At 40.0% G+C, this 288,358-nt stretch overlaps 3 protein-coding genes across 10 annotated transcripts; 2 read left to right on the top strand and 1 right to left on the bottom strand.

The window, feature by feature from the left end:
- Positions 1-73,633: 73,633 nt before the first annotated feature.
- LOC134347983 (uncharacterized) lies at positions 73,634-172,584 on the bottom strand. 5 transcript variants are annotated; one of them, XM_063050690.1, is made up of 5 exons: positions 171,514-172,584; positions 165,988-166,172; positions 157,976-158,093; positions 82,994-83,246; positions 73,634-73,808 (listed from the first exon to the last, which is right to left on the bottom strand). In XM_063050690.1, the coding sequence occupies exons 2-5, from the start codon at positions 166,061-166,063 to the stop codon at positions 73,665-73,667; spliced, it is 591 nt and encodes a 196-aa protein (XP_062906760.1). In that variant the 5' UTR covers positions 166,064-166,172; positions 171,514-172,584; the 3' UTR covers positions 73,634-73,664. The 5 variants fall into 5 exon arrangements, 3 of the variants coding, with proteins under 3 accessions (XP_062906760.1, XP_062906761.1, XP_062906759.1); XM_063050691.1 differs by having other exon boundaries at positions 82,994-83,204; XM_063050689.1 differs by lacking the exon at positions 165,988-166,172 and having other exon boundaries at positions 82,994-83,204.
- wars2 (tryptophanyl tRNA synthetase 2, mitochondrial) lies at positions 97,752-157,978 on the top strand. Of its 2 annotated transcripts, XM_063050688.1 has the most exons (7): positions 97,760-97,880; positions 128,452-129,291; positions 143,426-143,677; positions 146,078-146,158; positions 149,290-149,375; positions 152,873-152,991; positions 156,324-157,978. In XM_063050688.1, exons 2-7 carry the CDS (start codon positions 129,250-129,252, stop codon positions 156,770-156,772), a joined length of 1,029 nt encoding a protein of 342 aa, XP_062906758.1. In that variant the 5' UTR covers positions 97,760-97,880; positions 128,452-129,249; the 3' UTR covers positions 156,773-157,978. The 2 variants fall into 2 exon arrangements, with proteins under 2 accessions (XP_062906755.1, XP_062906758.1); XM_063050685.1 differs by lacking the exon at positions 128,452-129,291 and having other exon boundaries at positions 97,752-97,880.
- A 3,246-nt stretch (positions 172,585-175,830) lies between the features above and the next one.
- Positions 175,831-269,778, top strand: tbx15 (T-box transcription factor 15). 3 transcript variants are annotated; one of them, XM_063049858.1, is made up of 8 exons: positions 175,831-176,304; positions 210,570-210,795; positions 215,427-215,528; positions 227,710-227,881; positions 237,320-237,487; positions 240,288-240,352; positions 260,490-260,587; positions 265,083-269,778. In XM_063049858.1, exons 1-8 carry the CDS (start codon positions 176,103-176,105, stop codon positions 265,859-265,861), a joined length of 1,812 nt encoding a protein of 603 aa, XP_062905928.1. In that variant the 5' UTR covers positions 175,831-176,102; the 3' UTR covers positions 265,862-269,778. The 3 variants fall into 3 exon arrangements, with proteins under 3 accessions (XP_062905928.1, XP_062905929.1, XP_062905930.1); XM_063049859.1 differs by lacking the exon at positions 265,083-269,778 and adding an exon at positions 263,281-263,581; XM_063049860.1 differs by lacking the exon at positions 265,083-269,778 and adding an exon at positions 261,634-261,723.
- The last annotated feature ends 18,580 nt before the right edge of the window (positions 269,779-288,358 follow it).

Raw genomic sequence — 288,358 nt, 5'->3', positions numbered from 1 at the left:
TTTAGGTGAGGAGAAGGCAATTGAAACAAAGGGTGCAAAATTGTGATTCAATAACTAAATGTATTAATTTAATTATTTTATTGTTTTATTATTTAAATTTTGTTTTATTTACCTTGTGAGTTAAAATGAAGGAGATATTTTATGCTAAATGATTAAAATGCTGAATATACTTGAAAGCTTTAAGCTGGTTCTTGCCCAAATTTTAATATTAATTATAATTGAGCAAAATATGATATGTCAGAAGCTGCAAGTTCAACTCTTAAATGCATTCAAATGGAAACAATTGCCAAAAAGCAATAAATGTGATCTACACGTGTCGATAACGTGGGACAGCATGGTAGGGTAGTGATTAGCATAACACTTTACAGTACCAGCGACCTGGGTTTAATTCCCATTGCTGTCTGTAAGGAGTTTGTATGTTCTCCCCGTGGCTGCATGGGTTTCCTCCTGGTGCTCCAGTTTCTCCCACAGTCCAAAGACCTACTGGTTACTAGGTTAACTGGTTTTTCTTAAATTTTTCCTTGACTAGATGAGGGTTATATCAGGGTTGCTGGGTGATGCTGTTCAAAGAGCTGGAAGGGTCTATTCCTCATTGTATCTCAATAAGTAAATAGATAGATTAAAATATAAATATAAAAAACACTGGAATTTTCTGTTTTTCATGCTGGTATGGAAATGAAAATTGTTGTTGTTGAACCAAAGGAATTTTGTGCAATGAAGCCCTTGGATGAAGTGCATCTCCGCAATATGTTATCATTTCTATTTTAGGCTTTAGTAGCTTTCAGCAAATAGATGATCTCTTCTGTGTCTTAAATACAAACTACAATCCAAATATGGAGGAGAACCATAAAATCTGGCTATGCTTTTGTCAATATAACTGGGATTTAGTCAGATGAGTTATTCCTACTAAGCCATTGTAAAGCCAGGAAGCACTTAGAATATCTGTATGCTATGTGATTCTGACAGCTATTACAAGGTGTCACAATTTTTCCACAACTTTTGCACATTTTTGTTGGAATCGTATCCCTGTTTCTTTCTAGTCTCTTTTTTAATGGTTTTACATTTTAAATTGTGAAATGAATGTATATAATATGTGAAAAAATGTATTTTGTTAACTCTCTGTTAGATTAGAAGAGAAAGGAATTACGCTCAAAGTTTTGACTGTTTGATGCCAACATGGCGAACTGGAAAAGATTTTGGTTAAAATTTACATTTGCCCCTTTTATGACATCCTTTTTTTTAAAAAAATGTTCTGTTTCTCCTCAGTTAATGTGCACTATTCATACACACTTCATTGCCCAAGAGAACAGAAGAAAATTATCCTGTGTTCTTGTCAGTCTTCTTCAGCAATCCGTCATTAAGGGGCAATAACCTACAGCAAAGTGCCCATTGATTGTTTTTCTCTATCCCACTGGGAAAGTATGTAACTGTCACCGCTCAGCTCTCACCCTAATGGGCCATGGCCAGCATCAGGAATCATGTCCAGAGAACCTCCATCCTAGCATCTGGACTACTATTTTTACTTCCATTAAACTTTGACAGAGAAATTAAATAAAAATTTTCAACAGTATTGCATTATTATGTATATTATTTTTACCTTTACTGTTTTTATTTTTGTGGTTTTTAATACTTGTGTTTTACTTTATAAACTTGTGAATATTGTTTGGAGTTGTTAGTAATGAGCTTTATTGTTAGTGGTCTTGTATTTGTTAATCCACTGCCAGTACATGTAATATCGACGCTCCTATAAAACTTTCAGATTAGAACAAGGCAAGTTTCAAAATGGCATCTGCCTTTATTGAATAGATTGCCACTGAATCACAAGTACGCCAATTAGAAGTTTGTTCTCGAACATAGGCTTTTGGATCAAAGTTTATTTTAAATTATCCAATCTCAAAAACATATACTGAGCAAATCTGTTTGATTATTCAATTACACTTCTGACTTATTCTACCCTCTCATCAAACTTTTGCATGCAAACACCAATAAATATTATTGTGAAAGTAGACTAAGAAAGGAAGTTAGTACTTCAAGGTCAGATCCGTGGCACAAAATGTGACCCTATATTACCAGCTCTATTGCATCTGGTATGTATTACAACAATGTGCATTTGGTATTCATAACTGTAAATTGCTATCCACAATGTGACACTTGGCTATGCCTTTTTATGGGGCGGGAGGGGGAGTTGGGAGGGGATTAAAATAAAAAATATATGGCAAGAAAATGTTTTAAAAATATATTAGCTAACTTAAGTGGAATTGACTGTAAGCCAGCAAAGCAATTGTACAGCAGGTTTAATTTAAACTGAAATACAACGGAATTGAAATTTACTTAATTTGAATTTCCTCTGGGGAACAATAGCATTGAGTTGAATTCCTGTTCTGGACATTTGGAAATGTCAGGAGGCGTTTAATGAATATTTGCATGTACATAAAACGTCACTAGGATTAAAATGTTTGTTTACTCGTGAAAAATGTACAGGCATGGAAATTCTCCAGCACAAATAAAAGGGGATATTAAATCTACTCAGTCCAGGGGACCTACATCCATTTGCCATGCAAATGCCCAGCACCACTATTCTATCATGTATGAGTCATAAGATGTCACATGCAAAAGAACTGGTCTTAGACATGCTCAAAGGTCTGCCTGCTAGTTCTGCAGTAACAGAGTTGGCCAAGAGAAGCTCAAGAGATCAGTTGGGGGATGGTGGGATGTGGAGAGTTCGGCGTTGAAGGAAGATAGAGGGTTAGATCTGGCTCCTGGATTCAGAAGAGATTTAGTCAATGACTTAGAGGTCAACAGATTGGTATAAAGGAAAGGGAATTTGGCAATTCAGAGGTCAGGACACCAAGAGATGATTATCAATGGTTGCAAAATTAAGCAATGTGGATATGGAGCAGATCAAGTCATCACAGGGCAGTGTTTCAGGAGCACGTCATCAAGCAATGGGCCATTGATGGTCAATACATGAAAAGTCAGATACAGAGGACTGGGACTTGTAGAGAATGAGGGTTAGGACATTGAAAGACAAGAAATTGAGGGACAGAAACAGCATGGAAAGAGAAGGTATTGAAGGGTAGAGAGAGGGAATTGAGGAATGGAGAATCAAGGATTGGAACATCAAGAATGGGAGATGTGATAAGACCAAAGTGGGAATAGACTTGGACAATTAGATAAGCAATCCAAGTGTTCAAGCAGCAATGATATGAAAATCAGTGGAATCACACACCAGAGAAAATTCTGAAACAAAACCAACCATTTAGAGGACTGATCCCTCAGACACCATAATAAAAATTAGGTTGTGTTAGTTCCCTTCAAGTGATGTAGAAGTAGCCTCAACTTTTTTAAGCCCCATTTCTTTGTGAGTCACCTTTTTCCTTCAAGGGCTTCAGATATTTGCAATGACATATTAAGCAAGTAATATTTAAGCAACCTGAAACATCCCAAGTGTATATAAAGGACCAAGAGTAAAGTTTGGAAACTGTTTGACTACCAATGGCATATCTGGTTAAGCTACCATACATAGTGCCCAACAGTAATATGTTAGATGAAAGAATTTCTAAACCAAGATATCAGAATATCTAGTGAGCCTGCAAAGGTAGAGATAGAAATAAAAATGGGAAGGAAACACTTTAATAAAATTATGTTATTGCCCAAATCTATCCCCACTCGCACCCCCGCCCCCGCACTACCTTCCAATAGTGAGAGGGAATTAGAAGTGTATATTGGGAAAATGAATACAAAATTGGCTTGGTGGTACAAGGCAGAGGATAGTAGTGGTGGCTGTTTTTCTGTGACTAGCAGTGTGTCACAGGGATCAATGCAGGGTCTTCCATTGTTATTCAGATATATTAGTGGTTTGGATAAGAATATATTTGGCATGATGATTCGTAAGTTTGCAGATGACACCTAAGCTGGTGGTACAGTGGACAGTGATGAAGGTAGTCTAAGGTTACAACAGGATCTAGATTAGCTGGGAAAGTGGACAAAGGAATGTAGATTGAATTTAATTCAGACAAGTACAAAGAGATGTGGCTTGCAAAATTAGATTAGACCAGGGCATACAAAATGAATGCAGAACTTTGGGGAGTATTGTTGAACAGGGAGAGCAAGGGATACAGGAACATTATTCCCTTAAAGTGGCCACATGAATAAATGGAGCAGTGAAGAAAACATGTGGTTCATTTGCCTTCATTGGCCAAGACGTTTGAGTATAAGAGATAGGCTGCCATACACAGTTGTACAAAGTGCTGGTTAAGATGTACTTGAAGTATTGGGTGTACTTCTGGTCACCACTCTACAAGAAAGATAAGAATAAGCTAGAGAGGTTGCAGCAAAGAGATACAGTAATGTTGCCTGTATTGGAGGGCTTAGTTATAAAGCGAAATTAGATAGTATCTTATTTCAAGAGTGTAGGAGAAGTGACATGAGAGAGGTATATAAAATCTTGAGATGCTTAGAAAGGATATATAGACAGAGTTTCCTTTTGTAGTAGTGTCTAAACCCAAAAGGCTTAGGTTTATGTGGGAAGGGAAAGAGCTAAAAGGGGTTCTGAACCAGACGGTGTTCACACAGAAGTGGTTGGTATCTGTAACCAGCTTCCAGAGGGGGTGCTGGAAGCAAGATCAGAAACAGGCAAAGAAGTGTATAGAATTAATGTAAGTTTGATTGGTACAGAAGGGCATGGATGTAGTGGGGTGAAGGGTCTGTCCCTATGCCATACAATTCTATGACTCTTAAGTTAAAAAAAGGTAAAACAGCAAGAAAAGTGAAGGCCTAGGCTGTGATATTAATAGCTATAAGAATGCTAAGTGTATTTGAAATCCTAAAGTGTTGAATCTGGCAATCATGCCAAGTCTTACACTTTCAAGTTAACTTAAGCTATGTCATTCTCCAACACATGCTTATGTTTGGTTCCTGCCAAATCATTGTCCTGGTGAATATGAATATTGAAGAGAAGAAAGGAAAGCAGTTCAGGAAATGACTGCATTTTCCTGTTGCATTTACAGTCTACAGTATTTCCTGTGTTATTGACCTAGTCTGTCCAAGTTAGCAAAAAACCTGATCCAAAAACCTGAAACCTAAAACTTCAAACTCCAAAAAGTAAGATGTCTAACCAGCAAGATGCATTCTCTCTCTCTCTCTCTCTGTATGTACTGTGTATGTGTGTACATATTTATAATTCAAGTCCTGCACTAATAATTGTTCTGTATTGGGAAGCTACACAGAATGAGAGATCAAACAACAGGAATTCTGCAGATGCTGGAAATTCAAGCAACATACATCAAAGTTGCTGGTGAACGCAGCAGGCCAAGCAGCATCTATAGGAAGAGGCGCTGTCGACGTTAGGCCGAGACCCTTTGTCAGGACGAAGGGTCTCGGCCTAACGTGGACTGCGCCTCTTCCTACAGAATGAGAGATCAGTTGATTACAAGGGGTGCCACGATCAAATTGTCTTGTGCATGAGACCTGAAGCTATATCAGAATGATCAGACCTGGTCAAAGGTCTGCAGTTATATACAGTTGTTTCACTAGAGAGAAGCTCGGTGGAGTTGCATGGTGTATAAATTTGGAGAGCAGGTTAAGATCTTGAGGATTACATTATTACAATATTAGTGGGGTAGATTTTGTGAGGAATATCAAAGCTGTGTTGGTGTCACGATGTGATGCTGGTGGTTGTGGTGAAACTAAGAACCTTGGAGGGAATCCCACTGAGAGGGGTAAGTTTTAAACTCCCTCCTGCAGGTTCCCAGCATCAGACTGCAGTGTCAAAGCATAATCAAACCAAGGGTCTGCTTTTGTGTAACTGGTCTGCACTGTCTAAAGGATATTTAGTAGCCTATGAGTGCAAATAAAATACTGTGCAAAAGTCTTAGGCACACATATGTAGCTAAGGTGCTTAAGACTTCTGTACAGTACTATAGCAATTTTATGTATTGCTGCAAAAAAAAACAAATTTCATGACATATGTGAGTGATGATAGACCTGATTCTGAGTTGGGTCTCTATTGTGGACTGAGAGTGGGAAGGAAGCTAGGAGAGGTAAATAGTGGTTGGAAAAAGGGGAAGGGAGAGGGGAGGGAACAGGAAGCACCAGAGGGACATTCTGTAATGATCAATAAACCAATTATTTGGAATCAAATGACAAAAGACTTTTACAGAATACTGTATATCAAGATCACAGGGGACAAGAATGTTGCAAATAAATAAGACCATAAGATATAGGAGTAGAAGTAGGCCATTCGGCCCATTGAGTCTGTTCCGCCATTCATTCATGGGCTGATCCAATTCTTCCCATCATCCCCACATCCCTGCCTTCTCCACATCCCCTTTAATGCCCTGGCTAATCAGGAACCTATCTATCTCTGCCTCAAGTGAACCCAATGGCTTGGCCTCCACAGCCACTCGTGGCAACAAATTCCACCCTCTGACTAAAGTAATTTCTCTGCATCTCTGTTCTAAATAAGTTCAAAGTAAGGAATCCCAGAAGATCATAGCATGTGAAAGACAAAAATATCTCATGCATTCTTGAAACTATCAAGATATTATTAAATATTTATGAATCCCAGTGGCAATGCTGGTAACTTGCATTTGATTCCATCCCAGTGAACCACATGGCCAGCCAACAGATTGCTTTCATATTGCTATAGGGATTATTATTGGTTAAAAATCAAGAGGACTTTCCTGTACTACTTTACATAAAATCTTTTATGTTGGTCTCAAAATGCAGGTGTATCCTTAACATTATAGTCACATCAGAAGAACAGCACCCTGACACCATGCTGGTGTCTCTATGGGCTTTGTGCTCAAGGTCCTGACGTGGGGCTGAAATTCATAACTTCTGTCTTTCACACAAAAAGGGAAGACAAAGTCACACAAGTTCCCAGGAATGAAAAGTCAACGTGGATGAAAAGGCTTATTTTTAGAATACTATTGGTGAGAGTGGGAACCACAAACCAAGTGTGAAATACTTCCCAAATCAGGACCCATTCTCATACACCTCACCTTCATCACTACCCTCTCCAGGATCAGGAGAGCACCCACATATCTCTCAATCCCACCCTTCACAGGATCAGAGCAGCCTACATATCCCTCACCATCAGCCCCATGTTCCCTTGGTCTGGAAACCCATATATCCCACACCATCGCCCTGTCTGGAATCAGGGCAAACCACAAACCCTTCATCATCACATCCATCCTCACCTGTACTGAGAACCTGAATAGCCTTCACCAAACTCCCCAAGATCAAGACCAGCTCACACACCCCTTAGCATCAATCTGACATCCCTGACATCAGAGGGCTTATTATTACTCTTTTTCCCTACTAACTTTCACAAATCAGATTCCCTGGCTGAATGGCCTCTAAGTCTTTCAATCATAATGCTTGTGATCAAAAAGGTGACAGAAACAAAACTGAAGATACACAGTAATCCAGTTAAAAATTTGAGTTCATTCAGGAAATACCTGCTTCTGGGCTTCCTGTCCTCAATACAGAATTCTCACATGCCTGCAGGCTAAAAGCTAAACCTTAGTGTGTAGTTTAGTTGCTCTAAGATTGAATTCTACTGAAATTCACTCAATCATTGATAAAACAGTCATTATTTGGGATTTGGCCCAGACTTTGTTATACTGTATATAAGAACAAATATAAGCTAAAAATACTTCTGCTTATTAACTTGTAAATCATTTTTTATCTAATGGAGTAATTAATCATTTTCACCACTTGCACTAAAAGCAAGAAAACATTCCCTTTCAACACACACAAAATGCTGGAGGAACCCAGCAGGCCAGGCGGCATCTATTGTTGGTGTTGCCTGGCCTGCTGAGTCCCTTCAGCATTTTATGTGTGTTGCTTGGATTTCCAGCATCTGCAGATTTTCTCTTGTTTGTGAAAACATTCCTTTTGCTTTTCTTTTTTTTAAGTTACAGGTTATTTCACATTGCACCCTATGCACTTGGCGATAAGTGTAGCGTTCAACAGAGTTTGCCTCACTTTCCAAATGACTTACATCTCAACCAGTGCTTGAAATACAGTGGATTGGTCCACACAGGGATATCTATGACAATGCATGCAACTTCACACAAAATCACCAACACTTCAAATCTAATGCTAATGAATAAAATAATTGCTGTCATTACGATTAGGTGTTCACAGAATCTTAGAGAGTTTCCTTCTACAAGTACTTCTGCCAGATGGTCAGAGTGACTGCTGTGCTGGAACTGAATATTCCATTATAAACACATAGATAAATTACCATTGCTATGCTTGGTCTCTTTGAGATTCTGCCTCATCCTGGTCTGGGATGTGTATTCATACAATCCAGTAATCACTCTGACAGAAGAAATGAGTTCAGTGGCAAATCTTTCATTCACAAAGATTTCTTTTATTAATGCCGTTGCTTAATTTGTGTGGAGTAGCTCTAACAAACAGAACAATTGCCAAAGTCAAAGAGGAAACAATGGAATCACATCAACACTAAAATAGTCATAAAAGAGCGATCATTAGTCCCTTATTGGATGATTGAAGACAATTCTCCCAAAACAATATTTCTAGGTACGGCAGATGGAATATATTCTCAATTGGCAAAGGCAAATATCTGCAAGTGTTTAGATATGCAGTCACGATCACCAAGTACGTGGCATCTGGGGGGGATGAAGATCTTTCAATAATGACCTTATCAATAATTTAACACCTCCATTATGGTAAATAACAGTTTTGACATGGATTTTTAAGTACATCATTTTCTCTCATGATATTTGGAACCCATATATATGAGCTTAATGTTGTAATATGCGTCCGATGCCCAAGCATGGCCAGAACCCTTGCAGTCTCATTGTAGGCATGAACCTTGGACAACTGGAGTGGTCAGACTTCTGGGTGATACAATAGAGGCTTTGTTACTTTGAAAGCAAACTCCTCTACTGCAACAATGAAGCCAAACTCAGGCTGCAGGAGCAACACCTTAATTTCCCTCTCGACGACATGGACATCAATTTCTCTAACTTTCAGTAACATCTCCTTTCTGTTTCTTACCCGCCTCCCACAATTCTTCTTGCTTGTTTTATTTCTTCCTTTCCCCATTCCAGTGGGCCTCTCACACTTTCTCCTCTCCTCTCCCACCTCCATTACCTGCTCAGCATCTCCCTCTAGTTCCTCACCTCCTTCCATCCCTCCCCTAGCCCACTGCCTTCTCATGTCAGATTCCTTCTTTTTCAGCACCTTTACTCTTCTGCCTGTCACCTTCCAGCTTCTCACTTCAATCCCCCCTGACCTGCCCACTCATGTTACTCTTCACTTTAAATTTTACTTTGAACTTTGATTTTACTTTAAACTTTGTACCTTGTCTCACCTTTCACCTGCCAGTTTGTACTCCTCCCGCTCCCCTTCTTATTCTGTCTTCTGCTCCATTTGTCAAGGTCCCGACCATTAATTCCCCATTTTCTCCTAATCCCCTTTGATGGCAGCATACCTGGTTCTCATCACGACCTGCAGCATAAAAACCCCGGCTCTGCATCCACTCGTTGCCAGATCGTTGTTTTAGCCAGTTTGGTAATTAATGTTCTCAGCCGCTTAGGATTGTGTATTCGAAGTTTTACTTCAGTACCGAGGTTTACCTGTGAAACTCTGTCTCTCCGTGTCAAGGTAAGGATTCCGAGTTTTACTTCAGTACCAAGGATTACCTGTGTGACTCTGTCTCTCCATGTCAAGAAAAGTATTGCCTACCGCTTGCCTTTCTACGCTCCGTGTCAAGATAAGTTCTGCCTGCCTCCTGCTTTCCTGTTCACCCTCCTGTTTGCCGTTCAGCTCCAGCCACTCCCACACCCTCATCCGCATCCTGACTCAATCTCCGTTACAGTGTCCTGCATTTAGGTTTGCTCCGTTCTCTACAACACCATTCCCTGGGTGAAAGGTCTCAGCCTAAAATATCAATTGTTCATTTCCGTCCAAGGTCCCTGCCTGACCCATTGATCCATGCAGCATTTTGTGTATGTTGCTGAAGGAGTGTCTGGAGACAAATTGATAGTCAGCATTTCGGAATGCCGGATCTCAACCCAAAATGCGACTGTTCTTTTGCCCCCAGAGATGCCGCCTGGCCCACTGGGTTCCTCCAGCAGTCTGCTTTTAGCTTCAGATGCCAGCTTCTGCACTTTCTTGTGTTTCCTTTACTGGTCAGAGTTTTTAAAGAATCATATATCTTATAGAATCAAGATCAGAATTAGAAATGAATCAAAAATTAATTCCAGCAGGAGGCTAGAACCAACAGTAAGCTTGGAACCTCAGCAATTAAGCTATAACCAAGGAAAGTGAATACCATAGACAGTGCGATGAACTTTCAGAGTTTATAAAGCATGGCATACATAAGCTTCATTTTTTGAAACACCAAACAAAACTATTTAGTGTGAACACTGGGGAAAGTGATACTGTCATTGATCAGTATTACGAGGATGTAGGAATTGTGATATTATTACTTATAATGGAGGAGTATCATGTGATAGGAAGTGAAGGTGAGACGGATTTTATTTCCAGTGTGTAACAAGGAAACACTACATGTTGTATGTATTATCGTACAATGCAACTGCATAGCACAACATCCTGCTCCATATCTCTCTCAAGGTTCATAAATTGGTGAAGACAGATTTCCTGTTATTGTTGCCATTTGGTTATCATCAACTGTTTGGCTAGGAAATTAGAGAAGAAATTAATGCGTTTTGGCCTACACTTACATTTTAAATTAGATTTTTAAAAAATGTACAAGAAGTTATTCATCCAGGACTTGTCTGTTTTGCAGTGATTTAATTGTAAGCCTTGAAGTGATCAGAAAAACCAATTTTACCAAATAAAGGCAAATAAGAAAATTATAGACATGGAAGTTTTGAGGAAATATTGCATTTCCTATTAATTTTTAAGAAGAGATTATATTCTGGACTCTGAACTTAAAGAACACTGATTATTTAATTCTTAAGCATTAACCTGGATCTGTACCTCTAATGCAGAACTTTGTGAATTCAAATCCCAAATCTGAAATTGAGCATGTAAACTTAAACGACAACTTAATTCTTTACTGAAGGTGCACCATCTTCTGAATAAGAAAATGTGTAAATACCAAACACGAGAAAGTCTGCAGATGCTGGAAATCCAAAGCAATACACACAGAATGCTGGAGGAACTCAGCAGGTCAGGCAGCAACTATGGAGAGCAATAAACAGTCGACGTTTCAGGCCGAAACTCTTCTTCGGGTCTGAAGGTGAAGATAGTCCCATGGTATTATTCAAAGATCAGGGAGAATATTTATCTGTTAATGCTACCAAAACTGATTGGATTGTCAGCTATGTTGTTACTGCTTGTAGAATTTGCAACATGCTGATTCGTTGCTTGATTTCTCTATATAATTGCAACAAACGTACCTCAAAAGTAAATAATTAAGATAGCCTAATAGTGAATCTAAGGGAGACTGTGTATAACTGTCATTTTAATGTTAATTCTGTATCTCATTTAGTACCTAAAAGTGCTACATGATTACTGTAGCATCACCTTATGGGATCATTTTCACCAAGGATGGCAATATTTTGTAGGAAAATATATTGATATAATACTTACTGCAGCTGTCTTTACTAATGGCCACCCATGTAAGCATATTGTTCTGAAGCCTATTTCTCTATTTTGAAACTGTTTTGCTTTAGTTTTTCTCCATTAGAAGTCAAAAATACTCCACTGGATTAATTGCATCATCCCATTTCCCAGCGGTGTCATGGCAGTGCAACATTTTTGAAAGGCAAATTTGGTGTATACCTAAACTACAGACTGATGAGGGTAAAATAGATAACTGATATACATTGAAGCTAGTATTTTTTTTAAAAAGTTGTGTTAGCTCCCTTTAGTATTAGAATAAAAGTAACATGTATAACTTTCCGTGGAGTGTTGTGATATAATATTACACAGCTCCTTTAGTACTTGTTTAACTCATGACATTGTGACTTTGTTTTTCATTTTGAATGTTCTGAGTGATTAGCAGAGGAATCTTGTTTAGCACCTTCACTGAGAAAGAGCAATAATAAATGTTATATAAAAATGAATACGGTAAATGAAGGATTGAGGAAGGACGGTACAAATTTCCAGATGCAATATGTAATATTTTGAGGTTTACACAGCATACTTTCACATCCATCATACCTCTTGAGTTTACCCTGCCAAAGTGCAAGTGCCACTGAAAGCTCTCATCTGTCTTTTTAGTGGCTACAAACTCAAAAATGCAAGAACACTTGATGTTGGCCTCCCTCCCTCTATTCATCACAGACTTACGTTTATCCAAAGCTTTACTTCCTGTTATTTACGACGGATCTAATTTGCCCATCACCCCAGTGCTTGCTGGCCTACATTAGTTCATGCATATAGGGCATACGTAAATTGCTACTTGCTTTGTATATGTCTATCTAAATCTTTGTTTCAGTAAATCATCTAATTGTAAATAAATTCCGCCAGTAGCTTTGGTCTGAAATGTGTCTACTGTTTGATATTTTATGACTTCCTGGTTGACAGGAAACATAATGGAAATCCTATGAAATTTCTAGACACCAATTTATCCTGATCAGAACTAATTGATAGACCCAAGGTACACTAAGTGAGTGTGTTAGAGTGAAAGCAACACAGAGTTCAGATTGTTAAAATGTGGTACATTTCTGGAAACTGTTGTCATGCTGTTAGCATGAGAAAATGTTAGTAAAACCTCAAAATGTAATAGAAATAACATAGACCGAGTAATAATGATGGATACCAAACAGGATATGGAAGGAAATGCCGAAGGTATGGTCAAAAAGATTTTTAACATGGTCCTTTGAGAAAATAATTTCGACCACCTTAATGCAATCCCTTCTGGGATTAGTCCAGAGTATAAAACTGCCCACAGTTCATATATTTTGGCAATCTTACTTAAAGAGACCATTAGGAAGGCCGGTATGGAAAAACTTACGCTAATACTCTTCTGAGGAGCTGGTCAAAGCTCAATACTGCAGGAAAGCAGAGGAAATTTTACTTTGCGTTTAAACATACAATATTAGATAATATTGCTGCTTGATAGGTGGAAAATACATCCCACATGTGAAGATAAAAATTAATCAAACTCAAAAAAAACACGTATTCCAAATAATTAAGATTTGCATATGGATTAATTTATAATAATTTATTGTCCCATTATGGGCATTTTTAAATATAGAAAGTAAAAGGAACTTCCGATATTCCAATTTGTTTAACACTTTGTTAAATCTACAAAAAGGCCTTAGGTGCTGAGTTAATATACAGGCTGCAGGAAAGCATTCCAATTCCATCATAGTCCTGACTGCTTCCATGACTTGTCTGAGCCTCACAGTCGGTGAGGCAGGTGGCCTGGAATTACTGTCTTGGGAGCCAACTGCAGAGTTTGTTATACAAACTGAGGAGGCTCCAAGACCAATTTCCAGGGACCCTTGGTGTTTTGCACCACCACTCCCTGAAACAGGCCCAAACTGAAATCTTTTTCAATACTTCCAGTTAGACCAGTGTTCTGCAGTTCCTAAATCATAAAGAATGGTGTTATCAAAGCCTATTGTTTAATGATATTCTCAATGAAAATTTCCAAATTTATGTGATCTTTGTCCCTTTTAACTACTGAGAAGGTTCTATACTTCTAAACATGTAATGACAGGAAAATGACCTACGTTTTCCTCTACAGTCATAAATAAGTGCAATTTTGATATTTTTTAAAATTCATGTTTACTAGTTTGTGATTCTGTCATAAAATGTAGAATATTTCCCACAAGAAATAATTAAGCAAAATCAACAAGAACTATTACTGCCATCTTTAGATATTGGCAATTGCCTTGATTGTAGCTTCACAATAGCTTCTCTGTTGGAAACAAAAACTGAAAATAAGAGCAGAGAGTGTTGGTAAATGGCTGTCTTTCTCTTACCTGCATATAGGCAGAGGCTAAAGAGGAAGGCTCCAGAGATTAGGACAATAAAGAAGTGGTCACATGAGGCAGAGGAGTGGCTATGGGATTGCTTTGAGTCGGTGGACTGGTCCATGTTCAAGGACACATCTGAATGAATACCTAGTTGTCGTGGACTGCTAATAAAGTTGTAGATGAGTGTGTCCCCACAAATTCATTCAGAATCTTCCCCAACCAGTAACCCTGGACAAACCATGACATTCACAATCTGTTGAGGGCCAGATCAGTGGCATTAAAGTCTGGTGGCCAAGAAGCTTGCAGAAAGCCATTGCATGGATGAAGTGACAATTCCAGTCTAAACTAGAATCAATGAATGAGGCGCAACAGTCGTGGCGGGCCTTCAATGCTGTCACCTCAAACAAAACTAAATCAAGTGACATAAGCAACAACAGGGCTTCACTTCCAGATGAGGTCAATGCCTTCTACGTTCACTTTGACCTTCAAAACATGGAGAAATCATCACAAACTCCCACAGCCTCCAATGATCCTGTGATTTCAGTCTCTGAGTCTGACATGCGAGCAGCCTTCAGGAGGGCAAACCCACAGAAAGCATATGGCCCAGACGGGGTACCTGGCATCTCATTTGCTTATCACTCAACTCTGGAACATCTGGACAGCAAAGATGCATCAGGATGCTCTTTATCGACTATAGCTCAGCTTTTAATATCGTTATCCCCTCAAAACTAATCAATAAGCTTCCTCTCCAATCTCCATCAGCACAGATGGACCACAAGACTGTGTGCTTAGCTCCGTGCTCTACTCGCTTCACGCTTATGACCATGTGACAAGCTCAGCTCCAATGTCATATTCTAGCTTGCTGATGACACCACTGTCATTGGCCAAATCAAAGGTGGTGACGAATCAACATAAAGGAGAGAGATCTAGCTGGGTGTTGCCATAGCAACAATCTCTTACTCAATGTCAGCAAGACCAAAGAGCTGATTATTGACTTCAGGAGGGAGGGAACCAGAGGTCCATGAGCCATCAGAGGATCAGCAACTTTAAATTCCTCGGTGTTATTATTTCCTGGGCCCAGCATGTAAGTGCAATTATGAAGAAAGCATGGCAGTGCCTCAACTCCTTTCGGAGTTTGTGAGGATCTGGCATGACATCTAAAGCTTTGACAAACTTCTATAGATAGTAGTGGAGAATATATTGACTGACAGCATCACAGACTGTTATGGAAACATCAGTGCCCTTGACCAGAAAATCCTACAAAAAGTAGTGGATACAGCCCAGTACATCATGGCTAAAGGTCTCCCCATCACTGAGCACATCTACATGAAGCATTGTCACATGAAAGCAGCATCCATCATCAGAGAACGCACCACCCAGGATACGCTTTCTTCTCACTGCTGTCATTGGGAAGAAGATACATGAGCCTCAGGACTCAAACCACCAGGTTCAGGAACAATTATTACCCTTTAACCACTGGATCTTGAACCAAAGGGGATAAATTAACTCGACTTCACTTGCCCCATCATTGAAGCATTCCCACAATCTATGGACTCACTTTCAAGGACTCTTCATCTTATTTTCTTGATATTTATTTATCTATCTGTCTATTTATTAATTTATTTCATTGTTTATTTCTTTGTTTATTTGTGTATTTTGTATTTGCACAATTTGTTGTCTTTTGCACATTGGTTGAATGCCCAAATTGGTGCTGTCTTTCATTGATTCTATTATGGTTATTATTCTATTATGGATTTATTGAGTATGCCCACAAGAAATTGAATCTCGGGGTTCTATATGGTGACATATATTTACTTTGATTATAAACTTACTTTGAAATTTGAACTTTAATAAAGATTGATTCTTGATGGTTGGCGTTGACATGGCATCTCAAAGGGCCTTCTTCAGTGCTGTGTGACCCTAGGATTCTGTGGGGATGCTGGAAATATTCAGCATATGAGGTAATATCTGTGGAGGTAGAAGCAGAGTCAATGTTTAAGGATGGTCACTGAGTTGTTGGCCAAGGCATGCTCTCGTCTATTTTATGAATCTGGAACACACCAGAGAGCAAAAGCAAGCAGGTCTGGTCCTTGGGCTGTTGGATCCAGAGTATTTCTGGAACTTGCCAATACTTGCTTCAACCCACTCCCTCACTTTATACACTCAGTCCTGATACAAGATCTAGTCCTGAAACATTGACTATCCCTTTGCCTCCACACATGCTGTTCTTCCAGCAGTTTGCTCTTTAGACCATAAAATAATAATTCTACTCCTACAACCTTATGGTCTGAAAAGCAAACTGTCCATTTTTCAACTGTCAAGTGCAAACCACTCTTCATATGACAAGCTGTTTACTCCTGGAACAATTTTTGTGAACTTTCTTTGAACCTTCTCCAGTTTCAGCACAGCCTTTCTAAGATGAGGGGCCCAAAACTGCTCACAATACTCCAAGTGGGGCCTCACCAGTGCTTTATAAAGTCTCAGCATTACATTGTTCCATTTATACTCTAGTCCTCAAATAAATGCTAACATTGCATTTGCCTTCCTCTCTACAGACTCAACCTCCAAATTAACCTTTAGGGAATCCTGCACAAGGACTCCCAAATCCCTTTGCACCTCAGAGTTTTGTATTTTTCTCCATTTAGAAAATAGTCAATCCTTTCATTTCTTCTACCAAAGTGCATGACCGTCAGCCACTTCTTTGCCTGTACCCCTAATCTGTCTAAATTCATCTGAGGCCTCACTGTTTTCTCAAAATTACCTGCCCCTCCACCTATCTTCATACTGAGTGCAAACTTTGCAACAAAGCAATCAGTCCCATCATCTAAATCATTGACATACAACGTAAAAAGAATCTGTCCTAATACAGACACCTGTGGAACACTACTAGGTACCGGAAGCCAACCAGAAAAAGTTCCCTTTATTTCCGCTCACTGTCTCCTGCCAATCAGCCACTGCCTTATTAATGCTAGAATCTTCCTTGAAATACCATGGGCTTGTAGCTTGTTAAGCAACCTCATGTGTGGCACCTTGTCAAAGGCCTTCTGAAAATCCAAGTACACAACATCCACCAATTCTCTTTCATCTATTCTGCTTGCTATTTCTTCAGAAAACTCCAACAGATTTGTCAGACAAGATTCTCCCTTGAGGAAACCATGCTGACTATGACCTATTTTATCATGTATCAAGAAATAGGTTCTTCTGGCCTTTATTTTACTGTTTGGTTTCCAAGGCCTGGAAAGCCCAGATAAAATGAGTTACAAAATAGAGGACTGTTAAAATCAGAATCAGAATCAGAATCAGGTTTATTATCTCCGGCACGTGACGTGAAATTTGTTAACTTAGCAGCAGCAGATCAATGCAATACATAATCTAGTAGAGAGAGAAAATAATAATAATAAATAAAATAAAACATAACAATAAATAAACAAATAAATCAATTACATATATTGAATAGATTATTTAAAAATGTGCAAAAACAGAAATACTGTGTATTCAAAAAGTGAGGTAGTGTCCAAAGCTTCAATGTCCATTTAGGAATCGGATGGCAGAGGGGAAGAAGCTGTCCCTGAATCACTGAGTGTGTGCCTTCAGGCTTCTGTATCTCCTACCTGATGGGAACAGTGAGCAAAGGGCATGCCCTGGGTGCTGGAGGTTTTTAATAATGGACGCTGCCTTTCTGAGACACCGCTCCCTAAAGATGTCCTGGGTACTTTGTAGGCTGATGATGATGTCGACTCAGGCCTGAGAGGCCAGCATCAGGCATCTTCATGCCTTACAAGGCGCGGAACAAGAGACTGTGTGGCGCGCCACTCCTCACATAGACCTTTCACAGTGCAGTATTTTCTTTATTTTACGAGGTCGAGTTGCGAGCTCAACACTCAATCCGGCACAAATTGGAAGGCGTACTCGGGAACAGCCCAACTGGATTCGAACCCGGGAACCTCCGTTCCAGAGTCTGGCGCTGATGTCACTGTGCCACCAGCCGACTGAAGATAAGTAGGGCAAAAACAGAAATTTTAAAAAAAGTAGTGAGGTAGTGTTCATGGGTTCAATGTCCATTTAGAAATCAGATGGCAGAGGGGAAGAAGCTGTTCCTGAATCGTTGAGTGTGTGCCTTCATGCTCCTGTGCCTCCTTCCTGAAGGTACCGATGAAAAGGAGGCATGTCTTGGTTGGTGAGGGATCCTGATGATGGAAGCAGCTTTTCTGAGCCTCCACTCCTTGAAGACGTCTTGGATCCTATGGAGGCTAGTACCCATTATACAACACTCTGTAGCTTACCTTGATCCTGTGCATTAGCCCTCTCCCCCCACCCCCATACCAAGCAGTGAGGCAGCGATGATGAGCATCGTTCCATCAGTTAAATATATCTTCCAGGATGGTGAGCAGACAGATCACCAACCCCTTGTCCTGCCTCCACTAAAAAATGAATTTTATTTTGATGTTTCATTTAAACGTAAGGTTCTAAAAGAGCATTACAAACAATGTAAGGCCACTTTCACAGGCTGGAGAATTGAGAACTTGAACTTACTGGTTAGCCATGTAGGCCAGAGAAATGGAAACTTCTCTTCCATATTCCAGCAAACCATGGGTGAGCTGAAGGATTAACCATGATCTTACTGAATGACAGTGAAAGCCAAAAAAAATCTTCCAGGAATAGACTTATTCCAATTTCATTTTATCTTTTCTCTCTAAGTGTTTGAGCTTGGAACATACCGTTTTCTTTTTTTTTCCAAAATTTTTGCACTTTAATCTTAAACACAATACCAACCCAAATATATCCATGTGTTTATTTTAGCCCATTCTGACTTTTTTTATCTCAGAAAATCTCAGAAACTCGCCATACCAAATCTGTAAGAGCATAAAGCCTTAACAACTCAAGATGAGCATAAAATCTAGCATTCGATACTTCCATGAGGCTTGTGTTTCTGTGAACACTTTCTGTTGCAGTATTTATACATAAATACAGATAAAATAAGAAAGGAGAATAATGTTATTTAGCACAGATATACTAAGTTTGTGTCTGGATCCAAATAAAAGACTCCTTGATTCCCACAAGGGTTTCCCAGGGTGTAAAACTTATGATTTATGTGACAGCTGCATAAGAAGTGAAACTCTTTTGATGCTAAAAATGTAGGAATTAAATTAGGGAATGGGAGTTGCAGATTTTGGTAGCCTGGGGCTGTCTGCTTTGCTTCCTTTTGGGGGGGATCATTGGTGGTACGGAAAATATAGTCAACGTCAAATAGTGTGAACAAGAAAAATTAACAGTTAAAAAAACAATTGATAATAAACTATACTGGGAAAATCTAGTGATGAAAAGAAGAGGTAGAAAGATGAGGGAAAAAAATAAAGATAATCTATGTCCACTAGAGGTGAAAAGGTACAAATGAAAAATTAAAAATAGGAAATGTATATACAGTATGTCCCATTGCTGCTTTGTTGTGAGTCTAAAAGTATTGTCCATTGATATTCATGAGCAGAATGTTCATATGTATAATATCCATTAGATACAGTGTAAATGTGAAAATGAAATTAAGGAATTACAGATTCGGAATTTGGTAGTTTAGTACTTAATTCCCATATTATCAAACACTTATTTTAACTGGCTTGTAAAACATGGAAAAAGTACACCAGTTTAAAGATTAGCCATTTTATTTCTGTGCATGCCACCTTGACTCCCAAGACAACTGGAAAAATTTACAATCTGAGCCACAATGAATAAATTTGGCACTATACACATTATTATGTGTGCCTTCCATTTACATTAGGTATTAACAGCAAAAATTATAATTACTCTATCATATTACTACGGTCTACAGCCATCCCATCCATATTAATAGAAGACAGAAGTAGACAATTCAGCCCTTCATGTTTGATTGTTGTCTAAGCTAAATTCATTTATTAGAAAACATCAAATTCTAAACTTAAAATTGACATTGTTCAAAATTTAATGCAAAAGCAAAATCCAGAAATACTGGAAATATGAAATGAAAACAAAAAGTTCCAGAAGCAGTCAACAACTCAGGCGGCATCTGTAGAGAGTAAAACAGAAGTAGCATTTAAGGTCATTAAGTTTTTATTAAAGCATATGACAAAAGGTCATCAAGCTCATACTTCCATTCTGTATCTTACTCCACAGATGCTACATGAACTGCTGAGTATTCCCGCCCTTTTCTGTTTTATTTCAATCAAGCTTTTGTATACTGGATTGATGTGAGTGGCTTGAATGACAATGTTGACATTCACCTGAAAATGTAACTAATTATCCTCTGTTGTCCTTTCGCTGATATAATTTGCAGCTGCATGTCAGCAAATGGTAGCAAGCATTAACTGGTTTTCTGTAAAAATGCTTACCTCTTTCCACCCTATTTCCTGTAAAAATGTAATTCCCTTTCCTCAGTTCCTTTGTCTGTTCCCACTATGAAACTGCCCTTTCCAGAGTATCAGGGATGTCCTTCTAAGAACAGGACTTCCGTTTCTCCACCATTGATGCTGCCCTCATCTGAATTTCCTTCATTTCATGGACATCCATGGTCGCCCCGTATTCCCACCACGTTAACAGGGATAGAATTCCTCTTGTCTTCATGAGCGTCCACACCAGCACATCATTCTCCCCAACTTCCACCATTTTCAATGGGATACTACCACCAAACACATCTTTACCTTCACCAACCCTCACTCTCCATACCTCTATCAAGCCACCTCCAGTTCTCACGCCAGGTCATGTAGCATCATGGGCTTGAAATATATCACCATTCCGCCATTGTCATTCTTCAAATGCTCTACTCAGCAATATAGTGAGAATATCTCCATTGGAAAGGCTACTGCAGTTCAGATGGTGGCTTACTACTAACTTCTCCAGAATAATTAGTGATGGGAAGCAGAGGCTACCCTTGCCAGTGACATCTACATACACCTTATAAATAAATGCAAACCAGTGAGGAGGCACTGTAAATATCGCTGTTATAAAATTCCTTTAATATGAACAATTTTTAAATTAAGATCTATACTACTTATATTGGTTTTTGTATAATTTTGGGCCTTTGCAAATTCTTTCTACATACAGTATGCATTTTACCCTTATCGATGGCTTTTAAAGTAACAGTAATGCCAAACTTCCACTTAAAATCCCTGTGATATCACATGTAATATATGTCAGTTGGAATAAGATCAAAATCAATTTGCCAATGAATAAGAAATGATTTGAGTAATTTTGATTTATTATCTGTATTTTGATCCGTTTGGCTGTTTGTTGGCATTGGTAGGATCTAACTTTTGAAAAGAAAATATCCATTCACCAAGGGATTACCTACCAACGTTTCCCACACTTCTTTAGAAGAGGGATGCCATTTAACTGTACCATGAGCTAGTGCATCAGAAAATTTGAGATAGCTTTGTGGCTTTATGATTCAGCCATTCTCATTTTCTTTGCAGGTTGTTATTTATATTGCTAAGTGACTAATTCTGATGATGTTCTAATAGCTATTTGTTGGTGGTCCCTCATACATGGTGGTCTTTTGAAACTATTCATCAAATGTTGATGATTCCCTTGTGGTTTAGAGATCAATGTAAAATTGACTTGCCTTTGGTACAGTTTTACTGCACTTAATATTGATGACTGAACTATTTTGGGAGTGAAAACATCTTTTGATGTTATTTTTAAGTTTAGCAGTCAGTTAATGAAAGGATTTAAGCATTCTGGTTCAGGTAATAAACCACAATTTTAAGTAATAGTGGAACAGACTAAAATATGTGCTCAGCAGTTTGAATCAACTTTTTTAGTGTTCTACACATGTGATCGATTAAGAGCTATTTGAAGCAGATTTGATATCTGCTTTCTGGTGAGGTAAACATCAGTTGTAATGAATCAATACATTTCTGATACTTTGAAAGTAGCAGTCCCTTAAAAACCTATTGAAATGAATCACCTTGCAAGTCATTCGTGATTTTATAGTTTATATTAAGTTATTTATTATAATATAAATATATGATTAAATATTGCTAATTTCCCTTCAAAACTGACCAGGCTGTCATTTGTCTCAAAATAAGAAATAGTACTCATTCCTAGTCAAATACAATTTCAGACGTATCCAAATTCATGGTTCATTGCAGAAATCCAAAACTGCTGTCTAAGTGCTCTTAATTTGTAAAAATGAACAAAATTCTCTTCAGAAATTTTATGCCTTTTTCATTATTCTAAGTGTGCTTTCCATAAGTTTCAGTTATCAAACTTCTTGAGAATAACTTTGGATGTTTTTCACACAGCAGATGGTGGTTTTCTGGAATGAGTTGCCAGAGGAGGTGGAAGATGCAGACAGAGTTACAACATTTAAAAAGCATTTGGACAGGTACTCAGGGAGGAAAGGCATTGAGGGGTATGGGTCTGATGCAGTCATGTTGGATTAGCACAGTTAGGCATTATAGTCAGCATGGACAAGGTGGGCTGTTTTTGTGCTGTGATCCTATAAGATTCTGGCAATTTTTATTTGTTGTGGAGACTTAAATAAAATGAAGCTTAATATGTAGTGATCCTGTACTTATTAACAAATATTAATTTAGAATTTCTGCTCAGCACTTGAGTTGTGAACTTCCAAATTCCACAGTCTGATTGGTTTAAGAAATATGGAGTTGTTTCACCTGTTCAGCGCTATCCCTCATATCTGGTCACAGCAACATTGTGAGCTTACTTTCAGAACGTTACAGTGCAAAATGTTATCATGATGAAATGAGCAAAGACAAATCTCTGCCCTACAAGATGATGAGGCATAGATTGACTGGATAGCCTAGACCTTTTCCCAGGACAGAAGGGGGGCATAATTTGAATGTGTTTGGAGGAAAATATAGGGGAAATGTTAGAGATTTTTTTTTACACAAAGCGTAGTGAGTATATGGAATGCCCTCCCAGGGTTGGTAATAGAGGCAGATACATTAGGGGCATTTAAGAAGCTCTTAGATATTTAAGAAGCACATAGATGATAGCAAAATGGAGGACTATGTAGGAGTGATTAGACTGATCTTAGAGCAGGTTGAAAGGTCGACACAATGTCATGGGCCAAAGGGCCTGTATTGTGCTGTACTGTTGTACGTTCCCATGAAGCTCTTATCATATGGTACAGGTTACAGATTTGGAAGGGACTGTCAATCTAGGCACCAAGGCAAGTAACTGTAATGAATTCTGTAGATGACAAACCGCGCAGCATCAGTGCACCAATGGTAGAGGGAATGAATAATGAAGTTGGTGAATTTTGGTTTCAGATAAGTGGATAACATGTTTCAGATAGTCTGGTGTTGTCTGAGTCCTGGAGCTGTACTCATGCGGGCGAGAGGAGAGGATTCCATCAGGTGACTGGTGTGACTACCCTTGCAGTACTGTTCACAGTTTTGTTTCATCTATTTAATTAATAAAATGAACATATCAGCATTGGAGACAGTCCAAAAGAGACACATTAGGCTATTTCCTGGGATGAGAGGATTGTTCTGTTGCTAATAGCTAAAGAAATTGGATCTATATTCTCCGGAGTTTCAAAGAGTTTAATATAGAACATTCCAAGAGGGCATGATAGGCTAGATGTCAAAAGTTTCACCAATGTGAGAATTGCAAATGAGGGAACAGTGTTACAGGATTAGGAGGCAGTTATTTAAAACAAGATATGTTGGAACAGCTTCTTGCAGGGGCCAGTCAACCTGTGGAAATCTCTACTCAACAATTTTTACTTTCTCACATTGTGGGATGGATGTCAGATTTATACAAATAAGTGAATACTCCAGAGGTTTATGGTCAGTACATGACTTATCATTGGGATTTGACAATTCTAATTCAGTTTATGAATTACAAAAATATTATTATGTTTCTGCACCTACAAGAAATATCTTTTCAGTTCAAGTGACAGTTTCACCTTCTGTCTCCACAAATGCTTTGTTATGCAAATATATTCATAAACTATGATGTGCAATATTATAAAATGATGAAACGACTGAGTTTTTATGTCAGAAGAAAGCTGAAATGTCCTAATTAATCACTTAATAGAGAAACAGCCTCTAAGAATGGTGCTACTGAAGGAAAATCATACCTGAATCATCACTGTGAATTTTACATCCTTTGCATTTTGCTTACTGTATAATACAAATTGTTGACAAGATCTCCTTGAATGTCAGAGTTGTATTGGTGACACTTAACAAATAGTGATAATATTATACGTCAGCAAGACTTTTGGTTACTGCAAATAAATTCAATTTGCAGCTTGTGTATGAGAAACAGAAGTCATTTCCTTCAGCTGTCATCATTGGGATGGCAAGGTTTGAAGCCAATGTGTTCTTTGTTAAGAAGCTGTTTGTTGTCAGCCTGATGGGAAGAGCTTGGCTCTCAAAGTTTCAACCTTATTGTAATGATATGTCAACAACTCCACAGTCCTCCCTGCACAGGAGATTGAAAGGATACAACTTAACACCAGGGTGTTGATTGTAATTTGGCTCTTAGTTTAGCTTTATTTCAGTGATATAATTTATTTTTTCAAATGACGCATATATTCCTGAATAAAACAGTAATAGGTCCATTTATAGGTTGAAACAGGGCTTGTGTAATACCAGCTGAAAGCTGAATCTATTTAAGGTTTCCTGAAGACTCATTGCAGCTGGCACTGTGGTAGTCAAAAAGAACTAGGACTGAGGCCAAGCAATTACCAGCTTTGGCACCAAGATGAATGCTAGTGCAATTTTCGAAAACCACTTGGGTTCACTGTACTTCTCAGGGTAGTCTGCTTTATGGAAAATAGCTGGAGAAAGAGCTGGTTGGTATTGGAGTGGTACAGTACATGTAGATTACTGTGTCCTATGGAAGACTTTAGCCACGATGTTGAACTTGGGGAATATGTGCAAAGCAGGTTCACTTCATGTTACTGAGTATCTTGACTTCAGGTATATCAGCATCCCAGTTCCATAACTGAATAAAAGTTGTTCTCCAGCCTCACAATATTATTTACCATGATTGTTAGTTTTCATAAAAGATGGAGTGATTGAAATGATTGTGATCAAAATCTAATATATTCCAAAGCTGAAACCAATTTAGTGTATAAATGAAGTCTAGGAATCTGGCTCGTATATCAATAAATTTTACATCACAGGGAACCATCCACCACATATTTTATTGTTACTCATGTATTTGCCCACATATAATATGAGTGCTGTTTTATTGGCAATTTGACTGAAGATTACAAAATTAATTATTAGGGAATAAGGTGAATCATTTATGAATCTTTATAAATAATATTCTGATGATTGACATTTTAAGGAGTGACACACTATATCCAATTTAGATAGCACTAGACAACCCGTTGGGGCACCCTATCCTGGAGTCGTGCGGCCCTGGCCTGATCTGATTCTTCTTCTCTCCTCCTTCTGTGCCTATTGTTGTCATTTTGGAGACGTGCATGCCTCTCCTCCTCTGTCTCTTCTTCTCTCATTGTTTTTGTCCTGACTCTTTGATCCTAGAGTCGTGCGGCCCTGGCCTCATCTGATTCTTGTTCTCTCCCTCTCCTTGCCACTTCCCGACGACGTTTGGCATCATTCCTTGACCATAAAGTCCCCCTTCTCTTTCCACGAGGCATAATTAGGCTGACCATATTTTGTTACCCTAATGCTGGATAGAAGATACGAAGCAGTAACACCAAAGCCTCCAGGATGCTGATTTTTCTTGCTGATGTGGTTGGTGCTCTCCTAAATGGACGTGATAGCCCTGCCCTTTTGCTGTGGTTGGTGTCACTGCTGTGAGGCTAGCCATGCGCATGTGTTGTGGTGCCACATCGCGGTTTCCATGGAAGGTGGAATTGGCTCTGTGAGCATCATCAGGCGCTGTTGAGGATGTCTGTGAGCATGTGTCGTGGTGTCGCATCGTGGTTTCCATTAAAGCTGGAATCGGCTCGGGTTGTGGAAAGCGGGGCCTGTTGATTGATGAGTGAGCAATTTTATACGAACATATAACCCTGAACTTTGCATGCATTCTGTAAATTAGCGCATCTTAAGTCGATTTAGTCAAGAAAAAGTGCCGCTGTAATGCACCATTTGGGCTAATTGGAGGTCACAAACAGCCAAACAGCCAAACAGAGCATGAGAATTTTAGAAGTATATAGATAGATGATCAGTCATTTGAATTGTTGTTATAGTGAAATAATGCACTTGCTGCCTTTTCTACATATCAAATATTAATTTATAAGAGGCACCAAAACCAAATGAATTTTTGGAAAAGTCAGATATAATATTTTAAAAACCTCAAAAATAAATTCAAACTTTTTCCTTCGCTTATAAAGCCTCTCTTAGTTGATCTCTAAGTAGATAAAGTGAGTATTCTAGTTAGCATTTATCTCAAGAAAGGCACTTTAATCTGCATAAATAGAAATAAAATTACTCTCATTAAATTTTTTTTTCTTTCAGCACAGCCTCTCTAAGGCAGCACTGGACTGTATTCCAACAGTATGGCAGTTCTCAAACTGACAAAGCTTTTTGGGCCCAAATCACAAAGGTTCCACAAGTAGGGGCAGGAATCACAATTAATGGAATGCAGCTGCAAATTCAGAATCAGGACCTGGTTTAATATCTCTGGTATATATCGTGAAACTTGTCGTTTTGCAGCAGCAGTACACTGCAAAACGTAATAATGGGTAGCACAGTAGTGAAGTGGTTAGCACAACACCTTACAGTATCAATGACCAAGGTACAATCCCGCCACTCCCTGTAAGGAGTTCGTACGTTCTCCCCGTGACCATGTGGGTTTCCGCCGGGTGCTCCAGTTTCCTCCCACACTCCAAAGACGTACCAGTTGATGGGTGAATTGGTCATTGTAAATTGTCCCGTGATTAGGCTGGGATTAAATCGGGGGATTGCTGAGTGGTGGGGCTCAAAGGGCCGGAAGGGCCTGTTCTGCACCACATAGATAGATAGACAAATAAATAAGGACTATAAATTACAATAAAATAAATTAATTTAGTAGTGCAAAAAGAGCATAAAAATGCTGTGTCATGTCTTCACTGTCCATTCAGAAATCTGATGGTGGAGGGGAAGAAGCAGATCCTGAAATGTATCTTCAGGTTCCTGTACCTTCAGTTGATGGTGGCAATGAGAAGAGGGCAAGCCCTGGTGATTGGGGTCCTTAATGATAGATGCCACCTTCTTGAGGCACCTTCTTTTGAGGGTGTCCTGGATACTGGGGAGGTTAGCGCCCAGATGGAGCTGGCTGAGTTTATAACTTTCTTCAGCTTTTCTGATCCTGTACCTTAGTCCCTCCAAAACAAATCATGCTGCATCCAGTTAGAATGCTCTCCACAGCATATCTGTAGAAATTTGCGAGAGTCTTTGGTGACATAATAAATCTCCTCAAATTCCTAATGAAATACAGATGCTATTGTGCCTTCTTTGTAATTGCATCAATATGTTGGGCTCCAGAAAGATCTTCAGAAGTATTGACACCCAGTAACTTGAAACTGCTCACTCTTTCCAAAGCTGATATCTCAATGAGGATGTGTGTTCCCTCGACTTCATCTTCCTGAACTCCAAAATCAATTCCTTGCTGTTGCTGACGTTGAGTGCAAGGTTGGTGTTGTGACACCACTCAACTGGCTGATCTATCTCACTCTTGTACGCCTCTTCATCACCATTGGAAATTCTTCCAATTATGTCATCAGCAAATTTATACATGGTGTTTGTTCCATGCCTAGCCACACAATCATGGGTGTAGAGACAGTAGAGCAGTGGCTAAACATATATTCTTGACATACACCAGTGTTCACAAGATCACAAGATCACAAGACAAAGGAGCAGAAGTAGGCCATATGGCCCATCGAGTCTGCTCCGCAGCTCCCCCATGAGCTAAACTATTCACCCATCTAGTTCCAATTTCTGGCTTTTTCCCCATATCCTTTGATACCCTGACTAATTAGATACCTGTCAATCTCCTCCTTAAACACCCTCAATGATCGGGCCTCCACAGCTGTATGTGGCAACAAATTCCACAAATCCACGACCCTCTGGCTAAAAAAATATCTCCTCATCTCTGTTTTAACTGGGTACCCTCTAATTCTAAGACTATGGCCCCTTGTCCTGGACTCACCCACCAAAGGAAACAACCTTTCCACATCTACTCTGTCCAACCCTTTCAACATTCGAAACATTTCTATGAGATCCCCTCGCTTTCTTCTATACTCTAATGAATACAATCCAAGAGCCGACAGATGCTCCTCATATGTTAGCCCCTGCATTCCAGGAATCATCCTCGTAAATCTTCTCTGAACTCTCTCCAACATCAGTATATCCTTTCTAAGATAGGGGGCCCAAAACTGCACACAGTATTCCAAATGAGGTCTCACTAATGCCCCATAGAGCCTCGTCAACATCTCTTTACTCTTATACACTATTCCTCTTGAAATGAATGCCAACATAGCATTCGTTTTCCTTACCGCCAATCCAACTTGGTGGTTAACCTTTAGGGTATCCTGCACGAGGACCCCCAAGTCCCTTTGCCTTCCGATTTTTGAATTTTCTCCCCATCTAAATAATAATCTGCCCGATTATTTCTTCTTCCGAAATGTACAACCGTACATTTGTCAATGTTGTATCTCATCTGCCATTTCTTTACCCACTCTCCTAAACTGACCAAGTCTCTCTGCAACCTTTCCGTTTCTTCAATGTTTCCTGCTCCTCCACCTATCTTGGTGTCATCAGCAAACTTGGCCACAAAACCATTTAATCCATAATCCAAATCATCGATATACATCGTAAAAAGAAGCGGCCCCAACACCGACACCTGCGGAACACCACTAGTAACCGGCAACCAATCAGAATAGGATCCCTTTATTCCCACCCTTTGCTTTCTGCCTATCAGCCAATGCTCCATGCATTTCAATAACTTTCCTATAATTCCATGGGCTCTCATCCTATTAAGCAGCCTCACATGCGGCACCTTATCAAAGGCCTTTTGAAGATCCAAATACACAACATCCACAGCCTCTCCCTTGTCAATCTTATTCGAGATTACCTCAAAAAATTCCAATAGGTTGGTGAGACAGGATTTTCCCTTCATGAAAACATGCTGGCTTCGGCCTATCTTGTCATGCACCTTGAGGTATTTCATAACCTCGTCCTTGAGGATTGACTCCAATATCTTTCCAACCACCGATGTCAGACTAATAGGTCTGTAATTTTCTTTTTGCTGCCTCCTTCCTTTCTTAAATAGCGGAACTACATTTGCGACCTTCCAGTCCTCCGGAACCATGCCAGAGTCTATTGATTCCTGGAAGATCATTTCCAATGCTTCCACAATCTCCAAAGCCACCTCCTTCAGAACCCCTGGGTGCACCTCATCCGAGCTGGGAGACTTATCTATTCTTATTCCCAAGCACTTTCTCTCTAGTTATCTTGACTGTACCTAATTCTATTCCCTGATACCTCTGGCTATCAGGTATATTGCTCATGTCTTCCACTGTGAAGACTGATGCAAAATACTCATTCAGTTCCTCCGCCATCTCTTTGTTATCCATTATAATTACTCCAGCATCATTTTCAATTGGTCCCATATCTACCCATGTCACTCTTTTTACTCTTCATATATTTAAAAAAACTCTTAGTATCCTTTTTTATGTTATTCGCCAACTTCCTTTCATAATTCATCTTTTCTTTCCTAATGACTTTCTTAGTTTCTTTAAGTTTTTAAAGGTCTTCCAGTCCTCATTTTTCCCACTAATTTTTGCTTCCTTGTACGCCATTTCTTTTGCTTTTATTTTTGCCTTAACCTCTCTCATTAGCCACAGTGTTGATTGTCAGTGAGGAGGAGGTGTTATTTCCTATCAGAATAAACTGTGATCTCCCAGGGAGAAAGTCAAGGATCCATTTGGAGAGGGAGGTACGGAGGTCCAGGTTTAGGGGCTTGTTGATTAGAACTGAGGATATGATTGTGTCGAACATTGAGATGTAGTCATTAAACAGTATCCTAACATTGGTATATCAATTGTCCGGGTGATCCAAGACCAAGCAGAGAGCCACTGAGATTGTATCCTCCTAAGCATTCTTCTAGGGTGTATCACAACCTGGTATGGAAGTTGTCCTGTCCAAGACTGAAAGAAGCTGCAGAAGATCATGAACACGGCGCAGCACATCACACAAACCAATCTTCCGTCTTTGGACTCACCTTACACCGCACGCTGTTGGAGCAGTGCTGCCGGGATAATCAAGGACACAACCCACCCAGCCAACACACTTTTCGTCCCTCTTCCCTCCGGGAGAAGGCTCAGGAGCTTGAAGACTTGTACAGCCAGATTTGGGAACAGCTTCTTTCCAACTGTGATAAGACTGCTGAACGGATCCTGACCCGGATCTGGGCCGTACCCTCCAAATATCCGGGCCTGCCTCTCGGTTTTTTTGCACTACCTTACTTCCGATTTTTCTATTTTCTATTTATGATTTATAATTTAAATTTTTAATATTTACTAATTTTTACTATTTTTACTATTTTTAATATTTAATATTTGTAATCCATGGAGTGGGAAGTGCAGAATCAAATATCACTGTGATTATTGTACATTCTAGTATCAATTGTTTGGCGACAATAAAGTATAAAGTATAAAGTATCCACTGTTGACCTATTGTGGTGTGAGGCAGATTGCTGTAGGCCAAGTCCTTGGTCAGGTGGGAGTTGATTCTGACCATTACCAATCTCTTAAAGCATTTAATCTCAGTAGATGTGGATGCAATTGGATGATAGCCATTGAGGCAGTTCACCCTACTCTTCCTGGGAACAGATATGATTATTGCCCTTTTGAAACTGGTGGGAACCTCCGACTAAAGGAGTGAGAGATTGAAGATGTCCTTGTATACTTCTGCCAACTGGCTGGCACAGGCTTTCCGAGCCCTACCGGATATACTACTAGGGCCTGAGGCCTTGCGTGGGTTCATCTCTTGAAAAATGTTCTGACATCAGCCTCTGAGATGGAGATTACAGGGTCAGCAGATGCTGCAAGGATTCACACAGGTGTAGTTTTATTCTCCCTTTCAAAGTGTGCATAAAAGGCATTGAGCTCATCTGGGACTAAAGCATCACAGCCATTCATGATGTTAGGTTTTGCTTTGTAGGAAGTAATGACCTGAAAACCCTGCCAAAGCTGACGTGCATCCGATTCTGTCTGTGACCTCAATTGGAATTGTTCTTTTTGCCCTTAAAATAGCCTTCCGTAGGTCATACCTGGACTGGACTCCTTGTTCTAGATCACCAGTCTGGAATGCCACAGGTCTAGCCCTCAGCAGACTCCATGTTCATCCACAGATTTGGGGTTATGTCTGTCCAATATATTCTCGAAGGCATAAACTCATCCTCACAGGTCTTGGTGAAGTCGGTGACAACTGTGGCGTATTCATTCAGACTTGAAAAACCCAGAATTAAATCGGTCTTACTTACTTCCATACATTTTCATAATTACAGTGTCTGATCAATATTAACCACATAATTCTGGTTGATTGCAATATAATTTGCCATCTCTAGTGCAAGAACTGTAACCTGCAGGGCTGTGGACAGGAGCTGAGATGTGGGATCAATCTAGTCCATTTTTGGCTGGCAAGGTTGCAGGAGGCCAAAGCAGCATCCTACCATGCTGTGAATTACAATGGTTCTGTGATTATACCTAATCCTCCTGTTTGTATACCCCTTTTTCTCCACACACTGTTGGCTCTGAGTTATAAGCTGCAGATGATGTAAGCATGCACCCTTTGCATTTTTCACCTCCTTACAGCCCAACACCTGACAATTTATTTACTTCAAGTATCACAGAATTGTAAACTGTTTAGACATTAGAAGAAGATCTAAGATGGTGCAGAAACGTTATACCACGATACCTGGTAGCGGCCAGCTCAAACACCAGCTAAACACCGTTTTGCCCAGTTTATGGAATGATGTGGCTACATATGGGTTTTGTTGATAAATTGATCATTTTACTGGTGCAGCCTGTAGAGGAAAATATACAATGAAGAATATGGGAGGTCTTTCAGAAAACTAGTGGGCAATGTGAAGGAGCATGAATAAGCCTAGCAGCAATTTGGAATGGGTTTTGCACAAGCTGGAGCTTATCCTTACCATGGTCAACTGCATATGCTGACCAACTCCATAGTAGCAGACACCTAACACCTAAATGCTGTAGTGGTATCCACTGTCTTCATCTGAGATCAACTTTCTGCAATGTACACTTAAATTGCAATGCACAAGGGGCTTGCAAATTGTTTTAGATGTCCAGTAGCCCACCTCTATCACATTACCAGCATTAACGAGGCACTGCTTCAGGCTTTGCATTAGCTCCAAGACAACATTTCTAATTCAATCTTTGACATCTTACCACTCTTCTTGCTATTGCCTGTCAGTTGGGCAGCCTAGACTGTGTGCTGAGATGGTGTAGTCCAAAGCAAAGTCTCCAGGTGCAGAAATGCCTTCTGTGCTGCAATTGTGTCTCACCTCTCAGAATAACAAGGATAGATAAAGGTACATGTAAAACAGGTTTGCAAGGTATTAGTAATTAAGTTTTATGTGTAATATAATATAAACTATTACATGGATTTGATTTGAAATAGTTACTTGAGAGTTTTTCTCCTTGCATTGCATCAATGCAGGCATTGTGGTGATCACCTTTGCTGAATGGAAGGTTAATTTGAGTTTACTCCATTTCATATCCTCTTCCTCATTTTCCTTCTTCTACTTGCCATATTTCTTTTAGCAGAGATTTGCCTCCATGATGGCAAGGTGTTTTGCTTGCTACAGCTCACTGTGAACCATGATACCAAATCAACTGACTAGTGTGAAGCCCCATCTGAATAGGCCAGGCAACAGAAACACTGAGCACGCCATTGATTTGCTCTGTCAGATCTTGTGTAGTGGATTTGCTTTCTGTATTTGTGTTCCTTATTCATATGCAAACAATGAAATGTGATCTAAGACCAAAGTAATTTCTTTGGTGGGAATTTGCTGATACCATGAGCAAATTTTGTCATTTTAATGTTAGTTTTATTTTTACAATACCTGACAATTTCAGTACCTGTGGATAACCAATCATGGAATGTTGTTGAAAGGTTCTCATTCTTCGAAATCCTTGAATGTTGCTCACTGAGGCTGATATTCAAGGAGTGTGAAATTCCTGTGTACTAGTTTCTCTGGAAGAAATCTGGTGGAGCAGGACTTCCAATGATCAAAGGCCAATGGCACATCCCAAATCTAGCAGCTGATCCAACTGGGGACAAATTTACCAGCAAAAAAAAACTGAAAGCTATTAAGCCTTCCGCTCCTTGGAGAACAAAATTCTGTTTTTTCATGATAATTGAGATGGGTTAACTTTAGCCTTGGTCAGATTTTTCAGGGATTTCAGTGGAACTTGCGCTAGCTAAATCTTGTTCTGTTGTGCTTGGCAGTTCATAGCCTCTTCCTCATTAGTTAGGTTTGTATGTCTTTGCATAGGCTTTGCTCTTTCTGCCATTAGAATTTCCTTTGTACCCAAATATGGGAGTCTATTTAATTTGTAATTTACTGATCCACTAAAATTTCTTAATATGTGCAGCCAGTGATGTAAATAATGAATAAGCTGATGCCAATACTTTATGGAAAATCAATTTGAATACAAGCCTAAATCAGCACGTGTGATTGCTTTACTGTCCTTTCACTGTGGATCCAGCAGAAGTGCAGTGTCTTTATTAAGAGAGAGGCTGGATGTATTTCACAGCCAGCCCTCAGTTTTATGCCATGCCAGGGTGGCCAAATAAGAACATATGAAACAGGAGCAGGAGTTGGCCATCTGGCCTGTTGAGTCTGCTCCACCATTCAATAAGATCATGGCTGATCTGGCCATAGACTCATCTCCACCTACCTACCCCTTCCCCAGAACCCTTAATCCACCTGTTATACAAAAGTCAATCTAACTGTGGCTTAAGTATATCTAATGAGGTAGCCTCTGCTGCTTCCCTGGGCAGAGAATTCCACAGATTCACTACTCCCTGAGATAAGCAGTTTTTTTTAAATCTTCCGAGTCATAAATCTATTCTCCCAAATCCGTGTATCTGAGTAGCCAGGGCATCAAAGGTTATGGTGAGAAGGCGGGGGAGTGGGACTAAATAGGAGAATGGATCAGCTCATTATAAAATGGTGGAGCAGACTCGATGGGCCGAATGGCTGATTTCTGCTCCTTTGTCTCATGGTCTTATGGTCTAATTAGAGATATGGAGCAGCTGCACTGTTGGCTGCATCACTGTGCCACCCTGTTTAATTCCTTCTTTAATACATTTGGTACCTTGACACCAACGCAGTAGGAGTTTTAGAAGTAGACTGCAACACGGAGCGGCAACCATGTTGCATGCTTTGCACAAGCAGCTGAGTTTCATGGAGTCATAGAGAGAGAGGCAGCACCCAATCAGGCCATTCAGCCCAGCAAGTACATGCTGACCATTGACACCCATTTTCACCAATTGCAGCATTAATGCTATCTTCTTATGCTCCGCATATTTTCATCAGCCGGTCGCGGATTCTACCTCTCACTGACAGATTAGTGACAACTAGCAGTGACCAATCCACCCACCAGCCTATATGTCTTTGGGATGTGGGAGGATACCAGAGCACCCTGAGGAAGCCCTTACAGTCACTGGGAGAACATACAAACTCCACATAGACAGAGGCCGAGCTCAGTACTGAACCCTGTGAGGCAGCGGCTCTGCTAGCTTTGTCACCCTGCCTTTTGGGTGGAGTGGATTCAGCACATAAATGCTTTGTTTGTTCAACTTTAATATTTTGGATATGAGAGCAAAAACTTGTGATGCTTTGCAGGACACACTGCCTCATGAACCTTCTCTTCCTTATCAGATGTGGAGGGTCAGTGAGGTTCGGCATTCGGGGACCATAGACAGGAAGTCTGGACAGCAGCCTAGTTCCTGGATAATCTAACCTAATATTTCAACTGGTCATTAGTAATAATGACATTAAACTACTAAATTGCTGTAAAAACATATTTGGTTCCTTAATATCCTTTGGGGAGGAAACCTGCCAATCTTACCTAGGTTGTCTTAAATATATCTCAAAACCTACTAATGTGCCCCTGAAAAGGCCTTCCAAGTTCAAGGGGAATTATGGATGGGAAATAAATGTCGACCTTGGCACAAACGTCAGGGTCCTGAAAAATGACTATAGGTATCTCTTGTCTGTTCAAGACTATGGAGACTGGAAGTTCTTCATATTTGCATTATATTTTGTTCATTCAGTTTCAGTTATGCTGCGAAGTCTTGGCACACGTAAACCCTGATTAATCTAACTCAATGGTTCACAAAGTGGGCGATATTGTCCCCCTGGGAGCGATGGGAGTTCCTAAGGGGGCTGATAAAGATAAAGGGACGATGGCGGTGGGGGGGGGGACAGTAGCAATATGGGCAGCTGAGGGATTACAGGCTTAACTTAAGAAATAAATCACTTGTTATAAGCGTTTGATCCTCAGTGGCTCATAAATGCTTGCACTATCACCTCATCTCCTGCAAACACACCATTCTCAGACTTTGCTCAAAACATGTCATAGTTCTTGAAAAGCAATGACATTTCTGTATTTGGATAGATAGAGAGATAGATGCTTTATTGTTCCCAAAGGAAATTACAGTACCACAGTAGCACTGCAAGTACACAGATAAAAAAAATATACAAATATTAGAATATTTGGCACACCATGAGAAATCTGAACTGAAGAAGTTGTGTTATTTCAGGACCTGGCCTGCGCATTATTGGTGTTTATCCCTTTTACTGATTACAGCGCTTGAGGATAGATTAAAACAATAAGCGATTGTCCATGGTCGTTAATCCATAGTATAACTGGCAGAAGCAGACCAAAAGAAAAGAAATATAGACAATATAGTGTGGAGTATCTAAAATATAGATTTATACCTGCACCAAGCAACCAACAGCAGCCAATGTGTGTGTCTGTTGAATGAAAAAGTTTTTTTTTCAAATGAGACAATGAAACCATCAACTCTGTTCAAAGGCAAATAGACGAAATGTCTGAGAACAACAGAATTTGCTCTGAAGTTGGCTGAGGCAACTTTGCCAGGCACAGGTCTTTGCTTCTTAGTTATGCTCACTCCATAAAAGATGAAAGCATGGTTCAAGAGTTGTTACTTGCAAGGGGACTAGAAACAGAAATAAAGGGGGGAGTCAATATTTTGGGTTGTTGAGCAATTTTTCAAGAAGAGAGACATTCCACCCACCATCATTCTTGCCTGGTCAGCAGGTGGGCATCAATGACAGGATGTCACTGTAGGGTTACTACAGTCTTGAAAAAAGCTGTACCTAACATATTTAACATTCACTGTGTAATTCACAGACATCTTGTCGCAAAAACCTAAGTGATCAGTTGCACAAATCATCAAATACAGTTATCACAACGGTAAATAAAATCAAGTCCCATACTCTCAATTCTCGAGTATTTTGAGGGCTTTGTATTGAGAATGATGAACAGCTTGAACACTTGTTGTTGGCTCTGGAAGGGAAATTGCCTGAGATACTTTTACATTTTTTTTTGAAACTGTAATAAAATTCTTTGAATACTCAACTGCTTCATTCAGTAATCAACTCAAGAATATCGGGCATGACATTGCTTATTTTTCAGAATTATTTGCAGTTTAATTAAATCATTCTTCAATTGCAAGGAAATTATGTGAATCTTATCAAAGTCAAATCAGTCATCTCCACATTTCTGTTGAAGTTAATCCTATTTAAGTGCACATTGGCTGTTGTGCCCTTTTCCAGTTTCTGAGCCTCTCTGAGTTGGAAGAGAATGAAAGAATGCCAGATGATGATCTTCAGGTATACTATGCTTACCTGGATGATCTACATAAAGACATGTCAGAGAGAATTCAGGATTTTCTCTCAATCCAAGTTCCAGATTGGGTAATAAATCCATTCCTGAACACTTGTAATGAGACATAACAGGAAGGATGGAGGAAGAACTGATCTTACTTTGAAATGGCCTCAAGCTGAAGCCAAGGTTCAAGAGAATCATATCAAGACTTTTGGTTCAGCAAGAAATGACAGAATGCTATCCTGCCCTGTGGAAAAAAGGTAATTCTTTATTTCCTTTCCAATATCTTAATGGAGCGTGGTTTCAGTGCAGTCACTCAACTTCTTTCAAAGCAATGAAACAGTCTGCAAGTTACTGAACTTGGGGATCTGAGACTCCTTTTGAGTGACATTCAGCCTGATGTTGAGAAGCATCTGGTGAAGGGTGAAAAAGCAGTGAAGTAGTCAATAGATGGACTACTAATGTACACTCTAAAGTTCCTGTTTTCTTTCACTGTGTATCATAAATCAAAATTCTTTATAGTTCTTATGTAATGGCTGGAAAGGGAGAGGGGAACATCATGATCTGAGAGTCAAGGAGGTAGGAACCCAAAAAAGTTTGGGAACCACTGATCTAACTTATGATTCTCAAATGGTATTAGCCTGGGAGGCTTTGAAATTTCATCTCTGGGATCTGGAATTCTTCTCACTGTTTTTTTCTACTGGTTAATGAGATCTTCATTTTTGCCATCCAAGGTTCTGGGAGTGTCTTATGCTTGCTAGTTATCACAAAGCATTCCAGAAGTCAAAGTGATTACTATGGACTCCACTCTCTGCGTTTGCAATATTTTACTTTTGTCAATCCTGCTACATTTTATCACCATGTTCCATCTAGTGGTATGCCATATTTGATGCTTTATTGAAGCTTGAAAGTTTGTCCTTAATGACGTTAATGGGACCTTAGTAGAGCTATAATAGAAATAGCCTAGCACATTGGCACAACACGTTTACCCGCTGCCTCACAGCTTCAGTGACCTGGATTCAATCCTGACCTCTGGCACATTCTTCCTGTGAATGAATACTTATCTTCCAGGTTTTCCAGTTTCTTCTCACCTCCCAAAGGTATGGAGGTCAGTAGGTTAAGTTACTCCTCGTGGAGGTGGGAGATAAAGGAATTGGAGTGTGTGAAAGATAACAGATTCTAGGGAAGTAGGTAAGTGTTCATAGAATTGCTCTGAGAACCAGAATAGGCTCAGTGGACTAAATATCCACCTTTAATGCTGTAATGACGAATATGAAAATACATAAGTGTCTAATTCAATTTCTCAGAGCTTTCACTAATCACTTATAGTACCAGAAGTACGGGGATAATGTGTGAATTGACACCCACAATATCAATGTCAACAATACCAAGCTCGAATAACACATTGAAAGTATCGAAGCATGCTGAGGCATTTCACAGATGCATTAGTGAAAAAATTGCATACGGCAAGAAATGACCACCAATCACTTACTAAGGGCAGCTGCCTCTAAAATGACAACACAGAGCAAAGAATGAAGAGAATATGCTCTTTTCAACGCCTCGTGTCCATTGATACAGGTGTACAAAGTGGCTGAAATAAAACCAGTATACCCAAGAGCAACAGCATTAGTTACATTTTTCATGGTAGGTTTAGTTTCAAAGACCCATGAAGAACATTAATCCATTTTCTACTGCGCCACACATCAACTTTCCTTGAAGTTGCTTCATCTTTGCTGAGTAGCACAGCCAGTTAGGAAGGTGCTTCAGGACATGGTTAAATTAGTTGATCAAAGCAAAATCTACTAATCAGTAAATGTATGTGAGCAGGTATTGTGACCAGGTACTGCCTGTAGCACTGGCGTTTTCATGTCTGGCAGATGTTATTGTAAATTATTTTACTTCAGTGTTCAGGTAGCTTTTGTAAGTACTGTTTGAAAAAGTGCATGCTCAAATGTATTTCCATTTAACAATAATGTACAGTACTGCAAAAAGTGCTTTGTGGGAATAAACGTGGTGATTTATTAATATAGAGCCCTACAGTTGAGATTTTAAACATTTGCTAATTATACTGCTTTAGAGGCTAATTAAAGCATGTGAACAGATTTCTCTTCCATGTTCCAGAAACATGTCTTTAAAATGTAACTGGAGATCTTTAAGATCCAGACTGGTTAATGTGCTTCCAAATATGAAGAGACAGCTTTTGGCATTGGCCACGAGTTGTGGAACGATACAACGATGAAAAGAAACGGCAGGGAATTTCTCACATCAAAAAATTGCAACACCCCTGCGGGGAGGACCACACTTCCGTTACTGTGAGAAAGCGTGGGGAATCAAACACAGACAAAGGCAGCAAAGCATGGTATGGTTCTGACCAGGAAGCCCACAAGATAGCAGGAACAGAGATTAAATTACAGTCATTTAGAAAAGATTGAAAGACCATAATTCAATTGTTTCCAAATTTTGCATCTTAATGGATATCTGTCTGTTTCAACCTCACTTCAATTCTCACATGCATTAAACTCACCAAAAGAAAATTGTTGCTACAGCTCAAAAGAAAGCTCAGTTTTCTAAACAACTTATGTAAGTTTCCCATAAAGTATTTGTTCCATCTGCTTGTCACATGTGGATGATTAATTGTATTACTAATGGTTATTATGCATCTTTTGTAACCTCTGCCTTTATTTAGCTTGTTCAATGTTGTAACAGTCTGTTGCCCATGTCCTTTCAGATGTTAGAGGTCACAGGTTTAAGAGGTGTTTTTGAAGAAGTGTTAGCAATTGGCCGCAGAACACTTTGTAGATGGTACACATAATACCAATCATCAGTCCACTTTTGAACTGCTGAACCTATCTGCCACTCAAAAGGAGTTTGTCATTGACTTCAGAAAGGGAGGCAGTGCACATGTTCCTGTCTACATCAATGATGTTGAGGTTGAAAGGATTGAGAGCCTCACGTTCTTAGGTATGAACATTGCCAATAGCCTGTCCATGTTGATGCCATGGCCAAGAAAATTCACCATCATCTCTGCTTCCTCAGGGGACTCAAGAAATCTGGCATGGCCTCGTCAACCCTTACCAGTTTGTATTGATGCACCATAAAAAGCATTCTGCTTGGATGCATAGCAGCTTGGTATGGCAACTGCTCTGCACATGACCGCAAAAAACTGCAGAGAGCTCTGCACGTCATGGAAACTAGCCTCCTCTCAAAAGAAGTCTAAAGAATTTCCACTGCCTCAGTAAAGGAGCCGGTATAATCAAATATCCCACCCACCCTGAGCATTACTCTTCTTCCCTCTTCGATAAAGCAGAAGATACAAAATCCTGAAAGTACATACCACCAGGTTCAAGGGCAGCTTCTATCCTACTGTTATCAGACTCTTACATAGACGTCTTATACGATAAGATGGACTCTTGATCATTAGGATCTTGCACTCTTGATTTCTGAGGATCTAATCTAGTCCCAACATATTGATGTAGTCATAAAGAAGGCAAGGCAGTGGCTATACTTTATTAGGTGTTTGAAGAGATTTGGCGTGTCAACAAATACACTCAAAAGCGTCTATAGTTGTACTGTGGAGAGCATTCTGTCAGACTGCATCACTGTCTGGTATGGAGGGGCTACTGCACAGGACCGAAGGAAGCTGCAGAAGGTTGTAAATCTAGTCAGCTCCATCTTGGTCACTAGCCTACAAAGTACCCAGGACATCTTTAGGGAGTGTGTCTCAGAAAGGCAGCGTCCATTATTAAAGACCTCCAGCACCCAGGACATGCACTTTTCTCACTGTTACCATCAGGTAGGAGGTACAGAAGCCTGAAGGCACACACTCAGTGATTCAGGAACAGCTTCTTCCCCTCTGCCATCCAATTCCTAAATGGACATTGAATCTTTGGACACTACCTCACTGTTTTTAATATACAGTATTTCTGTTATTGCACATTTTAAAAAAAATCTATTTAATATATGTAATTGATTTACTCATTTATTTATTATAATGTTTTATTTTATTTATTATTATTATTATTTTTCTCTCTCTGCTAGATTATGCATTGCATTGAACTGCTGCTGCTAACTTAACAAATTTCACATCACATGCTGGTGATAATAAACCTGATTATGATTCTGATTCACTTCATTGTTTACTTGCAATGGACTATTTTGGTAGCTTTTACATTTTATTCTGCATTGATGTAGGTTTACCTTATTGAACCTCAATGCACCGAGTGATGATTTGATCGACAGTACATGAACAGTATGCAAGACAGGATTTTGACTGTATCTTGGTTCATGTGACAATATTAAACTAACACCAATACCTTCCCCAAAGTTCATCAGTGAACTAGATGTTTTTTTTCACCATATTTAGGTAAATATAAGTTCAGTTTACGCATGGTGCTTTTTAATTCTGGATAATTTAATTAGTTAAATTCAAATTCCTCAGTTACAGTGTTGGATCTTCAGTTCAATTCCAGAACAATACAAGTATAGGTATGACCTACAGAAGACTATTTTAAGAGTGAGAAAATAATTCCGATTGAAGCTAGAGACAGAATCAGATGCATGTCAGTTCTGGCAGGGTTTGCAGGCCATTACTTCTACAAAGTAAAACCTAAAGTCATGGTTGGTTGAGATGCTTCACTCCCAGATGAGCTCAATGTCTTTCATGCACGCTTTGAAAGGAAAATAAAAATACTCCTGTGCAAATCCCTGCAGCATTTGGTGATCCTGTGATCTCTAACTTGGAGGCCAACATCAGAACATCTTTCAAGAGGGTGAACTCTCGCAAGACACCAGGTCCTGATGGTGTACATGGTAGGACACTGAAAACCTGTGCCAACCAACTAGCAGGAGTGTTCAAGGACATTTTTAATCTCTCACTGCCGCAGTTGAAGGTTCCCGCCTGCTTCAAAAGACGACGGTCATACAGTGCCCAAGAAGAGCAGGGTGAACTGCCTCAACAACTATTACCCAATTGCACTCACATCTTCTGTGATTATGTGCTTTGAAGAGGTTGGTCATGGCCAGAGTCAATTCCTGTCCAAGCAAGGACCTGGACCCACTACAATCTGCCTTTCACCCCAAGAGGTCTACAGTGGATGCCATCTCAGTGACTGTCCACTTGGGCTTGGGTCACATGGACAATAGCAATACCTATGCCAGGCTGCTGTTTATTGATTACAGCTCAGTGTTCAACACCATCATACCCTTAATTCTATAAGCTCCAGAACCTGGGCCTCTGTACCTCGCTCTGCAACTGGATCCTTGACTTCCTCACTGGAAGACCACAATCTGTGTGGATCAGAAATAACATCTCCTTCTTGCTGACAAACAACACCAGCATACCTCAAGGATGTGTACTTAGCTCAATGCTCTGCTTTCCCTATAACCATGACTGCATTGCTAGGCATAGCTCAAACACCATCTATAAATTTGCCACTGACGCGACGATTGTTGGCAGACTTTCAGATAGTGATGAGGAAGTGTACAGGAGTGAGATAGATCTGCCGGTTGAGTGGTGTTGCGGCCTTGCACTCAACGTCAGTAAAGCTAAGAAATTGATGGAGGACTTCAGGAACGGGAAGTCGAGGGAAAAACACACCAATCCTCACTGAGCAGTTTTAAGTTCCTGGGAGTCAACTTCCCTGAAAATCTATCCTGGGCCCAACATATTGATGCAATTACAAAGAAGGTACAACAGCAGCTATATTTTGTTCAGAGTTTTTTAAGACTTAGTATGTCACCAAAGGCTCTCGCAAATTTCAACAGATGTACCGTGGAGACCATTCTAATTGGTCGGTCATCGTCTGGTATGGAGGGACCACTGCGCAAGGTCAGAAACAGCTGAAGGAAGTTGTAAACTCAGCCAGCTCCATCATGGACACGAGCCTCCCCAGCATCCAGGACACCTTCAAAAAGACGGCATCCATAATTAAGGCCCCCCCCCCCCCCATCACACAGGCCATGCCCTCTTCTCATTGCTACCATCAGGTGGAGATATTGGAGCCTGAAGACACACATTCAGCATTTCAGAAACAGCTTCTTCCCCTCTGCCATCAGATCACTGAATGGACAAAGAACATTATCTCACTATCATTTTTTTCCACTTTCTTTTTGCTCTACTTATTTAATTTAACTTTTATATATACACATTTCTTATTCTAATTTAGAGTTTTTACATTTTATTTTGCACTATACTGCTGCTGCAAAACATCCAATTCTACAAATGTGCCAGTGATATTAAACCTGATTCTAATTCAGACTTCATTGGTTCAGGAGTCTGCATTACTGGTCCATCAATTTGTCTACAATTCTACAATTCTCAAATATCCTAAGAATGAAAGATATGGATTTTGTATGTTATCTTTGGGATAATTAATGAATTAGCATACTTTTGGTTTGTAGTTAGGTTTAGGATATAAGACATCTTGTGTTTGCCTGCCTGCTAATGTTCAGAGCTATGCCCAGGGTCCACACTGGTACTAAATGAATAGAGGATTTGACTTGTGACCTATTTCCCTGAAGCAGTGTCAAAAAATGAGTGCCTTTTGCATTAACTTTACTTTCCATTTTGAGTATTCAACTGGAATTCTGTTGAACTTAACCGGAGTACAGACTGCCTTCAAATGTCATTGGTGATGCTCTCCCCCTTTGTCTTTTAGGCAAAATGCTAATGAGCAGAGTGCATACAGCTTGCAGCCCAACAATTTTTATCTACTTTAAACCAAGTACCAGTGTATGTTAGTTGTAAAACGAGTCAATGATGATGCAAACTGAATAGTTTTCAATTTTCCTGTTTTTCAGAACAGCATTCATTAAAAATATGATATAATGTTTAAAAACATTAAATGGGACATGATTCTGAATTAGGACTGTGTTGGGTGCTTCTGGCAAAATGTGGCAGACATAATTTTTCAAATAAGCCCCTCATCAGCAGTCACCAAATTATTATATGCATTCAGTATACACATGGTTGTTTTAATATATTGTAAGAAATACAGTAAAATTGCTCATCCTGAGCAGAGTAGCAACATGTAGTCACCTAATATATCAGTCATCCTGTGCAGGGTAGCAAGCTACAGTCACCTACTATACCATTCAGATCAGTTGTTTGACAGTTCCAAGAAGCACCCTTTCATTGCTGGCCAGAGCTTAGTATCTCCCAAACTCTGCAACTCTGGCTTCAAAACTCCAGCGCAGCCCCTGGGATATATATGGCGGAGGGAACTGGAGCATAATACCTGAGATTTAAACGTTAGAGTATAGAGACAGCTGAAACACAGAATGATCATGGTGATATTAAGAGCCTCTAACTTGAAGTTGAACTTTTGAAACTTTTGAGCCCCTCAGAATAGCTAGGTGACTCAAATTCAGTTTATTAATCTGGACCTTAAAATTTGACCATAGAATTAAAAAAACTATTGCAAAAACAAATTTGTTTCACTGATATCCTACTGCTAATATCCACTGAACAGTTTGGGCTATATGTGAACCCACACTTTCAACGATGCAATTGCTTTGCAATGGTCCTCTGAAATGGTCAGGGAAAATGTTTAGTTGAATCTAACCCCTGCAAGAATAAAGCCAAATGTAACACCCAACTTTGGCCTATGTGCCAGTTTTGAATACAACAGAGCCACACCCACCAGCATCGTCCTGACGAACATCTGGAGCTTGATATCTAAAATTGGGAAAGCTATCCCACAGATTGGTATAGCAGCAATATAACACTGTCACAGTCAAGGAATTATTCCCATTCACTAATATCCCAGAATCCTCCACCAATCGCAGGTTACAGGTCAGAAGTGGGCACCCAGCAACCAATTTGACTCAGGATCCCACAAAATCGCTTGACATCAGATCAATTAAAGACATCACATGTTGATCACTGTCTAACATCTATCTGTGGAATTAGTATTGTTTGTCTAAATGAAAAGGAAAGTTAGATGGACTGTGAAATGGGATTTCGATTTGCTGTAAGCATACTTACTGAAATTAGCAAATATCAACATCAACTATATTTTATCTGAAGTCTCATCTTCGCTGGGTATGTCAATGTATTGAAAATGTTTTTCAAAAATTGCTCAAATTGTCATCTGGAAATGTATCATCCAAATATAACATTTTTTCACTCAATTATAGAAAATTTCAACAATCAGAGTATGGACTGAAAATGATAAGAGTATTTATTTCGCAACAGAGTTATTGTTTCTGTATTTTCATGTCTCAGTAATGTTCATATTTTATTTTATCTCCTATAATCCTGCATCTCTCAGACCTGGTTATAATGTCACCTTGTATTCTTGTAGATTATGACAGCATCCTCTGATGTAAAAGGGTCCCAAGATCCATGATGTGTAATTGACTCTGGATGTCAGAGTCAATTATGATTCAGATTGCACTTCAGTGCATTAAATATCAGGCCTATCAGGCCTCCGAGCAAGTATTAAACCTACTCGAGATTAAAGCCTACATTGTTTCTTTTTGAGCAGCAGCCAATTAGTGATCAGTGACTGAAATAGTGAGAAGACAAAGCTCATTCAGGTTCACCAAACGAGTACATAAGGCATCGATTCACAGTGGTTTGGGGTTTTGAGCAGTGGCCAATCAGTGATTGGGATTGATTGGCAAGAACAAATTAAAATAAAGCTGGAGCAAGGCAGAGAGACAATTGTTAGAGTGGTCATTGCTGAAATAGACAGTGTTAGAGTTGTTATTTGAGGCTTTAGCTCTTCAAACTTCAGCGAGGAGAGGCTTGTCTGAGAGAAGGTGAAAAAGCTGTAGGTACTTTTTTTCCTCCAGTTTATTCATTGTTTGCCTTTATATTTGCACAGTTAGAACAACAGGGGTGCTTAGCTGGATAGTTCAATGCTCCTCTTGCAGGATATGGGAAGGCAGGGAGATCTCTGGTGTCCCTGACGACTTCACCTGCAAGAAGTGAATCCAGCTGCAGCTTGTAACACTCCACATTAAGGAGTTGGAGCTGGAATTGGCTGAACTCTGGATCATTCAGGAGGCTGAGGGGTGATAGATAGGACATATAGAGAAGTAGTTACACCCAGGGTGCAGGACACAGGAAACTGGGTGACAGTCAGGAAGGGGAAAGGGGTTAAGGAGCCAGTGCAGAGTACCGCTGTGGCCATCCCCCTCAACAACAGGTATACCACATGGGATATTGTTGTGGGGATGACCCAGCAGAGGAAAGTCACGGCAGTCTGGTCTCTGGTACTGAGTCTGGCTCTGTGATTCAGAAGGGATGGGGATGCTGTGCTGATAGGGTATTCATTAGTTATGGGAACAGAAAGGAGGTTCTGTAGATGGGAATGAGATTCCCAGACGGCATGTTACCTCCCGGTGCCAAGGTCTGGGGCATTTTGGGTCAAGTCCTCAGCATTCTTAAGTGGAAGGGTGAGCAGCCAGAGGTGGTGGCCCATGTAGGTACCAATGACATACCCTATAGATAGGAAGAGTGACACGGTTCTGCAAAGTGAGTTTAGGGAGTTAAGTACTAAGTTAAAGGATAGAGTTGTGATATCTGGATTGGTACCTATGCCACATGCTCGTGAGGCCAGAAAGAGGAAGATCATGCAGTTTAAAATGTGGCTTAGGAGTGGGTGTAGGAGGGAGAGCATCGTATTTTTGGATCATTGGGCTCTCCTCCAGTGAAGGTGAGCCCCGTACAGCCGAGATGGTTTGCACCTGAACTGGAGGGGACTAAAATCCTAGCAGGAAGATTTTCTGGTGCTGCATGGGGGGGAAGTTAAACTGTAGTTATAAGGAGATTGGAACCCGAGTGCCATAACAGATAGTGGAGAGGTTGTGGTGATGGATGTTGTTAAGACCTCAGACAGAGTCAGTAATCAAAAAGTTGAGCATGGTGCAACTAATGTACTGAGCTGCGTATATTTCAATGTGGTAAGTATTGCAGGAAAGGCAGATGAGCTCAGGTTATGAATCAACACATTGATTTATGATATAATAATCTTTAGTCAGTCTTGGTTACAGGAGGCACAGGACTGGCAGTTCAGTATTCCAGGGTTCTATTGTTTAGGATGCAACAGAGCAGGAGGGATTAAAGGGAGAGAGCTGCCATTACTAGTCAGGGGAAATGTCACGGCAGTGTTCAGCAGGACAGACTGGAGAACTGATCTAGTGAGGCTTTATGGGTGGAACTGAAGAATAAGAAAGGTATGACCACTTTAATGGGCTATATTATTGACCAACCAACAGTCCACAGGATTTAGAGGAAAAATTTGTAGAAAGATCAGAGACTGTTGCAAGAAACATAAGGTTGTTTGGCCTGAAACATCGACTGCACCGCTTCCTAGAGATGCTGCCTGGCCTGCTGCGTTCACCAGCAACTTTGATGTGTGTTGCTTGAATTTCCAGCATCTGCAGAATTCCTGTTGTTTAGGTTGTTATAGTAGGTGATTTTAACTTTTCATATGTTGACTGTGACTCCCATACCGTAAAAAGACTAGATGGGATAGAGTTTGTCAAATATGTTCAGGAAAGTTTCCTTAATCAGTACATAGGAATCCCAATGATAGAGTGTGCAATACTTTATCTATCCTACTTGTAATCTCCTCAAAGAATTCCAGCAGGTTTTTCAGGCAAGATTTTCCCTTTAGCAAACCATGCTAACTTTGCCCTATCTTGTCCTGTGTCACCAAGTACTCCATGACCTCATCCATAACAATTGACTCCAACATCTTCCCAAACACTGAGGTGAGGCTATTCCTTGGAATGTAGAAGATTGAGAGATTTGATGGAGGTATATAAGATTATGAGGGGTAAAGATAGGGTAAATGCAGACGGGTTTTTTCCACTGAGGTTGAATGGGTACAACTGGAGGTCATGGATTAAGGGTGAAAGGTGCAAGGTTTACGAGGAACATGAAGGGAAACTTTTACTCTCAGAGGGCCGTGAGAGTGTGGAACAAGCTGCCAGCATGAATGATGCATGCGATCTCGATTTCAACGTTTAAGAGAAGTTAGGATAGATACATGGATGGCAGGGGTACGGAGGTCAATGGGAGCAAGCAGGTTAAATGGTTCAGCATGGACTAGATCGGCTGAAGGGCCTGTTTCTGTGCAGTACTTTTCTACGACTCTAGACATCACTGGTTTATGGGGTAAAACAGAGGTAAAATTGTCAGCTGCCTTTGTATACTTAACAAATACAGCGGGAGTGATGCTTCAGTTATTCTTTAAGATGATTGTTAATAATTACTAATAACTGATAAATATTAAATATTTATATAACATCACTCTAATTTATAGATAGCTGTGCTGCTGACCAGATTATGTGCTCAGATGCGGAGCTATCAGTTATATACAGCTTTTTGTCAGTAGTTAGGTGTGACAATGAAATGTTTTAAAAATATATAGAATGCGTGAATAATGAAGATAGCTATATTTCTTCTGAGGGATTATGAAATGATAAACAACTTAGCTACTTCTGTCATATTCTATCATCTGGTTCCAAGCAAAACTTGTATATTATAAATAATAGAAATGACAAGGGGGAAGGGCTTGCTTGGCCAGGAGCCTTCGGCCTCACCACTAGGTTTAGGAACAGTTTTTAACCCTCAACCATCAGGTTCTTGAACCAAAGGGGATAACTTCACTCAACTTATTTTGCCCCATCATTGAAATGTTCCCACAACCTATGGAATCACTTTCAGAGACTCTTCAGTTTGTGTTCTTGATAGTCACTATTTATTTATTTATATTATTGCTTCTTTCATTTTGTGTTTGCACAGCTTGTTGTCTTTTGTACACTGCTTGAACGCCCAAGATGGTGTGGTCCTTCATTGATTCTATTATGGTTATTGTTCTATAGATTTATTGAGAATGCCCACAAGAAATGAATCTCAGGTTTGTATGTGGTGACATACAGCACTTTGAAAATACATTTACTTTGAACTTTGAAATTTATTTTGAACTTTGTTCTAGCAGGGACAAAAAATACTGAAATTGAAAGGTACAGAAGAAAAATATTTATTAATAATAAATATTCATTAGGGAAACAAGCAAGTGCAAATAGGATTGATATTAACAGTATCATTTTTTTCCTTATTTTCATAGCTAAATACTTCCAATATCTCACAAACACGAGGAAATCTGCAGATGCTGGAATTTCAAGCAACACACATCAAGGTTGCTGGTGAACGCAGCAGGTCAGGCAGCATCTCTAGGAAGAGGTACAGTCGACGTTTCGGGCTGAGACCCTTCGTCAGGACTAACTGAAAGAAAAGCTAGTAAGAGATTTGAAAGTGGGAGCTGGACAGTTGATTGGCAAAAGGGATATGAAAGGATCATGGGACAGGAGGCCTAGGGAGAAAGAAAGGGGGAGGGGGAAGCCCAGAGGATGGGCAAGGGGTATATTCAGAGGGACAGAGGGAGAAAAAGGAGAGAGAGAGAAAAAGAATGTGTGTATATAAATAAATAATGGATAGGGTACAAGGGGGAAGTGGGGCATTAGCGGAAGTTTGAGAAGTCAATGTTCATGCCATCAGGTTGGAGGCTACTCAGACGGAATATAAGGTGTTGTTCCTCCAATCTGAGTGTGGCTTCATCTTTGCAGTAGAGGAGGCCGTGGATAGACATATCAGAATAGGAATGGGACGCGGAATTAAAATGTGTGGCCACTGGGAGATCCTGCTTTCTCTGGCGGACAGAGCATAGGTGTTCAGCGAAACGATCTCCCAGTCTGCGTCGGGTATCTGCCATTTTTCATTACTGCACTCTCTGCCTTTCCCTTGAAGAATAGTTATTTAAAAGTGGTATGAAAAAGGTTTTTAGCACCTATGAGATCATTAACTACAGAAAAAACAGTATTAAGGAAATGTTAGTTGACTACAGTAACACTAGCTAGTTGTTCAGCGTCACCACACAGGCATCAGTGTGGCAGGACTGATCACCCACGCTGAATGGACCCCCATTCCAATTTCCTTCTATTGAAGGCCAGACTGGCTCCAAAATTCTATCATGGGCAAGGCTATCAAATCTGCCAAATTTCCCCTGGTGTCATAAAGCTTAAATCCTGCTCTTTTATCTGATTTGAAGAGATGTTTATCCATTTCAGTATCAAGTTTTAAAATTGGCAAACTGTTTTATAATTATCACACGTACTGATGTACAGTGAAAAAATTGTCTTGGGTATACCTTTCATAAGCATCAATTAATTACACCAGTGCAATGAGGTAGTACAAGGTAAAACAATAACAGAATGTAGAATAAAATGTTACCATAACAGAGAAAGTGCAGTGCAGTCAGAAAATAATGTGCAAGGTCATAGCGAGGTAGATTGAGGTCAAGAGTTCAATTTATCAGACTAGTGAATTGTTGAATAATCTTATAAAATCAGCATAGAAGCTCAGAACCAAAATCAGAATCAAGTTTACTATCACTGATGTATGCCATGACATTTGTATTGCAGTAAAGTGCAATACATAAAAAATTACCATAAATTACTATAAAAATATATCAAGATAAATAAATAGTGGAAAACAAGAGCGAAATAGTGAAGTAGAATTTCATTGGTTCATGGACCATTCCGAAATCTGATGGTAAAAGGGAAGAAGCTCCTCCTCCTTGATGGTAATAATGAGAAGGGGGCCTGCCCTGGATGGTCCTTTATGCCACCTTCTTAAGGCATTGCCTTTTGAAGATGTTCTTGATGTTTGGGAAACTAGAGCCCATGGTGGAGATGGCTGTGTTTACCGTCTCTGCTGCTTTTTTCGATCATGTTCTTTGGTACCTCCATACCATACAATACAGTAAACAGTCAGAATGCTCTCTAATGTTCACCTGTAAAAATCTGCTGGAATCTTTGATAACATGTCATATCTCCCCAAACTCTTAATGAAGTATAGTTGTTGGCGTGCCTTCTTTGTAATTGCATCAATACGTTGGGGCCAAGGTGGATCTTCTGAGATGTTGACACTCAGGAACTTGGAGTTCTCCTTAGTCCTGTTGGTGCATTCTTTCAGACTTTTGTATCTTCTGCCTGATGGGAGAGGGGGAGAAGAGAGAATGACTGAGCTGGCCAGGGTCTTTGATTATGTCGACTGCTTTATCGAGGCAGCGAGAACTGTAGACAGCTTCCCACTCTAATTTAAAAGTGACTAATAAAAATGACATATGCAGTGAAGCAATAATTTGAGTTTCTGTAAAATGATTTTTTTGAAATCCAGTCACTGCTGCTTTGCAGGAAATGCTGCAGCTAATTTGCACTAACTCCAAAATCAATTTATTAGGAAAGGTCGTGACCTTGAATTCCAAGTGCGTTTTCTTCAACACGTTGTCTCTGAAAATTGCTCTAATTTTAAAGTAATATTATTGCAACAATTTCCAGGTCAATGTACACCACCCGGTACTTCAGGTCGGTGCTTCTGGCAATTCCTTGTACAGGGAACATTCTGCCCCAAATCCAGCCTAACAATGACAATCCAACTAAACTCAGTTAGGTGCCTTTTATTATTTTTGTTAATTGTAATGGACCTCCACCACTGCCCTCACCAAAACCTAACCACGTGACTAACAGGTCACAATCTCTTGACACTCGCCACCTCCACCATTATAGAGCCTGACCACATTCTCCATCCTGCCTTGATCTGGCCCATAATTACCATCCCTCCCCTCTACAGCTTTGCCTGTAGTCACACATTTTCATTTGTTCCACTGCACAGAATGGAACATCTACAAGGGGCAAACAATAATGCCTAGTAAGTAAAGTTAGTCCTGACGAAGGGTCTCGGCCTGAAACGTCGACTGCGCCTCTTCCTATAGATGCTGCCTGGCCTGCTGCGTTCACCAGCAACTTTGATGTGTGATGCCTAGTAACTTTGTTCTTAGATGCTGTGATATTTTACTCTGCAATGACCTTTTATTTGCCCATTTCGGTACGAATTTATAGATCTATCAATGTAGATTGAGAGATCAGTATTAGCCAAAACAGCAATGTTCCGTATTTTGTTGAAAGTATCATTGGAGCTTTTGTGTCCATTACAGGGTGTAAGCATGACTTCTGCTTGACACTAGATCAAATGATAACACCTATTACTACAATATCCCCTCAGTACTGCATGGAACAATATGTCAAGATTTTCAGCTCAAGCCTTGAGATTTGAACTTGAACCCACAACCCTCCGACTCAGACATTCCATTGTATATGATGTATTCACTTAATCTCTCTTTTCCTAAATTAACCAATTAATGGAAGTGGGATTTGAAGTCCAATCACTAACAGATCCACTTTCATGAGAAGAGCTGATTAAATTGGCAGTTTGGGTTCCCTATTATATACATCTGTTCATCCAGTCCACATGGAGCATTTGTTTTCTCAGAGGCCTCAGAAGGGAAGACAGAGCCCATTCTAATGCAAATTTATCAAACTTCAAAGTTCAAAGTTCAAAGTAAATGTACTTTCAAAGTGCATTAATGTCACTCTGAGATTCATTTTCTTGCGGCAATCACAATAAGTGCAAGAAACACAATAGAATCAATAGGTGACTGTACCCAACAGCCCAGATAAATAAACAATGTGCAAAAGACAACAAATTATGCAAATGCAAAAAAAAGGAAATAATAATAATAATAAATAAGTAAGCAATAAATATCTAGAACATGAGATGAAGAGTGAGCCCACGGGTTGTGGGAACAGTTCAGTGATGGGGTGAGTGAAGTTGAGTGGTTATCCCCTCTAGTTCAAGAACCAGATGATTGAGGAGTAAATAACTGTTCCTGAACCTGATGGTTTGGGTCCTGAGGCTCCTGTACTTTCTTCCTGATGGTAGCAGTGCAAAGAGAGCATGGCTTGGACGGGGAGGATGCCTGATGACGGATACCTGTGACAGCACTCCATGTACATGTGCTCAGTGGTGGGGAGGGTTTTACCCATGGCAGACTGGACTGTATTTAATACTTTTTGCAGGCTTTTCTGTTCAAGGGAATTGGTGTTTCCACACCAGATTGTGATGCGACCCGTCAATATACTCTCCACTACACATCTATAGAATCAGAAAATTTCGAAAAACGTGGACATGTTACCGTGCTTCCTTCATAATGGCACTTATGTGCTGGACCCCAGACAGACCCTCTGAAATAATAACACTAAGGAATTTAAAATTGCTGACCCTCTCCACCATCGATCGCCCAATGACGACTGGCCCATGGACCTCCAGTTTCCTCCTCCTGAAGTCAATAATCATCTCCTTGGTCTTGCTGACATTGAGTGAGAGGTTGTTGTTGTGACAGCACTCAGCCAGATATCCAATCTCCCTCCTACATGATTTGATTCGGCGAATGACAATGGTGTCATCAGCAAACTGAAATATGGCATTGGAGCTGTACTTAACCTCAGAGTCATCAGTATAAAGCAAGTAGAGCAGGGGGCTAAGCACAAAGCCTTGTGGTACACCTGTGCTGATGGAGATCGTGGAAATATTGTTGGCAATCCAAATTGACTGGTGTCTGCAAGTGACAAAATCGTGGATCCAGTTGCGCAAGCAGGTATTGAGGCTGAGGACTTGAAGCTTATTGATTAGTTTTGAGTGATAACAGTATTGAATGCCAAGCTGTAGTCAATGAAGAGCATCCTGATGTATGCATCTTCACTGTTCAGGTATTCCAGGGTTGAGTGAAGAGCCAATGTAATGGCATCTGCTGTTGACCTGTTGTGACGGTAAGCAAATTGGAGCAGATCCAAGTCACTTCTCAGCAGAAGTTGATATGTTTCATCACCAACCTCTCAAAGCACTTCTTCACAGTAGATGTAAGTGCTACTGGACAATAGTCATTGAGGCAAGTTACTGTGTTCTTCTTAGGCACCGTTATTAGCACAGCTCTTTAGTACTCAGCCAGGTACCCTGTGTGGGCTGGATGTTTCTCGTAGGTTTACTCTCCTGAAAGATGATCAAACGTTGGCCGCAGAGACTGAAATCACAAGGTCATCAGGAGGCTGCAGGTGTCCGTGATAGTGCCGCCATGTTCTGACAGTGGAAGTGACTACTGATCTCATCTGGGAGCAAAGCTTTGGTTTCACCTTGTAGGAGGTGATATCATTCAAGCCCAGCCACAGCTGTCAAGCAGCTTTTAATGATTCAAGTTGGGTCTAAAATTGTCACTTTGCATGTGAAGCAGTTTTCCAGAGCTCATATCCGGACCTCTTGGTCACCAGACCTGAATACCACTAATCTGGCCCTCAGCAGATGGCAGATCTCATAGTTCCTCCAGGGCTTCTGGTTAGAGAAGAATCTGAATGATTTTGTGGGGACACATTCGTCAACAACTGTTTTTATAAAGTCTATGACAACAGTGGTGCATTCATCCAAGACCTCCGATGAGTCCTTTAACACGACCAAGTCCAGCAAATGGAAGCAATCTCAGAGTCCTTCCTCTGCCTCCCACAACCACTTGTTTGTTGTCCTTATCTCCGGAGCCTTGCTCCTTAGCATCTGCGTGTATGCAGGTAGGATACATGTATATATAAAGCAACACATATAAAATGCTGGAGGAATTCAGCAGACCAGGCAGCATCTGTGGAATGGAGCAAGCAGTTGACATTTCAAGCCGAGGTCCTTCCTGAGGACTGAAGAAGGATCTTGGCCTAAAATGTCAACTGTTTACTTTTTCCATTGATACTGCCTGGCCCACTGAGTTCCTCCAACATTTTGTGCGTGTCCCTTTGGATTTCCAGCAGCTGCAGATTTTCTTGTGTTTGTGGTATACATTTACAGCGCACTTTGATATATAGCTGCTTTTAATATATAGCACATTTCTATATAGCACATTTTCGTGTATTGCAAGGATTCAGCACACATTGAGTGTACCAGGTAAGAACCATCAAGCGTAGTGCACTAAGTCAAATAAAAAATCACATTCCGTGAAAGTCTTGTACCATATGCCTTCACATTCTGTAAAAGTCTTGTACCATTGCTCATGTCTGTCCAATTTCTATTATACATTATTTTCTGAGCAAAACACAATTAACTTAGAGTATAGGACATAGAAATTTACAGCACATTACGGACGCTTCGGCCACAATGTAACCTACTCTAGAGACTGCCTGGAATTTCCCGAGCGCATGGCACTCTATTTTCATAAGCTCCATGTACCTATCTAAGAGGATCTTAAAAGACCCTATTGTATCCGCTTCCACCATCAACGTTGGCAGTGCATTCCAGGCACCCACCACTCTGTGTGAAAAACGTACTCCTGACATCCCCTCAGTACCTATTTCCAAGCACCTTAAAACTATGACCCTCATGTTAGCCATTTCAGCCCTGGGAAAAAGCCTCTGACTATCCACACAATCAATGCCCCTCATCATCCTATACACCTCTATCAGGTCACCTCTCATCATCCGTCGCTCCAAGGAGAAAAAGCCAAGTACACTCAACCTATTCTCATTAGGTACACCCTCCAATCCAGGCAACATCCTTGTAAATCTCCTCTGCACTCTCTCTATAGTATCCACATCCTTCCTGTAGTGAGGTGACCAGAACTGAGCACAGTACTCCAAATGGGGTCTGACAAAGGTCCTATATAGCCGTAACATCACCTCACGGCTCTTGAACGCAATCCCATGGTTGATGAATGCCAACACACCATATGCCTTCTTAACAACACTGTCAACCTGTGCAGTAGCTTTGAGTGTCCTATCGACACGGACCCCAAGATCTCTCACATTCTCCACACTGCCAAGAGATTTACCATTTATATTATATTCTGTCTTCAAATCCAATCTACCAAAATGAACCACTTCACACTTAACTGTGGTGAACTCCATCTGCCACTTCTCAGCCCAGTTCTGCATCCTATCGGTGTCCCGCTGTAACCTCTGACAACCCTCCAGACTATCCATAGTACCCCCCAACTTTTGTGGCATCAGCAAACTTACTAACCCACCCTTCTACTTCCTCATCCAGTTCATTTATAAAAATCACAAAGAGGAAGGGTCCCAGAACAGATACCTGTGGAACACCACTGGTTACTGACCTCCATGCAGCACATTTTTGTTGCTCCAGTTTCAGACATACAGTATTAAAGAATTTTGAGATTTTGACTTTATTAGCATATTTGCTTCTATAAATCCAAAGTACGCACACATAATTAGGACATAAGGAGTGTCAAGTGTTATCTTAACGAAGGCATATGCAAACAGAATTACCATCGACAAAAATACGTGGAGTAGGCAGTCCATAGTGACAATCAGGATGTTAAGTACTGTATGTTGGATGCCAGCACTGTCATTTAGTGAGTAGGAAGAACTAACAGTGCTATGTAAAGGGTTCATCAATGATGCAGGAATTCAAACCAAAGGATTAACAATTCCTTTCCTCCCACGAACACTGCTGTCATGCTGAAATCCTCCAGCACATTTTTTGTTGCTCCAGTTTCAGAGATATTAAAGGACTTTGAGATTTTGACTTAAATGTTTCCATACAAATGAGATTCCACTGGACTTGGAATCAAGTTCAAAGTAAATGTATTATCAAAGTGTGTATATATATATATATATATATATATATATATATAATGTTGAGATTCATTAGCTAGTAAATATAGTAAATAGTGTGTACATACAACATGTACTTTGATTTTAAAAAATTACTTTGAACTTGAACGTGATTCCAAAAGGAATCCTCCAAGAAATCGAGCTTGAATGGTTGAATGAGCGGAGACCACATAGAGGACAAATTACCAGAAGAGGGAGGACAACAGCTCTCAGCAAGAGAACTGTTAGAAATCTTCTGGTCCATCAATGACCTCATCGGAGAGCACTCCAGCAACACGAGTAAACAATCCCAAAGTATAATGAGCTGGATAGAACCTGGTGTGATCTGCAACAAATCTGTGCTGGATAGTTCATCACTTACAGATCCCATCGTTTTCTGATATCAATGTTTGATCTGGGAGCTGCAATCATGTGTCAGCATCATCTTTGTTGCTGTGGTTTCCCTCCTCTGCATTCTCCAAATTGAACATCTTGAAATCTGAAAGGAGAAAAAATTACATGGGTAATGTTGTGGTGAGTAGAGAAGGAAAGGCAAAGAATGCATGTTTACACCAGCTGCGACTCATAAATCACAAGGGGCTGTGGGAAGATGAGGAAGTAGGATGTCAGAAGAAGAATTCCATTAAAGAATTCCGTCATCTTTGATCGTTTCCTCCCCACTTGTGCTTATGTATTCAGCGGTCAATGGCTCTTTACATTATTGCAAACACCATCTCCTCCACGGAGCTATGCCTTTCCTCCTCTACGTTGCTTCTGCCTCTGTCTCTGTTCAAGCACATCACGGGAAATGAAAGAGTGTCCTTGAATAGTGTACAATATAGTTTGGAGCTGGGGCTGTTGTGATTGATCATCTGACAGTCTCTTGAAGCCACGAGATATAGGTTTAAGTGTTGCAAGAGTGCTAAGTATATGAGCTGAAGCATATGGCTGTTACTGATATAACATTGATGGAGATCATTGATATGTGAATAACGCAGGTGTAGTGATGATTGAATATGACACTGACAGATACAAAGATGTTTTACTGACCTTGAGATATATTGATTTAGTTGCAGAATCTAATAAAACAGTGTTACCAACCAAGAAAGTACTACAAAGTAATTTCTTTTCTTTTGTTCTTTTGTTGTCCTCCCCGCTAGATTCTAAGCCTTCAAGCATTCCCATGGAAAGCCATTCATCTGCCAAAATTCACATCACATCTTCTCCAAGTCAGTACATATCTTTCAGCTGTTCAGGATAGTACTGGCCACTAACAGCACTGTCAGTGCTGAGCAGAAGTCATAGTCACATCAAACAATTTCATTAGCTAGGTATGAGATAAATCCATATGGTAATCCTGGCGCCTGATATTGGAGGGGATCCAGCTGTTGCTCCATCCAATCAGTTACCTCTGGGGTGACGTAAAAATATGATAAATTGAAAGCCAAGGTCTATTAAGAGAAGCATAGCTCAAAGATACTGCAGGAGCTTCCTTGGGTCATTGAGGATAATGACTTCCTGCTCAAATTAATAGTCTGTTATTCAAGTTCATGTTCAAGTTTAATTATCATTCAGCCATACCGGAATAGCATGAATACAGCTAAATGAAACAGCATTCTGCCGGGGCCAAGGTGCAAACCACAGTATCAACAGTCATACACAGCACAAGGCACATAAAAGACAGCAGTAAACATACTGTAACACAAAAAAAATAACATAGCCCAAGTCCCTGAGTGACATATGCTGCAGAATGATGGGTCATGGATGATTGTCAGCCAGAACAAGCCCTCAGCAGTCCGCAAATGAATGCATGCACTCTTTCACATATGCAATCCAACTTGACTTTCACTGAGCTAACACTGCAGAGCAGCACCAATGGAAGAGTCCTTCCCTAAATCCAGATCCTTTCCTGGGTGGCTGCAACAGACGTGCCCATGGCATGAGGCCTAGTCTACGCTACAGTCGAGGCCATGCACCTTCTCCTCTGTCGTCTCCCCAATTAACCAGTGAACCGGACTTGCAGTATTCTACCTTATCAATGTCCAACAAGATCTTGCATCCACAAGGAAAGCATCCAAGGCAATCAGTTGCTGATACACTGCACACTGCCTTCATGCAGCGACTCTGACGCCTTTGAGGCAACAAAGACAAAAACACTTTTGGTTGGCCTCAGAGAGGCTGCTGCGTCTGCACGCAATGCCATCTTACTGGAAAACAGGAAGTGACAGGGAGAATATGTAAGTACTGTTATAGGTGCACAGGCATATGTCAATCATATTCAAAGTCAAAATTTGGCATAAACATAGTGTATTATGTTCTAGATAGTCTGCTATATTAATTGCATACTACTTACGGCCCTCAAAATTAGAATTATTCAGACTTTATCATCAGACTCAAATGGCATTCTGCCAGGATTTCTAGAATATATTTTATCTGCTTCACGCTCCATTCAGCCTTCTGTTGTGTGACAATGTCACGCCTAAATGAAAAGGGAAAGTGCCAATGAAGAACCAGCTGAAGGACAGGCAGGAAACTAAAGCCTGCACAGTGGCATAGCTAGTAGACTATCTGCCTGACAGCTCTGTGACCCTGGCTCAATTCTGACCTCAGGAGCTGTCCATATGGTGTTTACACGTTCTCCCTGTGACAATTTGTACTTATTCCAGGTGCTTTGATTTCCTCCCCCAGTACACCAGCTGACTGGCCATTGTAGGTTGTCCCTTGTGGGGAGGTGGATGGCAGAATTTGGGACAAATTAAGGGGAATCTGTGGAGAATAAAAGAGAATTAAGTTGAACAGGTGTCTGATGGTCAACCTGCACTTGGTGGGCTGAAGGTCCTTTATTTTAATTTTATATAAGTCTGTGAAACAGCAATGTAGGAAGTCAAAGTGAATGATGCATTTTACTATATTTAATTTTATTTGAAAATAATTTTTGTTGAAATCTTAGTAAAAATTGAAGAAAAAGTTTCTTGGTTATTCTTGCAACAAAATGTTCAATTATGCTAGCGATCTCACTTCATTCCTTATTTCAATGTAATGTGACAACTCATCAATCAATTTTTGAGTAGTCTTTTTGTGAATGTTTTCACTCTGTTTATATTCCTTTAGTTTCTACAATGAAATCCAGCTTTTTCTTAGCTTTAACTGACCCTTCAACTCACCTGTTCTTTGTATGAAATTTGGCACTCAGCTGGTTCAAAGGCATGGAATATTATAGAGCACAGTACATAGTTCCAACCTGTAAGGTTACAATCTACAATCAGCCAATAGTAATAGCAGATAGCATTGTCTTTGATGAGGCTGTCCAATACCCAATAGCCTAGCAACATGTAGAAGGAACAAGGAATTGGAGAGGAAGAAAATGTGTATTTGTTGATTGTGCAAATATTAATACAGAGAATCTCACATGTACATGCACATTGATGAAATAACTGGGGCCCACAGCAATAGCAAGTTCTTACAAGCCTAAATGAAAATGAATTCTCAGCTGCTTGGGTCTTCCTACAGGATATATGTGGTCATGGTGCTCTGTTAAACAGCTGTGTAAATTCACAGCTGCTGGAATGGGACAAATATCAGGTTCTCCATCCCAATCCCAGTTGAGAGTATTAAATTTTTTAAATGTGAAGCATTCACAGATTTACAAAGTGCCACAGTGTTTGGACTCGGATAGTGATGGAAGCCAGAAACTTTAATCCTATTTCATGGCTCTGATTATTTGGCCAGATAAGTCAGAAAAAAAACACATGTGTGCACTTCTTTAATTTTTTTTTTAACTGAGGAAAACAAAGCTGTGCTGGAACTGATTGTGAAGTTTAATTTGATGCTGGGAACAGAAATGGATTGAACTTAAATGAAATGCAAATGAAAAAAATTCCCTGAGTCTGGTGTCAGAGCCCAAGGGCGAGGAACATTACTTCAGTGTAAACTGATCCCAGCCTCTCTAATGAAGACCACGTTGGAGGCTGATGTAAAGCCATAGAGCTTGGAGATGGAAGACAGAACAAAGGGACTCTGAGCAGTTCACATGCATAACAACTAGGTGAAGTCAGTGCACCCCTGGCACATTTTCTGTTATAAATAATGATGCAACGTTTTGCTGAGTTTATTGACTATAAATCGACAGCAGCTGGAGAAGAACATAAAGCCTATGGGAGGTTGGGATAATCTGTCCATCTATACCTTCTAGCATCCTGGATTCCCTCTATTGCTCATGATACAGTGGTTGCTGCTGGAAAGTGCATTGGTGTGGCTGACAAACCATCTCACTATCAGGAGCCATTATTGTGCCCCCATTAGTCAAATGGCCTCATGATCTTTGCTCGTAATTGATGAGGAATGAATTGTGCTTGAAGACCATCCTATGAAAAAGCAAATGCAGCAGAAAAACGAAACTAACAAACCAACCAAGTTTCATGCAAGAGTCACCATGGCATCTGCTTATATTATCAACACATTATGCAACAGATTGTAACTAAAGTTGAGTCATGGTGGACTATGGTTCCAGTGACTTGAAATAATAATCCAGAAAGCACATGTTCAAACCGCACCATTGCAGTCTGAGGGTTTGAATTCAGCTATAGAATTCTGGAAATGGCATTGTGATTGAAGTAAAATAAACCAATACTCTTTTAATGTAATGCAAGGTGAATAACAGAGCATGTTTTCAGCACAGGTCTAGTAGATAATGAATGAAGAAAGGAGGAGGAAAGAAAAGGAAATAGGAAATTATGGAAGCTACAAATGAAATATATCAGCATGAATTACTGATTGTCTGAAATTGTTGAATTCTGTTTGAAGAATTCTTCCTAATTCTGATGGAAGCTCAGTAACCTGAAATCTGAATATAGCATCCACAGATGCCCGGAGCTTGCTAGTGATGAGAAAAGGCTAGACAGTCTTTGATTTGTTGCCCTTGGAGTGGAGGTGTCTGAGAAGGAAACGTAGAGAAATATATAAAGTTATGCAGCGCACTAATTGGATAGATAGCAAAAGCATTTTCCCCGCCGCAGATGTGTCTAAAAATGGAGGGCATGGGTTTAAGGCATGGGGCATGAAGGTTAGAGGCAATCTGAGAAGAATCGTTTTTCGCCCTGAGAATGTGTAAAAATTACTTCAGGATACAGAGGATTCAAGTTCAATGAGTGAAATTGCAGAAACCATCTTACTTTGTTATAACGAACCTGATTGAATTTCATGTCTTCAAAGTTAGCAAGATTAGTGTAACTTAAAGGAAGGGAAGTGAAGTAAGAAACTGTTCAAGTTGAAAAAAAAATGAAAGTTATGTTAGCCAATGGCTGGGCTATTATGATATGCCTTCACTCAAACGAACCCAGCCGCATCACACATTTAATAGCAAATTGCACTCTTTAACAGTCATTTCTGCAAACAGAAAGTGTAAGGTCGGCTGTGGATTCATGTGGAGTTTGCATGTTTCCTTGTGACTACTTGCATTTATTCCAAGTGTGCTGGTTTCCTTCCCGCAGTATCCAGGTTGACTAGCCTTGTAAATTGCTCTGGGTGTGCAGGAGAATGGCAGAATTTGGGAGAAGTTAAGGGGTGTCTGGGGAGAATAAAACAGGGTTAAAGTTTCTTTCTTAGTTCCACTTAGAGAGTGGGATGAGTTAGAGGGCAATAGAGGTGTGGTGCAGTTAAAACAGAAAGCAACAAATACTGGACTGAAAATGTTATATTTGAATGCACGCAGCATAAGAAATAAAATGGATGATCTTGAAATTCAGCTACAGAATGGCAAGTATGACTTTGTGGCCATCTCTGAAACTTGGCTAAAGAATGGCTGCCATTGGAAGCTGAACGTTCAAGGATATACAGTGTATCAGAAAGATGGGCAGACAGAGTGGTGTGGCCCTGTGTATTAGAAATAATATTAAATCATTAGAAAGGACGACATAGAATCAGAAGGTGTAGAGTCTCTATGGGTTGAGTTAAGAAATGGCAAGGGTAAAAGGACACTAATGCAGTTGTATACAGGCCTCCAAACAGCAGCCAGGATGTAGATTACAAATTACAGCAGGAGATAGAAAGGGCGTATCAGAAGGGCAATGTCATGATAATCATTAGAGATTTTAACATGAAAGTGGATTGAGAAAACCAGGCCAGTACTGGATCTCAAGAGAGAGAATTTGTCTAAGGGATGGCTTTTTAGAACAGCTTTTGTTGAGCCCACTAGGGGATAGGCTGTGCTGGATTGGGTATTGTGCAACGATCTGGATGTGATAAGAGAGCTTAAGGTTAAGGAACCCTTGGGGAATAGTGATCACAGTATGATCGAGTTCACTTTGAAATTTGAGAGGGAGAAACTGAATTCCAATGTGTTGGTAATTCACTGGAATAAGGGAAATTCCAATGGCACAAGTGGGAAACTGGCTGAAGTTGACTGGAAAGAGACACTAGCAGGAAGGACAGCAGAGCAGCAATGGCTGGAGTTTCTGCGAAAAATGGGGGAAGTGCAAGACAGAAATATTTCAAATTAGAAGAAATTTTTGAATGGAAGAAGGACACTACTGTGGCTGACAAGTGAAGTCAGAGCCAAAGTAAAAGCAAAAGAGAGGGCTTACAAGGAAGCCAAAGCTAGTGGGAAGAGAGAGGATCGGGAAGCTTTTAAAACTTGCAGAAGGAAACTAAGAAGGTCATTAGGAAGGGAAAGATGAATTACGAAAGGAAGCTGGCAACTAATATCAAAGAAGACACTAAAAGCTTTTTTAAGTATATAAAGGGTAAAAGAGAGTTGAGGGTAGATATTGGACCAATAGAAAATGATGCTGGAGATATTGTAATGAGAGACACAGAGATGGCAGAGAAACTGAATGCATATTTTGCATCAGTCTTCACAGTGGAAGACGTCTGCAGTATACCACACATCCGAGTGTCAGGGAAGTGAAGTATGTGCAGTGAAAATTATGACTAAGAAGGTGCTCAGGAAGCTTAATGGTATGAGGGTGGATAAATCTCCTGGACCTGATGGAATGCCCCCACGGTTTCTGAAGGAAGTAGCTGGAGAGATTGTGGAGGCATTAACAATAATCTTTCAAGAATCGATAGATTCTGGCATTGTACTGGATGACTGAAAGATTGTAAATGTTACTCTGCTATTTAAGAAGGGTGGGAGACAGCAGAAAGGAAACTATAGACCTGTTAGCCTGACATCAGTGGTTGGGAAGTTGTTGCAATGGATTGTTAGGGATGAGATTACAGAGTACCTGGAAGCACATGACAATATAGGCCAAAGCCAGCATGGTTTCCTGAAAGAAAAATCATGCCTGACTAACCTACTGCAATTTTTTGAGGAAATTAGAAGCAGGGTAGACAAAGGAGATGCAGTAGATGTGGTGCACTTGGATTTTCAGAAGGCCTTTGACAAGGTGTCGCACATGCGGCTGCTTAGCAAGATAAGATCCCATGGAATTACAGGGGAGTTACTAGCATGGATGGAGCATTGGCTGATCAGCAGAAAACAAGAGAGTGCGAATAAAGGGATCCTATTCTGGCTGGCTGCCAGATACCAGTGGAGTTCCACAGGGGGTGGTGTTGGAACCGCTGCTTTTTACAATGTATGTCAATGACTTGGACTACGAGATTAATGGAATTGTGGTTAAATTTGCTGATTATACAAAGATAGGTGGAGGAGTGGGTAGTATTGAGGAAACAGAGAGCCTGCAGAGAGACTTCGATAGTTTAGGGGAATGGGCAAAGAAATGGCAAATGAAATACAATGTTAAAAAGTATATGATCATGCACTTTGGTGGAAGAAATAAATGGGCAGACTATTATTTAGGTGGGGAGCGAATTCAAAATGCAGAGATGCAAAGGGACTTGGGACTTCATGTGCAGGATACCCTAAAGGTTAACCTCCAGGTTGAGTCGATGGTGAAGGCGGTGAATGCAATGTTGGCATTCATTTCTAGGGGTATAGAATATAATAGCAGGGATGTGATGTTGAGGCTTTATAAGGCACTCATGAGACCACACTTGGAGTATTGTGTGCAGTTCTGGGCTCCTTATTTTAGAAAGCATACACTGACATTGGAGAGGGTTCAGAGAAGATTCACAAGAATGATTCCAGGAATGAAATGGTTACCATATGAGGAATGTCTGGCAGCTCTTGGGCTGTATTCCCTGGAGTTCAGAAGGATGGCGGGGGGGGGGGGGATCTCATAGAAACATTCCGAATGTCAAGAGGCCTGAACAGATTAGATATGGCAAAGTTATTTCCCATGGTAGGGGAGTCTAGGACAAAAAGGCATGACTTCAGGATTGAAGGATGTCTATTCAGAACAGAGATGCAGAGAAATTATTTTAGTCAGAGGGTGGTAAGTCTGTGGAATTTGTTGCCATGAGCGGCTGTGGAGGCCAAGTCATTGGGTGCATTTAAGACAGAGATGGATAGGTTCTTGATTAGCCATGGCATCAAAGGGAATGGGGAGAAGGCAGGGGAGTGGGGATGACTGGAAGAATTGGATCAGCCCATGATTGAATAGCAGAGTAGACTCGATGGGCCGAATGGCCTACTTCAGCTCCTATATATTATGGTCTTATGGTCTAATAAAGTGGGCATGCAGGTACAGCAGGCGGTGAAAAAGGCGCATGGTATGCTGGCATTTATAGCGAGAGGATTCGAGTACAGGAGCAGGGACATACTACTGCAGTTGTACAAGGCCTTGGTGAGACCACACCTGGAGTATTGTGTGCAGTTTTGGTCCCCTGATCTGAGGAAAGACATCTTTGCCGTAGAGGGAGTACAAAGAAGGTTCACCAGATTGATTCCTGGGATGGCGGGACTTTCATATGAAGAAAGACTGGATGAATTGGGCTTGTACTCGTTGGAATTTAGAAGATTGAGGGGGGGATCTGATTGAAACGTATAAGATCCTAAAGGGATTGGACAGGCTAGATGCAGGAAGATTGTTCCCGATGTTGGGGAAATCCAGAACGAGGGGTCACAGTTTGAGGATAGAGGGGAAGCCTTTTAGGACCGAGATTAGGAAAAACTTCTTCACACAGAGAGTGGTGAATCTGTGGAATTCTCTGCCACAGGAAACTGTTGAGGCCAGTTCATTGGCTATATTTAAGAGGGAGTTAGATATGGCCCTTGTGGCTACGGGGGTCAGGGGGTATGGAGGGAAGGCTGGGGCGGGGTTCTGAGTTGGATGATCAGCCATGATCATAATAAATGGTGGTGCAGGCTCGAAGGGCCGAATGGCCTACTCCTGCACCTATTTTCTATGTTTCTATGTTTCTATAAGTGGACTTTGTTCAGAAAAGTTTGAGAAATGGATAATGAAATATAAAATAGAATCTAGTAATTGTACCATAAGTCAAATTCTTTCAACCCTGGCATCTCCTTGAAAATGATCTAGAAAGTGAATCACATAATACATGCTGTAGGATTGAGTTGTAAAGTAGTAAAATTAGCATTTACGGATTCTGCCTGACCAGCTGGGTATTTCTGGCATTTTCTGTTTTTATTTCAGATTTCCAACACCTGCAGTTATTTATTTTTCAATTACATGTACATATCTTTTCAAATAGTATTCAAAATCCAAATATATTATTTCTATAATAGAAGCAGAAAATGATGGAAACTTTCAATAGGTCAGGCTCTATTGGTGGAAAGAAACAGCTCATGTTTCATGTTGAAGACTGTTTGTTAAGCTGGCAGAAATGCTAACTCTATTTCTCCTTCCACAGATGTCATACAGCCTGAGAGTTAGCAGAACTTTTTTGCATTTATTTCAGATTTCCACCATTCACATTTTAGATTTACATTAATTCTCTGTATCAGTGAAGTAAAAGCACTATTGGGTACCTAACACGGGATAGAAACTTTCTATAACAAAAGCAGAAAATGCTGGCAATACCAAGCAAGTCAGGCAGCATCTTTGGAATGAGAAACAGTCCATATTTCAAGACTAAAATTTCACCTTAATCCATGTCAGAAAGGTGTAACGGCTATTATTTATAATACTATTATGAAACTTAGGAAAGCTCCATTCGATAAGATTAGGTCAGATTGGGAAAAGGAATTGGGCTTTATTATTTCAGCGGATGACTGGGCGCATATTTTACAACTAGTCAATACTTCCTCTATCTGTTCTAAACACTCCCTAATTCAATTTAAAGTTGTCCATAGAGCACATATGTCTAAAAATAAATTAGCTCATTTTTATTCTCATATTAACCCTCTTTGTGACAGATGTCATGGGGAGATAGCTTCCTTAACTCATATGTTTTGGTCCTGTTCTACTTTGGAAACTTTTTGGAAACACATTTTTAATATTATTTCAAAGGTATTGAATATAGATATTTCTCCCCATCCTATTACTGCTATCTTTGGATTACCTAAAATTTCTAGTAATCTTTCCCCTTCAGCCTGTAGAATGATTGCATTTCTTACTTTAATGGCGAAAAGATGTATTTTACAACATTGGAAGGAGATTAATGCTCCAACTATGTTCTTTTGGTTTTCCCAGATGATACTATGTTTAAATTTGGAGAAAATTAGAAGTAATCTTTATGATTCTTCAGTTAAATTTGAACAGACCTGGAGATCTTTTATTCAACATTTTCATTTAATGTAACTTCTTTTCTCTCTCTGTCCATATTTACATTCCTTTCTTGCTTTTTAACTGTTTTTAATGGAGGTCGGGATTGAGGACGTGATTGTTTTAAATTGTTTAACTCTACTTGATACCTAGTTAGCCCATTGCTTTGCTTTGCTTTTTAGATTAGTTGCACAGTGGGTTTTTTTGGGGGGGGGGGGTTTGGGTTTTTTTTTCTTTTCCTTATTGATATGTATGAAAATTAGTATACTGTTATATTACCTTGTTATTTTATATCTAAACTGCACTGTCTGTACTAACTTCTTTTTGTGTATTAATATCTCTTGTAAAGTTATATTGCAACAGTGTATTAGTGCCTACATGGTTTACCTTTTGTGTACTAATTCAATAAAAAGATTTAAAAAGAAAGAAAGACTAAAATTTCAGGAAGATGTCCTTTGTCAGATTACCAGCATCTTTTTTTTCATAGAATCTTCCCAGCTATATCCAGCCAATCTGAAGGGAACTGCCAGTGTTTGGTCAAATGAACTGAAGTCCCAGATTTGCACACTGATTCTAGAAAGTGTGTAGAGGTAAATCCAGTGGCTACTGACTAAATAGTTTAAGACTTCAAGGCACTATAGACAGGTGGGTGGACTGGTAAAGAGGCAGTGATGAAATTTACTCTGGATAAATACAAATTTGCATTTGGTAGGAAGAATAAGAACATCAATGCAAAATAGAGAGTACAGATATTAGAGAGTAAATAATAAGAGGTGGGGCTGGGGGGTGTTAAATGTGCATTGCTCATTGAAGGTAAAATAGTAGTTTGGGAAAGGAAAGTGATTAAAATGGTCTTCGGGATCCTGGGCTTCGTCAGTGGAATTATAGAAAACAGACGTAAGGAAGTTATCCCTGGGTTCTATGTTCCAGAAAAGTTAGGAATACTCTTGCGAGAATGTCAAAGAGGTTTATTAAGATGTTTCCAGGGATGAAGAACTTCAGTTATGTGGAGAGGCTAGGCTGTTTTCTTTGAAGCATAGGAGGTTGAAAAGATATGTAATAGAAGCAAAATAGTGAGTGATTATGGACTGCATAGAGATAGAGAAATTGCTCTTATTGATGGGGCATGGAATGATTGGCAAATGAATCAAAGTGATATGAGTAGAAGACATTTATACAACCAAGTGATCTGAGACAGGAATCAAGTGCCAGAGACAATGTTGGCAGTAGTTCATTTGTAGAATTTAAAAGAAAGCTGAAAAGGAATTTGAAGACTCTGAGAGAGGGTGGAGGAGTGGGACATTTATGTAGCATTGATGTAGACTTCAGGAAGTTTTGTTAATATTTGCTGAGTTTCTATTTACCAAGAAGTTTGAAAACTGGCATATTTAATGATAATGAAAACAATTCAGATTGGAAGGGAAGCTGAGACAATACTCTCTATTTCCTCTACTGTTCACCTCTTGCTATACTGAACATTTCCTTATTGCCTATAGGAGAAATGTGTCATTACTGTTAAAAAGTTACGTATTAAAAAAACAACGTAAGTATTTTCAGTATCCTGGTACTATGGGAGGAAGAAGTGGAAGCTTCATGAGCCAGTCCTCATTAGGGGAACAGAGGTGGAGAAGGTCAGTAGCTTTAAATTCCTTAGTGTCTACATATCAGAGCATCTATCCTGGGACCAGCACATACATGTCATCACAAAGAAAGCACGACAGCACCTCTAACTTTTTGAATAGATTTGGCATGTCACCAAAAACTTTGACAAACTTTGATAGATGCGTAATGGAGAGTTGCATCATGGCCTTGTATGATTCTATGATCTACAGATTCACTTTCAAGGGCACTTTACAACTCATGGCGTGGCCACTCCGAAATGATATCGTATTTGTGAAGTAGGATGCCATGCACAATCCTGATTTGATGGAGACAGCCGTGAGAAGCACAGAGGAATATCTGGAGAAACTTCTGAAATGCCCGCTTCGCTGCTGCTGCTACTATGCGATCGAGAATCTCCGGAGGGGAAGGCCCCAAATCCTCAGCTTTGCCTATTGTCTGTTGCTGGGGCCGGGGTCAAAGTGCTCGGCAGAGATGGTGCTCGGTACTTGGTGTCGGAGGGCTGGTCAGAGGCTCGAAGTTTTCCGACGGACTCAAGAGTCGGCTGTGGCCGGGTGCTTCCAGGGTGCTGCATCGGCAAGTTTGCGGCGCTGGAAGCTCATGGCAGGGAGAGTTTTTCTTCCTTTTACCATCTGTGTGAGATGTTGGGACTTTTGAGAGACTTTGAGACTTTTTTTAACTGTGTCCATGGTCTGTTTTTTTATCAAATTATGGTATTGCTTTGCACTGTTGTAACTATATGTTATAATTATGTGGTTTTTGTCAGTTTTTCAGTCTTGGTTTGTCTTGTGTTTCTGTGATACCATTCTAGAGGAACATTGTATCATTTCTTAATGCATGCGTTACTAAATGACAATAAAAGAGGACTGCGTGTCCTCATAATCTAATCTAATCTAATGTTCTCGGTATTATTTTTGTTTGCAGAGTGCCTCCTTTTGCACATTAGCTCTTTGTCAGTCTTTTGTCTGGTTACGTGTAGTTTTTTTTGTAATATTCTATTTTTTTTCTTTCTTATAAATGACTACAAGAAAGTGAATCTCAAGTAAGCACAAAATAGCATATATGTACTTTGATAATAAATTTACTTTGAACTTTGGTCCTGATGGTATACATCCCAGGGTACTGAAAGAAATTGCGAAAGTTATAGCAGATGGATTTGCGATAATTTATCAAAATTCTCTGGACTCTGAGCAGATCCCAGCAGATTGGAAGTCACAACACTTTTTTAAAAAGGTTTTAGGCCAAGGACAGGTAACTGTAGGCCAACTTACTTAATGTCTATAGTCAGGAAAATGCTTAAAGATATAATTAAGGAAGAAATAATAAGACATCTGAATAGATGGGTCTTGCAAATGGAACACAGCATTAGTATGTGCAAGGGCATCCACTTTGGAAGGAAAAATAGAAGACTTACTCAGATGATGAAAGTTTGCTGTTGTGCCGAGGCACTTGAGAGTACTTATGCATGAATTGCAAAAGGTTGATTTGCAAATCTGACAGGTTGTGTGGAAGACAAATGGAATTTGGTCTTCATTGCTAGAAGGATTGAATTTAAGAGCAAGGAGGTTATGCTGCAACTGTATGGGATATTGGCGAGGCCGTACCTGGAATACTGTGTGCTCTTCTGGTCTCTTTACTGGAGGAAAGATATACTGGATTCAGAAGTGGTGCTGAGGAGGTTCACCAGGTTGATCCCACAGATGAAGGGGTTAACCTTTAAGGAAAGATTAGGTCACTTGGGACTACACTTGCTGGAATTCAGAAGCATGAGAGGGATCTTATAGAAACCTATAAAGTTATTGAAGGGATTGATAAGAGAGAGGCAGCAAAGTTGTTTCCAGTGGGTATTGGGACTAGAACTGGGGGACATAGCCTCAAGGTTCAGGGAATAAATTTAGGATGGAGATGAGGAGAAACTGTTTTTCCCAGAGAGTAGTCAATCTGTGGAAATATATGTCCAGGAAGGCTACCTCATTAAATATATTTAAGATACTGTTAGATAGCTTTTTGCATAGCAGGGGAATTAGAAGTTATGGGGAAATGCCAGGAAATGGAGTACAGTCCATGGCCAGAACAGCCATCATCGTATTGAAAGGGCCAGATGGCCTACGTCTGCTCCTTTTTCTTATGTTCTTGTTTTTTTATACGGTTTGGCAGAATTGCTTACTGTTCTGACCTAGTTATCAGAAGTGGATGATTTTGTCCACAGTTAACACTAGCCTTCCACTTGTGTCAGTTCCAATTGGCACTCTAGGTGTGTTCTTCCACAGTTCTTATATATCTCCTCTAGTAATTGGAGAGTTATCCTTTTGTACTGCAATCATGAGAAAGCCATGTTGTTCAAGGCTGCCCCTTCTTCCTCAGCTGAAGAAAGTTAGGGGTATGTAAATGTTAAAAAACAGAGAAATGTAAAAGAATGAACTTCATTTCTGAAGTCTAGTGACAGCTTCCCCTCATCGCCCAATCCCAATCCCAATCCAACGCTTGGCACTGGCTTAAAGTCAGAATTAATTTCAACTTTAACAAATCTTTCATTGGCAACAGAAGCAGGAGCAAGGGGAGCAACAATCAAAGGAGCCAGATGTGCTATTGAGCGAAGCACTCTAATACTATTTGGCAGAACTTTATTTGCATCTGCAGCAGATCCTTTGCCTGCTGTTGTAAGCATTACTGTCAGTACCTGTTAACATTACCAGCTACCAGCAGTTAATTATACATCTTTCTATTTAAGACGATACACCTGTCTTCTTTCATAGCAAAGCAAGCTGACAGAGCAATTCTCCATTTTTTTCCCAGGGTATTTCTCCTGGTGTTGCACTGCTGTCTGGGACCTGTTACTGGCTGCTATATGGATCGAGAATGGATTATTCTGATATGCAGAAAACAGCATATATTCATGCCAAACCTTTATAAAACTCCAGTCTGGCCAATGATGGAGAACTATGTTCAATTGTGAGTGCAATACTTTAAACAGTAAGTCAAAGATTTAGAAATGGTGCAAAAGAGACTCACTGGAATGGTACCAGGGATGAGGGACGCTTCAGTAGTCTGGAATTGGAGAAGCTGACTTTGTTCTCCTTGCAGCAGAGCAGGTTATGAGGTGATGTGACGGTGGTGCCGAAGATTATTATAAATTTATAGTAGATAAGGATCTATTGAGTAAATGTCATCTTAAATCTGCATCACTAATCCAGTGTTGCAGATTTAAGGTGATAGTCAAAAGAACCAGGAGAATTATGTTCTACAAAGTGTGCAGTTGAGATCTGGAATAAACTACCTGAAAAGATGTTATTATTAAAACTGTTTCATATTAATAAAATTAAAACTTTTAAAAATATTTGACTGTGAAGCATTCTTTTCACTTTTATCAAAGTCACTAATTATAGTTGGTCCACGAATACTGGAATAGAAAATATATAATTGTGAAATACATCTTTTGTTTGGAACAGAACTTTCGAAATGATGTAACTCAATCATTAATTTCAGAATCAAAATCAGGTTGAATATCACCGGCATGTGTCATGAAATGTGTTAACTTTGTGAGAGCCATACAATTCAATACATAATATAGAAAAAATCTGAATTACAGTAAATATATAGATATAATATGTATATTAAATAGTTACATTAAAATAAGTAGTGCAAAAACAAATACAACAAAAATTAGTGAGGTAGTGTTCATGAATTCAATGTCCATTTGGAAATCAGAGAGAGGAAGAAGCTGTTCCTAAATTGCTGAGTGTGTTCCTTCAGGCTTCTGTACTTCCTTCCTGATGGTAGCAATGAGAAGAGGACATGGCCTGGGTAGTGGCGGCCCTTAATGATGGACACCACCTTTCTGAGGCACTGTTCCTTGGAGATGTTTTGGATAGTCTAGAGGCTAAGACCCATGATGGAGCTGACTAATTTTACAACTTTCTGCACCCACCCCCACCCTCATACCAGATGATGATGCAGGCAATCAGAATGTTCTCCATGGTACCTCTGTGGAAGTTTTTGAGTGTTATAGGTGACAAACAAAATCTCCTCAATCTCCGAATGAAATACAGCCTTCTTTATAGCTGCCTCAACATATTGGGATCAAGTTAGATCCTCAGAGATATTGACATCCAAGAACTTGATATTGTTCACTTTCTCCAGTTCTGATTCCTCCATGCGGATTGGTTAGTGTTCCCTCATCTTACCCTTTCTGAAGTCCACAATCAGCTCTTTTTTCTTACTAACATTGAGTGCAAGGTTGGCGCTATGATAACGCTCAACTAGCTGGTATATCTCACTCCTGTACACCCTCTTGTTACCATCCGAGATTCCGCCAGCAATGGTTGTATCATCAGCAAATTTCTAGATGCCATTTGAGTTGTGCATGGGTGTAGAGAGAGTAGAGCTACAGTTATTCCCTTAATTTATATTAGCAAAACAGTTTGTGGGCTTACAGTTCTAGTTTGAATCAGTAAGGTGTCAAAAGAATCATTCAGGCCACTGACATCTTCAAACTGGTTACTCCACATAACCTCCATCAATCTATATCTAAGTTTGTAGTTTTCCATATATTCAGACAAATGGCCTGTTGCTGAAGTACAGCTGTATGATACCTATCATGATGCTGGCTAATACTAGGACTCCTGTGTGGGCATGTAATCTGTGCAATGCAGACCTACTGGAATTTCCACGCCAGTGTTCCTAAAGGCTTCATAATTCCAACACACAGACTACTCCATCCAGTATTCAATTCAATAATTTTGTGCATTACTGTTTTGCACCAGAATATACATATGGATACAGAATAACAAAATAGGCAATATGTCAGATACATGGTACATGCAGTATAGATAAATACACTGAGAAACTGTATGCAGTTGAGTCCTTCATATTGTTGTGGAATAACTGACAGGGTAAGCACTCCATCTTTCAAGACATACAATTCATATTGGAGAAGAGCAGGTAAGCTATTTGTTAGATGCATTGACATCCTGGTTGATTGGGCTGGGAACTGCTTCATTAAAAGTTGGCTTTCTGTCCCTTCTTAATGAGAAGATTTGTATGATTGGCCTGGACCTGAAGGAAAATGACCTGATGTTTTAAATTCTCCACAAGCCCTTTCAATGCACCATTTGTTCAGTATGACAGGTACCCCGTAGGCTGCTTGTTTTTATTCAGGAGGTGGACCTGTTTGCTTGCATCAGAACTGTGAGATACATCTTCTTACTGCCTAGAGTTAAAGCTGGATGAGCAGTTGAATGGCAGGTCTCTCTGCTCTGCATGGTTTAAGCTAGCCTCAGTGTTATGTCTAGACAGATATTTCCTTGTTGACTTCCAGGACCAACATCCAGAAGGTAGGATTGAAACCTGCAAAAAAAACAACAAATACTATGCCGTTTAGCATGTTAACTAGCACAATGAATTGTTTCCTTAAAGGAAATTCTTTGCACTGTTTTCCATCAGGTCATTAGCTAATGAAAACACGAATTTAAAATATATAACAAGAAATTAGTGTGAATAAGAGAAATGCTCACTCTTATTGCTTACAGCAGTTCTGGTCTCTGGAAATGTTCAACAGCATCAATACATCTAAGGTGTTATTCCAATTAACATTGTATTTCAGCATTTTCTGGTGCCAAGAATAATTCCCCAAGGAAATTAATATTAATATGCGGTTTACTTTGAAAAGAGATAAGGAAAAAACATCTTTGCTGCTTAAAAGTTATGATAAAATTTACATGCACAGAAATTTAGAATGTAATGGAGGTTTCATGGAGAAATAATACTGGCGGTATATTAATGTCTCCTAACTGTCCACATGTCCATCAAAAAAGGAAACATGCAGAATGTACTTAAGATTTTGTATTCAATCTTTCAAAAACTAATTTAAAGCAGACACATATCAATGCATGAACAAAAGGTGCATGTTCTATTTGCCTGTGGAACAATTTAGAAAAAGAGATAAAAGCTTCTGGTCCATACAAAAGAAGTCAAGGATCTGGTCAGACATGAATTGAACTGTGTCACCAATTGTGAATATAATCCAAGACCGATCCTGTGGATGGTGTAGAGAATTGACAGTGGCAGTCTGATGCAATTAATATTCCTCTGTGTTGGAGTATGATACACCTGGCTATTTTACTGTTCATACCACTTATTGTGGCGTCGTTAGCCTCCATTCTCCTGGTCACTTCCTGCCACCAACGTTGTGTTTTCCTGGACATACAGTGCTACCTGCCTAAGTTAATGAAGAGATCATTGCAACCTGAGGTAATCAAGAATATATTCTCTTTCAACAAGATATGAAGGGAAAATGTGAAATATCCACATTGATATTCTTTATTGCTTGGTACATTCAAAAATATAATATCATATTCTATATGTATCTCCATAGTGTTTCTTGTTACGACTGTCAATAATTCAGAGCAATATATCTTCAGTTGTATGGGTATTTTTTTCTGATGCTGCCTCACTGTCCTGACTTAAGTAGGAAACTTCCAATCAGAAGATGCCTGAATTGATATTAAACTTCAGAGAATATCAGAGTAATGGTTATATTTGGTTTATTTTGTTTTTGTAAGTTATATCTGTGATTTTATTTCATCTGATATTTTTTATCTGTTGAAAGTGACAGCCATGGACTTTGATGAGTAATCAAAAGTTATAAATTGTGGTATGTGTACTTCCTTTGCATTTAACTCTCAATGTGCATCATCCATGCCAATTCATATATAATTTAACCTAACTCAAGAGTTTTGTTTGAGACTACAACAAATCACTCTGGGTAAAGAATATTGGCATGAGCCTAACAGATTTATTAAGTACAAAATAAAACATTTCTTAATAAATATGATAGTAACATATTCGTTTGTAGAAAAATCACAGACTCACCTTCTGAATGACTGTGATACTGTCTCTTTTCCTCCTGTGTGCTGATGACTACATGTTCCCTCCCTTCTATAGGTATTCTTATTTTCCATCTCTTTCTCTCTCCTCATACTTCTCTTAACTTGTTTGGAGTTTTCAACCTCTCTTTTCTTCTCTCTGACCCTTAATCAGTGCTCCTACTTGTTTTGTGTATTGTTCTCCAATAGCATGCTCCTGGTAAGTGTAATGTACTTGCTCCACCCAGAGCAATCCTTCCATTTCAAGCACATTACCACAGCCCCACAGTCTAAAACTGGGCTTTTGCATCCTGCAAGCTTTAAACATAATTGAGGTTCTGCACTTTCTTTGCAGTTGGTATTATTTTTGAATTAACTGTCCATCATGTCTTGCTTCTCAACCTGACAATTTAATAGAATTTACAAATTTGTTTTAACCATCTTTATAATGTCATTCCATTGACAATACTAACAAAATTAATATTTTAAAATATTTTACAACTCAACAATGTAGAAATTATTTCAAATAACTAATTAAATAATGATTGTTTAATTGTCTTAAGTTAGTCAAAAATTGCTTCTTGATATTTTCAAGTTCTGGTGAAGGAATAATGCAAAATGCTGGTTTCCCAAGGAACAATGAGACACTGTTTAATACTGTACATCCCTCTGCTGCACCAGTAGTTTAACAATCGTTTGCAATAAAGCAATTTAAATTGTGCTGCTCAAGATATTGCTAATCACAAACTCATTCTTCTTTACAGTGCAATAACCTATGAGAATTTCACTCTTGGTGAAATCAAGAACATTGAACAAAGAGAATGAACTGGAAGGTTTCAAAGTCTATGGGTAGAGGTCTAGGAACGATGTAGAGGTATGCTTTATTGGCCAGAAATTGGCCATGGTGCATACTCCAGAAAGAGAAGGAAAACAGAGCCAAATAAAGATTACTTAAATTCCCATAAGCTAAAGTCAATTATACTTCAACTTAAGGGTACTAACTGTAACATATGTGGCTAATGCAATGTATTGCTTTAAGGATCAATCTGTGATTATGGAACAGGGTTAACCCTATTGGCTGTCTGCAAATAAATGTACAGAAGAATGTTTTTTCTTCTCGGTAAATTCATTTGTTTAATAAAGCACCTTATTAACCTTACTTGTCAACCTCTTAGAAAGTGATACTGTCACTTTCAGAGATGTGTATGAAGGGAAGCTATGTGCTGAAAGCATTAGATATTTTTTCTAAAGGGTGAGCTTTAGCAACCCTCCCATTGAGAATTACAATTTTGTGTACCTTTTCTATTTACCATTTTAGGCCAAACAATTACACTTTCCAGTTATGTTTTGGTAACTTATGACTTCCAAGTCCACATGAATTCTAGTTCTCTAACATTGATTGATTAAAAGCAATTAAATTATTATCTTTTAGCATGTTTCTCTCATTTAAAAAAAAATGGCCAGTGGTACATTTTCCATGCAGAAACTCCAGAATCGTTGCTTCACATTGCTCTTTCTATTGGTTGCATTTGCTTTAATGAGTTCCTGGTATGGCCTTAGCTTCAGCCTTTCAGCTCTTGCTTTGAAATGGTTACTTTTATTAAATCATACTTCTGATATCTGAAGAATTACACAAGGAGGAAAACATGCGAAATTGGACAGATTGCAAATCACATGTTTAAAACACCAGCTAAATTCTTTCTCATTCTTAGGTTTAAAATTAAACGGAAACAAATGCTTCCAGAATGGATTGGCTGCCAGTCTTATTACTGTGCAGTTGTTACTTCATGACAGCCAGCAATTTAATTCTAAAAATTATTGTATTTTGCCTCAAAGATTAGTTTATGAAAGAGGAATACATGAAAAATAAGTTTTGTAATAATTATGGGAACATTTTTATTTTTGAGTAGACATATTTTGAAATAAGTTTGTCAGCTTTATGAAATGTCTTCTTCTCCACTATGCTGGTCTGGTGAGGTCAAGCAGGTGAAAGTACATTGGGGGCTAAAAAATTATTGCAGGAACTCAGATAGGTTTTCTATGTTTCTATAGATGTCAGGGATAAGTTTTTTACTCAGAGAGTGGCGAGTGCATGGAATGGGCTGCCGGCGACAGTGGTGGAGGCAGATACGATAGGGTCTTTTAAGAGTCTCTTGGATAGGTACATGGAGCTTAGAAAAATAGAGGGCCATGGGTAACCCTAGGTAATTACTGAAGTAAGTACATGTTCAGCACAGCATTGTGGGCCAAAGGGCCTGCATTGTGTTTTAGGTTTTCTATGTTTCTATAATAAATTTATGAGATCCAATTTGAAGAATTATGAATTAAGGTTTCATCCAGTTCTCTGTGTTATGAGGTGTATCCTGATGTGTTTTTATTACCTTAATATGCAAATCAACATGAAGTATAAGACAAGGTTGTTGTGATGTGATGAACTCTAAGGCCACTTAAGAGGAAAGGTTGTTCTTAATCTTCAATGGAGAGTTGGACTTACTTTCAAACCTTTTACAGAAATATCGCAGGAGTTCTGAAAACAGTCGCTCTCAGTGGGAAATGTAACATTGAGAAGTGGGACCAATTTGAAGCAGCTTTGCCTTTCAGTTCCAGGTCAGAGGTGAAAGCAGCATCATAGCTTTATTTTTGGGCAATGAAGATGGCCACCTGGAGCAAGGATCAGTGTTGTTATGCACCCCCACAAAGAAAGAAGCTGACTGTATGACAGCAATGTATTTCCTGATGCAACACATTGTTCAAAGAACTCAGATCTCCACATGAAATATGTTTCTGTCAGAACCTTCACATTGCACTATAAACCATGATATAAAGATCATCATAACAGTTTTTGGATGGACTTTTCACAGAGCTCCTTGGCAAGGGATTTCCATTCTTGGAGGAATTTCCTGTATTTACTTCCTCCCCCGGCTCTTATTCTGGTGAGTTTCTTGGTCCTGAGATGATCAGCACCTCCTTTCTAGCTACAGTCACCAAGCTGACCGAATATAACAGTTGCCTCTTTCTCCCCTGCAGCCTCTAAAATCTCCACAGCAGCCATGATGTACATTGCTGCTCTGTGGTATGCATGCAAATGTGCCTTTCTCTGACCGCAAAGCAGCAACATGTCAGAAATGCACAAATCTGAGTGAAGTTAACCTATACAGTGCCCATTTCAGCATTTGTTTTGTGTGTAAACTACTCTAATGCTATTTCAACAAACAAGATGTTGAAGAAATTCTGTGGGTCAGGCAGCATCTGTGCAGGGACACTTTAGGTCATCTGTCTTGATGAAGGGTCTTGACCCAAACGTCAACTGATGATACCTGACCCAATGAGTTCCTTACGCATTTTGTTTGTTGAAACAGTTCCGGCATCTGTAGTCTTTTGTGTTTCCCTAATACTGTTTCAAATATCTTTTTGACCAATTGCATGTTCTTTTGTAGGGGAAACAACTGATGGTTAGTTCTAAAATACAACTTTGATAATGCAGCAAAAATAGATATAATCCATTTTCTTGGGAAGCATTGGCAACAGTTACTATGAAACTTTCAGACATTATTTTTAAAATTCAACAGGTACATTTACCTACATTAAAGATTAAAAGATAAAGATTAGCTTTAATTGACACATGTACATTGAAACATCAAAACATACAGTGAAATATGTTATTTGTATCAATGACTAACACAGTCCAAGACTGTGCTGGGGAAGCCTGCAAGTGTCACCATGCTTCTGGCATTAACAGAGCATACTCACAGCTTACTAGCCTTTACTAACCCGTATGTCTTTGGGGTGTGCGAGGAAACCAGAGCACAAGGAAGAAACCCATCCAGTCGCGGGGAGAACTTACAGTCTCCTTACAGAGAGAAAAAGGATTGAACCCCATCACTGATAGCTGGCACTGTAAAGCGTTATGCTATCCAAAAGATAGGTACACTAACTTTCCTTATCCAGTCCGGCTTAGAAGAGTGCAAGCCAAAAGGAATATTTGACTCTTAACTGCCCTCTGAAGTGAAATAACAAATCATTGTATCAAATCACCATGTCTTAACACAATAAAGATCAGCTCTTTAAGTAACAAAACCAAAAATGTATAGTACACAGTAGGTCAGGAACAAACTGTGGAGACAGTTCATGATCCATGTCAGTGACCTTTCATCAGAACTGTTGAAAAGATATCAAATCAAAATATTAACTATTTCTCATGCCAAAGTTGCTGACTGACTTGCTGAATATTCCATTATTTTCTGCTCTTATTTTATCTTTTAACACGCTCCCTGCACTAGATTCAAACAGAGCAATGATACAGCCACTCAGATGGCTGTACTAGCTGGAGTACTGTGAATATTATGGTCACTACTCTACATGAAAAACATAATTGGACAGGATGCAGAGTACCTGAAAATTATTCTCAATAAGATCCACAGGATCATTGATTTCATTCAATGTCTTAAATTCTTCTATTATATCTGATTATGTTTTGTCCCAATGACAGAATAAAACATGAGGACTATAGCAGCTCAAGAATTCCCTGTCAAGGTAATTAGTGAAGATCAATAAATAGTGGTCTTGGCAACAAAACCAAGGTGAGAATTAAATAATTTTGAACCCGATACCCCTGTCTTTGGGAGAGGAGTGTATAGAGAATAAGTACATTTCAGAAATAAGTTCCTCGAGATCAGTAATATTCCACAATGAGCTTCTGAATATATATTATACTATTACCAAGGCAGCCTACTTACAGCTCCAAAACATTGTCCATCCTAACCATGGCTCTGATGACCTACTGATACAGATCTCAGGTATGGCTTCTGTTGTCACCAAACGTGATCAATGACATGCTCTGCTGGATGGCTTCTCACTTTCTAATCGACTTTTGTTGCTTAAATCCTAATTGTAACAGTTCTGGTCAGCCCAGAGCCCAACTGCTCAGACTCCAGCACATTAACTTAAAATTCTCAGTTGCACTGAAATCCATCCATGGCCTCGAGCCTCGGTATTTTTTGAACATTTTCCGCCTTACCAGCCATCAAGATCTTGATGCTCCTCAAATTTTGTTCTTCCATATCCCAGTTTTAATAATTGTGGTTAGCCATCCTTACAGCTGTTGTGCAACATTTCATTTGCTCTGCAACTCCTTCCATAAATACTTTTGCTTCATTTATCTTTTAAGAATCTGCTTAAAGAGCACGTTTTTCTTTTATGAGGACATTTAAAATCAACCTCTTTGACCAATTTGTTGATTCACTATTTTTTGTGGCTAGATGTCAATATTTTAATTGATCATGCTCCTGTTACATGATTTGGAACATTTAGATATGTTAAATGGTACATTCCAAAGGAAGGCTGATGTGTTTACTACCACTACCAGTACTCAAGCCTCTGAATGTAGGCATTGCCTGTATACACACCTGTGTTGACTTGTACACCTATCATTCCAGAATCCATTAGCACACCTTGTCTTCTAGTCCAGCAAGCCATGAATTTAAAATCCTAAACCTTGTGTTGAAATTCTTCCCTGGACTTAGCATTCTATATCAGTGCAACCTGCCCCATTCCTTCAACCCAACATGTTTATCTTGCACATCCATGGCTTCAACATCTCTCTGGAACAGTCCACTGTTCTGGAAGGCTACAAGGCAGCCACAACATCCCAGTGCCCAAGAGGGTGATAGTAACCTGCCTTAATGCTTATTGTCAAGTGCCCCTGCCCTCAAAAATAATGAGGTGCTTTGAGTGGCTGGTTATGGATCACATTAAATCCTATCTTCAAGCTACACTGGACCCTTTCCAGTTCACTTACCACTCAAATCCACAGCCTCTGCCCTTCACTCCATCTCATTCTAGCTGGAAAATGGAGCCCCACACACCGGAATACAGCTTATCAACTTCAGTTTGATGTTTAATACGATCATCCCTCAGAAGCTGATGGATAAACTGTCCGCATTGGGTCTCAACAACTCTCTCTGTAATTGCATCTTGGATTTCTTGACAGAAAGACCACAGTCAGTCCATGTTGTCAGGAACATCTCTACCTCCATCACGCTGAGCAACACCATCTCCTAAGGCTGTATGCTCAGCCCACTGCTGACACATGACCGTACTGCTAGATCCAGTTCAAAGAGAATCATCAGTTTGCTGATGACACAACAATGGTTGATCTCATCAACAGCAATGACAAGATGGCGTACAAAGAGGAGACAGAGCAGCTGGTAGAATGGTCTGAGCACAACAGCTTGAGTCTCAATGTGGACAAGACTAAAGAGACAATTGTGGACTGTAGGAAGCTGCAGGCTGACTACTCCTCACTGCACAGAAGCATCTCCTCCATGGAGAAAAGTTAGGAGAACCAAGTTTTGCATAATGGACCATCTCATCTAGTCACTCAACAACACCTCTTTCATCAATAAAGCACAGTAGCGCCTCCACTTTCTGAGGAGATTGAGGTGAGAAAGGCTCCTCCCCCCACCACCACCACCACCACCAGCATTCTAACCAATTTTTACAGCTGCCCCATTAAGAGTGTCCTGACCAGCTGCATCACCATCTGATACAGGAATTGCAAGGCTTCTGAATGCAAGACTCTACAAAGGATTGCAAGGACTGCTGAGAGGATCATTGGGTCTCTCTTTCACCCACCCAAGATACTTACCAGGAGTGCTGCACACGCAAGGCCCTTGGCATTGTCAGTCATCATTTCCATCCATCCAGCAATCTCTTTGACCCCTTATCTGCTATCAATAGGCATTAGGACAAGGACCGCCAGGATGGGAAACAGTTTCTTCCCCCAGATCATGAGAATACTGAACTCCCTGTCTCCACCCAGGTATCACCACATACCGTGTGAAGCACCAGTGGGCCATACTGTTTAATGTTCAACTAGTGATGTAAATGCACCTTATTATTTGTGGTAATACTACTTTTGTGTTGTGTGTGAGTTATATTTAACTAATATGCTGTTCACCTTGGTGCAGAGGAACATTGTTTTGTTTGGTGGTCTACATGTGTACGGCTGAAATGACAATAAACTGAACTTGAATTTCTTATTTTTCAGTGACTTCTTTCACTCTGCATTCTTATCATTTAAAAACTAGATTGGTGAGAAAGGAATTACCTTACCCAAAAAACACACAAAGAAAGTTATTCTGATTATCCCTGATTCCTGCTTGCCATTCCAAATGTAATAAATCCCGTCCTTAAGGATTAAGAATTTTCTCCATTAGCTTTCTCTACCACTGTAAGGCTCAGGAGTCTGTGGTTGCCAGTCTTATCCCTGCTGCCCTTTTTAAATAAAGGAACAACATTAGCTATCCTCCAGTCTTCTAGTACCTCATCTGTGGCTAATGAAGTTGCAAAAATTACTGTTGGGTCCCAGCTATCTTCTCCCTTGTTTACCATCTCAATCTGGGGATTTATCAGGGTGAATGTGCAGAGTTATAAGAATAATAGGATTGATATGGACAACTGTAATTTAGATTAGATTATCGATTATGAGGACACGCAGTCCTCTTTTATTGTCATTTAGTAATGCATGCATTAAGAAATGATACAATGTTTTTCCAGAATGATATCACAGGAACACATGACAAACCGACTTAAAAACTGACAAAAACCACATAATTATAACACAGTTACAACAGTGCAAATCAATACCATAATTTGATAAAAACAGACCATGGGCACGGTAAAAGTCTCAAAGTCTCTCGAAAGTCCCATCATTTCATGCAGACGGTGAACCTCCAGCGCTGCAAACTTGCCGATGCAGCATCCTGGAAGCACCCGACCACAGTCTGACTCCAAGTCCGTCCGAAAACTCCGAGCCTCCGACCAGCTCTCCGACACCGAGCACCGAACACCATCTCTGCCGAGCGCTTCGACGCCGGCCCTGGCAACAGGCAATAGGCAAAGCCGAGGATTTAGGGCCTTCCTGTAATAGATTGGAACTGCTCTACTGTTAAGGACTTAGATGGGGTGGAACTGGGTAAGTGCATTCAGTGAACTTTATTTGGGCAATATATAGATGATCATACCTTAAAAGGGCAAAGTTCGACCTACTTTTGTGTAATAGGGCCCGGGAAGTGACTGAAGTGACAGTGGGAGAACACTTTCGGACCCATTGTTCTATTAGTTGGTCCACAGGTTCAAGTTCTAAATTGAGGCAAAGCAGATTTTGACAGTATGAGACAAGAGCTTGTCATGGTTGAATGGAGTAGATTGTTTGTGGGTGAAGAGTCCACAGGCAAGTGAGAGGTTATTAATGGTGAAATAATGAGAGCTGAAGGTCTGCATGTTCCCGTTGGCATGAAGGGCAAGGCTGGTAGGAGTAGGGAACCCCGGAATGACAAGAGATATTGATGCCCTGATCAGGAAAAAGGAGGTGGCATGGGTCAGATACAGGCAGCTGGGATCCCTGGAGTGTAGAGGATGCAGGAGTGTACTCAAGGAAGAAATCAGGAGGGTAAAAGGTCCCATGAGATAACTTTGGCAGAGAAGATTATAGAAACTAAAAGGGATTTTATAAATACAGAATAATACAGAGTAAAACTCTGCTTTCTTAAGACTGACCTACTCCATATTGTCCACATCTCTCTCTCCTGCCTTGGTTCTTTAGCCACATGTTCAGTTATCCTATCTTTCTGTTTCTATCCTCACTAGCATGTGGCACAGAGACTAATCCTGATAATATGGTCCTAGAGCTCCTGTTTTAAACCTTGAACTTAACTCACTAAACTCATTTTGTAGGACCTTTTTTACTCTAGTCCTGCTGAAGGGCCTTGGCCCAAAACATTGACTGTATTCTTTTCCATAGATGTTGCCTGGCCTGCTGAGATTTTCCATCATTTTGCATGTGTCAGTTGTAGGACCTAATGCCTCTTTGCATCAGTGTTGTTGGTTACATGGCCTTTCCCTTCTGAATATTCTGTACCCGATCTGAGGCACTCCTAGCTCTGGCCCAAGGAGGCAACATATCACTCTGGAGTTTCTCTTTCAGTCACAGAATTGCCTGTCTGTGCCCCTCACTAATGAATCTGCTACCACTAAACTACTTCTCGATGCAGTCTCAATGCAGGGTTTCAACCTGAAATGCCGACAGTTCCTTTCTCCCCCCTGATGGTTTTCAACTGGCTGAGTTCCCCCAGCGGATTGTTTGTTGCTTCTCCTTCGCATGGTATGTATCAGAGCCAACTGTGGGACCACAACCTGGTTCCTACTACTTTGCTGTGAGAGGCTATTCCTCCCCCCGCCCCCCAACCATTCACAACATTATCTAACATGGTATATCTATTTGAGAGGGGAATGACCACAGGGGGCTTGTGCACTACGGGCCTGCACTTATTGACCTTTTTACTTGTCATCCATCTTTTTTCTGTACCTGCAGTGGGACTGACGTACTAAATATACATCTGTGACATTTTCTACATCCCAGATGCTCTCTGGTGAGTGCAACCACAGCTCCAACTGCTTTATGCAGCTTCAGCATAATTTACTATGTTCAAAAAGCTATATAAATGCAGGTTTTTATGCAGTTTGAAGTAGTTTTGCATACAGCTTAACATCATAATTTACCTCCCAGAGAAAAATTTGATTGATGACCCAAATGAAGTACAACTGGCCAAGGGTAATATCCCATTGATCTTACAATGGTGTCGTGGGACGAAGATGATTTTCCACCAATGAGGTAATATCCTAGTCACTGAAATACTTCCCTTTTGATCAGCATCGACCTAATTTTGCTTTAGTTCTTTAACGATACGTTCCGAAAAAGCACTACCTTGAAATTGAGGGGCATCTGCCTCACCTCTAGCATTCAGCTTATGTTCATTCCAAATCAATGCCATTATGAGGGCGAGCGTTAAATGGTTAAATGTAAAACTTGAACAGATCACTGATATGCAGGGTGTTATTAGAGGCCAACATGCAAGTCGAGGATCTGACACTCACTTTTTAACCTTGCCTGTAGCTTGATTTCTTCACCTGGATTTTGTTATTTGTGTTTTTTTTTTTATCTTGCAGTCATTCCCAATTGTGTATGCAGGGCTTGGGGCTCTTTTCCTTGTACATGGATGATCTTTGTCAAACTTATTTGATTAATCATTTACTGATTCATTGCACATCTTAATATTCTCCACCATTTTTCTGCAGTTTACTGTGGATTGAGCACATCTACATGAAACCTTGCTTTAGAAAAGCAGCATCCATCATCAAAGATCCTCACCACCCAGGCTGTGCTCTTTTCTCACTGTTGCCATCAGGTAGAAGGTACAATTGCCTCAGGACTCACACCACCAGGTTCAAGAACAGCTACCACCCCTCAACCATCAGGCTCAGAAACAAAAGTGGATAACTACACTCATTCTATTTCTAGTGTTCCCACACCGATGGTCTAACTTTAAGGAATCTTTATCTTGTTCTTTCAATTCATGTTATTTCTTACTTGTTATTTATTGCTACTTATTTATATTTGCATTGGCACAGTTTGTTGTTCATTGATCCTGTTTACAATTACTGTTCTATAGATGTGCTAAGTGTGCCCACAGGAAAAAGAATCTCAGGATTCTATGTGGTGACATGTATGTACTCTGATAATGAATTTTATTTTGAAATTTGAACTTTTTCATGTGATCTGCAAGCTTGAATACTCTCCTTATTCAGTGATGGACTGGCAGTCTTATCATGTATTCTTCCACAGAAAACTGCTGTCCCCAAACCTTATAATTTGCAACAAGATTATCACTGCTGTAACTGAACCCTGTACAGAGGAGGAAAAATTGCCTACATAACTTCAGACTCGTAAGTATCTGTTTGCAAAATCAGGAGGTTTCCTGCATTTGTTATAAGTATAACTTTAGATTGAACTGATAAGCAAAATCAGGTTTCTGCAGATTGGCCTACAGCAGCCTTATAAAGGAAATCTTTGGTTTCTTACCCTTCTATCACTGACTCTTTGCCATTTGCTTCACTGTGGCCATGGCCAAGATCATAATGTGTTGGAGGACTGGGAATTCCAAAAGGTACAAAGAACAAGGCTAATATGTAGTGCCAGGAGTGTTATGGCACTAATGTAGCCTTTACTGCAGGCAAGAGAGTTTAGTTGGGTATATTAGCACAAAGACTGTCAATTCAATAAGTTACAGTTTATTTCTCCTGATCTCCATGGGAAATGACCATCGAGTCAAAGAAAGCTACAGCACAGAAACAGGAATTTCATCCACCCATTTACACGAACTCTGTGTTAATCCATTTTTTTTGCTCTCCACATTCTCGTTAATCCCCTTAGATGCAGTGGCCTGTTACCCTCCCAAACCACATGTCGTTGGGATATGGTTAAAAAAAAAAGACTCTCTCAAAAACTCAAAATATATTGAGAACGTGCAAACTCGCCCAGGATTAAGTCCAGGCTGCTGATGCTGTGAGGCAGTAGCTCTGGTAGCTGCATCTCTGTGTTACAACCACCAACTGCCTGGGGTAAGGCATTTAAATACATAAGCTATGGGAAATCTTGTGCAATAACCAATACTCCATCTCTTCGTCATGGGATGTGTTGAAACATTCCTGAAAAGGACCCTTAAGCAAGACACTGCTCAGTACCACAGTCCTTTATATAAACATTGCTGTATGCTTGATATTTTTGAGATATTTGAGAACACATTTTGATATATGAAAACACATGTCAATTCTTCCACAAGTTTGTTTTTCCCTTCAGATTCCAGCAACTGCAGTTTCTTGTGTCTCCATGCTGAATATTCATTTAATACTTATTTAAAACCGAAGCATTAATACAATTTTTACATTTTGCACAAAACTGCTTCTTTGGAGATCTGAAAAGAATACAATGCCTGAACCTATTAAGGAAAGTCATAGCAATGGTACATGTTACATACTTTCCATGATTTAATTTGAAACTCTTTCAGAAACTATGGCAAGCTTTGTACAATGTTGATATTCATTGCAACTATTGCCTAATACTGTGCACATTTTATGTTATTCCATTATTAAATAATATGTTTTCATGCATGTAATAATTAATTGGCTACTCCTTCTCAGACAATATTTTTTTAACTTACGTATGTATCAAAACAATATAAAAGCTGTGACTTTATCTTCAATCTACATTGGACATGAGTTAGTTTTCAAAGTATCACATATTAATGAGATTTCAGTAAAAGCTTGGTTGGTAGGGCTTCCTCCTCTGAATCAAAAGGTTCTGTGTTCAAGAACCACTCCAGAAGTTTCGGCGTCACCACTCCAACACAGTATTGCAAAGATACGACAGGTGACCCTTGCTTTATGACTGTTTAGGTAATAGAAATTTGTCCCTTCAGAATTTACAAATTGCTACCCAAAAATTTGAGATACAGACTAAAATTTGCTCTCACAGAATTTATGTGTCAAATGAATAAATATATAAATAAAAAATGTTATTTTTTATTTCATCCTGTACTTCTTGATGAATTCCAGATGAGGCAGCTCTGCTTTATGGAAAATTATGATGCGGATCGCTTTATTGGAATGAAACTCCTCTACGACAATCCCTTGTAAAACAGATGTCACGTGTACACTCTTGGACGTACTGTACTTGATCTGTCTTTCAGGTGGAATAGCAAACTGATGTCCAACCTGACCAAATATATGGATGTAAAGGTCGATGACACTATTTTAAGAAGAATTCATGGGCATTCCCCTGTGGTGAACATTTTTTTCTTCAACCAACAGAATTTATATTCATGATCAATTGGTGCCTTGAAGCCAAGCAAGGAATGAAAGTATTTCCATTTAATTGTTGTCATTAATATCAGTAACACAATTGAAATGCATTAACTGTGCTTGGATATTGTATTCCATTCCCGGTGTGTTCCTATTTGTAGAGAGATTTCAGTGCATTTTATCCCAGCTTTGTTAATATGTTCAAATATTTCTTTTATTTCAGTGTTAATTGTTTTTGTTTGATTTAATTTCTTCAGCTCCAATGCAACTCAGTGAGTTAAATAATTTCAGAACTATTTGAGTTCCTACAGCACTGCTGACAGAAACATTGCCATTGGCAGTACATATTGAAAACTCTGGTGCAGAGTGTATAATGTTCCAATCATTCCAATTAGGAGTTTGTGTTTCTGTAAGACCCTCTGCATTCCACCATTTCATGCTAAGACCAGTTTACTCACCGGTGTATAGAAATAAAAAGATACTCCCATCACCTTGCCATGAGCACCACTGGATGCAATAATAGTGCAAAAAATCATTTTTGTATTTTCTGTATGGATATTATAATTAAATAAGTGAATCCTATGACTTGCAGAGCACAAGGCAGTGCATAACTATATAGTGTATTCAATCATACTACTGAGATGAATTTCAAACCAAATAACTGCATTTTCCTCAGCTCAATAATGGTGTCATGGGGGAATGCTGGGAGCGGACCCAAATGCAAGGCACAGACACTGAAGTACTAGGAACAGGATTAGGACTAGAGTTAGGGACATAACTGGATGCAGACCAGGAGCTGGGACAAGAACACAGACTTGGGCTAGGACTTTGGCTAGGAAAGCGGAACCAGGACAAGGAACTAGGAACTAGGAACCTGGACAAGGTCTCCAAGCCAGAGACTGGACAGGGACCCGGAACCTGGGTTTTGACTCCGGCTCAGACTCTGAATCTATGCGAGGACAAGACGTGGCAAGGCAACAGGACCGGACGCGGCGGCAGGATGCGGGACCCCTGGGCAGGACGCGGGACCAGAACTGGATGAGGACACAAAGCTCAGACTTGGTCTTGGGAGACAGGAATGCAGAACACAGAGCCTTGGTCTTGGTAGACAGAAACGCAGAACACAGAGCCTTGGCTTTGGGTAACAGGAAGCAGAATACAGAGCCTTGGTCTTGGGAGACAGGAACATGGAACACAGAGCCGGGACCCCTCCTTGGGAACAGGATGTAGGGCCGGGACTCATACACAGAATGCTGAACATGACAAGATGGTTCCCAACACAGGGTAGTGACAAACAGCTGAACCTACCTAGCGAAGGCGTGGACACAGAGACGGTTCCCAACACAAGGTAGTGGCAAATGGCCAGACCTACCTAGCGAAGGCGTGGACACAGACACGGTTCCAAACACAAGGTAGTAGCAAATGGCTGGACCTACCTAGCGAAGGCGTGGACACAGAGACAGTTCACAACTCAAGGTAGTGGCAAACGGCCAGACCTACCTAGCGAAGGCGAGGACACAAGGAGACAGTTCCAAACAACAAAAGAAAGTTCCTTATCTCGACACAGCAAGGCCCCGATCTTGCCCTGGCGGTTGAACCTGATGGCATTACAGGTAAGGACACAGGCGAAGGTAGCAGGCAAGGCTTCAGGCAAAGGTAGCAGGCAAGGCTTCAGGCAAAGGTAGCAGGCGAGACTTCAGTCAGAAGGGGAAGGGGAGGGAACAGTCCAGCAAATGAAGCTGAACCCAACAGCTATTTATGTAGCCAGCCCAAAATGGGAATCATGTGCCTCAATTAAGGCACACAATGGGGCAAGGGAAACCCGGAAAACCTGGAATACGGATCGATGGACTGGACCATGAACCGGAATGTGGATTTCATGGACCGGACCATGACAAATGGAGCAACCAGAAAAAAGATCTTTGAGCATGTTCAAAGTACAATGTGTTAGCCTTATGTGTATAAGTTAGAGCAACATGTCTTTGCACAAAACTTGAGTGGAACTGCTACACAGTCTACTATGATGCATTTCCAGCCAAAGAATTTGAAGGCCTTGTTATGTGCCTAACCCAGGTGCCTGTGTTTTTACTTTTACTGGTATTCAGCCCTTCTTGCATGAGCTGATATTCAAGCATAACTACAGTCAGCAATCTCCAAAAATAATTCTAGCTAGGAAATATGTTGAGATGCTTCCAAATAATAAAATGCCATATAATTATTGGTAATATTATTATTAACAAATTAAATGGAGAGGAAAAATATGCCAACTTTCTTTGTTCAATATTGTTTAGGTTGATCGAACATTGAGCCATATATAGAACTGCCTCAAGGGCAAAGTCTTTAACTGAGATTCTACTGTATTATATCTATAATAAAGACTCTCACAAAATATTCCAAACCTCTGGTGATCTCCCAGGGTGGCTTCAGCCTCCCAGTTCCAGCCAGATGTCTGTCAATCAGGCCCACCCTGTCAACCCAAGAGTAAAGCTCAAGCTTTAGACATTGTCTAGCACAAGATGGTGTCAGGTCTGTTGTGAATTAAGCACATGCACAAGGGTATCAGATGCCTCCATTGGAAGTCTGACTCTGTCAAATGGTTATGTTTGTGCAGGTGGTCGCTCCCCACCAGATTCTGAAGAATTCAGATGGCGAAGACAGCAAGGTTCAAAAACTGTGCACCAAGGAAGGTCAGATTGGTGAGTGACATGTTTGTTTAGATATTAATCCCTTTATCCAGAACTAACCCTTTGAGAACTAAATAGCAGGCACAAGCTCTCTTTCAAAATCTTTATCAAGAAGCATATGAAAAAAATGGAATTAATAATATTTTAAAATAAAGGTGAACATATTCATACAAATGAGATTTTAAAACAATTACTGTAGTCCATTGAGGTACATATAATGTATGAGGACAAGGGAGTAGAATAACCAACTGTGTAGTTTGTACCCTTTGTAAATTTAAGGGCTGCATAACTGATTCCAACAAGTTGGGTATTACATCTTTTGTCTTATTACTAGCTGATGCAAACAAGATGTGCAACATACATTGCCGTACAAGATCATCTATCTTAGTAATAGTTTTCATGTCAGCCTCAAGCAGAGACACAGATGGAAAGCTGTGCTCTATCCAACATAGAGATAGAAATAAAGGCAAACATTTGCTCTCTCCTTTATTTCCCTCTCATTCAGACATTGTAAGTAAAGAGGGCAGTGACATTTGGGAAACCTTTATAAAGCTGCATAAGATATGCACTAAGCTTTATTTATGCAATCATTCTGTTGAACACAACCTTATCTCTGAAACGATTTTGCCCTTTTTAAAATCTTGTTCTATCTTGTGAAGACTGCAACTTAAGGATATATGTTTGTCAGTAAGTCAGTTGTACTCTTAAGCAGTCATTTTTTAATGTATGCAGATAAGCTCTTTGAACCATTTCACTGTTGATTCCAGTGACTTCCCTCAATCACTGTCTACACAAATGTACTTTGCAAGAAAGAAGTCATCTTAGTAAATAAATCTTTACAGACTCTGTCCTCTAACTTCTGGGAATTTTGGACCAAGGCAGCATTTATTTCTCAGGTACTGATGACTACAGTTAATTAAATCAGCACAATCTATAACTGAATTTGGATATTATCACTTAGTTAACCAACCTGGTTAGATCAGAAGTTCTGAAAACCCAGTTAGCTAATCTGCTCACAGATTTCTGTAACTGGTTTTGAAGGATTTTATGGATGTTGTCATATTAAGGGTCTCTATTTGCTGTTCTGCCCTTCCAACGTCACAGCTTAAAATAAGTATTCAAACGTGTGGTGAATAGAATCCCCATAATGGTTTCTTACATGATACAGTGTAATGTGTTGTGGAGTTTCATGGCACCATTAGACCAGCACTCTGTTATATTTGCAAGGTAAATACTCATCATCTCAACTGTCCAAATTACAGTACAACAAATTCAATCACAAGGGAAATAAATGTAAGTATGTGGTAAGGATTCATATTGCACAAGGTCTCTTGTTATTCCTCATTACATTTCTTTCTTTTGAAATAGGTTTGTTGATGTCTTCAACATTTTGAGTTTTGTTCTTTGAAATCTTGGGTTTATATTCTATATTGGTTTCATCACTACCAAGTAAGTTCAAATAATCCTTTGGCATTTTAGTAAAATTTACATCTTACTGATATCAAGTACAGGCTGGGGGTGTTTAATATGATTAGGACAAGCGTTGGTCTGTTGCCTGAGGATTTCACTCATGTGGAGATACAAGTTTAGATTCATGAGGTACCTCAATGCCCTAAAATGAAGAGGACAATAAAACTGTTACAGAGAAACAATCTACTTGATTGGAATATCATATTTCAAGGTTGTTACCAAAGTATATATGAAGTATGATTCATTATGGAAATCAGATCATGAATTTACAGAAAACCATAGAACCATAGAAACTACAGCACAGAAACAGGCCCTTTGGCCCTTTTGGCTGTGCTGAACCATTTTCTGCCTAGTCCCACTGACCTGCACACGGACCATATCCCTCCATACACCTCCCATCCATGTATCTGTCCATTTACCACCTCATCTGGCAGCTCATTCCATACTCCCACCACTCTCTGTGTGAAGAAGCCCCCCCAATGTTCCCTTTAAACTTTTCCCCCCTCACCCTAAACCCATGTCCTCTGGTTTTTTTCTCCCCTTGCCTCAGTGGAAAAAGCCTGCTTGCATTCACTCTATCTATACCCATCATAATTTTATATACCTCTATCAAATCTCCCCTCATTCTTCTACGCTCCAGGGAATAAAGTCCTAACCTATTCAACCTTTCTCTGTAACTGAGTTTCTCAAGTCCCGGCAACATCCTTGTAAACCTTCTCTGCACTCTTTCAACCTTATTTATATCCTTCCTGTAATTTGGTGACCAAAACTGAACACAATACTCCAGATTCGGCCTCACCAATGCCTTATACAACCACAACGTAACATTCCAGCTCTTATACTCAATAATTTGATTAATAAAGGCCAATGTACTAAAAGCTCTCTTTACGACCCTATCTACCTGTGACGCCACTTTGTAGGGAATTTTGTATCTGTATTCCCAGATCCCTCTGTTCCACTGCACTCCTCAGTGCCTTACCATTAACCCTGTATGTTCTACGTTGGTTTGTCCTTCCAACGTGCAATACCTCACACTTGTCAGTATTAAACTCCATCTGCCATTTTTCAGCCCATTTTTCCAGCTGGTCCAAGTCCCTCTGCAGGCTCTGAAAACCTTCCTCACTGTCTACTACACCTCCAATCTTTGTATCATCAGCAAACTTGCTGATCCAATTTACCACATTATCATCCAGATCATTGATATAGATGACAAATAACAATGGACCCAGCACTGATCCCTGTGGCACACCACTAGTCACAGGCCTCCACTCAGAGAAGCAGTTCTCTACCACCACTCTCTGGCTTCTTCCATCGAGCCAATGTCTAATCCAATTTACCACCTCTCCATGTATACCTAGCGACTGGATTTTCCTAACTAACCTCCCATGCGGGACCTTGTCAAAGACCTTACTGAAGTCCATGTAGACAATATCCACTGCATTCCCTTCATCCACTTTCCTGGTAACCTCCTCGAAAAACTCCAAAAGATTGGTCAAACATGACCTACCACGCACAAAGCCATGTTGACTCTCCCTAATAAGCCCCTGTCTATCCAAGTGCTTGTAGAATCTGTCTCTTAGTACTCCCTCCAATAACTTACCTACTACTGACGTTAAACTCACCAGCCTATAATTTCCCGGATTACTTTTCGATCCTTTTTTAAACAACGGAACAACATGAGCCACTCTCCAATCCTCCGGCACTTCACCCATAGACAGCGACATTTTAAATATTTCTGCCAGGGCCCCCGCAATTTGTGAAAACCATTGTGAATATATGAAAAAGGTTATACTGCATAACATGAGCAAACATTACAGTTCTATAAGTGTGAGTGAATAGTTTTTAATCACTTAAGAAAGTTGCCATTTTAAAAAGACTTGAGTAGTATAAAACAGAACCAATATTAGCCACACTGAGCAGAGATTAAATTTATTTATTCTCTTCATCTTTGGATCTCTGGTACCGTACATCATTACCAGCCATGTTATGCATGAAGAGAACCCCTGTTCTCTAAGGCTGTTTCAAAATAAATTATCAAAATACATATATGCCACTATACACAACCCGAATATTCATTTTCTTGCAGGCATACTCAATAAATCAATAAAAAAATAATAACAATAATACAATCAAATAAAGACCACCCCACATGGCGCTGGTGAATCACGGTGACATTCTGCCGGCTACATACAATACCTCTAGATCCTAGGTATTTGGAATTTTGTTTACAATCGAAGGGCACTCAAAGGTTTCAAGTTCAAGTTTAATTATCATTCAATCATACACATGTATACAGCTACAGAATATATCATTCCTCTGGGGCAAAGGTGCAAAACACAGTGCATACAGTCACACACAGCACACAGCACGTATAGTTACAACAGCACATAGTCACAAAATAATATTAGCACAAGTCCCATGACCCATGACCTGAAGGTTGATGGAGCATGGGATGTTGTCCTAGAGCCACATTTCTTTTCATGCACAAATGTACAAACGTTCGTAGTTCTGCACAGTGAACTGTTGAATATTTCTGCTGTTATTGTATAATTGCAGTTGAAAGTTAGTTCAAAGTAAGTAAAAGTCCATAGATGCCACCATATGCAACACTGAGATTTGTTTTCTTTTGGGCATACTCAGGCTTGTACACAGTGATGAACTGTCTAAGTACTGCGATAATAAATTTACTTTGAACTGTCATTTAAGGAATTTCCATAAAAATAATCTTATTAATTAGGGTGGAAAGCTAATTAAAACAAGATTGTATCATTTCTAGATATCTAAAGAGTCTCTTAAATTTCTAAGAACTCAAAATTAGCAGTAAATAAATTAATTTAATGCTGAAAATAACTATCATAGGTTTTTTAACACAAGAATTACATTTAACTGATAATTAGTAATGATGGATAGATAGGTAGAGGTCCAATTTGGACTGCATTCCTCCATGATTTATAGTATGTCTCAGTGACTGTGGGGATGAATTGTCTTGTGGCTATTGAATGCAGGAAGCTTTCAGTGACCAATAGGAACTATAAAGAAAAAAACATGGTACATTATCAACAATTTATATATTTCTCAGTTTGATGTTTCCCATTATAGTTATTTTTTTTTAAATGAGACAGTTTTTTTAATTTATGTGCTGCTGACTTGGTGCAACAGGTAACTTATTTAGCGAAAACCATAAGGCTACAAGTTCACACTGATGAAAGATCAGTTAACTGTAAGGTCAGTTAACTTTTTGCCCCATATAGTCAGTACTTGCCAAATACATACTGTAATGCAAAGTGTCAGAATGTTTTTCTTGTTTCAGTATTGTCATTACAATAACTCCTGATGTTAGTTTTCAGATATTGAAACCGAAATGTTTTAAATGTCTTGTTTTAAAGCTAGAGCCTGTCCAATATCACAGTAATTTCATTGTTTTTCACATCAGAAGTGATTTAGCCACACGTATGCACCAGCACCAAGTTTTCAGCAGGTGTACCCTGCCCTGAGATGACAGACAAGCTTTCAGTGGGTGTTCCCTGCCCTGAGCTGATGGACAAGTGAACAGGTCTGGGGATACTTCCCACCGATCAGCTTTATTCCCCTCCATATATATGCTGAGTCCCTCTCCATATTTATGCTGAGTTCCTCCAGCATTTTATGTGTGTTACTCTGGATTTCTAGCATCTGCAGAATCTCATTTTTATGATTTGCTGCTCCACTGCAAAGTCCCTTTGAGGTATGCCTACTGTGAGAAAGTTTAATTTTCTCCTGGATGGGAGTTCTGTTAGATCCTCTCTCTGTAATCTCCGCTGCTCTCCAACTGTTCAACCGTATGATCATCCATATTCACAATTACAGCTACATGTCTATTTATCACCCCCCAGCTTCTCATTCATCCACACCCTTCCACAGCCCACCCACCTTTCCTCTCACCTGATTCCACCTATCACCTGCTAGCTGATACTCCATTCCCTCCCCTATTTTCTTATTCTGCCTTGCTCCCCCTTGTTTTTCAGTCCTAATGTAGGGTCTCGGCCCAAAATATTGTTTGTTTATTCACTTCTTCCATTACTTTGTACAAAGTAAAAGCTAATATGTGATGCTTCACTCTCAGATGAGCTCAGTGCCTGTTACGCACACTTTGAAAGGGAGAATAAAACGACACCCTGCAGCATCTGGTGACCTTGTGATCTCTGTCTCAGGGGTCGATGTCAGAACATCTTTCAAGAGGTGAACACTCGCAAGGCATTGGAGTCTGATCGTGTACCTGGTAGGGTACTGAAAACCTATGCCAACCAACTAGTAGGAGTGTTCAAGGACACCTCCAGTCTCTCACTGCTGGCGTCAGAGGATCACACCTGCTTCAAAAGGGTGACAATCATACAGTGCCCAAGAACGGAGTACAGGAGCCTGAAGACACACACTCATTGTTTCAGGAACAGCTTCTTGCCCTCTGCCATCAGATTTCTAGTCATAGTCATAGTCATACTCTATTGATCTCAGGGGGAAATTGGTTTTCGTTACAGTTGCACCATAAATAATAATAGAACCATAAATAGTTAAATAGTAGTATGTAAATTATGCCAGTAAATTATGAAATAAGTCCAGGACCAGCCTATCGGCACAGAGTGTCTGACCCTCCAAGGGAGGAGTTGTAAAGTTTGATGGCCACAGGCAGGAATGACTTCCTATGACACTCTGTGCTGCATCTTGGAGGAATGAGTCTCTGGCTGAATGTACTCCTGTGCCCACCCAGTATATTATGTAGTGGATGGGAGACATTGACCAAGATGGCATGCAACTTAGACAGCTTCCTCTTTGCAGATACCACCGTCAGAGAGTCCAGTTCCATCCCCACAACATCACTGGCCTTATGAATGTGTTTGTTGATTCTGTTGGTGTCTGCTACCCTCAGCCTGCTGCCCCAGCACATAACAGCAAACATGATAGCACTGACCACCACAGACTTGTAGAACATCCTCAGCATCGTCCGGCGTTCTGAATGGATAATTAACTCATGAACTAGTTTTTAAAAATTTTATACACTACTTATGTTAATTTTATGTATGCTCCTTATTGTAATTAATAGTTCTTTTTATTATTTTGTATTGTAATGTACTGCTGCCGCAAAACAACGATTTTCACGACATATACCTGATTCTGCTTCCCAAGATGCTGACTGGCCTGCTGAGTTCCTCCAGCATTTTGTGTGTGTTGCTCTGAAATTCCAGCATCTGCAGAATCTAATCAGATGATTTGAATAATTTCTTGTGTTTATACAGCCTTTCCTGGCAACTTTAAGTTTAACCCAGCCACGAAATTCAGTCGTTGGCTTACAATTTTCCGTCAGGCTTACTTCTAGTTGCTAAATGATCAGGCAAGCATCTATGGAGGGAAATACACAGTAAACACTTCAGGTCGAAACCGTTCATCAGGACCTGAAACGCCAGTGGTCTATTCGTCTCCACAGACGCTGCCTTACCCGCTGAGCCTCTCCACCACTTTGTAGGCATTGCTCCAGAGTCCCGACAACTACAGAATCTCTCGTCTCTCCGCTATGACGTCCGGCGCTGCCCAAAACGTCATCGGATCCCGGGTGACCTTTTACCTCGAAGATGGCGGCGCCGGTCGCCCGCAGGATCCTTAGATTTTCAGCGTTTACGTCCGGGCACAGGCACAGGTCCTTCAGTGAGGAGAGCGATCGCGGCCCCAAGGTAACGGCACCTGGGCACAGTTCCTTTAGTGGAGAGAACCGTCCTTGTCCCAAGGTGACAGCACGCGGGCGCAGATTTTTAGGCGAGACCGGTCCCAAGGTCCTCACGTCTCTACGCTTGTAGGGTTCGAAGGCATCTGCACACGGGCCCCGGTCGCAAGGTGTTTAGATCCGCGCTCCTGTAACGATGCTATCGCAAGCTCTACTCTATCCTCCAACCATTTCCCCTGCCCTCCTGTTTTAGAGGGAGACGTCCACGGGGGAACGCGCTGCTCTGAAGTCATAAAGTGTCAGCCTCTTTGAGGTGTTTTGCTGATTTCCTTGTAACCCTTAATTTGTGTGCTACAGAGTGGGGATTGTGTTTCTTATCTCTAGAAACTGGTCTAAAGCTGCCTCCAAAGCAGGAGTTAAGGATTCACGAGAATAAAACTATAAATGTAATTTTTACTGCAGTGATCCCAGCGTCCTGGGTGGCTTCTGTATTGAACGTGCTTGGAATGAGGTGGACCAGCTTGAGTGTTTTTTAATCAGTAAGCCTGATCTGAACTTATGTTCGTTGATAAGTATGTGCTTTTGTCAGATTTCCCCTGGTGAAATTAATATGGTACAAGAGGTCTCACAATTAAACAGATGACGTGTGCTGGATACATTTTAATAAAAAGAATACTCTAGAAAAACTGTTCAGGTTAGGCATTTCAACTGTTCTAATAAGCACAATCTATGATGCAGACTCTTTTCAATTAACACAAATGTGTGCTAGATTTTGTGTACATTGCAAATAATTGACCTTGGGTGTCTAATTGAGAGGCTTAGATGAGGTGACTGATGTATCTTTCTCCCAGACAAAAGGGAAAGATTTAAAAGGGACCCAAAGGGTAATTTTACACAGAAGGTGGTGCTTAAATGGAATGAGTAGTAAGAGAAAGTGGTTGAGGCAGGTACAATAACAATATTTTAAAACCTATTTGAGCAGGTATATGAATAAAAAAGGTTGAGAAGGATATGGGTTAAATGTGGGTAAATGGGACTAACAGATGGTCATCTTGGTTCGTATGGAACATTCGGACCAAAGGACCTGTTTCTGTGCACTGACTGACTCCGTGATCAGATGATTGGCTTTCTGGGTACCTTATTTAGTCCTTTCTGTAAGGTATTTCTTATATTTTTGACCTGTGGTGTATACCCATTTGCAGAATTCTGGTTTGATACTTGATATTCCATTTTGTTTGCTCACTTTTTTCTGCTTGCACAGTATTTTTTTTTGCACATTGGGTGTTTGATATTTTCTTTGAATGCAATGTTTCTTTCTTTCGTTGCGGGAGGACAAATCTCAGAATTGTATTCTGTATAAATGTATGTTTCAATTGAATTGGACTGTCAAATTGGATTAGCTGAAGGAGCTGCTTGAGGATGCTGAGGTTTACACCCAAAACTGTTCTGAATGGGAGCATCACTTCACCATAATTGAAAAAAATGCCCAGTGATGAGGTAGATGATGCACATTTACTGCATGTAAACTCTTTTGTGTGCTTTTCCTAAACCCTGTTAACCTTTTGTTTGGGTTCCAGTATTGAGTGCATTCACAAAAGCAGTACATGCATGTCCTCAAACTAAATGTTACTGTATAATATTCCAACACTCTACTTCTGTGAAATCTAGGTCTGGCCACAATGGGTGAGTAGATGCAAAATTTTCCAACAACCTGGACCAACCTCTTCATCTTTACCCCATTCGATAAGAAACATCTTTGGCCAAAATGCCATCAGGCAGTTTCAAGCTGAAAAATGCTTGTGAGTTGTGAATGGGAATGATTAAATCTGACCAACTGGCATGAGGATATCTTCTGTACTATGGTGAGGAAACACAAAAATGCTGTAGTTTGTTCAATGTGTTCTGCAGGACTGTAAACTGCACTAAGCTGACTTAGAGGCAATGGTGGGAGAGAAATGCATTGGCATCTGTCTGATTTATTGTATAGCTCAGTAGCTTGGGATTCTATGGACTATATAGAAGATAGCATAAACAGCTGGATGAAAATAATGTTAGTCTGCTTGAAGAAAAGCAAAAGAAAGAACATTTTGTCATGCTAAATTGTTAAAATTAATAATTTGCACATGAGACCAAAATTGGTGGTGTGGTAGACAGTGAAGAACAGTGTCTAAGATTACAACAGGATCTAGAGCAATTGAGAAAATAGGCAAAGAAGTTCAATTCAAACAATTGTGAAGTGATGCAGTTTGGCAAGTAAAACTGGCATTAGATATACTCAGTAAATGACAGGTCTCTGAGAAGTGTTGTAGAACTGGGAGGCCTGGAGATACAAATATAAACTTCCCTGAAGGTGGAGATGCAAATGGGGAAGAATACGGTTTGCTTGCCTTCATTGTGCTGAGCATTGAATTCAGTAGCTGGAGCAGCATGTGATAGCTGTATATACAGTTGCAAGAAAAAGTTTATGAACCCTTTGCAATTACCTGTTTACTGCATTAATTACTCATAAAATATGGTCTGATCTTCATCTGTTATTCATGTTATTAAGTTCAAGAGGGTGAAGAATGGATTCAAAAAGATGTTGCTGGGCCTGGAGGGCTTGGGTTTTAGGGAGCGACTGGATAGATTAAAACAGTTTTCCCTTGAGTGACCTTATTGCAGTTTATAAAGTTATGAGGGACCTATATAATGTGGAGGGTTACTGTCTTTTTCCCCAGGGCAGAGGAGTCTAAACTCAGAGGAAATAGATGAGACAGGAAAGATTTAAAGAAGAATTTGAGGATCAACTTTTTCATACAAGACTGCTGTGTATATAGAACAAGTTGCCAGAGGAGGTGGTAGAGGCAGATACATGAATAAAGCTTAAAAAAATATATTTGGACAGGGAAACTCAAGATTGCTGAAACCGGAATCTGGTTTGGCAGAGACATGAGCCTGCAGGTGCTGGAATCTAGAGCAACAAATATTGAACGTAGGAACTTGGAGATTTGAGCAGCATCTGACGGAGAGAAATTGTCTATATTTCAAGTCAAAACCATGCATCAGTCCAAGAGATATGGGTCCAATGGAGAAAATAGCACTAGCTCAGGAAGGTGCCTTAGTGGGCATGGCAAGTAGGGCCAAGGATGGGCAAAGAAATAACTGTATAACTCTGACTCTAAATTAAGTTGTTGTATGAAGCTGTAACATTGGAAATAAATATAGAAGCAAGAATAGGCCATTTGGCCTCTTGGCTGCTGTTCCATTAAATAAGATCATGGTTGATCATTACTGCACCAACTCTATAATCCCTTGATTCCCTAAATATGCAAAACTTCAAGTGCAACATTTTAAAAAAAGAAAACACAAGTTGTCATTTACTTTTCAGTTGCTAAATTGTAAAATATTCCATGACCCTTAATGTAATGAATATTTTCTGAAACCATTAAACGGTTGTGATGGTTGAATTAACATTGCCTGTTCAATTTGTCCTTTTCTCTGTTTGACACTTGGGTGGTAGTTGATTTTCTTAAACCTTTTCTGCAACCTCTGCGCGTTTCCTATAGTGTAATGACTAGCTACAGTTGAATTAGTACTTCTTAAAAAAAATCATCGTAACTCCTTGCTCTTGCATGGGATATCTTTGTATATAAAGCCCAGGATACACCTGCCCTGCTGCCCTCAAATCTCAATGTAAATATGGACCCAGGCCTTTATTCAGACATCTCCAAGTGTGCCATTTAATTTTGACTTTTCTCCTCCTTCCCAATGAAGTGCATAATTTCAGACTTTTCTGTGTTATATTTCATTTATTATGCCCCCATTCATTCCATTTTCATTGTCATCCTGAAGGTTCTCACTTTTCTCATCATAATTTACCATGCTAACATGGTTTTGTGCAATCTCCATATTTTGTAATTGTTCCCTCACTCTTGCTTCTGTTTGTTTTTATGTTCTTGTGAATATCCTTAAATAGCATTTAGCTGTCTTCCCTTATTTCTGCTTTTGATGCTGATTTGTTACAAAATGATTGCAGGAGATTAATCTGTAATGGAAATGAAGGAATGCCATTTTTAAGGACAAACAATCAATGAAAAATATAATAAAGGTTTGCATTTTCCAGATGTCCATAGAATCCATGAAATTTGAAAATTCTCTCAAATTTATCTTGCATTAAATCAAGTAAACAATAATTTGTATTCAATAACCATTTTAAAATAAGGAAACAATTGTATTCCCTTTGACCCTCTTAGGCAGTTATAATGTATTACTATGTATCTCTACAATTTTAAAAAAAATCACACAATTTTATAAAAATCTTAGACCTTAAGAATTAACTTGCCTCTAATTAGATAACCCAATATGCAGCAACACTTTCTGGAATCCATTCCACATAGGCCAAGCAATATTCTCAGTCAGGAGGTCATATGAACACTTATTTTCTATTTCTGGCCCTCAATAATACTCTGTTATGTTATCCCAGCTTCCTGGGATCCGGATGTAACTGAGTAAAAGTGAAAAGAAATTAGATCAAGATCAAAACATTCAAATGGAACACAAGGCCAGAAAACCATGAGGATGGAAACAAGGCAGTGCTGAGAAAGAATTTTGAGAATAGTGTCATACTTTTATTTCTGCTGCAGAATATACAAGCCAGATGTAACTTTGCACATTAGCTTTTATTCTTTAGTCAGGTCCTTCTAAGCCCTGTCTCTGTATTATGTGCTATCATCTTCGCATTTTAATTTGGCTGTCAACTTGCAAATTTAGGAATAATAGCAACATTATGGGAAATAGACAGGCAATTGTCAAAACTGCTAGCCATGCTACAAAGACAGATTGCTGACAAATACAGTTGGCACAGAAGGTACACATGTTCCAAAGTACGTAAGCTTCACCATTATAATTCTGTGGGGAATTTGCTACATACTAGCTTTGCTCTATAACTTTGTTTAATATAAAGTCTGATGTTCTATGTGTCAAAATAGAAGTCGACTCGTGTTGAATTTATATGCATAATAGTTTTAACAAAACCTATGAGTAAGCATTTTATGGTCCTGGGTTCGGTCTTTTCAGAACTGTAACTAAAACTATCTTTAAAAAATAAATCTCTCAATAGCAGATTCAAGAAATACTGCCACCATATTTGAACAGACTTGCTGATCTGTCTTGTACTATGTGGGCATTTGGGGGTAGATGTCATGGAGGAAAGATCTCTCTGTTTCCAGCAATCAATAATTGTTAGAGCTGTATTGATAGCAAAACAATATTCAAGTATTTACTGACTTCAAAATTGACCACATGTTTTTACTGGGATTTATATTTGCTTATATTAGTAATTGGATTTGAATATGGTTAATAGGTTCTTTTTAAACTTTTTACTATTTTTAAAGTGTATACAATATGCGTTTAATCACAACAGGACACTGCTATTACCCAGCCACTATTAAAATGTTCTATATAGTCATAGTCATACTCTATTGATCCCAGGGGGAAATTGGTTTTCGTTACAGTTGTACCATAAATAATAAATAGTAATAAAACCATAAATAGTTAAATAGTAATATGTAAATTATGCCAGGAAATAAGTTCAGGACCAGCCTATTGGCTCAGGATGTCTGACCCTCCAAGGGAGGAGTTGTAAAGTTTGATGGCCACAGGCAGGAATGACTTCCTATGACGCTCTGTGTTGCATCTCGGTGGAATGAGTCTCTGGCTGAATGTACTCCTGTGCCCACCCAGTACATTATGTAGTGGATGGGAGACATTGTCCAAGATGGCATGCAACTTAGACAGCATCCCCTTTTCAGACACCACCGTGAGAGAATCCAGTTCCATCCCCACAACATCACTGGCCTTACGAATGAGTTTGTTGATTCTGTTAGTGTCTGCTACCCTCAGCCTGCTTCCCCAGCGCACAACAGCAAACATGATAGCACTGGCCACCACAGACTCATAGAACATCCTCAGCATCGTCCGGCAGATGTTAAAGGACCTCAGTCTCCTCAGGAAATAGAGACGGCTCTGACCCTTACTTGGAGTACTGGGCTAAATGCCACTGACACTACTCCAACTATAGTTTTGTGCCTATGATACTTTCAGTCCTGCACATTCATCTTTTTTATATTTCTGCCTGGAATGATTTTTGCTGTCATTTTCCTTTTCTTAGTTTACAAGTTATCATTTTGCTTGCCAAAATAATTCAGAGTTTGTCTTTGACCTCCTTCCCCCTTCCAGAATTATTTATATGAACATTTAATTTCAGTCAGTTTTTTTTAAGGTTAAAAAGTACATGGTTCTTCCCAACACCCAGAGTACTAAATAACGCAATAAATCTAACATTACCAGGCATTTCAGTGTTGAACAATACACACAAAATGCTGGAGGAACTCAGCAGGTCAGGCAACATCTACGGAGAGGAATTGGTCAACGTTTCAGGCTGAGACCCTTCATCAGGATTGGAAAGGAAGGGGGAAGAAGCCTGAATATGAAGGTTTGGGTGGAGAGGAATACAAGCTGACAGGTAAACACAAAATAATCTGCAGATAACAGGAATTCTGCAGATGCTGGAAGTTCAAGCAACACACATCAAAGTTGCTGGTGAACGCAGCAGGCCAGGCAGCATCTCTAGGAAGAGGTGCAGTCGACGTTTCAGGCCGAGACCCTTCGTCAGGATTGTCTTGACTTCATCCTGATGAAGGGTCTCGGCCTGAAACGTCGACCTCACCTCTTCCTAGAGATGCTGCGTGGCCTGCTGCGTTCACCAGCAACTTTGATGTGTGTTGCAATAATCTGCAGATGCTGGGGTCAAAGCAACACTCACAACACGCTGGAGGAACTCAGCAGGTCAGGCAGCATCCCTATTCCCAGTTCCTCCGTCTCCGCCGCATCTGCTCCGAGGATGAAGTTTTCCATTCCAGGACATCTCAAATGTCCTCTTTCTTTAAGGATCGTGGTTTCCCTTCTGCTGTCATCAATGATGCCCTCACCTGCATCTCCTCCATTTCCCGCACTTCAGCTCTCATGCCATCCTCCCGCCACCACAACAGGGACAGAGTTCCCCCTGTCCTCATCTACCACCCCACTAGCCTCCGGATCCAACACATTATCCTCCGCAACTTCCGCCACCTTCAACAGGACCCCACCACTAAGGACATCTTTCCCTCTCCACCCCTCTCCGCCTTCCGCAGGGATCGGTCCCTTCACGACTCCCTGGTCCACACGTCCCTCCCCATGGATCTCCCACCTGGCACTTATCCCTGTAAGCGCAAGTGCTACACCTGTCCCTACACCACCTCTCTTGCCACCATTCAGGGCCCCAAACAGTCCTTCCAGGTGAGGCAACACTTCACTTGTGAGTCTGTTGCGGTCATCTATTGCATCCGGTGCTCCTGGTGCGGCCTCCTCTACATCGGTGAAACCCGACACAGATTGGGGGACTGCTTCGTCGAGCACTTCCACTCCATCCGCCAAAACAGACAGGATCTCCCAGTAGCCACCCACTTCAAGTCTGCTTCCCACTCCCATTCAGATATGTCCATACATGGCCTCCTCTACTGCCATGATGAGGCTAAACTCAGGTTGGAGGAGCAACACCTCATATACCATCTAGGTAGTCTCCAGCCCCTTGGTATGAACATAGAATTCTCCAACTTCTGGTAATTTCCTCCTCCTCCCTTCCCCTATCCCTATGTCACTCTGCCCCCTCTCCCAGCTGCCTACCACCTCGCTCATGGTTCCACCACCTTCTACTACCCATTGTGTTTTCTCCTATTCCTTCGTCACCTTTCCTGCCTATCACCTCCCTGCTTCCCCTCCCCCACCCCTTTATCTTTCCCCTTACTGGTTTTTCACCTGGAACCTACCAGCCTTCTTCTTCCCACCCTCCCCCCCACCTTCTTTATAGGGCCTCTGCTCCTTCCCCCTACAGTCCTGATGAAGGATTCCGGCCCGAAACGTCGACTGATCTTTTCCACGGATGCTGCCCGACCTGCTGAGTTCCTCCAACGTGTTGTGAGTGTTGCTTAAGCTGACAGGTAATAGGTGAAACCAGGTGAAAGGGAAGGTAGGTGTGGGGTGGGGGTGAATTAAGAAGCTGGGAGGTAGCTGGTGGAAGGGGAAAAGGGATGAAGCTGGAATCTCATAGTGGAACATGGGAGAAAGGGAAGGAGGAGGGGCACCAGAGGGAGGTGGGAAAGAGGGGAGAGGGAAGGGGAGGGGATGAGTAATTACCAGAAATTAGGGAAATCGATGTTCAGGGCACCAGATTGGAGGCTACCCAAATGGAATGTAAGATATTGATCCTCCAACCTGAGTGTGGCCTTGTCCTGACAATTGGTCTTGTCAATTGTGGTACCTCTATTCATTTATGATAAATTTGACGTAAGAATGAAAGAATGTATGTTTACTTGCAACATAAAATCTTTTTGGCTAGTGATATTTCTTATCACTAGTTTTCAGAAATTATCGCTGTGCAGATTCTTTTGACGACAATTTCAGAATAATTGTTTATATAGTAGATCCCACAACAACAAATATCTTACAGTTCAGCAGGCATAAATAGTGGCTTTTTCCTCCTCAGAGATTGAAGTTGTGCATCCAGAAAACCAGACCATGTACAGAAAGGCTACAATTTATTCTTCTGTATATAGCAGGCTGTCTTTATGCTAATTCTTTACGATACCGGAACACACATTCCAAACATATAAGGTTTTTCAGAGTGCTTGTTCTTCCAGTTAAATAGATAGCTAGCGATTATTTGGCCTAAGTAAATAATTTATTTCAGGGTTTCTTAATGGAATAGATTTAGGAGATGTATGATTGATCCAGAAACAAGTTTGGATTAGCTAGTTTAATTCAAAGTCTGGATTAAAAAACTAGTGTCAATAATGGCAACCCTGAAATTCCAAGACTGTCGTAAAAACTCATTTGCTTCATATGGGGTATTGAGGGAAAGAAATCTGCCATCCATGCCCACTGGCTTGTGTGTGGTTGATTTTTAACTGCAGCTTGAAACTGCTGAACCAGCCATTCAGTTCAGAGGGCCAGTGGAGACTATTAATTCCTTTGCTGTTCGAACAGCCTAGAAATTGGACTTCAGTGTTGTATAAGGATTACACATCTAATGGAATGAATGTGTTACCCACACTGTATTTGTATGTTCTGTGCAATTTGAATTGAAATAATTGCTCATCACACATGAAAGTAGTGTTTTACTGCTATAATTATTATTTTATTAAAGTTCAATAGCTCAGAAGCACTGGGAATAATCTATAAAATATGTTTTTCCCTGTGGAATTTGTGCTATGCCTAGTTTTCAGTACCAAACTACTTTCAAAACAAAATCATTTATTTCCTCTATCATTAAAAACAATTCTAGAAAATTAAATCATGAAACAATACAGGATCAAACCATGAACTGTAACTATATGTAATATTAGAAACACTAGGAGAGCTGTCCCAAGTGTCTTGGAGTAATGGGAGGAAAATCTGGTAATAGGTAAAAAATGAATATGGTATTGTTTAGATAGAAGCTTGCTGTAATAATTCTAAATGCAATAATTGGACCACTCTGTTCTTCACAAATCAAATGAAATTCAGTTAGAACAGGAAAAAATATGCTCTTGACAATAAGATTTAGAAACAAATATTTTGAGTAATGGGAAACTGATGCTGAGCAACGCTTGCTCTTTCCTGGAGTAGACCTGTCAGTGTAAATCAAAGGTGAGGTTGGAATTGATGGTACAGCTTCAAATTTAACTTGCCACATTTTAGCTGTTGCTTCAATTGCAATGCTCTAAGAATCAGTTGAAACATTGATATTCCGAAGTAACATACACATAAACTATTGGAGGAATTCAGGTCAGGCAGTATCTATGAACAAAAAATGAACTGTCGACGTTTTGGTTTGAGATCCCAATGAAGGATCACTGTGATTTTTATTAATACAGTTTTTATGTTCATGGCATTGCTGATCTCTGGGTGGGTGTTTTTGAGAATGTTGGGATCAGCAGCCTTCTTGAACAACTGAAATCCTTCTTGTGAGGGTGCTCCAACAGGGAATATCAGAATTTAGACCCAGCAGTGATGAAAGAAATGCAATGTTTCAATGCCATGCTGTTGCATGTTTTGGAGTGATGTCCCCATGTGCACAAAGTCTTTGTTCCTCCTGATGATGTGGGTTTTGGTTGTGACAGTTACTGTTGCAAAACATTCTGCTGCTACTGAGCACAAGTGAAGGAGAGAATAAGTATTTAGAATGATGAATGGGGTAGGTTGCCTTGTCTTGGATGATGATGTTGGAATTGGAGTTCCATGAACACTGCTGATCTGTGGATCCAATCACAAACAAGAGCAAATCTGCAGATGCTGGAAATCCTTTCCATAGATGCTGCCTGGACTGCTGAGTTCCTCCAGCTTTTTGTGTGTGTGACCTGGGATATTGGGAAGACTTAGGGTGTCAGGAAGTGAATTCACTTGGTACAGGTTAAACCTGCTCTCGTAGCCATAGTATGGATGTGTTGGGCCTGACATTTTGTGCATTGAACAACATTTTTCTTGAATTGGTTGTTAAGGTCCTGCTTATTGAGGCTAATGGCAAATCAATCAGCAAATTGGAAGGTATCTGTACTTTTTCTCTTTTGATGTTTCAACTACACAGTTATATTGACTGCACATGGATTTGCTGTTACTTTTGCCCATAATTTCTGGGCCAATAGCTAACGATTCACGAAGTATAATATAAAAATATTTCAAGGTACCCATAACTTCACTTGGTGGATAAGAGATATGTTCTCTGTAGAGATGTGCCTCAGGACATCTGCCTTTCCACATTGTAAGTTGCACTGATCCAGATGGAGCTGGTGTGATTGCAGTTGTCTGAAATGAAATATGGTATGATGCTGATGTTGACATGAACCTATCTTTCTTCCATTGCTAAGTTTAGTTAGATTCACAGGCCTGTCACTTCCACATCCAACTACTAACCACTTTTAAAGACGGAAACAACATCAACCATTTTTCAGATTTTCTTCTCTGGTAACTACAGTAATTATCTCTGAAATGTTTCTGCAACACCATAGTTTTTTTAAGGTAGAATGGTTGTGTGTGGGTATGGTGTCAGTGCAAAATTTCAATAATATATGAAAATGAGTGAAAATCTCTTGCCATTTAGAAGAAATGGTTCTAATCATTTTTAATTCCTCCGAATGGTACTACCACTTCAAGTCTCATATGTTAATATTCATTGTTTTCTTTCACACAATAGCTCCATTAGTTGCATTCAGGATGAGCTTCAGGATGTAATCCAGAAATGGGTTATATCAGAAATCTGTTCCTGAGGGGAGCCCATGTTTAAATAAATTCAATGGGCAATGTTGGAAATACAAAGGTTTGTACATAAAATTTAGCCAACATCTGGAAATAAATGGCTGGCTTAATGTTTTAGGTGTGAGCCCTTTGTCACAGATGCTGGAGTTTACCTAGCCTCTTTAGATTGACCCGCTGTACAGTACCAGTATTTCTTGTTCTTGTATTCAAGTGGGTATCATCTGAAATAATTATTGTGTAAGGTGGGAGATAAGTTGGGGCAGATAATAATATGCTATTTAATTTTTTCCTCATTGCTGCTTTAGAACTTGCAAACTTTGGCTTGTGAATTTTGAAGTTACTTTTTTTTAGCATTATAACTAAACTTACCATTTGACCTTTCATGATATTCTTTAAATTATCTTCTTGATGTTTCAAATTTGTTCAAGGCTTTGTGATGCGTAGTTTACACTGACACAACATAGTAACCCTTTTTTCGGTGGATTAAGTATGTACTTAAAGTCATTCCAACATCTAAGTAACAAAATCAATCTTGTGAGTCGCGACTACTGCAACAAACTTGTAGGGTTTTAATTTGAAATGTTGCCAATTCCTTCCTCCCATAGATACTGCTCAACCAACTGAAATCCTCCAGCAAATTGTCTTTTGCTCCAGATTCCAGTGGCTGCAGTCTCTTGTGTCTCCTATGTGGTGTATTCCTGCCAGCATATTATAACTACTGAGTGTTGTGTCCCAGAATTCCAGTGTTATTTTTGTTTTCTCTCATTTGTCTGTTCCCATTTATCTCCTGCAGACACATCAGGTGGGATAAGCATGCCTTCATCACTCTCTCAGCAGGCACTACTATGTACATGTGGAGTTTCTGCTGTCTCTGTAAGGGTTGAGTGCTGTTTGTTGGAAGTCATATGTCAATGATGAGAGCAGTTTATGGTATTGTTTGCATTATATTCCTCATCACTGAACCTATACCTGAACAATTTAAAAAGTAATTGAACTTCTGATTTTAGCTCATAAGCAGTTTCACATCTGCAAGTAAAGTCAGAAGAGATCTTTTAACTTATTTAAAGTCAGGAATATTGCGATTTGCTAATGTACTGTAAGTGTTAGTACGAAACTTGTCTTTTTTCTTCATACAGAATTAGATTTGTATAGGTTTAGTATAGATTTGTATATACTGTACCAGAGTTTTCTTTAGAATAGACTATATAATAATTAAGTAACAGTTTAATAAAGTCGTACTGTAGTATTATACATCTTAAACAATGTCCTCCATCACAATTCTTAAGTATGACCTGCAAAAGTGGCAGAGTGATCCAGAAGAGAGATTAGTGTAGTAGAGTAGCATTTGGAGGGGGCAACCTTGAAAATCAACAACATTGAATCGAGGCTCCTTTTTTATTTATCGGCAGCATTTCAAAATACCTTTAACATATTTTATTTAATTTTAATGTATGCTTCATATCTTTCCATTGCTCCACCCTATTATGGTGACTGTGCTTCTATGACAATAAGTGTTTGGCCTGTAGTCGTGTGGTATAGGCCCACACGTTTTTCTTCCAGCATTTTTCCACCCTTGGAAAATACAAATGAACAGAGGTACTGTTCTGACCAGATTTTCTAATATGGAAAAGTACAAAGAATAGAAATAAAAAGAAAAATACCAACTGACAGAAAGGGCTAACAATATGAAGCACATGTGTCAACACTAGAAACAGAAAAGTAGGTGAATATTTTGGGTTGGAATTTTCATCAGATGAAGATCGATCCTAAGCTGTTGATGATCCTGTTTCATGTCAACATGCTTTGAGTTGGTAACTTGATCTACCAACCTTGTCTTTTAGTATTCTTTCTTTCAACAAATTGGACATTTCATGGATCGGTTTGTTATTTTTTCTGCTGGGCTTATAAATGTTGTCCTGTAATTCTGTGAAGGTTAATGCATTCCAGTGACTCTGCCAGAAGAGGCATGTGACGCCAGAAATTTATGGAGTGTTAACTCAAATCACAGTTCCCTAGGTATATATAAAAATGAATGATTTCATTTAAAAAAAGCAACATGGCTAATTGTGAATCAGTCCACTTGTCGTAATGTAATTTGGGGTTTCATCAGTGCACAATGTAGAGTTTTAAGCCATTGTCAGAAACTCCATTTGAAATAAGAAAAATTGCAAATAATAGTGGTGCTATTTGGAATTTATTGCAGAAACTTAACCTAGGGACTCTTAAACCTCATTAGAAAATGGTTTGTGAATATTTTGAGGTAAGTTGTTCTTGTTGGCAGCAGGGTTCCTGGAAAATTGCCAAGCACATTCAGTGCAGCGTTTCATTACAAGAATGACAGAATCCAATTTGTGATTCTCCTTCCAATCTAAAGCATGAATCAAGTAAGGGTGCTGATTAATTAAAAAATTTACACATAGTAAAATTACTTTCTATACTAGTTGAATTTGTTCAAAGTTCTTTTGGGGTTGATTATTGTCCTGTTGAAGTCAGTGGTCCACATAAATGCAAGTCTCTATGGACATAACATTAGTATCGAGCCACCGGGTGTTATTCTTATTAATGGGCAGGTCAAATGGTTTCAATGAACTGTAAAAGTCAAGTTCGGTGCTAAAATTTATAATAAGCAAATCATAGCAATTCTGACTTTAAAGACTTGAAAAGAGTTTGCAGGTCTGAATTGAAAATCTGAAATAAAAATAATGTTGGAAATGTTTTCCAGCAGATTTAACTGGCCATTCATCTCATTGCTGTCAAGAACTAATGCCATTGGCATCCATGTTGTCACTGAATAAACTCTTTGCCTGTCTACTAGTCCTTTCTCAGCCACATCAAACCCAACTTTGTCCATTTTTGCTTTCCCATATGCTTCCTACTGTCCTACATCCTGGACCTTATGTATGTGGCCATTTTGTCTGATCTTACACTGGTGTTGCAACCCCATATGGAGCTTCCTTTATAAATGCTCATGACTTAATTTTTTCCCTCTCTCCTTTAAATTTAGATTCTGAAAACAATCTAACCTTCCCACCCACCCAGCATGTACAGTATTCCCTTCAATGAGGACTATGGATAATTTTTCCATTAAATATGTTTCCATCCAGTTTTGCTTTTAAATGAAGACTATGTTTTTACTGATGTCAAAAAGATTGTAGAATTTAATGTGCCAATTACACTCAGTGAGCACATTATTAGGTATTTCCTGTACCTAATAAAGTGGCCACTGAGTTTATGTCTGTCGTCATCTTCTGCTGCTGTAGTCTATCCACTTCAAGGTTTGATGTACTGTGCATTCAGAAATGCTCTTCTGAGCACCACTATTGTAATGTGTGGTTATTTGAGTAACTGTTGCCTTCTTAATCAGCTTGACTCTGTATGGTTATTCTCCTCTGACCTCTCTCATGAGCAAGGCATTTTCACCCACTGAACTGCTGCTCGCTTGGTGTTTACTTGTTTTTTTTTACACCATTCTCTGTGAGCTCTAGAGACTGTTGTGCATGAAAATTTCCAGGAGATCAGCAGTTTCAGAGATACTCAAACCACCTGTCTGCCACCAACAAACATTCCACGATCATTTCTTCCCCATTCTGATGTTTGGTCTGAACAACAACTGAACCTCCTGACCATCTCTGCATGCTTTTATGCATTGAGTTGCTGCCACATGATTGGCTGATTAGATATTTGCATTAACAAGCAGATGTACAGTTGCATGAAAAAAGTGTGTGAACCCTTTGCAATTACCTGGTTTTCTGCATTAATAACTCATAAAATGTGGTCTGATCTTCATCCAAGTCACAATAATATATAAATGTAATCTGCCTAAACTAATAATACAATAATAATAGACTTCTTCTCATCAATACTGAGTACAATATTTAAGCAATCACAGCCTTAAGTTCAAAAAAAGTATGTGAACCTCTGGGGTAGTGCCTTCTACAAAAACTATTTGAAATCAGGTGTTGCAATCAATGAGATGAGATTGGAGGTGTGGGTTGGAGAGATACCCTGCCCTATAAAAAAGCCACACAGTCAGATTACTGACAGACCCTGCCCTTCTCAAAAAAGATCTGTTTATTTGCACCATGCCTCGATCAAAACAACTTTCAGAGGACCTTAGAAGGAGAATTGTAGAGATGCATGAAGCTGGAAAAGGCTACAAAGGCATTTCTAAAGACCTGAGTGTTCAACAGTCCACAATAAGGGAAATTGTCTACAAATGGAGGAAATTCAGTACTGTTGCTACTCTCCCTAGGAGTGGGCGTCTTGCAAGGATCACACCAAGAGCACAATGCGTAATGCTGAAGGAGATGAAAAGAACCAAAGGGTAACAGCAAAAGACCTGCAGAAATCTTCAGAACTTGTTAAAGTGTTTGTTCATGTGTCCACCATAAGAAAAGCACTGAACAAGAATGGCGTTCATGGAAGGGCACTATGGAGGAAACCATTGCTCTCCAAAAAAACCCATTGCTGCACAGCTCAAGTTTGCGAAAGACCACCTGGATACCCTATAATGCTTCTGGGACAATGTTCAAAAAATTGTACTTTTTGGCAGAAATGCACACCGCTACATTTGGAAGAAAAAAGTCACCGCACACCAGTACCAAAACCTCATTCCAACTGTGAAGTGTGGTGGAAGGAGCATCATGTTTTGGGGCTGCTTTGCTGCCTCAGGTCCTGGACAGTTTGCAGTCATTGAGAGAACAACAAGTTTAAAATTGTATCAAGAAATTTTACAGGAAAATGTCAGGGTAGCGGTCCGTTGCCCTATAGAAGTTGGATGGTGCCACAAGACAATGATCTGAAACACAAGAGTAAATCAACAACAGAATGGTTTTTTTAAAAAAAAGTAAATTTGTGTTTTAGAATGGCCAAGTCAGGGTCCGGACCTTAATCCAATTGAGATACTGTGGTATGACCTGAAGAGGGCTGTTCATGCAAGATATTCCAGAAGTATTGATGAACTGAAACAGTTTTGTATGGAGGAATGGCCTAAAATTCCTCCTCACCATTGTGCAAGTCTGATCAACAGCTACAGGAAACATTTGGTGGAAGTTTTTGCTGTTAAAGGAGGTTCTACCAGTTGTTTAATACAAGAGTTCACATACTTTTTCCAGTCTGGACTGTGAATGATTAAACAATGTGTTAAATAAAAACTTGAAAAGTACAATTGTTTGTGTATTATTAGTTTAGGCAGATTGCGTTTGCCTATTATTGTGACTTATATGAAGATCAGACCATATTTTATGAGTAATTAATGCAGAAAGCCAGGTAATTGCAAATTTCTTGCAACTGTTCCTTAAAAAGTGGCCACTGAGTGTATGGCCCATGTAACTTAGATTTTTTACATTAATTTTAGGCAAAAATGCACCAGAGGCAGACCCAGTGCATGGGTCTGCTATAACAGATTACTCCCCAAAGCGAATTTATCAACCCCAACTTTCCGTTAATTGTGGTTAATTATAGACCTCTTGAAACTTTAAAATGCAAGGATAGTAATAGGCACATTTTGATTGAAAGATTGTTCTTTTAACTTTATAACGAAGCAGTCCATTGGACCTAGCAAATCGTTTTATGTTTATTTTGGAAACAATTTTCAGTTTTTTCTGAAAACTTCAAATTCTTTGGTGGCAGGTTGGCATGAAGATTTACATGATAAACCCAACTTTAGTTATATTCTACCAAATTGCCACTTTGAAATATATCAAGGAATTTCTTTTCATGTAATGTATCTTAAACACAGCCCCGTTTATGCTGGTTCATGGCAAATTTCATACTTGCCAATGCGCAAATTACTTGGAGCAGAAATTTAGCAAAGAAAATACAAGATAATCACATCAGGATCAAAACTCAATTCCGTAAAGTTTCAAGATTCTTGCCACAGAGAAAAAATAAGCGTTCCAGAAAAGTTTTGCTTCTCTTGGGAGGTTTTGAGGGTGCAAGGTCCTTAATGAACATTTGCAGTGCTAAGGTCAAAATGATCCCACAAGGGAAAATTCTACAGTTTTTTTGGGTAAAATTTGTCAAGGTGTATAAACTCAAAAAAATATTTGTAGCTTCATTTTAGAAGTAAATTATATACTTATAACTTTATATACTGCAACAAAAATTAATTCCTCTCAGAATGAATTGCAATAATGTTCTATTAAAGGAGCTTTGCTTCAGGGCTGCAATATACTCAGTCCAACCTCTAGTGTAATTTACACTGTAACAGTAGTGCCAATGAAAAGCAGCATTCTTCTCCATCAACAATCTTTCGAACAATTATAAAGAGAAACATATGATCTGATAACATGCCAAAAAATATTTTACATGCTATCATTTATTGAGTTTCAATTAATACGATGAACAAAAACTGTTAATTAAGAACTATTACGCATTCATTTCTATCCTTGTGTACAGCATACTGGGCTTCATTTTTAAGTAGCTCTCAGTTTAGTGAATTTAGTAAGACCATTGTAATACATGCTTTCCTTACGTACTTGTAGTGCACAATAGAATTATTATGATGGATTTTAGGAATAGGAGTTTAAATAATTGGGGTGCAGACATCCCTGGTTGGACAGAGTAATTGCCTTTCCTTATTTTAATGTAAGCCACATTGAACTGCTGTAGACCGTCTGGTGAAGCTACTCCAACAAAGCTGATTGGTAGGCCAGTTAGAAATGAGGAATTGCAGTGCACTTCTAACTTGGTTGCAGTATGATTGCCCTCCTGCAGCCCTACCATGTTTTGTGGAAGATATGATCAACCAGTGGAGCAGTTTCCCTTAGTTCTATGATGTCTAATTCAGTCAGGGCCAGTTACTCTTATCATATCTCTGGAATTACGCTCTCAGATCATGTTTGGATCTTCAGCTAGTTGAGGGTTAGACCTGTGTGGACCTGACAAAGCCCATAAGCTACTTGTAAGCAGGTTGTTGGTGCGTATGTGTCATTTTATAACACTGTCAAAGATGCCTCCAATTACTTTTCTGGGAATTAGATACAGACTGATTTGGTAGTAATCAACTAGTTTTGAATTTGTTCTGCTTTTTTCAGCACATGACATTCCTGACTTTGGAAAGGTTTCTGTGATAAAACTCAAATTTTGTTTAAATTAAATTTGTGTAGACATTTTTATAGTGTATCATTCCCTAGCTGTTGGCTAACACAGAATACAAGTCCAGTGAGATTTTGTTTAAACTTTATGAATTATTGGTTAGGTGACAGCTAGAATGTTACGTGCAGTTCTGGTCACACACTTCAATGACTATAGACTTCATTGCACTGAAGAGGTTGCACAGTAAGATTCACCAAGATATTTCCTGGTCTGGAATGTTGCAGTTATGAGAAGTCACCAGATAGGCAGTGTTTCTTTGAGTAGAAAAGACAGAGAGGAGGCTGATAGAGGTAAGCAAAATGAGCATAAATAAGGTAGAAAGTAAGAAACTGTTCCCCATGGCAAAGTTGTGAGGAATAAGAGATTTAGAGGGGCTTCGGAAGATGAATTTTTTTAGCTGAGGATGTTTGCAATCTCCCTGAGATGGTGGTGGGAGCAGGTACTCTCAAAATTTTAGGAAGCCTTCGGAGGAGGACTTGAATCACCAAGGCATTGTATGCTGGGAGCCAAGTTCTGGTAAATGGGATAAATGTGGACAGGTAATCAATGGTCTGTATGTACCATGAGGGAAAAACGGCCTTTCTCTTCTGTGTGACTTTGATATTTTTACATACAATAAATTTTTCTGTTCATAACTTTTGTAAAACATTATCTACACTTCATTATACTGAAATTGAATAAATAGAGTAAAAAAAAAAGTTACATTACTTGTCATTTGTATACGATTTGGATTTAGTTTGAACCCAAAATCAGCCTAGTCAACCCATAACTGCAAATTGGATCAGTACATTTCTTGAATTAGGCATTGCATCTTAAAATTTAGAGTGTCGTAATGCACAGGTGTTACATGAAGGAGCTGCTACATAAAGGATTATTAGTTGAAACCCAGAGTTTGTCCAGTTTTTCTGAAATTGAGCCCAAGCAGGCAGTTTAAGTGTTAATGTTTGTTATCATTGAACCCCATGGTGAGCAGCTCCCCCAGACACTCCAGCTTTTACAAGAAGTCTCTGTGCTTGCTCTGCCCTTCACAGTGGGAACTTTGGAGGAAAGCATCAATCTTGCCTGTCTTGACCATGAACCGCAACTTTAATGAACAGATCCTTTCTTTGGCCACATGTGCATTACTCAAACCAACAGCTTGTTTGTAAAGGACAAAAAAAATATGACATGTAAGTTAATGTGATTCGTAACAATGCCACTGCTCACCAAGTATGTTTAAAAATGTTCCCTTACGAGGATTTTTCTCCGATAAATTTACCAAGACATAGTTCTGCCATGTACTACATTTTTTAAAGTCATGTAACTGGCTCCGTGCAATCTATTCTATAACATTTATTGAATCTGAGGAGTTTCCTGAAACTCGTGATTGGTGCATGTGGAAGTTACAGTAGTATGTGCATGTTCCCATCACCCAATTCCGTTGGGAACTACTTGAGCTTTAGAAAAGTGCATATTTGATTAAAAAGTAGAAAAATTAACACACATCCAAATAATTCTGCTCCCAGGAGAGTAAAAGTAAAGTAGGGTGAATCACCTGACAGTACGCAAAATATTTTGGATTAAGACAGTTAACTATATTTTTATATTAGGAATATATACTGATCTGTTATAGCATTGCGCAAAGAGCGAAGATTCACTGAGGTCTTTAAGTCAAGATTCAAATTCAGTCATGATGAAGTCATTCGGCCTTACCTTAATTATAAATTTCCATTAATTAATCTCATCTGATATTTCACATGGGTAATAAAGATCACAGCTAGTGTTCTGGCCAAGTCATTTCAGAAAGGGGAAAATAGCAAAGCCATTATGGTGGATACTAGATCTTTGCACTTGATATGTTTGATTATTGATCATGATAGCTGGTGAGGTTTCACATGTGACACAATCCAACGAATCTGTCATCTGTTAAACTAATCATTTGACAGATTCAACCCCAAAAATATGGGTTTGATTGTGACTGATATGAAAATAACATTATTCCGACTTATTAAAAGAACTATGGCTCAATATTTACTTGCTGAGATCTGATATTTTAAAGTAACTTTACCTTAATAGTGTTCTATCCACTACAACTATCAACTTTTGTCACATTCTCAGTTGCAGATTGGTTTCAGCCAAAAAATGAAATAACTTTCACAAACTCAATATCACAGTTGAAACTGAAGTTTACACTGCTTATCCCATCAATCTCAATGTCACATATTTCTGCTACTTAAAAGACATTGGCTTCGATGCTAACAACAGGAATTCTGCAGATGCTGGAAATTCAAGCAACACACATCAAAGTTGCTGGTGAACGCAGCAGGCCAGGCAGCATCTCTAGGAAGAGGTACAGTCGACGTTTCAGGCCGAGACCCTTCGTCAGGACTAACTGAAGGAAGAGTTAGTAAGAGATTTGAAAGTGGGAGGGGGAGGGCGAGATCCAAAATGATAGGAGAAGACAGGAGGGGGAGGGATGCAGCCAAGAGCTGGACAGGTGATTGGCAAAGGGGATATGAGAGGGTCATAGGACAGGAGGTCCGGGGAGAAAGACAAGGGGGAGGGGGGACCAGAGGATGGGCAAGGGGTATAGTCAGAGGGACAGAGGGAGAAAAAGGAGAGTGAGAGAAAGAATGTGTGTATAAAAATAAATAACGGATGGGGGTGGGGCATTAGCAGAAGTTAGAGGTCAATGTTCATGCTATCAGGTTGGAGGCTATCCAGACGGAATATAAGGTGTTGTTCCTCCAACCTGAGTGTGGCTTCATCTTTACAGTAGAGGAGGCCGTGGATAGACATGTCAGAATGGGAATGGGATGTGGAATTAAAATGCGTGGCCACTGGGAGATCCTGCTTTCTCTGGCGGACAGAGTGTAGGTGTTCAGCAAAGCGGTCTCCCAGTCTGCGTCGGGTCTCGCCAATATATAGAAGGCCACATCGGGAGCACCAGACGCAGTATATCATCCCAGCCAACTCACAGGTGAAGTGTCGCCTCACCTGGAAGGACTGTCTGGGGCCCTGAATGGTGGTAAGGGAGGAAGTGTAAGGGCATGTGTAGCACTTGTTCCACTTACAAGGATAAGTGCCAGGAGGGAGATCAGTAGGGAGGGATGGGGGGGACGAATGGACAAGGGAGTTGCGTAGGGAGTGATCCCTGCGGAAAGCAGAGAGAGGAGGGGAGGGAAAGATGTGCTTAGTGGTGGGATCCTGTTGGAGGTGGCGGAAGTTACGGAGAATAATCTGTTGGACCCGGAGGCTGGTGGGGTAGTAGGTGAGGACCAGGGGAACCCTATTCCTAGTGGGGTGGCGGGAGGATGGAGTGAGAGCAGATGTGTGTGAAATGGGGGAGATGCGTTTGAGAGCAGAGTTGATAGTGGAGGAAGGGAAGCCCCTTTCTTTAAAAAAGGAGGACATCTCTCTCGTCCTGGAATGAAAAGCCTCATCCTGAGAGCAGATGCGGCGGAGATGGAGGAATTAAGAGAAGGGGATGGCATTTTTGCAAGAGACAGGGTGAGAAGAGGAATAGTCCAGACAGCTGTGAGAGTCAGTAGGCTTATAGTAGACATCAGTGGATAAGCTGTCTTCAAAGACAGAGACAGAAAGATCTAGAAAGGGGAGGGCTGTGTCGGAAATGGACCAGGTAAACTTGAGGGCAGGGTGAAAGTTGGAGGCAAAGTTAACAAAGTCAACGAGCTCAGCAGGCGTGCAGGACATTGGCTTCTATGCTAACCTTATTACTAGCACTATTTTGCCTCTCATCTATGGACTCCATCTCAACCGTTGATTTTTTTCTTGATGCTTACCTTATCAGCCTCCTGAGTTCTCTATGTGAGGTCTGGCATAATTTCAGTGTTTTTAGCATTATTTACATATCCTATCTCTCAAACCAGCATAATGATCTCCTGATCCAATTCTCATTTCATACCACTAACTTCTGTAAGACTTTTTAACTATGCACTCTCTTCTTCAAATGTTATACACTTAGTGGCCACTTCATTAGGTTCGTCCTATACCTAAAAAAAGTGGCCACTGAGTGTATGTTCATGGTCTTCTACTGCTGTAGCCCACCTAGTTTTAGGTTTGTTGTGTTTTGTATTCAGAGATGCTGCCCTTCCTATCACTGTTGTAACACTTGATTATTTGAGTAACTCTTGCCTTCCTGTCAGCTTGAACCGGTTTGGCCATTCTCTGACCTCTCATTAAAAGACGTTTAGACCACAGAACTGCCACTGACTCACTTGATGTTTTTTGTTTCTTGCACGATTCTTTATAAACTCTAGAGACTGGTGTGGGTGAAAATCGCAGGAGATAAGCAATTTCTGAGATACTCAAACCACCCTGTTTGTCATCAATAATTATTCCACGGTCAAAGTCACCAAGATCACATTTCTTCCCCATTCTGATGTTTGGTCTGAACAACAACTGAACCTCTTGACCATGTCTGCATGCTTTTATGCATTGAGTTGCCGCCACATGATCGGCTGATTAGATACTTGCCTCAACTAGCAGGTCTCATGATGACATTCGCTGCTCCCCCTTCTGCTGAATGTCTCTCGCTCTAACCCTATTTGTCTTTTTGCCTCTTTTAGTACATTTTATTGTCTCTGTGAAGGTGCTGCGTCTGCCATATATGGAAGTCTACTAAAATCAGTGAGATTTTAAAATTGTACAATCGGTGTTTGTCCCACTCCCATCAGGGAGGAGGCTATGTAGCATCCACGCCAGGAACAGTTACTTTCCCCAAGCAGAAAGGCAGACATACATCTCCACCCACTAACCCACCACCCCTACTTTATTATTTCCTGACATTCACCTTATGTGCAGACACTCCTATGCCTTGCATCACTTTATGGAAATACAATTAATCTACGTCTATACACTGAGTAATAATTATTTCATTCTCCTTTACACTTGTGTACTGGAATTGACAAACAATCTTGAGATTCTTGAAGGTGTAAGATCATGACTGAACGTCGACCTGTGTGTATGGCATTTCATAAATATTAGTAATATTTTATTTGAAAGGTTTATTAGTGAGTACTGGCAAGAGGATGTGCTGAGTATAAACTTTCAGTTTTCTGAATTTGGATCACTTGCCAAAACACTTTTCATTCAAAAATGAATATAGAACAATGCAGGTGATTGCACACACATGCCAGACACTCCTAGAAATGGACAGTCTTTTGGGGAGAGTTGAGGTCCTGATCTCTCTTCTCCCACCCTGGACTAGTTAACAGACTTACTTTTCTTATAAGAGTGAAACAACTGAATCTGTTAATTGGTAATTCTCAGCTTTCATCCTGTATTATTCTATCTTGGTCATTGTTCCACTCCTTAATTAAAGAGGCAATATGTGTTCCTTTATGTTGTGAGACCATAGTGTGTCTTTCCATACAGAAGATTAAAGTGTAGCATAATTTTGGGAGAACCTAAAGGCATGCAGTCCTGAATTTTTTACTTTACCTCCAAGCTTTGGCATTAAATTGGTGGGACCAAACTGACACGCAGATAATGCTAATAAATTTCCCATCTTTTATATATTTATGTGGTAGTTTCTAACCAGATGTCCTTCTACTAACATGGGTTAGTAGGATTAGAGTAATAAAAAGCATTGCTGTTCTAGATGTTTGCCATCTGCGACAGATTAAAGATGTGGACTGCTTTGGTTAAATGAAAATCAAACTATCCAAATACAGAAATTTTAAAAAAAACAACAAAGTTCTGGAGACACTTGGCAAAGCAAGTACCATCTGTACAGAGAAAAACAGTTAATGTTTCATGTTGATGATTATCTGTTTCACACTCTGCAGATGATACCTACCCTGCTGACTCTGTCCAGAATTTTCTGTTTATATTTCAAGTTTCCAGGATCTGCCAGTTTTTTTGGATACTGGAGACAGAACCCTTCATCACATTTGAAAAAGGTACGTGACTGTGACTGAGCGGTCCAGATGCAGTGGAGCAGGCATCCTGCCTCTTTGCATTTATCTATTTATAGTTTTTCTCCGCTCCTTTAATGATCTTGGATGGTTAATTAGATACATGCATTCTTTAAATCCGGCTACAATGGAAAGATGACTCTTATTACAATTTAGGTGGACACAAACTAAATTGTAAGAGAGAAATCCTTCCTGGTAGAAATGATAAAGTACAGAAATCCAGCCCATGTGTTCTCATCCCAACAGCAGCATTAAATTTATAGCAAAGAAGAAAATTCATTTTAAGATGGACAAAATGAAGCTTCTTTCTTTTAGTTAGTATTTAGTACTATTCTTCTTTATGTACTAACATACTGATCCAAGTTATCTCCCATTCTCCGTCATCTTTTCTTTACAAATATTTTTTCTCACTACAAGGTATTGTTTGTTCACATTAGTGCTTGGTTTCTGACCTTTTTCTTAACCAGGCAATTAATGATGTGTTATTATAGCAGAGTGGTTAATGTAATCACTTAACAGCTACAGCCATCACCAATCAGGGTTTGATTCCAGGCACTATCTGTAAGGAGTGGATTTCCTCCCACATTCCATAGATGTACTGGTTAAGGTTATTAAGTTGTAGGCATGCAATGTTGGCTCTGGAAGTATGATGACACTTGTGGGTGTCCAGCACAATCATCGCTGACTTGATTTGACACAAACAATGCATTTCACTGTATGTTTCAATATACATGTGACAGGTAAAGTTAATCTTTATCTTTAATTTTTATCTTTGATATCATTTGCACAACTGTCTTTGTTATACTTGATGGCTATAAATCATCTCCCATTTCTGATTAAGCACATCTATAGATCCCATTCTCCTAAGCCTGTTACTTTTGGCAAACAGCTAATGATGTCTATGAGCTTCTGTTTTTTGTTATTTTAGTTTATTCAGATACTGAAATTTAACCCATTCCACCATGTCCTCCTTCTTAAAAGCTAGGTTCTTAAAAGCTAGGTAATGTGTACCTTCTGTTTCTGTAATCAGGTAGTTACTCTCATTTCATCATGCACTTGTGTTTTCATCATGCACTTGTGTTCTAAAGCATTCATTGTTAATAATTTGGGTCTATGAATAACCAGGCAAAAGACATGAATTACAAAATGAGACTGGTACTGAAATGTGTCATAGGGCTATGCCAATATTAAAGATGTAGTTTTATAGCACACTGTGATTGAGACAGTGATCACCGCATGTTTGAGTTCACCTTGAAATTTAAAAGGAAGGAAGTAAAGTCTGTCATAGCAGTATTTCAGTAGAGTAAAAGAAATTAATAGTATGAGAGAGGAGTTGGTCAAAGTAAATTGGAAGGAGATGCTGGCAGGGATGACGGCAGAGCAGTAATGGCTTGAGTTTCTGGAGAAAGTGAGGAAGTTGCAGGATAGATAAATGAAGAAATACTCAAATGACAAAATACTACAACCATGGCTGACAAGGGAAGTCAAAGCTAATGTAAAGGCAAAAGAGAGGACATACAACAAAGCAAAACTTAGGGGGAAGACAGAGGATTGGGAAGTTTTTAAAACCCTACAGAGACCAACTAAAAGAATCATTAGGAGGGAAAAGATGAAATATGAAAGCAAGCTAGCAAACAATTTCAAAGTGGATAGAAAAGCCTTTTCAAGTATGTAAAAAAAAATAAGAGAGATGAGAGTGGATAGAGGGTGACTAGAAAATGAAGTCAGGAAAATAATAACGGGACAAGGAGATGGCAGATGAACTAAATGAGTATTTTTGCATCAGTCTTTACTGTGGAAGTCACTAGCAGGGTGCCAGATGTTGAAGGGTGTGAGAGAAGAGAAGTGAGTGCAGTACCTATTACAAGGGAGAAGGTGCTCAAAAAGCTGAAACACCTAAAAGTACGTAAATCACCTGGACCAGATGACCTGCACCCTTGGGTTCTGAAAGAGATAGCGGTAGAGATTGTGGTGGCATTAGTAATGATCTTTCAAAAATCATTGGACTCTGGCATGGTACCAGAGGACTGGAAAACTGAAAATGTCACTCCACTCCCTAAGAAAGGAGGTAGGCAGCAGAAAGGAAATTAAAGACCAATAAGCCTGACCTCAGTAGTAGGGAAGATGTTGGAGTCAATTGTTAAGGACGAGGTTATGGAGTACTTGGTGACACAGGACAAGATAGGCAAAGTCATCATGGTTTCCTTGTGGGAAAACCTTGCCTGAAGAACCTGTTGGAATCCTTTGAGGAGATTATATGAAGGATAGATAAAGGGGATGTAGTGAATGTTGTATATTTGGACTTTAAGAAGGCCTTTGAAAGATGCCATGCATGAGGCTGCTTACCCAAGTTTGAGCCCATGGTATTACAGTAAAGTTACTGGCATGGTTAGAGCATTGGCTGATTGGTAAGCGGCAGGGAGTGGGAATAAAAGGATCCTTTTCTGTTTGGCTGCCAGAGACTAATGGTGTTCAGCTGGGGTCAATGTTGGGACTGCTTTTTGTGCTGTATATCAATGATTTAGATGATGGAATAGATGGCTTTTTTTGCCAAATTTGCAGATGATAGGAAGATTGGTGGAGGGACAAGTAGTGTTGAAGAAACAGGTATGGTGCAGAAGGACTTAGATGGATTAGGAGAATAGGCAAGAGAGTGGCAAATGAAATACAGAGTTGGAAAATGCATGACCATGCACTTTGGTAGTAGAAATAAATGTGCAGACTATTTTCTAATCAGGGAGAAAATCCAAAAATCTGAGATGCAAATGGACTTGGGAGTCCTTGTGCAGAACACAGTAAAGGTTTACTTGCAGGTAGAGTTGGTGATGAGGAAGGCAAATGCTATGTTAGCATTCATTTCAAGAGGTCTATAATACAAGAGCAGAGATGTGATGCTGAGGCTTTATAAGGCACTGGTGAGGCCTCACCTTGAATATTGTGAAGAGTTTTGTGCTCCTCATCTAAGGAAAGATGTGCTGACATTAAGGAAGGTTCAGAGGAGGTTCACAAGCATGATTCCGAGAATGAAAGGGTTATCTTAGGAGGAACATTTGATAGCTGTCTGGACTTGCTGAAATTTAGAAGGATGGTGGGGGGGGTTTCATTGAAACCTTTTGAACGTTGAAAGGCCTGGACAGAGTGGATGTGTGAAGGATGTTTCCCATGGTAGGGGAGTCGAGGACAAGAGGGACAGAGTGGCGTCCATTTAATACAGAGATACGGAGAAATTTCTTTAGCTAGCGGGTGGTGAATTTGTGGAATTTATTACCACAGGCAGCTGTGGAAGCCAGGTCATCGGATGTATTTAAGGCAGAGCTTGATAGGTTCTTGATTGGACACGGCATCAAAGGATACAGGAAGTGGGGCTAAGAAGGGGAAAAAAAGGGATCAACCATGATTATGGTGGAGCAGACTTGATAGGCCAAATGGCCTAATTCTACTCCTATGTCTTATGGTCTTATGGCAATGGTTAAAGCTTTTTCAGTGGCACTTTTTCCCCTCAATTGGGAATTTGGTTTTCAGTGTTGTTTTTGAAATTTAATGTGACAATCAAATAGAATACCGAAGAGCAGCAAGAAGAGATGCTATTTTTTTCAAAAGAGACATTGAACTAAAGCTCTGCCTGCCATCTCAGGTGAACAGAATAGATTCTGTGGCATTATTTCAAAGAAGAGCAGAGTTCTTCCTGGCAAGTATATTTTCCTCTAAATTATCTGATCATTATCATTTTAAGGGTTATAGGATCTGATGGTGTTGAAAGGAAATGGCCGTATCTGAGCAGGATAGTGGGAATAAGTCACTAAGTCTGATTGTGATCAGCATTAATGTGATGAGCTGAATAGCCTCTTGTCCCATAAGTATTTTAGTCACCAGAATGGAACAAATGGCAGTGGACAGCAGCACAAATGAGTGGGCAGATGGTTATGTAAACAACAATTACTGTTTCATGTGTATAATTTGAATAACTTATGCTTTTTTCTGGTATACATCAATCTGACTAAAATTAGTAAATTGGTTTATTATTGTCATGTACTGAAGTACAGTGAAGAACTTGTCTTGCATATCATTCATACAGATCAATTCATTTCAATAGTGTACTGAAGTAGTACAAGGTACAAAAATATAACGATGTAAAATAAAGTGCTTAAGTTACAGACAAGGTGCAAGCAAGCAAGGTCAACAATGAACTGAATTGCGAGATCAAGAGTCAACCTTATTGTACTAGGGAATCATTTAATAGTGTTATAACAGCAGGATGGAAGTTGGCCTTGAGTCTGGTGGTACGTGCTTTCAGGCTTTTGTATCTTCTGCCCAATGGGGAAGGTATCAGAAAGATTGTTGAGGGTAGGTGGGGTCTTTGATTATGCTATTTAGAGTCCATGAGGGGAGACTGCTTTCCATGATATACTGAGCTATATCTACAACTCTCTGCAGTTCCTTACAGTGATGGTCAGTGCAATTACTGTACAAGTTGTGATGTTTCTATGTAAGGTGCTTTCCATAGTGAGCTTTTATTGACTGTGGCACTTATGTGGTCTCTACGTGGTTGCATCAGTACGGACTGTTGGTGATGTTCACTCCGAGGTACTTGAAACTCTCAACCCTCTCGACCTCGGCACTTTTGATATAAACGGGAATGCATGTTGCCCTTCTTCCTGAATTCAATGAACAGCTCTCTTGTTGACATTGAAAGAAAGGTTGTTTTTATGATACCAAGTCACCAGGGTCTCTATCTCCTTCCTATGCTCTTGATTCATTGTTATTTGAGATGTAGCTCATGGTGGTGGTATCATCTACAAACATTGTAGATGGAATTGGAACAGAATTTAGCTACAAGGAATTGAGTAGGAGCAGAGGACATTGCCATATGGGGCACCAGTGGAGGTGTTGTTCACTATCCTTCGTGATTATGGTCTGTTGGTCTGGTCAGGAAGTTAAAGATCCAGATGCAAAGAGTTGTTGAGTCCTTGGTCTAGGAGTCTGGAGATGAGCTTGCTTGGAATTGGAGTTGTTGTCAACAAACAATAATCTGACATAAGTGTCATTACTATTCAGATGCTCCAGAGATGAGTGTGTGGCCAAGGACATGGCATCTGCCATAGATCTGTTTTGGCAGTAGATGAATTGCAATTGGTCAAGGTTGCCTGAGAGGTTGGAGTTATTGCGTGTCATGATCAGCCTCATTAGCTGACCATGTCTTTAGTAAAGATTTGGCACATGTTCAAAAATAGAGGCAGTTTTGCTTCAGAACAGAAGCTGTAAAGAGGGTACTGAACAAAGTTAGGAAGCAGAAGACTTGGTACTTGTAGGGTGAAGGCAAGAAAATAGGAATAGGAGTAGGCTATCTGGCCACTCAAGCTCTGCTATTCAATATGATAATAGCTGATCTGCCCAAGGCTTCAACTCCTCTCTGTAGCAGATCCCCATAGCTGCAATTTCCTAATCTATCATAAGTATGTCTATCTCCTCTTTGAATAAGTCTAATGATTTGACCACTCTAGTCCTCTGTGGTAGAGAGTTCCAGGGATTCACCACCCTCCACTAGAAGAAATTCTACACACCTCAGTTTTCTGTGACCACAGCTTCATTATTGTAGCCCTGTCCCTTCATTCGAAAATCTATCTGAAATGGGAAATATTTTGTCTTCTACTCTATCATACCTCCTTACAATTGTGAATGTTCCATTAAGGAAATCTCATTCTTCTGAATTGCAAAGAATGGTAATCTAGTTTCTTTATATGCTCCTGATAGGAGCACATCACAACAGTTAGCCTTGTGAATCTCTTTGACAGCCTCCAATGCCAGTGTATCCTGTCCTAAATAAGGTTCCCAAACATTTTCACAGTACAGGTACTTGCCATTTAGCCTCACAAACACCCTGCACAATTGTAACAATGCTTCATTGTTCTAAATTGAAACCCGCTTGCCAAATATTTTCCTGCACCTATCTGCTAACTTGTTGTGATTCATGCACGACAATACCTAGATCATTAATTGCAGTTTGCAAGAGAAAGGTCCGCTCATAGTCACAAAGGTCCACAAATCCATCTCAAAACTGGCTGTGTAGCACTTTCAAACTCTCCTGAGGCTATCACATTACCACCTGAAGAACTAATTGTATAATACCAATACCAAGTTTGAATCAATTCCAGTATAATGCTTCCTGATCTGGAGGAGATATCTATAAAAGGAAAAACTGGAAAAAGCATTGTTCGTCCTCAATTTCTCAATAGTGATTTTACTTCTTTTAAATTACAGGGTGAAATTTGCTATGAGAAGATTTTAAATAATGGAGCCATTCCAAAACATCAGTTTGATACTTCAGTCTTAAAGAATGTCTTAAATTTGCAATTAGTGAATGGACTTAATTTCCCTGCGTGGGTCTAGCCACTCACACTCATCATTCTCCCAAATTTACCTTTTATGGATTCTAAATGCAGGATGGCGGATACAACTTCAGAACTGAGCAACATCAAAGTAAGTGGTGATAAGGCCTCCAATAACGGAACAAAGTCATGTCATGAACAAGCCCCACCCATGAAATTTAGCTGAGAGCCTGTGCACATGTCCCATACCCAGTTTTATCTTCCTTCAAACCTGTTGAAGATTTAGAAGAAATTGAAAAGTTTGTAAATGGAAAATATATTTAAAGAAAAATCAACTGAAACAGTTTTCAATCGTTAATGGTATTAAACCTGTAAACGTAACTTTGCTGGATCAAATAACAACAGCACAAAAAGATTGTTACTTGTCTTTTCACCCGTTTATTTCTTCGAGCTCAGCCGGCGAGTGAACTTGGACCCAACATCAGGGAGAGACTCTTTCTCATCTCCCCGGCAGTTCTACAAGTTCACTGCCCGATGTCAGAATTGTCAGAAGTTATAAGGCCACCGATACAAAAGAACAATCAGTTTGATAACCATTCCGGTCAAGTCAATGGTCTATTGATACAGAGAACAATCAGTCTGATAACTATTCCGGTCAAGTCAATGGACTATTGATACAAAAGTACAATCAATTTGTTAGACACTCCAGCCACCTTAATTAAAGAAAAGAATGTCCTACCTGGTTTGCTGGAGCCACAACTTAATTACAAAGGTAAGAACATCTGTCAAATTTATGCTTTAATTAAGAAAGGAATGTTCTGTCTAATTTCCACCAGGTACTGCTTTTTATCAAAATCAAAAGGTGGGAAAATCCCAGAGACATCTTATGTGGATCTGGGCGAACTTTAACCCTAATCTTGCTCCAGGGAAAGCAGTTGTGAGACATTATTCAAACACACTGCAGTCACAGACATAGTCAGTACTGAATCCATTGTTTACAGGAATCTTGAGAATCCCCCATTCCCTTAAACTTTATCAGACCAAACACAAGTAACTAGAAAAGAAGCATTCCAACCTGATGCAAAATTTCAGTGCAGATTCTCCAGCAAGACTGTGCTCTGCCATTGAACTCCAGAGCATTCCAAAGTTATAATATCTTAGCACAAGGAGTAACTCAATGAGGTGGGTAAATGTGCTTTAATAAAGTTAGTCTTTTTCCTAAAGTGAACAGAGTAAATCCCACCTGTCTTGATTTTAAACAGTGAATTGCTGAGCCATACACACCCATTTTGATCCCTGACAGTTCTCCATTTACAGATCTCAGTCTATGCTGTGGTGGAGCATGCAATCTCTGCTAGAAATTGAGGAAATTGGAATCATACCAAGTCAATGTCAATCCTATTCCCTAATAAAAAGACTGTGTATAATTCCATTGCCAATCACAAATAATGGCAAGGATGAAGTTGTTTCTTTTGCCTTATACTTAGCAAAGGCATATTTTATTAGTGTAAAACAGGACCCAGGAAAGGTAAATTGGGAGCAGCTGCAAGGAGGAAAAAAAACAGCAGATAAGTGGAAGCAAGTTGGTCATAGTCAGCATGTCCCTGTAAGGATAAGAGGCAGAGATGGTAAGTTACAGGAACCATGGATAACGAAGGATATTAATGGTTTAAGGGAAAAGGAAATGTATATCAGGTACAGGAAACTGGTGTCAAAGAAGTCATTAAGGTTTCTCGACACAGAAGAAAAATAGAAAAAATAAGGGGGCACAAAGAGGCCTTGATGCAACCTTGGCAAATAGAGTTATGGAGAATTCTAAAACCTCTTGATATGTATGTAATTTGGTAGATTGGTTTATTATTTTCACATGTGCTGAAGTACAGTGGAAAAACTTGTCTTGCAATATCGTTCATACAGAACAATTCATTGCAATAGTGCATTGAAGTAGGACAAGGTTTAAAAAAAATAACCGGACAGAATAAAGTATTACAATTAAAGAGAGTGCAGATAGACAATAAGGTGCAAAATCATAACAAGATATATTGTGAGGTCAAGAGGCCATCTTATATTAGGGAACAGTTCAATATCCTTTTATCAGTAGGATAGAAGTTGTCCTTAAACTTGGTGGTATGTGTTTTCAGGGGGGACAAGTGATAATGTCCGGCTGGGTGGGGGTTGTTAATTATGCTAGCTGCTTGCTTTAACAAGACAGAAGTGTAGATAGAGTACCTGTAGGGGCAGTCTTGTTTTATGATAGTAAATGTCAAAGCCATCAGACATGGTAGTAATTTGGACACGTTACCTTGTTTTTCTTAGGTACCAGGATGGTAATGGCCTTCTTAAACAAGGTGGAAACTTTTGATTGAAGTGGGGAGAGGGTATAAATATCTGCAAATAGTCCTGCAAGATGTAATGACACAGCTAGGGGTACCATCTGGGACAGATGCTTCCTGTTGGTTCACTTTCTGGAAGACTGATCTTGCATCCCGAACGGTGACCATGGGTTCTGTGACATTGGAGACTGTTGGGATGGGTGTTGATATTCCAATCCCCACCTGTTCAAAAACTGCACAGGATGCATCATGCTGAAGGGTTGTGCTGTTATCAGCAGTGTTGCCTTGACTTTGTTTTATAGCCCTTCATGGCATTCTGATGCTTTGTGGAAGTCGTATCTTCATTTCTTGTAAAAACTCAGGATCATCTGCTTTGACTGTTGTAGTCATATACTTCAATAGGAAGTGGATCAATAGGGTAGCTAAGGAAAGAATAGAGCATGTCAGGGACCATTAGAGTCATCTTTGCTTGGTGACAGTACATGAGCAAATTCCTAAATAAATGCTTCTCCACAGTATTCACCAGGGAGAAGCACATGAAGGCTAAAGTGTTAAGGGAGGAGTATGCTGATATTCTGAAGCACATCTTTAAAAGAAAAAAGTGCTAGAAATATTGGAGTGCATTACACTATATACGCAAGTCCTCTATGTCCTGACAGAATTTATCCCAGGAAGCAAGTAAGAATGTTGTTGGGCTCTTGCTGACTTTGCATATTTGTTGGCCACAGATCAAGTACTGGAAGACTGAAGGATTACTAATGTTGTTCCCTTGTTCCAAAACGGCATCAGGGATAAGCCCAGAGACACTAAGTTGGTGATTCTTACATCAGTGGCAGGAAAGTTGTTGGAGAAGATTCTGAGACAGTTCATTCATATACATGTGGAAAAGCGGGGATTGATTAAGAGAAGTCACTACAGGTTTGTGGTGGGGAGATTATGTCTTGCAAATCTTATTGGTTACCTCCTCAAGAAACTCAAGGAGATCGAAAAAGGCAGGGGGGTTGATGGGGTCTGTATGGACTTCAGTATGAATTTTGACAAGGTCCCACATGGTACGGCAGTCCAGAAGGTTAAGGCTTAAGGGATCCAAAATGTGTTAGTGAACTGGATCTAAAGTTAGCTGGCTGATAGAGGCACAGGTAGTTGTGGATTGGTATTTTTCTGACTAGGAGTTTCTTTCATGCTGTATACTCTAGGAGTTGGTGCTGTGACCTTTGTTGTTTGTAATTTATATAAATGATTTGGATGAGAATGAGCAGAGATATGATTAGTAAGTTCATTGGTGGAGTAGTGGATAAGTGGACAGAGATCAGCTGGAGAGTTGGATGGAACAGTGGCAGATGGAATACACATTGATTTCTTGAACTTCCAGCAAACCACCCCCCCCCATTCCCATTTCCCTCTCTCACTGTATCTCCTTATCTACCTATCACCTCCCCCTGGTGCTCTTACCCCTTTTCTTTCTTCCGTGGCCTTCTGCCCTCTCCTGTCAGCAACACTCACAACACGCTGGAGGAACTCAGCAGGCCGGGCAGCATCCGTGGAAAAGATCAGTCAATGTTTCGGGCCGGAACCCTTCGTCAGGACTCCAGCCCTCTAACTCTTTCACCAATCAATTTCCCAGCTCTTTACTTCAACCCTCCCAGTTTCACCTATCGCTTTGTGGTTCTTCCCCCCCTCCCCCCCCCCCACTTTCTTACTCTGACTCCTCATCTTTTTTCCAGTCCTGATGAAGGGCCTTGGCCCGAAACGTCGACTACTGTTTTCCTTAGTTGCTGCCAGGCCTGCTGAGTTCCTCCAGCATTTTGTGTGTGTTGTTTGGATTTCCAGCATTTGCAGATTTTCTCTTGTTTGTAACTAGATGGCCTAGAATTAAAATGGGAAGGGAGAAATTTAAAATTCTTAGTAAGTGTTTCCTACACAAGGTGGTGAATATCTGAAACAAGCTACCAGAGGAGGTGGCTACAATTACAATGCTTAGGTATCTTGATGGGTATTTGAGTAGCCAAAGCGTAGAGGGATACAGATCTAATGTGGTCAAATGGGATAATGTAGAAGATAGTTATCAAGGTTGGAGGGACAAGAAGGGCTTTGAGGGCTCACTTCTGTGCTGTAGATTTCTGTGAATATAATGAACAGTGTGTCCTGGTGCCCTGGGTTGCAATACATCAAAGTGTACTCTGCTCGTGTTGATGGAGAACTTGGTTGTTTTGACAAATTTGGACACAGTTGCATAAAGGAGAAGGTGATGCAACTTAAGGTTTATTTATTTTTCACCAAAACTGTCAGCCTTGCATGTGGTTGAAAGAAAAAAGAATAAACGTTTTGGGAGCTTGATCAAGAACAAAGTGACCTGATGGTTGTACAATACACTCACAGATAGTGAGCGCCTGGCAGCGGCCGTGGCTGAGCTGAATCAGACTGCAACTTTCGCACACTAGTTAGCCCTGAACAAAGCTTCTGACCCAAGATCCACTCCATCATGCTGCAAACCTATTTCTATTTTTGTTACATCATTCTTCTCCACCTCTGCCTTGAATATATCTGCTAAAATCCTGAACCAAACCTTTTTTGACTTTCACTGTAGTTCCAATGCTCTAACTTAAACCGTGTACATTTTCTCTGCAGGCTGAGCTACATTGTCTTCATTTGTGAAATGCCTCAATTTTTAAAATTCTTAACCTTTGGTTCATATTTCACTGTCTCAAATCCTCTTCGCCCAGCATACTTGTCTCAATCATCTCCTCTGGCTAGACGGGAGTCCAAGGTCACTATTCATCCCAACTTGTGCCTAGTTTCCATCCTTCACTTCTGTGGCCATCTTTTCAGACCCTAGACGTTAGGTTTCAGTACTCATTCCCTGAACCACTCCATGCTGTCTCCTTTATCCCTTCCTTTAAGAGCTACTTGAAGTTTATGTCCTTCACTATGCTTTTGGTTGCCTTTTTCCAATATCCCCTTTGTGTGACTGAATTTCATTGCTTCAACTATGAAGCAGTTTCTTAAAGGATTATCTTTTTGCAACTTCTGTATATCTCGAAGCACTTTACAATTAGTGAAGCACTTTTAAGTGTAGTCTTAGTTGTAATTTGGGAATGTAAAGTGATTTTGTTTTGCTTCACATGGCAATGTCTCACAAAGGGGAATATGATAATGGCTAAACAATCTTATTCAGTGCTGTTGATTAACAGGTGAACACTATCTGGAACCCTTGAGATAATTCGCCTGGTCACTTTCAAATAATGCCTGAAGTATCCTCCTACAGGACTAGAGAGGGCCTTAATTTAACATGTTATGCAAAAGATATCATCTTTGACACTTAGTTCTGAAATGGCATGTCAATCAAACTACTTCTGTTTTAAAGAATAAATGAAAATGCAAATATCTGTAATCATTTAGCATGAATAATTATTCCTGCAATATCATTGCAGATACTTGAATTTTAACTAATGCTTTAATATAATAATGACTTAAGGAATGAAAATTGAACATATTGTTTAAAAAGGTCTGGTAATATAATACATTAAATTTAAAATATTTAGTGGAAATTGAGTTTTAATTTTCAGCTGCCATTTGAATTTTATGGCAGAGTATAGAGTACATTTGTACTGTCGATTTGAATGTCATATATAAAGTAAGCTGTGGAAATGGCTTTACATGATGAACAAACAATCATTTGTTTTTAATTTCACCACACAATTCTATGGAGACAGATACTTTTTATGAAACTAATTATTTCCCATGAAAGTAGTATCTGTTAAAATCCTATAATTGATGCTAGTCTGCATAAGAACGACTTTAAGGTTGTCATTTTGTGACTGTTTCCCTTTGCACGAAGAAGCAAATTAATCTTCCCCCTTTGAAGACTGGAGCTGTCTGATCTGGGGGAACCAGGACTAGTGCCATTGCAAAACATGAGGTATTATAACAGGATTTTTTTTTGTGTGTAGGCCCGAGATGAGATTGAAAATTTACTCTCTTTTTAAATTCGAATTTAATTTGTTGCTAAATGGTGAGTTCAAATATGACATGAGTCAATTTGTCACAGTGAATTTAAATGTATTAATAAATTCTGTTATATTAAGGAAGCTGTTAGAATGCTGGAATTTTTTTTATAGAAAGCTGGCATTGAATCTGGTGTGCGGTCAGATTTCATCATTAATTCAGTTAGTTGAAGAAGTAGTTATTTGTGGGGTATATTAAGTTTGAGCTTTACTGACTGAAGGAAACTACCTCAGGGAGCAACAAAATGACTTGTTGTAAGAAGAGGATTGTTTCAGAAAAGTTTGTTCTAATTACATTTGACTGTATTTGAAACAAAGGACACTGTGTTTCAGTTATACATCATTAAAGTTCCTTCAGCTCTGTTCAACATTTGATCTTCGCTCTTCCAACTTTGGGCTTCATGCATGATATTGGAAGACCCATACTCTACCTAAAACCCTCCAACTTCCTAACTATCTCTTGTTTAGTTTGCTTTGCACTTCATCCTTAACTGTTCTCCTATACTAGTTAGTTTTGCTTGATTGAAGCACTGTTGGACATTTAGCCTGTCACCATTCAGTCCATCATCCCTGTATCAGCACTTTGATAAAGCTATTAATCAACTCCCTGCTCATTTGTAGACTCTCATAAGAGTTTTTCCTTTAAATATTTATCCTTTTTCCAACCAGATATTGCTATTGGACCAACCAGCTTCCACTGTCATTTCAGGAAGTGGATTCTAAGTCTTAATAAACCACTGCATGTTTTATTTTTGAACCTCCACATCATTTCTGATTCTTATAGCAATCTTAAGTCTATCACTGATGCCATGAGAAAAGAAGCCATCTGATTTAGTATTTTTAAATATTCCTAATTTTAGGCAATTCTATCATCTCTTAACATGTAGACCTGGTTCTCAGTTGGATACACTACTCCAACTGAAGCTTAACCACGTTTTATTAAAATTTGTTTCACTTTTGAGTTCTTTTTGTCTATTCTTAAAACTAAAGGTCCTATCAGGATTTCTAATTTCTCCAAGCACACCATTACCTTCAAAACCTTATGTACCAACCCACTTTTGTGTTTTAAAGATGTATAGTGCAACTTCTAAAATATCCTTGCCTTTTGGTAGGTAGTAACTTCGATATTTTAATGGCTTGGAACTTGCTGTGAGCAACAAAGAGGTGACAACCATTCACCTCATTTACATTTGTGTGGGTACTTTACACGGGCTGGAGTGCATGGACTTTGATATTACATGTGGCACCTCCACAGTGAGGAAACTGCTCAACCATTCAGGTTTCAGTATCCTCAGAGACAAGCAGAATACAAATCTTCAAATAAAGGCCAGGAAATATAAAATATTAAATAAAATTCAGGGCTAATACCTGAGTTCAAGGGAAGAGACATGAAAGGAAATTTACTTCTTATTTTTTTAAAATATCAGCATCATTGATTCTATTAAGAACTGGGATTCCATACTTCTAAGATTAATTTTTTACAGTACTTGAGAGTTCATTTTCTACAATTAGGAAAGACGTCGTTAAATTGGAAAGAATGTAGAAAAGATTGATGAGGATGTTGGCAGGATATAGAGGGCCTGAGTTATAGGAGGATGTTCTCTAGGCCAAGTCTTTATTTCTTAGTGTTCAGGAAAATAGGGTTGACATTATAGAGGCATAGAGGGGCATAGATAAGCTGAATTTTAGCAATCTTTTCCCCATATTAGGGGAGTCCATAACTAGGGGGCACAGATTTAGGGTGAGAGGGGAAAGATTTAAAAGACTTGAGAGACAACTGCTTTTACACAGAGGGTTCTTCGAACCTGGATGAGTAGGCTTCAGTCGTTACCGACTTCATTAGAATCTACGTGGATGGGTGTGTGCCCACAAAGACTTACTGTACATTCCGAAACCAAAAGCCGTGGATGAAGCAGGAGGTACGTCATCTGTTGAAGGCTAGATCTGTAGCATTCAAGTCTGGCAACCCAGGCCTGTACCAGAAAAACAGGTATGATTTGCAGAAGGGCTATTTCAAGAGTGAAGAGACAATTTTGAATGAGGTTGGAGGCGAGATTGGATGCACGGCAACTCTGGCAGAGTCTGCAAGACATTACTTCCTACAAAGCGAAACCCAATAGCATGAATGGGCAGCGATGCTTCATTACCAGAAGAACTGAATGCCTTCTATGCACGCTTTGAAAGGGAGAACACAACTACAGCGGTGAAGATTCCTGCTGCATCTGATGACCCTGTGATTTCCATCTCAGAGGCCAATGTTAGACTGTCTTTAAAGAGAGTGAACCCTCTCAAGGCAGAAGGTCCCGATGGAGTACCTGGTAAGGCTCTGAAAACCTGTGCCAACCAACCAGCAGGAGTATTCAAGGACATTTTCAACCTCTCAGTGCTATGAGCAGAAGTTCCCACTTGCTTCAAAAAGGCAACAATTATACCAGTGCCTAAGAAGAATAATGTGGGCTGTCTTAATGACTATTGCCCGGTAGCACTCACATCAACAGTGATGAAATGCTTTGAGAGGTTGATCATGACTAGACTGAACTCCTGCCTCAGCAAGGACCTAGACCCATTGCAATTTGCCTATCACCACAATAGGAAAACGGCAGATGCAATCTAAATGGCTCTCCACACGGCTTTAGACCACCTGGACAACACAAACACCGACATCAGGATGCATGTTCATCGACTATAGCTCAACATTTAATACCATCATTGAGAAGTTGCAGGACCTGGGCCTCTGTACCTCCCTCTGCAGTTGAATCCTCGACTTCCTAACCTGAAGACCACAATCTGTGTGGATTGGTGACAACCTATCCTCCTCACTGACGATCAACACTGGCGCACCTCAGGGGTGTGTGCTTAGCCCACTGCTCTAGTCTCTATATACACATGACTGTGTGGCTAGGCATAGCTCAAATACCATCTATAAATTTGCTGATGATACAACCATTGTCAGTAGAATCTCAGGTGGTGACGAAAGGGCGTACAGCAGTGAGATATGCCAACTAGTGGAGTGGTGCTGCAGCAACAGCCTGGCACTCAACGTCGGTAAGACGAAAGAGCTGATTGTGGACTTCAGAAAGGGTAAGACGAAGGAACACATACAGTGGCATGCAAAAGTTTGGGCACCCCTTTTCAAAATTTCTGTTACTGTGAATAGCTAAGCGAGTAAAAGATGACCTGATTTACAAAATGCATAAAGTTAAAGATGACACATTTCTTTAATATTTTAAGCAAGATTACTTTTTTATTTCCATCTTTTACAGTTTCAAAATAACAAAAAAGAAAAAGGGCCCGAAGCAAATGTTTGGGCACCTGCATGGTCAGTACTTAGTAACACCCCCTTTGGCAAGTATCACAGCTTGTAAATGCTTTCTGTAGCCAGCTAAGAGTCTTTCAATTCTTCTCTGGGGGATTTTCGCCCATTCTTCCTTGCAAGAGGCTTCTAGTCCTGTGAGATTCTTGGGCCGTCTTGTATGCACTGCTCTTTTGAGGTCTATCAACAGATTTTTGATAAACACGAAGTCTCTGCCCCTTCCCTCTTCAGTCCTGACGAAGGTTTCTGGCCCGAAACGTTGACTGTTCGTTTCCACAGATGCTGCCCGACCTGCTGAGTTCCTCCAGCGTGTTGTGAACAGATTTTCGATGATGTTTAGGTCAGGGGACTGTGAGGGCCACGGCAAAACCTCCAGCTTGCGCCTCTTGAGGTAGTCCATTGTGGATTTTGAGGTGTGTTTAGGATCATTATCCTGTTGTAGAAGCCATTCTGTTTTCATCTTCAGCTCTTTTTTACAGACGGTGTGATGTTTGCTTCCAGAATTTGCTAGTATTTAATTAAATTCATTCTTCCCTCTACCAGTGAAATGTTCCCCATGCCACTGGCTGCAACACAAGCCCAAAGCATGATCGATCCACCTCCGTGCTTAACAGTTAGAGAGGTGTTCTTTTCATGAAATTCTGCACCCTTTTTTCTGCAAACATACTTTTTCTCATTGCGACCAAAATGTTCTATTTTAACTTCATCAGTCCACAGGACTTGTTTCCAAAATGCATCAGGCTTGTTTAGATGTTCCTTTGCAAACTTCTGATGCTGAATTTTGTGGTGAGGATGCAGGAAATGTTTTTTTCTGATGACTTCCATGAAGGCCATATTTGTGCAGGTGTCACTGCACAGTAGAACAGTGCACCACCACTCCAGAGTCTGCTAAGTATTCCTGAAGGTCTTTTGCAGTCAAACAGGGGTTTTGATTTGCCTTTCTAGCAATCCTACGAGCAGTTCTCTCGGAAAGTTTTCTTGGTCTTCCAGACCTCAACTTGACCTCCACCGTTCCCGTTAACTGCCATTTCTTAATTACAAACTGAGGAAACGGCTACCTGAAAATGCTTTGCTACCTTATAGCCTTCTCCTGCTTTGTGGGCATCACTTATTTTAATTTTCAGAGTGCTAGGCAGCTGCTTAGAGGAGCCCATGGCTGCTGATTGTTGGGACAAGGTTTGAGGAGTCAGAGTATTTATAACGCTTTGAAATTTGCATCACCTGGCCTTTCCTAACAATGATTGTGAACAAGCCATAGCCCTAACAAGCTAATTAAGGTCTGAGACCTTGGTAAAAGTTATCTGAGAGCTCAAATCTCTTGGGGTGCTCAAACTTCTGCATGGCGCTCCTTTTTTTCCCACTTTAAAATTGTACAAAACAAAAATAATACACTTATCTTGCTTAGAATGTTTCATCTTTAACTTTGTGACTTTTGGAGATTAGTTCATCTTCTACTCACTTAACTATTCACAGTAACAAAAATTTTGACCAGGGGTGCCCAAACTTTTGCATGCCACTGTACCAATACTCATAGAAGGATCAGAAGTGGAGAGAGTGAGCAACTTCAAGTTCCTGGATCTCGAGATCTCTGAGGATCTAACCAGGTTCCAACATATCGATGTAGTTATAAAGAAGGCAAGACAGTAGCTATACTTTATTAGGAGTTTGAAGAGATTTGGCATGTCAACAAATACACTCAAAAACCTCTATATTTGTACCGTGGAGAGCATTCTGACCGACTGCATCACTGTGTAGTATAGAGGGGCTACTGCACAGGAATAAAAGAAGCTGCAGAAGGTTGTAAATCTAATCAGCTCCATCCTGGGTACTAGCCTACAAAGTACCCAAGACATCTTCAGGGAGCGGTGTCTCAGAAAGGCAGCGTCCATTATTAAGGAAGTCCAACACCCAGGGCATGCCCTTTTCTCACTGTTACCATCAGCTGGGAGGTACAGAAGCCTGAAGGCACACACTCAGCGATTCAGGAACAGCTTCTTCCCCTCTGCCATCCGATTTCTAAATGGACATTGAATCTTTGGACACTACCTCGCTTTTTTTAATACACAGTATTTCAGTTTTTGCACACTTTTTAAAATCTATTCAGTGTACGTAAGTGATTTACTTGTTTGTTTACTTTTTTAATTTTATTTTTTTTCTTTTTTCTCAGTTAGATTATGAGCTACTGCTGCTGCTGTGTTAACAAATTTCACATCACGTGCCAGTGATAATAAACCTGATTCTGATACTGACGTAGAACAAGCTGCCAGAGGAAGTAGTTAAAGGCAGGTACAACAGTATCATTTAAGTAGCTTTTGGAATCGGGCTGAAGAACAGGAAATTGGAACTAGGGGGATAGGCACTGTGGTCGGCATAGACTTGTTGGTCTGAAGGATCTGTATCAATGGTGTTTTGCTCCATGACTGTATAATTGTCACTTAGGGTAGGTTACAGGATGTCTTTACAATTTATGTAGAGTGTTAAAGATTGAAATATACTCAAGCACAGTCAAGAAGCTCAAAGCTTTCCTTGACAAAGCAGTATTTACTTAGTTTCCTATCCATTACCATAGGCGATCATTTGGTTCACAGGTGGCACATTCTGGCCACAGCGTACATGACATCCAAAATATGAGCATCCCCAAGGCTTTTAGAAGCCACCTCCCAAGCCTCCATGCTCTGCCACCAAGAAGAATAACAACAAGCACAATAGGACACCATCATTTGCAAGTTCCCCTCTGAGTGGCCTACTGTTCAGACTTAAAAAGCAAAAAGTTGCAGATACTGGAAATCAGAAACTTAAAGCAGAAAATCCTAGAATTTCAGCAGTGGTGGGAAGAGAAACAAAGCCCTTGTTTTAAGCTCGCAAACACGAGGAAATCTGCAGATGCTGGAAATTCAAGCAACACACAGGCCAGGCAGTATCTATAGGAAGAGGTACAGTCGACGTTTTGGGCCGAGACCCTTTGTCGTGGCTGTACCTCTTCCTATAGATGCTGCCTGGCCTGCTGCGTTCACCAGCACTTTTTATGTGTGTTGCTGATGGCCTTTCAGCAGTTAGAGATATCCCACATTTGTTAGAATTCCTACCCAGCAGCTTGGATTTTAAAAATACTTCAAAACAACAAAAGAAATGATTATGTGAAGCAGGATGCACAGTTGGTACTGAAGCAAGTGTGCTTTCTTTGGACCTCAAAATAGGTTTCCCAGAAAGATCTGGTGATTTCTGTGGCAAGAGCCTTTTCTTCTCAGCACTTTGTGTAAGATGTCAGTTCAACTGGATCCCAACAGCCGTTAGCTGTGAGACTGATTGAACAGCCAGTCACATGAGAGAGTTCTCACATAAGGAGTAAAATGTATTTATTTTCAGTAGCTCCATAAATATTACGTAGAGTGTTAGGTGAAGATTAACATGTATTCATACAATGAAAAAGAGGCTGAAGTATTTTAATATTTTTAAGGGATGATGTTTTATTTTTAAAGTAATATTACAATGCAGCTTAGATATGATATGCTTTGTTTTATATATTATGGGTGTTATCACATCTCCCAAGAGAAAAGATAGCTAAATGTTAGATTTGCCTATAATACAGTTGTCTAATAACACAGATTCTAATAACACAGGTGCCTCCAAGACCTATATTATTTTAAGCTTGTAATGCGTTTTGAAATTTTCATATAAAATAATGCACAAGATATTTTTAGCTTCTGAGTGTCTTCAAAAATTAATTATAATTTGACACATCATTAAAAATTCTTAGACTGCAGTGGATCTAATTAATCAATAGATGAAATATGTGTCAATCTGAGTAATTTCCAAGTTGTGTTGGAAATAAACTCCAAGCAACACCTCTATAGAGGTGTGTTATCAGTAATTTTGTTATTTCACTAAAGTTACTCCTGAAGAGAATTCCTGAAGTTGCTGTCAGCCTGATGGAATAAAAATGGTGATTGCCTGCAGTTTCACAGCTATTGCTATTGCATATTCTAGACCAGTCTTTTTGAACCTTCCATTGCTTGAGACATCAGCATTTAGTCTGTGCATCTATATACAGAAAAGCTTTTGGGATCCATTCACTCTCAAGGAATGCAAACTGATTTTTCTACCTCTTCAGTATTGTAACATGCAAACTAAAGTGTTAATGGTTAAAATTTAGAAAGGGAAGCCCGTGTTCTGCTTGGAGCGTACACTTTAGTACTTCACTGTTTTGATTGGTCCGACACTGGGATTTTGCCAACCAAATCAGATTGTAAGTTTTTGAAAGTTAAATCCCTGAGGATCAGTGGAATGCCAGACACACTCAATCCAGTATTTGTCAGCATTAAACTGAATCATATTTATAAACAGTCTCTCATTTTGATGAGGTGAGGAATGATGTTGGGAGTTTAAATGGTGCTGTTAAAATTCCATGGAAGTCATCTTTCCATTGCCTTCTTTATCCACCTCCAGCCTTAAAAAATCACAACAGTGCCCACCCACTTCCAGCAGGTCAAATTCAAATTCAAGCCTGCAGCAAATATTTCCTATTGGAGGGCTGTTAATCTCTGGTGTATCCACACCAGCCATGGTTTTTGTGAGGATCCCAGCAGGCAGAGCATGTTGAAACTGGAATTTTTCACAATCTGTTTTTAGGTGGTATGAATTCCTTTTAGATCTTATACCATGAAATGCTATAAATAAATTGAACCTTCATGCAAGTCTTTGTCATTACCCACGAGGGGAAATGGTAATTGTTGGTTCTAAGCTACGAGGTCATTAGTCCTACAAAATGTATCTTTTGCATCAGTATGATGTGTTGCTATTTTAATTAAATGTACTGGATCTAAAACCCACTGTGAATCTAGTTGACTTATGCACTTCACAGTATGATACTGAAGTGTGAGTCATGGAGGATCTCAAATTTCAGCTGGAACATAAGTACAGTTGAACTTTGAACTCTGAACTAGAGTTGCAGCTTCTTATTACTACCTGGTGACTCCACCTGGAAAATAGATGCCAACAGCTGGAGTAGACTTGGATGCACCCTGAATTAAACTGCTTTGAAAATACTCTAGGTAGACTCCCATTTAATGTTTAGTATAAAGTTTAATGTGCAACAAAATTGAAAGGATAACCTACATCCTGGATTACTGAATAATCAGAATTTACATATACATTTAATATTCTAAAATAATTGATTCAGTGAGGGATTGTTTAGTGAATATACTAAATCTTTAGTAAGTGATGCATTGTAAGGAAATATTTACTTTTAAAATGCAGATTGCTAATCGAGTCTTCTCCGGAATTCAGCCAACTGGAGTTCCTCACCTGGGAAACTACTTTGGAGCAATTGAGAGCTGGGTGAGGCTGCAGGATGAACATAGCTCCATTCTGTACAGTATTGCGGATCTGCACTCCATCACTGTTCCTCAGCATGCTGGCATACTCAAGCAAAACATTCTCGACATGACAGCCAGTCTCTTGGCATGTGGTATTAACCCTGAGCAATCAGTCCTATTTCAACAATCCAAGGTCAGTTCCAACTAACTTTCTAAACCCTTTCTATTTCGCACTCCCCTTTAATTTTGGTAGAGCTGTAGACCTCCTGAAGATTATTGAACGTTTTACATTCCTAATGTATAAATAGCACATTCATCCAAAGAAAACACTTAGCTGGACTGGAAGATCCAAGCAGACTCAGCAACACTGAACAAGCTTTTTGCAGTTGAACACACAGGTGGCTACTACAGTGTGTCTTGAATTGTAAAAATAACTTCATGCCATTAATTGAATGTTTTCATTGGGATGGCCACAAAGTTTTGTGGCTCTTTATTCCTTTTCTACTTCAGAAATGTTATTGCTTAAATCTGCTTTCTAACACTCCTGATCTTGTTCCCTCTGGTATTAATTGAGGCTTTATGCTGTATCATTGGGTCTCCACTTTCTGGCATGGAATCTTTTCAAAGCAATTTTTTTAATATTTCAAAGCTACATTATTGTAGTAAATTTAATTCATTGTGGTTTATGGGCATGAGTATATTTGTTCCCATTACCGTTTAAAAGTCCAACACAGTTCGTTTGTTACTGTAATGAGAAACCATAATTTCTTTCTTTCATAAATATTGGATTCAGAATTATCTGGAATGTTTGTGATAAGGTTCCTGTAGAAGTTTAATTTTTGTTTTTTAACCTTTAAAGATCCTGCAGACTTTGCTTCCTGCCAATACCTGATGTAGTCATATTTTTTTTTCCTATTGACAATAGATTTGCATAGTATGAGGGCAAGGCATGCCACATTTGCCACTAGTATCACTAGTGAGATTATTTTATGTGGAAGTTTACATTTTTATAAGAATCTGGAAGATGAAGAATAGTTTTATTTTCGAGAAGTTTCAAGGGAAGAATGCAGAAGGGAAACTGGTTTTATTTCTAATGAAGTAAAATCAGAAAACACGGGAACCAATTCAATCGGTCAGACAACATCTGTGAAACGAGAAACAGAATCGAAGTTTCAAGTCAGGCCTTCTTTCAGAATGGTAAGCTTGCATACCATGAGAGTGAAGCATTTCGTTTTGTTGAATGGTGTTCAACTTGAAAACGTCAACTCAGTTTCTCTTTGCACAGATGCTGCTTGACCTGCTGAGTGCTTCCTCTGTTTTTTGTGTTTATATTCAATTTCTAACATCTGTGCTTTTTTAAAATTTTCAATATTAATTTCTGTTTTATTCAATGGGGTAAATAACTATACTAGCTTAGAACCTGGTTGTTATCAATGAACATTTATTCAAAATAACTAGGATTAATGAAGTTTCTGGTTAACAGAGACAATCAATTAATCTTTAGGTTCTATCAACGATACAGATTATGCACTCCATTTGAAATACACAATGGTACGAGCTACATAACAACCTTGTGAAACCAATCTTCCAGTTAACCCCTTTATGGATAGGGCAGTAGGAGACAAGAGAATGCAACCTTAAAAATCCAATTTTACCTATTCACAAATGAATAGTTTTCAAACAAAAGATGATAGAAGTGTGGAACTTTCCCTTAAGTAGCTGATCGATCAATTAACTAAATAAAATGAGCACTAAATAAAGACATAAACATAACATATTAAAGTAAGAACTGAAACTCATAATCTCATTTTAAAAATAAAATTGCCTACATTCTGTACAGTGTATGTAAAATCAGTTTTGTTTTGAAGAGGTGAATGTTAAGGACTGAGGAATTTGTTAAGGCTTAAGCTTCTTCCAGCAAAGCAGCAGCTTTTTGGGTAAATTGCAACACAACTAGTTGGTCAAAATGTCTATGAGAATTTAAGTGATGCAGCTGAAGTAGACCACACTTAGTGCATCCTGTGAGGGAGACTGAATCACTAAGAACATGTTTAGCATTTCCACATTAAGCTATTCATGTATGAAAATTCAGAACTAGCCATCAGTTTCACATTACAAAGACTATGATCATAGATATTTTCTCATCATTTTTGCTACAGTATTCAGGCTGTATAAATTAATAGAGCTATATATATATATATATATATATATATATATATATTTGGAAGAACCATCCACATATGAGTAGTATTCATCAAGAAAGATAAAATTAATCCGTTTTGATACCGCAATTACTGAATTGGTAAATTGAAGCAAAGTATCTAGAAAGGGGATGATTCCCACTGTCGTCTCTGAACTTGCATGGGAAAAAAAATAAAATTATTTCCTTTTAAAAAGAAATATCCACTAATGAATTTTGCAGAATATAATGATGAAATTTGTAGTGAGGTATTTGTACAGTTACATTTTAATGTCATTGCATTTGGGAGATTCTTGCTTTTGCATCACAAATTTATTGAAATTTTTGATGTTCATGTGTTAGCTATACATTTCCTAATCACTGACCTATTTATATGCATTATGTTTATTAAAGGTCTCGGAACACAATGAATTAGGTTGGATTTTGGGCTGTCTGACAAGTATGCCGCGATTACGTCATTTACCTCAGTGGAAGGTACCCTTTTTCTTATTGAACCACTAAATCTGTAGGAATTCTATATAACCACCGATGCCTGTCAAAATTCAAAGTACTTTTATTAAAGTATGTATAAATTATACAACCTTAAGATTCGTCAGCTTACAGGCAGTCACAAAACAAGAAACCTGAAAGAACCCAATTTAAAAAAAAAGTCCCCTGTACTAGGACCCGGACCCCACTGCATTAATACGCACTGGTCCGTAAACCCCGCCACCACGTTCTGGCCTGTACCCGACTTTTTCAAATCCACCTGGTGCTTAGATCTATTCAACCTTATTCTCGGTTTAGGTGGATGGGCTCTGAAACTACTCCACTCCACTCTCTCCAAATTCGTCTCTGTCTCGAACCTGCCTTGACCTTGCTCCGACTTTTGCATCGACCTTGCTCTGACTTTGCATCACACCCACACGCTACGACCCTCCAGTTAACCTGGCCTTTGCTTGCCTCTTCATTGTTTGCGATGGTAGTTTACCACGATTTTCCACAGAAAAAGTGCTACTAATAAAGTGGTACTATTTCTTGTTTTATGAACCACCAGTAAGCTGCTGTCCAATTTCAGTAGTGCCATCTATATGAAAAAATACAGATAGCAGATAAGACCATAAGACATAGCAGAATTAGGTCACTCAGTCCAATGAGTCTGCTCTGCTTTCCATCATGGCTGATTATTATCCCTCTCAACCCCATTCTCCTGCTTCTCTCCATAACCTTTGATGCCCTGACTAACCAAGAACCAATCAACCTCTGCTTTAAATATACTTGGCCTCCACAGACATCTGTGGCAATGAATTTCATAGATAAACCAGCACCACTTGCTTCAGAAATTCCTTCTCATCTCTGTTCTAAATGAATGTCCCTATATTCTGAGACTGTGCCCTCTGGTCCTAGACTCCCCCACTGTAAGAAACATTCTCTCCACATCCACACTGTCCAGGCCTTTCAATATTCTATAGGCTTCAATGAGATCCACCCTCATTCTTCTAAACAGTGCTTACAGGCCCCGAATCATCAAACACTCCTCATACGTTATCCCTTTCATACTGGGAATCTTTCTCATGAACCTTTTCTGGACACTCTGCAATGCCAACCCATCTTTTCTTAGATAAGGAGCCCAAAACTGCTCACAATACTCCAAGAGCAGTCTAACCGATGCCTTATAAAGCCTCAGCATCACATCCTTGGTCTTATAATCAAGTCCTCTCTAAATGAATGCTAACATTGCATTTGCCTTCCTTACCACTGACAAAACCTGCAAGTTAACCTTTAGGACATCCTGCACAAGGACTCCCAAGTTCTTCTGCAGCTCTGAATTTTGTCCCTGGTTAGAAAATAGTCCAGACCTTTACTCCTTCGACCAAAATGTGTGACCATACACTTCCCTACACTATATTCCATCTGCTGCTTTTTTGCCCATTCTTCCAATTTTTCCTCAAAGAATTCCAAGAAGTTTATTAGGCAGGATTTCCCCTGCAGGAAACCATGCTGACTTTGGTCTACTTTATCATGTTGCCTCCAAGTACCCTGAAACCTCATCCTTAATAATGGAAACCAATGTCTTCCCAACCACTGATGACAGGCTAACTGGCCTATAATTTCCTTTCCTCTGCCTCCCTCCCTCATAGAAGAGTTGAGTGACATTTGCAATTTTCCGCTCCTCCAGAACCATTCCAGAATCTAATGACTCTTGAAAGATCATTACTGATGTCTCCACAATTTCTTCAGCTACCTCTCTCAGAGCCCTGGGGCGCAGTCCATCTGGGCTCAAGTGACCTATTTACCTTCAGACCTTGCAGCTTCGCAAGCACCTACTCCTTAGTAATAGAAACCACACTGACTTCTGTCCCCAATAAGCAAGAATTTTTGGCATAGTGCTGGTGTCTTCCACAGTGAAGACTGACACAGAATACTTAAGTTCATCTGCCATTTCTTTGTTCCCCATTACTACCTCTTCTGTGTCATTTTCCAGTGGTCCAATATCTACTCTCACCTCTTTCACCAGGCTCAGGAACAATTCTTACCTCTCAGCTATCAGGCTGTTGAACCAAAGGGGATAATCTCACTCAACTTCACTTGCCCCATCATTGAAATGTATCTTTCCACAACCTACAGGCAGAGAAGGAGTGCCAAGGGCAGGAGGTGGCACGTGGGCAGCCACATCTGGCCCTGAGACACCAGGCAAGGTTACTTGATTCCAAACGATCATTACAGAATGTCTCTCCCGCTCCCTCCCCCCTCCCCCCTCCCCTGTCCCTTCCCCTGTCCCCAACAACAATTCCCCTCTCCCTGCCCCCTTCCCACTCTCAGTCCACAATAGAGACCCATATCAGAATCAGGTTTATCGTCACTTACATATGTCATGAAATTTGTTTTTTGCAGCAGTAGCAATGGCAGTACAATACAATCCATAAAATTACTATAGTGCTGTGCAAAAGTCTTAGGCACCCTATCTATCTATCTATCTATATATATAAGACTTTTGCACAGCACTATATCACTTGGATTATAGAACCACAAAGAATAAACTCGTAGCCTTGTGAACTGTTGATATAACCCGATTTGTAATAACCTGATTATATTGTTGAACATTCTGAGATGAGCAAATAAATCAATGGTTTTGTGCCATATTAAGCATATTATATTTTATTATTATTAACAATAGACCATGGCTGTTGATTCAATTTTATATAAAAATTCCCACTAGATAATGAGGAAGGTGATGCAAAGGTGCAGAAAGTCATCCAGCTATTTGTCCAATATATTTCCTTCAACCATTAGCAGTTGAGGCAAATTTACCTCTCTACCTCTACACTTGTGGTATCCCATTATTTAAAATTGTATTATAAGTAAAATTTATTCTGAGGATGTGAAAACTGTTAATGTAACTAGGCTCCTTCTTTTCAATAACTTATCCTTTAACATTTTGGAAAGTTATCTGTTTTACCTATTTTAACACAAAGCAAAAATCTGACTGATAGCATTCTCATATGCAAGAAATATAGTATATGCTGAACAAAAGCTGCTTTATAAACCTAACCTTTAACTAGAGGTTTAAAAAGTGTGCATTAAAGTCATGTAAGGAATAGTACTTTTACTATATTTTTTTGCAGATGAAAACCTCTAGTCAGAAGGAAGAAGGAAGTTTGGGTCTCTTTACCTATCCAGTCCTGCAATCGGCAGATATTCTGTTATACAAGTAAGAGATACAATTCTACAGGTTTGCAAGTCAATTACTTGGTGTATGCATGGATAAGTGTTCATAGTACTTGTGTATTATTTGTAGAGCTGTTCATGGAGCCTGGAGGTTAGATCACAAACATTTCGTCGACGTTTGAGGTGACATCAGCAGTGTGAAATTGAATGTTGTTTCTGCCAAGTGCTTGCGTTTATATTGGTCTGACTCCTTGATCAGATTGGTTGATTGTTGTGCTGGCCGCTAATCTCCACTAGGTCCTGGCCAATGCAACAGCCACCCAATCAGAACAAGGCAGACCAATGTAAAAATAAGCACTCAGCAGTAACAACTCTCAGTTGCGCACTAATCATGTCATCTCAACCGGTGATGAAAAGTTTGTGAGCTACCCTCCAGGCTCAGTGAACAACCCTACAAGCAAGCAGTCAACCCGAGCTACCAATCTGTTCTTTCATTTCAGTACATGCGTATTTTAAAACCTGTGAAGCAACTTAACAGGCTTCATTTGTCCTGTCAGCATCTGTATATTATTTATATATTCAATATTCCCTTAACTTATTTTAGCTGCATTTCATAGATGCATTGTGCCTTCCTTTCATGCATTCTCTTATTTGATTACTGACTGCATATTGAACATGGTTGACATATGCAAACAATCCTGCATGTAAAAGAGTCTATTCCATCGTTAATTAAGCTTAGCCTGCCTTTCCAGCAGCATTTGAGAGCCATTTAGCTCTCCACAAGGGTCATTGTAGCTTTGTGGTTTAATAACTAGACTAGTAAACCAGAAACCTACATTACTAATCCAGAGACACGAGTCTAAATTTTGCCACAGTAGCCACGAAATTTAAATTCAATTAAGAAATAGATACTCAATTGAAGTAAGTGGGATCAGTAATTGTGTAACTGGATTACCGTAAAACTCTTCTGTCTCGGTGCTACCGTTACCCTGGTTTGGCCTATACATGTAGTTGTCTCTTTATTTCTTTTGAAATAATTAATTAAGTAGTGCAGAAAGAGAGCAAAAGTAGTGAGGTAGTGTTCATGGGTTGGTTCGTTGTCCATTCAGAAATCTGATGGAGGAGGGAAAGATGCTGTTTCTAAAACGTAGCAGCTGGCCACCCTCAGACAAATATCCATACTTAAGAGATTTAAATTTACAGTCAGAAACACAATTGAATTGACTTTATTTCTTACATTCTTCACATGCATGAGGAGTAAAAATCTTTACATATCCATGTGAATGTGCAATGTGCAATTTATAGTAATTTGTAATAAATAGTATGTACAACAGGACAGTCAATATAACATAGAAATAGAATTGTATCAGCATGAATTAATCAGTCTGATGGCCTGTTGGAAGAAGCTGTCCCGGAGCCTGTTGGTCCTAGCTTTTATGCTGCAGTAGCAGCTGGAACAGTTTGTGGTTGGGGTGACTCAGGTCCCCAATGATCCTTTGGGCCCTTTTTACACAGTTGTCTCTGTAAATATTCTGAATAGTGGGAAATTCACATCGACAGATGTGCTGAGCTGTCCACACCACTCTCTGCAGGGTCCTGCGATTGAGGGAAGTACAGTTCCCATACCAGGCAGTGATGCAGCCAGTCAGGATGCTCTCAATTGTGCCCCTGTGGAAGGTCCTTGGGATTTGGGGACTCGTGCCAAACTTTAACCATCTGAGGTGAAAGAGGCGCTGTTGTGATTTTTTTCACCACACGGCTGGTATGTACAGACCATGTGAGAACCTCAGTGATGTGTATGCAGAGGAACTTAAAGTTGTTCATGCTTTCAACCTCAGATCCATTGATGTCAATAGAGGTTAGCCTGTCTCCATTCCTCCTCTAGTCCACAACCAGCTCCTTTGTTTTTGTGACATTGAGGGAGAGGTTTTCTTGACACCACTGTGTCAGGGTGATGACTTCTCTGTAGGCTGCCTTGTTATTATTTGAGATGAGACTAATCAATGTAGATCATATGAACAATAAACCTGCCTCCTCCTCACTTGAAGATTACAATATTGAACTGGTGTGTGACGACCTGTTGCAAGCATTATCGTGTATCCCTTTCCATGTGCTGCAACTTTAACAGCATCAGATCTTTTTGGGAATTTAGACTCCATCCAAAATGGGCACAGATCTTGGAGAGTGCCTGAACCATCAGGCCAGATATGTGCTGGCACTTGTAGCTGTGAGACTGTTTGTGGGGAGGACAAGAATTGGTAGTTTCTGAATTAATATTTTGCATCCTCCTTGTGCAGGTTCTCTGCTCCCTTTTACAAACCCAGAATAGGAACCCAATCCTCACCCCACCACATCATCAGCCCCATACTTTTTTTCTGGTAAGGAATTCATGGCTGGTAGTTTACCCTTTCCCTAACATACTCGACCATTGCCCTCACAAGCCAGTTTTGTACAAGGAAGTGATTAAGGTAAAGCACCCCATCAGCATCAGTGTAAGTAAAACCAAGAGCTGTCAGTCACTAATGTTCAATTATTCCATATAACTTTTTGAGACTTGAAACATAACCCAGGCTAACATATCAGCGTAATATTGAGTATCACACTGGTAAAAGTCGTCTTTTATATGAAATGTTAAAGCAAGATTCATCAGCCCATTAGGTGGAAGTGGAATGTGCTCTTGTAATTAAGAAGGGCAGGGGAATTCTGCCCAGTCTCAAAGACAATATACACTCAGTGGCCACTTTATTCGATACACCTGTAAACCTGCTTGTTCACAATCATGTGGCAGCAACTCGATGCATAAAAGTATGCAGACATGGTCAAGAGGCTCAGCTATTGTTCAGAACAAACATCAGAATGGGGGAAGAAATGTGATCCAAGAGACTTTGACTGTGCAATGCTTGTTGGTGCTTGACAGTGGTTTGATTATATCAGAAACTGCTGATCTGCTGGGATTTTCACTTACAGCAGTCTCTAGGAGTTTACAGAGTGCAAAAAACAAAAAAAAATCCAGTGAGTGGCAGTTCTGTGTGCTAAAATGTCTTGTTAATGAGAGACATCGGAGGAGAATGGCAGACTGGTTCAAGTTGACAGTAAAATGTCAGTAACTCAAATAACCACCTGTTATAACAGTAGTGTTCAGAAGAGCATCTCTGAATGCACAACGCATCGAACTTGAAGTGGATGGGCCATAGCAGCAGAAGGTCACAAGCATACACTTAAAGACCACTTTATTAGGTACAGGGGGCACCTAATAAAGTGGCCATTGAGTGTATATCACTTGACCGGCATTATTAAAATGTTTCTGGTTGTTATAATACTTTAACTTGTGATTCCTTCATATCTGTAAATGTCTGCCGCATTTTTCTCCACGACAAATGACCACATTTCAAAACTTTTGATGAGATCTAAATTGCCCTGGATGTAAGGATGTGTTTCAGGTACAGTTATTTATGGTCCCTTGCAGAAATGTCTTTTTAAATTGTGCTCTTGTCATTTTTAGTCAAATCTAAGCGGTGCTTTTTTTTTGTTTCCTGTAAGGTCAACCCACGTACCTGTTGGAGAGGATCAATTGCAACACCTAGAATTGACACAGGATTTAGCCCGAATCTTCAATAACCAATATGGCTGCTTTTTCCCTATACCAAAAGCTATTCTAAGTAAGTAAAAAAAATCTACTACCACTTAATGGTTCTTTTTTGCACATCCCATATATTTCCTAGATGGCTACAGAAAGCTGAACAAGAAGTAAAGAGACCAATGCCCAGCTAAAGGAATATCTTGAATTTTTATGGTGCTTGAGGGTGTACCAAAGTACTGCTTGTCTTTTCTGACACATATCTGAAATGGTCATTGCTGTAATGTATAAAATACAGCAAGAAATTTTACAACAGCAAGGTCCTAGAAGTAATAATGTTGTAATGACTGCATAATCTGGTTTAATAATGTTGATTGAGAGATAAATACTACCTTGGACCCAAAATATAACTCCCATGTTCTTCAAAATAATGTTACAGGGTTGCTTACAGTCATCTGAAAAGGCAGGTAAACCTTCAGTTTGACGTCTCAGCAGATTTTGAGAAGCTATTAAGCAAGTGAGATGAAAGGTTATAAGGAAAAAAGAATTTAGGGGAATGACTTTTGAGGGCAGATAGTCAAGTTTATTGCCATTTAACTATATACATGTATATAACATATATAAGGCTATAATGTGTATGAAAATGCGATGACATTTCTCCAAACCAGGGTGTGAAGCACAGTAGTACACGTAACACACGATAACTTATGGAGCTAAGGATAAAATCTACAGATGAATCACACATAAATAACAAAATAAAGTGTATTAATCTTAAATATTGTAAGGTGCAAAACAGATTAGCCGGCAACACTTCAAATATGATGGGGCAGGGAGTTCAGAAACCTGATAGCTTGGAGGAAGAAATTATTTCTCATCCTGACTCTTCTTGTTTTTATACATTGTAGTCTCCAGCCTGATGATAGAAAGTCAAAGAGGATGCTGGATGAATGGGTGGGATACCTAATAATTCCTAGGGCCCTGCATATGCAGTGCTCCTGATAAATGTTTCCGATGGATGGTAGGGAGGCCCCCTATGATCCTCTCAGCTATTCACACAGTTCTTTGTAGGGACTTCTGGCCCAAATATTGACTGCTACCATACAGATGGAGATGCAGCTTGCCAGATGTTGGTAGAACCACTCATTATGAAATAGATAGAGGTAGAAACTGGAGAAATGGTGTTTCAGAATGAGAAGGAAGAGTGAAGTTAGAGCTTGGTAGCTCAGTAGCTAAGTAGCTATTGGAGGTAAGGAAGGCCACTATGCCTGTGAAGTGTAGGACCAGATAGAATCAGTGAAAGGATCCTTGAGAAAGCAACTATTTGAAGAGTGTTGAAAGGGTGAATAAAGTTTTCAGGAGCATTATGGAGCTGAACTAGGAATGTAAGTAAAACATAGGAATGCAAATAGGCCTGCTGAGCAATTAGATATGGTTATAGTTCAGGACCAGCTGCTGGGGGAACTGAGCAGATCAAACAACATCTGAGGAGAGAAAGGAGCAGTTGGTGTTTTGGGTTCAGATGCTGCATCAGGCTGAGAGAGAGTGAAGGGGAGATAGACAATAGACAAGAGGTACAGGAGTAGGCCATTCAGCCCTTCGAGCCAGCACCGCCATTCACTGTGATCATGGCTGATCATCCACAATCAGTACCCTTTTCCTGCCTTCTCCCCATATCCCTTCACTCCGCTATCTTTAAGAGCTCTATCTAACTCTTTCTTGAAAGAATCCAGAGAATTGGCCTCCACTGCCTTCTGAGGCAGAGCATTCCACAGAACCACAACCCTCTGTGTGAAAAAGTTTTTCTTCAACTCTGTTCTAAATTGTCTACCCCTTATTCTTAAACTGTGGCCTCTGGTTCTGGACTCCCCCCAACATCGGGAACATGTTTCCTGCCTCTAGTGTGTCCAATCCCTTAATCTTATATGTTTCAATCAGATCCCCTATGCTGCATCCTTCTAAATTCCAGTGTATACAACCCCAGTCGCTCCAATCTTTCAACATATGACAGTCCTGCCATCCTGAGAATTAACCTCGTGAACCTACGCTGCACTCCCTCAATAGCTAGAATGTCCTTTCTCAAATTTGACCAAAACTGTACACAATACTCGAGGTGTGGTCTCACCAGGGCTCTGTACAACTGCGAAGGACCTCTTTGCTCCTATACTCAATTCTCCTCGTTATGAAGACCAACATGCCATTAGCTTTCTTCACTGCCTGCTGTACCTGCATGCTTACTTTCAGTGACTGATGAACAAGGACACCTAGATCTCGTTGTACTTCCCCTTTTCCTAACTTGACACCATTCAGATATTAATCTGCCTTCCTGTTCTTACCACCAAAGTGGATAACCTCACATTTATCCACATTAAACTGCATCTGCCCACTCACCCAACCTGTCCAAGTCACCCTGCATTCTCATAACATCCTCCTCACATTTCACACTGCCGCCCAGCTTTGTGTCATCTGCAAATTTGCTAATGTTACTTTTAATCCCTTCATCTAAATCATCAATGTATATTGTAAATAGCTGCAAGGATGAGTGAGAAGCCAGACGATTGGGAGACTTTTAAGAAACAACAGAAGATAACTAAAAAGGCAATACGGGGGGGAAAGATGGTCAGTGTAAATTGGTGAGATGGGAGATTCTGAATTCCAGCTTCCTCCTCATTCGCAAGTCAGCTAGTCCATCTTTTGTCCATCCTATTGCAAGGATGAGACCAAACACAATCTAGAGAACAGCACCTTGTATTCTGCCAGGATGGTTTACAGCCTACAGCACAATCATTGAATTCTTCAATTTTAGGTAGCCTGCTGTTGGTTCTGTTCCTTTATTTCTCTTCCTAATGCACCCTTGTCCTCTCACACACTCACCTCTTTCCAAACCCCTATCCCCTTTCTCCCTTCCTGCCTCTTCTTCCAAAATCTGGTACCATTTCCCCTTCAATCCCTGCTTGCCTGGATTAACTTACTGCGTACCCCTTCCTCTCATGTCTATATAGTAGCTATCTCCCCTTCGCACTCTCGGTCCTGATTCAGGATCTTAACCCAAAACGTCAAATATCCCTTTGCCTCAATAGGTGTTGCCTCGCTGGCTGAGTTTCTGCAGCAACTGCAGTCTCTTGTGTCGCTGCTTTGGCTTCAGCTCAAGTCAGGATGGTACAAGCTAGTGAGATTGAACACTCTTTATTCAGTCCAAGTAAGGATTCAGAAAGAGCTAGAACCATTCCAGATCATGAAATTTCCAATGGGAAGTGTAACATATTCATTCTATGTTTTTATCTAATATTTGGCTCTGGTGTTACCTGCGTTGGACTGCGTTTGTACAACATTTAGGTTCAGTATTGAATATTACCTTATTGTTTCATTTTGCTTCCAAAATAACTATTTTCCCTTTATTCCTTCCTTTTCCTGCAGGTGAAGCCAAAAAAATTAAATCACTGAGAAATCCGGCCACAAAGATGTCAAAGTCAGACTCTCAAAAGTTAGCGACGGTGTACATCAATGATTCAGCAGAGGACATATTATTGAAGTTTCGCAAAGCAGTTACAGACTTCACCTCTGAAGTGACATATGACCCTGAAACACGGCCAGGAGTATCAAATCTGATAGCAGTGCACACAGCAGTGACTGGAAAGACGATTGAGGAGGTTGTGCAAGATAGCAAAGGATTGGACACTGCACGCTACAAATATGTGGTAGCTGAGGCAGTCATTGAGAAATTTGCACCAATTAAGAATGAAATTGAAAGACTTAGAACAGAGCAAGGTTTCCTGGAACAGGTTTTGTATCGTGGAGCTGAAAAGGCGAAAGAGCTGGCTCACCCGTTTTACCAAGAAATCCAAAAGCTGGTTGGCTTTAGCTAACCATTTTTAAATTGTGAACTATGATAGCATTGTTGCAAATTTTATTGAACTAAGCGTTTGGTAGAAGATGTACTTTATGGGTGCTGAGTGCTTATTTAAGGTACATCATTCAAACATTCCTTTTGTTCTCTTCTAAACCTTTTGGTCTCTACCTTTAACTGTTCTCGACAAGAGATCATCAACCTGAAATTGTTTTTTTTCTCCACAGACACTTCCTGATAACCTGCTGAGAATCTCCTGTATTGTCTGTATATATTGTATTAAATTTCAAAATGTGTTCAGATTAACACTAAATGACTATAATACACTTTATTCTAAACTATACATTAGAAAACAGACCAATGAAAAGCTCATTAGTTTAAGGGAAGAGGTGTTCAAGGTTGACCTAACACTCCGGAAAAAACAACATTTTTTTAACATGCCCTTCAAAGTCAAATTGGATTCAAATTATTTTCCAAAGCAAACAAGATGTATGAAACCAAACAGTGTTATCTAGCATATTTTTCATTGAGAATTCAAATCTGTAACATGCATTGCCATCTGTTTTCCTAAGGCAAAAAGAAAATGGTTTTATTTTGATTGGATTTGATCCCGAGTTAAAGAGGAAAATTTTCACACCTAGCTCCCATACTAATATCCCTGAGCACTTGTGTTAACGTATAGCACAGTAAGTGTTCTCATGGTTTTGCCATGACTTCACAATGGAACCTCGTGCAGAGGGAAGAAACTTGAAGGAGGATATGTGAGAATCCTGTTTCGCACATTTCAGCTAACTAAAGACAAAAAGAGGTCAAGAAGCACTGCTCTCAGAAAATGAACCAAAAATATATGAGAAGAAAACCGGATTAAAATTTGTGCTCTGTCAATTAAATGGGTAAAAGTTGCTACTAAACATGCCTGTGAGTGTTTCAAAATAGAATCAATCTTTGTTAGTGAAAACCTGAAGAATTAAATGCACATCTGAATATCTATGATATATACGGAACTGTCTTGTAAGGACACAAATGGTCTTGTTTCTCTGTTGATTGAAATGAGACCACGAGGAGTACAGCATTGCTCGTGGTTATATTTACATAAATATTGCAAACAGTCTGATGAAACGGAAAAAGGTAAATCAAAGAATTGTGAATTTGATGTAAATCGGTCATCTAGATATAAAGAAAGCAAATCTAATAATGATTGTAAAATATACTTTCTACTTACTGATCTCCCCGGCATATAGTACTGACATGTGCCTCTCTGTCAATCCTGGGTGCTATCTGCCATATCTTCAAAGACCCATTCTTGATGGAGAGGTCTCGATGATATCTTGGAGTCAAATCTGCAGTGTGTAATGGAGAGACAGTTTAGTTCAATCTGACATTGTCTCACCCAGTGTTCAAAACTGAACCCTAATCAATACCTGTCCTTACAATTAAGATCAGCTTGATCAGTAAACACCAGGCCTGAAGCTTATTAATCCTGGGTTCTCTTACTACTCAGATATGTTGATGCTGGTATATGATTTCCCTTGCATAAACATGGCTTTGAGCAATGAGTACATCTACCTAATCTAATAATTTTGATACAAATACCAATCATGTTATGATGTAAAGATTTGTGTTTTATTGATGGGTAAATCTCAAATAAGAAACGTTAGTGCCTTAAACTTGGACTATATAAAATATTCCCATTACTTACAGCACATAATGTGTATGTGTATTCAATTAGGCTCTGAAATAAACTAAATTACGCATGAAGACAAACAGGCTCAATCTGACATACATAAAGTAACTTTTGTATAGTTCTGCAGAAGAGACATTGGTTATATTTTTCTGTATATTAAACAGTGTCTCCCAATCACTTTCCCTGTTGTTTGAGAAATTTGTACCTACTAGTGATTTAATGTGTTCTGTTTTGGAGCAAGGTGGAATAGCTACCAATATTGTCTATTTCTGCCAAATTCTCCATGTTTAATAATTTCCTTAACTTCAACCCATCTTACTAGTGGATTCGAGTCAAGAAAGCCACCAACAGACCAATGGTTAATTACAGAATGTAATTTTTCAGTATCAGTCAAATTGGAAATACAAGAATTTGGATAGGGTCTATATCACTATATACTGTAACTTATGCGACGCATGATTGAACAGCTCACATAGTAAACATTTTATTATATTAGTAATTGAATCTATAAGAAAATCTACCTCTCTTGAAATGCTGCCAAGGTTATTGCATGTCTGTCACGGTCACGACTGTTAATTCCTCTTATTCTCCTAATTCCCTTTTCCCTGTGTTCTCCTGGGCTCCTTGATTGTGGTACCTGATCCTCATCTAAACCTGCAGCATAAAATCCCTGGCTTTGCATCCACTCATTGCCAGACCGTTGCTTCAACCAGTGCGGTAATTCACGTTCCTGGCCGCTTAGAATTGTGTATTCCAAGTTTTACTTCAGTACCGAGGTTTACCTGTGTAACTCTGTCTCTCCGTGTCAAGATAAATATTGCCTGCCGTTTGTCTTTCCATTTGCTGCTCCGTGTCAAGAAAAGTATTGCCTGCCATTTGCCTTTCCATTTAACACTCTGTGTCAAGATGAGTGTTCCCTGTCGCCTGTCTCCTGTTTGCTGTTCAACTCCAGCAACGGCCGGTGTCAAAAAAAGTATTGCCTACCGTTTGCCTTTCCATTTAATGCTCCTGTGTCAAGAAAAGTGTTGTCTGCCGCTTGTCTCCTGTTTGCCGTTCAGCTCCAGCAACGCCCGGTGTCAAGAAAAGTATTGCCTGCCTCCTGCTCTTCCGTTGACCCGCGCTGGTTGCCTGTGTTAACCCTGTTTCTCGGCTGCTTAGAATTGTGTATTCTATGTTCTGTTTCCGCTCTGTTTGCCTGTGTTAACTCTCTCTCTCCATGTTAACGGGAGCATGGCATGCCGCCTGCCCTTCTCCCCCAGCCACGCTCATTCCCTTGTCCGCATCCCTGCTCTGCCTTGTCCCGCCATCCGGCTACACTCTCCGCTGGCTCAGTGGTTAAACGCCACGTTCTCACCATAGCGACCCGGGTTCAATCCCTGGTCCAGCCTCGCTCACTCCTTGGCTTTCCTCTGCCCAATCCTCACTCCCCGGCCTTCCCTGCAACCATTAATAAACACTCTTCTGATTACGCTACCTCTGTATCAGTGTCCTGCGTCTGGGTTCACCTGTTCGGCGCGTCAATGTCATATTATTAAATCCCAGTAGTGTATTTCAACCAGACTGCTAATCCACAAATCATGAAAATAGCTGGGATAAACCAAGGTAGAACATACAGGGTTAATGGTAATGGAAGGACAAACCAAGATAGAACATACAGGGTTAATGGTAAGGCACTGAGGAGTGCAGTGGAACAGAGGATCTGGGAATACAGATACAAAATTCCCTAAAAGTGGCGTCACAGGTAGGTAGGGTCGTAAAGAGAGCTTTTGGTACATTGGCTTTTATTAATCAAAGTATTGAGTATAAGAGCTGGAATGTTATGATGAGGTTGTATAAGGCATTGGTGAGGCCGAATCTGGAGTATTGTGTTCAGTTTTGGTCACCAAATTACAGGAAGGATATAAATAAGGTTGAAAGAGTGCAGAGAAGGTTTACAAGGATGTTGCCGGGACTTGAGAAACTCAATTACAGAGAAAGGTTCAATAGGTTAGGACTTTTTTCCCTGGAGCGTAGAAGAATGAGGGGAGATTTGATAGAGGTATATAAAATTATGATGGGTATAAGATAGAGTGAATGCAAGCAGGCTTTTCCCACTGAGGCAAGGGGAGAAAAAAACCAGAGGACATGGGTTATGGGTGAGGGGGGGAAAGTTTAAAGGGAACATTTATAGGGGGCTTCTTCACACAGAGTGGTGGGAGTATGGAATGAGCTGCCAGATGAGGTGGTAAATGCGGGTTCTTTTTTAACATTTAAGAATAAATTGGACAGATACATGGATGGGAGGTGTATGGAGGGATATGGTCCGTGTGCAGTTCAGTGGGACTAGGCAGAAAATGGTTCGGCACAGCCAAGAAGGGCCAAAAGGCCTGTTTCTGTGCTGCAGTTTCTATGGTTTCTATAATGAATACAAAAATATTTTTTTTAAAAAAACTGGTGATTTCTCAGTGAACCAGCAAAATTATTTGAGAAAAATACCTCCCACTCTATTCATTAGACTCATCCAGCTTCATCAGGCACAACCCTCTGTGCCATCAAGGACATCTTTAAGAGGCAGTGCCTTGAGAAGGCAGCATCCGTCGCTAAGAGACTAATCATAATGAGTAGCTTCTTCCCCTCCAACAGCAGGTTTCTGAAAAGTCTATGAGCTCATGAACACAGTCTCATGATTGCTTATTTTTTGCATGATAATTAACTTATGTAATTTATGGTTAAGATGTATAATTGTATTGCTTCTGCCTCCAAAGCCATTCTGTGCCCTATAAGTCAGTAATAATAATTCTAATGAGAAATTACTTGCTTGTTTTTAGGGATTAAACAAGTATATCAGTACATATACATATCACTTCAAATGATCCAAGTGAAATTGCTGCAATTTTCCCACTTAAAAGTAAGTGCAAATGCAACCACTAATCCAGAAACCACATCTGAGTGTACATCTGGACAGATTGTACCATGTAAAATCTTTTCCATGAATCATCTCTTGTTTGTGGAGCTTGAGCCCACGTGTGAAAACGTTATTTGTACTACAGGCACATGGTACATGCTGGCTTTCATTTCAATGCAGTATTTTATGATAATTTACTATTTTAAGCATTTAAAGGCTGAAGTGTTTTACTAATTGCATGATATTTTAATCTGCCTTCTACTGTCACTGTTGAGCTTATGAACTGCTGTATGAACCCATTCCCTGATCTTCATTGAAACAAGGTGAGATTGGAGAATCCCAACCACAACTTTTATCACACTTTGGCAGTTTGACTTCTCCAGATCATTTAAATTTTGGTTGTTATCAGCATATCAACATGTTTATTGTTCGGACTTACTTCTTTAAGCTATTTGCAGATATCAAAGTCTAATTTCTTGCACTTGCTTACAGGGCCGTGCCATGTTAGTGATTGGAGAAGTTTGTGAGCTGTCCCCTATTTGTGGCGTGCCATAACTACACATTTACTCAGTCACTGTTCTTTTTTTCTATCAGAAGAAACAAAGCCATCTGGAGATCAGTTATCTTTTGTGTGCTCAACAATGCAATCATTAATTTTTATTACTTCGCCTGTAATTAATCTGACTAGTGCAACACATGGTACAGTTGTATACCAATAAATGAATTGGAGCAGAGCTCTTTAACAGTAAAAATTTTGGTGGGCAAGAAATGAAATTTCACATCCTCTACCATGGTGAAACCCAATAATTTATTAGAAAGAAGTCGCTCCAAACATAATTAGCCAAAATGCTCAAGTAACAGTAATTAAGATAGTTTGATATTTGTATTTTAATATTTTCAACGTACCAACTGATGTAATAACACCTTAACTAATTGAATTGTCATAGTCCTGGCTTTGTTTCCTGGAAGTAACTTTCCAACTGGTTCCATTCTTTTTTAATTTATTATTTTCTGTTTATTAATTTGCCCTGTTGGTTATCATTTGGGAAGTTCATATGGACATGCAATGCAAAACACAATAGAGTCACCAATGTGCATTCATCCTCAGTGCACCTGACACTTAAGTGCGTAAGGTCCAACAGAAGGTCTTGGACAATATCCTACTGTGGCTAAGCACCTGTGCCCCAGAGCTCGGCACTTGCCACGCCACGTTTTTCCATTACACAACCATGATTATGGCGTCTACTCAACAACATGGAAAATGTTTGCCATTTCTCAAGGGTGCCCCAATCTTCTATTGCAATTACAGTGGGGGATTGAAAGAACCCCTGCAGAAATTCCAGATGTGCAATTCTTGGCCAAACTAAGCATTTATAGAAAACTTTTTAAATACACACAGAGTTACTTGGTCTTTCTGCAAAAAAAACTAGTTAGCCTTTTCATATAACGGACTGTTGTTCCTCTAACTTTAAAAAAAGGCTTGGCTTTTTGGTTCTTGTATGAAAGAACAGAAGATTATAATCTGTAAAATAAGATTTAATAAGAGCTGTTTTCTTGTGCACACTACAGCTGCTGCTTATTTTACATTGTAGTTTGCTTGAACACAAAATAAGATTTTTGAAAAAAACTTTAAAATTTAGAAGATACATCAGTGACATGGAGGCTAACACAATCACAAAGCCTCTATATAAGTGAAAAGCTGTCTTCAACATCATTTCAACCTCATTTACCAAAGTAATCAGAATATTCTATTGGATCACCCCAGCAAATACACTCAGTTAGTTGTTAAATTGTACCTTTGAGGCAACACTTCCCCAAAGTTAGAACAATATACTTCAATTTTGATGTAGTAATACACCAATTTATTTTAATGTTTTTAATAATTGTGAACTTGAGAAAAATAATATTATTTCAGCAAGTATATACAGCAGGGGAGATATTCAGATTGCTGCCAAAAGCGTGATTCAATCTGCATCTGGAACTGTCTAATTCAATTTCCCTCCCATATTCTTGTATATTCTTCCTTTGTAAGTATTTAACCTATTTCCTTTTAAATTGTGATATTTGCTGCCTCTAAGGTTATTTATAGTAAAGCATACATACGCTAATAGTCCATTATGTAAAACAATTCTTGGAGCTTCTACATTTTTTTTTCTGGTGATAGCCCAGGGTGTCTGTTCCTTTGCTAATATTCTGCCACTCTACAAATAGTCACATTGTTTGCCCTCTCAAAACTTCACAGTTTAAGACAGCACCATTTTCATTACTGGGTACCCACACACACAATAAGAGGAGGGTGGGGATGATTTTTTTTTTACAATTATTACCTTCCTTTCCTAGTATTCCAATGAATATTCAAAAAGTTACATGTTTCCAGGATCTTTCCTATATATAATGAGATTCTCAGAAAAAGGCAAACATCTTTTATATTCATTCTTTATGTAAATACCCCACTGTAGTATTTGTTCCCTTAAAGGTTCATCTGTCAACACTCATACTTTTAGATTCTGTGCTCAAAAGATTCTTATTCAATTTGCTTTCATAAAACTTGCAAATAACAAGCCATCTTCATGCTCTGAGTCTTTATAAAAAATGCTAAGTTTGTGAGGAAAACCTGTATAAACTGGCAATGTGATCTATAAACAGAACATATTAGAAATATAAAGCAGGGAGAAGCAGTCTAATAAAGCGAACACAGCTAAAAATACAATAACCTATCTGGGTACTCCAGGAATTTATCCTTGAAAATCTGTTGATTGCTATTTGCATTAATCACATAGAGAAAGGAATGGAATGCAAGGTTTCCAAGTTTGCTGATGATAGGAAAATAGGTGGAAGGCAATGTGATGATGGTATTGTGATCCTACAATGGGATAGAGATAGCTTGAGTGATTGGGTAAAAGCCCTGCAACTGGAGGTGGTAGCACTCCAGTAGCCAAGGAGTCAAATTATCCTTTATTGCAATGGATTGGAGTTTAAGAACTGTGAGGATTTGTTGTCTCTGTGCAGTGTTGGACAGTTATGATGCCCTTACCTAAGGATCTAGAAGCATTGGAAGCTATCCAAGGGAAATTCATCAGGCTAATCCATGGAATCCTTTCAAGAGAAGCTAAACAGTTTGTGTTTGTATTTCTTGGAATTTCGAAGAGAAAGGAGTGACCTTATTCAAACATATAAGATGCTAAGACAATGTAACTGAGTAGATGTTTCCAACACTGGGAGAATCTCCAACAAGAAGGCATACAGTTAAAACTGATCTACAACAAAATATTTCTCAAAGGTTAGTGAATCTCTGGAATTCTTGCCCTTGAGGGTTATGGAGCCCAAAAAGACCAAGGAATTAAGGGTAATGGGAAACCGACAAGCAGTTGAGACCATCCTAGATCAGGGATGATCATATTTAATGGCAGGAAGGCTTGAAGGGCCAAGTGGCCTACTCCTACTCCTATTTTCTTGTGTCAGATTCAATGTTTGCAGAATTTTCTCCTTACACTCCTTGATTTGAACATGTCTTGGATTTTTAAAATCATATTAATACAATCCTTGCATACAGTTTTATGGTTGCCAAGATAGTGTCAGACTCCTCTAAGAAAATTTACAAGTAGATGTTTGAACTGTGAATGTTAAGGATCTCCTGCAATGGATTATTGCACTGACAGATTTCTGAAAATGGATTATTGACCTGTGTATCAGATTTAAATTTATGACTGGAAAGAATTTTCATTGAATCTGCAATAACCATGCTTTTGTTAAGGTTTCTTGGTGCACTACAAGAATGGTAGACAAATAAAAACCAAGTAACATCAAACCCACTCTTGGCACACATATGCTTTTGGTGGTGCAAATGACAAATGCTCAGGAAGAGAAAAAAAAATAATCCTTATGTATGAGCAAATAATTTTCTAAAGAATAATCCCCTTAATGCACATTGTCCAATAACTCATCAACTTTCTGCAAGTTGCAATATTGATTATAATTAGAATTCAGCCAGGTCCCCATAAATGCCTGCCGTGAATGCATACTCTCCTAGAAAGCTGAACAAGTCAATACCAGTAAAGTCATCGGTAGTATGTGTTGTAGAGTGTATTATGGATTGTTACTTTAGTTGCTTTGTTAGTTATTGGAATTAACGAATAAGTCGGGGTGAGATGAAGTTTAGTTTTTCTGAACTATGTTTGCCATGCTTCTGGAAGCTTCCATATCAACTTCAGAGCTGCACAGGAATAGCTTTGCCAAAGTCCAACATTTGCAGTTGAGATATCATGAAAACTCATGGCTTCTGCATCTCAAAGTTCAAAATAAATTTGTTATCAAAGTACATTATCAATGTCACCCTATAGAACCCTGATATTCATTTTCTTGCAGACATATGCAATACATCCATAATCAGAATTCAGTACATCTATTATAATTATTCTATAATAATCATAATAGAATCAATGAAAGACTTCACCAACTTAGGAGTTCAAACTGTACAAAAGGCAACAAATTGTACAAATACTAAAATAAAGAAATGACAATAAAAAATAAATAAGCAATAAATATCGAGAACAGGAGATGAAGAAAGTGAGTTCATAGGTTGTGGGAACATTTCACTGATGGGGCACGTGGAGATGAGTGAAGTTATCCTTTCTGGTTCAAGAGCCTTATGGTTGAGGGGTAATACCTGTTCCTGAACGTGGTGGTGTGGGTCCCGGAGCTCCTGCGTCTTCTTCCTGATGGCAGCAGCGAGAAGAGAGCATGAACTGGGGTGGTAGGGGTCCACGATGATGGATGATGAAAAGCTCCCTGTGTCAATGCTTCATGTAGATGGGCTCAGTGGTGCGGAGGTCTTTACCGGTCCTCAACAATCTGAAAATGACATTTGGATCAATTTTTGACTAATCATTTCAGCCATAGAGGAGTCCTAGAGAGCAGGATGCAAAAACCATAAGGAATGCTGTTCACACACCGGTATATTCCAGCTAGCGGTAATTTATTCCAGCACTACCCTTTGGAATAATGTGTCACATGCTACTACAATATGTTACATGTACCCTGCAGCTGCCTATTATACGATGATGCTATCATATGCCCCTAAGATAAAGTTTGCCTGGAGACTGGAGGTCTGTCCTAGGTTGGAGGACTCTACGTGTGTGGGTCGGTGGAAAGGAGGAAAGAGACTTGTTTTGCTGTGACTGTTTTGTTTTTTGTTGTGTTCTATGTTGTAGACATACTGTGTTGGCGCCGGAATGTGAGGTGACACCTGTGGGCTGCTCCCAGCACATTCCTCGGTTAAGATGGCTGTTAACACAAGGAACGCATTTCAATTGTTACGTACCCCGTAACTGGGTTGCCAAACCAGAAGAAATGGATCACTCAGTTGGAGTCTGGATTACTAGAACTAAGAAAGTTTTATTAAAGAAGCAAGCAACACAGTACTCTAATCAAAAGGATAATGAATGCAACAGTTCAGCAATAATAAACATACATGTACACAGAATTCAGGATCAATCAAGCTCTAATCGTTGTCTAGGGGTAAGTGACCAGTTTCAAAGTGACACAAAGTCCAGTTCAATTTAGTTCAGTTCGCAGTAATCGTTGCCATGGCGATGGACAGTGGGGGGGGGGGGAGGAGGAGGAGAGAGAGCAAAACGAATGAATATTCAACACAGCTTCCAGACAGACCTTCGCAGTCAGCTTTCGGACGAGTCCTTTGTGATGTCACCTGAGATCACCGACCGTGACCCCTCCGTTTCCAGATACGATCGTTTCCCTGCGCTGAACCTGGCACCCAGGCAAGGGTGGACACACACCAGGTTCCCGCCGATCGTGCCTTTCCACCCTGTGCGTTTCTGGCTTGATCCCGCGATGTCCGACTAAAAGCTCCCCACCGACTTGTGAGAGGCGCGCCGCTTCCAGGGTCTCGTTACCTCGGGTGTCGTGTGTGTGTCGCCTTAGCGAACCTGTCCCTTTTTATCCCCCTGCTGGGGTATCGCCTGTCCATCACTTCAAACAGTTCAGGGTTCAAAGGGGGGGGGGGAGCCGATCTTGACAGCTCTCCTTCCCCTTCATTACACATCTCCAAATGCTGCTCCATTGTTTTCCTTATCTCTCTCTCCCTCCTGAAGACAGGTGGCAGACCAACTGCTGATCACACAGGACAGCTAACATCTTATCTATGTGTATTCTTGTCACACAATGTATGGCTCGATATGTAAGTGATTAATAAATGTATCTAAATCTGAATCTGTCTCAGCCATGTCTGAGCCAGATATAGTGTCAGTGTTCAAATTTCTTTCAATGATATTCCTGCTATTCCTTCTGGGCATGTTCTATGTATTAACCATTGAGATCGTCCACCGATTTGATGAACATAGAGCCGTGAGTTTACAGATCGTCTCCTCCTTGATCTTGTTTCTCGTTCATTCACAGGATATGGACATTGTCAATGAGGTCAAAGATTAAATTTCACTGCCATTGAACTTTGCATTTAAGAATCAACCACAATGTAGACCTAACATTACATATTCGCCAGATCCGGAAAGTAAAGTGAATTTCGTTTCGTGGGGGGTAATAACTCCATTATCACCATGACTCAAAATAGATTTTGAAAAAAATATCGGATTTATTTTAAGGAGCTGGGTTAAGCTGGCATTTGAGGATTTCAACGCTTAGTTCCGGTCAATAGTCAGTCCTCGGGGCGCTTGGTCTAGTAAGTTGGCATAATGCTAACCCAAATAATTACCCTGCTTGGCCACGGTATCTGGTGAAGTAACGTCGCAAATCATCAACAGACACTTACTCACATGAAGGAAAGGCAGAGGTGGATAGATTCTTGATAAACAGGAGACTAGGTTACTGGAAGTAAAAGCGAATATATAACTGAGGCTACAATACAGATCAGCACGACCTTGTTGAATATCGGAGCTGGTTGGCCCACTCCAGCTCCTAATTACAATGTTGGTTTGTAACAAAAATTCCAAAAACATGATGATGGCAGAATCTGGAGCTAGCTGGAATATACGGTTTGTTTAACCATACCTTGGACACAGACAGCTAGATGTTAAAGAGGAAGAATTTAGGGAATGGAGGGGCATTGCTCGTATGGCTGGATTGGATCTTGCCAACAGAATGGACGATTGCTGTCTTCTTGCCCGGTTCTATGGCATTGATGACAGAGCCGCTTATGATTTGGCTTTAAACGTTATCGTAGCTGTGAGACACAAAGTACAGGCAAGCCTCCCCAGAGAGAAAAAATATTTGCGCAGATAACTATTTCAGTTTGTTTTTAACAATCTTTGCTGCGTGACACCGTTCGGCCAGTAGAGGACACTACACCTCTTGTATCGAGAGCGTGTTTAAAACACCTCTTGCGTAGAGCGGATCTGAGGACCGTTCGGAGCAACTGGGACCCACGAATTCCCTGAGCTGTTTGAATGGTCATTGCAGCCAAATTGGTTAATTGGAACTGTACTGTAAAATAAACTTTCCGTGAATACTTCCTGCCTGCATCAAATATCAGTCCATTTGATTATGCTATAGTAGTCATAATAACATTTACCTTGTGAGAACAATAATTAATTGTTTCTCTCAGCTCCCCGATCTTAATGTTCTTTTCAACATTTCCCTGTGTCTTTGTCCGAAATATTAACTCTGTTTCTCGTTCAACAGTTTTTGCCCGACCTGTTCTATGCTTCCAGTATTTTCTTTTTATTTCAGATTTCCAGCATCTGCAATTTTTGATTTTCATCTACTTGTGAATTCACCACCCCTTCTCTCCCGGAATAACTCAACTCTGCTCTTCTCTCGACGGGATTTCGTGTGTCTATGCGGCCCTTTTATCTTTGCAAAGCTGTTGCCTGACACCCGAGTGTTTCCATCATTTTCTGGTTTTATTATTGAATCATCCTAAATTTACAATTATATTGTTTTCTTTTGAATAATCTGAACCTTTACAAAATTTACATATTAATATTCTGCATTAAGCTCTTTTACAATTCGCCTTCTGGGATTCGTAGGACTATTTCGGAAATATCGAATATTAATCTAAATGACTTAATGCCCGTTATTCGATTCAAATAGCATTGCCTTTCTGATTACAGTAATTAATTGTCCACTTGACAATTGTCTCGTCGATTAAATAGAAGGGACGGCCCGAGTATATCGGAATCACTGTCGACTGTCCACGGTGCCTGTATTAGCAGAGACTCTCTGAATATATCGGTAACAGAGATACTGTGTATAACTAAATCAAACTGATAGGAGAAATTACGAGTTCCCGCTTTATCTCTTGTAAATTTAGTAGATATACAAAACTTGATTCGAACATAAAAGGTTCTGGTTACTGGGACACCGGAGATTCGGAGCGCGCCTATTTCTTACATCCAGCATACCTTATAAATGTCCCCTGCCGTCCAATGCGCTTAAGAAATCGCCATCAGTCATAATGGCGATCCCTAATTGTTCAGGGTAATTAGATGTAAAATAATTCATTAAACATATATGCTTAAATAAAAATTGCCTGCCAAACAATGTATCAAAAGTAGATATTCACCCGGAAAAATCCAAGTCATTTTAAAAGTTTAGCGTCATCAAAGGCGCGTGGATTTAGTAAGAGGCAAGTCTAATAAACTGTCACTTTGAAATATTTTATTGGTTGTCTATAATTTTAAACAACTAAGATATATATTAGCAAAAGTGAGCTGGGCGTCTAATTATTGTTGCACACCTGGTCCACTAACTGCTGGTGAGAATTCAATAGTCGAAACGATCTTTAATCTTTTGTCTGCCTTGCTCCTGTTTTTTCGTTCAGCTAGCTCCGAAGTATGAAGGGTAAAATGCGGTTATCTCTACTATGTAGTCACAGTTCCACTTCTAACGATCATATGTATTCCCGTGAACGGTTAGCTGTGGAACTTCATTGCGGCGCTTCTCATCGATTACATTTTAAAGCACCGTTAATATCAAATATAATCTGCGATCCTTAAATGATACATAAATATCACAATTAATCGATAGCCCTGCCAATAACTAGAAATTAGAAGGGAAATGCGCAGAGAAATGTCGATGTGACTTGAATTTGCGAAGCTATTCTGTTGATTGAATTCGTTTTTTATGACTAGATTAATTAGCTTGCAAATAGAATCCGTTAAATTCGCGAAGCTGAGTGTTAGATATATTTGCGAAATTTATTTTAAATGATAATTCAATTTTGTGTTAGTTATATGAAAAATATATATTGGAGTTGAAATAAGCGAGATGGCACTCGAAAAAATTGGCGATGAAACGATCGCGCAATGCAATTAAACATAGAATCAGAAAAAATACGGCATCGGAGGATGCCTTTCGGCCCATCGTATTACTGGAGGGCGAAAATGCCCCGCATCCCGACGGGTCTGGGCTCTGCAAGCATCTGTCCAACTCGTGTGTTGCTGATGATGTCTGCATGGGCTCGTGACATGCCTAAGAAAATAGGCATCTATTAAATCCATTAGATTAAATCGATGGTCAGTCACCGAGACAAAGTCAATAAATCCAAGTTTGTAATTTGTAATTTTACAACAAATTGTTCAATGCATGCCTTACCACCTAGCCATTCCACAGGTTTATGGAATCACAATGGAGTTCCACCTGGTCATGTAGCTCATAACTGGCGTCTTCGTCGGATTAAGATCGCCAGCCGTACCTAACCTGCGTTGGAAGTTATTTCAACCAATATAGGCTAAACATTGTGTTTCTGAATATTTGTTTTACTTGTCAGTGTGTCATTTGACTTAGACATAATTAGTCATCTCTGTCAATGATGATGCTCCGTGTGGATTCAGTATTGAGCAAGCGAACAGTTTCCAATTACCAACAATCCAAACAACGTAGATTAATTTATCTGCAGATAAACCTGTTAAGCGACTGGGAATGTTGAGCTGAGCCAGAAGATCGATAAATCATTTTAAATGAGATGCGTTATTGTACAACGAACTTAGTTTCATCGCTTCCATTTTTCTTTCTAAAATCCTTTACTCCGCGATTTGTGTGTGTGTGTGTGTGTGTGTGTGTGTGTGTGTGTGTGTGTGAGCGCGCGCGCGCGCGAGGGGGAGGGGGTTCTACTTTTGGCCCACTTACCGCTATCAACAGAAAGAGAAACTCCATCAGTGTGAGTTAGGGCGAAGGGTTCAATAGACCAGGGGAAGCAATAAACAATTCATTAACTTACACGGCAACACGCGCCACCGAGATGTCGGGAAGAGGTGCTTATTTTGGGGCGACACATTGTGACTGACGCCTTTATGGATCCTGGGGAAATGGTGTTTCATGACAGTTTTTATCCAGCAAGCAGTACTGACAGCAACGCAGTTGAATGTTTTCATCTAATACATCTCTCAGTTATTGAAATAATTCAGTTAGGCTGAAGCTTCACTGATATTTCTATACACAGATTCGATCATCTCCACCCTCAAGTATTAGAGCAGAGATAAAAGGCCAGGGAATCTTGTAAGTGTAGAGCTCATTCCGGGGCTTTTTGACACCCTAAAAGTATGAGAGTGTTCAAATGCAGACCTAGTCGCTGGGCCTCGACATCACTCTCCACTTGAGAAGTCGACAGAAGTTGATACACTTTTGATACAACAGGAGTTTTGTTTTCCCGTTACGTGTATTCAATGTGCGATCTCCCCGGTACCCCGGCCAACAATCATCCTTTCTTCATGACCAAAATAAAGACGAACTAACCAGTTATTCGTTTGTTTACGGCCTGTCTGGGCCTTCGTGTTAATTGACTGCATTCTTCGCCCGGTAACTGTGACGGCAGTTCCAGGGACTGTGGGACGTTCTTGGGATTATATTTGGCATCACAGAAACGTAGGCTTTCTCTCTCTTTTAAAATATTTCTTTAGAATCAAGTAGAATGCCGGGCAGATACCCGGCCAAATCAAACGAGCACCAAGCAAGGCTGCATGAAATCTAAGATCGTGCGGGAGCAGAGGCGTGTAATTGACTGCATGACCAGAACCCTCGATCATACCTTAGCAATAGCACTTTTGATTCGACTTTGCCTGGGGCTCAGCACCACGCATAGTAATCGCCCCTGTGCGATTTGCAGCTGCCTGGTAACACGTCAATGGCATATTTGTGAATTTGTATTCCTTGAGGTTCAGCGGCAACAGCGAGCTGGACGGAACGCAGTTCCGTGCCATGACAAACAGAAAATAGCCGACAGTGTTAGATGTGACGCCACCATCGTACAAACTTTAGTAACGACTGCTTTTTGATTTCGCAATACTTTCGTGACAAAAATAAAATAAAATCGGGAAACATAAGTACTGATGTTATCCATGACTCTCGGACCATCATGTACCCTGCTGAGAATTTTATCACTCGTAAACCTGGTGACCACGTTGACCTCCACAATTGTCAATAACCCCATAGATTCTGGGCCATTTCACCTTGTTCAGAAGAGCCGCAGGCACGAATATATTAGACGCGACTCAACGTATTTAGGTGTGAACTGATCGCATTTGACGTATTTAAAAAATCCTAACGTCTTTGCACCGGAAGGTGGTAACCATCAATCTGTAGAAGAAAATTAAATGTTAGGGACATGCAGATGTTGGGCATGGGGTCGCAGCCAAACTTCTCCCAAGTCTTAATCCGTAGATTCTAAAGAGATTCTGGAATTAATTACATGAGGGTGAGTTGGGCTTTGATGATGATGGAAAAAGCGACTGAATGGGAGTTATTGAAATAAAAAGGACAAAGATGTATCCACATATTAATAGTAGATTAAATATCTCTATCTCTGCAGACAACTGTACGCATATGGAAAAGCACATACTGTATATTTCGGGTTTTTACAGCATGAGGGACGGAGATTCATCTTGCTTTCTATCAGTTCCACAGCGTGATGTAACGAATTATAAAACTGGCCAAAACAGCACCAATGATTAATGTAGGGATCCTTCAGATCCAGGATACCATCGCGATCATATTACGAGATTTTTGTTCTGATTATTACATCAGCGCCATGCTCTCTAATCACTACAATAATCAATTCCACGTTTTTTTTTAAAGGTATTTGGTTGGGTTCTGATGTGTTTCTGTTGGTATCATGTTATGATAATACAGTCGAATATGCCCGTTTCTCTGAGTTCTTTTTTATGTGAGAAGGCACAGATCCTGAAAGATGTAACAGCACTATAATTTCTAAATTGTCTTTAGTAATTCATGCGACGGAGACAGAAAATGTGGGAGAAGGTGAGCCAGTAGAAGTACTTATCCCTTCGATTTTGGTAATTATTTTGAAAAATATACCCAAGTGACAGGCGCAAACCAGAATAAAACTCAAACTCCTGCCCATCAAAATCAAAGCTCTTCAACTTCCAGAAGTAGGATGGGGCATAGCTTTAACTTCAATAGTAAAGTGTAGGGCAAACAAAAATTAAAATTGATATCCTCGTTATTTTCGAGGGCAATTTTGTAAAAATAAACTAGGTGAGCAGAAAGGCACTCTATTAATTAAAATATTGATGGGAGACAATTTCCCTTCGGTTCAAACTTCCCTAAACTTTTTCTAAAATCTTTAGTTCTTTCAGTATCTCCTGTGTGTTTCAATTTTCTGCATTCTTTCTGACCGGGGTAATTTCTTTTTCAGTGCGTTGCGGCAGGACTAGGATGATCTCTTTGGAACGGGAAGAGTAAAATTATTGTTGCTGTGGTCCAATCTACTGGGAAGCAGAGGAAAACTATTTTAAAATTTGCGTTGGTTTACAGTGATTTCAAAAATTCCAAATATTATCCGTTAACTGCGAAAGACCCACGGAAAGCTAATGACACTAACTAGAGTAATGTTACATCATACGCGCAGTCTTTTCTATGCAGTATATCCAATTTCCCACCAACTCTACAGTTACCTGAATGTTTAGTCACTACTAACAATTATGTGTTATTTCCTTTGTCTTTGGTTTCCAATGATTATTTAAAGTACGAGTTTAAATAATTACGGTAATTTGTGAAAGGAATCTGAGTTATTATCCAATAACGATTTTAAAGAAAGAAGATGGAATACAAAAACAACTAATATCACTTAACTTAACTGATGAAAATAGTTAAAGTGTCATAAGCTAATAAAGGGTCAACAAGGTCACTGCGTTTTCTTATTCAATAACAGGGACATGTAAAATCGATCGCAAAATATTGCAAATGCACGGCATGTGTTTGTGTGTGGGCAGGTGGGGGGGGGGATGTTGGGAGGAGAGGGCGCTGGTGGAGAGAGCGGGTGCAGCCACCACAAGTCCATGCCCGACTAATAACCTGCCCCAGTATAGATTCTGATAGAGCAATTTTGTATTTCCAACGTTTTCTATTTTATTTCGTTCTTCCTCGGCGTCAGCGCGTTACCAGCTGAGCATCCTGCGACGGATTCTGATCAAGGTTTGGCTTAAGAATTCATTTTCAAATTACTTGCTTGAAATCGGATATCCATCTTTATTCCTGTTAGTACCTGTACCCCGCAGACTAATGTGTATTTCTCCCACAAAGTTACGCCGTGATCCCAAACCAAAGTAGATTTCATTAATGGATGCTTTAAAACACGGAATGATACATCAACTGTGGCCAACGAATGCAATTTTCCAGGAAGTCAATCTAACATAATTTTTTTTTAGCAGTATGGAACTCTCAAATGAGACACGAAGCAGCGGTACAGATCGATTTGTTTGCTGGTGTTATTTTATAGTTTTGCATTTTTGTTTAATTTCTGTGACAATTATCTAACTCGCCTGGATTCGAACAAACCTCCCGCCGAGAAAGTCCAGCTTGTTCCCAGTGCTTTTTGATTTGCATAATGCAGGGCCACAGAAGATAACGTGAAGTTGTTCCTGAAACATTAAATTGTTTCTGCTTTACTTCTCAAACGCTGCTCTGCTCCACCTCAATGTAGCAAGGGGAAATAGAAGCACATATGAAAATTGACCACGGAGGAGCTGGAAAACATTGACATAATGTGCAGAAAATTGATGTTTCTTCACAAGTTGTGCTAGCGAGAAAGTAGTTGCTAAACTATTTGTTGTCAACCATCATCAATGTCAGATATGGGCGAGGAAATTTAATAAAATTTTTATTTAATGTGTTTCGAATTGAATTTCAGGCCGATGTGGCAGTAGGTGCCAAACGGTTAATCCGAAACACTTCAGCTCCATGTTAAACATAGCGCGGAATAGACGGGTGAACGAAGAAAAGCGTTTCTAATTTAGTTGCCCCGAAACTTTTTGAATTCTGCAGTAGATAAATAGGAGCAGTATTTGATCGGCGTCCATCAAGGTGTTTAGTGGAGACAAAATGTCCAAAATGTACGTTTTTTTCTCTCTCTCTTGGAATTCTGCTGGCATTGGATCCTGGTTTGTCATGGGATTTTTGTCTGTCATTGGATCCCGGTTGCTAGCTGCGATTCTATTGGACGGCAAGGTTTGACAGGCATCCAGACCTCTCCCCTGCAGTAAAATGCTGCAGAAGTTTGCATCAATCAGCCTGGGGGGAGATGACAGAGTTGAGGCTGAAAGTGGACTAAATTCAATAACTGCTCTCCTTTCGCCAGCAACATGCTAACTGGGACTGTGAGAGATGTAACGAGCTCTGGACCTCTGTAACCCTTGTGTCTATCAAGCGCTCAATTTGCAACCATTATTTTAATTTTTTTTCAGTTGGAAACTGCTGCAGTGAGTGGTCACTGCCGCCTCTCAACCACTCATATTGGTGTCTTTGAAGGGAACGTTAGGGTTTGCTTGTTTCTGGACGATCCCTGTTCGGGCGATGAGTGAAAGGAGGCGATCGGCAGCTGCCCTCAGTTCGAGGGCGCACGCCTTCTCGGTGGAAGCGCTGATCGGGACAAATAAAAAGCGGAAAATCCAAGAATGGGGCGAGAAGACCATGGAGCTGAGTGTGGACAGTATAAACCCGGATTCGGAGCTTGGCGACAGCGTGGATTCAAGCCAGTGTATGGAGATCAACTCCGGTTAGTGTACAAATAAAAACAGGCATCTTCAACGGCACTCTCCAAGCGCCAGAACTCACCAGCACAAGCGTGGTTGTAGATCATTTCTCTGCACCAGAGAACGATCAATCGGAAGTATTCCTTTCTAAAAAAAATCAGCTCCCCTCCCCAGCCTTTTATTTTCCCTGTAACAGTTTCGCAAAAAAATCTCTCCCGTTTTTCAGGGGCACAGGTTCCTAATGGGATGGGGAAGAACAATTGGTTTTCTATTTGAAAAAGGAAATATATAGCACTATTTGAAAAATCAAACTCTGCCACCAGCCTCTGCTTTAAGACTTTAGGATCAGAGGCCGTGCACGTGTTGCCCGCTTTCTCACTCGTTTTAGTCTGCGGCCGGACTGCTGTTTCAAGGCGGGTAGAACCGGGCCACAGTGGGGCCGGGAGCTGCCTATTTAGATTGCCGTTTAGTTGGCTCTTCCGTAGAGTGGGAGTTAAAAATATTGTTCACACAACATTAAGATTTCAAAACTATCCCGCATTCCCTCGTAGTGTTACTAGTTTCACTGAGCAATTTTCTACACTCTGGCCAGAGTCTCACTACTTGGCGGATTGTTCAGCGAGCCGCGAGTCCAACTCCGTGCCTGTTCCTTAAAGTTGAAGAGACCAACTACCTTTTTTTTACCGCGCCCAGTCTGAATGGCATTAACACGGTAATAGCCCGAGTAATGCCGAGCGTGAGCGAGCCGCACTCTCTCACCAGTCTTCATACACTCGTTAACTGTCCTCCCTAGGTTTTGTGACGGTCCCAATGTAATAATCGAACTCTACCCCAAAAAGGTTTATGGTAACTATTTCACCTCCGAATCTACGAAAGATATTTGAACACTAGTCCCAAGAAGATTGAATCATGGTGCTTATTTTATAGAATGACATAAATAGTTTGTAATTAGATTTGGTTCTATTTTAGCGTTGCGGTCCTACAATATGTTTTAATTCTATTTTATATTTTGTTGCTAAAAAGAATTACAAATGCTTTCTGTGTTACATTCAAGATCATTCAGGAATACAAAAGCACCCACCGCTCTATCTAAATGTAAGACGGCTAAGAATCGCTCTTTGGTCAGGAGTTCACACTACGGACTGGGGGTGAAGTACCATGTCCGTTTTAGCGCGCTGGTTCCACCGCCAGCAAGTCACACAATCCACTAGGAATAAAATCTCCCTATTCCTTCCCCACAACACGGATGGGTATTAAAACATTTAGGATTTAGATGAAGATAATGAATTGAAAGAATGAGGCATGCGATCCCAATCGAAATAGTGTAGGTAAGAAAGCCAGCACGGCTGACCCACACATTAAAGTGATGATGCCGGCCCTCCACCAGCTACTTCCTATTGACTGTTACATTGAATTGTAAATGTAAAATCCGCCTGCAGAAATAGCCCCAACTCGGTTTATTTTGGTGCTTCACAAAATAGTGACGTCTCCTTTGGTCCGTGTAACGTTTTCAAGGGATATGGAGACGAGAGGAGATAGCTGACAGTGTGCGGGATACAGGTAACCGCAATGAAGCGACAGGTGCTTGGGCGGCCGACTGCACCGGCCGTTTGCTAGCTTGCGATGGCGATGGTATTCGTGGATTAATGCTGGTCCCCACCTTAAAAAGAAAATAGCGTTGTAACTTTTATAATTAAATCCGAGTATAAATAAACAAAGCGCTGAGCGCACCACTTCTCGCTGACAGGGAAGCTTTGGGAGTGCGTTGGAAGATTGGGCTTTTCGTGGCTCTGCTCCTTCGACCTTGGTGGGAACGGGTGTTGCTCCTTGCAAATGGTGTAGTGCTATGATCCCCTGTTCAATTAATTGGAAGAATACACCTCGCTGTTTTGACAGTCGATTAATTCAGATCCGAAATTTAAAAAATACCAAACACATTTCAAAGTACTGGAAGAGCTTTATTATCGTCCGAAATTGGGAAGCTATAGCTTTTCAGCAAAAGGCTCTTCTGACTGTTATTCGCCAGTGATATTTCGTAAAGACACACCGAACATTTCTACTTCAGTCTGCTGTTAGGATTAGATTAATCTTGTTTTTTTAAAAAAATACTATTAACATTCCATTTCGGGTTTCTCTTTATATTGGCAAATCTGTCCCCTATTCCCACCACCCACCCACCCACACACACACACACACACACACACACACACACACACACGCACACGTTCGTATAATGAATAAACTGGGTTTTGATATCCGAAAAGTCACCGGGAGGCATTACTTTAAAGTTGTGAAAACGGGCAGCACGAAACAAACGCAAAATTAAGCGAACTGTTAGCTCGAGCATCTGCTGCTCAATACAAAAAAAATCTTTAAATTTGAAATTCCTTGTTCGTCCCTCGGTGGACTATTTTCTTTGGCCGTTTAATCCAGGTATGTTTCTGTGTGCACGTTCTTTATAAATATAAGCCTTTATGAGTTATTCTTATATTGATACTGGAGCCTCAATCACCTGTTATTGAGAATGATTCACGAATTGCAGTTGCAGAATCGTTTTGTACTTTAAGTATTCAAGTCCTACCGTTGGCATCTTTCTCTGTCAGCAATAATTTTGAACATACCCGAGGTTTATTCTAATCTGGTAGATCCATTTTTTTTGGTAATTGCGAGGTGAGAATGTATTCAAAGATTCAAAATGTACGTGGGAAGGTATTTGTAAAACATACTTCATAGAGCACGTTCTTCCTCCTTCACTGGAACGGACGGCATAGAAAGCTTTCATCAGAAAAAGCATTTTACATTTTCGATCTAGTTTGTATCCGAAGAAGGGCGAGCTTGGGACGACGTTTTGTACTTTACATATTGGAGGTTGCGACCAATATTTTATTTTGAATGTTACTGAAGCTATTGAATGGTTTATTGAGCATCTCCAATTATAGCAAATATCGTTTCACTCTCAAGCCCAAGAAACTTTGAAACTTGATGATTCAAAGACAATTTATTTTAAAAACTTAAGCAGGCCCCGCATTTCAATTTCAGTTTTATACTTAGGAGGAACAATGTCGATGATGCTATTTAGTTTTTTTTAAATCTGTCTAATATCTGGATTAGGTTTGTGCTTCATCGCTCAAGGGAGACTTGTGTGCGGTCAATGTGATAAAGTTGCAAAGATGCTTTAAGTATTTGGAAGCGGACAGTTTTATAATGCATTTCTTAAAATGAATTAAATGGACTAAAATAATATCATTTATATTTTCAATATAATCTTTGTAGAATATTTCCTACTTCAAGATAGAGATGCGGTAGTGTAAAGTCTCCTTTCCTGTGTAGCAATTAGAAGGCACCATGGATATATTCATTTATGTTATGCTAGAACAGTCAGTGTTTTTTGATAAGCGTTAGAAACCATTAGCATCGTGAACCAACGCGATATCTTAGAAGATACAGCATGCAGTTTCAGTATAATTCGGTCATGTTGACTTGTTTCTAAAGTGTATTAACTTAAGAGGTATCCCGTTAGACAGAGCTTTGCGATTTGAGTTATTTTGAATGTAGTGTTTAGACAAGAATAGCGTTGCAGCTTTTAAATAGGTTGTTAGAATTTATCAGAATTACTTCCAAGGGTTGTTGATAACATTTCTCACAGATTGCTATCGTTATGTTTTTTGTAGTTGTGAGCTGGGGGTAGTATTTTAGAAAATGTTGTAATATGAGTTTAAAATACGACATCTTTGTACTTCATTCAAATTATTTTAGATGAGGATGTAATTTGGGCGAAGCTCTTTCGCAATGCAGGAGGAGCATCTCTGCATAATTTGGTAGAAAGAGCAGAGCACTAACAGCTATTTAAGACATTGACACAATATTGTAATTTGGAATCTGAAGTTTTATAGTTCCTCTGAAACTTATCTTTAACGTTTTACAAGTGCTGTTCTATAAGAGGCAAAATAGTGAAGTGAATGTAACGCATCAGAAGAATTTCAATGTAATACTTCAGAACAAGCTGAGATTTGATTTCTTTGCTTTTGAAAACAATATTATATTGTTACAATAATGTAGAAAAGGTCATCTTTCACTTCCACTTGTTAATATCGACATGGATATATTTTATTCTATAAACATGTTTCATCATAGAGACAGACTTCAGTAACTTATTTAAAGACGCAGTTTATACTTCCAGTGCAAAGCTTAGAAAAGCTAATATTTTAAGAGGAGTGAGGTATTGAAGAATTTCTGCTTCCAGTCACTGTGACATTTAGCAATTGCAGAAAAATCTGTGTGCGACAGGGCGAATCCAGAAAATATGGGAATAATGGAAGGTGCAATTATTGGATTTGAATCCCATAGAGTTTTGATGCTATTGACTATATCGCTTTCTCTTTTAACGTTAACTTCTGTACCTTCTGGCATTTTGCAAAATACTCACAACAAAAATGCATCAGGTGCACAAGGCAAGACCTCCCACTATCTCCTCCCACGCACATCAACACAAATTCTGTTTGAAAAAAATGCTTAATTGAAAATTTACCCCAATAATATTTTAACAACTTTTGATTGTTTGTTGATTTTCAAATGATTTTAAATGATTTGAAGAGAAATATTGAACGGATGTGCAGCTGATGTTTCTTGAAGAGTTAGAACCATATGCTTACACTACAGAATCTAAATTCAGATAGCATCTTGGATTTGGGAAAAGCAATTCAAGTACAAATCGTTGGAAAAGTGTTTTAATCAAGGAAATTTATTACATAGGCATTAAAAGGTAAAGACAAAAAAAATTCTGGACAGCCTAAATAATTTTATATTTAGTTCTGAATTGTTTTCATTTTCAGTTCATCTGGAGATTGGACATCAGATTTTTCAGGTTAAAAGTATAAAATATAAAAACAATAGCTTGTAGTAATTTGTATTCATGTGAGGGTGCAAGTAAATTACAATATATAAATATATATGGACATTTTGTGTCATTTTATTCTTTACCCATTGGGAAAATCCTGTCTGCCTGATAGCAATGGATATTACAGCACAGTTAATCATCCCTTAAACAGAATTTTATCTATAATAGTCCTTAAAGATTGCCATTGTATATATTTATTCTAAAAATAGGAAACATCTTTGATATAAATGTTTAGCATTAAAAGAGGCAACAGCAAATTATGAAAATAATCAATATAATATTTTTTAAAACATTTTAGAGAATTATATATTTGAGGAGGTAGTAGCTTACTTTGATGTCTTATATTAGTTGGTGTCTTATTCAGTTTGATGTTCTAGTGAGAAAATGATTATAATTTTACCACAATAATTTGGTGAGAGCAGCATTATTTGGCAAACCACAGAGATTTAAAGTAGTTTTAATCAAATACTTTACAAGATGTTCATTGTCCTCTTTATGGTTATAGCTATACTGTGCACCATGCACAGCCTTAATTTATCTACAGCCTTAATTATTTCTGAATACCTGCAAAAAGCTTCCTTCAGACTTTAGCACCAGAAGATCCCACTAACCATCTCAAGACATTTTTGATTGTTGGTTGAAAGATGAAGAGGAAAAGCAGGCATCAGTATTTTGAACAACATATGCAAAACACTGGAGGAACTCAGCAGGCCAGGCAGCATCTTTGGAAAAGAGCAACCAGTCAGCATTTCAGCTGAGACCCTTCATCATGACTCAACCCAAAACATGAACTGTTTACTCTTTTTCATAGATGCATCCTGACCTGCTGAGTTCCTCCACCATTTTGTGTGTATTCCAGCATCTGCGGATTTTCTCTTATCAGTATTATGAATCATTTGGAAGATGGTACCTCCAAAGAATACAGTTTGTACTTGATTGCTAGCTTTGCTTATGATCTTTATACATAGTTTTCAGATTCAGCTAATGATTAAATGAGCCGCACAGAGTTTTATTTTGTAATTGTATTGTCACCTTCTGGAATTTATGTTATTCTGATTCCTTCCTATACATATAAATATAAGATGAAATTAATCTTCACTACATCAGTCATAACTCTGTTGTTAGCTTCAGTCCACTTCCACCAATATTTTGGAATAATCACATGTTGTTCCTTATGTCCTTCAATGGCATCATCATCATATGTATATCCTTGAAAAATGGTATATTCTAGTCATCATCCCATCTTTCCAACTTATTTAGAAATGTTCCTGTTTGGTCTGATTGTTTCAGGTTATTTAAATCCCACCAGAACCACTGCTTTTTATTTAATTATGACCTGAAAAGTTCAAACAGATTCATATCTGACCCCAAAATTTTTAAAAAGCAGCTTTTGCACTTCCCTGTGGATTTCTGGTTGCAATCCATGTTAGCACTACTGTGTTCTTTTTAGACCATGTCAATTATGACTCATTTGAATTATACTTCTCTCTGACTCAGAACATTTTGGGTTAAAGTTCCATTTCAAAACTTTAACCTAATACTTCAGTCCATTACTAAAAGTACTGGAATATATTCTGTCCTGGTGCTTTCCTTGAAATCAGATATCACATATCTACCCTCTGGCGAACAAGTGGATACAGTATCAGCTCCTCAGTTAACATTACTGATGACAGATTAATCATTGTCTCATTTTTATTTGTGGAACTAAAAATTGGCTGCATAAATTGCTTGCCGGCATTTTAACAATAATCACACTTTAAAAAAATCATTCTTCAGTTGGCTGCATCGCAGTTTGGTATCCCTAAGGCCATGGAATATTCTTTATCAATATATCTCTCTATGTGTTTCGTTATCCTCTTTTCCAGGGTATCCTCTGACATCACTGTTAGTCTATTTCCTGTATCATCCTTTCAACAAAAATATGCAATTTTGTCTGTCCTTCTGCCAAGTCAGAGTATGATGTTCAGACTTCAGTTCACTTTTAACAAAATTCTGCAGCATTTAATGAGCAGGAGGTAGGCCAGGTCACTCAATTCAACAGATGTACTTTGTTCAAATTCGATTTTGAATGCAGTAATTGATTAAGTTCTGTTAACTTTCAGTCTGAAGTTACTTAATGACCTGTCTTTTTGAAATAGATTAGTTTGCCTGGAGTCTCATTAGTGAATTTGTCTGAAACTTCCAGAGACTTAATGAGTTTAATGAAAGTTAATGAGCTAAATGCGGTAGAAATGCTACATAAATATGGAGGGAAAATTAATTTAGCATGGTACTAGTAAATTATAAATGATTCTGTATTGCTTAAGGAATGTTAAGCTTAACAACTATTGTAAAAATAAATATATTAGTATTACTGCATGTTCAATTGCTGTTTCATATGTATATTTGTCAATTACAGTTTAAAAAACAGGTAGACTGGCCCTTCCTATATCATAGGGGTCCCTAGAATAAAACCAGCAGCTGAAATATATATTTTCTGAGCTTTGCTGTTATGTTATCCTGACTTCATTCAAACTTTTAGCTCAAGTAAATGAAAACAATCGCTGGAATATAGCAGACAACAGCCCATGAACAAAAGTAATCTAGAGTATGAATCTAAAAATATCTTGAGTAAAAAAGGATGAAAGAAACCCAAAATGTGGCAGTCCCAATGCACCTTCTTAAAAATGTGTTTCACATTTGTTACTTTCAAAACTTCAGGCTTTAATGCTGTTTCTAATAATCTTTTGAAGCAATGACATGACCAATTTCCCTAACCATTTTTTTAGTATACTTGTATTGGTCAATCCAGCTTTTGTACTTTGGTTTCCTTTTGCTCTCTTGGCCTATCAAAGACTGCCCTATCTGTAATTTTCTTTATGGTTTCCTCTTTCTTCCTCCAATGTTAATGCTTTAACTCAGCCTGTCTCAAAGTGCTTTGGTCGGTGAAATAATTTTGAAGGGTAGTAATGGAAAAACAAAACAAAGCAGACAATCTAAGCACATCAAGGTTATTCCGAAAATTAGATAAATGCGTTTGGTGACAATATGATGCAGTTTGCAGGATGAATGCTCAGCAAGCCATTAGCAAATCAGTTGGGTTTTCACAAATGCTTGACATTTCTCATCCTATTCCTTATCATTGAGCCTTATTCTGCATTCTCCTTCTTTACCTTGTTGTTATATAATTGGATACACATAATTAAAAAAAAATTAATTTATGTGGGAATTCTTTTACCCTTCCATAATAATTTTAGTGAAAGACCCTCGAACTTGGCAAAACTTTATAAAAAATTGTTCCATTTCACTACAGTTTTCTTGCTCTTCTGCCACACTATATGGACAAATTGAAGATTACAATGGCTATTCACCACCATGATAATAAAGCACTTCTTCTGAACCATATTCACTGTATTATTTAGGTTGTACCCAACTTAAAGTTTTCCTTGTGTTATCCATATATTATTCATTTGTAATCTTTCCTTTAATTCCAATTGTTTCCTTAACTTACCTCACAAAATGCTGGAGGAACTCAGCAGGGCAGGTAGCATCTATGGAAAGGAGTACAGTCGACATTTCGGGCCAAAACGCTTTGGCAGGACTGTCTGGTCTACTGAGTTCCTCCAGCATTTTGTGTGCTTTGCTCGATTTCCAACATCTGCAGATTTTCTCTTGTTTGCCCTTAACTTACCTTTCCATTTCCCAACTCTGCCTGTTTGCATCAACATGCGCTCCTCAGATACAGTAGAAATAACCTTCCATTGTGTCCATTTCCTTTGCTGTGTATTGAGCTTCAGTTTTCAACTTCGAGATTTAGCCAAATTGTCTGACAAATGCTTGGGTGAATTTCTTAAACATTGAACCCATGCAACAATTCAATAGCACATCTAGGATTAAGCTTTCATTCTTCTTCAACTATATTTTCCTATCTTTCCCTGGCAGATTGAAGTCACTGCAAATAGTTTGTTCACATTTCTTATTTGTCCAGAATCTCCAGGCCCTTTCCTTCTCCTACCTTCCTCTATAAGAAGCCCATTGTTTATTTTCTTCCTGTAATGACTCTTGTCTTTTTAAAAGGTGAATATACAAACTCTATAACCCCGTCACCAAGGCAATCAAGTTATTTTTCTCCAAAATTAAACCAACATGCTAATTAACAGTGTCCATGTTAGACTTGTCCTTTTACTTCTCAGTCTGTCTGCCACGGGTTTATATGAAACTGGTAACAAGAATAGAAAACTGCAGGAGGCTTTAGCAAAGCTCCTGATCTTTTGTTTTTGAAGGCCACATAATGTCCCTCCACTCTCTCTCTCTCTTGGATCAGATGGATTCACTTGGTTCTGTTCCTATCTATCCAGTAATAGCCAAAGAATGAATTGTGATGGATCCTGTTCCTTTATCTTGCTGGGTCTCCCTGTGACTTGTAACTGTCAAGTTGTATTTCCCATGCAGCATCACTCAAAAGCAGAATGTTAGCTTTATAAAAATTATCGGACATCCATCTTTACTTCCCTACCACATTGCTGACCCCTCTGCTTCCTCTGATTTGCCACACAGCTGGTTGAGTATTGAGTACTGTATAAGCAAAAATACCCCTGGTTAAATGGAGACCACTGGCATTGTCTTGGATGTGCCACAAACTATATTCCATAACGATTGGTTCCCTCTCATCCCACTGTCTGAGGTTGAACCAGGTTGCTCACACCTTTTGAATTTAGTTTGACTTAGATTCAAGCTTCGAGCACATATCCTTTCCAGCACCAATCCTACCTTCTTTCACATATGTGGAAATGCTCATCTCTATACTTACTTTTGATTACAACTGCTGAGTCATCCACAACTATTCTAGTCTTCTTCTGGCTTGTTTGCCCAGGAACATTTTAGTCTAAGCTCATTTGTAAGTCCGGGATTTCTGCTATACATATCTTGTCTGGCTACTGTGCCTGAGCTTACTGGCTACATTGGACCTCAGGTTAGCAACATCTCAAGTTGAAAACTGCCATCCTTGTGTTCAAGTCTTTTCATGCTCTTGACTAATCCATGGAAGCCTCCAAGATTTCTGTGCACTTTCAATTCTGACTTTTGAAGATTCTCAGCTTTATTTCTTTGAGCTGTTTATTTTTCAGAATGTGGACATTGTCAGTAAGGATTGCCCATCCTTAATTATCCTTGAGAATATGGCAGAGTGATTGTAGCCAAATTCATTGACAATTGAAAATGGAAAAATTAATTTTGAGGAGGGCATGAAGTACCTGCAAACCGAGATAGATGAATTTCATCAGTGGGCACAGATTTCCCAAATGGAGTATAATATAAAGAGGTCTGGTCAAGATGAAGACCAGGAACAGCACCTGCTCTTCAGAATGTGGGGAGATTTGGGGTTAATTCACCTTGATACAAGGAGCAGAAAAGGGAAATTGAAAAAGACCACAAAATGCTATTGAAGAGATGATCAGGGTGTCCTTATACATAAAATACAGTAAGTTGGTAAGGAGATACAGCTAGTAATCAGGAAGACAAATGGAATGCTGTTTTATATTGCAATGGGATGAGGTATAGAAGTAGTAAACTCTTGTTACAACCATACAAGGTCCAGTGAGTCCACCCTTGGAATACTGCAAACAATGTTTTTGTCCTTATTTAAGGAAGGACGTACTTGCTTTTGAGGCGGTGCACAGAGTATTCACTCAGATCCATGGGATGAATGTGTTGCCTTAAGAGGAGTTGGAGCCTAATCTCATTGGAGTTCATAAGAATGAGAGATGATCTTATTGAAAGCTAGAATTCTGGCTTGCCAGTGTGAATACTACACTTTAGAATAGTGCTACTGTTACATTCTACCCTCTCTGTTAATACAATATACACCCACTATTTCTTGCTTAAAGCCATTCTTTATTCTTTGTAAAGCCTTTGCATCCTTCTCATTATTTTCTTTCCCAGCCAGCCCTGTTTTGTCAGCAAACTTCTGTTCACATTACAGTCTATCCTTATATTAAGTCCTATAGATAGCAACTGGAGAAGGGCCCATTACTGATCCTAGTGTCCATGAACCCAGATAACAACTCCTTTTTTTCTGTGGTCCTATGAAGGCTCATTGTCTCTCCATAGTTCTTCCAATTTTTTTTAGTTTTGTTTAGGATTTCCAGCATCTTTGCTTCAATGTATTCCTATTGTTCTGATGAAGTACCAGTCCAGAGATGGGACTAGGTAGTGACACATAGAAACAGAGAAAACCTACAGCTCAATACAGACCCTTCGGCCCACAGTGCTGTGCCGAACACATACTTACTTTAGAAATTACCTAGGGTTACCCATAGCCCTCTATTTTTCTAAGCTCCATGTACCTATCCAGGAGTCTCATAAAAGAACCTATTGTATCTGCCTCCACCACCATCGCCAGCAGCCCATTCCACGCACTCACCACTCAATGTGTAACAAACTTACCCCTGACATCTCCTCTGTTCCTACTTCCAAGCACCTTAAAACTGTGCTCTCTCGTGCTAGCCATTTCAGCCCTGGGAAAAAGGCCTCTGACTATCCACATGATTAATGCCTCTCATCATCTTATACACCTCAATCAGGTCACCCCTTGACCTCTGTCACTCCAAGGAGAAAAGGCTAAGTTCACCCAACCTATTCTCATAAGGCATGCTCCCCAATCCAGGCAACATCCTTGCAGATCTCCTCTGCACCCTTTCTATAGTCTCCACATCCTTCCCGTAGTGAGGTGACCAGAACTGAGCACAGTACTCCAAGTGGGGTCTGACCAGGGTCCTATACAGCTGTAACATTACCTCTCGGCTCTTAAACTCAGTCCCACGATTGGTGAAGGCCAATGCACTGTAGGCCTTCTTAACCACAGAGTCAACCTACACAGCAGCTTTGAGTGTCCTATGGACTCAGACCCCAAGAAATCTAAGCAATGTTTTGTGGATTCCTCACATCCATTTCTACCTATTGATGGCTAACCAGATAACTAACTATTTGGAAAGGAGCAGATCACTATGTTTTTCAACCATGGTGAAATATGAGGAAGAATTAAAGTGCTAAAATCACATTCAATCGAAAGTTAGGAGTGGATAATACCATTTAGTTTACAAAAACCCGTACCTACCTTGTCCTGCTCGCTGGAGATCATGGGTGGCCAACCACAGCGCGATCAATGACTGCCTGTCTTCAAACGCGTTGCCTCGGGGAATTAAAGAATTACAGTCAGTGCAGGGGAGTTAAAATGGAGAAACGCAACGACTTGAGACGTATTTGGACCAGATGCCTGAGGAACGTTGCGTATGCATGGGTGTATGAAAAAATATATATCTCTGTTGAACACTGCTGGCATTTTATTTCTGATTATCATCTCAGCCATTTTAAAGATCTGGCCGTTCTTTTTTTACATCTGAAACATCTTTGTTTTGCTATCCATTAATATAATCTTACAAAATCAAAAGAAACTGCAAAAAGGAGTGGAAAAATCGTGAGCTAGTATCAAACAAAGAAATATAACATTTGTGTTCTCTGTTGCTTCTGGGGACCCGGTTATATCTCCTCCGGGCGCTTATTTTAGGATGCCTGTTCTAGTATATTGCAGCCCTAATGCAACCTGGAAAAGGACAGATGAAATGGGCTTGGGAACTGTTTGATACCGCGAGACAAACACCTTGCAGAGCCTTCTAAAATACTAGGTGATGCCCTGATTTTAATCATCCCGCGTTAAACTTTGCTTGGCAAATTTTGGAAGTGAAGAGCTTCCGGAAATCTCTCAAATGAATTTCCACTGAACTGTGTGGATGCTGTTAGGAGCTGTAACCCTCGCGGGAGCGTAACATTGGACTCTCTTCGTAGGAGTGTTTAATTAGAGGGGTGACGATAAACCGGAAAGGATATCATCCCTGAAGAAGGGGGCAGAGTTTGTCATCGAAACGTCGGTTATAATCGACAGCTGTACCCGGCAGGAAGTCCGAGATGAATTTATTCGTCATTTACGCTGGGAAAGCATCAACTTCTTTTTCAGGAAAGGTAATATTTCACGTATGGGTGGTTTTATTAAACTGAAAGCCAGTTTTCTCGTCATTTTGCTTGTGTATTTCAGGAAGTTTATTAGTTAAACAGGATAGACTAAGTATTGATGCTGACTACAAAGATCTCAGAACAAAACATAGCAGTATTGGCCTCTGTGATGTAAATCAGTGGTACATCGATTCCGGAACGCTATGGGTCACTTTTAACCACCTGTAAATTTCACCATTGGACAAACTAGGAAAACAGAGCACCGCAGAACGCGATAAATAAAAATCATGTCTGGATTTTTGGCTGCATTAACTGCTGGGAAACCACATTAAACAACGTGAAATAGAAAACGACTGGAGCAACTAATTTATACATTCATCGTACCGTTACTTTGAAAACTCATATAGCAATAGAGTAGATCTTAGCGGTTTTCCAAACCTTTCGCGTCCTGCAAATTTCTGTACTGCTTATTAATTCCTAGTGTAAGGCCTAAAACAGAAGGCGGAACTCTGACAAGATGTTTATGAAAAAGCAACGAATAATTCTTAGTTCATCATCAGGACGAGGATGTAAAACCTCTCGTAAGGCTTTCTTTGTACACAGTGTACTAAAGACTAGGTAAAGACTAAATGCGTGTATGCAGCTAGAAGGCAGCACCTCTGCGTTAGTGAATGTAGCTGACTGATTGCATGTAATAGAGGTTGCAAGTGGTATTCGAAATTGAATTAAATATATTTGCTAATATATGGCCATATCGCGACTGACCTATCAATTCCGATACATACTGGCAACAATATCTCCTCAGCAATCTCCATCAGCACAGGTGAACCACAAGGCTGTGTGCTTCGCCCCCCGCTCTACTCGTTTACACTGTGTGGCTGAGCACAGCTCCAGTGCCACATTTCAGTTTCCTGCCGACAGCATTATAAAAGGTGGTGTACAACCAGCATCTTGAAAATCTGGCTGAGTGTTGCCACAACAACCTCTTACTCAATGTCAGCAAGACCAAGGAAATGATTATTGACTTCACAAGGAGGAAACCAGAGGTCCACGAGCCAGTCCTCATCAAAGGATCAGCGGTGGAGACGGTCAGCAATTTTAAATCTCTCGGTGTGAGTATTTCAGAGGATCTGTTCCGGGCCCCGCACGTAGGTGCAATGACCAAGAAAGCATGCAGCCCCTCTAATTCCTTAGGAGACTACGTAGATTCGGCATGATATCTAAAATTTTGTCTAACTTCTATAGATGTGTGGTGGCCAGTATACTGACTGGTTGCCTTACAGCCTGGCATGGAAACATCAATGCCCTTGAACGGAAAATCCTACAAGAAGTTGTGGATACGGCACAGTCCTTCATGGGTAAAGCCGTTCTACCACTGTGCATGTCTACATTAAGCGTTGTCGTAGGAAAGGAGCATCCATCATCAGGGTCCCCACCACCAGGGACCTGTTCTCTTCTCGCTCTCTTTTTGGAGCCATGAGGGAACTCACGCCACCAGGTTCAGGAACAGTTACTACCCCTCAACCAAATGGTTCGTGGACAGAAGGGGATAACTTCAATCAACTTCACTTACCCCATCATTGACATGTTCCCACAACGTATGGACTCACTTTCAGGGGCTTTTCATCTAATGTTCTTGATATTTATTACTTATTTATTTATAATAATTCTTTCTTTCTTTCTGTATTTGCGTAGTTTGTTGTCTTTTGCACACTAGTTGAACGCCAAACGTGCGATCTTTCAATGATTCTATGATCATTATTATTCTATTATATGGTGACACATATCTACTTTGATAATAAATTTACTTTGAGCTTTGAATTAATTTTTAAAGCCTTCAAGGTGAGAATACTCCTCCCTGTATTTTTACGGCTGTTCCTGTACGGTAGTGAGCTGAGGTCCATGTGTATCTGTATCTGTATGATGAGCATTCAGAACACCGACCTGTCTAGTTCAAATCCCGTTTAGCTGGCAGATTCAACCCTTGAGAAGGCTCGAATAAGGAAGTTGTTGGGTGCGAATGGACTGTGTGAATCTGAGATTACGGCTACAAAGTAACAACACTATCAGAGTAAAATAGGACTGATACAGGAAGGTGTTGGATATGGTAGGGCCCTGTGGGTGTTGTAAAACAACACAGCTTTTTCTTCTCTGGCAATGAATTCTGAGGACATAGCCTGCATTACGTAATATTGTACTGAATAAAAGTGAAAATCAAAATTCACACTTAATTTTTTTAACTGCTGGCTAAAAGCCGTGAAATTCCAGATTTTAAATCATTCTCTGCTGTCACGAATTTATTACAGTACATGTGTGTATAAACTCTTGCGGCATGGATTTTTAATATCCTTGTTGGAGTGTTACAAATTTCCTTCAGTTCTCAAAGGTGTTTTAGATTCGCAGCATTGTGTGGATGGGCGTTCATTTAAAATAAATCCCCCCTTGGTTTGGCTGGAATCCTGTTGGTAAAATGGAGACATCAGCATTTAGGGGCTAGTCCAGTCTGCCCCTGGAAGTCCATATGTCAAGTACTTCCTCCGGGGAAGCGGTCTAAATGGTCCCTAAGGTCAATTTGAGGTTAATTATTGTTGTTGTTGGAAGTTTTCAGAAAATAGCAGCTGCTTGGCCCAGCTACTAGTTCTCAACCGCCATCACGGGGCGGGTGGGGGGGGGGGAACAACAGAGAATAATTAGATTTCTTTTGTAGAAATGTTCACCTGATTTGTTCACATATGATTCCACAGGTGCGAGTCCCATGCAAAATATAATTCTGGACAATGCTCTACAGCAATTCAAAAATGTTCATTTGCACAATGAACATTGAATCTTAACGTTTATTGGTGCACTTGGTTCCTCTCCACGCCTTGTGGCGCATCGGGCGGCAAGTGCCGTTTCTTGAGCGCTTGTCTGTGTTTTACCAGGTCGAGTCGCCAGCTTGGCGCTTACCCAGCGAGGATGGAAAGCGTCCAAGCCGGATTTGGTTCGAAGTCCGGTGCGAATGCCACTACAACACCGACCGGCATTGCATTTGGATTGAACAAGTTAAATTAATGACAATAAGGTGCAAATGAATTTATAGAATACATGGATTCAGGCAGGATGCTTTCCCTGCCTTGGGAGTCTAGAACAGGGATCGCAAGCACGGATAGGCAATCCTTCACATAGAGGGTGGTACGGTAAATCTTTGGTTATTCAAAACAGAGGTCAACGATTTCTGGATATTGAAGGAATTAGGGAAAGCATAAGGAAATAGCACCAAAATATGAAGTCAACCATGATGAAGGGGGAGTATACTGGAGGACTGGAGGACCTACTCCTGTAACCATTTCGAATAGTTTTCTCTTAGTTACTAGGATGTCAGTAAATATAAAGCATTTGTGCGTATTTCCTTCACATTATGTAACTAATATGTCAGTATTGGTGTAATCCACCTTTCACAAGAGAAATGACCTTTTTCATATATTTATTTATACCTTTCCTTGCGAGATATAACAAAGTCATTTAGCACATCAAATCAACAGTGATCTTAGGGAACATTTGCATGAATTGCATTCCCCAATTATTTTCCCGTGACTATGCCTTAACACATAACCTTTGACACGGCACTGTTCTACTGCCACCCACTGATACTAGGAGCAATTGTTGTAACCAATTAACTCAAGGACTAATACTTCCTCAGGATGCTGGGGAAATCTTCTGAGGGAAAGGGGGGAGCATCGAAACTCCGCACGGGCAAGGTGGCACCCAGGTGTCTAGAAATGTAAGTGTCTACGCTACTTGAAATACCACTGTGCCATCTTTTTTTTTGTGTGTGTGTAGTACAAACGTAACTATTCACTTTTAATGCCTTTCATTCACTGGAAAACTGACTAATATTGACAGATTGGGTTAACCCTTCCCCATCTGCCTTCAACTTTCTAATGGTGTGCACTATTCAAATGACTACCCAATAGCAAGTGGCAATTGTCTGTCAGCATCCATCTGTAGGGGCGAAATAGATCTAATGTTGTTCACAGAGAGGCGTACTCAACAGCACGTTTAAGAGTTGTTACTGCCTATTCTCACCCAGAACATGTGCAATGTCTGAAAACGTATTTAAACAATCGACCCCACAATAAAACGCAAGTAGGAGATCAGGGGGATTCAGCTCACCAGAGCAGCAGTTTATTCATCGATTCACTTTCAGACCGTGTCTCAGCCTGTTCCATAACTCTAAACTTGGAGAAGGCATTTCCTAAAATTGATTCATGATTTTTCTTTCTTAAATCTTGCATGGACATTGTATTTCTCTTCATCCATTTACCAATTTTCTTCGTATAATTGTGCTTGTATAGATCATATAGATTTTGATTCAGTGCATATTTACCTTCTCAAGTCTGATAACATGACACTCATACTCCTGAATTCCACAGACATGGACTGTTAACTTGAAGCATAAGAATGAAGTCCTACTGATGTAGGTGACTTTAAGATCAGGTTGAGGCAGGTTCGATTTTCTCATTTAAAAAGATTGGATAGGTATATGGACAGGAAAGGAATGGAGGGTTATGGGCTGAGTGCAGGTAGATGAGACTAGGTGAGAGTAAGCATTTGGCATGGTCTAGAAGGGCCGAGATGGCCTGTTTCTGTGCTGTAATTGTTATATAGTTATATGGTTATAAGATGTTGGAAAAGATTTGTAGCTCGGGTTAAGGATGTTGTTGTTGAGTGGCTTGCCAGCTTAGTGAGTCACTCAACAACAACAGCTGTAGGTAACTATTTAATATCAAGTTGGCTTGTTATTTAAGATGATTTACTAATGTCTCTCAGATAACTAAATTTGCGGGTCTTCTCAGTTTGACTGATACAATATCATGATATATATACTGTTCCAGATTGAAGCTTCTTTGTCACATGTATGTCAAACCTTACAGTGAGATGTGTCATTTGCATTAACAAACAACACACCCGAGGGCGTGCTGGCAACAGTCCACAAGTGTTGCCAGATATTCCAGCACCAATATAGCATGCCCGCAATGCACGCCAGAACAACAGAACAGAGCAAGTGACAAAACAATAACAGGAAAACAAGCCCCATTCTCCCTCCTATCCATGCACATACTGTCTCTTAACCCCTGAATCGTGGGTCTTCTGCAGCCTCTGACTTCCAACAGACTTGGACTCACTCGACTTCTGATTCACCACTGGGGCCGTGATCCTTACCATCGATCCCAGGCCATGCCAATTACTGAGCTCCTGGCTCGCCACTGACGGGATGCCAAACACTAGGTCTTGAACTCCTGTCTCACCAGTTCATGAATGCAGAGGGTCATCAGAACTCGTTCCTCACAGAACTCCTGACTCCGGAACTTGCCATCAGCTCACTAAGCTGGGGGAGGGTGTCCACTTTCTGGTGGCCCAACATCTGACGTCCAACCATGGATGTCCCACGTATGCATCACTGGCCTTCAAACATGGAACAGATTTAGAATTTGGCCTGACCTCTAATTCCCCAACATCCCTGTTCTTGAACCCTAATCTGATCCTCAGCTCCCCTCTCTGTCCCCAAAACCATCCTTACAAAACCTAAAAAGCAATGAAAAAAGCAACAAAATCTGAGCTGCAACTTAGTAGAGGCAGGCAAACTTTATTATGAGTCAGCACACAATACCATTCTTCCTTCATACTAATCAATGCTTCAAAACCTGGGCATTTGTATCTTCCCCTGCAACTGGAACTTTGACTTCCTCATCAGGAGACCACTTAGTGCAGATTGGTAATAAGATCTCCTCGTCATTTACGATCACACCGGAGTATCTCGAAGATGCGGTCTTAGCCCACTGCCTTACTCTCCCTACACGCATGACTGCACAGCTCAAACACAATTTATAAATTCATCAATGGCACCGCTGTTGTTGGCAGAACCTCAGATGGAAACAAAGAGGCATACTGGAGTGAGATAGTTTGGCTGATTGAGTGGTGTCATGAAAGCAAATCAACATCAGCAAGGCCAAGGAACTGATTATGAATTTCAGGAAGGGGAAGTTGGGAAGGATGGATCAGCAGTGGAAAAGGTGAGCAGCTTCAAGTTCTTGGGCTTATACCTTTCATAGGGTCCATCCTAGGTCCAGTACACTGAGGCCAGTGGCTCTACTTTGTTAGGAATTTGAGAAGATTTGGTATGACAGCAAAGACTGTTACTGATGTGCGGTGGAGAGTGTTCTGACTGGATACATCACCACCTGGTATGGAGGCTCCAGTGGGCAGCATCAAAAGAGGCTGCAGAGGGTTGTAACTTCATCCAGCTCCATCACAGGCACAACCTTCTTCACCATAGAGGACATCTATAAATGTCAGTGCCCTAAGACCATAGCATCCATTACTAAGGGTCCTCACCATTTGGGTGATGCACTCTTCTCATTACTCCGTCGGGGAGGAGGTACAGGAGCCTAAGGACTCCCACTCAACATTTTCAGAACAGCTTCTTCCCCTCCACTATCAGATTTCTGAACAGTCAATGAACAGTGTCACTATTCCTCTTTTGCACTATTTTTATTAATTTGTTTATTTACTGCAGCTTATAGCATTGTACTACTATGAGAAAACAACAACGTTCATGACATACAGTATGTCAGTGATAATAAACCTGACTCTGATGAAAAAGACACGTACATTTGAATGCTGTTCATCGACTTCAGTTCACCATTCAACACAATCATTCCTCAGAAAGTGACTGGAAAGCTGAGCCTACTGGGCCTGAACACCTCCCTCTGCAACTGGATCCTAGACTTCCTGACTGGGAGACCTCAGTCAGTCCGGATTGGAAGCAGCATCTCCAACACCATCACACTGAGCACGGGGGCACCCCCGGGGCTGTGTGCTCAGTCCACTGCTGTTCACTCTGCTGACCCACAACTGTGCTGCAACACACAGCTCGAACCACATCATCAATTTTGCCAATGACACGACCATGGTGGGTCTCATCAGCAAGAACGATGAGTCAGTATACAGAGAGGAGGTGCAGCCGCTAACTGACTGGTGCAGAGCCAACAACCTGTCTCTGAATGTGAACAAAACAAAAGGGATAGTTGTTGACTTCAGGAGGACACGGAGCGACCACTCTCTGCTGAACATCGACAGCTCCTCCGTAGAGATTGTTAAGAGCACCAAATTTCTTGGTGTTCACCTGGCAGAGAATCTCACCTGGTCCCTCAACACCAGCTCCATAGCAAACAAAGCCCAACAGCATCTGTACTTTCTGCAAAGGCTGAGAAAAGTCCATCTCCTGCCCCCATCCTCACCACACTCTACAGAGGTTGTATTGAGAGCATCCTGAGCAGCTGCATCACTGCCTGGTTCAGAAATTGCACCACCTCGGATCGCAAGACCCTGTAGTGGATAGTGAGGTCAGCTGAGAAGATCATTGGGGTCTCTCTTCCCACCATTACAGACATTTACACCACACGCTGCACCCATAAAGCAAACAGCATTATGGAGGACCCCACACACCCCTCTTACAAACTCTTCTCCCTCCTGCCATCTGGCAAAAGGCACCGAAGTATTCGCGCTCTCACAACCAGACTATGTAACAGTTTCTCCCCCCAGCCATCAGACTCCTCAATACCCAGAGCCTGGACTGACACCAATCTACTGCCCTCTACTGTGCATATTGTCTTGATTATTATTTATTGTAATGCCTGCACTGTTTTGTGCACTTTATGCAGTCCTGGGTAGGTCTGTAGTCTAGTGTAGATTTTATATTGTTTTACGTAGTTCAGTGTAGTTTTTGTATTGTTCATGTAGCACCATGGTCCTGAAAAACGTTGTCTCGTTTTTACTGTGTACTGTACCAGCAGTTATAGTTGAAATGACAATAAATGTGACTTGACTTGAAAATCCTGGTTTTGATTGACATGTAGGGATGAACATGAGAGCCATATTGATAACATTCCATGCACTCTCTGAAGTAAAATCTGAATATTTTCTCCTAGCCTTATAATTTACTTGATTCTCAGTTGCAACTAAATTGATTTTGTGCAATAAATGATGAAATAATGATTACATCTATATGTTCAATGTGTACAATTAAAAATTGCCATACAAGTCAGCAAAAGAATGAAACCGAAATGTTTATTTTAGAGAAACAAATTGCTTGGGGATTAATATCAAACAGAGATTCTGGGATGGCAAGAGGAAAATCAGTAAAATTTTCTGCTACTAATCATTATCCATAAATGTGCACATATGTGTGGATTTCAAAAACATGGGCTTAACTACAACATTAAAGCTTGATTCAGTTAAGAGATTCACTTGTTAAATGTGTCCGTGGAACATAGGAACAGTGGAACTATTCCAAAATTAACATGATGTATTTAGGGAAGAAAAAGAGGAAAGTATATAAAAATGGAGGGAAAACCCCATGATAGAAAGACATAGTTTGACTTCAAGGGGTTTTCCGCTCAAACAAACTTGAACATTTAAAATTTGATTCAGATGTTTAGAACTACTTTGTTTTCATCATAGTTCCCTTCTGTGCAGTACATCATGGATTCTAAGAGAGAATATTATAAACACAAATATAAAATTGAGGCCAGAGCAACAAACTAACTTGGACTTGGTTAATTTAGTCGACTTTTGCTCCATGTCCTAGGGCAGAGTATTGTTCACATTGGAAATTGCTTCCATGACATCCTGAGGTCACATTGTTGTTCAACCCAAGGATGATTTTTAAATAAATGTAATGTGAACAGGACTTCCAGCAGCTATTTTTTTTTGGCCCTAAGGCTGTGTCCCACCTGGCAGCTGGAAAGAAAACTGATGAAATTGTGAAAGTATTTTTCAGTGTCAGAGACACTTGGGCAAGGATGCCATATGTCGTAGAAATCTGTGACTCAAACCAGTTGCTCCATTCAACTTCACATATTCTAACAACTAACTTAAATTTTACTTGGTTACAGTCTGTGGTTTTGTATAGTTTCAGACTTTCCATATTTGTTGTATTTTATTCAATTGCCAAATATTTAGGAATCACTGACAAATCTGACAGCATTAAATGTTGGTGCAGTTATTTTGAATTTTTTTTTGTAGGGAGCAGCTTTCTTTGATTATTTTCCTCATATTCAATTGAACATTCCTACCCTATGAGCAATTCACAACCAAGAAAGCAAGTTTCCACCAAAACTACAATATGCCTAGAGGCACATAATAGTGTCAGGCTTGGAAATGTCTTCCAGCTTAATTTTCCCTGCCTTTTCCATATGGGAAAAGTACAGTCTCTTATTTTATACCTTGCAGAATGATAACATTTCAACTCTATGTTGCAAAAAGTCTTTGGAATTAATCCAGGCTCCTCCATTCTGTAATGTCCCAAAAAACTCTTCACATACCAATACACCACACCTTCCTTCAGAATTAGAATCATGCTTAATATCAATGGTATATGTCATTTAATTTGTCATTCTGCAGCAGCAGTACAGTGAATACATTAAAAAAACAATAAATTACTATGCAAAAGACTGAGCACCCTGGATTTTTATATACATTTTGTTTCAGATGTTTATTTTTTATTATTTATTAAGATACAGCATGGACTAGACTCTTTGGCTGCACAAACTGCAACGCCCAGCAACACCTCGATTTAATCCTAGCCTAATCCCGGGACAATTTATAATGACCAATTAACCCACCAACCAGTATATCTTTGGACTGTGGGAGGAAACCGGAGCACCTGGAAGAAACCCACGCACTCACGGGAAGAACGTACAAACTTTTACAGGTAGCGGTGGGAACTGAATCTGCCTGTACTGTAAAGGATTGTGCTAACCACTATGCTACTGTGTCAGTAGAAAAGAGCAAATTTTAGATTTCCAAACACTCATTTTTGAAAAAAATTAAATGTTACAAATAATTTTTTGTATTTCATTAAAGCAAAATATTAAGTAATAGGCCACTTTTCGAATAAAAGCTTGATGACTTTGTAGGAATATAGCCCAGTGCATGATTAAATAAAGAAAACAAACAGCTGCTAATGATCAATGATGTAATGAGTTGAATGAACTAAACTGCTTAACTGAAACAGAAACGGGTGTAGAAGGAATGAAATGGGGCAAAGGACAACCAAACTAGAAGGTGAGGGTGTGGCAGATGTGACAGTTTAACCTTCAAATTATCAATCCTTACACCATGGCAAGAGTGAGCATAGCAATAAGACACAAGATGGTCATCCTGCAACAGACAGGTCTCCCCCAAGCAGAAATTTCACGACAGACAGGAGTTTCAGGATGTGCTGCCCAAGCTCTTGTGAAGAAGCACTAAGAAACGGGCAAGGTTGAGGACCAGAAACACAGTGGACAGACACAGAAACTGAGTGCAGCAGACGAGAGATACAACAAACTGATGTCCCTTCTAAACTGGAAGAAGTCTAGCATTGCTATCGGCTCTGAATTCACAGAAACCACTGGAACCCCCTCTACATTTCAGAGAAGTCTTGTCAGAAGTAGTCTTCATGGAAGAGTTGCTGCCAAAAAGCCAGTTCCCCAAAGTGGAAACAATGCCAAGAGGCTTAACTATGCACAAACATCCACGGACCGGGGCGCTGAACAATGGCAACAAATGCTTTAGACTGATGAGACAAATTTTGAAATTTTTGTCTCAGACAGGAGGCAGTTTGTCTGTAGAAGAGCTGGAGAGCACTTAACAGATGAGTGCCTGCAGCCAACAATGAAGCACATCAGAGGTTCTGTGTGGGTTTGGGGCTGCATTTCTGCAAATAGAATTGGTGATCTGGATGAATGAATGGAATCCTCAATGTGGAGAACTACAAGCAGATACTAATCATCATGCAATACCATCAGGGAAGTCTTTGATTGGTCCCAACTTCATTCTGCAGCAGGACGACTCCAACACATGGCCAAGGTCATAAAGAACCATCTTCTGTGAAAAAAAGAACAAGGAGTTCTGCAACAGATGGTATGGCCTCCAGAGAGCCCTGGTCTCAACATCATTGAGGCTGTCTGGGTTTACCTGGAGAGACGGAAGCAAACACGACAGCCAACATCTGCAGAAGGACTGTGGCAACTTCTCCAAAATGGTTGGACAACCTACCAGTGATTTTCTTATAAAACTGCACGACAGTGTACCTCACAGAGTTGATGCAGTTTTAAAGGCAAAGGGTGGTCACACCAAATATTGATTTGATTTGGTTAGTTATTGTTTACTGCTCTTTATGGTTGGTGGAGGGAGAGAACCTTTCCTGAAATGTTGAGTATGTTTCATCAGATTCCTGTGCCTACTTCCTAGCAATAAGAAGAGGTCACATCCTGGGTGATGTGGCTCAACATTTAAACACAAGCGGAGATGTGCCCTGTTTTTTTTATATATAGTTGTAGTGACAGAGAAGCTAAAAACAGTTGCTCTCACTTCACTGGGAAACAGATAGCAGCTTTGGGATTTCAGTGCGTGTGTAGTTTAACTTACAGTTTGTGCCCGGGAAAGGAATGGGTTCCAGTTTTTCCAAAATCCCAGAAAGGCAGATAGAAAAGAACCATTACTAAAAGTTAAGAGAGAGAAGGAACTAACATGCTTACAATAATGGACTTGTGCATGTACAATGGATTTTTGAATTTAATAATACGTATTATGGGAACTCGTTCGTACGCAGGGGTGTCTACAACCAGAGACTGGCTGTATAAACCTGGAATTCTCTGTTTGTGATATCACTGCTCCCCGCCAGGCTCAGTAGTTCTGCAGCCGCCTTCTCCGAAATCAAGAGAAACCTGTGAATGGCAGTAATATTTCTGCACCTTTCCTGCTTAAAAGTAGACTGTAACTGTTACACTCGATTTCATGATGGGCCTGAAGCCATAATCCCTGCATAGAAAACTTTGAATTTTCCTAGACTTGTGCCTGTGTTCACTATTTTCACTAATAAATATAAATATTCACTAATAACCAGATACTTGTTCTGTTATTGGTTTGTGTTTGGCTGTCATTTTGCCATTGAACACAAAAATCAAGACCAATATCTTTCAAGATTTGTACATTTGAAGTGGATGTTAGATGTAGTAACAGCTTAAATAGAGGGATGTAATGTGTGTCGAGCAATACACAAATGTAAGTGAATCACTGGATTGTAATTTAGTTGATTGTCTCTGAAAATATCATTAGCCATGAAGACGCCTCAGGTGCAATGTAAATCTCAAAAGGATTTTATAGTTCATTTACTACAGTCCAGTGTGCCAGATGTTTGATACTTTATATATTATTTAGTCTAGGAATATAATACACCCATTAAATGGTTGCTACATGGCTGATTGATAAAGTTTTCCTTCTCATTTACCCACTGGCCCTGGTTGACACAAACATAATCTCAGTGACAGTTTCCATATGTACTCAGGCAACACTCAGTGCTCCGTCCCTGCCACTTCCCTTGATGCCTCTGATGTTTCCACTTTGTCACAATGTTTGACGCCCAGTGTAGGGTGAACAGAAATACCTCCCTACTAGGTCTCGGGGAGATTAAAGTCATTGTTTTCTGACTCCGATGCAAGCATTTCTCCCTTGCAACCTGCGCCATTCTAATCTGGCAGCTGCCCAAAGTGAATAAAGTATTCATATACTTTTTGACTTAAAGGAGGGGCTACGGACCATACATCATGTCAAACTAAAGACTGGTTATTTCCATCTCACTAACATCCCCATGACCCAGGCCTTGCCTGATACCTCCTGAGCCTTTGTTACCTGGAGACTACACTATTCCAGCACATTCCTGACCAGTTGCCCCTACTTCGAGTGGTATAAAACGTGTTATCCCAGGACAAATTCTTATTCACCCTCTTTCCAAAACTTACTGTTCCCCAATTTTAAAATTCCCCCAGTTTTCAAATCTCTTTCAAGGGCATTATCACACCTTATCTTTGCAATCACTTCTAACTCTCAAAATGGCTCCCGCCTCCATCCTCACTATCAAAAATAACTGTTCTTGAACTCTCTTGATTATCCTAGAACTTAATTGCCCTACATCCATTCCATTAATTCCAAGTTTTAAAAACCCCTGTTCCTCGCTTTCCTTTAATAAAGCCAACCACTCTGAGCTACAATCTCCTGGTATGGCCTGTTATAAAGATTGATAATGTACCTGTGAATTACCCAGGAATTTTTCACTATAGAAAAAGTAAATGCATAATTGCAGGATGCTGCATTTATAATTGCATAGTAATATATTAACATAAAACATAATAACAGTGCAAAATCTGTTTGCATGTTAAGTGTTATGAACTCACAGGAAAGAGATAGAAGACTACATAATATAATGTCATCTAATACAGTATACCGAGATTTGATACATACCTTAAAATCAATTTTTTTTATCAACACATCACAACAGCTTAACTTCCATTTCTAAAATTTGTTTTGCTAAGCCAAATTAAAATAATCTTCTTTAACTTTGGTTGCTATGTAGCTTCTCTTTCTCATCTATCTCAGCTCTTTACTAATGTCATTGCCTGCACTTTCTATTTCTAATGGTATGCAAACAGCAGCTCTGCCTCACCGCCATTTCCTTTGAGATCTTTACAACCTCTGTATCGTTACACTGTCCAACATGCAGTACTGATCTGTCCAGTAAATATATCCAAGTTTGATGAGCTGCTGGTTAGGCTGTTAATTGTGGTTGGAACAGTAAACTGCACACAAGTCAAATTAACTTCCATAAACGTTGAACACATATTCTGTGGTACTAATTTTCCATCGCTTTACAAACAAGTTCTGTCATTTTTGTCTCAGGCTGGGTTGTCTGATGACCTATAATGCATAACATTTTGTTTGGAATTGTGACATTAATTCTGTTTATCACTTTTTTTTTCATTCTTTTGGCAGCAAGTAATCTGTAAAATTCTTTCCATCTCCTAACCTCTGTACTTTAATAAAACTCTGGATAAATTAAATGCAACTTTAAATATAATTTGAATGCAGTAGAGTGTCTGTTTATGGATTCCTAAACTTTGCCTAGTTCCATTCTATGCTACTCCAATAAACCATTTCCCATTCACCTTGTCAAACTACTGTTCTACAAATTCATTACCAAGTAGTGGAATTTTTTTCTGAATCTTCCACTTTGCTTGAAAATATGTGAATACTTTGCTCAAATCCTCTATTTCTTCAGTTATAATCTGCTAATGTGGTTACTGACATTCCTCTAAGCATTTTGAAATGTTGGATCATGTTCCATTTCATCTTGTTTTGCATTGAAAACAAATCAATTTTGTAACGTTCTTGTCATAACTTGGAGCCATAACTCTTTGAATTATTCCTTCTCAATCCTCTCATTAATTTATTAATGTTTCTTTGATGATACAAACATGGCATTTCCCCGTGGCTTTTCCCTCAATCTGTTGCCAGAACTTTGCTTAGCAGTGCCACTAAAAATAACAGGAATTCTGCAGATGCTGGAAATTCAAGCAACCCACATAACAGTTGCTGGTGAACGCAGCAGGCCAGGCAGCATCTCTAGGAAGAGGTGCAGTCGACGTTTCAGACCGAGACCCTTCGTCAGGACTAACAGTCAGGATTAGCAGTGCCACTGATGTTTTACTGTTATGGCAGCAGATATAGGAAAACCAGGTATTGTAACCAGATTAAGAAAATCTCATAGGATAATCTAGATTATTTGCCATGAATTAGATCTTTTCTATTATTTCTTCTCAAGATTCAAATTCATTCAATATTTAAATTATAGATTTAGGTATTGTAATCAGTTTAATTTGTGATCAAATATTTTAACAATGTGTCTCAATTCCCGACAATCTCATTGGTATACTTTGATTTCATGTGAATGTGATGTCAGTTCAAAGTGAATTCATGCTGCTGCTCACCCTGTTCCATAATAAATCCCTCCTGTTCTGTGGTATAGATGCACTGTTCCATAATATACCCTTTCTATTCTGACATACCCACTCTGTTCAATATCCATTTTACAGATGTTGTGCACATCTGCACACAAATCACTGCTGCCACCTTAATGTTTTATAGAAAGCAAAATTATTTTTGCTCAATGTATATAAAAAGCTGTGTTCATTCCTAATGACCATGGATCAAAAATACGATGCAGGAAATTATTACTTAGTATTTAAAACATAGGTGTTTGATTTTCATTTCCTACAAAATATTGTCTACTCAGTATTACGGGGTTACTATTTCATTCCAATAAAGCACTTTGATTGAATAATTCCATATCATTCCCATTATATAATTAAATTTACTGAAGCCAGTTTTCTCACCCTTTGGGGTGATTGTCTTCTCAAATCCTTGGGCAATACAAATTAGCGTGAAAAATAACTAATGACTGCTATATTATTGGAAGTGCAACTTTTCAGATGATGGAACAATGAGATAAAATCTGCTATTTCAAAGGAATGTAAGAATAATTGAGAAATATTTTAAAGAAGGAATTAGCTTTAGTTGTCACATGTATACCATGAAAGGTGTTGTTAGCATCACATCTAATCAAAGAGGATTGTGCTGGGTAACCCACAAGAGTCAGCACCAACATAGCACGCCCACAGCTCACTAACCCTAGCCCATACATTGTTGGAATGTGGAAAGAATCCAGAGCACCTGGAGGAAACCCACAAGTCATGGGCAGAATGTACAAACCCTTACAGACAGTACAAACCCTTACAGACAGAAGTGGGAATGGAACTCTGAATTTATGCTGTAAAATGCTGTGCTGCCCTGTCTGTAAGGAGATTATCAATGGTGCCCTGGATTCTCATAATAAAGTTCACTGATTACAGCAATAGGAAAGACAAACACAGCATCAAAATACTTCAGAAATGTTCTTATCCCAATAGTGACATGGATGTTTTTGTTAAGTACATTTTCCTTATGCTGTTTATTCCAATTGAGTCATTTGTAAAGCCGTGGTGCAACTATCTGGCTGTCAACATAAGAATTCAGACTACACATAGTTTTTAGCAGAAGCATGAACATTTTTAGCTGTATTTCAGCTATATCATAATTATAATTTTTATTCTGTCTGCATCTGAAGATTTTTCAATTCACAAATAACCAAAAAAGCTAAATGAATTTTGTAAATATTGATCAACTGTTAACTAAAACAAAATTATAGATGTCACTTAACTAGCTGACTCTGATCAATTCTGCTCTTCAACAATCCTGATGTGATTTGCTCTCTCAGTGATTTATAGGGATTTACAGTAGATAAATTTGTTTACAGAGGTCTTTGCTTTCAATCAGAATAAACAGAAATAAGAATATGTCACATTTTAGGATTTGGATAAACTTTTCTGTATGTTTTTGTGCAAAAGTAGTTGCCTTTCAAATGCTTTATTTCAAAGCATGATATATTTGCGTAAGGAAATAGGGCACCAAGATGTAGACAGACATTAGTTTGTTTTCTCTCTCTAAAGAGTGTAAATAATAATTCCAGAAAATACTGGAAACATTCAGCAGCTGACACAGCACATTGCAGAGAGAAATAAAGTTAGCATTTCAGGTCATTGAATTAGATGTTAAAAATCAAACATACAGTATTTTAAATTGCAGAGACTTTGGAGATATAAAAGAATTGCCTGAGCAGAGACCAGACGAGAACGAATGACAAAAGAGGCAGTGAATCCAGCTGGGAGAGAGCATCATAGGTAATTTGTCTGCAGAAAATGTGCAAAGAAACAGATGAATGAGAACAGAGGCGAGAGACAAAATAAAATTATCCAACTGTAATATACTGAGCACTATGAAATCTGAAGCAAAAGAAAATGCTGGAGATATTCAGCATGTCAGGAAGCATCTGGTCGAGAAACAAAAACAGGGTTAACTTATTAGTTCTGTTATAACTGGAAAAGCTGGTTTTCTGAAACTATTGTCAAGTTCTAAGAGCTGTAATGTATCCGGACTGAAGATGAGATGCTGTTATGTGAGGCTACATCAGGCTTTAGTTTAGCAGTGTAAGGCATTAGTGACAGAGGAGTCAGTGTGAAAATGAGGTGGAGAATTACAGTGAAAGTTAAGTGCAGGCTCATGGTCTGAACAGAAGTGTTTTCCAAAGTGGACTGCATGGAACATAGAACAGGACCAGACAGGATCAGGCACTTTGGCCAATGATGTCTATGCTAACCTTTGTGCCAATTAAACTAACTCCATTTGCCTGCATATGGTCTATGTCCCTGCATTTCATGCATCATATGCCTGTCTAAATGCCTCTCAAAATTTGCTATCATATCTGGCCCCACCACTTCCCGCAGTAGCTTGTTCCTTGTCAGTATGTGTTAAAGAAAAGTATGTCTCAAATCTCCTTTTAACCGCCCCCACCCCCACATTTACCTTAAATGTATGACCTCTAATATTTGAATCCAGAGTTTGATTTTTTTTAAATTTCAGATTTTCAACATCAGTACTTTTTGTTTAAAATTAATAATTAACTGTTTTAGTAATTACTAAACATCTCAGAATTGATTATGCTGTCATCCTGATTCCTGACGTATTCCTCCATTAAATGGTGAAGAAGCATTGAATGTGACATTTTCCTAAATGGTGGTAACCATCACTGATTTAGTATTGTTGAAAACTATAATTGTATTGCTCATTCAATACTATGCTTAATCACTTAAGCAAAACTTCATATATTTCTACTTATCTTGCACTGGCAATTAAGTTCATGTCAAATTTTTTATCCAGAAAAAAAACCCCACTATCAACCACCAGCAAGATGAAATATGCTGTTAGATTCTGGAAGAAAAGAAATTTCATAACATGAATAAGAGCAAATTGGTAGAGATGTTTAGATTAGATTAGATTAGATTCAACTTTATTGTCATTGTGCCGAGTACAGATACAAAACCAATGAAATGCAGTTAGCATCTGACCAGAAATGCAAAGACTAGTGTTATTTACAAAATAATTGCGAATAAAAAGTAAGTGCTACAGCACACAAATATAAAAGTACTGAGACAGACCAATATGGATGCAATACTGCTTAGCGCTGTGATGTGAGGTTCAGCAGGGTCACAGCCTCAGGGAAGAAGCTATTCCTGAGCCTGCTGGTGCGGGAGTGGAGGCTCCTGTAGCGCCTACCGGATGGGAGGAGAGTAAAACGTCCATGGTTAGGGTGAGATGCATCATTGATAACACTTTTCGCCCTGCCCAGGCAGCGTTTATGGTAGATATTCCCAATGGTGGGCAAGTGGGTGCCGATAATCCGCTGGGCAGTTTTCACCACACGCTGGAGTGCTTTGCGGTCTGATACGGGACAATTGCCATACCACACTGAGATGCAGTTGGTGAGTATGCTCTCAATGGTACAGCGGTAAAAGTCCGTCAGTATCCTGGGACAGAGGTGAGCTTTCTTGATGCTTCGCAGGAAATAAAGGTGCTGTTGCACCTTTTGATCAGGATGGAGGAGTTCACGGGCCAGGTGAGATCCTTGGAAATGTGGACACTGAGGAATTTGAAGCTTGATACGTGCTCCACTACAGCTCTGTTGATGTAGATGTGGACGTGATGTGAGTGTGGCTCCTGGCATGCCTGAAGTCCACAATGATCTCCTTGGTCTTCTGCATGTTAAGGGCCAGGTTGTTATCGGCACACCATGCAGCCAGGTGCTGGACCTCGTCCCTGTAGGCCGCCTTGTCATCCCCTCTGATCAGGCCAGCCACCGTGGTGTCATCTACGAACTTGATTGTGGAGTTAGAACCATGTACAGGAACGCAGTCATAGGTGAAAAGGGAGTACAGAAGAGGGCTCAGCACACAGCCTTGAGGCATGCCATTGTTCAGGGTGAGAGTGGAGGAGGAGAGGTTGTCTAACTTAACTGATTGGGGTCTGTTAGTCAGAAAGTCCAAGGTCCAATTGCAGAGGGGTGAGCTGATACCAAGCTGGCGAAGTTTGGCAATCAGCTTGGAGGGGATCACAGTATTGAATGCCGAACTAAAGTCAATGAACAGCATTCTGACGTAAGAGTTGGGGCTGTCCAGGTGGGTCAGGGCAGATTGAAGTGCTGTGGAGATGGAGTCCTCTGTTGACCTGTTGGTGCGATAGGGAAATTGATGGGGGTCCAGGGTAGAGGGCAGACAGGATTTCAGATGTGATAGAACCAGTCTCTCAAAGCATTTTGCAATGATGGGGGTGAGTGCAACTGGACGGAAGTCATTCAGGCCCGTGGCAGTGGAATGCTTCGGCACTGGCACGATGGTGGTGATCTTGAAGCTTGTGGGGACAACTGCCTGGACCAGGGACAGGATAAAAATGTCCGTGAAGACCGCGGCCAACTGCTCTGCACAGACTCTGAGCACACGGCCAGGTATTCCATCCGGACCAGCTGCCTTCCGTACATTCACCCTGCTCAGGGTGGCGCAGACATCGGAGGTGGAAAGTGAGGGAGGCAGTTCACCAGGTGGGAGATCCGCTTTGAGGGTGACCTCCTTGTTCCCTCGGTCAAAGAGAGCGTAGAAGTAATTGAGCTCATCAGGAGGGAGGCAGAGCTGGAAGGGGGCACAGTACTAGGCGGTTTGAAGTCTGTAATGACCTGTATGACATGCCACATGCACCGGGGGTCCGAGGAGTTGAAATGCTCCTTGATTCTCTGTTTGTAACACGCATCAAAGTTGCTGGTGAACGCAGCAGGCCAGGCAGCATCTCTGGGAAGAGGTACAGTCGACGTTTTGGGCCAAGACCCTTCGTCAGGACTAACTGAAAGAAAAACTAGTAAGAGATTTGAAAGTGGGAGGGGGAAGGGGAGATCCGAAATGATAGGAGAAGACAGGAGGGGGAGGGATGGAGCCAAGAGCTGGACAGGTGATTGGCAAAAGGGATATGAGAGGATCATGGGACAGGAGGCCTAGGGAGAAAGAAAAGGGGGGGGGAACCCAGAGGATGGGCAAGGGGTATAGTGAGAGGGACAGAGGGAGAAAAAGGAGAGAGAGAAAAATAATGTGTGTATATAAATAAATAATGGATGGGGTACAAGGGGGGAGGTGGGGCATTAGCGGAAGTTTGAGAAGTCAATGTTCATACCATCAAGTTGGAGGCTACCCGGACGGAATATAAAGTGTTGTTCCTCCAACCTGAGTGTGGCTTCATCTTTACAGTAGAGGAGGCCGTGGATAGACATATCAGAATGGGAATGGGACGTGGAATTAAAATGTGTGGCCACTGGGAGATCCTGCTTTCTCTGGTGGACAGAGCGTAGGTGTTCAGTGAAACGATCTTCCAGTCTGCATCGGGTCTCGCCAATATATGGAAAGCCACATAGGGAGCACCGGACGCAGTATATCACCCCAACCGACTCACGGGTGAAGTGTCGCCTCTGTTTGTATATGTGTTTAGCCTGAGAGGTTCCCCTCCTCAGGTTGGCCCTGGCTGAGCTGTAAGCCTCCCGGTCTCCAGACCTGAAGGCTGAATCTCCGGCTTTGAGCAGGAGGCGAACTTCTCTGTTTACGCTTGACTATTGTTCAGAAAAATTGACCAGTGCACATCCTGGATCCAAATAAATGACCTTTTTACCCAGCTTAATATTAAAGCCGTTACTATTGGTAATGAACCTATGAGTACAGTTAAATAAGCCTAAAGCCACTGTCATATAACTTCCCTGAAGCTCCTTTTTCTACAACTTGGTACATAATTTGGCAATATTAGTAGTTTAAAAGGAAGATCTCTCTTGATTTCTTCATATTGCTAAGATAAATACAGAATACATTTGGGAAAAGAACACACTTTTGCACAGCTGTGGGGAAAAAGCAAATGCAGAAAATATAATTGTAATAACATACTGCTGGCTTAAATCTCAAAACTATCTATAACATGTAGCAGTATTCAAAATGTTGCCGTAACCATCAGTTCTGTTTGTTGTGAAGTTATATAATAAAGTGGCAGTTGTTAAATAATCTCTAGAAGAAAAAAGGTTTCGTGACTTTAAAGAATGTTATGTGATATCAAACATCAATTACACTATTAACTTAACTGGACATACAAAAATTAAAAAATGGGCCAGGGTAGTCAGCAAAGTATAGATTGTTTAAAAATACCTTTCAAAGTGATATTGCAGGGTTAAGCATGCTCCAAAGTTTGGGATAGGAAGTTTGAGGGGTTTTCCATTGGTGTGATAGTGAAAGAATTTAGCCATCAGAAAGAGATAATAATTGGCATAATAGTTAAGAAAATTGAGGATTATTGACTTGGTCTTCCTCCTTGTTCTGCAAGAAAAATCCAGAGCCCTTCACAGACAATTCTGAGCTGCTTTTATGTGAGATACTAAAGGGTTCTATGTGAAGTGCTAATTTACATTTTCATTTTCATTCTAGTGGGAGTGGAACTACTCTAATTTTCAAAGTTCTGTAATTATTCTCTATTTCTCAGGTTCTTATTGCTTTTATCCTATATAGCTTATAATGTGATTTGCTCTGTGTGTTTCAGAGTCTCAGCTGAGCTCAGATCAGGAGCAGAGTCCGGCCGCAGAGGGGGAGAGCCCAGCTCAACATACAGCCTGTTCCTATAGCTCTCCCACAGAACTCACTGCTGACACCTCCTCATCTCTCCCAACCTCCTCCATGGATGAGATTCAGATGGAACTTCAATGTGCCGATCTTTGGAAGCGATTTCATGATATTGGCACTGAAATGATTATCACCAAAGCTGGAAGGTACCAGTCGCGAATTTTAAAAATCATTTAAATTTGTGCTATTTTAGTAGGCCATAACATGAAATCCTATTTCAAGGCTGAATCTTTCATTTGAAACTTTGACATTATTCTCCATATATTTATATAGGAATGTGTGAAAGCTCACTCACAGCATTCTGCATAACGTCAAGTCTCCAACCTGAAGAATCGTGATTTTAAAATTTGTTTTTGAGTCGGTCTGTGGTCCTTGTCTGAACATCTTCATCAATCTACAACAGCATGATGTTTGAACTACCAGTGATTACTGGGGTACCGCAAGGCTCAGTGCTGGGACCCCAGTTGTTTACAATATATATTAATGACTTAGATGAGGGAATTAAATGCAGCATCTCCAAGTTTGTGGATGACACAAAGCTGGGCGGCAGTGTTAGCTGTGAGGAGGATGCTAAGAGGATGCAGGGTGACTTGGATAGGTTAGGTGAGTGGGCAAATTCATGGCCGATGCAATTTAATGTGGATAAATGTGAGGTTATCCACTTTGGTGGCAAGAACAGGAAAACAGATTATTATCTGAATGGTGGCCGATTAGGAAAAGGGGAGGTGCAACGAGACCTGGGTGTCATTATACACCAGTCATTGAAAGTGGGCATGCAGGTACAGCAGGCGGTGAAAAAGGCGAATGGTATGCTGGCATTCATAGCAAGAGGATTCGAGTACAGGAGCAGGGAGGTACTACTGCAGTTGTACAAGGCCTTGGTGAGACCACATCTGGAGTATTGTGTGCAGTTTTGGTCCCCTAATCTGAGGAAAGGCAGTCTTGCCATAGAGGGAGTACAAAGAAGGTTCACCAGATTGATTCCTGGGATGGCAGACTTTTCATATGATGAAAGACTGGGTCGACTAGGCTTATACCCTCTGGAATTTAGAAGATTGAGGGGGGATCTTATTGAAACGTATAAAATTCTAAAGGGATTAGAAAGGCTAGATGCAGGAAGATTGTTCCAGATGTTGGGGAAGTCCAGAATGAGGGGTCACAGTTTGAGGATAAAGGGGAAGCCTTTTAGGACTGAGATGAGGAAAAATTTCTTCACACAGAGAGTGGTGAACCTGTGGAATTCTCTCCCACAGGAAACAGTTGAGGCCAGTTCATTGGCTATATTTAAGAGGGAGTTAGATATGGCCCTTGTAGCTAAAGGGATCAGGGGTATGGAGAGAAGGCAGGTACAGGGTTCTGAGTTGGATGATCAGCCATGATCATACTGAATAGCGGTGCAGGCTCGAAGGGCCGAATGACCTACTCCTGCACCTATTTTCTATGTTTCTATGTTAACATGGAACTTTTGCCTGACTCTTTAGATATTCATTCCTTAGCTCCATTATCATTAGCAGAATCTTTAGTCACCATATCCTTCAGCTCCAAAATTCACACCCTAAACACCAATTCCCTCTTTTCTTGCAAAGTCTTTTTGATATGTTGCTTGCTCTCTCCAGTTTTCTGTAAAGCAGAATGAAATGTCCATGTAGCTGTTCTATAAACATGTATGTTGTTGAGATAATTTGCCAAGCAGTTGTTTTTGATAACTAGTCAATAGTCCCAGTTGTCAGAGCACATTCTGGAGACAGGGAATGAGGGCAAAATTAGGCTCCAGTCACCTGCAAGCACTGGACAGGATGGTAGAAAGGTCCCCAGTACTTGTTGGGCTATACCTCAGCAAGTAACACAGTACATGGTGTCATGACAAATAAACAATTAAAAGAAAATTAGTATGAACCAGTTTAAATAAAATATGTAAATGGTCACCATTTGTTTCAATAAAGACAATCTTAAAACTGCTGTAAATTATATATGTCTAGAGACACTCTTGGTTCCTCCCACCTTTGCTGCATGGAAGACTTCCTGTGAGTTTAGCAACTTCGCCAAGAATTAACAAAACTTGGATTCATGAGTTTTGAAGCTGCCAACATCTGGCTAGTTATACAGACATTGAAAAGGAAACTATTTAAATCATGGTTCCTATGCATTAAAAAGTTAAAATAATATACTTAACCTTTTCCCCCAACATTTACATCTTTAGATGAGATTTATTAATAGAAATGTTGACCTGAACTTTATGGATTAATTTTTGGCTGAAACATTTGAGGACATTCTTTTTAAGACTTCCACCTGCAACCCTGCCAGTTACTCTTGGGTGGTGCCTGCCTGCACTGATAGCAAAGTCTTTATACTCCTCAGGACAATGTGCCATTTAAATGGGGTCAACGGATGCCCAGGTGTCTACAGACATAATTGTCTCCTGAAATTCTCGTCAGTTATATTGGCCAGAACCAATACTATTGGAACCCCTGAACTCCAGGATGGGCCCATTCTCACCATAATTCATCTCAATGTGTGCCCATCTCCAGGACCAGTGAGCTCTGGAGAAACAGCAATTCCCAGGGTGCCTATGTCTCTCTTATCTATTCCATGTCCCGAGGCTGCCTCCTAACACTCATACCTTACAAAGGCCCCTGTTCTATTCCTGTTAAAACTGACCAAAAAATTTATAGATTTACAAAATACCAATCCACAATTGCACGCTTTATACATTTTGGGTTACAACTCGTTTCCAACTTGTACTCAACTGTTTTTTACCTACCAAAGTTTAAATCTACTGAGTCAGGAAGTTTACTCTGTGGCACACGAACTCTCATATAAATCTGTCATCAGTTTTAACATTACATACCAGTTCCAGTGGTTGTTACATTGATGTCCTTTTAATTTTGAGATTTGTTTTTCTTATAAATTGAACTCTCTTTCAATGTTCATTTATGTTATCCTCTTCTGTGAAATTCCTTGCCCGCCAATGTGATGAGTCACTTCCAGGACAGAATGGTTTGATGGACGGATCTGCTGCCAGACCACTGTTTGTGGAGCTTCTAAGCAGGTGGAACAATTATCAGGGAACTTTGAACTGGCTTGGCTGCTAACTTTACTGCCTTGCCCAGAGTGCTCAGCTGAAAAGAACAATAAATAAGAAATAACTGACACCAGACAAATTTACCATTCTGTGTTCTACCCTGTTGATGCTTCAGCATGTACTGCCAGGCATCACTCACTTCCCATCCAAAACCAACCTCCAAGGAACTTTCACCTTGGAAGCAAACAAGGCATTAGTCTCAAAATGGTTTCAAACAAGTCAGTGAAACTTTAACTGGAAAAGCATTGCGAAATAATCGCACAGATGTTGCTCACCATTTCAAGGAATAATTTTCAGAATCTTGCCCTGCTCTGATTTCATTCTGAACTAAATATAAGTGTATAACACTGAAAAGTTTAAAAGGAGAGGAAATCCCTGGGGCAGTCAGTGTTAATAAAAATAGGCCTTTAATTCCTCTCCCTAAACTGTTTCTGCCATATAATTTCACTTTTACTTATTCCCTTGTTGATTTTTTTTGTCTGGGGCCAAAGGTGAAAATGCAAAGTGGCATTGAATTTCAGTGCAATGAATTCTGAGCACACAACTCTCTTGCATTATGCATCCATGTCACCACTTATTCTGTGCTGGATAGACCATATGTAAAATGACTGGAACTCTAAATCCCTTTGAAAGCGAATTTGAAGCTGGACAAGAATAGACAGCTTGCAAATCAGGTTCAAACAGAATTAACCCTCCTTGGATTGATCAACCTTCAATTACATAGAAACAAGTTTCTCTTTGTATTTAACTCCAGCATACAGAAGCAAATTATCAGCTATCACTAAACACAAGGAATTTAGCTACAGCTTCCCGCTTATATACTTTGAAACAAGTGTGAACCATTGCTCTTCATTTTTCCGATTAAAACCTATTCATGTTCCAATTCTTTCCCAGGATTTGCTTGTTACAAACCACTTCTATCATTGGGTATACACTGTATCTTTGTTACTGAATGTTGTCATTTATAAAGACAAAATGGTAGGCAGTGATTCATGCCAGATACTAGACCCCTTTACACTTGCCCAATCATTCAGAATGTAGGAGCTCATGATGATTGAAGGAAAAATACTGCAGATCCTGGAAATCTAAAATAAAGTGAAAAGTACTAGAATTACTCTGCAGGGCAAATAGCACCAGGACCCAGCTGAAACTCTGAATTAGAAAACCCTGGTTCAAACCTCTTTCTGGAGTCTTGTGACTTCAGAAGTAAATCATGCCTTGGGTTTTGAATAATGCAAGAACAAAAAAAACTTGTATTAAAGGCACTTAATTACAATTTATGTTGAATTATGTAAATTATGCTTTACTCAATTACCAAATTCTATAACTGGTTTGAGGAGATTACGAATGAATCTAGGTGTTTCCCTCCTACCGCGGGGATAGCCTTATGTAGGGTTGGTTAGAATGGGTGGTGTGTTTGTGTATAAATGATGGAATTTATACTTAATATGTGTAGAACTTATACTTTAAAAGGTTGGTGGTGAGCAGTTGGCTGTGTTTCCCTTACAGCATGGTTCACATGCCTGAGGAAAAAGAAACGCATAGAGGAGGAACACTCAGCTTGCACATGCTCTGCTTTGACAATTAGCAACCTGTTTGTAATCCCAGTCAGGGAATGGTAATAGTTTGGGAGATTTCAAGGGAAAAGAGGAAATGTATAACCTTTGAACTAATTGATTATAATTTTATTCATAGGCGAATGTTCCCTGCAATGAGAGTGAAGATCACTGGGCTTGATCCACATCAACAATATTACATAGCAATGGACATCATCCCTGTTGATAACAAACGATATCGGTAGGTTTCCAGTGCTTTTTGGCTGACTGTATGGATATTCTAATTTTTAGCAATGAGAGCTTTATTTTTGAAGAAATTCTACACAGGAAATTTGGCTTATAGGATGGGTTTTCACTGTTACTCTTCAAGGATTGTCAAGCAACCATGCCCAGTGTCTGAAAAGTCACTGAGTAATATACTGTAATGGTCAAAATCAAGTATCTTATCAAACTTCAAAGATCTGAAATGATATTAAAACTGGTTTACTAACACAATACCATGTTTTGTTTCACTTATTTTAACTTGGTTCTCAGTGAGATACTTGATATTCCCTAAAACACGATGCCATATGTCACTCCGCGTCTTTAGTTTGCACTTGGCAGAAGAAAACAAGAGTGAAGCTTCTCCTCTTGTAATTTGAACTGAAATGTTCAAGTTCTGAGCAGCAGCATCAGCATTCTGCAGGCAATTAACTTGAGGATTCTCGCTGCATTTTGTATATATTTAAAAAAATGCAAACCGGCTTTTTCCACTGAGGTTGGGTGAGACTAGAGGTAATAGGTTAAGGGTGAAAGGAGAAATATTTCTTTCTTTCTTTTCCAATATTTTTTATTGATTTCTATATAGAACAATACAGAGTCCAAGAGAATACATATTATAAAACAAAAGAAAAAATATTATAATACCAGATACAGTATATTGAATCTCATTAACGAACTCCTTACTCTATATTCATATAGATCAGATTAAGTCGTATATTAGAATATAAACAATTTTATTAAAAAAAATCTTCACCCACTATCAAAGTCAAAGCTGTTTGGGGAAAAAAGAAGAAAAAAAACTGATCAGATAATAAAATATGCTATTAACCAACTTCTGTACTTTAACAAGAAGTCAGATTATGAAAATAATTTAAAAACGGCCCCCACAAATTTTGAAAATCCTGGTTAGATTCAGAAATTGAACAACGACTCTTTTCTAAATTTAGGCATGCCATAACATCCCGTAACCAATGAACATGATTAGGCAGAACAGCATCCTTCCATTTAAACAAAAGTGCCCTCCTAGCCATAAGAGAGAGAAAAGCCAGAATGTGCAGATCAGATGTCTTCAAAATGATATCTTTGCTTCCAACAATACCAAATAGGGAAGTCAAAGGATTAGGCTTAAAATTTACTTTAGGGAGTACAGAAAAAGTTTGAAATACTTCCTTTCAGTATTTTCCAAGACTTGGGCACGTCCAAGACATATGAATAAATGAAGCTTCTCCATTGTTACACCTACCACAGAAGGGAGATAACTTATCCTTGGTCATATAAGCCCTATGAAAAGGAGAAATATTTCAGGGAAACTGAAGGGGAAGCTCCTTCACTCAGAGGGTGATGCAAGTGTGGAATGAGCTGCCTGCAGAGGTGTTGGATGTGAGTTCGATTGCAACATTCAAGAGAAGCCTGGATAAGTACATGGATGCGAGGGGCATGGAGGGCTATGGTCCAGATACGGGTTGATGGGACTAGGCAGAATAAGAATTTGGTACAGACTAGATGGGCCAAGGGGCCTGTTCTGTGCTCCATTACACAATATGGTTCTACATTAGTTTACAAATGTCTGCTTACAGCACAGAAGCTTGTTAGTGCCATGCACATTTCAAAGCAACAAAGCTGAAATATTTTGCAACTTGTAAGTTTTGGGACAGAATTCAGTTTGCACTACCAGCAATACCAGGTTACATTACCTCCTACGCTGAATTTTACAACAGTGGGGAAACTTGACGAGCAATCCTATAAAAGGAGCTCTTCTATTTGACTTATTTTAACCTCCGTCTGAGTACAAGACTTCTGTTGTTTCACTTGGTGTTGTGGCACTGTTAGTAGTAAACATTTGGCAGACACTCGTGCATGTTGTAATATTGGAAATACCAGTTACAGACTTCTTATGCATTTTGGATCTTCTTGTTAAAAACTTTAGGTGGTCAAGTAAAGGTCTGCTGAGGTATTGACAATTGTAGTACCAATTCTAATGAGCAACTTTGCAAGAAATAATTTTGGAAGGCAGCAAGGTCATGAGAAAAAAAGTCTTTAGGACAAATACTTCCAACTACCATAAATATACAATGGCCTATCCTTGTGTAATATTTCACTACTCTCTGGATTTTTCTGAACAGCAATTAAGACAAAAACTGCAGAAGTGACAAACATGGAAGATAGAACAGTACAACACATTACTATGCCCTTGATGTTGAGATGACCAATACAAACCTACTCCAAGAACATGTCTAACCTTCCCTCATACGTGGCCCCAAACCGTCGATTTTCCTTTCATACATGCACCTATCTAAGAGGCTCTTATTGTATCTGCCTCTACCACCACTCCTGGAAGTGCCCATGTGGGCGACCCAGCAGTGTAGCGGTTAATCTACAGCAACAGCAACCTTGGTTCAATTCTGCTGCTGTCTATAAGGAGTTTGTACGTCCTTCCCATTCTCCCACATTCCACAGATGTATGCGTTTGCGTTACTAAGTTGTGGGCATGCTAAGTTGGTGCCGGAAGCAGGGTGTCACTCACGAGCTACCCCAGTACATCCTCAGACTGTGCTGGTTGTAGACACAACTGATGCATTTCACTCTATGTTTCAATGTACCAAAACTAATCTTTTATCTTTACCATTCTCTGTGTGGAAAAAAACTACCTCTGACTTCTTCCTTAAACTTTGCTCCATTCAACTGCAATGGATGTCCATTGCTATTGGCCCTTGCTACCCTGGGACAAAGGTGGTGGCTGTCAACTCGATTTATGCCTCTCATGATCTTATACTCCTCTATCAAGTTGCCTCTCATCCTCCATTGTTCTACAGAGAAATGCCCTAGCTTGTTCAACCTATCCCCATAAGACATGTTCTTTCAATACCTCTGTTCCTCTATGCTGCCAAGAATCATGCTAATAACCTTGCACTGGGCCTTCAAGTTGGAAACAAATCTGAAACAATAAAGGATGGGGATACTCTGCAGGTTATGCTGATATAATCTGACCTTCTAAGTGTTTCTGACATTTGACTTCTTATTTTATCTAAATATGAAGGTTTTCAACAAATCTGTAACTTTGAGAGGTTGCACCAAATACAATGTTCCACTATACCTCGTAAGAAATTTTGTGGGAGATATTTGGAGAGACAGCTGAACTGTTGACGTCCATGGTTCATGCATTAATTTGATACTCCCCCAGCACAAGTATGCAAAGATCCAAGGCAACACCAGGTTTCTGACAACTACAACATGGGGATTTCAAGTAATAATCACTAAAGCTGAAAGTTCTGTCTTCCCCAGCCTTTCGTCTCTCAATCCTTGAAACCATCCAGACCATTTGCAAATGAGAACTTGGCACTTTCCAATCTCACTGCTTTTGTTGTGTCAATCCCGTCAATCATCATCGCAACACCCCTTCAGTTTGGAAGGCCATTTTCTTCACAACCATCTTCATCATTTTCTACCCCTTTTTAACATCCTCCTTGAAATCATCTCTCTGAACAAGCTGTTATTCTCCTCTCCTAATGCAAGACCATAAGACCAGAAGAAATAGAGCAGAATTAGGCCATTCAGCCCATTCAGTCTGCTCTGCCATTCCATCATGGTTGATCCCGGAATGCACTCAACCCTATATACCTGCTTTCTCATCGCATCCTTTGATGCCCTGACTGATCAGGAAACTATTAACTTCTGCCTTAACTTAGCCTCGACTGCAGTCTGTGGCAGAGAACTCCACAAATTCACGACTTTGGCTAAAAAAATTCCCCCTTACCTTTGTCCTAAAAAGGTCACCCCTCAATTTTGAGGCTGTGCCGTCTAGTTGGGGATACCCCCACCGTAGGAAACATCCTCTCCACATCCATCCTATCTAGTCCTTTCAACATCAGAATCAGAATCAGGTTTATTATCACCGGCATGTGATGTGAAATTTGTTAGCAGCAGCAGTTCAATGCGATTCATAATCTAGCAGAGAGAGAAAAAAATAATAAATAAAATAAAATAAAACATAATAAATAAACAAGTAAATCAATTATGCGTATTGAATAGATTTAAATTAAAAATGTGCAAAAACAGAAATACTGTATATTAAAACAAGTGAAGTAGTGTACAAAGCTTCAATGTCCATTTAGGAATCGGATGGCAGAGGGGAAAAAGCTGTTCCTGAATTGCTGAGTGTGTGCCTTCAGGCTTCTGTATCTCCTACCTGATGGTAATGGTGAGAAAAGGTCATGCCCTGGGTGCTGGAGGTCCTTAATAATGGACGCTGCCTTTCTGAGACACCACTCCCTAAAGATAACCTGGGTACTTTGTAGGCTAGTGCCCAAGATGGAGCTGACTAGATTTACAACCTACACACATCAAAGTTGCTGGCGAATGCAGCAGGCCAGGCAGCATCTCTAGGAAGAGGTACAGTCGACGTTTCAGGCCGAGACCCTTCGTCAGGACTAACTGAAGGAAGAGCTAGTAAGAGATTTGACTAGCTCTTCCTTCAGTTAGTCCTGACGAAGGGTCTCGGCCTGAAACGTCGACTGTACCTCTTCCTAGAGATGCTGCCTGGCCTGCTGCGTTCGCCAGCAACTTTGATGTGTGTTGCTTGAATTACCAGCATCTGCGGAATTCCTCATGTTTAGATTTACAACCTAGCTTCTTTTGGTCCTGTGCAGTAGCCCCTCCATAGCAGACAGTGATGTAGCCTGTCAGAATGCTCTCCATGGTACAGCTTTAGAAGTATTTGAGCGAATTTGTTGATATACCAAATCTCTTCAAACTCCGAATAAAGTATAGCCGCTGTCTTGCCTTCTTTATGACTACATCAATATGTTGGGACCAGGTTAGGTAGATTTCAATGAGATACCCTTGCATTCTTCTAAATTCCAGTGAGTACAGACCCAAAGCTGCTAAATGCTTCTCATATGTTAACCCCTACATTCCTGGAAACATAGCGGCTGGTGGCGTAGTGGCATCAGTGCCAGACTTTGGATCCATTCCCGAGTTCGAATCCAGCCAGCTCCCTTGTATGTTTTCCATCCGTGCTGGGTTGAGCATCGAGCTAGCAACTTGGCTTCGTAAAAATAAAGAAAGCCTGCTAAAAAAACACAGTCATGATGGCATCTCGATGACTCCACTCGGAGTTAAGGGATTTCTTCTTCTTCTTCTCCCAGAATCACCCTTATGAACCTCTTCTGGACCCTCTCCAATGACAACACTTCCTTTCTGATATATAGGGCCCTAAACTGTTGATAATACTCCAACTGCAGCCTGACTGGTGTCTTATGAAGCCTCAGCATTATCTCCTTGTTTTTATATCCTAAACCCCTTGAAATAAATTCCAACATTGTATTTGCCTTCTTTACCACAGACCCAACCTGTAAATTAACCTTCTGGGAGTCTTGCACAAGTCCCTCTGCACCTCTGATGTTTGAACTTTCTCCCCGTTTAGATAATATTCCACACTGTTATTCCTTTTACCAAAATGCATTATGATACATTTCCGAACACTGTATTCCACCTGTCACTTTTTTGCCTATTCTTCCAATTTGTCTAAGTCCTGTTGTAATCACATTGTTTCCTCAGCACTACCTACCCCTCCGCCTATCTTCATATCATCCACAAACTTTGTCACAAAGACATCAATTCCATTATCTAAATCACTGACAAACAATGTGAAAAGTAGCGGTCCCAATACTGACCCCTGAGGAACACCACTAGTCACTGACAGCTAACCACAGAAGTCCCCCTTTATTCCACCTCAGCACCTCCTGCCTGTCAACCATTCCATTATCCATGCCAGTATCTTTCCTGCAACACCATAGGATATTACCTTGTTAAGTAGCCTCATGTATAGCACTTTATCATATGCCTTCTGAAAATCCAAGTAAATGACATGCACTGGCTCTCCTTTGTCCACCCTGCTTGTTACTTTCTCAAAGAGCTCTTAACAGATTTGCCAGGCAAGATATCCCTTTATTAGAAACCATGCTGACTTTAACTTATTTTATCATTAGTCTTCAAGTACCTTGAAACCTTATCCTTAATAAAGGACTCCAGCACTTTTCCAAGCACTAAGGTTAAGCTAACTGGCCTATAATTTCCTTTCTTTTGCCTTACTCCCTTCTTAAAGAGTGGAGTAACATTTGCAATCTACCAGTCCTCCAAGATCATGCCAGAGTAAAGTGATTCTTAAAAGATCATGACTAATGCATTCATGATCTCTTCAGTAACCTTTTTCAGGACTCTGGAATGTAGTCCACCTGGTCCAGGTGACTAATCCACCTTAAGACCTTTAATTTGCCTAGCACTTTTTCCTTTGTAATAGCAATAGCACTCACTCCTGCTCCCTAACACTCACAGACCTCTGGCACACTGCTAGAGTCCTCCACAGTGAAGACTGATGCATTTCTTTGTTCCCCATTACTATCTCACCAGCACCATTTTCCAATATCTCTTTCTTTGTTTGGTTCTACTTTTGGACCAAAATAATTTTGGATGCCATATATGTGTACAGCAATGTAGTTGTACACAAGAATAGTTGCTTGTGTCTGCTCCATCAGTCAATAAGTTCATGGCTAATATTTTACCTCAGCACCACTTTCTTGAACAAACCCAAATTTCCATAATATCTAAGGATCTTTGTCTTGAATTTAGTCAGTGACTGAATCTTCACAACCTTCATTAACATGATGAACATAATTCCTAAACATTATAACCCTCTGGGTGAAGAAATTTCTTTTCACCTGTCATGAATGCCCTACTCTGTTTTGAGATTGTGACCCTTGGTTCCAATCTTCTCAGCCTGGAGAAACATCAGCTCTACATCGATCCTTTAAAGCCCTTAAAAGTATTTTTACCTATCAATGAAATTGCTGTTCAGTCTTCTAAATTCCAGAGTTAAAGTTCCATCTGCTTAAACTTAAGAACATAAGAACTAGAAGCAGGTATAGGTCATCTGGCCATTCAATAAGATCATGGCTGATCGGGCCATGGACTTGGCTCCACCTCCTTGCCTTTTCCCATAACCCTTAATTCCCTTGCCATATAAAAATCTAACTATGACTTAAATTTATTTAATTACGTAGCTGCTACTGCTTTCCTGGACAGAGAATTCCACAGATTCACTACTGTCCAGGAAGAGCAGTTTCTCTTCATCTTCATCCTAAACTGATTCCCCTGAATCTTGATGCTATGTCTTCCAGTTCTAGTCTCATTTACCAGTGGAAACAACTTTCCTGTTCAATCCCTTTTATAATTTTATATGTTTCTGTAAGATCCTCTCTCATTCTTTTGAATTTCAGTCAGTATAGTCCCAGGTGACTCAATTTCTCCTCATAGGTTAACCTCCCCATTTCCAGAATCAATTTCATGAACCTCCTCTGCACCTCATCCAATTCCAGTACATTTTTCCTCAAGTAAGGAGATCAAAACTGTATTATTCCAGGTGCAGACTCACCAATACCCTGTATAATATCATTACACTGTAATCAAAATATACTCTGTGAGAGATACTGCTACTTTTAAATACTGAGTTAATTTTGTTCATTATCCATTACACCATCTGGATTAAGAAATGGAGAATGAGATGTAAAATACCCACTAGTGAGAGATGTATAATCCAAGCTAAACTAAAATTTTCTAATTGGAATTCTGGTTCTAGAGAACAGTAAGGATATAAAATTGAATTAGTGCAAAAAATTAATAAATGCTGGCTATTTGCAGGGTATCATGCCCCTAAACTCACACTAGCTAATTCTCTCAGAGCACCCAAGGTTGAAATGGGCCTTCACCATTTTTAAAGGTGAATACCAATGAATTGATCCACTTGACCTGAAACAGGAGTGTGTGGGCCATGGCAGTCAAAGCTCAAACTGGGCACGGCACCTGATGATGAGCTTCAGCCTGATGACTTCATGGTCTGGCCTGTGTCTCCTTTAGCAGCTGAATACTGCTTTGAACAGTCAGAGCACATTTCAAATGATTTCAGAAACTGCATGATTGCTCTACACAACACTACCTGCTTACCAGCGACATTCCCAAACTACCTGCTTGCCAGCGCCAGCCCATTACAAGTTAAACTTGATGTGTCTGCTAGCACTGATTATGTGCAGTATGCTACTATGATCTACTACACTTACAAACATGTGTAGTGTGAGCAAGTGCTGCAACAAGGAATAAATATTCTCCGCATGCCTCCTGCACAGGTTTGCTGGGCCTGAACATTCATATTGGATTCACTTTCTTATAGATGAACAACAAACTTAAGTTCAAATGAAGCTGCCTGCCTTGACATTCTGTTGTCATTGGCTGGTTACACACCTTCTCAATGATATGCCAGCCTCAAAACTTGCATTTATCATGTCCCAAATTTATTGGCGGTGTGGCCTTTGGTGTCAATAAATGTCCCATAATTACATAGAAACATAGAAACATAGAAAATAGGTGCAGGAGTAGGCCATTCGGCCCTTCGAGCCTGCACCGCCATTTATTATGATCATGGCTGATCATCCAACTCAGAACCCAGCCTTCCCTCCATACCCCCTGACCCCTGTAGCCACAAGGGCCATATCTAACTTCCTTTTAAACATAGCTAATGAACTGGCCTCAACAGTTTGCTGTGGCAGAGAATTCCACAGATTCACCACTCTCTGTGTGAAGAAGTTTTTCCTAACCTCGGTCCTAAAAGGCTTCCCCTCTATCCTCAAACTGTGACCCCTCGTTCTAGACCTCCCCAACATCGGGAACAATCTTCCCGCATCTAGCCTGTCCAATCCCTTTAGGATTTTATACGTTTCAATCAGATCCCCCCTCAATCTTCTAAGTTCCAACGAGTACAAGCCCAGTTCATCCAGTCTTTCTTCATATGAAAGACCTGCCATCCCAGGAATCAATCTGGTGAACCTTCTTTGTACTCCCTCTATGGCAAAGATGTCTTTCCTCAGATTAGGGGACCAAAACTGCACACAATACTCCAGGTGTGGTCTCACCAAGGCCTTGTACAACTGCAGTAGTACCTCCCTGCTCCTGTACTCGAATCCTCTCGCTATAAATGCCAGCATACCGTTCGCCTTTTTCACCGCCTGCTGTACCTGCATGCCCACTTTCAATGACTGGTGTATAATGACACCCAGGTCTCGTTGCACCTCCCCTTTTCCTAATCGGCCACCATTCAGATAATAATCTGTTTTCCTATTTTTGCCACCAAAGTGGATAACTTCACATTTATCCACATTAAATTGCATCTGCCATGAGTTTGCCCACTCACCCAACCTATCCAAGTCACCCTGCATCCTCTTAGCATCCTCCTCACTGCTAACACTGCCACCCAGCTTTGTGTCATCCGCAAACTTGGAGATGCTGCATTTAATTCCCTCATCCAAGTCATTAATATATATTGTAAACAACTGGGGTCCCAGCACTGAGCCTTGCGGTACCCCACTAGTCACCGCCTGCCATTCTGAAAAGGTCCCGTTTATTCCCACTCTTTGCTTCCTGTCTGCTAACCAATTCTCCACCCACACCAATACCTTACCCCCAATACCGTGTGCTTTAAGTTTGCACACTAATCTCCTATGTGGGACCTTGTCAAAAGCCTTTTGAAAATCCAAATATACCACATCCACTGGTTCTCCCCTATCCACTCTACTAGTTACATCCTCAAAAAATTCTATGAGATTCGTCAGACATGATTTTCCTTTCACAAATCCATGCTGACTTTGTCCGATCATTTCACCGCTTTCCAAATGTGCTGTTATCACATCCTTGATAACTGACTCCAGCAGTTTCCCCACCACCGACGTTAGGCTAACCGGCCTATAATTCCCCGGTTTCTCTCTCCCTCCTTTTTTAAAAAGTGGGGTTACATTAGCCACCCTCCAATCCTCAGGAACTAGTCCAGAATCTAACGAGTTTTGAAAAATTATCACTAATGCATCCACTATTTCTTGGGCCACTTCCTTAAGCACTCTGGGATGCAGACCATCTGGCCCTGGGGATTTATCTGCCTTCAATCCCTTCAATTTACCTAACACCACTTCCCTACTAACATGTATTTCGCTCAGTTCCTCCATCTCACTGGACCCTCTGTCCCTTACTATTTCTGGAAGATTATTTATGTCCTCCTTAGTGAAGACAGAACCAAAGTAATTATTCAATTGGTCTGCCATGTCCTTGCTCCCCATAATCAATTCACCTGTTTCTGTTTGCAGGGGACCTACATTTGTCTTTATCAGTCTTTTCCTTTTTACATATCTATAAAAGCTTTTACAGTCCGTTTTTATGTTCTCTGCCAGTTTTCTCTCATAATCTTTTTTCCCCTTCCTAATTAAGCCCTTTGTCCTCCTCTGCTGAACTCTGAATTTCTCCCAGTCCTCAGGTGAGCCACTTTCTCTGGCTAATTTGTATGCTACTTCTTTGGAATTGATACTATCCCTAATTTCTCTTGTCAGCCACGGGTGCACTACCTTCCTTGATTTATTCTTTTGCCAAACTGGGATGAACATCGAAGCTGTAATTCTTTGTTTTCTTACAGCAGCATCTCAAATGACAGACTCCAATCTCATTATTTATAACTCTCTGAACTTCTGTGCTTTACCATTGACTTTTCTATGAATGTAAAATAAATAAAATTGTCTCTTAAAAGTAGACACGGGATAATGCCTTTGAAATACATTAAATTGATTCTGATTTCATGCAAACATATGAATTAGAAGAATGTCGGCCTGTCGAATCTGCTTTAGTATTTAACAATGTGGCTGATCTAATCATAACTTCAGCAACAAACAATCTGTTGGAAGAACTCAAATGGCCAAGCGGCCTCTGTTAGAGGTATTGTTGATGTATCCAGTTGAAACTCTGCATCAGATCTCTATCCTTTCACCCCTCAGATGTAAATCCTCAGATTATTTGTTGCTTCAGATTACGGCATCTGCTGTCTCTTGTGTCTCTTGACCATAACCTCAACTCCACACTTCTATATTAACAGTGGTAACTTTACACTCCCTTGCTCATCAATGATTTTTCTCCACTTAAAGGTATTCAGAGACTCTGCTTCCATCAACCTCATGAGAGGAGAATTCCAAAGGCATGACACTGAGAGAAAAATTGTTGCCTCATCTCTGATTAAAATGGCAACCAGTTACATTTAAAGAGATGGCTGGTAGTAGCTTCCTCCACAAGAGCTAATATCCTATCCATATCCCTTCTGTAAAGACTCTTATGGATCTTCCATGTTTCAATCAAATCTACTTCCTTTCTCCTAAACTCCAGCTGATATAATACTGTCCAGTCTTTCCTCATAAGGAAGCTCACCTACTCCGGCCATCTATCAGGCAAACTTTCTCTAATCATACTTACTCACAAAAGGAGAATGATACAGTGCTGTGAGCTTTCCTTATAACTTGTTGTACCAGCTCACTAATCTTTTGTGAATGGTGCATTAGCAACGTGGATCATTCTGCACCTTCTCACCATTTAGTAATACACTGTTTTAAATTTTATTGACCAAAAAGGACAATTCCACAACACGGTTGCCACTCACTAATCCACAGCTCTTTGTAGCCTCCTTATGTCCTCCTCACAACTTACCTTCCAACCTGCCTTTGTGTTATTGGAAAGTTGAACTGGCAGTGCCTCCATCCAAGCCATTCACATGTTGAGGTTCTTGCACTGATCCCTGTGGTACATCACTTACTAAACAGCAGAAGATCGTTTATGCCTGCCTCTTGTTACCTGTTCTACCCATGCCAAAATGTTACCTCCCACACCATTTCTTAGTCATTCGATCTGTCTGAAGGGAAGTGCTTGATGGTTGGGGAATCTGAGGTAGAAGGGGGTGGGTAAGTGGCAATGAGAGGGCAATATTACAATAAACCTACTGTATATCTGTAATGGTCACAGAGAACCCTGATGACATGGTCTTAGTAGTAAAATCTCAGTATGACAGTCCTCTGAGACCTCCTAGTACATGCATAAATAAGTTTAACCATTGTTTTCAATAATCAACAAAAATGGTTTGTCCACATTCCTAACTAAGCGTTCTACATGTGCTCATGAGCAGACCATCACTGTTCATCTGAGAGATAGATTGAAGCCTCGATTACCAACCAGGGGAATTGAAATTGAATGGGAGTGCATTACTTTGGGCTCTGCTGAGGTTTTCTGATCTCTGGTTTCCTTTCCATCTGCAGGTACGTTTATCACAGTTCGAAATGGATGGTTGCAGGGAATGCAGATTCACCAGTCCCTCCTCGAGTCTACATCCACCCAGACTCTCTAGCATCTGGGGACACGTGGATGCGACAAGTCATCAGCTTTGATAAGCTCAAACTTACAAACAATGAACTGGATGATCAAGGACATGTATGTAGATAGCAATTTATACTTTAAAAGACTATTGTTTATTTCACAGTGATGTTTATGTTACAACATTGGGCAATGCTAATGAACAGTCAAGTCAGGATACTCAAGCTAATGGCTCACAGCATTAGTTAATTAGACATGAATATAGCACCTGTAGGACAGCAGCACATCCCAGAGCACTTTACAGGACAAGAACAGAGGACCAGCAAAAAACAGAGTTGGGCTAAACGTAAACACTGCATATGCTGGAAATCTGAAATACAATGAACTGCTGGAAATACTCAGCATGTCGGGCATAGATGGAGAATGTTTCAGCTAATGATCAATTGGGATCACGTTGACACACTCAGATGAGTGGGACGTCAGTGGGATCAATAGGGGAGCTTCTTTTTACTAGAAGGAGAAATCGATATTCATGCCATCAGGTTGGAGGCTACCCAGATGGACTATAAATTGTTGCTTCTCCATCCTGAGGGTGGCCTCATCTTGGCACCAAAGGAGGCCATGGACCGACATGTCAGATTGGGAATGGGAATCAATATTAAAATGTTTGGCCACTGTGAAGTTCCTCTTGCGGCAGATGGAGCAGAAGTGCTCGACAAAGCGGTCCCACTTTTTAAGGCGGGTCTCACCATTGGCCGCATCAGGAACACCGGAGGTGATAGACGACCCCAGCAGATTCGCAGGTGAAGTGTTGCCTCACCTGTTTGGAGGCATGAAGTGAGGGTGAGGGAGGATGCGTGTGGGCACTTGCAATCCACATTAATCACTCAGATGAAGGGACTGACTGTGAAGTAAATTTTCTGACCCCAATGGGAAAGAGGAGGACACAAACAGTTGCAATGTAAGTGGGAGAGAAAGCATCATACAAATGTGAGCAAATGTGAGATTACACATTTTGGTACCAAGGAAAGACTATCAGAATATTGTTTAAATGAGAAGAAGGCTCTTAGTGTTGCAGTACCTTGGAAGCTGGTTGTTCTTGAAGAGGGTTATTGGAAAGTGTGTGGGGCACAGATGCTTCAGATTCAGTCTTATTATTTAGGAAGGGGATGATTACATTGGAAGTTCTTCGGAGGAGGCCCACTAGGTTAATTCTTGGGGTGAAGAGATTGACCTATGAGAAATAATTGAATATATTCAATTTGCATGAGCTGAGATATAACTGAAATATGTAAAATTCTGGGAGAGCTTGACAGGATAGGCTCTGGAGGTATATTTCCCCTTCTGAGCAAATCTAGGCCTCAGGGGCCGGGATTTTAAATAGGGAGTCAGTCATTTAAGATGGATTCCTTCTCTAAGAAAGGTGTGAATCTTGGGAATTCTCTACCCACACCTGTGAGGGCTAAATCAGCAAATATTATCAAGAAATGTGGACAATAGGGGAATAAATGGTTATGGGTTTGGACAGGAAAGTGGAGAAATGATTAAGTCCATCATAATCCTACTGATTTTCAGTGTAGATCTAATGGGACTTCAGCATCTGGTTGTTAAAATCTCACTGAGTCATGTAACAACATATAAGGGCAGATGAACATTAGACTGGTGAAAGAAATAGTTTGTAAAGAGCATCTTCAATGAGAGCAGTGTGAAAGCAAATTAGGTAGATTTAGAGAGGGAATTCCAGAGCTTATGGAGTTAGCAGCTGATGGCACAATCATTGATGGTGTTAATTAAATCAGGAGATGATATAAACTTGAGTAACACTGATATCAGGAGAGTTGGAGAGTTTTATTTACTTAGAGCTTTATTTACAGAGAAGGAAAACTCTGATTTTAAACCTCTGCTGCCTTGCTGCCATACCCACCCATGGGAAAGGCTTTGGAAGTAAACCCTGAGGAAGGAATCCGGGGCCGGGGTCCCTAAGGCGGTTTGATGTTGTTTACAGCTTCACTCTGGCAGCCTCTGCGCCGACTCTGGTGCCAAGCTGAATCGGCGTTCGCCCTTCCCTTGGACTACGTCAGTGACGTGGAGAGGGGGAACCTGCTGCACAGGCACCAGCCGGTTCTTCAAATCTTCCAGCCCAGGCTTGCGCCCTGGAAAAGGACACAGTCCACCAGAGGCGCAAACACATGATCCCCTGGGATCGATGGCTACCTACTACTATTTAGAGATACCGCACGGTGTAGGCCCTTCCGGCCCTTCAAGCCATGCTGCCCAGCAACCCCCAACAACCTTGGTCTGAATTTAACCCAATCATGGGACAATTTACAGTGACCTACTGACCTACTAACCTACCCCGGTACGTCTTTGGACTGTGAAAGGAAACCAGAGCACCAGAAGAAGACCCACACACTCCACAGGGAGGACGTACAGACTCCTTACAGAGGACGCTGGGATTGAACTCTGTACTTTGATGCACTGAGCTGTAACAGTGTTGGGCTAACTACTACGCTACCGTGGCACCCAAGCTGGAGAGCATTACAGTGATGTGAAAGGAATTTTAAAATCGAAGCATTGTTTAATTGGGAGCCAATGTAGTTCAGTGAGTACTGGTGAGTTGGGTGAACGGCACCTGTGCAAGTTAAGAGACAGACAGCAGATTTTTGAATGAGTTCAAGTTTAGGGAGGGTAGAATGAGGAGATGAGCCAGGAATGCAAAGAAAAGCTAAATGTAGAGGTCCACCATGAATTCTAGCAAAGAGGAGCACCAGTAGATGAATAGTCCAAAATAAGCACAATAGCAAACACTTCATTGGATTATTTTTCCAAATTTCACCATAGAATTGAAAGTTTCATTGATATTTCATTTCCAGACTTCTCATCAAGTAATTCTACAGAGAATATTATTTTACTGATTTATTCTGCAGACATAGTTCTTTCTTGCCTGTTTCCAGGTCAACATATTCAAATACAGTTTGTGAAAGACTCAGACTCAATTTAAACATGAATTCATACAAATATGATAAACATTTTAAAATATACCATTCATTTGCATATTAGCATTATTTGATACATTTCCCCATTCAATATAAGTTTATCCAATTCGATTACATGCAAATTAAAATATAAGCAACTCCCAGTCATTTCTAACTACCTAATCAATATTTATGGTACAATTTGTGGGATAGTCTTGGTAAGCCTGTGATAAATAGTGAAGTATTTATACATTTCTGGAATAGATTTGCTGCTATTCTTTTCAAACTAAAAGCTATTTTTGAAATGGAACCGACAGCCAGTGAATGATTGCAAACCTAAACTGCTTTGTGATTGGTGATGGCAAAAATAGCAAAGACCAGATATGATTCAAATCTTCCACTCCCAAAATGTGCCTGGGTTATAACTTCTGAGGAACACTCTGTACTGGTCCTTGATGCTTTCCATTCTTCGCACCTTCTCTGCATCTGTTCTCATTGCTGCCAATTTATGCCATTTCTGGCATTTACCACTCCTGAACTTATTTCCACTGGGGATTGCAGTGAAATCCAATCCTATTTACCATAACAGGAATTAGGAATAAGAAACAAAGTTAGACAATTTCAACCTCGGCAAACTGTAAAATACCAGACTTACTCAACATGAAAAGTACAGGAAAAGCACAACTCAGAAACAAGCCCAACAGCCCATTCTCTCCACAATGTCAGAGAGCATTGTAGAGAGAAAAGCTCAGTTAACATTCCAGATCAATGATCTTTTGACAGAATTTCTGATGCACAGCCATTGGCATGAAACGTTAACTCTGTTTCTCTCTCAGTAGAGAGAAACCCAGCCTGCTGTGTCTTCCCAGCATTTTCTGTTTTATATTGGGTTTCCAGTACAAGCTAGAATTGGGTTTGACTTCATGAACAACATCTTGATGATGGCTACCGATAACCTTGACAGAAGACATCTGTGTTTGAGTTCCCATATTATGTGCAGAACACAGAAAAATGTCTGCCTATGATCCCTATGCATCTGCCCATGATCCCTGTGCTGACTAGGATGTTATTGCAAGCTAAGCTCATCTGCTCGTATATAGTCCAAATCTTCCCATCCCCTGCCCATTCATGTGTCTGTCCAAATGCCTCTTTAATGTTGTTAACATATGTTTCCAACCATTTTCCTTGGCAGCACATTTCAGGCATCTACCACTCTCTGTATAAAAAAACCTGCTTAGTAAATCTCCTTTAAACTTTACCCCTCTCACCTTAAAGCTATGCTCTCTAGTATTTGACATTTCCATCCTGGGGAAAACAGACTCAAGGCTATCTGCCCTGTCTATGCCTCTCATTATTTTATATGCTTACTTCTGGTCACTCTGAACCTGTGACGTTGCAGTGAAAAGAATCCAAGTCTGTCAAACCTCTGCTTATAGCTAATGCCCGCTAAACCAGAGTACGTCCTGATGAACCTCTTTTGAACTCTCTCCATGGCCTCCACATCCTTCCTATAAAGCAGTGACCAGAACTGCGCGCAATACTTCAAATGCGGCCGAAGTAAAATTTCTTACAACTGAAGTTTGAATGTACACAGATACATCCTACTCCCCAGTCTAACGTAATGGTCTACATCTTCCTGAAAAATGTTGCCGGTTCCTTGCAGAGCTACTGGCATTTCCTAGTACACGTGACGGGAAAGCTGGGAATCCTGTGCAAAAATGCAGGAATGCAGAAACTCCAAAATTCACCAAGATGCATTTGTTGGTAATTTTGCTGCTATACTTTGAAATTATACTGTATTTAGATCTAGCAACAGAGTCAGGTTACAGTTTTATAGTAGTGATAAATTTTGGATTTTTTGGATGGTCCTAAATACCAGAAACATTCGGAGATATTTATGTTGTTTGACAGACAGTTGAGCCTGGGGCTCAACCTGGGTTGTCAGAGCAATTTGTGTGGGGCTTGCACTGGCCTTTCATGTGATGCTGTTTACTGCTGGAACCCACTGTGATGCGCAGGTCTTTGCCAATCAGGTTGGAGTTGGCTTTGTTTAGTAAGCTGCCATTTGTTAATATGCTCAGAGTAAACACTGACCGAACATATAAGCAAATGCGGGTGGTGCTAAAGTGAATAAGATAGAGTTTATAAAGGTACTAGGAGATGCTTGCAATTTGAAAACTGTTTTATGCCAGAATAGAGTTGTACCAAATCCAGGAATGCTTGGAGCAAATTCATTTGTTTTTTACTAGAATTCATTAAAATATTTCTTTCATTAATGGCTATTTTAACTCCAGTGTGAAACTAAAATGAAATAATGTGAATAGCAACATTCAATTTTTGCCTCACATTTCAGTTACTCAAAACCAAAGCTTCAATGTAAAAAGTGTAACAATATATTAAGAAAATTACTTAAAACTTGCTCAAAAGTATAAAATGCAAATTATCTTTCAATTTTCCCAATTTTATTCTTTCTAAATGATTACTCTGGACATAATCCAAACTGGAATTGGACTAAGAACTACTGACCTTGTTTCACAGGAGTTTGATTAAACCCATCAGGGAAAGTATTTTGTTTTTCTTCCAGAGAAAGGAAACTTTCATTCTCTCTGTTTGGACTGGATTGTATCCCAGTTTCTGGAAATGAGGAGGCAGTGTTAAAAAACGTGGTGCCATCACACCTTTCATCATGGAAACAGAATATTTTTTCATCTGCCATGGTTAGACGTGAAACCAAATCTTTGAGTATACTGTACTATCATGTATCTTACACAGACAGATGCTTATCTGCCTTTGAACTGCACGACATCTGTGTTCCTGAAGTAAAAGTAATGATTCTGAGATACACCCCGCGGATGCTCTGGGACACATCATCAGTGATGTAACCTGGGGTCGTCGGATGTTTTGGGTCTTTCAATATCATACACTCTCGCCCAGGCGACCCATCCGGGTTTGATCAGACCCCAGCTTGTGTCCCAGCAACACTGGCCCACGGATCACCCCTCCTGATCCACAGCCATCTGGAGGCTCTCTCAGCGGCCTCTGTGATGGTCCTGATAGCTTTCCTCTTGCCAGCCTCAGTGATGCCAAGTAGAGTGTAGACTCTGCAGAGTGAGCGGCCGGCAGAACCCCTGCACCCCACTTCGATAGGCTCGCAGCGAGCCCTCCAGCCTTGCCTCTAGCACTGCTCCACCAGCTCCTGGTACTTGGCCCGCTTCCGCTCATTTGCCTCCTCAATGCGGTCCTCCCAGGGAACCGTCAACTCGAAGAGGACAACCTGCTTCGAGGACACTGAAGAAAGGACCACATCCGGCCTCAGTGAAGTTGTTGCTATTTGGTCAGGAAACTTCAGCTGCCTTCCCAGGTCAACTTGAAGCAGCCAATCTGCTGCGGTGCTAAGCAGGCCCGATGATGATGCTGGTCTGGGCTGATGTAGGGGCCATGCTCCGGCTCTGACGAAGGAGATGTTCTTCCTCTGACCACTCCATTTACTGGTGGTCATGGCCATCACAATGCTCTCTGCCACTGCCTTCAGCACCTGGTCATGACGCCACCGATAGTGACCTTCCCCCAAGGCTTTAGGGCAGCTGCTAAGGATGTGCTCCAGTGATCCTCTTCCTGGACAGAGAGGACAGGCTGGTGTATCGCCCTTGCCCCAGACATGGAGGTTTGCAGGGCCTTAGCAAGACATCATAGACAGCCTGGATCATAAATTTAATGCGCTGGGGTTCTGCCTGCCAGATGTCAGACCAGGAGATTTTCCGCTCCAGCTCACCTTCCCACCTTGTCCATGCTCCCTACAGCTGCATGCCCACCATCCTGCTACTCCTCTTCAACGCCAGCCCGCACTTTCTCCAGGACTCGTTGCCATCTGTCTTTGCCTCTGGCCTTGTCATAGCGAGGTTGTGAAACGGAGCCCAGCCCCGCTCGCCCAGTTGACACTGTCCGCACTAGAGCCCTGTGTCTCAACCAGGACTCTGCTACCATCAGCCCTTCCTGTGCCTTCCACTTCCTGCCCATCCGCACCTGGATGCCTGTTGCTGCCACTTTAGGGTCCTTGGAATTCCCGTATTGCAGCACCTTTCTTGTGCCGGGGACCCTGAAATCCTCGTCAAGGCTGCTAAAGGGAAGTCGCAGCTTATTGCACCTTCCGTACAGTGCTGCGCTGCTCAGACTACCAGGTAGGCCCAGCCACCTCCGAAGGTAGCTACTGACCTCACTCTCCAGCAGCTCCACAGTTGTCACAGGCACCTCATATACCAGTAGCGGCCATAGGGGTCGGGGTAGGATGCCATGCTGGTAAATCCAGGCTTTGAACCTTCCACTGTGGTGAGCCAGCTCTCAAGCTCCTTGGAAGTTGACCGGATGGCAGCTGCATCTCTGAGGCTACAGTCGACGACCTTCCCCAAGCTCTTGACTGGCTTCTCGGTGATGGATGGAATTGTAGTACCATCCAAGGTAAAACGAAACCCGTCCACCACTTTGCCCTTCTTCAACACCATGGAGCTGGATTTAGCTGGTTTGAAGCTCCTCCTTGCCCTGCGATGAGCTTTTCCAAGCCCTGGAGGATCCGCCTGCTGCCAGGAACTGATGGTGTCGTGACAATGACATCATCCATACAGGCTCTGATCGGGTGCTGCCGAACACCAGATTTCTACACTCTGCCTCAGCTGCCTTGACTACCATATTCATGCAAGGGCAAAGAGAATAACAGAGATTGTACACCCAGTTATAATCCCCTTCTCCAGCCTATGCCAGCCTGATGTCATAGCTCCAGAAGTGACTCTCAGTCTGAAGTTCCCTGTAGTAGTTCATGATGAGGTCCTTGATCTGTCAGGGAACATGGTGTTGGTCCAGTGTAAACTCCACCAATTTGTGGGTATTGACCCATACACATTGGCGAGATCTAGCCAAAGCATGACCAGGTCTCTCTCCTCCATGTGTGCCTCCCTGATCAACTGGGTGACTATTCCAGTGTGTTCCAGGCACCCAGGCACTCCGGGAATTCCACCCTTCTGCACTGAACTGTCGATGTAAGCATTCTTGAGGAGAAAGTCCATCATCCGGTTGGACAAGACACTAAAGAAGATTTTCCCTTCCACACTAAGCAGTGAGATAGATCTAAACTGCTCCAGGTTCGACGAATTTTCCTCCCTGGCTCTCCAGACCCTCTCTGCGTACGCCTACTGGTCTGCCATTGTCCCCCTGTGCCAGATCACTTGCAGGATCTTCAAAGAATTTTGAGAAGCTCCGGGCTGTGCTTCTACACGTTGTAGGGTACTCTGCTAGGTCCTGGCGCAGAACTGGCTCTGGCTGAAGACACAACCTCCTGGACTTCCTTCCAGGTGGGCTCCCTCACATCGAACTCCATCTCTCTCTCGTCGTCGATAATCCATTTGCCTTGGTCGCTGTTATTAGGTCCGTCCTATTGGGGTGCTCATTCTGCCCCCGCCCCCCCGGGCTCCCCTGGGGTGTCTTTCACTGGGTTTATCTGTAGCTTTCTTCGGTCCTTCTTCACAGAAGATGCAGGTTGGGCTGCTCCCCATCCCTGCCCCGCCTGCCGTCTTTCTGAGCTGTCAACTGTCTCTCCAGTCATCACCAATCTATTCTTGGTGGTCACCCAGCCTGTTCCTGGGACTCACAATACTCTAATACTGTATGCCATATATCGACTGTTTCAAACAAGGAGTTTCCGTGTCAGTATTGAAGCACCTTCAATTACTCCAAAAGACTGAGGTTTGGTAAAATACTGAAAGGCTTTTATTCGCTGTACAATACGACCTCCACAGTGAGTGCCCCGGGGACTGAGGGGGAGGGGCAAGGCGAACACTTTTATACAGGACTCTGTGGGAGGAGCCACAGGGGCAGTCAGCAGAGGGGTGTGTCCAGACAGGTAACATGGTTTACCACAAGTATAGTTCAGTAATAAGCATCCATTAAATCCGCCAATATAGCGAGTTATATCTTCTCACAATTACAACTCGGGGCGTCGGCGCTCGGAGCTCATTTACGGCGACCTCCGTTAGAAAGTTTGTATGTTCTTCCCTTGTGCGTGTGGTTTTCCTCCCAAAGACCTACCGGTTCGTAGGTGAATTGGTCATTGTAAATTGTCCTGTGGTTAGGCTAAGGTAAAATCGGTGGGTTGCTGGGCGGCGCGGTTCGGCAGGGCCAAGGGCCTTTCTGCGCTGCACCTCTAAGTATAAAACAATCAATCTAAGCATTATTAAAGCTGACGATCGAAGACACGAGTAGATTGCACGCCTGGATTTCTTTTCTAATTATTCCGGATTCTAACCAGAACTGTGAGAATTCTGTCAAAAAAAGATTTATAATAAACGATTACATGCACATTTATTTTATTGGATCACTTTATTAATTTGAAAGACACTGAAGCTTTGAATGACATTCACTTCGTTTCGTGTTTATCCAAATCTGGAAATCATTTAGTTTGAACGAAATACAGTGCACGTCATTTAGTGAAGTTTTGATTGGCGTGGCCTTTGTTCAAATTTGATCTGGCTGATTTTTTTGTTAACTTAGCTAACGCAAAATAAATTATCTTTACTCCTCGTTTTTCTAACAGATAATTCTTCATTCCATGCACAAATATCAGCCCCGGGTGCATGTGATCCGAAAGGATTTCAGCAGTGAGCTGTGTCCAACCAAATCAGTGCCTGCGGGCGAAGGGGTGAAAACTTTTACTTTTCCGGAGACTGTCTTCACCACCGTAACAGCGTATCAAAATCAGCAGGTAGGTCTTCTACCATTCTCTGTTCTCCGTTGAAAAGCAACAGCGAATTCTCTCCAGCTCTTAGATGCTGGCCGGGGGGCGGGAGATTCTGAACGCCAGTCTGCTGTACTGCAGTGTCTTGATGTTTCAGACATCACAGTACAAGACGTAAACTCGTCCCCCAACACACACAAAATATATTTAGATAATCCATAATGGCACGTCGAAGCCAACAAGTGGCAATCGATTCCACAATTCTTCACAAGAAGAATAACCGTGAAGCAAAATTCTTATTTTGTGATTATAAATCTAATTTCCTCGTGTAGGAAATAATTCTACGTAGTACGTAGAGTACAGCTCGGAAGGGTGGAGCTATGTTGTGAGGCATATATTTTCAGTACCTTTGATTTATCTCTACTTTTAGGAACAACTTAAGCATTTCTCTGGAAATTGAATACAATTAATAGGTAAATGACTAGTTCGGTGGATTCATTTTTATGCATTGGATGTCATGTTTAGTTTTACTTACACGCTATTTGCGCGTTTAATTTTAATATTAGATCGTGTTACACGCCCTTTCAATAACTTTGACCGTACAAGAGTTGCTTTGCATAACAAGCAGCTCGTTAATGATTGTAAGTTTAACACTAATGCAGTGAGCCCCATAAACACAAATAAATGTACGTAATTGGTATAGATCTATCAGAGCAGGCCTTGTCTGTGCGATTTGACCAACGGGAATGTCATTAACATTGCTGTGGAAAATTTGTCTAGAAATCTGTAAAATAGTCACAGTCTTTACTAAAACTACGGCGCTATAGATTTAAAAAGAGCGAATGAACGACTGAACCGCAATTGCGTGTCTTGTGTTTAAGGTTCACGAAAACGTCAACAACCTGAGCCAATGTTTAAGAATAGCCCATGCTCTGGACTATTTTAAAATAAAAGATTCCCATTCCAGGGAAGTACTTTGCTGGAACTCTGTCTCGACAACTGGGTTTCTGCTCCAATCCCTGTTCCACGCTATCTGTCAAGTTTCCAGCCTTGTTTACCTGCATGAAGCGGTAGCACAGATCTCTACGCTTTTAGACCTACTGCGTGTCTTATCACGGCAGTAAAAGTAGCTTTTATAACATAAGCTAACGTGAAGTATGCAATTAAAAAGAAGCCTGCTGTTAAAATCCCACCAGTTTCTGGACCATCTATTTCATATTGGCTGCTAATTAATTACTTCAAATCACTTTCGATTAATCAGATTCAAATGGCTAAAATGAAAATTTCTAATGACCGAATTAAGTAAACAACTCCAGCAAGTCGACAGGTCAATTTTTGATTTGTATACGAGAACGTCTCAATGTTCTGTTTGAGATCGTTACCGCTGCTGTTTGTGTGTTTACAATGCTTACGCGAGTTTAGTGAATTCCAGCGGCAAATTCTGGGGAAAAATGGTGAAATATTTTAAACGAAAATTTCCGTCCAATTCAAAAGTCTACGTTGACATGTATAATCTAACTTTAAAAATCTCCTGAATTATTTTATCTAAATAAACTCTACATATTTTATTTATTTCTACCTAAACTCGTGTTTTTAATTGCACCATACGTCCTCCAAAAGGAAGCATTTTCCCCCTTTAAACAATAATTCGGAAGAAACAACATCGGAGGGCCTTGGTGGAAAAAAAAAGCGCGAGTCGGAGCTTTCTGGATCAATCCGCGGGCTGATTAAGATAATGTTAATACACTGCGCGTTATTAAACTTCAATCCAGTTATTCGAACCTGGTTACGGCCAGAGTCCAAAATCCATCCCTTCAGCCGGGGAGAGAATTCTGTACGTCTTGACCAGTGCCCGGAGCCTCAATCCTTAATGGTTTATAAGTTTTCGGAGCAACTAATGCAGCGTTTAAATTCTCAAAAGATTTAAACATTTACATATGTTGATTCGGTGTCCGGGAGATCAAAGAGGGAGCTGAGCAGTATTGAAACCAAATTTGACACCCCACTTCAATTAAACCTAACAGCAGGCGTGAGTTCCTTCCTCCAGGCTGCTGTAACATTGCTGGACTGCCGACCAGATTTGGGAGTTCCACTATCATTCTCCGAACACATCCCAACTCTCCCCCTCAACGTATGTACGGCAGAGTGAGTCTATCACTCTACGACTGAACTGTTAATGCATTTGAGGATGGCACTGTATCTCCACTTTAACCAGAGTGTTCCCAATGTGTCCCCGATATCAAGGTTTAATTTCTTCGAAGTCGGGTGTTCCGTACCTGATCGTTGTGGTGTGGAGAGCTGAAGTGGACAAAAATTGTTTCCAGTAGACGGAAGGTTATTCGAAACGATTGGAAGGCTGATTTGCAGCATTCTCTGTTCTTTTTTAAATGCCTCCTGATCACTCTCCAACGATCATTTTCAAAATTAAACCTTTCCGGTGGTGAATACAGTATTCTTAAAAAAATACAATTAACCGACGTAGACCTGACACTTTCAAAGCTGAACAAATTCGAATTTTAGTTAAAGATATCTGTAATTCAAAATAATTTGGTGTGTAGGAATAAGATAATATTTTTACAGCAATCACTTTCTGGAAGAAATTTTCATTTTAATGAGGATTTAATGGTTTCTGGATTATAACGCACAACACTCCGTTTTCAAGAAGTAATAAGGACCTCTATTTTCTTTATTACTGAACTGATGTTTGATTTTGGAAGAATTAGATGTCGAATGTTTCCCGATCGGTTCTCCCTAAGGCCCCTTTTTTCCTTCGCCCTCACTTTTCCACAAACCATTATCATCTCGCCGCTCTTTCTTCATTCTTCAGATTACAAGGCTGAAGATCGACAGAAATCCTTTCGCGAAAGGGTTCCGGGACTCGGGAAGAAACAGGTGAGGACTCAAAGCTCAACAAATGAGTTGAAATGAACAATTCCGACTTGACAATAGAGGAATGCGCGTTTTTTTCGCTTTCATCCCGAGCTGCCTGAATCAGGCAGAGCAGACAACGGTGTGCTGTTTAACAGCAAAAGGTTTGCTGTCTAACAGTTTAGAAAAACACGGCGAGTGTTGTAGACGCCTGCTTACCTTTTTTTTTGGGAAACAAAATAAACGAGTTTATATTTGGGTCCGGGACTCGGTTCTGCCACGGAGAAGCGGCGGTGCAGTGACTGCCGATTCACGGCACTTCCTGCCGTGATGTTTCAGACAACTCGCCTGTTGTCGTTCACTCGGTTTGCAGAACGTGCTGGGTGTAAGCTATTTGATAATTTTGGAATTTAAGCTGTACGATCTTTCCCATTTTGCCGATAAATAAGTAGCTATTTTAACACGCCCTGATAATAAACTGCCTTTACAGAGCATTTGTGTAAAATGGTTAAAGGCCCATATTAAAGTGGAAATGGCAGAATATAATTGGAAACAAAACCCAGTCTTAGACATAGCCTGTTGTACTCAGTTATCACTAAGTGCAGTGGATGGTTAGGTACGAGATATAACGCAGCCCTCCGCATGTTGAGTCTCCTGACAGCACCTGGAGAGAGTTTAACAAATGTTAATGTTAGGATAAAGTTGGCCCATCGCGGCTGCAAATACTTATCTTTAGGCGGAAATAACACCGCTTCCACTAAAGTATAAACAGAGAGATTCGGCAATACCGACATCGGTGCAATCGGCAGCCAACGTCTGTCAACACCCAACCATTCACACTTGGCTAAGGGGCTTCAATCTCATTCACCAGTCAGGATTATACCTTCAACCGTTGAATGCCGTGAGTCCAGTTATAATGCACGATTCCGTGCATTGGCCCACACTCAAAACTCCCTCCTGAGGCTGGAGAATTAACTTTCTCCGAAAATCAACTGTAAAAGGTGGCGTATTTAAGGCGCAGAAGTTAACACAGGGTACAGGAAAACTCCATTTTATATCAAAACGTGGTAGAGAGGATTTCGTCGCATTTTGACACTCGGTACCCGATCCCTCACTTTTCTCATTTCTATCCCTCATCATTTGAAAATGCGTCAAATCACAAACAGACAGCTCTATCTACCTCTCCACCATCTCTCCCGTCTCCCACTCCGAGTCTAAGTGCTCAATCTGCATGTCGGACATCCAGTGAACAGTAATTTAGGACAAATAAACTCCAGTTTTTAACCATCCCTCATCCTAACAACTATCTGATCCTCAAACTCTGCCACTTTTGTTATATTTGACCTTCCAATCACTTCTTCTCCACCTTGAAACCACCCATATCCCCTCCTTTCTGTCCCTATTTGTCTAGGCTAAACTTGGCTGTTTTCCATCCTAGCCAGTCTCCATTTCCTCTCATGATCTCAACCCAACTCACTGTCATCAGGCCTATTGCTCCCCATGGTCGCTCATCCTCATTTGCTCTCATATAAACAACATTTCACCTTTGAAAATTGCATTTTTGTTTTTAAAGTCCCTCTGTTGTTAATCTCTCAATCTATCCTTGTCCTAAAACATTTGATAAGGGCAACCAGCCTCTCTGCATTGGCTTCTGGCTCATCTATGACTTTAACCGTGTCGCTGTTGTTGGACACATTCTTCAGCTGCTTGAGGCAGAAAGACCTGGATTTTTTCCCCTAAATTCCTCTTCCTCCCTACCTTAATCCTTTTTAAAATGCTCCCTAATGAGTGTATCTTTAGCCAAGTTTTGGGTGACCCATCCCCGTATCTCCTCAATGGCTTATTTTATTTAATCATGTTTCTGGGAAGGATTTGGGATATTTCAGTACAGTAAAGATGCTATATAATGCAGCTTCATAAATTCAAGAGAGTCTGAAAATGCTGAAAATCCTGAACAAAGCAAAAAAAAAACATTTGAAGGGACCCAATACAAAACAACAACTGCTTAGGTCATAATACATTGGAGCAGAATTAGGCCCTTCAGCCCATCTATTACCCTCCATTTCAATGCTTTCTGTCTGGTTGACTTCCTTCAGCGTATAATGCAGCTTGTTATTTATCATATGATGCTCCTTTGCAAGATGCTCACGTAGTATTACATCGCATTGAAATGATAGTGGCAACTTGATTTTTTTTCCAAAAAATTCTCAGCTTAAAAATTTGACTTTTTCAAACTTGATATTGCAATTTTTTTTGGAGGGGTGGCGGCGGTGGGATGATACCTGACCTATTTTCTATGTTAAAATTTCTCTCCATACTTCCACATTGCCATAAATTCCTGAAGAAATTTGGCTTGCATTGGCCACGCCGAAAGCTGTCCATGAGGTTTTGACTCATATTAAATCACTCGTTATATTGAATTCAGTGTCTGCTATAAAACAGTAAATCTCCCTAACTTATAATATTATAGAACCCTGAATGGAATCCAAATTTGTGAATGCAAAGCAAGGAATATTTGCATGGTATCCAGAAAGTGAAATGGAGACTGTGAAATGTATAGGTATTAATTAGCACAAGGAAAGAGATGCTGTTTAAAAAAAATATTTTCACTTGAAACAAATTCCAAGCAAACCTCACACCATACGTGTAAATTTAATCTTAGAGCAGATGATGCTCAGTAATGACTCTTATTTTTCAAAAAAAAGTCATTCACTACTGAACGCCCTAACTTCAAAACATCCTTAGTGCAGAACTAGTGAGCAGGTTCAAGTAGATGGCATTGCATTCATTTCAATGCTTTATCTATTGGTGGGCACTGCAATAGCATAACCAGGATAATGTTGGCAGTAACCCCCCATACTTCTATATGCATTAGCAAAAACAGGGTGTTGCTGAGTAATTCATCCTGTAGTAACACCCTGTAATAGCAAGCGTCGATAGTCTCATTGCCTTTACTGCAATGTTAATGATAGCTTGATTACAGGAACAAACTTAGCAGATGATGCTAATTGTTTTTTTCTCTGTGTGTGTATGAATGAATACTAATTTGTTTTCCTTCCCCTCCAAACAAAAACATTTCTCATAAACTGGTCAACTGAAAAGACTGAATCTGCAGTTCAGTTATAAAATATTTATTGCATACTTTAGTGCATCAAATATAATTTTCATAGTCCAGTATACCCTCCAATCAGCAATGTAAAACAATTGTATTTCTACAGCACCACACACTTATATGAAGGCTGTTGTAAACTTTTAAACTGAAGGGATAATGTAAATAGCCAGGCATTAAAAAACCCAGTGAATCCAAGAAATAAGGATGAACAATGTATAAATAGCTTTTAGAGCAAAAGGAAGGCACAGCTTCAAATGGCAATAATACACTTAAACTTGGTGACGGTGTTGGTCAGGATGTGAGTGAGACGAGAGGATATCGAGAACAGGTAGCAGAACTCAGTAAACAATTGTTCCGAAAATCAGCATACAGGAAAGGTGTGAACTCAGCTGTCTGAGTGGCAGGAGGGATTCCTGTGAACTGGGAGATTAGCGCAGCAGTGACAGTCGGATTTTTAAGAATATTTGTTCTGAGGATGTGGGTAATAAGATCAAGAGAATATTACACATTGTAAATTACAATTGTGTGATAGAACAGCAGGAAGTGGCAGATTAACTCATTCAAAGAATATTGGTAAATCTTAATCATAATCTAGCAATCTTTTTGACTGTTCCCAGGTAGGTAAATTACCAAATTCCATTTCACATTTTATGAGTTAATCTCTCAATTTCTGGGTTACTAGCCTAGCATTATAACTCTTACCAGACTACATTTAATCGCAGATGATGTCTGAGCACACAGTAAGTGCCTTGAAGCAGCAATTCATCTGCTTGGTACCATGTGGAGGTGTCTTCCACTGCAGCCATAAAGATTCGACAATGTGTAGATGCTTGTGTCATTTTCTATAACCCGACATTAATGTGGTTGCCAAAGTCTGAGTGACAGGAAAGGGGAAAGGAGGATGAGCAGGAAGGCTGAAAACCATGTCAGAGACACCCCTGCCATCAATTAGGAATCAAATGATTCTCTTGAATATTCTAGTCTAGAAAAGCGCATTCACTGTAGCTCCCACTTTACTGTCTCTTCTCATCAGTGTACCTTAATCAAAAACACTGAAGCACACCACTCAACCCACTTTCCACAGCATTTTTCTTCTTGCACCATTAAATAAATCAAACAATGAGCAACAGATGTATTTACTATTCACCTCTTGTTCTGCCAGCTGCCTTCCTTGCGTCTCTGTCTATTTCAGTGTCCTACACCAAGTCTCCACCAGTGACCGCGCAAACGTGGTGGAAGTCTGCTGACCTGGACTGGAGGAGGCAGCAGATGGCCTCAAGGCATAACTTCCATTATGTTTGGTCCTGGAGCTATGCCCTCTGGACCCAAGAGCCTGGCATTTACATGAGCTGGCTGACAGACACGGGTAGTACCTGTGGTTGAATTTTAGTGATGGGGCAACCGAGTGCTGACACATGGAGAGCCGCAAATTTGCAGTCCAGGGAACAGATACTGCTCACTTCCGTTGGTATGTAAGAACCTCCTGAGTTATTGCAGGAGAGGTTCTTGGCTGATGGTCGTGTGCAAAGCCCTGTTCATCACTAGTGCTTGAGGCCATGATGATAGCAGTGTGAGCAGTGACTGCAGTGCTCGCTTTGGGTGGCCTCTTCTCTTGGTGTAACAGAAGCTGAAACAATGGCCATTAACCTATGCCTGCAGGAAAGGATAGGCTCCAAGCTTCCTTCAAAGTCAGGTGTCAGGTTGGAACTGGGTTGCCCAAAGTTCATTTAGAGGTTTTGGCAACTCTGCCAACAGATCGACTATTTCTTTTGCCTACATATCAGAATCAAAATCAGGTTTATTATCACGAACAAGTGTCGTAAAAATTGTTGTTTTGTGACAGCAGTATAGTGCAATACATAAAAATGACTAAGCTACAATAAAAAAACATATTTAAAAAGTAAATAAATTGCAAAAAGTGAGCAAGATAGTGAGGTAGTGTTCATGGATTAATGGACCATTCAAATCAGACAATGGAGAGGAAGAAGCTGTTCCTAGGCTATTGAGTGAGTGTCTTCAGACTCCTGCACTTTCTGCATGTGCTGAATGGTAAGGTCCCTCCAAGATGGATGCTGCCTGCTTGAGGCATCGCCCTTGGAAGATCAAGTCAACATTATAGGCAGCTTTGTCTCAGTCTTTAGCTGCGATTTTTGCATCAGAACTAATCTCACCCTCAGTGTTGCCGTGCTTTCCCAGCTGTGAAAGAAATTTAGCCTTGTTTCCAGTTATAGCCTATTTTTCCCTTAAAAGGTCTGGGACAACTTTAGTTGATGCTGATCACTGGAGATTTTCGCAGCTTGATTCAGTGCTGCCAGTATTAGAGCGTTTAGTACCGGCTGATTACCTCAGCCTTGGTAAAGAGATTCAAACATGCATTTCCAGAGGAGCTCTACTCGACAGTCTAATCGTACAGTATACTGGGAATACTGAGTCCATTTTACAGCATGGCCGACATACTCTCTAGTTATCTCAGCTGTTAGCTCTTTGCATTATAACTATTGAACTTGGTTCTGAGTAACACTTGGTTGTAGAGCATTTTCAGATGTAGTGTGTTTATTAAAAAAAATTCTTCCTGAATTCAAGTCCTTTCTTTGTGGACAGTGTGGTAACATGCTTAAGATAATGCCTTTGGCATATTCATAAGGTGGCATTTGACTTGAGACTGAAACATGCAGAGTAATTAGAAGCCCAAAGGCTGAAATTCTATTGCTAGTCCTCGGCAACTTTAGGGCTATGACATTAGACTGCTGAATAACTCTTCAAATAATAAAAAAAAAGAATCTCTCAGCTTTTCACAAACATTATGCATTTTATGGGGTAACCTATGAGTGGAGGTGAAGGATGTGGGCAGGGTCCTAAATGAATACTAATGCTTGTGTTCACCAAGGGAAGGGAAGCAAGGATAAGTCTTGTAATTACAGGCTGGTGAGCCTTACATCAGTAGTAGGAAAATTGCTGGAGAAAATTATAAAGCACAGGATCTCATGTTCATTTGGAAAACCAGAGGCTGATTAGGGATAGTTAATGTGGCTAATTTGAGCTTTGAGGAGGTAACAAACTAATATAAGGTGTTGTCCTGCACTGTGGTAAAGTAGGGCAGCAGTTGTTCACGTAGTAAGGCATTTGATAAGGTCCCACATGGTAGACTGCTCCAGAAGATTAGGATGCGTGTGATCCACAACTGACTTGGTGATAGGAGGTAGAGAGGTGAATGGATGTTTTTCTGATTGGAAGTCTGTGACTAGTGGTGTACACCAGGGATCAGTGTTGGGGCCTCGGATATTTCTGGTATATGTGAACACATTGGTTGTAAATGTAGGAGGTATGATTAATAATTTTGCAGATGATACACAAATTGGTGGTATAGATAGAAAGTAAGGTAGTCTAAGCCTGCAGATGAATACAGGTCAGTTAGCAGGTGGAATTTAATCCCAACAAGTGCAAGGTGATCCATTCTGAGAAGCCAGGTAGCGGTAGGACATGGTAGAGTACAGAGAGACCCTGGGGTCCAAATCCATATTTCTCTGAAAGGGGCAACATGGGTGAATCGATGAAGGCGTAGAGCATGCTTACGGGATACAGAGTATAAGAGTTAAGATGTTATGTTGCGAATTTACAAAATATTGGGTAGCCCAAATTAAAAGAACTGTGTGCATTTCTGGTAGATACGCTGTAGGAAGGACATGCTTGTGCCGGGGAGTGAAGGAGGCTGAGAGATAGCCTCTTGGAGATAATGAAAGAGATTGATAGGATAGATGGTCAAATCTTTTTCCCCCCATGGCTTTGGTATCAAAAACATACACTTAAGATGAGAGGTAAGCTTGGAAGCGTAGCGCAGTTGCTTTAGAGCACCGGTGATCGCTGATCAGGATTTAATTCTCTCTGCTATCTGCAACGAGTTTTTATGTTCTGCCTGCAAGCGTGTAGGTTTCCGCTGGGTGCTCTGGTTTCCTTCCACATTCCAAAGATATAGTTAGGGTTAGTCAGTTGTGGGCATGCTATGTTGGCTTTGGAAGCACAGCAGTACCCGCAGACTGCCCTGATACAATCCTCAGGCCGTGTTGGTTGTTAATGCAAATCAATGTTTCACTGTATGTATTGATGTACATGTGACAAATAATCTTTAATATCTTTAGGAGCTTTGCAGAGGATCTGAGGAGTAAGATTTTTAAACAATGATGTCTGGAATACACTATAAGAGGGGGTGGTTAAATCAGATGTAATTACTATGTTTAGGAGGCTTTTAGACCAATACTTGAATAGGCGAGGCAATGTAGAGTCACCATGGAGGTGTTTGCTGAAAAGCCCATTGCTGTGCATTATAGATCTTTGACCGCATTGCAATTACCGGCAGTGACTGTTCAGATTCTGGTATCTGGGTTGCTAACAGGCCTGAACTCTAGTTACCTTACCTGACTGGAATGGTGGTGGTCTTGTCTACAGAAAGTGGCACACAGGAATACAGACAAGTACTCCCTCCCAGTGGCTTAAGTTATTAAAGCTAATTTTAGGTACTTTTGCAAATTACCTGGAAGGGTCATATGAATGCTTTGCAAATCAAGACTGGTTCCTCATTGGATTAACATTTCAAGTGGGGTTAAAACTAAAAGTGATGTCAGACTGACTCCCTCCACTTCCTATGCCATTTAGTTTGTTGTTATTAAGGACTTGGATTTGGTTTGAAAATATTATGTTGGTAGATTTTCAGAGTAAGGGCAGCAGATCACCTGAAATTCCACGTTTCTCAATAAAATTATGAAATAAATGCCTATATCACAGTTGGCTTCATTCTGCAGCCAGTGTAACGCTGAGCAGTATGAGATTAGTTCCTTGGAAAGGTGGTGCGTTTACATAATTAGATGAGATGCCAGGTTAATAGAAATTTTAGGACCATGTGTGTTTATGTATTAAACCTATTTCATTGCACTTTTGAATACATCAATACCTCATGTCCTTGTTGATATCGTTACATTTTTGAACAAATATGCTGATCATAATAGCAAAAAAAATGAAGGGTCACAGTTCCACTGTTGAGCTTAGTTTTAAAGTTCATTATGAACATGAAAGAAGTTAATCTTGTGATATTATGATCCTTGTTTTTATAAACAAGGGACACAATGTCTAAAATCTATGAGGAATGTACTGCAGAAGCTGGCTGCCTGAAACAAAAACAGAATATGCTGGGAATACTCATGAGATCAGGTAGGGGAAAGTTAACATTCCAGGTTTATGACCTTTCATCAGAGTTCAGCATCATTTTCAAGTCCACATCTCAATGAATTCAAACCCTGTGTGATGGAAAAGTCTTCCATTGACTTCACTTTGATGTCTGTTTCTTTGCCTGAAAGCATGTACCTCCAGTCTCAATTTCAGCTTCAACCCTGCTGTTATAAGATTACTGAAGGATTCCCTAGTATGACAAGATGAACTCTTGACCTCCCAATCTACTTCGATGTGACTTTGCAATTTACTGTCTGCCTGCACCTTTTCTGTTCCGTAACACGTTATTCTGCACTCTGTTATTGTTTTACCTTGTGCTACCTTAATGCACCATTGTAATGAATGGATCAGTATTGATGGTTTACTAGACAAGTTTTTGTACTGTGCCTCAGTACATGTGACTAGAATTGACCAATTTAAAATTTACCAGTTTATAATCCACCTGTCTACCTCTTCCTTGCCTCTTAACCAGTCTCTTTATACATTGTTAAATCTCACTCCTTCTCATCTAACCTCATCTAAATTTTCTGCCCACTGCTCATTAAAGACCAGTACCACCAGCGTCATCAAACCTGTTGACAAGGGTGGATGTCTTTGTTGTTGCCCACTTTTCAGGGAACTTGTCAACATTCTGATACCTCGCATCTCTGTCCCATCACACCAGATTATTATTGCTCAGAAAGCCATGTTCTCTGGATATTTCTCCTCACTCTTCCCAGCCTCAGTTCCCCAAGCGCACACAGCCCATTTCTGTCTACTTCTTCAGATTTATATGCAGTATTGCCACATTGTTCCCACCTCTACTTGGTCCAGGATGTTAATTTTATCCTACCTTGACTGTATCTTCTCCTCTCATTTAGTCTCAGCCCACATACAACCACAGTTATGGAGTATCTGCACTAATGGAGATACGCGCTGTTTCCTTCACCAACACCCTCTTTCATATCCTGCCTGATCTCATTCTTGCACTGAATAATTTCTCTTCTAACTCAGACTCCTATGAGTGTAAGCTGTGCTGGCAACTTGTGAGCCATGTGGAACGTACTATGCTTTGCACTGGACTCCTCTCTCGTCTCTTTTTCCTGCCAAGAGGTGGAACTCTGATGAAAGATCACCAACGTGAAACGTGAATTGTTTCTTTTCAGTGGATGCTGCCTGACCTGTTGCGCACTCCCAGCATTTGAGTTTGATTTTGCGATGATTGAACTTTGAAATTGAATTTCCAGCTCCATGTTGTAATTTTGAATTTTCTGATGGGCTAAATAAAATTCCCATCTTTTTAAAATTACTAGTATATTGAAAATACTGCAAAGTTCATGTTGGACTGAAAGTAGTTTCTAATATAGTTACAAAATATAGAGCCAGATGTCCCAGGGGATTGCAAATATATGTGAAGATTGTGCAAACAGTCCTAAAAGAAAATTGTGCAGCAGTTTTTAATGATTCTTATGAATTTGAAAATGTCCTGCCCATAGTGCTGTCATGACAGATTGTGATAAAAGCTGTTTCTAATCTGCTGTTAGAATGGACTTTAATGTGCTGAAAGCTATTTGAAATAACCAGTACCGACTGTACCGGAATGTATTTCTAGCCATAGATAGACATCTGAAGGAATGACTTAGCTGCTTCATATCTTTAAATGCTTAGTAATTGATATGTACAGTATATTTCTGCTGTACAAGCTAGTATTAATCTGGTAGCAATCAGATGTTCCTTACACCTGATAGTACTCCACATTCCAAGTGACCGCATTCACATTTGTTTACAATATTATTTCCTTTGATACTACAGGAATTAAAATGAAAACTTGAATGTCTTTCTCTGTCATCATTAAAATCTATGCACTGTTGGCTGTACACCTGGTTGGAACATAAGAGATCAATATTACTCACTGGTTTGGGTGAGAGAGGAGGCTGTGACTACATCGCTGTCCTTACAAAGTGGTAGGCCCACACTCAGAGATTTATTCAGGGGAATGTATGGTCATTACTAAACCATCCAGGAAAAAGAGGAAGTAGCAAGTTTGACATTCAATAAACTTTGGAGAAATGGTACCCGTGTAAAATATGTCATGTCTAAAGCAGATAAATAAAGGTTTTCAGGTTTTGGATAATTTGCAATATCTACTGTATTAATTTAAAACATTCTGAAAATATTTCAGTTTTCAATTTCCTTTTCAGAAGAGAAAATTTTTGACAATACATAAATCAAAGTTTAATACTTGGTAATTTTTTTTTCCATTCAGAATCCATCTTTTTTTTAGGATATTGGTCCCAGTCATTACTGTGTCTATTTTCAATAATCACTGACGCCAGAACTGTAGTCAGTACGAATTCATTTAGCATTTTTCCCATCATTGGATAAATGTTTGTTCTTTACAGTTTTCACTCTGATATCAAATAGTACTGGGTACTTGACTAAACTAGGAAACATGCTGCACGAAAAGAGGAAATCCTTAACGTAATATTATGAATAAGCTAACACTTCCAAAGTAAACTGCAGTTACTGTTGAATAAGTTACCAGGCCCACTTTGACATTTAAACCCAATTTGTAACACCGATCAAGTTGATCAGATTTTCTAGCCTTCTCTCCATGGTTGGCGGGGTTTTCCTCCTTTCAATTAATAACTGTAGTCTCTTAAAGATGCTTGAACACATTGTTAAGAATGACTTGACCAAATTTTCCACTGTTTGTTCTTTTGTGATTTTATTTTTCTATTTGAATAGTTGTGCTGTGTCCACCTCTTAAAGATAGCATTTATTTTCCATTCAGATCTTGAAAGATGGATTTTGAGAACTAGTTCTCATTGTTATTAATGAATTCTGTCAGCTTTTGAGGGGTCTTTTGTTGGATAGCTATCATCCATTTAGATGGAAGAAGTTAACTGGGTCTCTGGAAATGTACTTGCACCAAGTGGAGTTGATTTATATTGATACAATTCATTGATAACCTGATAAGCAGCCCATGATGGAAAGCCCACAATATATACTTAATTGAATTATAATTCGCAAATTATGTTTTGATGTTAATCTGTAGATTATTTTCCTATCTGTCTTTGGCAATATGAGTTGATTATGAGGTAGGATTTATTGTTTGTTAGTTCTTCATCCTGACATTCTTCAACAAGAAAGGAATAAGGTATACTCAGTCCTTTCTCCTTTGGAATGACTGTAATTTAATTTTACTTAAAATGGCTTGGCAGATGTGTGATGAACCAGAAATTACTGCCCAGTCAGTCTCCTCTCATCAGCTGTAAGCTATAGAAGGAAAGATTGACAGTAAAATCATGCCACACGTATTGACTGATGTGCAGCTACTACGTGGATAAGTACAGCACAGGAACAGGCCCTTCAGCCCACAACATCTGTGCCAGCCATGCCAATTTTAATTGAAACAGTCTGCCTGCACATGGTCTAAATCCCCCTGTTCTCTGCCTGGTGATATGTTAATCAAAATGCCTCCTCGTGCTGTTGTTGTTGTTATATCTATTTCCACACTGTCCTGAGCAAATGAGGAGACCATCCATAGCATTCAAGAGGACATGGGCAGCTGAAATTTGTGCATGGAAATACAGAGTGCTGCGTTTTGAGAGGAAGAATGAGGAAGGACAAAATAAAACACTTGAAGGAAAGAAGATCGCAGGGCAATGGGGGAGGGGAGTAGAGGCTTGGGAGGCAAGGTGTGATTAGCTGACAAGAAATCAAATTCAAGGTTAGTAAACCAAATTTGACAGGAGAAATACATTACTTTTCTAACTGACATTAAAATATTTAGAAAAGCAAAGTGTTTCTGCTTTAAAATTTGAAGACATCAAATATATTAAAATATGAGGTGTTTATTAGCCTAGGCCAGGATCAAATCAACCATGCTTATCACTGATCTCAAAGAAGGATTTAGTGGTTTCCTTAGTGCAGGCTTCACATTTTCTGATGTTAAATGGTATCAGACAGAAACTTAATGGATCACTGGACTCCAGTGGTCATGGTGTTGTCAAGCTATCAATCATATTGAAAGCTTTTTATGACAGCAAATCAGGACGGAGATAGTCAAACCTGAGCTGATGTTTTAAGTTCCTGACAAGGGCTAAAACAAAATGGTTGAAACAGGGTTAAACTTGATATTTATATTTAATTATTATTTTAAATACTGTATTCCAGTAATGAAATTACAATTCAGGTACAAAAGTATTTTAGGACTAGATTCTTGCTAAGTATTAATATAGGATTCAATAACATTAACCTAACTCTCAACTTGTAGAACAAAGCTAACATTTCTGGTTTGTTTTAAAACACAGCAGGACCAGTTTTCAAAGAGGTGAAATATCTGTCAGTTCATTGAGTTCATTTCATTATGACACGGAAAACAATCACAGAATACAATCTTTGGAGGATCAGTTCCTGACAACACCTTCAGGATTTCTGAGATTAAACAATGTATGCATGGAGATCTGATTGTTGTCAGTTCTACTACAATATAAGCAAAACCTTAAATAATGCATTTAAAAATGATAACAAATTATTTGGTTGACTCAGAGAACTAAACACTAAAAAAACTATGCAAGAGATTCCCAGATATGTAGTAGTTGATTTGACATTAAACAGGAAATGTCGTTGCAATGAAGTAAAGATCCAGTTCAACTCAATGTTTTAGGAACAGCTTCTAACCCTCCGCCATCAGATTTCTGAACGGACAATGAACCCATGTACACTACCTCATTATTTTTTTCCTTTTTGCCCCTCTGCCAAATCACAACAAATTTCATGACATATGCCAGTGATATTAAACCTGATTCTGATGATCAATAGTTTAAGGAGTTTGGGAATTGAAACCTTGCAATGTGACTGACTTTCCTGAATATGTGTTTCACTGACTTAATTACATCAACATAACTGGGGGGAAAAAACAGGTTTGTGTTGTAGAATTGAACTGAATCTTCCAACCCACATTGTTTCAGGCTTGTACTGGGTTCCTCCCTAGAGCCCAGCTCATTTGTACCAATCGCAGCACGACAGTTGATGCACAGACAGAAATAACATACCACATGCAGAAAGCAAACATAAAATGTGAATGCCTGGGTTGAAATGAATGACATTAAAACACATTTAATAAAAAAAACTCTTAGCTTTTCTCAAATCCAAAATATTTGAGGATGGAAGCAGAAAGAGAATTCCCTAATATACAGGATGCATGTGGAAGCGATTAAACTGCCAAAATTGCCAAAATCTTTTGTTGTTCTTCTACAACATACGAAACGATTTACACCAAGTAGGGAAAAAGAGTAGATTTTATGCAGAAAGAGGTATAAAAAACTAACGAAAAGAAGCAAAGTTGTGACAAAAGTGAAGATGGGATTTTGAGGCACCGCTTGTCTGAGTTGGTTATGCTGCTTCAGTTTCGAGCTGGAATTTCTACACACTGCACTTCTGGACTGCAAATTGAACTGGGTTTAAATTTTAGAGTTGGAAGATGAACACACTACTCAAACATCCAGCAGATTAGCAGGTTGGTGGTTCTGTTTACTCATTTGTGCTCGTCCAGAGTCTCAACTGCATTGAGCTAACAAATCCCAGATACCAAATAAGTCGTCTCAGGAATCCCATCAGTTTGGAGGTTGTCAATTTGTGCTGGTTGTGATGCCAGTTGTTCTTTGATGGTAAGGCTGGAGTATAAATGCATCCAAAATTATATTTGATTGTAGTGCTAAAGCAAGGAGGAAGAACTCCCATTTTCCGTTCCTCCACACTTTTGTTTCTGATTAGGAGTCTGATGATTTCATGGGAGATGCACAGAACAGGCATTACACTGACAGTGTTGCTGAACATGGGTTTAATACTGGCTTGAAGAATCATTAATGTGGAGCCTTTGCAATTCTGACAAACGGAATAATCAAGTAGAAACAGTATGGCTCATTAAATTAATGACCTAGGTCCTGAGCTCATTGCACCTTTACTAGTACTGGAGGTAAGTAGACACAGAGAACTGTCATCCAAAATCAATGCTGTATATCAGTTTAATTTTTTGGTTATCCCTTTCAATAGGGACTAGTTAATATCCTGCCATTCTTTAACTGGAAAATGACATTGAATAGGTGGTTATGAGGGACAAAGAAATGGTGGACAACCTTAAGTATTTTGTGTCAGTCTTCACCATGGAAGACACAAGCAGTATGCCAGAAATTCGGGAGTGTCAGGGGGCAGAAGTGAGTACAGTTGCTATTACTAAGGAGAAAATGCTTGGGGAGCTGAGAAGGTTGAAGGTCAGTACGTCACCCGGACCAGATGGACTAAACGCCAGGGTTCTGAAGAAGGTGGCTGAAGAAATTGTGGAGGCATTAGTAATGATATTTAATAAATCAATAGATTCTGCAATAGTTCTGAAGGACTGGAAATTTGTAAATGTCACTTCACTCTTTGTGAAGGGAGGGAGGCAGAAGAAAGGAAATTATAGTCCAGTTAGCCTGACGTAATTGTTTGGGAAGATGTTGGAGTCCATTATCAAGGATGAGATTTCGAGGTACTTGGAGGCGCTTGATGAAGTAGACCAAAGACTCCATGGTTTCCTTAAGGGGAAATCTTGTCCAACAAATCTGCTGGAATTCTTTGATGAAATAACAAGCAGTATACACAAAGGAGAGTTAGTGGATGTTGCTTATTAGGATTTTTAGAAGGCCTTTGACAAGGCACTGTACATGAGACTGTTTAAAAAGATAAGAGCCCATGGTACTATAGGAAATATACTAGTATAAGGGGTTCCTTCTTTCATGTTACTGTGTATGTTAATCAAAATGGCTTCTTTGTTATGTTATAATTAAAATGGTTTCTCTGTGATGTTAACTGCTAAGACAGTGATTCTTTTTCTAGCAGCTAGCAGTTTGTTTGGGTTATCACTAATGAGAAGGAGGGAATGAACCAATGGGTGTGCATGTTATTTTTTTGGGGGTGATATTCTGTCTCATATGGCTGGGAAACAGTGTTTTTGGCGGGCTTTTGGAGGAGAGACCGGGAGTAAGACAGACGTGCTGGGAGCGCTCTGGTCGATCACCGTGGGTGGTCCTGAGCTGCGCGTCGAGGGGGTTGGAGTGGATCGCAGGGTGAAGAAAGAAGACTCGGGTATTTGGGCTCCAACTGTGTGCACGAAGTAATTGAACTTTGATAAGTCTGGCACCTTTTTCTTTTCTTTTATATTGTATATCTATTAATCTCATAGTCCCAGTAAGATTTATAAAGTATAATCTGTAAAGTGTACATTGTGTGCTGGCTGATGTTTGATGTTTGAGGTCGAACCAGGTGGCATTGCACAGCAACCTACGCAACCAGGATAAATATCCCCTAGATAAGTACGAGCCAATATAGCTGAGCGTTACATTAGCATAGATAGGAGATTGGCTGACTTTCAGGAGGCAAAGAGTGGGAATAAAGGGGCCTTTTCTGGTTAGCTGCCGTTATTAGTGGTATTCCGCAATGATTGGTGTTGGGATTGCTTTTCATGTTATATGCATGATGTGGATGATGAAATCGATTGCTTGGTGGCCGAGGTTGTGGATAATACGCGGATAGGTGGAGGGGCAGGTAGTGTTGAGAAATCAGGGAGTCTGCAGAAGGATTTAGACACATTTGGAGAATGTACAAAGACATGGCAGATGGAATATAGTATAGGGAAGTGTATGGTCATGCACATTGGTAGAAGGAATAAAAGCATAGACTACTTTCTAAACAGTTGTAAAAATTCAAAAATCAGAAATGCAAAGGGACTTGAGAGCCCTTGTGCCAGATTCCCTAAAGGTTAACTTGCAGGCTGAGTCAGTGGTAAGGAAGGCAAATGCATTGGTAGCATTTATTTCAAAAGAACTAGAATATAAAAGCAAAGATGTAATGCCAAGGCTTTATAAGGCATTGGTCAGAACACACTTGGGGTATTGTGAGCAGTTTTAGTTTTAGTGCTTGTTTTATTATGCTTAAAATAATTAAATTGTTCTTATTTCTATTGTATTGTTCAGCACCTGATTTTTTTTTCATCTAACTAATTAGTCACTTGTTATATGTTTTTATGTACGAAAATATGTGCTGGAGGGGGTCCAGAGGATGTTTACAAGAATTATCCCAGAAATGAAAGGGTTAACATATGAGGAGCATTTGATGACTCTGTACACAGTGGAGTTTGGAAGAATGAGTGGGATCTCGTTGAAACTTATTGAATATTGGAAGTCCCAGATGGAGAGAGGATGTTTCCTGTAGTGGGAGAGTCTAGGACCAGAGGGCCCAGCCTCAGGATCAACGGATGTCCATTTAGAACAGAGATGAGGAGGAATTTATTTAGCCAGAGTGCAACTCATTATAATAAATCGGCAATGATGGAATGGCATAGGCCTAATTCTTCTTCAGTGTCTTATGATAAATCACAAGATATGATTTAAAAAAATAAATTCAAAAATTTTACTAATATTTGTGGATTATGTCAGTTTCATTAATATAGTAATATTTTTAGAATCTTACAAAGGGCTTAATGGTCGTTTGTGCCAATTCACAGCAGTTCAGTTTTTGGGATCCTAAAACTCTGATGGAAAAAAATCCCAGGAACTTGCCATTTTCTTTATTTCTGGAGGAAGATCAATTTCTAGCACAATGTTTTTGAAGCTACAGTTACAGATTACAGAAACAATTTATTATCAGCATATTTTATACTTAAATTCCTCGACATTATATGCTGATTTCCCGTTTTCATTGAAAGCAACATAAGCCAATGGAAATTCTGTCAATGTATTTCTGAATATTAATGAAATTGCAGCTTATTGAAATATTTGACCTGTGCATAATTTAATGAAGAATGCTTGTTTTATAATGTTTAAAATAATTACATTGTTTTGTTCAGCACCTGATTATTTATTTCATCTAATTAGTCACTTGTTATATGTCTTTGTATGGTATTTCATTTCTTTCTACTTTACCCTTGTGTTGAAGAATGACGTTTAACAATCTTGAATACTTTTCAAAAAAACTTAAGAATTTTATGTAAATTTGTTTTCCTTTTGTACAGTATGTAAATTTGGCTTTCCGTCTTGTGCAATGTGATATAGATTTTCCATTATGATTATGTGTATTTATTTAATTCTGCCAAATGACATTTCTTCAAAATACCTGTAGCCATGGAAATCAATTATGATGATCTAAATTGCTGTCTATATTATACCTTCTAGTAGTTAAAACAAAGTCAGCAACAGAAACATTGAATTCAAAGTACATGAACAGCCAACACAGCCATCTAATCGAACCCAACTACAATTCCATATGGTCTGTAGTGTTTGCCTTAACAGCATACACACACTGGAGAACAGTAGTGATAGATGGCTTCTCTAATTGGATAGAGCTTCAGTAGAATAGATTAAATGGAAGTGAAACTACCTGCTGAATGAAAACTAGCAAATGTGCAGACTGCTCAGAGAAAACAGAAACCCTTTGAAACTTATCTGGCAAAGAGCAAAAATTAGGCTGAGTTTGATTACACACAGATTTGCTTTAAGATTCTGAGTATGGGTATTATGAGTGTGGTGTGTTATCTTTGAAATTAATTTGTGGGAAGTTCAGTTCTTCAGTTAGCAGTTGATGTTTCTGGTAGGAAAAAAATTGTGAATGATGGTTAAGTCCTCCATTATCACATATAATTTTGCTTCTGTAATCACCTGGCATGTCAGTTAGAATTCACATTAAATATTTTTTTGCTCTTGCTATTAATCTTGGCTGCTTGGAATTTGCTCTGCCTCTCTGTATCCATGGTGAAAATTATGATCAAAATATGATGTACTATTCCAGGAAGGATTACAGATGTAATCTACACTGGCTAGCTTCAATTGTTTTGTAGGGTACACACGAAACAGATGTAACTGAGTAATTGGATTACTGTTGGCAAGTTATTTCCTTGCCAGTACTAGGAATCCCCATGATGTGAAACGCTTACCCCTGCACTGATGGATAAATATATTGATGTAGGTTCAGATGGAAATCCTCCTCCCCAATGTAAAACGGATCAAATTAAGCACTGCAGAATAAATATCGTCCTAGATTTTGTGGACTGACATTGTCACTGGCCACAATAAAAAAAAGCTGACCGTGAATATTTAACGAGGTGTCGAGCTGTATTCTGATCTGACTTGGTTACATGTATGAGGCTGCTACAGGTATTGTCACTTTTAAATGAATGATGACCAACAGTTTTGCTTTTGCCACATCCACGTGCTGCCTTTCAAGTACCTTTCATGCTTCTCTGCATTCCCCTTTCAACCTTATTTGCGTTGCTGCAGTGAATTGTATTAGCCTTGAACCTGACTTCCACATTAGAATATTCTTTGTTCTCCCATTTTCTTTTGCATCCTGCTGCTTCTTCCTCTGCCTTCCCTCTTGTCTCTCCAATAGTTTGCCCTCGTATCACCTCTTACACCTTCTAGTTTTAAAGAATCTTCACTATGCATTCTTATTCTGTTCTTGTTTTAATATTGTCCTGAAACCAACCATTTATCATTTAGCATTGAGACCATGCAGTAAAACAGTACAGTACATAAACAGGCCCTTCAGCCCATTGTGTTGTGCCACTGTTGGATACAGTGTGCTTACCCAAACCTTCAGGAAAAAAAAGATGAATTCAATGTCATCCCCACCCTCCTACTACCTCCTCACCCTAGTTGGGCAGGTCGCATACATTTATGTAAATCGAAAGTAAAATAGCTACAGTTTTAGACGTGCCAAGATCTTTGGACTACTTAACCTATCGCTCTTGGAGCATTTATAGCATCCTAGCTAGTTGCTATTGAAGTTTATTAGGTTTTCTTCTGCTATTGCCTGCACCTTGTTTCACAAGCACAATATGCACTTATTAAAAAAAAGATCCTTCCTTTATTTACTCGCCCAGATGTTCTGGCTGTAATAACTGTCAGTCTTTGCTGTTGTAACTTAAGGAATATTCACACGACTAATATGTCAGTATATCAGATCATTGATGCATATTGCATGAGGCCTACCTAGGTGATTTTCTTATGTATGTCAAGCTATGATTTATGGATTAACAAACTCTGTTATCTTAGCAACTGTAAAAATGTTAAATTTTTTTTTAATAGTTCCTGGTTTATTGTCTGTGAGAATTGTTGAATACTCAGCCTGAATGATGGGATCATTTACAATTGACAGCTGGAAGTGAGGAAAAAGTGAGATGCAAGGTAGATTTTTATTAGATGTCTCTGACCATGGCAGTTCGCTGCTTACCTCCAGAGCCAGGCATTGTTTTCACTGACTCGAGACCCAATGTACATCAATATCATTATTGAGAATTAATACATAGTAAATAAAAGCATTAATTTTTGAATACTTAACTTGCTGATTGGTGGCTGTCCATTGTGTCTGCCGATAACAGAAAACCTGCGTGACCCATTAAAACAACACCCTGTCTATAGTTCCACCTCTGAATTACACACCAAGAGAAATGTCTTCATAAAACTTAGTGATTGTGATTTAAGTGGAGAGAAAAATATGTAAGAGTTATGGAATACCAATTGTACATTATTTTAATTTTGAATCTATTATAAAGGGAAACTTGTAACATTAAGCAATCTCCCTTCACAATTTAAGAATTTAGAAGAATTAACTCCAGAATAAGGGATTTCATCCTAGAAAATAGACCTGTTAAGAGGATAAGAATGGATTTTGTGGGAAATGTTGAAACATAAATCTAACAGGAACAGTGTGAGAAAGAAATGCACCAGCTGGAAACAGGACAATGTGGAGATTGATGTGCGTGTTGAAGCTATACACAGTTTTATTTCCTCTTTGCTTTCTTTTGATCAGAACTGGCTTAGAAGCCATCATGGAGACATATGCCTTCTGGAGACCTCCTGTCCGGACTCTCACATTTGAGGATTTTACCAACATGCAAAAACAGCAAGGTAAATGAGCCAGACAATTTAATCCATTTAGTTTTCCTTCCTGTTAGACTACAGAATTTGTAATAGCCATTTTCATTACTACTCTAACTGGTCCTTAACATGCTTCTTGTTAGATTGTGTATCCAATTGCTTCTCTAGAGAAATCATATTGCATATGAAATTCTTTACTGTTCTGCTGACAGAAAAAAGCATATCATAATAGAGACTGAAGTTTCAAGTATTTTGTACAGTAAATTGAGAATCGCTGAGGTTGATGCTTGTCAAATGAACATTATAACTTGTGCAATGAAACATAATTGACCTGAGTAAATAGTTTGCTCTAGATTGCAAGATAACAAATTCTTCTCGAAGTACAGAGTGGTAATAAACATTCTGTTTCATTAACTTGCATCATTTAACAAATTATTTCAATCTGCCCGTGCACTGAGTTGATAGCACCCTTTCATGTTGGGGCTACATTCTGCTACTCTCTAAACACTTCAGAAACAAATTCTGTCCAATTGGAAGCTAATTGAAGCTGAGCAAACAGCTTTGAAGAGATGAATGAGGATACGTCTTCCCTAATTTTTTGTTGTTTTGTCAGAAATGTTGGAAGTGTTATTCAGCTAACGAGACTTGAGAAAATTTTGGCCACTGAGTTTGAGAGGCAGATTGAATAACTGAACGTCAGGCTCATCTGACTGTGGTGTCAAAATCCCAATGGCGAGGTTACAGACAATAATAATATGGAGCCGATAATTACATCCCGTCTTGGTGGTATATATCAGGTGTCACCTCAAATTAAAAAAAACGAAGTTTCAGATTTTTGATATAATGATATAGATATCAGAAATCTACGAGTAGACACCAAATATATTCCAAATTATATATTCAGCTCAGGCCTATTAGAAAATATATCTCTAAATTTATTTCATTTTAAATGGAGACATTTTCCCCTTTCTTCTTTTAAATTATTTGTCACACCAGCCTTTGCAATTCTCAAGTTGAGAGAAAATATGTAAATCTTTTTCAAGAATAAGACTGCATTCATTTCCTGTTTTCCTTAGCCCCAGAAAAGTGCATCGTCCATACAACAGTACATGAGGAATAATGGTGGAAGAATTTCTATCTTCCTCTTATATGATGCAATAAATGGATAACATTTTCTATATGTTATTTGCTTGATTATTTTGTATGGAGCCTAAGATTCACTGTTGATTATAGTATATTAAAAAGCAATTTTTATCTCCAAATTATCAAAATTGATTCAACATGGAAATATTGTTTTGGTATTCATAAGTAAGTTGCATTTTATTAATGTTCTACTTTGTCCTTTGGCCTATTTGGCACAAAATCTGGCTTTTGCTTTTGTCCCGTTTAAAGCCAATTGAGTGTCTTATGTGTGCCAATTTCATACTGCCCAGAGCAACGCATGGTTTTACTTCTCTCACACTTTCCCATTGTTTTCAATTGCAGACACATTCTCTTCATGTAATAAATCCTTGTTGCTTAAGACAGTCTTTTATGATGTCATAGAAAAAAAACTGAAAAATATCATTGGGAAAATATTGTACAAATGCCAAAAGTTGAATAAAATGCTGTGATCTCAGCCATGGATTGGAATTAATCCAAGGTTGGCAGATTGATTTATTTTCATATTTAGGTTCATCTTACATAGTTACTTTATTCTGTTAGATGCTGTATTTTATTAACAATCCATAATATTTTGTCTGGCCAACAGTATTCTGTCTTTTCCCAGTCTGGTCTCCTAGGACAGACCTTGGGTTCATTGCACAAAGCTGCATTTGAAAATCACCCCTATTAGTACATTATTTCATAAGATTTCTGAGAGATGATACACAAAAAGAAATGTCAGTTCTCCCAGCTTGTGAATTGTGCCTAGTTTTTATTTAGAGTATAGGGTAAAGAATTTCATTTTGCATCGACCCTCTGAACATTCGATAATACTGTTTATTAGTTCTCCTTTGCTCAACTAGATAATTATCACCTTTCCACCCCAGCCTCTTAGTGGATTGTTCAAACTAATGGTTTAGTTTTTAATCATTCAATCTTAAAATAATCTAACACAACTTTATTGCACTATTTGCCATAAAAATACCTTTGAGCATGATTGTTTTTTTGCAAGTCTCTTTGTAATTTGTAGATTGAAAACAGGAATTGGAAAATGCAGTTGCGTATAGCTTGAGGAAATATTTGTCATTTATCTCAGAAGTATGTAGTATTTGTACAGAAGGGGGCTGAGGATTGTGAAGATTAGGAGGAAGTGCTTGCAGATGTTATAGAAATCAACAATTCTGGAAACGTGCATCAGGTCAGGCAGCATCTGCGGAAAGGGTAAGAGTTTAATTTTCAGGTTAAAGTGTTTGTCTTTCGGCAGATGCTGCCTTCTGAGTGTTTCCTGCATCTTCTGCTTTTATGTCAGATTTCTAGCATTTAAAACATTTTCTACATTTAGACATGGTTTTGTCTGTAAATCCATGAGATGGCTAAGCAATTTTGATTGTTGTGTACATACATCTATTGATGCTTCCGGACACATCTTCAGTGATGTTCCTGGAATCATCGGGTGGTTTCGGGTCTTTCACCATCATACAACCTCCTCCAGGTGACCCAGCCGGGGTTGATCAGTCCCCAGCTTGTGTCCAGATGGCTAGCTACTTATGACTCCATGGCTCCCCTCTTTTGAACCACAGCCATCTTGAGGCCCTCTCTGCTGCATCGGTGGTACTGCGGATGGCTCTCCTCTTCCTCTCTCCCTCGATGCCCAAAATGCTGAAGGCTCTAGCTAAAGGACGGGCTATGAATCCCCTACAACCAACCTCCACTGGGAGACACCTCGCTCTTGCAGCTTCCTATCAACCCCTCCCTTCGCCGTTGCCTCCAGAATTTGGTTAACATCGTCATCAAACTGTTTATGCGGAAGAGAGGAGGACATTGAAATCAGAGGTGGCATTGAAAACAAAACAGTGAGTTATCCTCACTCCGTTACTGTGCCAAAGAGGGCTGGGGAGCAGAAATCAGGGGCCAGCATTTAAAAAGAGATTGACTTCTTTGCTGTCTGGATTGCAGGGACCTTCCACAATGTGACGGATTATATGGGAAAAAGGTCTACTGACTTCATGTAACTCAAATCTAATACATATGCCTGCAGGAAACTATCTACATTCATTTTCAGATAGCCTCCATTTCTGGAGAACTAGTGAAGACTCATGGATAGCACACACTTGGCTCCCCACATTTTTATTGCAGGTGGGTTTTAGTGAGGAGACATGGAAACTGAAGATATTCCACTCAGATATTGGATTTAGTGAGGGGACATGGATACTAAAGATATTCCACTCAGGTATGGGATTTAGTGAGGGGACATGGACACTAAAAATATTCCACTGTTCCACTCAGATATGAGTGGAACAGACCCAATGACTGTTTTACATAGCTACATTACAAATACAGCGGAGTCTGGTTGGGTTCATTACATGCCAGTAAAATAGGCACACAAAGCAGACCAATTTCCATCCCACAATTTTCTGCTGTTTCTTCCAGGATGGAAATATGGCTTCACAGAACTAAATAACTCATTCTTTTGGGGGGTGGCACGGTAGTGGTTGGCTTAACGCTATTTCGGCACCAACGATCTAGGTTCAATTCTGCTGCTGTCTGTAAAGAGTTTGTATGTTCTCCCTGTGACTGTGTCGGTTTCCTCTAGATGTTCCCAGTTTTCTCCTACATTGACTGATCAATAGGTTAATTGATCACGTGGGTCTAATTGAATGGCACAAGCCCAGTCCAATTAATTGAAAATAGAAAATAAATAAGTCAGCTTTGACGTTATAAAACTATAGCTGCTGTGGATTGGTCAGAGGAGAATGGTTTTAAAATATGAAGTTCAAATGAGGTAAGAGATCAGAAACAAAAGTGTTTTATCTGCAGTGTGAATCTCTGGAGCAATCTAAGGAAAACCATTTAATAGTTCATTGATTAAATACAGCATTTTAAAAATTGTAAGAGAGCTAGTTTGAAAAGGAGAGTGCATATTTATAGGTGTGAGATGGAATGATAAATTGCCATTGGAGACAATGGTCCTTCTGAGAGGATTTTAGGGGAAGGGATCAAAATAGGAAGAGGTGTAAAGTATGTGGTTTCTCAAAAGTACCATTTTCATATTTGAATAGAGAAAAATGCTGGAGTTTTATCTGATTGCCTTTGAAAATTCAGGAACCACTTACTGAGAACTGCCTCTTGGGAGATTAGATAGCTTAAGCAAATGTCTGAGTCTATTCAGCCAAGAGCACTGATATATCAAATAACTTAAGATCATTCCATGCTGTCTTATGTTTTTATGTTCTTACTTTATCTTAACATAAAGTAAGTTCCTTTTACTGATGAACAAAGTTTTAGTTTAAAACGGTAACCTTTCCCCATAGAGTTAAGACATCATAACTGGAAATTATTTTGACATGTTCTCAATTTATCTACACTTCTGTTTTGGTTTCAGGAGGTAGTACAGGAACATCTCCAACAACTTCTAGCCCAGGAACTCCATCCCCTTCAGCATCTTCCCATCTGCTGTCTCCATCTTGCTCCCCGCCAGCTTTCCACCTCACTCCCAACACCTTCAATGTTGGCTGCAGGGAGAGCCAGCTCTGCAACCTCAATCTCTCTGAATATCCAGCTTGTGCTCGAGGCAACATGGCCACCTTGCAGAGTTACCCAGCTCTAGCTGAGGGTGGATACAACCGGTTACAAGGTCCTAGTGCATCTTCTCAGCCACCAGCAGAAACATTTGTTCCGCAGAGGACTTCTTCATTAATTTCTGCAGTACCCACACCTTCTTCATTACAAAGCAACAACAAGATGGATGCTTACAGCAGTCAGCTGCCATCATTTACTGCTTCCCAGTTTCAGTACGTCATGCAAACAGGAAGTCCTGCCTCTAACACCTCTTCATCTCACATGTTTAGTGGTAGTCATGTCCAACAGAGCTCCTACAATGCCTTCTCATTACACAACCCATATAATATTTATGGCTACAACTTCCCTGCCTCACCCAGACTGGCCGGCAGCCCTGAGAAACTTAATGCATCCCAAAGCACTTTACTCTGTTCCTCTTCACCCAACGGGGCCTTCAGCGAGAGACAGTTCTTGTCCACAGGAATAGATGGGATGCATGTGATTGCCTCCACTCCTGCCCAGCAGCCACAGAACGCTTGTGACGCCAGACAGTATGGGACTGTCCCAGGGAGTTCTTCACAAATGTCGGTTCATATGGTATAAAGGCAATATTTAAAAATAAAATCTTTACCTGCGCTGTCCATACACACGCAGCACTATGCACTAGGGTCTCCGTAGTGGATTGATGTCGGTATCAATTAAGTAGAAGTGTTGACTACAGAGCACATTAAATGTAATCGTCCCACTTTTAAGTGCCCTACAACACCCATGACACAATGATCTTTGAAGCTGTAGTGTACTGGGATAATAATCCTTAGCTAATCTATCTATACGCTACACAGAAATAAATGTAATTGGGTCGCAATCATTGTCTAGAATTTGTGGATATTTGCCCTTTTACATATGTTACACAACATATAAATAAATCTGTTGCTGGAACAGCATAACCTCCAGAAAATGAATAATGCCTGTCCCTTGCAGAGGCAAATGTGATTTGCATTGATAATGGACGGTGTATCTTGTCTTGTTTTCAGTAAAAGAAGCTTGAATTTCTTTGAAGTATTATATCCTATTTTTGAACTTTTATTGTGCCAAGCTCATAGTTGTTGTGTTCAGAATTATCTCCATTTGGCCTCTACAGCAACTGTAGTGTTTCACAAATAACCCATTCCAAAGTAACCTCGTTAGGCCCCGAAGAGAAGAATATTGTTTTCGGTTTCTAAGAAACAAACTATTTTTCCCTTTTTGCAATTTTACAGACATGTATTATTCGTTAAATAAAATGCCTAACTTGATCATAGAGAATTCAGACAATGGATGGACTTGAGCACTCCTGGAAAAAAATGGAAACATTTCTAATCAGTGCTGGAAAAGCCTATTGATGTTGAAACTTTGATTTTCTTCCTTTCTACTTCTAACCAACTGTTTGAACTAAATGAACACTTTGCAAATATTGCACTGATCCAGATGGGCACAGTATTGCGCAAATAACAAAGCACAAATGCTATGGATTAAAGCTTTGGGTGATAAAGTGTACTCGGCTGCCCTATTGAATCCCTTAGTTGGACATGATTTACACAATAGCTGAAAGGCACACGGAATCTTCTCATCTCTGGATGGTACTACAACATTTGTTCATCCAAAGAAGAATCAGCACTTACCAAAGTAGTCTCAGAACTTGGTGAATTACATGTACGGAAAGTCGTGACTCTTTTGTGCTAAGAGTTTGGATCTGCTAATCTAACAATGGAACCTTTCCCTAACTTGTATAATTTTGCCTGTATTGAAGCAACTCCCTGTAAACTGCTCCTGTAAATCAAATTAAAATGTGTGGGGAATAAAACTGTGCTTGTGAAAATGTTCCTTTAAAACAAAGGCTCTCATTATTGAATTGAATGAGCAAACTAATTGGAAATAGGGAACACTTAGAAGTTATTTATCCAAGGTGGACATTATTTGGGCCTCGGCTCTAGTAGAAACGAAGAAGTAATTTATGTTGACAAAGAGACATAGTGACAAATATTAAAGATGAAGGAGTGTGAAGGAAAATTAATTCTCCAGGATCTTGGTGCCTGATAAGGAAGTGGAGCCAGATAAGATGCCTGGATGCACACTTGAAATGTCATAAACTAAAGGGTTGCAGGACAGAAGCTGAAGGAGAGATCAGGCTGGATTGTTGCCCTCTAGCCTGGAGAGACACAATATATTCTGAATGAGTTCCTTCTGTGCTATGCAGTTCGTTGGTCCTATGGATTCTGTTACACTGAAAACCAAAAGGGTTAATTTGAGTTGGAAATAGTGAAATATCCACGATAATTCCATTAACTGACATGATGGTCAGTGTTCAGGCTGTATTTAGTATGCTCGTTAATTGGAACAAGAGGGATTGGCATAGTGTAATACACAGCTCCCTGTAGCAGACTGAAGACAGGATAATGATCTGCCCCATGCAGCATCAAGCTGATGCTGTGCATCCTTCCCCTATTTGGATCAGAACCAAAATGATTAGATCTACAGAGCATTTTGAAATGATTATTTTGTAAATCTGGATATTTTTAAAATCCTATTTTAGGCCTCTGAATTCTTTTCAAAGACTTCCTAGGACATTTCCAGTCATAGCTGGATTGAACAGATCTTCTGCTGAACTTGCCAGCACGCTGCCTGTTTTAGAGGGCACGTGCTATCACGCGGGGCCGGATAAATTTGGGTTGTTCTCTCTGGAGCAACAGAGACCGAGGGAAGATCTGATGAGTGACATAGATGGAGTGGACAGAGAGTATCAGTTTCCCAAGGTTGAAATGTCTAATACCAGAGGGCTTGCATTGAAGGTGAGAGGGGCTAGGTTCAAGGGGGATGTGAGGGTTAAGCTTTTTACTCAGAGAGTGGTGGATGTCTGGAATGTGCTGCCTGGTATGGTGGTAGGGCAAATATATTAGAGGCTTTTAAGAAATGTTTGGTTAGGCACATGACGTAAGGGGGATGGAGGGATATGGACATTGTGTAGGTAGGAGGGATTAGTGTTTAGGTATTCTTGATTTGCTTTTCAGCTTGTTCAGCAAAACATTGTCTGCTGAATAGCCTGTTCCTGTGCTGCACTGTTCTATTTTCTTTCTCCATTATGTTGTACCGTATAGTATAAGCCATTACATTCACTGCCTCTTTTTCACTCTACAAAACTGCCTATACCAGCAAAGTATGCTGCACTTAGCTCTTACTTAACTGCAAATAATGTCCTTTCTCTAGCATCAGAACATTTTGGAAGTTCTCCTTACACAAGAACAATATTTTGTGAAGGTTCCGGGAGAAGAGAAACTTCTGAAGAGCTAACTATATCCTGTATCTATCATAATGAGCTCAGCAGTGCTTTAGATTAATGCTTACAAGTACTTGGAAAGATATGTTTTCATTTTTCCAAATAAATAACATTGTAGTTTTTTAAAAAAAAACAAAGCCTCAATTTCAAAGAAAAAAATGCCCCCTTAAATAGTCTCAGAGGCTGGCTCCTAAGTTTCCAGGGCAAGGGAACTAATAAACTTAGAACATAGAATAGTACAGCACAGTACAGGCCCTTTGGCCCACAATGTTGTGCCGACCCTCAAACCCTGCCTCCCATATAACCCCCCACCTTAAATTCCTCCATATACCTGTCCAGTAGTCTCTTAATCTTTACTGGTGTATCTGCCTCCACCACTGACTCAGGCAGTGCATTCCATGCACCAACCACTCTCTGAGTAAAAAAACCTTCCTCTAATATCCCCCTTGAAATTCCCACCCCTTACCTTAAAGTCATGTCCTCTTGTATTGAGCAGTGGTGCCCTGGGGAAGAGGCGCTGGCTATCCACTCAATCTATTCCTCTTAATATCTTGTACACCTCTATTATGTCTCCTGTCACCCTTCTTCTCTCCAAAGAGTAAAACCCTAGCTCCCTTTCCAAAGAGTAAAGCCCTAGCTCCCTTAATTTCTGATCATAATCCATACTCTCTAAACCAGGCAGCATCCTGGTAAATCTCCTCTGTACCCTTTCCAATGCTTCCACATCCTTCCTATAGTGAGGTGACCAGAACTGGACACAGTACTCAAGTGTGGCCTAACCAGAGTTTTATAAAGCTGCGTCATTACATCGCAACTCTTAAACTCTATCCCTCGACTTATGAAAGCTAACACCCCATAAGAAATACTGTACATTTATCAGTGAATCCTCATCAAAAAGCTTTTGAACTAGTTGAGGGCAATCACTATTTGTTGATAATTTACACTCAATATATAATGTTTCTTTAGTATGTTTCTATAAATTATTTGAAAATAGAAATACTTTAGAAATTCGGCTTTTCAGAAAAGCATGTAGGTGTAAACAAGGTCAGGATTGGCGTTTCATTATGTTTATGTGTTTTAGCATTAGGTGTTTGTAATTGAACACCTGAAATGACCATAATCTTCCTGCAGCTTTACATTATGGGGATGAATTGGTGACTAATGTTAATTGGAATCCAAGAATTCTACATCAAATTGGGGAATGTAATAAGGGTAAATACTGTAGGATGAGATAAAATAGAGATTTCCATAGGTTAAGTAGCATTTTACATGTAATCTCTTTAAATTAATAATGTGTTATGCTGGGGAGATGTATGGGTATGCAGGTACGAGGATTATAAAAAGCCATTTTTTATCTGGAAACCAGGAGCTGAACTATTAAATTCTAGATCCTAACTCTTCCATGAGGGCAAAAATAATTATTAAATGAGGAATAATTGTGTCAGCCTAGTGTATTCTCAGAATCTCAAAGCAAAAAATAATGTGTAAATTATCAATAAATTATTAACAATTTCTCATAAGTGTTATGTGAATTTATTATTATTCAAGTTCCCAACCATAAATGTTTATTTCTTCCCTTCTGCAGGTTTACTAGTTACAGCTATTTTAGTATGGCAATAAGTATTTGTTCAAACATTTTTCAATCCACACTGAGCAAGATTAAATATTTGTGTTTAGTAGGCCGGTGATAGGACAAGGTTTAATGCAAGCCCTTGCAGAGCTTTCTACAAAAAGCTAATGATTGCAGCAATAGACTGCTTACATCTTTCTCACGTTCCCTCAGCACCATGTCCCAGGCGTGTGCGTACACAGACTTAGGGACAAGTTACACTGTTATTGATAGAACATAGAATAGTACAGCACAGTACAGGCCCTTTGGCCCACAATGTTGTGCCGACCCTTAAACCCTACCTCCCATATAACCCCTCACCTTAAATTCCTCCATATACCTGTCTAGCAGTCTCTTAAATTTCACTAGTGTATCTGCCTCCACCACTGACTCAGGCAGTGCACTCCACACACCAACCACTCTCTGAGTAAAAAAACCTTCCTCTAATATCCCCCTTGAACTTACCACCCCTTACCTTAAAGCCATGTCCTCTTGTATTGAGCAGTGGTGGTCTGGGGCAGAGGCGCTGGCTATCCACTCTATCTATTCCTCTTAATATCTTGTATAGATTTATATGCACAGATTTATGGTCAATTTGTACCAAGCAAGTTCTATTAAGAACTTAGTACGGAATGAGTTTTTACTTGTATTAGTTTCTTTAAAGAAAAAATCTAATTTCTGTAGCTACAAAAGCTAACACACTTTTATTAGTTGCATTACATTCTACTTAGAGATATTTGATTTACTGTAATCAACATTTTAAACTATATCTGCTCAAATTGAAATGCTGCTGGTTAAGAATATTCAACTGAATTTACTGAAAAAAAATTGTTGGAGCTTCTTAAATAATGAATAATTTAACGATCTATCTTAAATATTGGATACCAGCTGAGAGATATTAATACTCTATTACTATCCAGTGTTGTTCCCAGAGTTAGCTATAATTCTTTATGTAAATACATAATTATTTATTATATTTCCTAAATTGTTCAATTTGTAAGTTTAATATAGTACCTTTTTCCATTTTTTGACGATATTGTCATTATTATCAGACAGCAATAATTTTAGAACTGAACAGCAGAGGCAAGTAAGATGCTTGAAAATGTCGTCGTTATTTTGTTAGAGGTGACACTCGGTTCCTGCATTCTTCAGGGATACGCTAGGTGAAGATTTGCATTGTAATAACCACCGATAACCATTCAATGCAGTGAGTTTTTATTCAATGAGAGCTGTGTTTTACTGCATCAATTGATCCTTCAAATTTAAACTTGTAAAACAACTGCTGGGATTCATGAACTGAATGAGTCTTTACGTGAAAAGTAAATCACACTGATTATTAATCACTACTTAGAGCATGATAGTCATAATTTAATCATTGCTGGAATTGACTCGAGTGTAGGGCACCCCCATCTTAGATATAAGATCATAAGACATAGGAGCAGAATTAGGCCATTCAGCCCATCAGTCTGCTCTGCCATTCCATCATGGCTGATCCTGGATCCCACTCAACCCTATACACCTGCCTTCTCGCCATATCCTTTGATACCCTGACTGATCAGAAAACAATCAATTTCTGCCTTACATATACACATGGACTTGGCCTCCACCACAGTCTCTGGCAGAGCATGCTACAGGTTTACTACCCTCTGGCTAAAAAAAAATCATCTTACCTCTGTTCTAAAGGGTTGCCCCTCAATTTTGAGGCTGTGCCCTCTAGTTCTGGATAATTCCACCATAGGAAACATCCTCTCCACATCCACCCTACCTAGTCCTTTCAATGTGAGTGAGACGGCAATGGTGTTGTGCCCAGATCATTAGACATTGCTTCATTGAAAGAAAGAATGTTTCCCTCCCCACACAATTGTTTAATTCAGTATAATTTATTAAAACAATCTAGAACATAAAGCCCAATGTTGGTTGGCTATTCTTGAAACAAGATGGGATGTAAAACAACACACCTGAATGTAGAAGAAATTGGTAATGGAATTTTCTTGAGTGCAAAATGTTAAGTAAGCTTCTTCCATGAGTCAACTCCAGTCATTTGCAATGAAACCTAATAGTAAGTTTCCTCATACGTGAGTTTAATTAGGTGTATTCAAGCACCTTTGGAAATCATATAAATGGTATAATTTTACAAAATTCATCCAAATGTAACAAAATCACATTTGATAGATAGAAGAATTGGTAAATATACTTTGGTGAAATGTTGTTTACAATGACATATTTATATGCTTATGGTAAATCAGAAATATTGATGATGAAACAGACAGGTTAGATAAAGTCAAATGTAAAAGTTAAAATGCCTATACACAAAACTGTACATAATGAATATGAGTATAAATAAAGAAATGTTTCAATAAATTGCTTATCTTGTTTGTGAATATTCATTTAGTTTTTGAGGTACAACATGGAGAAGGCCCTCTTGGCCCTTTGAGCCGCACTGTCCAGCAACCCCGGATTTAATCCTAGCCTAGTCATGGGGCAATTTACAATGACCAACCGGTACGAGTGCGATTCTTTCTTAACACCGCTCCCTCCTCTGTCTGGACCATGTATGATCTGGTCTGTGTCCTGTATTCCTTTTATGTTGTATCCTCACTTTGTCCCCTTGCCCTTCAAATGTTTCCTTAGATCATGTTCCACTTCCATTTGTAATGAAATACGAATCTTCTTTTCTTCATCTAATTCATTCATTAACTGTGTAATCTCTTTTTTATGCTGAGACTTCATCATCTCAATAATACTCCTCAGTTCCTTCACTTATGCTTTCACTTCTTCCTTATACTGTGCCCACTGTGAGCGTGGATGTGGGAGGAAACCCACACGATCATGGGGAGAGCATGCAAACCCTTCACAGGCCACAGTGAGAGTTGAACCCATGTCACTGGTACTGTAAAGCATTGTGCTGACCACTATGCTACCGTGCTGCCCGATATTGTGGGAATACATTTAATTTATGTTATGTTACTTCTGTTTAAACATACCGTGGATTAACAGTAAAGAATCATATTCTGGAAGAATTAGAGAACTTTTATTTACAGTAATTAACAAACACGTCTTAACCCAGCCACATGCTGGAACATTCTGGCAATCCCGTGCATGCTCTGTGCTCTGTCCAGTCATGTACTGGAACATCATTGCACGTGATATCACCACATCTTCCTTTCCTTAAAAAGAAAAACAATTAACAACGTTAATCAAAACACATCTATATCAGATAACTGAAACTCAAAAGTTGGTACTTTCTTAAAGCCTTTGCGATTCTTTCTCAACACTGCTTCCTCCTCTGTTTGGAGCATGTATGATCTGGTCTGTGTGCATGTGTTCCTTTTATCTTGTATCTTCACTTTGTCTCCTTGTCCTTCAGACAAATGTTTCCTTTGATCAGTCAATTCATGTTCCACTTCCATTTGTAATGAAATACGAATCTTCTTCATCTAATTCATTCATTAACTGTGTAATCTCTTTTTTATGCTGAGACTTCATCATTTCAATAATACTTCTCAATTCCTTCACTTGTGCTTTCATTTCTTCCTTATACTGTGCCCACTGTGAGCGTTCTTGTTCTAGACGGTGATGAAACTGAATCTCATATTAGCTCTGTCACTTTCATTATCGCTTGCATTGAAGCAACCTCCTCCTGCCATTGCTTTTTCACATCATCAATTGCCTCCTGTTTGGTCGTCTCAGACACTGCAGCTACTGCTTTTGTATTCTCCACGTCAGCATTTGCCTCCATGATCTGGACCTGCAGTCGAGTTACATCACCTTCTGCCGACTGTAATGCAACATTCTGTTGCTTCAGCTCTGTGTCACTATCCCAGACAAAAATTCTTTTCACTAAATTAAGTCTTTCACAGGCAGATAAACCCAGAATTGACTGTACATTTTTTGGCACGACCACAAATGAAAGCGTATGCACTATATTTTTGTGTGATACCTTTGCTACGCATTTTCCTTTAACTGGAACGTCTGCACCTGAATACCAGTCACTTTTATATTTGTCTGATGTAACTTTGGTCTTGGCTTTAAAGCATTAAACTCAGATTCGGGAAGAACATTTACTTGTGCTTCAGTATCAGGTTTAAATAGAATATTGTTTTGATTCACTTGCAACGGGATAGTCCAGTCATTATAGTCCAGTCATTATAGTCCAGTCATTCTTACTTCGTTTGTTTTCACAAATCACATCTATATAAAATTCCTCTCGTTAATCTTCAAGCACAGCATTTACTTGTTTCATTTTGTTTTCCTTCTTTCTATCTTACACAGTGTGAAAAATGATTAATCTTACCGCAGCCATTGCAAATTTTGCCATAAGCGGGACACGGATTTGGACGATGTTCCTGCGCACAGTGATCACATGGCTTTTTACTTTCTAATGCTGCCTTGCTCTGTGTCAGTTTCGTCGACGTATTATTATATTTCTTGATGTATTCATGCTTTTTTACAGTGTTTACATTGCAGTTTTCAACAAAAAGTTCTTCAGCCTGCAATATCACAGTCTCAGAAGCTTTGTAAAGTGCCAAAGCGTTTTCAAAATTTAAATCTTGCTCTCTCAACAGCCTTTCTCTCAGATCATTATCTCGAATGCCACAAACAAATCTATCTTTAATGAGAGAGTCCGTGAGCAATCCAAACTCGCATGTTCTGCTATGCTTTCTTAACTCAGTAACATACTGATCAATTGTTTCAGCTGCTCTCTGCACACATGTGAAGAATTTATATCGCTCATACGTTAAATTACGTTTAGGTATACAAACTACTTCAAATTTGTCCATTATCGACTTCAAATTGAAACTAAACAATGGAGCACCCTTTGAGAGAAGGGTAGTGCAGTCTGATGTGGCCAGAATGAACATTAAATTTTCCTGAATGCTATTGGTATCACTTTGCTTTGGAAATTGAAGAAGAAAACCTCAGTTTGTTAAAGAAGAATGATGCGTAGCAAGGCAAATATAGCTCCTCCTCATTAAACCAGGGACACTTTGATGGCATAATTTCAGGTTGATCTGCCACCTTTGTGCCTCTCATTGTCATACTGGAGACGTGCAGTCCTTTCATCCGCCGTCTCTCCATCTCTTCTGCTGTTTATTCTTTGTCTCTGATCTTGGAGACGTGCATTTCTCTGCTCCTTTGTCTCTTCCTCTCTCCCCTTCTTGTGCCTGTTTATGTCATTTTGGAGATGTGCAGCCCTTTCCTCCGCTGTCTCTTCATCTCTTCTACTCCTTGTTGTTTGTCTCTGATCCTGGAGATGTGCACTTCTCAGCTCCCTTGTCCCTTTGTCTCTCCTCCTTCTATGCCAGTTGTTGTCATTTTGGAGATGTGCATGCCTCTCCTCCTCTTCTTTTTTGTCCTGACTCTTTGATCCTGGAGTCGTGCGGCCCTGGCCTCATCCGATTCTTGTTCTTTCCCTCTCCTTGCCGCTTCCTGACGACGTTTGGCATCATCTTTTGACCATATTTTCCCCCTTCTCTTTCCATCAGGCATAATTAGGCTGACCATATTTTTTTTTTACCCTAATGCTGGATAGAAGATACGAAGCAGTAACACCAAAGGCTCCAAATGCTGATTATTCTTGATGATGTGGTCGGTGCTCTCCTAAATGGACGTGATATAGTCACCGCTGTCTTTTGACTGCAGCAACTGGTTTGATGGGTGTCTTGAAGTACGTCATTACAATAAGATTTAATTATCTCTTATTGATGGGTCTCAGTTTGATCTGTCCCAATCCTGCACATGCTGATGGTGATTAGCAGAATGTGACCGCTCAAAATAGAGCTGCCCTGCCCTTTTGCTCCGCTTGGTGTCGCTGCTGTGAGGATCGTGAGTCGCTTCTGAGGCTGGCCATGTGCATGCATCGTGGTGTCACGTCGTGGTTTCCATCATGGCTCTTGGGTGAAAGCGGGGCTGTTGATTTTTGGCGAGTGAGCAATTTTATATGAATATATAACCCTGAACTTTGCCTGCATTCTGTTAGTTGGTGCATTTTAAGTTGATTTAGCCAAAAATAGTGCCGCTGTAATGCACCGTTTGCGCTAATTTGAGGTCACAAACAGACAAACAGACAGACAGAGCATGAGAGTTTTAGTAGTATATAAATTATCTCCACCTTCAAAGACAAAATTATTATATACCTCTACTGCGTTATTCCCGATTACATGGAGCAAAAGCACAGCTTTGGATTTTTCCAATTTTTCTTCATAATCGATCGCTGATAAGTGCAGCTCAAACTGTTGCTTGAATATCCTCCAATTCTCAGCTACATTGCCAGTCAACTGAAGTTTTGGTGGGGGTTGTAAACCTTCCATTTTACTATTTACAGTTCGAACTTTTTTCTTTTCTTTTTTTCAATGATCTTCGATTCTCGATTCTCCCGTATTATTCTTCCAGAACCACTTCTGACACCATGTTATGTTACTTCTGTTTAAACGTACCATGGTTTAACAGTAAAGAATCATATTCTGGAAGAATTAGAGTACTTTTATTTACAGTAATGAACAAACACGTCTTAACCCAGCCACGTACTGGAACATTCTGGCAATCCCATGCATGCTCAGTGCTCTGTCCAACCATTGCACATCATTGCACGTGATATCACCACAATTTATATTTTTAACACACGTGTACATCATTCTCTGTGAATAACCATGGAATATTGTTCCTTCTCACTGACTTAATGTTTCCAATTTCCTTGTAGGGTGCAGTAAATCACAAAAAAAAATTCATTTCAGCATTTGGAATCTCCTAAAGTTGTGCACATTTTATATGCCGTAATAAATCAAATACAAAAAGAGCTTAAATTTGTTGCAGATGCAATACCAAAACTGTCACATTTCTATGATAGGTGTCCCAGATGTGGCGAGGATGAGCACACTGTCCGAGGATGCTTTGTGTGATTTGGTTTGATCTTTATGTGAACCAAATCCATCCTGTTGTCTTGAAAGTTAGTTCCGAATCAGTCCTCAGAAATCACAAGGGAGGGTTTGGCCCATGCTATTCTGGCTTCAATTTGTGAGCTTGAATCTGGTTCAAATCAATAATATTCCCTATTTTGGGTTTATTGAATCTTCGACCCAGATAAAGGATTACCTTTAATTATAGCATAGATAGTATGCATATTAAAACTTCCTGCAAGGTTCGGATTAGACTAATATATTTCTAATGAGCTTTAATAGTTACTTGTTCATTCCAAGTGTGTTACTTTACATCACCTTCGCATTAATAAATTCTAATAGAATTTCTCCTTAATTAATGAAGTAAATATAGATTGTAATGATATAGTAAACCTCGTAAAACACTGAACAAATTCCGTATATTGTGCTTTTCAAAAAATACTTAATTAAGGTTTGATATTTGGTCATTTATTATACAAATGCCAGTTAACTTGGATAATTTTGCAGACACCATTAGGTCTTTCCAGTACGTTCAGATGCCTGTTATGGTTTGAGGTCTTGATCATAAAATTGCCTTTACCTCAATCAAAAAAAGACTTTCTGGTGAATTGAAATTGGTGGTGAATTTCATTATTGGCATCAGCCTTTGCTGAGAAGGGGCTTCTGAGATATGCAAAGTCAGTCATGTTCTTCAAGTTCTTGCCATGAATTACCATGGTGCAGAAACGAGACCTTTCATTTGAAAGGCCCTGCTGGGATATTGTGAGTTCAAGGTGAAGGATATCTTCTGCGTCTAAGACTTCACCAGCAATGGCTTCTTCGACTCTGCCTTCAAGCAAAAGTTGCTGTGGATTTTCGGGAGAAGAGGCGCTGCAGTCACTGCTGAAGGCTCAGCCACTTTTCATAGGCCCCCAACCAGAAGGAGCCTGTGATCACAGCTCACATGTTCAACTTGCATGTGTCTGTTGTGGACATCCCACCTTGCTGGCTCATTACATCTAAGAAGCAGGAACTGGTGTGGATATCAAGGACATTTTTTGGATTTGTACAAGTAAGTACCAGGTGAAGCTCAAGCTGAGGGTTGATGCAAATGGCACTACCGACCACCCTCCCCAATTGCAACAACTGTGGACATGTGGCAGTCTAAAGCAGTGTTATCAACGACGAGAACTGCATGCAGGAAGGCCACCAGTTCAACGACTGTAGGGAAAGCAAATGGTGCAACCTGTGGGGAGGTAGGCCACTTCTACAAGCCCTGCCCAAACTGTACTGGTAGCTATGCTCAGACAATAAGAGGGGGGAGCTGGCACTGATATTGTCCAGATGAATGCTGACTGCTTGATTATCAGTGTAGAGACTGCCATCAAGACTGGGACTGAGGAAAGGCCGACTGTCTGGAGATCCCACACACTAGGTGAAAACCCTAGGCCCCTCCACAAGAAGAGTACCAGTTAATGAAGGAAGGAAGGGCAGAAGGACAAGAATGGTGGGTAGTAAAAAGCAAGACGTCCAGGAAGACATCATTCAAGGGAAAATGGATAAAATTGATGGGAAGTGAAGGGCAGAGCAGCAAACAGACGCCAGCAACCCCTCTTCGTCGAGGATGAAGCAAATGCGAGACACCAACAACACATGCAGAGGAAACACCAAACCCGAGAGAACAGTGGAAGGAAGCTAAAAGGCAAATATGGACCAGGAAGAAATTTTGCCGGCCACCCCCTAGACCCGGGAGACCGGGGACTGATTAGAGGCCAGCAGCCCCCGGCTCCAGAAGACTGGGATCAGCACAGCGTCTAACACATTCCAGCTCCTGAGACCGGGAGTTGTACACTGGCCCCCCAGAACCGGGAATCCGGGAGCGGCACAGAAGCCATTACCCCCGGCTCCAGGAGTCCGGAAGCAACACAGGAGCCGTCAGTCACCTGCAGCTCTGGGAGCAGAACAACATCCTGCGCACCCCAGCTCAGAGAGATGCTGGGTGTGGGTTGAGCAGATTTAAATGTCAGAGCAGGAGCAGAGACTAACCTTCCCCAGACACACCATCAACATTATCACCCCTGGGGGCAGTCCATCCTCAGAACCTGAGCCCACAGTGTGGCAGTTCATCAACGCAGTGGGCATGAGGCTCTGCGTGATGGTGAGTAAGAACTGTGATTCCAGAACTCAAACGTGCGCCGTGTGATGTATCAATGCCTTGCAATACTTTGCCAAGGTGAAGGCAGATATGACCTTCATACAGGAGTGCGGGCTACCATACCTCTGCAACTATTGGAGGTGGTCGCGATGGTGGTCCCACGGTTTTTCTCTGTGGGGTCAGGGTGCAATGATGGTCACGCTTCTGGCCCAGGGATTCTGCTGTGGGGAAACAACTCCTCAATCATCCAAGTTAGAGAGGTGGTTGGAGACATAGTGTACCAAAACCCTCCACTGCCATTCATTGATGCGCAGTGAGTGGCTGGCTGTCCTCCGGCACTTCCCATCTCTGCTGGTGATACAGCTGGACAGCACCTCCAGATTCCTGATGGAAATGATTATTGCACGACGCCTTCAGCACCCCTGGCCGAACACAGGCGCCACGCACCTGGTCGAGATCGTACAGCTCATTCTACTTCCGGATCGACTTCCTCTTTCTGTTGGATCCCGTCATGATCAGGGTCACCGACGGTATTTTCTGATTTCTGCCTCCCCTGAGTCTCCTGTCACCTGCGGAAGGCAGATAGGGGGACATGAAATCTGAACGTCAAGCTGCTGATTCCAGAGAACTAAAGAGGGAGTATGCATGTGGGGGAATCTTGTGTGGTGATATGACGTGTCAGAATGTGATTTGAGAGAGTTCTGAGCATGCGCAGAAATGATAGAATGATCGAGAACATGCTAGTGTAAAAACGTGGTTTGGTTGTTGCTCTAAATAAAAGTTCTATGTCTTCCAGAATATGATTCTTTATTAGTAACCCACGGTACGTATAAATATAAAGAACACAACATGGTGTCAGAAGTCAGTCTGGAAGACAACATGATGTCAGAAGTCGGTCTGGAAGAATAATAAGTTTCCTAACATGGGACAATCGAAGATAAAAAAAGAGTTCGAACTGTTTTGGTGTTGCTAACAGCTTACAGATGGAAGGTTTGCAGCCTCCACCAACACTTCAATTGTCTGGGAACGTAGCTGAGAACTGGAGAAAATTTAAGCAGCGTTTTGAACTCTATTTATCGGCGATTGAAGTGGATGAAAACAGAAAAAACAAAAGCTGAGCTTCTACTCCACGTAATAGGTGACGACGCAATTGAGGTATATAATCATTTTATTTTTGAAAACGGAGATAATTTAAAATTGGAATCAATAATGGACAAATTTGAAGCATTTTGTATACTGAAGCGTAATGTGACGTATGAGTGATTATGATTATGATTATGATTGTGTTTATGAGGACACACAGTCCCCTTTTATTGTCATTTAGTAATGCATGCATTAAGAAATGATAAAAATGTTTTTCCAGAATGATATCACGAAAACACATGACAAACCGACTTAAAAACTAACAAAAACCACATAATTATAACGTATAGTTACAACAGTGCAAAGCAATACCATAATTTGATAAGAACAGACCACGGCACAGTAAAAGTCTCAGAGTCACTCGAAAGTCCCATCATCTCACGCAGACGGTAAACCTCCAGTGCCGCAAACTTGCTGATGCAGCATCCCGGAAGCATCCGACCACAGTCCGACTCCAAGTCCGTCCAAAAAACTCCGAGCCTCTGACCACCTACTTGATACCGAGCACCGAGCACCATCTCTGCCGAGCATTTCGACCCTGGCCCTGGCAACAGGCGATACGCAAAGCCGAGGATTTGGGGCCTTCGTCTCTGGAGATTTTCGATCACAAAGTAGCAATGGCAGCAAAACAGGCATTTCAGAAGTTTCAGAAGTTCCTCTGTGCTTTCTTACGGTGGTCCGCATCAAATCCGGATTGATGCATGGCCCCCTAGTTACACATATCGATATTCATTCGGAACGGCTGCGCGCGCTGCGTCGCGCCACCATCTTCTCCTCCCTCCCTCGGGGGAGTGACATAGATTTTTTACATGTATGCAGAGTGCTGCTGAAGCTATTGATCAATATGTTACGGAGTTGGGACACTGGAGTAGAACATGCAAGTCTAGAGAACTGACAGACTCTCTCCTTAAAGACAGAATTGTTTGTGGCATTCTGGATTGGTCTGAGAGAAAGACTGTTAAGAGAGCAAGACTTTGACTTGGGAAAAGCTCTGAATCTCTGCAAAGCTTTGGAAACCGTGACATCACAGGCTTAAGACCTTTTCATTAAGAGCTGCAACGTAGATGCTGTAAAAAATCGTGAACATATTGGAAATAAGAATAAAACGGAAACAAAACCGACAGAGAGCAAGATGTCATCTGAAAGAAAAAAGCTATGTGATTGCTGTGGGCGGCAGCATCGGCCAAAACAGTCTCCAGCGTATGGGAAAATGAGCAACGACAGCAGTAAGAGTAATCGTTTTTCATGCTGTTGCAGAAGTAGAAAGAAAATAAAACAAGTAAATGCAGTGCTTGAAGATGAACTTGAGGAGTTTTATATAGATGTGCTTTGTGAAAACAAACAAAGTAAGAATGATTGGACTATTCGATTGCAAATGAACCAAAACAATATTCTGTTTAAACATGATACTGGAGCACGAGTAAATGTTCTTGCAGAATCTGAGTTTAATGCATTGAAGCCAAGACCAAAGTTACATAAGACAAATATAAAAGTGACTGGGTATTCAGGTGCAGGCATTCCAGTTAAAGGAACATGTGTGGCAAAAGTATCACACAAAAATATTGTGCGCACACTTTCATTTGTGGTGGTGCCAAAGTATGTACAGTCAATACTGGGTTTATCTGCCTGTGAGAGACTGAATTTGCTGAAAAGAGTCTTAGTCCTGGACAGTGACACAGAGTCAGAATACAGTGATTTGATGAAAGAGTATGAGGACTTGTTCAAAGGGCTTGGTTGTCTTCGAGGAGAGCACATGATTGAAATTGACAACACAGTGCTACCCATAGTACATCCATGTAGAAAAGTACCTTTGCATTATGTCATCAACTGAAAACAGAGCTTGACAGAATGGAACGGCTGGGAGTCATAAAAAAATTGATGAACCGACTGAATGGGTCAATTCGCTTGTCGTTGTTGTTAAGAAAAATGGAAAACTGAGGATTTGCTTAGATCCAAGAGACTTGAATTCAGCCACTAAAAGAGAGCATTTCAGATTGCCTACTCGTGAAGAAATTATGTCACAGTTTGCTAATGCAAAGTACTTTAGTAAATTAGATGCATCCTCCGGATTCTGGCAACTTAAACTAGATGAACCGAGTTCAAAGTTGTGTACCTTTAACACTCCTATTGCCAGATACTGTTTTCTTTGGCATCCGTTTGGAATTGCATCAGCTCCTGAAGTGTACCATAAAACCATTCACATGCTGTATGAGCACATTGAGGGCGTGGATACATCCATGGACGATATTATTGTTTGGGGATCATCTAAACAAGAGCATGACGCCAGACTCAGACAAGTCTTAGAGGCAACACGCAAGGCAAACCTGAAGTTGAATAAAGACAAATGTTAGCTAGGAGTGACTGAAATTACCTTTGTGGCTGATATCATCAGCAATGAGGGTGTGCGTCCTGATCCATTGAAGGTTTCTGCTATTGAGAACATGCCAAGATCGCAATGTAAAAAGAATGTTCAAAGGTTTATGGGAATGGTCAACTTCATGGGAAAATTCATACCCAATCTTTCTCATGTGATGCATCTCAAGCAGGCTTAGGGGCAGTATTACTCCAGAAACATGAGCAGGAATGGCTACCAGTGGCGTATGCATCTCGTTCATTATCTGATCCAGAAACAAGGTATGCCCAAATTGAAAAAGAATTGCTCAGCATTATGTTTGCTTGCGAGAGATTTCATCAGTTTGTGTCAGGGTAATCTATTGATGTTGAAACTGATCATAAGTCTCTGATTGTATTGCTTCGCAAACCCTTAAGTGACTGTCCTTTGCGAATTCAGCGAATGCTGATCAAATTGCAAAGATATGCAATCTGGAAAATTCATGTACACGGCCGACACACTTTCCAGAGCTGTGGATCCAACAACAAAAAACATTCACAGGGACGCTGTTGATATTCAGGAATTTGTTGATATGATCATAGAAACTGTATCTGTTCCTGCTGAAAAGTTGGAACTGCTGCATCTTGAGACAGAGAAGGACAAGATTCTCAGTCAGGTAATACACGTGGTGATGGATGGATGGCCAGATAATAAGCATGACTGTACCTCAGAAGTACAAGATTATTGGAAACACAGATCAGAACTTTCTGTTGTGGATGGAATATTGTACAAAAGTAGCAGAATTGTGATTCCTAAAAGTCTCCAAAAAGAAATGCTTGCGAAAATTCATGAAGGCTACCTTAAGTATTGAAAAATGTAAGAGAAGGGCACTGGAAGTGATGTTTTGGCCCAGGATGAATCAAGAAATTGCAGAATTGGTGTTGTCTTGTCAAATATGCCTTAAATACCAACCTAGTAACCCTAAGGAGCCACTGCATCCACATCCTAGTCCTCGGAGACCTTATCAGTAGGTAGGCGTTGATCTTTTTGTAACTGACAACAAAGATAATCTATTAATAACAGATTACTACTCATTGTACCCTGAAGCATGTGGTCTCAGCAGAACAACTGCAGAGAATGTAATTACATGCATGAAATCAGTTTTTTCCTGACATGGTGTACCTGATGAAGTTTTCACAGACGATGGTCCACAATTCAATGCTGAATGTATGAGACATTTTGCGCATGACTGGGGCTTTGTTCATACATATCTAGTCCATTTTCTCCTCAGTCCAGTGGATTAGTTGAGAAGTCGGTAGGAATTATCAAGAAACTGATGCACAAAGCAGAAGATAGTGGAAGTGATTTTTATAAAGCTTTGTTAACCTATCGCAGTACTCCACTTGAATGTGGATTTTCACCTGCTCAGCTCTTGATGGGACGTCATTTGAGATCCAGTCTGCCAATAGATGAGAGCCTTCTGACAACAGAGGGAGGTGAACAAGTGAAAAGATGGAAAGATGAACACAAAGCAAAGCAGAAAACATACTTTGACAGATGTTCTCGTCCATTACCTAAACTGCACCAAGGAGATGAAGTAAAGATACAAGACAAAATGAACACATGGACACAGAAAGCTACAGTACTTGAAGAAGTCCAACCCAGATCATTCATAGTCCAAACATAAGAAGGATCAGTGTTAAGAAGAAATCGCAAAGATCTCACGAAAGAGACAACTTCAGAGTTTCAGTTAACTGATGCAGACCAGACAAAACATGGAAATAAGAATGAAACACAAGAACTGTGTGAATCACTTAGGAGGTCTACTCATATTCATAATCCCCCAGAGGGATTGATAAAGACATGTTAAATTATGCATTTGCTTTGGTCAATGTTGTTAAATGTTTTTCTTTTTAAGGAAAAGAAAATGTGGTGATATGATGTGTCAGAATGTGATTGAAGAGAGTTCTGAGCATGCGCAGAAATGATAAAATGATCGAGAACATGCTAGTGTAAAAAGGTGGTTTGGTTGTTGCTGTAAATAAAAGTTCTATGTCTTCCAGAATATGATTCTTTATTAGTAACCCACGGTACGTATAAATATAAAGAACACAACATATTGAAACTCCTGTCCAGAAAACACTGAGAAACTAAAGAGGGAGTACACTTGTGGGAGACCTTGAAACCCATTTGATTCCTCTGTGCACTGGTGGGAGGAGACCAAGGAGAACATCAAGAGGTTCTTCATCACAACGGGGCTCAGAAAGTTTGGCAGGGTCAGAGGAAATTGAGCAAACTCCTGACAGAGTTGCAGCAACTTTCACTTCTGCAGTCAAGGGGGAGGGGTGGATGTGAGGGAGAAGTTACAAGAGGCGAAGAGTGAGCTTCTTGCCTCTGAATCCTCAAGGTCATCTTGCGATTGAGAGTTTGTACCGAGGGGCAGGATGAGACATGCTCATTCTTCTTCTTCCAAAAGATTCAGAGGGGGACTGTGATCCACAGTCTTCATGAAGTAGTCAGCTCAGTAACATTCTCACAGACAGACGTACTGATGATCTGCAGATCCTTGTACGCTGGTCTGTACGACAGAAAGTGTGGCAGATGCCTGCCTGGTCAGTTTGTACCAGAAGAAGGCCTTCAACAGGATATCACACATGCACATGATGCATGTGCTCTCCAAATGGGCTTTGGGAAGGGAATCAGGAACTGGGTCCAACCGCTCAACAGCTGGAAATAATCGATCAATTCTGCAATCAATTCTGGAGTCACGCAGGGTTATCCACTCTCCCCTGTCCTGCCTGTGTGCTGTACAGAATCCTTTGCCGAGTCTATCAGGAAAGACGAGAGCACAAGAGGAGTGATAGAACCAGGCAGTGGAGAGATGCAGGTGAAAACCTCCCTAGGCATGGACAATGTCATTATCTTCTGCTTGGATCCAAGGTCAGTTCACAGATTTTTCAGCATCTGCAACCAGTTTGAACTGGCATCTGAGTTAACCGTGCAAAGAGTGAGGCCACGCTTGTTGGCAACTGGCCCGACCGATCCAATGCCTCTTCATGTGAAGCCTGATTACCTGAAGGTGCTGGGGCTCTGGTTAGGAGGGACCAAGATGTGTAACAGGAGTTGTCTGCAGTGGATTGGGGAGGTAAAACAGAAATTGTGGCTGTGGGAGAAAATTCCCTCTCAATAACTGGTTAACAGATGTGAGGTGCTCTCAAGGATGCTGTACTTGGTGCAGGTCTGCCAGCTAGGAAATCACCTGGGCCACCTTCTAGTTCATCTGCGGATCCACGATGGAGTGAGTCAGATGGGTCATGATGCATAAATCCCTAGACAATGGGACAAAATGTACCCTATACTGCCCTCATTCTGATGACCACATTCATGTGTAGCTGCATCAGGCTGTGTGTGGAATCTAGGTACGTGGGCACCAAGAACCACTCCTATCTCTCTCTGGTGTCATGAGGAATGGGTCCCAGTCATGGAAATATTCTTCCAGTCCAACACTTTTGACTACAAGTCTGTCAGGCAGTGTTCAGCACAGAACATACTGCAGCTACTGCAAGCGAAGGACTCAATGGATAAAGTGGGGTACTTCCCTGAGCAGACTGTCCAGACCATGTGGCAGATTGCCTCATTGCTAAATTTCACCTGCAGGTACCAAGACCTTGCCCGGCTGGCAATGAGAGGAGCCCTCGCAACCCTTTCTGTGCAATTGGAACATCGCTCCCACAATGGGATGCCCCTGAGAGGACAGTAGTGGAGATGAGATAATTGCTCACCTCATTGTAGGCAGCGATTTTGCGAAGAAGGTGTGGAGAAAGATGCAAGCACTTGTATCAGGTTTCATCCCATGACAAAGGATTCTCCTGTTTTGTGATGGTTATTCGCTTCCTGTGCCAATGGGCCTCTTCTTTTTTTGCCAAGTGTGGCTTTCTAAACACAATAGCTGACACTTCTGAGATTGAAATATTGTTTTTGCATAAGATAAATTTCTAACCAATATTCATTGCTCAGATGCTTGTCATACACAGGAACCATCTTGAAGTTTGAAAGCACAGCTTTGTAAACAAGCAGTATATAGAGCTGCAGAGTTCCTGGTTCATTGCATGAGGATAATCGCTAAAGCGGTGCATTAATAGACAAGGGTTATTTAATTAGACTGTTTCAAAGCAGATAATGCTGGTTTAGTTGTTTAGTTCAGACCAGATGGAGACAGTTACTTAGCACATCACTAACTGATCTATTAATTAGTTGGAAGGTTTATGTACTCAGGGAAGTTAGCGTTGCAGCACTATTTGTGGGTACCTAGGATCTATGTCTCAAAGAAGTTTTTAGACTATTTGTATTAAAAGGTATCTGAAAGAATATCTCATGTGTGTGAAGTCAGCTAAGTGGCAAAGAAACTGTGTAAATGAAGAGAGCAGTTCAGTCATATTAGGAATGGGGTAAGGAACATCAAGAAGCATGAAAGAAACATGGATTAACTAGAGTCCATTCCTTTGCCTATGTTTTCTGCAACAGATAACTGGTTCATCTGCAATTTATAGATTTGCATTTGTGTTTTGGAAATTCTTTGTATTGTAGAAATAGTTTGTAATTTGTAAGTCTTTTATAAGATGGAAATTCTCTGTGAGTTTTAAATGTGTTTCAAGAATGTTGCTTGTATTTAAACATGTATCACTGAAAATAAATGGACTGTGCTTTAAACAACTTTGTTAGCTGGAAGTATCTCCTGCTTGGCGGGGAGAGGGGTCCCACCACTCAAATAGTGGGTATTAGCAGCTAAACTCGCCAAGGAGAATAAACAGAGAAGGGAACTAGTCTTTGAAGATTGGGTAGTTACAGCATAAATATTCCTTTAGTGAGGGTATACCTGGCTATTTATACTGGATATGGCTTCACTTGGGTTTAGAACTTTGTGATCAGCAAATCCATTACCATATCAATCTATGGGCTGTTTCCAGGAACTCACACAGAGACAGACATCAAGTGCTGCTGGAAGATTGTCAGCTTGGTGAAAGACACGTTTTTGTCTGCCTGAAACTTACTAGTCTACCAACATATTTAGAAATCGGTAGATGAATACAGCTGACTGGCATATATACCAGGCTGAGTGCTGAGGAATGCACTGAAGCTTAGTGCAGCAGCCACAGGGGCTTGGTAGGGAAGGACCACAGCCTAGGGTTCTTCCACTGTTGGACAGGGAGGGGCTGGGTTTAGTAAGAAACACTTCAATTGTTGTAGTAGTGTACACCCCGGGGGCCATATGAGTAGTTGGTGCTATTGGTTAAAAATGTAATTTAACATTAAGTCCATTGTCTATGAATGTAAGAATGAAAAGGCATTGCATGATTTATTTGCATATATGAATAAAGATTATTTTGATTAAAGAGAAACAACAGGTCTTTAGAGGGATTTTGTCTAGTGAGGGTTGACTATATAACCCATTATCTCATTGGCTTCAGTGAAAGTGTTGATGACGACTGGAGCGTGATCTCTAAACATGCACGTCATAAGCATCATCAGCAAATTGCTGTTGGATATAGAATGATAAGCTGACTGAACAGCTTCAAGTTTTCTCTTAAGATTAGCTCTACTCCTGCTTGAAGTCTGTTGGTGGCAAGAAAGTATGGAGTGATGTCAAAGCCTGTTTGGTGGACCTGACAATTG

This window comes from Mobula hypostoma, chromosome 6 (assembly GCF_963921235.1).
Source record: "Mobula hypostoma chromosome 6, sMobHyp1.1, whole genome shotgun sequence".
NCBI classification, from domain to species: Eukaryota; Metazoa; Chordata; class Chondrichthyes; order Myliobatiformes; family Myliobatidae; genus Mobula; species Mobula hypostoma.
Note: the sequence above shows the minus strand (reverse complement) of the source record. Positions and strands in the feature narration are given on the sequence as shown.

Excerpts from the sequence above, each read along its gene's own strand:
- tbx15 (XM_063049858.1), top strand. The coding sequence starts at position 176,103 with ATGAGTGAAAGGAGGCGATCGGCAGCTGCCCTCAGTTCGAGGGCGCAC. Across the intron at positions 210,796-215,426 it reads ATTATCACCAAAGCTGGAAG|GCGAATGTTCCCTGCAATGA; the intron begins GTACCAGTCGCG and ends TTTTATTCATAG. Across the intron at positions 240,353-260,489 it reads CGGGACTCGGGAAGAAACAG|AACTGGCTTAGAAGCCATCA; the intron begins GTGAGGACTCAA and ends TCTTTTGATCAG.
- wars2 (XM_063050685.1), top strand. The coding sequence starts at position 97,782 with ATGGCGGCGCCGGTCGCCCGCAGGATCCTTAGATTTTCAGCGTTTACG. Across the intron at positions 143,678-146,077 it reads TCCTATTTCAACAATCCAAG|GTCTCGGAACACAATGAATT; the intron begins GTCAGTTCCAAC and ends TGTTTATTAAAG. Across the intron at positions 152,992-156,323 it reads TATACCAAAAGCTATTCTAA|GTGAAGCCAAAAAAATTAAA; the intron begins GTAAGTAAAAAA and ends CTTTTCCTGCAG.
- LOC134347983 (XM_063050689.1), bottom strand. The coding sequence starts at position 171,667 with ATGAAAACATTCAACTGCGTTGCTGTCAGTACTGCTTGCTGGATAAAA. Across the intron at positions 158,094-171,513 it reads TCGGTGGCGCGTGTTGCCGT|ATTTGACTCCAAGATATCAT; the intron begins GTAAGTTAATGA and ends TACACACTGCAG. Across the intron at positions 83,205-157,975 it reads ACTATATGCCGGGGAGATCA|GGCCGGCGTCGAAGCGCTCG; the intron begins GTAAGTAGAAAG and ends GCCTGTTGCCAG.